The sequence below is a fragment of the Dasypus novemcinctus genome, chromosome 3 (assembly GCF_030445035.2).
Source record: "Dasypus novemcinctus isolate mDasNov1 chromosome 3, mDasNov1.1.hap2, whole genome shotgun sequence".
Taxonomy (NCBI): domain Eukaryota; kingdom Metazoa; phylum Chordata; class Mammalia; order Cingulata; family Dasypodidae; genus Dasypus; species Dasypus novemcinctus.
This window is the reverse complement of record NC_080675.1, coordinates 75,139,283-75,427,640: the sequence shown is the minus strand read 5'-3', so window position 1 is coordinate 75,427,640 and position 288,358 is coordinate 75,139,283. Positions and strand designations below refer to the sequence as shown.

General features: G+C 37.8%; 2 protein-coding genes and 1 non-coding gene across 6 annotated transcripts; 1 reads left to right on the top strand and 2 right to left on the bottom strand.

The window, feature by feature from the left end:
* Nucleotides 1-17,000: 17,000 nt before the first annotated feature.
* On the bottom strand, nt 17,001-17,107 carry LOC111763066 (U6 spliceosomal RNA). Its single transcript, XR_002796021.1, has one exon. It is a non-coding gene; the product is annotated as a U6 spliceosomal RNA (small nuclear RNA).
* A 48,435-nt stretch (nt 17,108-65,542) lies between these two features.
* Nucleotides 65,543-203,514, top strand: MIA2 (MIA SH3 domain ER export factor 2). 4 transcript variants are annotated; one of them, XM_058293528.2, is made up of 30 exons: nt 65,544-65,758; nt 67,800-67,933; nt 69,965-70,051; nt 72,610-73,861; nt 103,032-103,232; nt 103,336-103,436; nt 134,123-134,254; nt 139,189-139,210; nt 139,689-139,777; nt 144,529-144,600; nt 146,474-146,500; nt 147,078-147,188; nt 147,809-147,880; nt 149,016-149,120; nt 155,233-155,355; nt 158,100-158,220; nt 159,861-159,907; nt 160,648-160,738; nt 162,078-162,216; nt 164,975-165,076; nt 168,952-169,012; nt 169,580-169,615; nt 172,298-172,365; nt 173,590-173,672; nt 175,234-175,362; nt 179,650-179,802; nt 196,908-197,030; nt 200,879-200,937; nt 201,596-201,830; nt 202,915-203,514. In XM_058293528.2, exons 1-30 carry the CDS (start codon nt 65,644-65,646, stop codon nt 203,079-203,081), a joined length of 4,257 nt encoding a protein of 1,418 aa, XP_058149511.1. In that variant the 5' UTR covers nt 65,544-65,643; the 3' UTR covers nt 203,082-203,514. The 4 variants fall into 4 exon arrangements, with proteins under 4 accessions (XP_058149513.1, XP_058149511.1, XP_058149514.1 ...); XM_058293530.2 differs by lacking the exon at nt 175,234-175,362 and having other exon boundaries at nt 65,543-65,758; XM_058293529.2 differs by lacking the exon at nt 146,474-146,500 and having other exon boundaries at nt 65,545-65,758.
* A 17,521-nt stretch (nt 203,515-221,035) lies between these two features.
* Nucleotides 221,036-258,532, bottom strand: FBXO33 (F-box protein 33). Its single transcript, XM_058293527.2, is given in 5 exon segments — nt 221,036-222,435; nt 223,860-224,545; nt 225,044-225,154; nt 257,889-258,352; nt 258,355-258,532. Coding segments are annotated over 5 exon segments (1,641 nt in total). The 5' UTR covers nt 258,463-258,532; the 3' UTR covers nt 221,036-222,163.
* Nucleotides 258,533-288,358: the final 29,826 nt, after the last annotated feature.

Here is a 288,358-nt window from a genome sequence, read left to right as displayed (position 1 = left end):
GCTGGTTTAAGTCTCTCCTGGGGCTAAATTCTGTCGACTCAGCTGCTCTGCTGTCCCGTGTGTTTACTTCCCTGGGCTCCAGCTCAAAAACTCCAAACTCCCTTTTCTGCAGTGCATTTTCTGTATGAGCCCCCACCCAGCAAGGGGTCAGGGACTAAACATCATACTGGTGTGGCCCAATCAAAGCCGTAATCATAATTTAATCATGCTCAGATGAACAGACCAGTTTACAACATAATCCAATATCTGTTTTTGGAATTCTTAAACAATGTCAGACTGCTTCAGGTGCTAAAGATAGAATTAACCATTGTTATTAAGCAACACAGGTCATTGGTGACCTTTATTTTTTAAAGATTTATTTCTCTCCCCTTCCCTCCCCCCCCTCAGTTGTCTGTTCTCTGTGTCCATTTGCTACATGTTCTTTGTCCACTTCTGTTGCCAGCAGAATGGGAATCTGTTTCTTTTTGTTATGTCATCTTACTGTGTCAGCTCTCCGTGTGTGCGGCGCCATTCCTGGGCAGGCTGAACTTTGTTTCGCACTGGGCGGCTCTCCTTACAGGGCACACTCCTTGTGCATGGGGCTCCCCTACGCGGGGGACAGCCCCGCGTGGCACGGCACTCCTTGTGCACATCAGCACTTAGCGTGGGCCAGCTCCACACAGGTCAAGGATGCCTGGGTTTTGAACCGCAGACCTCCCATGTGGTAGACAGATGCCCTATCCATTGGGCCAAGTCTGCTTTCCATGGTGACCTTTATTTTTTTTAAAGATTTATTTATTTATTTCTCTCCCCTTCTGCCCCCACCCCGGTTGTCTGTTCTCTGTGTCTGTTTGCTGTGTCTTCTTTGTCCGCTTCTGTTGTTGTCAGCGGCACGGGAATCTGTGTTTCTTTTTGTTGTGTCATCTTGGGTCAGCTCTCCATGTGTGTGGCACCATTCCTGGGCAGGCTGCACTTTCTTTCGCGCTGGGCGGCTCTCCTTACGGGGCACACTTTTTGTGCGTGGGGCTCCCCTACACAGGGGACACCCCTGTGTGGCACGGCACTCCTTGCACGCATCAGCACTGTGCATGGGCCAGCTCCACATGGGTCAAGGAGCCTGGGGCTTGAACCGCAGACCTCTGATGTGGTAGACAGACACCCCAACCACCGGGCCAAGTCCGCTGCCTCCATGGTGACCTTTAAAAGAGCAAATTCAGGGAGGTGATGGGGGCAAGACCCAATAGGAGTTCAAAAGGAGGAGAAGTAACTGAAGCTGACTACACAGTGCTTTGTAGCATGTTGACTAATTCCAAATATTAAAAGAGAATAGAGGTGTCACTTTCAATTATGGATAATTTGGACCAACGCTCCACTGAGAACAACTAGAAAAGTTAGACAATGTATTGGGAGGAAAAAACCTGAAGGTTTCAGAAAGAATTGCAGGAAAAAGATTTGAGAAAAGAGGAAATACAAAGAGGTGAGTCTGACATTTTAGTCTGTTTTCCTCTTACAGCCTGTTATGGAAAAGGTTGTCCAGGAGCTGGAAACTGAAGGCTTCTTTGTACATAATCAAGGGACCAGGCAGACAAAAATTGGAGTTGAGCGTTTTCCGAGAGGGAAACCTTATAACTGCCTCCCTCCTCAGGCCACTACACTGTAGGAATAAGGGTGAACCAGAAACAGACGGATCATCAAAGGGACTGAACCCTAATTAGATTATTGTGATGTGTGATTGGTAGTGCTTCTGGCCTAACTGCCTGTCCAAGGGCAAAGTTGAATACTCCCAGGAAGATGACATGACCCCTAGTCTCAGATTATCTCTATAATACTTCATATCCTATCTCAAACACAATCAAGAATCCAAAGAAGTAAGGCACATGATTAAAGAACTAAAAGAGAATGGAAAACTTTAAAAGACCACATGGAAATTCTAGAACTAAAAAACACTACATTTGAAACGAATTCAATAGCTAAATATAAAAATAGATCAGAGCAAGTCAAAGAGTAATGGCGGAGGATTTTCCACAACTAAAAAAAAAACTTAGAAAGCCTACAGCCTTTAACCTCAAGGAGGGTAAATATAATAAAACCACACTTGAGCACATCCTTGTAAAACTTAAAAACCAAATACAAATTCTAAACATAGGGAGATTTTCTAGTAACCTTTTTAAAACTGATTTCTAGCTTAAGTTCACTATGGTCAAAGAAAATATTTCAGATTTGTTGAAGGTTGCTATTAGGCTCTGTATATGACTAAGTTTGGTAACTATTCCTTGTGCCCTTGAAAAATAATATAGCTTCTATAGCCATTCTATGCAGTTTAGTTTGTCAATTAGGTCCATTTTATTGTTCAAATCTTTTATATCCTTATTAATTCCTTGCTTTATTAATTACCAGGAGAAATGTGTTAAAATATCCCACTATAGTTGTAAACTTTTCTTTTTTCCTTTCAATTTTTATCTCTAAGAATGCTTTTGTCTTCTTAGCCTGATATTAGTACGGATATAGCAGCTTTCCTTGTGATAGTGCTGGCATAATTTATATTCTCCTAACCTTTTCAACTTTCTGTAATTCTTGTGTTAAAGAGGTATTTTATAAGCAAGGTATTAGTTTTAAACCAATATGGAAGCCTTTGTCTTTTTTTTATTTGAGTAGTCTGCTTAAGTTCAATTTAATTATTGACATATTTATTATGTTTAAATCTCTCATTTTACCAAATGCCTTCTATTTTTCCTGCCTATTCTACGTTCCTTTTTCTTTGTTTTCTTGCCTTGTTATCCCCCTTTATTTTATTTTTTTTCTTTTCTGAATTCATTGCCTTCAAATAACCACAAAGACCACATTGCTTCCTAGAGAATAGAGTCAAGAATCAAATGTCTAGAATGCATTGTGGTTTTAGCTGCTACAGATTTTCACAATTTACCTGTTATAAGAATACTTATAAAATTAAAATTTTAATGGTTGCATCATGGAATCTGTTTCCTATAACAGTGAATAAATATTTTTAAGTACTTACAGTTAGAATTATTCTATGCTGGGAATTTTTGAAAAAGAATCCTTCCTTTTGGAAGAAGTAAATTGAGGAGATAGAAATTTCTAGTAAATATAGATGTATGTGTCTTCAGAATGTGACAAAACTTACAAAAACAAGCCTAGAAGAGTGAGCCTTTTCTAAGTTTCCAATAAAGGTACCCAATGTCAAATAACTACTAATTGATAGAGCAAAGACTAAAGCAATTTTCTGTTCTTAAGCCAATTCTGCTGTCATAATACTGAAGCTTTATAATAAGTTGTATGTGTGTGTGTGTGTGGTACTGGGGCTGGAGATTAAACCTGGGAACCTTGTAAATGGGAAGCCAGTGCTCAACCATTGAGCCATTACTGCTACCCTAAGTTGGTTGTTTATTGTTTGTTTGTTTCATTTGTTTGCTTGTTTTGTTTCTTAAAGATTATTTATATCTCTCCCCACCCCTGCCCCGGTTGTCTGTTCTCTGTGTCTATTTGCTGCATCTTCTCCTTTGTCCGCTTCTGTTGTTGTCAGCGGCACAGGAATCTGTGTTCCTTTTTTGTTGTTGTGTTATCTTGCTGTGTCAGTTCTCCGTGTGGGTGGTGCCATTCTTAGGCAGGCTGTACTTTCTTTCATGCTGGGTGGCTCTCACAAGGTGCACTCCTTGCGCATGGGGCTCCCCTACACTGGGGACACCCCTGCGTGGCAGGGCACTCCTTGCACCCATCAGCACTGCGCATGGGCCAGTTGCACACGGGTCAAGGAGGCCCTGGGTTTGAACTGCGAACCTCCCACGTGGTAGACGGACGCCCTAACCACTGGGCCAAGTCTGCTTCCCTGTTTCTTTGTTTTCAAGAGGCACCAGGAATCAAACCCGGGACCTCCCATGTGGGAAGCAGGCACTCAACCACTTGAGCCACATCTGCTTCCAAGTCTTTTTTTAATAATTTGAAAAGGGTGTTTATATGAAACTATATTATTCTGTTAACTGTTCTGTTACATATGTGCTATTATTTACTCAAAATGGCAATAAAAATAGACAGTATTAGTAGTGAGACCAATTAAACAAATTGTATGTGTGAAAGATATAACAATTTTTGTAGTATTTCTTTCTGCCCTCTAATGCAGAAACTTTAAACTCTTTATTGGATATTTAAATTTTGTGGACTATGTTGTTGGGTATCTTTTAAAGCAGTTTTATGGAGCTATATTCACATATCATACAATCTATCCAAAGTATACAATATATGGCTTTTAGTATAATCACAAAGTTGTGCATTCATCACCCCAAAAATTTTTAGAACAATTTCATTACCCCAAAAAGAAAAAACTCCACACCCCTTAGCAGCACCTCTCAATCCTTCTGTCTTTCCCTCACCCTATATAACCACTAATCTCGTTCCATCTTTATAAATTGATTTATATTTACATTTTATATAAATGGAATCATACAATATGTTGTACTTTGTGTCTGGTTTCTTTCACTTAGCATAATTGGGTTTTTTTTTTGTTTTTTTGTTTTTGCCTGATATTAACATAACATTAACATATATAATATTTGTTCAGTTTCAAAGAAAAACAGACTTACATGTGCAATATTACCCATACTCATATTTCACATGAGGTTTTACTATGCTATACAGTCCCATGTTAAATTTTTTGGCTTTCCTTTTATTAATTTACATTACCATAGACTTTCTCTTTAAACGACTTTCATACCCATATAATAGCAATGCTGATTGCAGACATTTAAGTTATGCTTTCATCTTTTCTATTCATTTCCAAAGACTAACACATGACCTTTTTATCAGTTCTTCACAAGTTAACCCTGAGCTTTCCATTCTCAAATCTCATTCCAATATTCTGGTGACCCATATTCTAGTTTTTAATTCCATGAATTTACACAGTATATTTCAAAGTGCATTCATACACTATTTGTCCTTTTGTGCCTGGCTTGCTTACCTCAACATAATGTCCTTCACATTCATCCATGTTGTCACATACTTCACGACTTCGTTTCTTTTTACAGCTGCATAGAATGTCAACATGTGTATACACCACTCGTTGTTTATACATTCATCGATTGATGGACACCTGGGTTTTGCATCTTTTGGCAATCGTGTATAACACCACTATGAGCATTAGTGTTCAGATGTTTGTGTTAGTGCTCTTAGTTCTGGGTGTATACTGAGTAGTGGTGTTGCCAGGTCACGTGACAAATCTATATTCATCTTCTTTAGGAACTGCCAAACAGTCCTCCACAGTGGCTAGACCATTCTGCATGCCCACCCACAGTGAATAAGTGCTTCTGTCTCTCCACACCTACTCCAACACTTGCAGTTTTCTGTCTTTTTAATAGTGGCCATTCTCATAGGTATGAAGTGAAATCTCATTGTAGCTTTGATTTGCATTTCCCTAATTGCTTGCTTTTCACGCTTTTAACAAAGTCCTTTGAAGTATAAAAGTTTAATTTTGAGGAAAACCCATTCATCTATTTTTTCTTTTGTTGCTTGTGCTATAGGTGTAAGATCCAAGAGACCATGTACCACCACATCTTGAAGATGTTTACCTACATTTTCTTCTAGTAGTTTTATGATACTGGCTTTTATATTTAGGTCTTTGATCCATAATGAGTTTGATCCTTGTATAGGGAATGAGACAGGGGTCCTCCTTCATTTTTTCGGTTGTGGATATCCAATTCTTTGAGCACCTTTTGTTGAAGAGACCTGTTTTTGTTTTGTTTTGTTTTGTTTGTTTTTTTAGGTACTGAGGCTGTGGACTGAACCCTGTGGGAAGCAGGCACTCAACCACTCAGCCACATCGGCTCCCCTGAATTGGTTTTTTTCATTTCTTTCCTTGTTTTTGTCTTTAGGAGATATGGGGAACCAAACCTGGGACCTCCTATGTGGGAAGCAGGCTCTCAACTGCTTGAGCCATATCTGCTCCCTGAAGAGACTGTTTTGTCCTGTTAACTGGACTTGGTAGGTTTGTCAAAAACCAGTTGGCCATAGAGGTGAGGGTTTATTTCTGGACTTGCAGTTCTATTCCACTGATCAATGTGTCTATCTTTATGCCAATACCATGCTATTTCGACCACTGTAGCTTTGTATGTTTCAAGGTTAGGCAGTGAAAGCCCTCCCACACTGCTCTTCTTTTTAAGAATGCTTTTGGCTCTTTGGGTGTATATTCCCTTCCAAATAAATTTGGTAACTACTTTTCTATTTCTGTTAAAGTAGGCTGTTGGAATTTTGATTGGTATTGCATTGAATAAATAAATCATTTTGGGTAGGATTGACTCTTCAAACTATTTAGTCTTCCAATCAATGAACATGGATGGATTCCATTTCTTTAAGTGGTCTTTGATTTCTTTTAGCAATGTTTTGGAGTACTCTGATATAGACTATCTACTTCTTTGCTTAAATTGATTCCTAGGTGTTTGAGTCTTTTTATTTCTATTGTAAATGAATTTTTCCCCTCTGATTTCCCCTTCAGATTGTTAAATAATAGCATATAGAGGAATTACTGATTTTTGTATATTGATATATATTGCTGAACTCATTTATTAGCTCAAATAGCTTTGTCGTAGACATTTCAGAATTTTCTAAAAATGGAATCATGTTATTAGTGAATAGTGAGAGTTTTATTTCCTCTTTTCCTGTTTGGATATCTTTTTTCTTGTCTTGTCTAATTGCTCTAGCTAGAACTTGTAGTACAATATTGAATAACACAGGTGACAGTGGGCATCCTTGTCTTGTTCCTGATCTTAGAGGGAGAGCTTTCCACATTTCCTCATGAGTATGATGTTGACTGTGGGTTTTTTCATATATGCCATTTATCATCTTGAGGAATTTTCCTTCTATTCCTATCTTTTGAAGTGTTTTTATCAAGAAAGGGTGCTGGATTTTGTCGAATGCTGTTACTGCATGGATCAAGATGATCATGTTGTTTTTTTTTTTCCTTCCATTTGGTAATGTGTATTACTTTAATTGATTTTCTTATGTGGAACTACCCTTGCATACCAGAAATAAATCCCACTAGTTTCACTTCCAATTTCTTCTTTGACCCTCTGATTGTTTAGGAGTCTGTTGCTTAGCCTCCACACATTTATGAATTTTCCCTTTCTCATCTATTGTTGATTTTCAGTTTCATTCCTTTATGATCTAAGAAGGTGCTTTGTTTAATTTTAGTCTTTTTATATTTATTGAGACCTGCGTCATGACCTAACATGTGGTCTATCTTGGAAAATGATCCTTGAGCAGTTGAGAAGAATGTATGACATGCTTATTTGGGATGCAGTGTGTTCTTCTAATGCTGAGAGTGGTATATTCAAGTCTCTAGCTATTATTGTAGAGATGTCTAGTTCTCCATTCAGTTTTGCCAAAGTTTGTCTCATCTATTTTGGGACACTAGGTTAATGCATAGACATTTATGACTATTATTTCTTCCTAGTGGATTCTCCCTTTTATTAATATATAGTGGCTTTCTTTATCTCATAACTTTTTTGCATTTAAAGTCTGTTTTGTTTTGTCTGACAGTAGTATAGCTACCTCTGTTCTTTTTTAGTTACTGTTTGTGTAGAGTGCCTTTTTCCAATCTTTCACTTTCAGCTGGTTTGTATCCCTGAGTCTAAGGTGAGTTGCTTATAGGCAAGAGAATAAATGGCTCATGTTTTTTTATCCATTCTGTCAGCCTGAATCCTTTGAGGAGTTTAATCCCTTCCCTTTCAACCATATTACTTAAATGCATTATTTACTTCCACTATTTTATTTTTCTGTTTTCAGATGTCGTATCTTATTTCCATCCATGTTTTACTCTTTTGGTTATTATCCTTTCTGCTATTGCCTTCTTTACTCTCCTCCAAGACTCTCTCTCCTGTCTTTTCCTTCAAGCTGTAAGGCTTCCTTTATTTTTTTTTAAATTTTTATTTTTTATTTTTCCAAATTCTACTCAATTTATTCATTTTTTTAAAAGATATTACATTAAAAAAATATGAGGTCCCCATTCGCCCCCACCGCCCCCACCCCTCCACTCCCCCCACAACAACACTCTCCCCCATCATCATGTCACATCCATTCCGTCTGGTGAGTACATCTCCGGGCATCGCTGCACCCCATGTCCCGCGTTCCACACCATAGCCCACACTTGCCCACATTCCATCCAGTGGGCCATGGGAGGACATACAACATCCTGCAATTGTCCCTGGGGCACCACGCAGGACAACTCCAAGTCCCGAAAAAGCCTCCACATCTCTTCTCTTCCTCCCCTTCCCCACACCCAGCAGCCACCATGGCCACTTTTTCCACATCATTGCCACATTTTCTCGATTATTAACCACAATAGTCCATGAATAGAATATCATTAAGTCCACTCTGATCCTTACTGTATTCCTCCTTCCTGTGGACCTTGGCTTGGTTGTGTCCATTCCACATCTATGGGGTTTAGATTCCACATGGATATTGGATGCAATCCTCCTGCTTTCAGTTGTAGGCACTCTAGGCTCCATGGTGTTGTGACTGACATTCTTCAACTCCATGTTAGCTGAGTGGAGTAAGTCCAATAAATCAGAGTGTAGGAGCTGAAGTCTGTTGAGGTCAGTGCCTGGCTATCATATTGTCAGTCCAGAGATTCAAATCCCCTAGATATATCTTAAGCCCCAGCACCAACTACAATTCCAGTAAAGTAGCAGGAAAGGCTTATGAAAAGAGATCCCATCTGAGTCCAGCTCCATCACGCAGAAACACCAGCTCCAAAGAAGGGCCAACTGACATGGCAGTGAACCCCATCTGCCATGACCATAGAACCTGTGGGTCTCTTTAGCCCTCAAAAGGACCAATACCTGGTGTTGTATCTACTTTATCTGTCTCTGAGACTCTGCTCAGTGCATAAGGGCAATCCTTCTGACAACCTCCAGACTCTTTTTTAGAGACTCATAGCCATATAAACTCATTTGTCCTTTCCATTTCCCCCTTAATTTAGGTCAAACAGCATTTTTAACTCCTGTTATTATTTGTAGACAGGGATATTCTGCTGGTCCGCGTTGAACCTTTAATTCAAGGTCATTTTCTAGTTGCATCATAAGCTGGTACTTGGTAATGATCCCTCGGTGCCAGGGAGGCTCATCCCCAGGTGTCATGTCCCATGGTGGGGGGAGGCATTGCATTTACATGCTGAGTTTAGCTTCGAGACTGGCCACATTTGAGTAACACAGAGGCTGTCAGGAGGGAACTCCTAGGCACAGTGCTGCTCTAGGCCTTGTTCTTATTTCAGGCGTATAGGCTCACAAGCATAGTCATTAGTATAGGGGCTCACTGTTGGACCCTCATTCCTTCCTGGTCCTTACCGTTGCACCTGGGGGACTGCTACTGCTCGCCTAGGGACCACGACAGTGCCCCCCTCCCCCCCTGGCCAGTAACCCAGTACCCCCCCAGCTGTTGTTTTTAATTGTTTCCACTATGGGTATATCCAAACATTTCCATGCACCCTGGACATATGCCCTGTATAACTCCCTGTCAACCATATATCGCCTGTCAATAACATCCCATACCAGTATTCCTCCGCTGCCATTGTTGAACCACTCTGTGACCCAAAACTTCCTGAAAAGTGAAGCCCAATATAATGTCAGGTTCCATTACTAGTAAAATGGAATATAGCAATGAGTTTAAAGGTTAGATATGGAATACATATTGATTTGGAAAAATTCTACATCCTATCTTTTTCTTTTCTTTTTTCCTAATTATTGAGCTTCTCTTCACAAGAGCCCTAGATCACAATATACAGTACTCCCACACATCCACCATAAAACCTTTTCCCTTCCACAGCTATAATCTTTTAACTTATTCATATCATATTTACTGAAACTGATGTACAGACTCCAAGGCTCCCTTTAATACTCCTGCAAAGGTGGATTCTTTTTTATGAACTGTTAATTTCTGTTTGTTTGTGAATATTTTAAACTCACCTTCCTATTTGAAGGACAGTTTGCCAGATAAAGAATTCTTAGCTGGCAATTTTCCTCTTTTAGTATCCTAATTATATATACCATTGTCTTCTTACCTGCATGATTTCTGATGAGAAATCCATACTAAATCTTACTGGGCATCCCTTGTATGTGATGGTTTGCTTTTCCCTTGCTCCTCTCAGACTTTTCTCTTTATCTTTGACCTTTGGCACTCTGAGTATATGTGTCTTGGAGTTGCCCTATTTGGGTTTATTCTGATTGGGATACACTGCACACTTTGGACATGTAATCTCATTTCTTTCATGAGAGTTGGGAAAATTTTAAGCCATTATTTCCTCAAATACTCTTTCTGCCCCTTTTCCCTTCTTTTCTCCTTCTGGAACTCCAGTGATGCATATATTGTTGTGTTTCATGTTATCTTTCAACTACCTGGACCTTGTTCAATTTTTTCCATTCCTTTCTCTCTCCCTTTTCACTCTCTTCAATTTTGTCTGTTCTATCTTCTGTATCATTATTCTTTCTTCTGTCAACTTCGAGTCTGTTGTATGCCTCTAATGTGTTTTTGCTCTCACCTATTGTGTCTTTCATTCCAATGAGCTTTGTTACTTTTCTATTCATGTTTTCAAATTCTTTGTGCTTACTCAATATCTTCTTGATGTTCCTTATTGCTTTAGCCATTTTGTCTTTTTTTGTGTTTATATTTTAACTTTATTTTGTACACTTGATAATTGAAAATATAAACAATAATTTAAAAAGAAAATACAGTTCAATAAAAAATACATTTTCAATTAAATGTACTGGATACATATAAAAATTTTTTAAATCATAAAATATGTTACACAATATATTGGTTCATAATAACATAATCATACAGTAAGCCATATTGTCTTTAAACTCATTAATTTCCTTTTGGAAATTTGTATGAATCTTGTGATTAGTTGTCTCAAATCCTGTGTCTCATCTGGGGCTTTGATATATTCCTTTGCTTGGGCCATTTCTTTCATTTTCTTAGTATGGCTTGTAATTTTTCACTCATGTCTAGACATCTGATTGTGATGGTGAGTTTACGCTGATGCTCAATTTCTCTTTTATAGGGATTTAGTGATAGGAATCTGTATTACTAACATTCTTTGATTCTTGGTTCAGCTTGTTCTAGGTCTTTAGGATTGTCCTTGTTAGTTGCTTAAATCTGGGCCCTGGACCTAGTTTTGAGTTGTTGACCTGCTTCCAAGGGCTTTGGGGTAGAGGTTGAAAGGCCAGAAAAAGTCTCTCTTATTTCCTTGGTCTGCCAGTAGATGGCACTCTTCAGCAGACCTCTCAGTTCAAAGTCTGAAAGGAGTGTGCTCACTGAACATCACTGGATCTTTTTTTTTTTTTAAAGATATTATTTATTTATTTCTCTCCCCTTCCCCCCCACCCCCCACCCTGGTTGTCTGTTCTCTGTGTCTATTTGCTGCATCTTCTTCTTTGTCAGCTTCTGTTGTCAGTGGCACGGGAATCTGTGTTTCTTTTTGTTGCGTCATCTTGTTGTGTCAGCTCTCCGTGTGTGCGGCACCATTCCTGGGCAGGCTGCACTTTCTTTCATGCTGGGCGGCTCTCCTTACGGGGCACACTCCTTGCACGTGGGGCTCCCCTATGCAGGGGACACCCCTGCGTGACAGGGCACTCCTTGTGTGCATCAGCACTCCGCATGGGCCAGCTTCACACGGGTCAAGGAGGCCGGGTGTTTGAACCGCAGACCTCCCATACCACTGGATCATTGTGGCAGCATATCCTGCCTGGAGGTTAAGAACTTCTCAGTTAAAATCTCTCAAAGGCTGTTCTCTACCTTTGTGGCAGTGCCCTCACCTTTCCCAAGTAGGAAATAATTCCTCTCTGTGTTCTCAACAACCACTTCTGATCAGTAGGGAGGGAGATTGAGAGGGTCGGATCTCTTTAGTCCCATGCTGGCTTCCAGGGCATTCAATGGCATGGCCCATCCTGGCCTGGAAGGGCTCATGGGACACAGCAGACCTAATTTGTGGTCCAAAAGCTGAATTAGCCTTAGACTGCATCCTCTCTACCCTTTCTTGGGGAGATGGTACAGATCCCTGTGGTCCCTTCGTCTGTAGCAGCCAGGCTGAGGCCCGAGAATTCAAAATTATCTGCTTTATTTTTTTTAATTTTTAATTTTAAAGATTTATTTATTTTATTTTATTTCTCCCCCCCCCCCACCCAGTTGTCTGTTCTCTGTGTCTATTTGCTACATGTTCTTCTTTGTCTGCTTCTGTTGCTGTCAGCGGTATGGGAATCTGTGTTTCTTTTTGTTGTGTCATCTTGCTGCGTCAGCTCGCCATGTGTGTGGCGCCATTCTTGGGCAGGCTGAACTTTCTCTCGCGCTGGGCAGCTCTCCTTACGGGGCGCACTCCTTGCGCGTGGAGCTCCCCTAGGCAGGGGACACCCCTGTGTGGCACAGCACTCCTTGTGTGCATCAGCACTACACATGGGCCATCTCTACACGGGTCAAGGAGGCCCGGGGTTTGAACTGGGGACCTCCCATGTGGTAGACGGACACCCTAACCACTGGGCCAAGTCCGCTTCCCTAAAATTATCTACTTTGGGGGGGGTAAGGACCTGGGCACTGCAGTTGCCACTTTCACTTAGTTTATCCATTGAGATTCTTTACCCATGCCCCTCTCTCTTCTGGGCACTGTCCACCTTTCTTCTGTTGTCCTAAACCCTAGAACTTTTTCTTTTTTTTTTTGAGGTACTAGGTCTGGGGATTGAACCTAGGACCTTGTACATGGGAAGCCAGCCCTCAGCCACTCAGCTGCACTGGCTCCCTAGTGTTGTTTTTTTCATTTGTTCCTTATTATTTGTTTTTCATTATTTTTTTAGGAGGCTCTGGGAACCGAACTGGGTGCTCCTTTGTAGGAAGCAGGTGCTCAACCATTTGAGCCACATCTGCACCCTAGAACTTTTTTTTCCAGGCCATATCTGCCTGTCCTGTTGCTCTTTTTCAGGGAGAGGAGAGAGTCCCATGTCTTTCTAATTCACCATCTTCCCAGAAGTCTATATTAACTCTTAATATCAGGAATAGCAAATTTTCCCACCTTATTTTTCTTGACTCTCATGGCTATGCTTAACCATCTGCATTTTAAAAGTTTTAAAAATTTATCTGTCATTTATTTAGTTATATATAAAAAAGAGATAGGAAATCAACTTCATTTGTTTCTTCAAGTTGCTATTAGTTGTCTGAACAATTTATTGAATAACTTTTCTCTTCTTACCTGAATTGAAATGCAACTACCTAGTAAATTACCATATGTCCTTTGGGTCTATTTTTGGGCTCTAGTCTATGCAATTGAGTGATACAAAGTATTAATTAAAGTTACCTTATAGTATTTTTTTTAAGATTTATTTATTTATTCCCCGCCCCTTATTTTGCACTCACTGTCTGTTCTCTGTGTCCATTCACTGTGTGTTCTTCTGTGTCTGCTTGTCTTCTCTTTATTTTTTTTTTTTTGTTTGTACTGTATTCCTTCTTTTTTTTTTTTTAATTTTTTTATTTTTTATTGACTTTGTAATAATATTACATTAAGAATATATATGTGAGGTCCCATTCAACCCCACCCCCCCACCCCCCCTCTCCCCCCCCCCAACAACACTCGTTCCCATCATCATGACACATCCATTGGATTTGGTAAGTACATCTTTGGGCACCTCTGCACCTCATATACATTGGTTCACATCATGGCCCATACTCTCCTCTATTCCATCAAGTGGGCCCTGTGAGGATTTACAATGTCCGGTGATTACCTCTGAAGCACCATCCAGGGCAGTTCCATGTCCCGAAGACGCCTCCACCTCTCATCTCTTCCTGCCTTTCCCCATACCCTTTGTCCATTATGTCCACTTTTCCCAATCCAATGCCACCTCTTCTATGTGGACATTGGATTGGTTGTGTCCATTGCACCTCTATGTCAAGAGGAGGCTCAGATTCCACCTGGATGCTGGATGCAATCCTCCCATTTTCAGTTGTAATCACTCTAGGCTCCATGGTGTGGTGGTTGTCCTTCTTCAACTCCATCTTAGCTGAGTGTGGTAAGTCCAATAAATCAGATTGTAGGTGCTGGAGTCTGTTGAGGCTCAGGATCCGGCTATCACATTGTCAGTCCAGAGATTCAAATCCCCTAAATATATCTTAAACCCCAACATTAACTGCACCTCCAGCACATTAGCATGAAAGTCTTATGAAGGGAGATCCCATCTGAGTCCAGATTCATCACACATAAACACCATTTCCAAAGAGGGGCCATCTGCCCTGGTAGTTAACCCCATCGGCCATGACCATAACTCCCATGGGTCTCTTTAGCCCATGGAGCTATTATCTGGGGACCATTATCTGGGGGTTGTATCTGCTTTATCTGTCTCTCTGACTCTGCTCAGTTGTGCATGAGGGCAAACCTTCTGCCAGCCTCCAGACTCTTTTTTAGAAACTCGTAGCCATATAAACTCATTTCTCCTTTCCATTTCCCCCTTACTTTAGGTCAAACAGCATTTTAAAGTCATGGTATTTTATGTAGACATGGATATTCTGCTGATCCGCATTGAACCTTCCGTATAAGGTCATTTTCCAGTTGCATCATCAGTTGGTAGTTGATAGTGGTCCCTCGTTGCCAGGGAGGCTCATCCCCGGGTGTCATGTCCCGCGCTGGGGGGAAGGCATTGCATTTACATGCTGAGTTTGGCTTCGATTGTCTTCTCTTTAGGCAGCACCAGGAACTGATCCTGGGATTGGGAAAGAGTCACTCAGTCTCTTGTGCCACCTCAGCAACCTGGTCTTCTGTGTCTCTTATTGTCTTTCCTTTGTGTCTCTTTTTGTTCTGTCATCTTGCTGCACCAGCTCTTCATGTAGGCCAGCAGGCAGCGCGGATCAGCTCACTTCATGGGCCAGCCTACCTTCACCAGGAGGCCCCGGAAATTGACCCCGGACCTCCCATATGGTAGATGGGAGCCCAATTGATTGAGCCACATCTGCTTCCCTATAGTATGTTTTAATGTCTAAAATGCTAAGTGCTCCTCCAATTATATTTTTTCCCAAATTTTCCAAAATATGTGTTTATTTTTACATAAAACATTAGAATCATTTTGTCAGATTCCCCAGAAGAGCTATAATTTTAATTGGATTTACACTGACTCCATAGATTAATTTAGAAATAATCAACATCTTTAGAATATTGAGTCTTTTATTTTTTTAAAATATGTTTTATTTTTTATTTTTTTTAGATTTTATTTTTATTTATTTAATTCCCCTCCCCTCCCCCGGTTGTCTGTTTTCTGTGTCTTTTTGCTGCGTCTTGTTTCTTTGTCCGCCTCTGTTGTCGTCAGTGGCACAGGAAGTGTGGGCTGCGCCATTCCTCAGCAGGCTGCTCCCTCCTTCGCGCTGGGCGGCTCTCCTTAAGGGTGCACTCCTTGCGAGTGGGGCTCCCCTACGCGGGGGACACCCCTGCGTGGCAGGGCACTCCTTGCGCGCATCAGCACTGCGCATGGGCCAGCTCCACACGGGTCAAGGAGGCCCCGGGCTTGAACCGCGGACCTCCCATGTGGTAGACGGACGCCCTAACCACTGGGCCAAAGTCCGTTTCCCAGAATATTGAGTCTTTTAAAATTTGAAACAAGGGTGTCTCTTCACTTACTCTACTCATCTATATTCCTTGGTCAAGTTTTATAGTTTTTTTCATTCAGATCCTGCATAGTTTAAGTTTAGATATAGGGTTTGAGGGTGTATTTTATTTACTGTTGTGAAAATAATTCTTTCCCACTTCATTTTATTTCCACTTAATGTTGTTTGTATATAAGAAAGCTGTTTATCTTACTATTATTGTTGTTGTTTTAGTACACACCTTTTGGGATATTTTTCCAGTTTGCAAGAAATTCCTTTGCTTCCTTCTTTCTTACAGTGGAGACTTCCTAAACTTCCCCTCTCCTGCAACACCCATTATGAATAATGTGGCTCTGTTTTACCAGGCATGGTTGATTAGACCATAGTTAATGAGTCCAAGTGAGACACTTGAACAGGAAAACAGAAAAATTTCCTTTGTGGCTAGACCTATAACATGTTTAACTGATTTGAATAATAAGTCTTAATTCATAAGTATGTTTTTTCCCCTTTAACTGTTACCACCAATGCGTTGTTGAATCTATATCTGGTATTTTTCTCTCTTAATAAGTCAGTCCAATTCTAAACCTTAAGGAAAAACCTTATTGTGGAAAGTTTTAAGCATACAAAATTAGGAAGAATGTTACAATGAACCTCCATTATACCCATCACTCAGTTTCAACAATGATCAATTCAAGGGCATTCTTGTTTCACCCATACCCCACATATTCATCATCAAACACATTCTCAGTCCCTACCACTTGAGTCATTTTCAAAGCCTTTTGATTCCTGGGTTTCTTGCCCCAGTGAGATAGCATGACCCTTTTCACAGTGCACATTTGGTCAGGAGGAAACACGCATCCTTACTATGCCATGTAGTGGAAATATGGACTGATCTGGTTCCCCATCCCCAAACTTTCTCTTTATTTTTCTAGTAACTGCAACAAGCATGAGGCATTAGGCATTCTGCTGTCTCTCTTTTTTAAAAAGATTTATTTATTTTATTTCACCCCCCAAACCCATGGTTCTCTCATCTATCTGCTCATCTTTTCCAGAAGGCACTGGGAACTGAAACCAGGAGCTCCCAAATGGGAATACATTCACATGGCAGAATGAAATATAGCTTTGAAAAGACCAAAGATTGCTTTATAATGCTATGGAGTGATCTCCAGGGGATATTAAATGAAAAAAATAAAGGGCAGAAAAGGTGTAGAGTATATGGCTATGTTGTTTAGAGAATGGGGAGCTTTGGTGGGGTGAAATAAGTAGATATAAATAAATAAATACATATATACATTTGTTTATATTTTCAGAAAGAAAGATTAATGAATAAACCAAAAATTAACAAAATGGTTGCCTATGAGAGGAGAGACAAAGCAGAGTAAGACTTGTCTGCATGCACCTTGTTTAATAGTTGACATTGGAACCGTGTAAATGTTTTGCATGCTGTCCTTGCGCAGGGGCTGTGCTAATCTTTTCTGTATTATTCCAATTTTAGTTTTGTATAATTAAAATGCTTAAATCAAAAAGAAAAAAAATTCCTAAAAATCTGAAACAAATGAATCTCCAAGTACATCAAATTGATAGCAAATTCATGGCACAGAAAAGAATTATTTCAAATGATTCTAAGATGTAGCCATTTAATGTACCTCCCCAGTGGAATATATCCTAAGGAGGAAGAAAGAACCACACTGAAATCTTCAATTGGAATTGGTAGTTCCATTGTTAAAAGTAATAGTCAGTAGTAATATTGGCTTTGCAAGTATTTTACATACAGTATTTGTATTATATATATATTATAAATAACTTCATAAGCACATAAATAATTATGCTGATGTTATTAGAACCAGTATAAAAGAAAAGCATCCAAATATAAAAATCAAAGGATTTAAGGAAAGAAGATATTTCACTAGAATTGGAAAAGCAATATGAATTCATGATGTATTCTCTTTCTAAAATTCACATTTCCTAGCTTTATCTACTGAAAAGGTAGAAGCAATGACAGTCTAGTAGTGATGAATACCACATTACCAATTTAGTCTCTAAATGCTTTTTTCCAATTAAAAAAAAAAACAGGGATTCTTGAAGGAATGGCTGATTCCAGGTCTAAGGCAAAAAATGAATAAGATGAGCCTGGGACATCTTTACCTGACAGAAAACAGGGATCAGATAATTACTCCTGGGATTGTGTGGACACAGGGGCCAACTTTAAGGAGTTCACCCTTGCCAAATTTGGGACAATTTGGGTCTCAAAAGAATAATAACTGTGATATTTTAAAACATGAAATATATAAAAAATCCATGTGTTCTAAAAAAAAGAGATGCACCTTTAGAGGTTGCTAAAATACTAACTCATACTGAAAATTTATGAAAAAAGGGAAAGAATTGTTTACCTTGCCAGTGTCAGCCATGTAGTAAACAAAATATGTAGTGCTGCATGATCATTGTTGGTAGTTTATGAGGTTTGCAGAGAAGAATAGTTTCTCTTGTTATCAAAAGTAAAGAAATTGGTTCATAAGGTGGCAAACTTCTTTTGCAGAAATCTTACTGTTGGACAATTGTAGAGTCTTCCAGCTCATCTACTCCAAGAGTCCAGCATTAGCAATGTGTCATTAAGCATAATCTGTGTCTTCCACTTCCTTGTACTCTTCACACATTTATGTGAAGGAAGTAATAACACCCTGAGTTCCCTGATAACACAAAAGCTTCAAATTTTCCAGGCATCACTACAGATAAAATTTTTCTGCTCTTTGAGATGTTAAGATTATTCAACCTGTGATATTCAAATTATGCTAATTTTGCATACGGATAGTGTGATTTTAAAAAGATCTCCAGATCATTGTTAAACTAACAGTCCAGGAAAAGACTAACATTTGGTCACTCTTACTGTCTCCTTTATGTCAGAGTATTACACTTTATTTTTATTTTTAAAATTTTTATTTATTTATTTCCCCTCCTTGTTGTTTATGCTCCCTGTCTTCTCTTTAGGAGGCACTGGGAACCGAACCTGGAACCTCCTGTATAGGAGAGAGGTACTCAATTGCTTGAGGCACTTCAGCTCCCTGGTTTGTTGTGTCTCTCATTGTCTTTCCTCTTTGTGTCTCTTTGTTGCATCATCTTGTTGGGTCAGCTCACTGAGCCTGCCCGTTGCACCAGCTTACCTTCTCCAGGAGGCCCTGGGACCTCTCATGTGGTAGGCAGGAGCTTAATTGCTTGAGCCACATCCACTTCCCAGAGTACTCTACTTTAAAAGCACTGTTTAAATTATAGAAGAGGCCCTGGCATTTTGAAATATGAAGAAATTTTACCCTTGCCTGTCCTTTTCTGAGTGGAGCAACCCAGCATGGATAGGCACCTAGAAAGTGGCCCAAATAAATCTGTGCTTGTATCAATTTGCATCTCTTCTTACTGTTGCCTATCTGTCGTCCTCTTTGAAGAAAATGAGGCAATTGATCAGACTTTTATATTTAATATATATGAAATATTTTGTGAACTACAAAGCCTGTTGTAAAAACTTTGAATGGATTTAAGTTAAATCTACATAAAAAGTCAATTTATTCATTTACTTAGTTGTACATTTCGTAGCCAGCTTATCCTAAAGGGTTTACCAGGAAGTTCTATTGCTCAAGTTAGATGCTCTGTGGGTACTGCAATCTTTGTATGAAAAAAAAAATTTAATTACTGATATGAACATTTGGTTAAATGTTTTGTAGACTTGAAGTATTGCTGCCGTGTTCTATATGCTCTATACCTGTGCTGTCCAGTGTGGTAGGCACTGGCCAGATGTGGCTATTGAGCTTTTGAGTTGTGGTCAGTTTCAGGAACTGAATTTTTAATTTTCCTTTAATTTAAGTAATCTAAATAACCACGTGTAGCTAGTAGCTAGTGGCTACTGGATTGGATAGCACAAATATAGAGCATTTCCCTATTATAAAAATTTCTATTGGACAGCACTCTTCTACACTAAGTGCTTATAAATATTAGTTAGATTATTATCAAAACTGCACTGTCCAATATGAAAGCCACTAGCCAAATGTGGCCACTGAATACTTGAAATGTGGCTAGTCCAAATTGAGGTGTGCTATAAGTGTAAAATACACATTAAATTTCCATGACTTGGGAAGCAGATGTGGCTCAAGTGACTGAGTGCCTACCTACCACATAGGAGGTTCATGGTTCAGTTCCTGGTGCCTCCTAAAGAAGACAACAAGCTGGCATGATGTGGCAGTCAGGGCAAGCTAACACAAGATGATGCAACAAGAGACACAGGAAAGAAAACACAATGAGAGACACAGCAAAGCAGGGAGCAGAGGTTCCTGGTGCCTGCTAAAGAAAAAAAAAGAGCAAGACAGCAAGCTGACCTGACAGGCAGGTGCAGCAAGCTGACATAACAAGATAATGCAACAAGAGACAAAAGAAGTAAAAACCCAAAGAAAGACTCAACAAATCGGGGAATGGAGGTAGCTTAAGTGATTAAGCACCCCCCCACACATCAGGTGTCCCAGATTCAGTTCCCAGTGCCTCCAAAGAAACAGGGAAGACAAAAGACAACAGCAAGTGCAAAACAATGAGGGGGTAGGGAAAAATTAAAAAAAAAAATTTAATTCCAAGACTTAGTACAAAGAAAAGAAAGAAAAAAGCACAATAACTTTTTATATTGATTATTGTGATATGAAGAATAATGGCCCACTATAGATGTCCATGTTCTAATTCCAGTTCTAAGGCCCACTAACGTATGTTACAGAAGTTATGTTAACTGGCAAAGGGGAAATAAGGTTGCAGTGGAATTCAAGTTACTAATCAGCTGAATTAGAGATGGAAAGATTATCTTGGACTGTCCACATGGGCCCAGTATAATCAGAAGTGTTCTTATAAATTGAAGAGGGAGACAGAAGAGAGAGAAACAGAGATGATAATATGAGAATGATTTGCCTGACTATTACTAGCTTGAAGAGATGAAAGAGGGTCACAAGCTAAGGAATGCGGGCAGCCTCTAAAAGATGGAAAAGACAAGGATGTGGATTCTCCCCTAGTGTCCAGAGTAGAATGCAATCCTGCTAACACCTTGATTTTAGCCCAGTAAGACCAATGTAAGACTTTAATATATATAACATATATTTTTAAATATTTATTTTATTTCTCCCCTCCCTTCATTGTGTGCTCATCTTTTTAGGAAGACTGGGAATCAACCAGGACCTCCCATGTGGGAGGGAGGCACCTAATCACTTGAGCCACCCCTGCCCCCTATTTGTGGTGTCTCTCATTGTGTTTCCTTGGTGTATCTCTTTATTGCATCATCTTCTTGTGTCAGCTCACTGCGCCAGCCCATCACATCATCTCGCTGTCTTGCTTGTCTTCTTTAGGAAGCACAAGAACTGCTTGAGTCACATCTTTTTCCCTGAAAAATATTTTTATTAGAGAAGTTGTACGCATACAAAACAATCATTCATAGTGTATAGAATTCCCATAACATCACCTTTCCACCAATACCTTGCGTTGTTATGGAACATTTGTTACAGATTATGAAAGAACATCATATACACCTATTTGGTATATCTTTTTCCATATACCTCCCTATTACTAATACCATGTGTTAATTACTAATACCATGTGTTAATATTACACATTTGTTAGACTTCATGAGAGAATACTCTCATATTTGTACTGTTAACCACAGCCCATCATCCATCACATGGTCACTGTGTTACACAGTCCCATGCCTTATTCAGTCTATCCAAAGTGTACACTCAGTGCCTCTCACTTTGTTCATAGAGTTGTTCAGTCAACACCTCAGTCAACTTCTGAATGTTTTTCTTAGTCCAAAAGAAAAAAATCCCGTACCCTCTATTATTAATTAACATTGATGCAGGAATATTACACTATTGCTGTTAACTATAGTCCATAAGTTTTATTAATTGTGTTTTTCCTATGCATCACCATTTCCTTACTACATTATAATAGTGATGTACATTTGTTCTAGTTCATAGAACATTCATGTATTTGTACTATTAACCACAATCCTCATCTACCACTGGGTCTAGTATGTTACACAGTCCCTAGATTATTCTCTATTTTCTTTCAAATGACACTTACATCCCTAAACTATCCCTTACAGCCACAATCCTATTTATAAACCAGCCATGTTAGTTATACTTACTATAATGTATTACCATCAACTCTATCCATTACCACAATTTTACAGTCAAGCTAATTAAAAATTTTCATATATTAAGTATCAGTGCCCCTTCTCAGCCCTCATACTATTTCCTAGTAACCTATAGTCTAGGTTTTAACTCCATACGTTTATTCTTATATTTAGTTCATATTAATAAGAAAATATAATATTTTTCTTTTGTGTTTGACTTATTTCACTCAACATAATGTCCTCAAGATTAATCCATGTTTTCACATGTCCCAATTTCATTTCTTCTTATAGCAGTATAGTATTCCATTGTATGTATTTACCACATTTTATTGGAAAATGTGGAAACCTCATGGGTAAGTTTTTTTTTCCATTCATCAGTTGATGGACACTTGGGTTGTTTCCATTTTCTGGCAATTGAGAATAATGCCACTATGAACATTAGTGTGTAAATGTCTGTTCGTGTCACAGTTTTCAGTTCTTCTGGATATATTCCTAGTAGGGGGATTGCTGGATCATATGGCAGTTCTATATTTAGCTTCCTGAGGAACTGCCAAAATGTCTTACACAGAGGCTGCACCATTCTACATTCCACCAACAGTAAAAGAATGTTCCTAATTCTCCACATTCTTTCCAGCACTTGTAGTTTTCAGTTTTTGTTTTTTTAAAAAATAATGGCATTCTATGAGGTGTGAGTTTATATCTCCTTGCAGTTTTGATTTGCCTATGTAAGACTTTTGATCTACAGATAAATTAAGCCACTGTATTTGTGGTAACTTGTTACAGCAGAAAATAGGAAATAAATACAATTGTATAATTAAATAATGATCTTTTTCATATATGGGCTTAAGTAATATGTAATGTTGAAATCAATTCTACCTGTTTATTTTATCTTTTTAAAATTTGACTACTAGAAAATTACATAGTTACCTCACTACCAGTTTCTATTGGACAATGCTAATTTGTAACTTAATGGCTTGATCAAATATTCTCTGTGTTAGAGCAAACGAAAAATTACTTTTTGAGAAAACTCTTAATCTGTCCTTAGTCCTCCTTTGACTTATTTTTAAGTGGGACTGGTGGATGAATTTCAATTTATTCATTTGATCTCTTGAACTCCTTTAGCCTTCAGTCTCACCTCTGCTCTGATGAGAGTTAAAGCATATGATTCAGCAAATACATATATTTAATAGGCAATATAGAACAGTTGCAATCTACATATTGTTAGGGAACGTGATCTGAGACTCACAATTGTTCATTACTTACCAATTTGAACAAAATCATTGCTTAATGCTCATTAAAGAACATATAATTACTGGTGATATTACAAAGGCAAAAATAAGCATTACATGTTTTTTTGTAGACCTAGTTAAAATTAACAATAAATATTTGCATAAAACCATATTCTACTCTAGAGGTTTTTGTGGTAGAAACTAACTAAATTAATACCAATGACTTCTTCTTCCTGGGCACACATTTCCTAGCTTTCCTTGCAGTTAGGTTGTAGCCATGTGATCAGGTTTTATTCCTAGTAGGATGTGGGCAGAGGTGGTGTACTTTCAGGCCTGACTATAATAATCCATGTGTAACTGTCCACACCCCTCTTTCCCTTATTTAAGATGGAAGGGAGTCACCTTTCTATCCTGAGTCACCATGTGGAGGAAAGTTACAAAGGACAGTCTCATGACCAACTTTGTGAGTGAAAAATAAACCACTGTTGTTTTAAGTCATAGGTATTTTGTGGTTGTTACCAGAGCATAACATAGCTTGCCCTAAGTAGTACAGTTCTATTTAATAATGACTTTTTTAGGATTTTTAAAAAATTCTGGAAACCTCATGGGTAAGTTTTTTCCCCCAAATACACACAATTGTTATAATTTGTAACATATATATATATGTATGTCTGTCTTCCAGAAGATAAAAAAGTTCTTGAAATATATCTAATACCAAATTGTGAAAATGGTCCATATGTTTTTAGGGACTGATGCAATGATTCATAAATTCATAGCAGTATGGTATGATCAATTTTTTTATAGCCATGTGCAGTTGTAGTTTAGTGATCTACCAGAAGCAGAATACTTAAGAATTTCTAAGCAAACAGAAATAGGACGGATGGCAGAGGAGGGGTAAGATGGCAGCAGAGTAGGGAGCTCCAAGAGTCAGCTAGTCTTACAGTGCACTTAGTAATCAGCCAGAGCTACCTTGGGGGACTCAGGAGACCAGAAGAGCATTCTGCGACATCCTTGGAAGAACTGAAGGTGGAGACTGCCATCTGCAGTGACGATTCATGCCCATCCCCCATTGGTGGGGCAAGATGCCTTGGGAGCTATCCCCTGGCTGGAGTTGGAAGCTCCATTTCCAAAAAAACAGGGGAGGAAGAGACAGACACAGACTTCAACTGCTGATTAATAAATTTGGCTAAAGTCCAATGCTAAGTAAAGCTAAAGTTTGAACCAGTCCAAGTCGGAAAGAGCCTGGTAGCCTCCATTTTAACTCCATCCTTAGGATGAGGGTAAGCAGGGCTTGGTGAAAATCACAGTGACAGTAAGAACCAGCTTTTTTCCATCCAGGTCAGATTGCTGCCCTAACCTGGGCTTCAAACCTTGCCTCCAGTGGGGAGGAAGCTGGAGAACCTGAACCAGCCTCTCCAGGCAACTGTAGTTGCCTTTAGCTTGCAAGGACTAGATTGCTGGACACATCTGTAGGTGGCTACATCCCTGACCTCATTAGGACAGGATGGGAGTGGTGCTTCCTCTGCCTCTCCAGTCAATTCCAAGTGCTTTTGTCTTGCAGAGAATAGATTGCTGGGCACACCTGTGGTTCCATCCCTGCCCCCAGTATGTCAAGAGGGAAGGTAGAGTTTCCTCAGCCCCTTCTGGCCAACTTCAGTCACGTTTGGTCTGCACGAACTAAATCGTGCATACCTATCTATGGCTCCATTCCCGACCCTGACAGGGCAGGAGGAGAGTGCTTCCTCAGCCTCCACAAGGCAACTGTTGTCACTTTCAGCCTTCACAGACTGGATGTTGGGCACATCTGTGGCTCCATCTTGGCCCCTGGCAAGGAGAAGAAGGTCCAATGCTTCATCAGTCTATCTGGGTAACTGCAGTCAGTTTTGGGCCACAAGACTTAGTTTACTGTCCATACCTGTGACTCTATCCCCATCTCAGGCAGGGAAGGAAGGTGGATGGAGCTTTATCTGTCTCTCTGGACAACAAGAGACAGTATTTGCCTGCATGGCTTGGATTACTGAACATGACTGTGGCTCTGTCCCCACCCCTGGCAGGGGAGAAAGGTGAGAGGAACTTTACTGGTTCCTGGAACAACACAGGCAGCTTCAGCCTCTGTGGATGACTTTATCAACCACACCCTTGGGTCCTACTGTGCCCCCAGCAGGGGAGAAAGAGCACGAAACAGAAGAAAAATAGCCAAAAAAAAAAAAAAAATTCAGATTGGCTAAACATGAGCTATTATAAAGTTCCAAAATTAGTTGAACAGTGTAACAGTTTGATATAGTTATGAATTCCAAAAATAGATATTGGATTATGTTTGTAAACTGGTCTGTACTTGAACATGATTAAATTATGATTAGGACTTTGGGCCACATCAGTAGGGTGTACACAGATAAAAGGCATTGCAAAGGATAGAGTTGGAGGGATTTTGATGTTGGGGTTCTGATTTGGAGTTTGATGGAGTCTTGAGCTGGAGTCCCAGGAAGAAAGCACGCAGAGGAAAGAGAAGCTAGCCCCAGGAAGAGAGGACCTGAGCCAGGAGAAGAATACAGAAGAATAGAAATGGCTCCTTAGGCATGGCAGAAACCCCGGGGAGAGAGACAGAGCTTTTCACCCGATAGTCTACAGCTGATCTTGTGGAGAGAGGCAAATCCTAGAGAGCCTCATAGTCTTCAGCTGACCCTGTGGAGAAAACAGAAGACCTGAGTCTGGAGAGAAGAAAGAGAGGAACTGAGGAAGCCTGAACCCTGGCAGACATTGGCAGCCATCTTTCTCCAACACATGGAAATAGAGTTTGGTAAGGGAAGTAACTTATGCTTTATGGCCTACTATCTGTAAATTCCTACCCCAAATAAATACCCTTCACAAAAACCAGCAGGCTTCTGGCATTTTGCCTCAATACCTCTTTGACTGACTACAACAGAGTATCAAAGAGGGGCTGTAGCACAAAGTCAATCAAATATTAATGGAAAGCCCTAGACTAAAGGGAGAAACTAAGACCCAAATAAATATATCAAGAAAACAGATGCTAAGATGGCAACAAAAAATTACAAGCCATACCAAAAAATAGGAAGATATGGCCCAGTCAAAGGAACAAACTAAACCTCCAGATGACATAAAGGAGTTGAGATGACTAATCACAGATCTTCAAAAAAATCTTAATAAATTTAATGAGATAGCTAAAGAGGTTAAAGATATTAAGAAGAACACTGGGTGAGCAAAAAGAATTTGAAAGCATATATAGAAAAATGGCAGATTCCATGGGAATGGAAGGCACAATAAATGAAATTAAAGATATCCTGGATGTATATAACAGCAGACTTGAAGAGCAGAAAAAGGATCAGTGAGATTGAAGACAGGACCTCTGAGAGCAAACGCACAAAAGAACAAATAAAGAAAAGAATGGAAAAAAGTTGAACAGGGTCTCAGAACTAAATGATGTCAAGTGATGTGCAAATATGCATGTCATGGGTGTCTCAGAAGGAGAAGTGAAGGAAAAAGGGGCAGAAGAAATATGTGAGGAAATAATGGTAGAAAATTTCCCAACCCTATTGAAGGACATAGATAACCATGTCCAAGAAGCACAATGTACTTCCATCCAAATAAATCCAAATACACCTATTCTGAGACACATACTAATCAGAATGTCAAATACCAAGGATAAAGAAAGAAATCTTAAAGCAGCAAGAGAAAAGCAATTCATCACATACAAAGAATACCCAATAAGATTAAATGCTGGGAAGCAGATTTGGCCCAACGGATAGGGCGTCTGCCTACCACATGGGAGGTCCACGGTTCAAACCCAGGGCCTCCCGACCCATGTGATGAGCTGGCCCATGCGCAGTGCTGATGTGCACAAGGAGTGCCGTGGCATGCAGGGGCGTCCCCTGCATAGGGGAGTCCCATGCCCAGGGAGTGTGCCCCATAAGGAGAGCCACTCAGCATGAAAAAAATGCAGCCTGCCCAGGAATGGCACCACACACATGGAGAACTGATGCAGCAAGATGACACAACAAAACGAGACACAGATTCTGGGTACCACCGACAAGAATACAAGCAGACACAGAAGAACACACAGTGAGTGGATACAGAGAACAGACAACTGGGGGGGGGGGGACAGGGAAGGAGAGAGAAATAAATAATAAAATTAAAAAAAAAAGATTAATTGCCATTTTCTCATTAGAAACCATGGAGGCAAGAAGGCAGTGGTATGATATATTTAAGATACTGAAAGATGGGAAGAGGACTTGGCCCAGTGGTTAGGGCGTCCATCTACCACATGGGAGGTCCATGGTTCAAACCCTGGGCCTCCTTGACCCATGTGGAGCTGGCCCATGTGCAGTGCTGATGTGCACAAAGGAGTGCCATGCCACACAGGGGTGTCCCCCGCATAGGGGAGGCCCATGTGCGAAGAGTGCACCCCATAAGGAGAGCCACCCAACGTGAAAGAAAGTGTAGCCTACCCAGGAATGGCACCACACACATGGAGAGCTGACACAACAAGAAGATGCAACAAAAAGAAACACAGATTCCTGTGCTGCTGACAACAACAGAAGTGGACAAAGAAGATGCAGCAAAGACACAGAGAACAGACAACTGGGGGGAGGAGGGGAGGGAGGAGAAATAAATAAATAAATAAATCTTTAAAAAATAAAAGATACTGAAAGAGAAAAACTGCCAGCCAAGAATCTTTTAGCAAATCAATTTTATTGATTACATGTTAATAAAGCATACAATTCATCCAAACTGTACAATCACTGGTTTTGGTGTAATCACATAATTGTGCACTCATCACTTCAGTCATTATTAGAGTATTTTCATTATTTCCATAATAACAATAATAATAAACTAAAATCAGACAAGTAAACAAGAAAATTCATCTTTCAATCTCTGTTTCCTTTGCTGTACATAGCTCCTATTCAGCCAATAATCTTATATGGCAAGATTGTCTTTCAAAAATGAGGACAAGTTTAGCATATTCACAGATAAACAGAAATTGAGGGAGTTTATAACAAGAGATCAGCCTTACAGGAAACACTAATGGATGTGCTACAGTCTGAAAAGACAGGAGAAAGAGGCTTGTCGAAGAGTCCTGAAATGAAGATTATGTCAGTAGAAGTTACTAAAAGTCTCAAAAGAGTGGTGAAAATAAAATACGGCAGATAAAACCCAATGTCAAAGTATGCGACCTGAGAACTGCCTTTATAGTGATAATATTAAATGATAATGAATTAAACTCCCTAGTGAAAAGATGTGGACTGGCAGAATGGATAAGAAAATATGAGCCATCTATAAGCTGTCTATAAGAGACTCACCTTAGACCCAAGGATACAAAAAGATTGAAAGTGAAAGGCTGAAAAAAGATATTCCATGCATGCAGTAGCCAAAAAAAAAAGTAGTTTGAGTAGCTATACTGTATACTTTCTTGATAAAAACATTCCAAAAGATAGAAATTGAAGGACACTTTCTCAAGATGATAAAAGACATATATGACAGGGAAGCAGATATGGCTCAACTGATAGAGCATCTACCTACCATATGGGAGGCCCAGGGTTCAAACCCAGGGCCTCCTGACTCATGTGGTGAGCTGGCCCATGTGCAGTGCTGATGCGTGCAAGGAGTGCTTGCCATGCAGGGGTGTCCCCCTGTGTAGGGGAACCCCATGTGCAAGGAATGCACCCTGCAAGGAGAGTTGACCCGCATGAAAAAAAAAAGCGCAGCCTGCCCAGGAGTGGCACTGCACACATGGAGAGTTGATGTAGCAAGATGACACAACAGAAAGAAACACAGATTCCTGGTGCCACTAATAAGAATGCAAGAGGACACAGAAGAACAAACAGTGAACAGACACAGAGAGCAGACAAATGGGGAGGGGGGTGAAGGGGAGAGAAATAAATAAAAAATAAATCTTTAAAAAAAATGTATTTATGGGAAAAAAAAGAGGCATATATGACAAACTCTCAGCTAACACTGTACCCAATTGTTAAAATGAAAGCTTCCCTGTTGAGATTGAGAAAAAGACCTGTATGCCCACTGTCACCACTGTTGTTCAATATAGTACTAGAGGTTCTAGCTAGAGCAATCAGATAAGAAAAAGAAATAAAAGGCATCCAAATTAGAAAGGAAGAAGTACTACTCTCAGTATTCAGAGAAAGTATAATCCTAAGTTGAGAAAGTCAGGAAAAATGCACACCAAAGCTACTGGAGCCAATAAATGAATTCAGCAGAGTGGCAGGATACAAGATAAATACCAAAAAAAAAAAAAAATCAGCATATTTCTATACACTAGTAAGGTGCAATCTGAGAAGGAAATCAGGAAAAAAATTCCACTTACCATAACCACCAAAAGATTAAAAAATTTAGGAATTACTTAACCAAGGATGTAAAGGACCTGTATTCAAGAAACTACAATGTATTGCTAAGAGAAATCAAAGATGACCTACATAAATGGAAGGACATTCTGTGTTCATGGACTGGAAGACTAAATATAGTTAAGATGTCAGTGCTACCAAAATTGACTTAGATTCAATGCAATCCTTATAAAAACCTCAACAGCCCCCTTCCTTTTTTTTAAGAAATGGAAAAACCAATTATTAAAATTATTTGGAAGTGTAAGGGACCCCAAATAGCCAGAAACATCTTTAAAAGGAAGGAAGAAGTTGGAGGACTCTCACTTGAAAACTTTAAATCATATCACCTAGTTACAGTAGTAAAAAGAGCATAGTATTGGCATAAAGATAGACATATAGACCAATGGAACCAAACTGATGGTTCAGAAACAGACCCTCACACGTTCAAGCGATTTTTGATAAGGCTCTCAAACCCACCCAGCTGGGACAGAACAGTCTGTTCAACAAATGATGCTGGAAGATATGGATATCCATATCCAAAAGAAAGAAAGAAAATGTTTGGAACCCACATATTCAATAAGGGCTTGATTGCCGTTCTATATAAAGACATCATGCAACTCAATGATAAAAGGGCAAGCAATCCAATTTAAAAATGGAAAAAAGACTTAAGTAGACATTTTTCCAAAGAGGAAATACAAATGGTGATAAATAAAAAATGTTCAATATCACTAGCTCTTAAAGAAGTGCAAATCAAAACTACATTGATATTATCTTATGCTTCATAGAATGGTCATTTTATAAAACAGAAAACTACAAGTGCTGGAGAGAATATGGAAAATCAAGAACACTCCTTCACTGTTGGTGGAATGTAGCATAGTGCAGCCTTGGTGGAAGACATTTTGGTGCTTCCTCAGGAAGCTAAATATAGAACTGTCATACCATCCAGCAGTCCCTCAACTAGGAATATATCCATAAGAACCAAAAACAAGGACATGAACAGATATTTGCACACTGATGTTCACAGTGGCATTATTCACATTTGCCAAAAGGTGGAAACAACCCAAGTGTCCATCAACTGAAGAATGGATAGACAAAATGTGGTATATACATACAATGGACTGCAATGCTGCTGTAAGAAGAAATGAAATTGGGACACATATGACAACATGGGTGAACCTTGAGGACATTATGTTGAATGAAATATGGTAGACATAAAAGGACAAATATTGTATTTTCTCATCAATATGAACTAAATATGAAGAATAAACACATGGGGTTAAAACCTAGACTGTGGGTTACTAGGAGACAGGATGAGGGCTGAGAAGGGGTACTGATGCTTAATATATCTAAAATTTTTAATTAACTTGACTGTAAAAGCAGAGAAATTGATATAGTCAATGGTAACACATTATTGTAACTGAAAGGGGCAGTTTAGGGATATAAATGTCAATTGAAAGAAAGCTAGAGAATAATCTTGGGACAGTAATATAGTAAACCCAGTGTTGGATGAGGATTGTAGCTAATACAAGAATGTTCTATGAACTATAATAGCTGGAAAATGTGTTCTTTAAAATTTCTCCACTTAAGTACCTCTGAAAATTCTAAACTAATTGAGCTGCTTTTCTATTAATCTAATTTTAGGGAAGCAGACTTGGCCCAGTGTTAGGGCGTCCGTCTACCACATGGGAGGTCTGCAGTTCAAACCTCGGTCATCCTTGACCCGTGTGTAGCTGGCCCATGAGCAGTGCTGATGTGTGCAAGGAGTGCCGTGCCACGCAGGGGTGTCCCCCGTGTAGGGGAGCCCCATGCGCAAGGAGTGCGCCCCATAAGGAGAGCCGCCCAGTGCAAAAGAAAGTGCAGCCTGCCCAGGAATGGCGCCACACACACAGAGAGCTGACACAACAAGAAGACACAACAAAAAGAAACACAGATTCCACCAAGGGGTGGGGACTCAATGCCCTAATCATAACTCAATCATGCCCAGGTACAGATCAGATTACAAGCATAATCCAATATTTCTTTTTGGAATTCATCAATTATATCAAACTGCTACAAGTAGCCTGGATTCAGTTGTTAAACTTTTCCCTTGACTTTACTCACAGGGCATGATATTACTAAGAGACACCCAAAGGGATCTCTTTTGTTCCAGGCAAACTCTTATTTACCTACATTGGATATTTGCAGTCCTATTTCCCCTTGATAATCAGGATTAATCATTTCAGCTAGTGTAGTAATTCCCTTTTTTGCCCATTGATTCAGAGGCATGAGGAGCCCAAAGTAGCCAGGTGGCATTCTTAACCTCCAGTTCAATGGAATCATGTTTTCTGGTGGAAGCACTCCACCTTTTAGAACTAATACCTATAGAGCAGTAAAGCTTAAAGGTTGCTAACACAGGAAACAAAATTTTTTCTAGTTGATTACTAGGAATAATAGTGAATGCTTCCATCCCCATTTCTACCCCTTGATTCCTGGACCTGGAATCCTGGCTGTGGGAGAAACTGTACTATAGATTGGACACTGATTTAGAGTATACATAGCCTCCTGGAGAACATTTCCCCGGCTCTGCAAGGTATTTCCAACTAATTTGCACTGTATTTAAGTCTTCAAAAGGCCATTCCACCATTTTATCAATCCAATTGCTTCAGGATGATGGGAACATAGCAAGACCAGAGAATTACTTAAGCATGTGCCCCTTCCTACACTTCATTTGCAGTGAATTGACTCCTTGATCAGAAGGAATGCTGTATTGAATACCATGATGGTGGATAACACGTTCTGTCAGTCCATGGATGGCAGTTTTGGAAGAAGCATTATGTTGAGGAAAGGCAAACCCTTATCTAGAGTATGTGTCTATTCCTGTTAAAACAAAACACTGCCCCTTCCACAGTGGAAGAAATCCAATCTAATTAACCTGCCACCAGATAGCAGGACAATCACCTTGAGGAATGGTGCCATATTGGGGGCTGAATGTAGGTCTCTGCTGTTGGCAGATTGGGCATTCAGCAATTGCTGTAGCCAGATTGGATTTAGTAAGTGGAAGTCCATGTTGTGGAGCCCATGTATAACCTCCATCCCTACTGCCATGGCCACTTTGTTCATGAACCCATCAGGCAATGACAGGAGGGTGGGAAAGATGTCGACGGTATCCACAGAACAGGTCATCTTATCTACTTGATTATTACAGTCTTCCTCCCCAATGTCACCCTCTGGTAAGTGCTTTGTGGGTACCAAATAACCTTCATGTTTTTTGTCTACTTATCAAAATTTACCCACATAACTCTTCCCCAGACTTCTTTGTCACCAATTTTCCAACCATGAAAGTCCCTGGTCATCCAGCTAAACCATCGGTGACAGCCTATGAATCAGCATACAAAAACACCTCCTACCAGATCTCCTTCTAAGCAAAATGAACATCCAGGTGCAATGTTGGAATGTCTGCCCACTGGGAGGATTTTCCTTCACCACTGTCCTTCAGGGATGTTCTAGAAAGAGGCTGTTGTGCTACAGCTGTCTGCTTTTGGGTGGTACCTGTGTATTGTGTAGAACCATCTGTAAACCAGGTCCAAGTTTTCTTTTCCTAAGTCAAATGATTATAAGGAATTCCCCAAGATGCCAAAGCTGTGGACTGGAAGAGAGAAGGCAATGCAGCAGAAGTGGGAGCCATGGACATTTGGGCCACTTCCTCACATAACTTACTTGTACCTTCAAGACCCACTCAAGCCATATCCCATAAATACCACTTTCATTTATGATGGAGTACTACTGTACATGTCCAAAATTATGACATGGTGAGTCAGACAATACCCATTTCAATATAGATAACTCAGGTCTCATGGTAACTTGGTGACCTGTGGTTAAGCATTCAGTATGTATTAAGGCCCAGTAGCTGGTCAAAAGCTGTTTCTCAAAAGGAGAGTAGTTATCTGCAGAGAATGGCAGGGCATTGCAACAAAATCCTAAGGGTCTTCCCTGTGACTCTCTGAGACAGTTTGGCATTGTTTATGAATTCCAAAATTAGATATTGGATTGTTTTTGTAAACTGGTCTGTTCCGCTGGGCATTTCCCCTTTTGATTGTATTAAGTTCAGAGATTTCATTTTTACTGGATTAAATTAAAATTAGGGCTTTGATTCAGCTATGTCAGTAGGGCATTGACTTGGTGGGCAGGGACTCACAGAGAAAACAACATGGCAGAGGAGAGAGTTTGAGTTTTGATGTTGGAGGCCTGGGAAATAAATACATAGAGAAGCAGATATGTGGGGAAAGGGAGCAGGCTCCACTAGACACAGCAGAGGCCCCACAAAGAGAGATGAGCCATTTGCCTGATAGCTTGCAGCTGCAGAGACCAGAACCCTGAGCAGCTGAGGCCAGAGAGAAAGAGCCCTGGGGAGAGAGATGAGCCCCAGCCTACAGCTGAGATAGGAAGAAGCTGGGACTACAGAGCCTTAGGAGGGAGAGGAAGGCTGAAGACTCTCAGAGACCAGGAGCCATCTTGCTCCAACATGTGGTAACAGACTTTAGTGAGGGAAGTCAGTTACTTTTTTATGACCTTGTGACTGTAAGCCTCTACCCAAATAAATGCCCTTCATAAAAGCCAACAGATTTCTGGTACTTTGAATCAGCACCCCCTTGGCTGACAAATACACTCTCCTAGAGAGTCCTGCCAAAGGCTCCAAATAGCATCACTATTTGTCACTGACAATTCCAGTACCACTGGATTTGCTGGATCATATGGCCAAGTGGCAGAGCAGCTTGCTCAGCAGCCTGGATCTGTCACAGAGCCTCATCTTGTTCTGGCCCCCACTCAAAACTAGCAACTTTTCAGTTCACTAGGTAAATTGGTTGTAGTAGCACACCCAAATGAGGAATATGTTATCTCCAAAATCCAAAGGGGCAAAGTAGGCATTGTGCCTCTTTTTTTTTTATTGTAGGAGGGACCAGATGTAACAGTTTATCCTTCAGCTTATGAAGGATATCTTAACATGGCCCACACCACTGGATTCATAAAAATCTCACTGAGGTGGAAGGACCCTGAATTTTTGTTGTATTTATTGCCAACCCTCTGACATGCAAATGCCTTACCAATAAGTCTAAAGTAGTTGCTACTTCCTGTTCACTAGGTCCAATCAACATGATACCAGCAAAATAATGGACCAGTGTGATGTCTTGTGGGAGTGAGAGTGTTTTATTTTGCCAGAGGCTGCCAATGCAAAATACCAGAAATGGGTTGGCTTTTATAATGGTAATTTATTAGGGTAAAATCTTACCATTCATTCTGAGGCTATAAAAATATCCAAATCAAGGTATCATTAGAGATGTTATCTCATCAAAAGTCCACAGCTAGCAATCCTGACTCCAGTGGCAAAGCAAAATGGCATCTGGTCTCTGCCTTCTCCTCCAGGATAATTTCCTCCCTGAGCTTAGCTATAGGTGATCAGGCATATGGTCCTTTTCTCCACAGGCCTTGTCTCTTCAACTTCAGGCTGCTCCCCTGATTCCAGCCTCCAGCCTCTCTCTCAGCCTCTTAGATTTCTCTGTTCTGTGAATGTAGTCCTCTCTCACATGGCAGGGTAAAAATGGCAGTTCTCTTTCTCTGTCCTTCATTTATGTAAGACTCCAGTAAAGGATTAAGACCTTCCCAAAGTTCCTTAATCTAATGAAAGGTCTTTAACTGAAGTGACCTAATCAAAAGTGATCTAATCAAAATTTCCCTTAACTGAACCTAACCAAAAGGTCCCATGTAAATAGGTTTATATACACAGGAATGGCTTAGCTTAAGAACATAATTTTCTGGGGTCCACAAAAGACTCAAACCAAAACAAAGAAATAATCAAGTTCCCTGAGGATAGATTATGACATAAGACTTGAGAGTTGATTTACCCTTAAAGTAGGCCAGTGAAGGCATATTGCTAGTCTTGGCAGCTGAAAACTGTTTCTGGTGGTTTTTACTAACTGCATTTGAGAAAAAAACATTTGCCTTATCAATAGCTGCATACCAGGTACCAAGGGATATGTTGATTTTCTCAAGCAATGTTATCACATTGCAGTTGGAGTCACCACCTTGTTAAGTTTATAATAATTGTAAGTCATCCTCCCAGGTATTTCTGTTTTCTGCATAGAGCAAACAGGAGAGTTAAATGGGGATGTGGTGGGAATCACTACCTCTGCATCCTTCAAGTTTTTGATGAAGGCACTAATCTCTGCAATCCCTCCAGGAATCCAGCATTGCTTTTGATTTACTATTTTGCTAGGTAGAGGCAGTCTGGTGGCTTCCACTTGGCCTTTTCTACCGTAATAACCCTCACTCCACAAGTGAGGGAACCAGTGTGGGAATTCTGCCAGTTGTTGAGTGTATCTATTGTAATTATGCATTCTGGAACTGAGGAAATAACCACAGAATGGATATGTGATCCACTGGAAACACTGTGAGACAGAGATGAGCTAAAATTCTGTTGATCATTGTAGCAGTTTGATATAGTTATGAATTTCAAAAATAGATGTTGGATTATGTTTGTAAACTGGTCTGTACCTGGGCATGATTAAGTTATGATTAGGGCTTTATTGTGCCACATAAATATGGCATTGATAAATATGGCACAGATAAAAGGCTGGCAAAGGACAGAGTTGGAGCTTTTGATGTTGAAGTTTTTGCTGTTGTTGTTTTGATGCTGGAGACCCTGGAAGTAAGCACACAGAGGAGCTTGGTTGTAAGGGAAGAGAAGCAAGCCCTAGGAAGAGAGAAACCCTGAGTTCAGAGAGAGGCAAAGCCTGGGAAGAGAGAAACCCTGGAAGCTCAAACCCTGGCAGACATCAGCAGCCATCTTGCCCCAACGTGTGGCTAAAGACTTTGGTGAGGGAAGTAACTTATGCTTTATGGCCTGGCGACTGTAAACTCCTACCCCAAATAAATACCCTCTATAAAAGCAAACAGATTTCTGGTATTCTGCATCAGCACCCCTTTGGCTGACTAAGACAATCATCTAACCTCTATAAGCCCCTACTCTGACTGGTGGACTACAGTGATGATTTGGGTCTCCTGGAATTAATGTCACTTCTGAGCCAATGTCACATAATCCCCAAAATGTCTGATCATTTCCTTTTCTCCAGTGCACAGTAACACTGGTAAAGGCTTACTTCCCTTTGGGGAGGCTGGGAGGAAGATTAACAGTATAAAGTTTTGGGAGTGTGGCAGGTCCTTCTCCAAGGGGATCAGTGTTCCCATCATTCAGGGGGCTCTGGGTCTGTAAACTGTCTTAAATCTGGGAATTGAGTAAGGAGCTGTGGCTCCGTTTTTCAATTCAAGTTAGACTTTTGTTCACTTGGCCTAGAACCTTTTAGTTTATACAGATCAAGTAAGAATTTAGTTGACTTCCCATCTATTTGATTTCTAGGTCCCCGTGATCTACTAGCCAATGCCATAGGTCTATGTGAGTCAGACTATTTTGATGGTGGCTTTGGGTCTGCTGTTCATTGTGGTAGCCATGCCCACCATGTCTGGTGATTAAGTGCTACCCCTTGGCTTCTGCCAGCCTGGAATCTGGTCAGCCCCATTGTGTTTAAGGATCCAAGTTCAGTGACAGCAGTTCCCACTGCTGTAGGTAATATCTGATCTACAAAAAGAGCAACCACAAAGTACTTCAGGGATGATGGAGTTAGTCTCACAAATGTATTCCTCACAGTCCTGGTGACAGGTGTGTCTCCTGACCATTCCTGTGATGGGGGCAGTTCTACATGATAAATCCACTCTAACATTCCAGTTTCTCTAAGCCTTTGGTTCCCCTCTTCTGCGTTACATGGGAGACATCCTGGCATTTCAACCTCAGGCAGTGTAGGCCACCTTTTGGTCCACACTTCAGCCAACCACCCAAATAAACAATTAGAGACCTTTTTAACCCCTAAAGCTATAATACTGAATCCAGAATCTTTGCTTAGTGGTTCCATATCAATACATTCAGCTGGATCCAACTTAATGTTCCTTCCACCATTATTCCACACCTTTAATATCTATTTTCACATGTATTTCCCTGATTTCTTTCTGTATAAATTGGAAAAATCTTGCAGTTCTTTTAAAGTGTAATGCACCACCTAATGGGTCACACTTGTACCTCACCTTCTGGGACCTGTTGGTACTTCAGTCTACTTGTCTGGAAGAAAAGAGGGATAGTGGGGTTGGGTCATGAGAAGAATTAGAAGTGTCTTACAAGTGAACTACCTGATGGCATTCCATTGAAGTTTCATCTGGTGAAATAGGATTAATCTATTCCGACAGTGGAGTGAGGCTGTTTCCTCAGGGGAGATAGATACAGGTTTATCAGGTACTGAAGAGCTAATTTCTTCAGGTGGAGCTTGTGTGGCAGATTCCTCAGAGAAGACCATTACAGGTTTATCAGGCAAAGACTCAGCAGAATCTAGGGTTTCAATCTCCCTGCTACCATTATTATCAACCAATATGTCTCCATTCCAATTTTCAGGATTCCATACCTTTCCAAGCAATGCCTTCACTTTGAAATCAGACACCCTGCAAGGTTGGGAATTTTATGTACATTTTGATCAGCTATTTGCACAATAAGACTTTGGGTCTGGTTTTCAGAAATCTCAAAGCTGTGGCTATAGAAAATAAGATTTTTCTCTCAGGGCACATATTAAGTTGAAAATTTAAAGCCTTGAGCTCATTTCTTTCTTTTACAGATGTATCCAATATATTTAGAAACAACTATCCAACATAATTATACCTTTTAAATGCCACAAATCTTTGTTAAGGTGTCAAAAACACTGTCACCTTGAGATTTGCCTCTTACAAACACTTGAGTAGGCATATTAAAGGGTGATATTTTGCATATGTGCTTTGCTAACTCTCACCATGGACTATCAGTGCCATCTTGATTGTTAGAAATAAAGTCACTAGTGTCTTTGAATATAATCAGATAAGAGATCCAATTCCAAAATCTCCAGAACCAATTCAGAAATCCTATCCTTAAAATTCTGTTTCTCAAGAAACATTTCTGGTACCAAAATTGTATTAGGGTCCTCTTAGGAAATAGAACTAACAGGAGAATAGTATTAGATTTTAAAAAAAGATTTATTTATTTATTTATTTCTCTCCCCTTCCCCCAACCCCCCCAGTTGTCTGCTCTCTGTGTCTATTGCTTTGTTCTTCTGTGACCACTTCTATCCTTATCAGAGGAATCTGTGGTTCTTTTTGTTGCATCATCTTGTTGTATCAGCTCTCCGTGTGTGTGGCACCATTCTTGGGCAGGCTGCACTTTCTTTCACGCTGGGCGGCTCTCCTTATGGGGTGCACACCTTGCGTGTGGGGCTCCCCTACATGGAGGACACCCTTATGTGGCAGGGCACTCCTTTTGTGCATCAGCACTGTGCAGCTCCACACGGGTCAAGGATGCCTGAGGTTTGAACCGCAGACCTCCCATGTGGTAGGCGGATGCCCTATCCATTGGGCCAAGTCCACTTCCCAGTATTAGATTTTTATAAGAATTGCCTCATGCAACTGTGGGGATGGGTAAGTCCAAATTCTGTAGCACAGGCTGAAAGCTGGGAACTCTGATGAAGTTTTTTGATGAATTCCCTAGAAGCTGGCTGGTTGAAGTAGAGATGGAAATTTTCTTTTCTGACTGCTGAAATCACTTCCCCTTTTAAGGCCTTAACTGATTGTATGAGACTTCCCTCCTTGAAGGCAATCTCCTCAGTTGATTGTAGATGTAAATAGCCATAGATGCATTCAACTTACTGATGATTTAAGTCCATGAAATTTCCTTGCAGTTACAATCAGACCAGTGCTTGCTTAACCAAACAACTGGCCCCCATAACCTGGCCAAGGTGACAAATGAACTTAACCATCACAATACTTCTAACAATTTAATGAGGTTCTTGAAACAATACTTTATACATGAATAAAACACTTTCCAATATTTTTATCAGCCAACTATAGTGAGAAATAATTTTCAGTCCATGTATTAGTCAGCCATAGGGGTGCTGATGCAATGTACCAGAAATCTGTTCGATTTTATAAAAGGAATTTATTTGTGGTAAAAGCTTACAGTCACAAGGTCCCAAATAGTCCAACTCCAACTACCACAAGAGGTACTTTCTCACTCAAAGTTATTGACCACCTGTTGGAGAAAGATGACTGCTGACATCAGCAAGGGTTCAGCCTCCCTCTTCCTCTTAAGGCTCTGTGGTCCCAGCTTCTTCCACTATTAGCTGTAGGCTGGAATAATTTTTGTCTCTCTCCTGGAGCTTGTTTCTCTCCTGGCTCAGGTGATCTGCTCTCTCCACAAGACCAGCTATAAACTATGAGGTAAATGGCTCATCTCTCTTCTGGGGTCCTCTGCTATGTCTAATGGAGCCTCCTCTCCTTCCTCACATATCTACTTTTATGTGTGTTTACTTTACATGGCTTCAGCATCACAATATTCCAATTAACTCCTCTGCTGTGTAGTTTTGAGTCTCTGCCCACCATGGGGGCAGGACTCCATATCCTACTGATGTGGTTCAATCAAAGCCTTAATCATAATTTAATCAAGTAAAGGTGAAACCTTTGAAGTTAATACAGTCTAATGCACCCAGAGGAACAGATCAGTTTACACACATAATCCAATATCTATTTTTGGAATTCATAAATAATACCAAATTGCTATAGTGCAGAATTCTGGATTCATTTCAAGACTACTACAAACTTTCACAAAGCCAAAGTTTGGGGAGGGGAGAAATGGGTGGAGAAATAAAGTTTGTAAAGAATGATAATCAAACAGAAAACATCTGTAGAGTAATACATTTGCTCCTTAGACTTCAGAAGGATGTCTCTGTATTTACTAATCACAAGGGCTTTTAAAGCTTAAAAGTGTAACTTTTATGTACTGAGGCCCTTAGGAATGAAAGGTTTAAGATGACACAGGTATGAGATTTTGAAAAAATATTAAAAGTTGTAATGGAGTCAAGTTTAGGCATAGTTCCTGCAAGGTACCTTGCAGCTGTCTAATATTACATTACAACTTTACTTGAGAACTTTTCCTGCCATATACCATTATTTATTAATGGTTCTGTCAATGTTGCCCTTTGTGGTGATTTGCAGTAGAGGAAACATACCTAAAAAGATTCTGTGAAATCTTGTCATAATGGAAAATGTAGACTCACACATGTTATAAATGATAGTGTTTGAAAATATTATGGGTCTTAAGGAAGTATAAAATAAACTCCAAAGGTGATAGTAATAAAGAAGGCCATGTTTAGCTCAAGTAACGTTTGCCCCTGGGCCTAAAAAGATGGGTGTATTTAGTAGTATAATTCTAGTGGATTAAGTCTGTTGGTGGAAAAAGCCTTAGAAAGCACCCTCCAAATGATTTATTTTATTTATTTTATTTAAGAAACTTAGATTATAAAAATGTCACATGAAAAATATATGGGATTTCCATATGCTCTGCTCCCCACACCTCCCACATTTTCCAACTTTAAGAACATCCTTCAATAGTAAGTTACATTCATTGCAATTGATGAACACATTTTGGAACATTGCCACTAATTGTGGATTAAAGTCTATATTGTAGTTTACACTTTCTCTCACAATTCTGTAGATTATGTATCTGTCTTTGTAATGCCATTCAGGATAATTCCCAAGTCCTAAAAATGCCCTTGTATTACTCCTGTTTTCCCTCTCCCTGCCCTCAGAATCTCCAGTGGATCCCTGTCTCTACATCAATGATATGATTTCTTCCATTGCTAGAATCACAATAAGTCTATAGTAGAATACCACTAAGTTTACTTTAGTCCATAATTCATGCCCCAATCATGAGGATTCTGGGATGGTAATGTCCACTCTACCACTAATTGAAAGGGGACTGTGATCCCATAAGGCCAATGGATGGGACTCTCTTGCTTGCAGTTGTATTCTCTCTTGTTTCCTTGGTATTGTGTTCTCCATCTTCACCTCCATGTTAGTTGTCCTGGGTGAGACCAATGAACTGAGACCATGACTCTCAGGTACAAGCCTCCCTGGCACTGAGGGATTAGTATTAAGCACCAACTAGCAATGGAACTGTAAAAAGACCTTAACCAAAAGAGAGAAAAGGTAAAGACAAATGAGTTTATATGGCTAAGAGACTTCAAAGTGAATCAGGAGGTCATTCTAGAGGTTACACTTATGCATATCTCAGCAGGATCTCATTGACTGCCAAAGTAGATACTACCCCCAAATAGCAGGGCTCCTGAGGGCTCTGGAGACACCCAGACAATATAGTCAAGGAAGATAGCTCAGGAGTGGGCTGTACTTTGGGATTTATGCTCCCCAGATTGACAGAGTTGGACTCAGTTGTGATTTCCCTACACATGGCTCTTCTGTCCTTCTATTTGAACCTATAATTAGTACTAATGTTGGTAGATGTACATCCAAGAGACTTAAATCTTTGGGCTGTCCATGTGCCAGCTGGGCCCTGAATCTCATTGGAGTTCCAAGTGATTTCTTATTGTCTTCACCAGCAACAGTACATTGTTAATAAGATTTTGATTAATTAAAATGGTATCATAGGAAGTGGATGTGACTAAGCAATTAGGCTATCAGGGTTTGATTCCCAGGGCCTCTTGGAGAAGGCAAGCTGGCCCATGAGGAGAGCTGGCATATCAAGATGATGCAACAAAAAGAGACACAAAGGAGAGACAATACGAGATGCAGCAGACCAAGATGCTGAGGTGGCACAAGACATTGAGCACCTCTCTCCCACTACAGAAGGTCCCAGGATAGGTTCCGGTGCCACCTAAAGAGAAGACAAGCAGAAAACAAACAGACACACAATACATAGCAAATGGATACAGAAAGCAGACAATGGGAGGTGGGGGGGGGAGGAGAAATAAATAAAATTTTAAATAAAAAAGAAAAGAAAGCTTCTGGAAGCTATGGGATCATTTTAAAAAATAATAAAATAAAATGGTATCATATGTTTATTCTTAAGGTTAATCAGAGTGTACACGATAGCTTTTTAACTAAATGGAAGGTTTATGTGTGGAAGGTCATTGAATGTTATACTACAGATATAAGTTAACAAGAAAAATAAATAAGTGTGTTGTTAAAGGGTACCACCTGCCATTTCCACCCCACTCCAATCTCTCTGCTTCCTGAGGCTGCTGGGGACTCAGGCTTCTGCTATTCTTCCTTCCTAATCAACCCACACTATCTATAGTTCCCAACCTTCCTGCTGTTAGTTTTTCTCTTCCCTCCCCACTGCCACCTCCTGCCACCACCTCACTAGTTGCTGAGCCTAGTTGGAGGATAGTTATGCAAAAGCAGAGGAAGTTGCCTGGCAGTTTACTGGGACTGGAATGTTTCCAAATATATTTTAATGAAATTTAATGAGTCTAATAATTGATTATTTTGCATTTTTTGTATATTCCTTGTCACAGTTGTCTGATTGACCTGATCCCTAACTAATGAAAAAAAAATCACTAAAGCTGTGTCTATTCGTTTAAGCATTCTCAACTTTGAACTGTTACAACAGCTCAAAGGTAACCTTTATCGGAGGTTTATCTTATAAAGAGTAAAGGAGACAAAGATGTATTTATTTTGCTTTCAATTATCTTATATGTTAAGTATCTTTCTATTCGGCTAAAGGATTAATAAGTCTCAGGAAGAGAATCAGCTAAGTAAATTACCTACATAATTCAGGCAAAAGAAGTTTTCTGCCTTTTCTATTGACTCCAAACTGGGCATGGTATAGTGGTAGTAGAAATATAACTATGCATTTGTCAAAATCCATAGACCTCTACACAATAAATAGTTAATTTTACTGTATATAAAATTTTAAGGATAGAATAACCAGAAACAGCAGCTATGTCAGTGGGGAAAGCATAGAGAGATTGAGAGATGAGGATTTTCATGTTTGTTTCTTTGTTTTTTGTTTACTATTATTAATATTGAAATAATGAAAATACTCTACTAATGATTGAAGTGATGAGAGCACAACTGTGTGGTTATAGCAAATTCCATTGATTGTATATCTTGGAGGAATTGTTCTTTATTAATATGCAAACCCAAGATGGAGTGTAGATAGTGACAAATAAATGTATGACATAACCACACTGAAGGGAGTGGGGAGAAAGGAACTGACCTAAGTAACTTTGTAAAAAAGTGTTTTTGATTAGATGCTGTAAGGTTAAAAACAAAAAGAATTGTACACAAACATCTTACTCCACAGGGTATAAGTTTACCTTTCACAGGGTATAGTTTACCAATTTTGAAACTACTTGATCTGTGTAGTAAGGCTGAACAAATAAGTAAATACATTGTAGACAATGAGCTAGGTTTATTTCTTTTTGTTAGAGAAATTGTGGGTTTGCCAAACAATCATGCATAAAATACAGGATTTATATACACCTATTATTAATTCCTTGCATTGGTCTGGTGTTTGTAACAATTGATGAAAGCACATTTTTATAATTGTACTATTAAATACAGTCTATGGTTTAACTTAGATTTCACTGTTTGTGTACTGCAGTGCCATGGATTTTAAAAAAAATCTTTATTCTATTATCTTATATACAACCTAGCATTTTCTCTTCTGACCATATTCATATATATTGTATATTTCAGTGCTGTTAATGATGTTCACAATTCTGTACCATCACCATCATCATCATCCATTACCAAAACATTTCCATCATTCCAAATAGGAATTCTGTACATTTTAAGCCTTAACTCCCTATTTCCTGGCTCCACCTCATCCCCTACTTTCTGACTCTATGAGTTTGCTTATTCTAATTATTTCCTATCAGTGAGATCACACAATATTTGTCCTTTTGTGTCTGGCTTATTTCACTCAATGTGATGTCTTCAAGGTTTATCCATATTGTCACTTGTATTAGAACTTCATTCCTTTTTATGGCTGAGTAATATTCCATTGTATGTATATACCACATTTTGTTTATCCATTCATTGGTTGATGGAAACTAGGTTGCTTTTATTTTTTGGAAATTGTGAATAGTGCTGCTATGTACATTGGTGTGCAAATATCTATTCAAGTCCCCGCTTTCAATATTTTTTGGTATATATCTATTAGTGGAGTTACTGGGTCATATGGTAGCTCTATACTTAACTGCCCGAACCTGCGGGGGTGGATTCAAGGGACCTGTGGGAAGAAGTGAGGGCAGGGGTACGAGAAGAATGGAGGCAAGACAGGATTCTGATCAAGCCTCTTTTATTGGGGGTAGAACATGGGAATTTATACTGAGGGAAGGGAACATGTCCACAGGTGATAGGCTGGTCTCGGGGGTGGCAGAAGTCCAAGGAGGGGATTGGCTGAAAGTTCGTGCCGAGTCTGCAGAGTTTTGCGCCTTGCACATGCGTGCTGCTGTGGTTACCAGAGTTGTGGCAGGAAGGGGATAACAAAGAAACAAGGAAGAAGAAGGAGGAGGAAGTGGCGGGGCAGGGCTGTAGTAGTTATGAGATCCGCCATGTTGTTGGAGGCTGTAAACAGACCTCACAGCGGGTGGCTCCCCACACTTAACTTTTGGAGAAACTGCAAAACTGTCTTCCACAGCTAATTAGCAAAGAAGTAATACTTAGAATGAACACTGTGGTGCTGTATTAGAATCACAGATATCAGTATTAACTCATGTATTTTAATATATAGTTGATTCTCTTATTCGAAGTAGTTATGTTCTATAAAGATGCCACAAATACTGAATTAGTGAATAAATGGACCCAGAGAAATACAGGGTTAGGTGCCTGCAAATCTCTGGTCACAACATTTTGTCAATTAATCAATAAATAACCTTGTTCTATGTATGTATCTGTTTAAAGATACCTTATTTAATACATATTGTTGATCTATTAGCATTGAATTCAGTCAGCAGTACCAATACTCATGTCTGAATGATGCTTATCTAACTTGTATTTCCTCTGTAAGGTACATCACAGTTTTCCTGTACTTAGGAACAATAGACAGTACTTTAACACTATGTTTGGGGGCTATTTTAAACAGCAAAATTACCAAGAAACAAAAGGAAAAAAGTTGCGCTAAAGGATACTTGTTTATAGTATGAGAGCTAAAACTAGGAGGCAGAGTGTCAGGACTTCAACTGGGAATGTGCATATGGGGCAACTGAAAAATTTCACTCCTATATTCATGTCTGCAAATAACAGGAAAAATGTTACAAATAAATTTTAGCAAGTGGGCAAATTCACAAATATGGATTTGTGAAAAATAAGGATTGACTATATGTGCAGATAGACTCAGAAATAAATATACTTTTATGTGTATGTAAATATAGTTCACTATACATACATACATTTTGTAGCTTTGTCTAGGAGTGGGGCTAGAAGCAGTGACATCCTATAGCAATGAGCAACCTAGAACCCAGATTTTGGTTTCTAAATATCATTCTCTAATAAAAAGAACCAGGGTTCTTAGAGAAACAGTTAATTCTAGGGTTGGAGCAAGGAGAATACAAGATGCATCTGTAGCTTCTTATGTCAGAAAATAAGGAAATGCTCAAAACAAGTGTACAAAATGGTGGTGATAAGGAAGTCTTTATTTTGTTGTTGTTACCTAATGCATGGAACATCTTTTTCCAGTCTTTCACTTTCAATCTATTTGTATCCTTGGGTCTAAGGTGAGTCTCTTTTAGACAGCATATAGATGGCTCATATTTTCTTATCCATTCCACCAGTCTGTGTCTTTTGATTGGGGAATTTAATCCATTAACATTCAATGTTAGTACTATAAAGGCAATTCTCACTTCACTCACTTAGACTTTAGTTTTTATCTGTCATATCTTATTTTCAACACTCTTTTTACACTTTTAGTTACTTTTAATGATATAATCTTCATTCCTAGATGCTTTTCCAAGGCTTTCTCTCCTGTCTTTTCCTTTCAGACTGTATACTTCCTTTAGTATTCCCTGAAAAGCCAGTCTCTTGGTTATAAACTCTCTTAGTTTCTATTTATCTGTAAATATTCTAAACTCACCCTCATTTTTGAAAGGCAATTTGCCAATTATAAGATTCTTGGCTTCTAGATTTTCTCTTTCAGTATCTTAAATATATCATACCTGCCTTCTTGCCTCCATGATTTCTGATGAGAAATCAGCACTTTACCATATTGGGCATCCCTTGTATATGATGCAATGCTTTTCTCTTGATGCTCTCAGAAATCTCTCTTGGTCTTTGACATTTGACATTCTGATTAGTATGTGTCTCAAAGTAGGTTTATTTGGATTTATTTGGATAAGGATATGTTGAGCTTCTTGGACATGGATATCTACACCTGTGCTGGGAAATTTTCTACCATTTATTTCTTCAAGTATTCCTTCTGCTCCTTTTCCCTTCTTTTCTCCTTCTGGGATAACCATGACACTTATGTTTGCATATTGCATATTTCTTGCCATCATTTAATTCCCTGAGAACCTATTTAAGTTTTTCAATTCTTTATTTATCTGGTCTTTTTTTTTGCATATTTTCTTTCAAAGGCCATATCTTCAACTCACTAATCCTTTTTTCTGCTTCCCCAAATCTGCTGTTATATGACTCCAGTGTATTTTTTTAAAGGAAGTACTCAGGACTGAACACCTGATCTAGTACATGGGAAACAGGAGCTCAACCACTGAGCTACACCAGCTCTCCTCCACTGTATGTTTTTTAAACATTTATTTATTATTTTTTTCTTCCCCTACCTTTGCAACCCCCCTCCCCTGCCCTGCTATTTTTGCTGTCTGTGTCCATTTGCTCTGTGATATTCTATATTATCTCTCTTTTTTGCCTCCTCTTCTCATCTTTCTCCTCTAGGATTCACTGGGATTTGATTCTGGGGACCTCTGATGTGGAGAGAGGTTCCCTGTCAATTGCACCACCTCAGTTCCTGGTCTCTGCTGTGCTTCACCTTGACTTTACCCTTGTCTCTCTATTGTTGCACCATCATTTTGTTGCATGACTCACTTGCACAGGCAGTGGCTCAACATGTGGGCACTCAGCTTTGTTGTGTGGGCCCTCGGCTTGTCGCATGGGCACTGGTTCACCATGTAGGCACTTGGCTCACTGCGTGGGCACTTGGCTCAATGTGTGGGCACTCAGCTCATCATGCAGGCAATTGGCTCACCATTTGGGCACTTTGTTCACCACACGGGCACTCAATGCACCACGTGGGCACTGACTCACTGAATAGGTATGCTTTCTCTTCTTCTTTTTCACCAGGAGGCCCCAGGAATCGAACCCAGGTCCACCCATATGGTAGGCAGAGGCCTTATCACTTGAGCCACTTCCACTTCCCATCCACTGTATTTTTTATTTCATTTAGTGTGCCTTCCATTCCCAAAAGATTTGCTATTTTTCTATGTATGTTTTCAATTTGTTCTTTGTGCACACAGTGTCTTCTTAATATCCTTAGTCTCTTTAGCCATTGTGGCAGCTTGATATTGTTTAGAATTCCAAAAATAAACATTGGATTATATTTGTAAACTGGTCTGTTCCTCTGGGTGTATTAGATTGTACTAAATTCAGAAGTTTCGCTTTTACTTCATGAAATAATGGCTAAGGCTTTGCCTGGCCACATCAGGAGGACAACTCCAAGGCAGAGGAGTTAGTCAGAGTTTTGTTTTTGTTTTTGTTTTTGATGCTGGAACCCCAGGAAGAAAATACACAAGAGAAGAACACAGAGGAATAGAGACAGCTCCATGGCAGAAGAGAGTCAAGTCTTACCACGGCCTGCAGTTGATATTGGAAGTAGCTGGGACCATGGAGCCTTAAGAGGAAGAGGAAGGCTAAACATAGACAGCCATCTTGCTCAAACATGTGGCAACAGACTTTGGTTAGGGAAGTAACTTACACTTTATGGCCTGGTAACTGTAAACTTCTACCCCAAATAAATACTCTTTATTAATTTTTTTTTAAGATTTATTTTTTATTTCTTTTTCTCCCCTTCCCTGCCCCTCCCTGTCCTTCCCCACCCAGTTGTCTGCTCTCTGTGTCCATTAGCTGTGTGTTCTTCTATATCCACTTGTATTCTTGTCAGCAGCACCCAGAATCTGTGTCTAGTTTTGTTGAATCATCTTGCTGCATCAGCTCTTCATGTGTGTGGTGCCATTCCTGGGCAGGCTGCACTTTTTTCATGCTGGGTGGCTCTTCTAATGGGGTGCACTCCTTGCACAGGGTGCTCCCCTATGTGGGGGACACCACTGCATGGCATGGTACTCCTTGCGTGCATCAGCACTGCATGTGGGCCAGCTCATCACACAGGTCAGGAGGCCCTGGGTTTGAACCTTGGACCCCTTATGTCATAGGTGGATGCCCTATCTGCTGGGCCAAATCTGCTTCCCTAAATACCCTTTACAAATGCCAACAGATTTCTGGTATTTTGCATCAGCACCCCTTTCACTGACTAATACATCCATCTCATTGAATTTATTAAGGAGATTTGTTTAAACATCTCTGTTTAGTTTGCTCAACTCATTTATGTCATCTGGAGGCCTATCTTATTTATTTAACTGGGCCATATATTCCTGTTTCTTGGTATGGATTGTAATTTTTGTTGGTATCTTGGCATCTGGTTTACTAGATGAATTTATTTTGGTTGTGGTGTTTTCTTTAGTTTAGGATTTTCTTGTCCTTTTTCCTTGCTGATTGTGTGGTAGAAGCCAAGGATGTAGTTGGTACTGTAAACTATGCAGGATGAAGCTATCCACATTACCCTATGAACTGATGATGTTTCTCTCACCCTTCTCCCCTGCCAGGGTTAGGGACAGAGTGTATTACTCAGCCAAAGGGAGGCTGATGCAAAATATCAGAAAACTATTGGATTTTATAAAGGGTATTTATTTTGGGTAGGAGTTTACAGTTACCAGGCCATGAAGTATAAGTTACTTCCCTCACCAATATCTTTTGCCATGTGTTGGAGCAAGACGGCTGCCAACATCTGCCAGGGTTCAGGCTTCCTGGGTTCTGCTCTTCCAAGGACTTATTTATCTCTGGGCTCAGGATTCTTCTCTTCTCAGGGCTTGCTTCTTTTTATTCATAGCCAAGCTCCTCTGTGTGCTTACTTCCCAGAGCTCTAGCTCAAGACTCCAGCATTGAAACTTCAACAGCAAAACTCCAACTCTGTCCTTTACCATGCCTTTTATCTGTGAGTCCTCACCCACCAAGGGGAAAGGACCCAACACCCCACTGTCATGACCCAATCAAAGCCCTAATCATAATTTAATCACACCCAGGTACAGACCAGTTTACAAACATAATCCAATATCTATTTTTGGGATTCATGAACCATATCATACTGCTACATTCTCCTCTGGATTCCAAAAAGACATTACAATATTTTTTAAAAAAACTTAAATCATTAGCAATGCTAAGTATAGAATCTCATTGAAATCAGTTTAAAGAAATACAGTTTGTCTTGGGGCAAAGTTCCATCTGCTATAGGCCTCTGAAATTTACAAAACAATTTTTCTGCTCCCAATACCCAAATGGACAGACAAAGTTTAAACATTTTCATTACAATAAGGAGAAATTGGAAGGAAAGCATGAATTATGGATCCAGAACAGTTCAATAAACCTGCAGGACATCCTCCATTTGATTTCAAAGTCTGAAAGGCATTCTTAAGATGATGGATTCTTCTCCTTGGGGAACACATAGGGATCCACACTTTCCACAGGTTTGCCCAATGGCAATTTTCTTGGTTCTACCCTCATCAAGCATCTGGGTTTTGACTAACTCCAGCCAGCACCCTCCAGGAGCATTGGGGTGATTGCCACACTTTACCAAACTTTGGGTTAGAATCTTAGACCCCCTGGTACAATGAAGTGAAGACAACATCTTCCCTAAACTTCCTCTCAACCTATGGGTTGCTGACCTTAACTGCTCTAATCCTTGAGGAATGTGCTCCACTCTCTCTGTATCCTGGGGTGGCAAAACTCTCCCTGAACATCAGTGGGAATATCCACCCTCTTCAAATGCTGGGGAAAACTCACCTTCTCTGTAAACATGGGTGGAGTTCCTTTCTTGGCCCAAGGAGATGCCTTAATTCCAGATCTCAGCTTCCATGGTTTTCCTCTTTAGTCATTTCCCCTTCCATTTCTCCTTTCCAGGTCCCTTTTATTCCAGGCTGACAGTGATTTTGTCATACAGCTCTATCAACAGTTTATTGGTTTAGCATGAAGGAAGCAGGGGTACAACCTATCAGGTAGTAATACTTCCACAAATCTTTCCTAGATAACTGCATCTTCAATCATAATTTACAGGTTCCACATTTAGTTAAGTCCTCAAATGGGGCACTATCATCTGGGGACTTGATTTCCAGAGACTTGGAATTTCCAGAATCAGTTTCTAGTTTTGTTGTACCCAATAATTCAGTCCTCAAATTATCTCACTCATCTAGCATTTTGCTATAAACTTCAAAGAGAAGTCAAATCACATTCTCTGAGTTTACTTTGGAAAGTTCTTCAGCTTAATGCTCAGGTTCACCATTTTAAAATTCTGTCTTCCATAAAATTTCAGGAGTAGTCTTGCTAAGTAGTACTCTGCATCTTTAAAACACAGATCACCTGGGAGTGAGGAAAGAGAGAAGGCCCTGGGAAGAGAAACAAGCCATTTGTCTAATAGTCTGCAGCTGACTTTGTGGAGAAACTGGAGATGCTGAGCCCAGAGAGAAATGAACCCCAGGAAGCTTGAACCCTGGCAGACATCAGCAGCCATTGTGCTCCAACAAATGGCAAAAGACTTTGATGAGGGAAGAAACTTACGCTTTATGGCCTGTTGATTGTAAGCTTCTACCCCAAATAAATACCCTTTATGAAAACCAACCAATTTCTGATATTTTGCATTAGTACCCCTTTGCCTGACTAATATTCTCTGTGTCAGTCAAGGTCCAAGTAGCATTTTTTCTATGTCCTAGGGAAATCTGGAAGAAGGGGAGAAAGAGAAAGAGGAAAAAAATGAAAATAATGGTATAAGATACAGAGATATTTTGTTTTATACATATTTGAAAGAAATTGATAAAATAATAATCATATAGACCTTATCTGTTCACTTCCATTGGAAATTTTATACAATAAATTCTTTTTCAAATTTAATTATTTTTGTATGGCATAAAGATTCAGTTACAGACTCCTTTGTGAATATTTTATTTTCTTAAAGAAGCTTTGTGGCACAGGGTACCTAGGAACATAGACACTAAAAGAGGGGAGAATGAAAGGGTGCAAAAGTAGTTGAGGTGGGGCATGGCAACAAGAAGTGAAGGAGAACAATTTTAAGGAATGGTATCATTTTTAGAGTATATTAAATTAGCCCATATGGGTTCTTAATAGACATTCAGGCTACTAATAACTGGAAATAAAAAGTACTAAATATTTCCAGATTGTTATTGCTCACCAACTTATTGTATGTAGCAGCTTGTCAAGCGTGTCTGAAGTATTTGGCAATCCAAAGGTTTTTCATATATTTGCTTGCTGGATATTTAGATTTTTACTTCTTTTCATGAATATCAACCCAACAACAACAAAGAGAAATGCAGGAAAGCTGGATCCAATTCTTTCTGTCAGATTTTTTACATAACAGAATATTATTCAAAAGGCTTACATGAATTTATTTTTGAGATGAAAGAGAGAGCAATTATGAGCTAAAGATAGAAACACAACTAAGGAAAGAATTTTATTTAGTCATGAAGATGAAAAGTCTTGCTCTTGAGAAGAAGTCAGTTCATCTACTCATTCACACATTTTCATTCCTTCAATAAAAAGATATTGAGCAATTATTTATTAATTTAACCTAAGAGACCTGAAAGATAAGTAGGAATTAGCAAAGCAAAAAAGTGAACTTATAGTATAAAAACACAAATCAAATCCTGTCACTCCCTTCCTTAAAATACCCTGTGGCTTCCATTTGCACTTAAAACAAAAATCTCACACTTGAACCAGCAAGATGGTGGCAGAGTAAGGAGCTCCTAGAGGCAGCTCGTGCTACAGGGTAGTTAGGAACCACCAAGAGCTATGTAAAGCACTTGTTTGGGCATGCCAGGAGACCAGAAGAGCATACTGAAACATCCTTGAAAGAAGGGAAAGAAGGGAATCTTTTCTGCAGAGAAGATTCATAAGTAAAGAACTCCATGCTGTGTAAACCAGGGTACATCCTCCCCGGGCAGCACAAGCCACCTCAGTACCTAATTTGTGGCTGGAATTGGAAGCTCCATTTCCAAAAATGGCGGGTGGAGGATGCGGGGGGGGGGGGGGGGGGGGGGAGGAGAGAAAGTAGGTCACCGACTTGAGCTACTGATTAGTAAATTCAGCTGGCTAAAGTATAACCCTAAGAACAGCTAAAGTTTGAACCTGTCCACATTGGAAAGAGGCCAGTAGCTGTCATCTTGACTCCACCCCTGACATTAGGGGAATATGGGCTGGTTAAAAATTACAGTGATGGTAGGGACCAGCTTCTTTTTCCCCCTATTGGACTACAGCCCCAGCCTAGGCTTCAGCCCCACTTCTGTCAGGGAGGAGGCTGGTGGGACCTGCACCAACCTCTCCAAGGCAAGTGTAGGTATATTTGACTAGTACAGAGCAAATAGTTGGAAGTCTACTTGGGCAAATGTGGTCATTTTGGACCCATGGCATAGATGCTGCCCACACCTGCAGCTCCATCCCTGTGCCAGGCAGAAGAGGAAGGGCATGGCTTCATCAGTCTCTCTGGGCAACTACAGTCTATGCCTGCATGATTTGGATTATTACACATGACTGTGACTCTGTCCCTACCCCTGCCAAAGTAGAAAGATGGGAGAAGTTTCATCAGTCTCTGGGGCAATGGGGGCTGCTTGAAGTCTCCATAGCTTACAGCAACAACTACATCCTCAGCTCCTAGTACACAACTAGCAAGAGAGAAATGTCAAGAAACCCCTAAACTAGAGAGAGAAATTTCCCCCAGAATTAATACATCTAGTAAGCCAGATACCAAGACAACAACCGAAACTACAATCCATACCAAGAAACAAGAAGATATGGCTCAATTAAAAGAACAAGATAAGCCTCCAGAAGACATAAAAGGATTGATACAACTAATCATAGATGTTCAAACAAATCTCTTAAATATGAGAGCATTTATATATGAATTACAATAAATGTGCAATACCAATATATGGTATTAATAATAGGGTGGTTTATGGGGAAAATACACCTAACAACAGCTATAAACTATAGTTAGTAGTAATATTCATATGTTCTTTTATCAATTATAACAAATGTTCCAGAGAAATATAGGTGGTGGGGTGGTGTTTGGGAATCTGTATATTATACATGATTGTTTTGTAAACTCACAACTTCTTTAATAAAAAAGGATGTGGATTGAAAAAAAAAGACATTGGAGGGAAGTGGCTGTGGTTTAACTAATGGAGCTTCTGCCTACTATATGGAAGGACCTGGGTTCAATCCCTGGGGCCTCCTGGTGAAAAAGAAGAAGAAAAAGTGTGCCTGCATGGCAAACCAGTGCCCACACAAGTGCCTGTGTGGTGAGCCAATGCCTGCATGTAGTGTCCGCGCAAATCCCTACATGGTGAGCCAGTGCCCCATGCAAGCAAGTCAAGCAGCAAGATAATGACACATCAAAAGAGAGATAAGGAGAGAGTCAATGTGAAGTGCTGCAGAAACCAGGAACTGAGGTGGCGCAATTGACAGGGAACCTCTCTCCCAATCAGAGGTCTCCAGGATTGAATCCTGGTGAATCCTAGAGGAGAGAAAATGAGAAGAGAAGACAACACAGACAGCAAAAATGGCAGGGTGGGAGGAGGAGAAGGGGGGAAAATAAATAAAACAAATCTTAAAAAAAAAAAAGAAGACATTGGATGAGCACAAAGAAGAATTTGAAAGCATACATAGAAAAACAGCAGATCTTATGGGAATGAAAGGCACAATATTTGAAATTACAAATACACTGGAGGCATATAACAGTCAATTTGAGGAGGCAGAAGAAAGGATTGGTGAACTTGAGGACATGGCTTCTAAAAATGAATGTACAAAAGAACAGATGAAGAAAAGAATGGAAAAAATTGAACAAGGTCTCAGGGAACTAAACAACAGTAAGAGAGAACAAACGTATGTGTCAATGGTGCCCCAGAAGGAGAAAAGAAGGGCAAAGAAGCAGAAGGAATATTTGAAGAAATAAGATAGAAAATTTCCCAAGCCTATTGAAGGACATAGATATCCATGTCCAAGAAGCACAACATATGCCCATCTGAATAAATCCAAATAAACCAACTCCAAGACACATACTAATCAGAATGTCAAATGCCAAAAACAAAGAGAATTCTGAGAGCAGCAAGAGAAAAACAGTGCATAACATATAAGGGATACCCAATAAGATTAAATGCTGGGGAAGCAGATGTGGCTCAAGTGATAAAGTTTCCACCTACCATATGGGAGGACCTGGGTTCGATTTCTGGGGCCTCCTGGTAAAAAAAGAAAAAGAGAAAGTGTACCTGTATGGTGAGCCAATGCCTGTGTGGCAAGCGGAGTGCTCATGCAGTGAGCCAAGTTCCCATGTGGTGAACCAAGTGCCTGCATGTTGAGCTGAATGCATGTGTGAGTGCCTGTGTGGTGAGTCAAGTGCCCACGTGGCGAGCTGAGTGCCCATGTGGTGAACCAAGTGCCTGCGTGGCAAGCCAAGTGCTTGAGTGGTGAACCAGTGCCTGTGCAAGTGAGTCATGCAGCAAGATGATGATGAAACAAAAGATGAAGGGGAGAGTAAAGGTGAAGCACAGCAGAACCCAGAACTGAGGTGGTGCAGGTGACAGAGGTCCCAGGATTGAATCCCAGTGAATCCCAGAGGAGAAAAAACAAGAAGAAAAGACAAAAAAGAAATAGAGGGAAGCGAATTTGGCTCAATGGATAGAGCATCTGCATACCACATGGGAGGTCTGGGGTTCAAACCCAGGATCTCCTGACCCATGTGATGAGCTGGTCCACGGACAGTGCTGATGCACCCCAGAAGTGCTGTGCCATGCAGGTGTGTCCCCCGTGTAGGGAGCCCTACGTGCAAGGTGTGTGCCCCATAAGGAGAGCTGCCCAGCACAAAAAAAGTGCAGCTTGCCCTGGAGTGGTGCTACACACACAGAGAGCAGACACAGCAAGATGATGCAACAAAAAGAGACACAGATTCCCAGTGCCACTGACAAGAATACAAGTGGACACAGAAGAACACACAATGAATGGAAATAGAGAGCAGACAACTCGGGGGGGGGGGGGGCAGGGTGGGGTAGGGAATGGGAGAGAAATAAATAAAAAATAAATCTTTAAAAAAAAAAGAGAGAAATAGATACAGAAGATCACAGAGCAAATGGACCCAGGCAGCAAAAACAGCAGGGTGGAGGGAAGGGGAGGGAGAAAAAGATTAAATATTGATCTGTCATCAGAAACCATGGAGGCAAGGAGACAGTGGTATGGTATATTTAAGATACTTCAAGAGAAAAACTTCCAGCCAAGAATCTTATATCCAGCAAGATTGTCTTTCAAAAATGAAGGCAAGTTTAGAACACTCACAGATAAACAGAAAATGAGAGAGTTTATAACAAAGAGACCAGCCTTGCAGGAAATACTAAAGGATGTGCTACAATCTGAAAAGAAAAACAGCAGAGAGAGGCCTGTAAAAGTGTCTAGAAATGAAGATTATGTCAGTAGAAGTAAATAAACTCTCAAAAGAGTGGTAAAAATACAATAGGACCTATAAAACCCAAAAAGTCAAATGGGTTATATAAGAACTGCCTTTAAAGTAATAACATTGAATGTTAATGGATTAAATTCCCCAATCAAAAGACATAGACTGGGGAATGTATAAGAAAATATGGGCCATCTATATGCTGCCTCCAAAGACTCACCTTAGACCTAAGGATACCAATAGATTGAAAGTGAAAGGCCGTAAAAAGATATTCCATGCATGCAGTAACAAAATTAGTTTTTAAAAATTATTAATTTTTTTAAAAATTATTTTTTTAAAATACATTTTTTAAAAAGCCAGAGTAGCTATACTTAGATGGAATAGACTTTAAAAGACACTAGTAATGTGCAGTCTGAGGAGGAAGTCAGGGGGAAAATTCCTTTTATTATAGTGACTAAAAGAATCAAATACTTAGGAATAAACTTAACCAAGGATATAAAACACTTGTATTCAGAAAACTACAATGCATTGTTAAAAGAAATTAAAAAGGACTTAAAAAATTGGAAGAACATTCTATGTTCATGATTGGAAGACTAAATACCATTAAAATGTCAATTCTGCCCAAAGTGATTTACAGATTCAATGCAATCCCACTAAAAATTCCACCAGCATTTTTCAAACAAACAGAAAACACAATTATCAAATTTATTTGGAAGGATAAGGGGTCTTGAATAGCCAGAAAAATCTTAAAAAGGAAAATCAAAGTTGGGGGACTCTCACTTCCAGACTTTAAATCATATTACCTAGCTACAGAGCTAAAAACAACATGGTACTGGCAGAAAGACAGACATTTAGACCAATGGGACTGAACTGATGGTTCAGAAACAGACTTTCACATCTATGGTCAAGTGATATTTGATAAGCCTGTCACATTCACCCAGCTCAGACAGAACAGTCCATTCAGCAAAGGGTGCTGGGAGAACTGGATATCCATAGCCAAAAGAAAGAGGATCCCCTTCTCACACCTTATACAAAAATTAACTCAAAATGGATCAAAGACTGAAGTATAAAAGCAAGAACCATAAAGTTTCTTGAAGAAAATGTAGGAAAACATCTTCAAGACCTGCTGGTAGGTGGTGGATTCTTAAAGGAGATAAGAGGAGGGCTAAGATGGACAATGGATGCTTAATGTATGTAGAAATTTTAATTAACTTTACTGTAAAAGTGTGGAAATGTATAGAGTTAATAGTAACACATTTTAATGAGTAAGGGTTGATAAATGGGAAAGTGGCTAGAATGGGTTATCTAGGTATGTAAATGTCAACTGAAAGAGAGCTAGAGAATAATCTAGGTACTGAATAGCACAGTAAACGCAGAGGTGGATGAGAACTGTGGTTGATGGTACAGATGCAAGAGCGTCTTTTGTGAAGTAGAGCAGATGTACATCACTATTGCAGGGTGATGGGAATGTGCAGAAGCACTGGAGTGACCTATGGACTGTGGTTAACAGCAAGACTGTAATATTCATGCATCTATGCCAAAGATGTCCTGTGTTGTTAATGGGAGAATATAGAAAAAGTGTGTCAAATATATGCTGTGGATCATGGATAGTGGTAATAGTCTGATGATCTTATCTCACAATCTGTAACAAGTGTTCCACCACGCAGTGTGGTGTGTTGATGGAGGTGTGTCGTATGGGAATTCTGCACATGTGCATGATTGTTTTCTAAGTTCATGATTTCTGTAATAAAAATGTATTTTAAAAAATAATAATAGCATGGGTTGGGGGAAAATACACCAAATTTAAGATATGAACTATAGTTAGTAGTAAGATTTTGACAATATTCTTTCAAAATTTGTAAAATGTCTCACAACAATGCAAGGTGGTGCTGGTGGGTTGATGTATGGGACCCCTGTATGATGTTATGAATATTTGCTTTGTAAGTTCACAACTTTAATATACACTTATTGTTTATGTCTTTTCATGTATGAATAAAAATAATAATAATAGGGTGGGTTGGGGGGAAAATACACCAAATGTAAGATACTTTGGTTAGTAGTAGTATATATTTTTAAAATTTTTAGCCCCCACACCGCCCCCCCCCCCGAGATGTTGCCCTCACCTTTCTGCTTGTCTGCCCATCTTCTTTAGGAGGCACTGGAAACCAACCCCGGACCTCCCATGTGGGAGGCGGGTGCCCAATTGCTTGAGCTACATCCACTCTTCTGGTTAGTAGTAATGTTTTGAGGATGATTTTTCATCATTTGCTAAAAATGTTTCACAAAAATGCAAGGTATTGGTGGTAGGGTGAGGTATGAGAGCCCTGTATGTTGTCATGCATGTTTGATTTGTAAGTCAACAATTTTTATTATACACTTATTGTTTATGTCTGTTTATATATGAGTGATATACTTAAATAAATTTTTTAATGAAAAAAATAAAAAACCCACACTTATTTCCACAGCCAAAAGTTCCTGCATGATTGGACCCCACCCTATGTCTCCATTTCCTCTCCTACCACTCTCTACCTGAATCACTGGCTGCCTTTACATTCCTTAAATACACCAAGCTAGTTCCCATCTCAGAGCCTTATTTCTGACATGCTCGAATGCACCCATGTTTCTCCTTCATCTCTTTTTGATCTATGATAATCAAGCTTCAGATAATGAAGTGTGACCTCATTAATTCTTCTCTTTGCACAGAATCTTCTGCCTGCTCTCTCCCATCTTAAGTCAAGTGTTACTCTCCAGAGATGCTTTCCTTGACGACTTTATCTAAGCAGACATGATTTCTTAATAATAACTTATCACTACCCAAAGTTATCTTGCTCATTTGTTTGTTTGTTCTTATCTGTCTCCCTTCCCTAGATGCAAGGTCCATGAGAGCAAGGACTTCGTCCTGTTCACTCTGTATCTTGACTTCAAGAAGAGTGCATGGAACATCATGGACAATCGATAAATAATACATAACCTGGAAAGCGAGATTTTTATGCAAAATATTAAACCCATTGGTACAAAGTTGGTACTCAAAAACAAATGACTCTAATCCAGTTCCCTAATCAGCAAATATACATATATTATCTTGGATATAGAGGATGTTGCATACTATTATTTTAAAACATATAGTAAAGGAATAATGGCAATGTGTAGGGTATTCTCCTTTTATTCCTCCCAATCCACTCTACTCTTAGCCACCCTGCTCTATGTCCTCAGAAGGTGACCTTTATGACTGCTTCAAAGTTTCCCTTATTCTCTGGTGTCCATTTGGATTTGCTTTGTGGGAGGTACCATCAGATCAGAAGGTGGGAGAAGTTTGAGGTTCTCTTGTTTGAATTCCTTTACTAAAGTCTTCTGGAAGCTCTGTCCTATAGTTCTCGATCTCTGTCTCTTTTATAAGAGAAGTTGCGGATTTACAGAAAAACTGTGCATAAAATACAGTATTCCCATGTCCCATCCAATTACTAACACCTTGCATTAGCATGATATATTTGTTACAATTGATTAAAGAACATTTTAATAATTGTACTTTTTAAAAAAGATTTTATTTATTTCTCTCACCTTCCCACCATTGTCTGCTCTTTGTGCCCATTTGCTGTGTGTTCTTCTGTGTCTGCTTGCGTTCTTGTCATGACGGACCGGGAAACTGTCACTTTTCTGTTGTGTTTCTTGCTGCATCAGCTCTCCATGTCTGTGGTGCCACTCCTGGGCAGGCTGTGCTTTTTTCATGCAGGGAGTCTTTCCTTGCAGGATGCACTACTTGCACATGGGGCTTCCCTACATTGGGTCTCCCCTGTGTGGCATGGCACTCCTTGCACGCGGCAGCACTGCGTGTGGGCCAGCTCACCACATGGGTCAGGAGACCCTGGGTATCGAACCCTAGACCTTCCACATGGTAAAGGAATGCTCTATCAGTTGAGCCACAACCGCTTCACTCTAATTGTACTATTAACTATAGGCCATGGTTTACATTAGGGTTCACTGTGTTGTAGAGTTCTATGTTTTGCTTTTAAATTTTTTTATTCTAGCGACATAGATATATAACCTAAAATTTCCCCTTTTAACAATATTCAAATATATAATTCAGTGCTATCACTTTCACAGTATTGTGCTACCATCATTACCATCCATTATCAAACTTTTCCATTGCCCCAAATAGAAAATCTGTACAATTTAAGCATTAACTCCCCATTCTCTACCCCCACCCCAATCTATATTCTCTGATTCTATGAATTTGCATATTCTAATAATTTCCTATCAGTGAGATCATACAATGTTTGTCTTTTTATGTCTGGCTTATTTCACTCAACATGATGTTTTCAAGGTACATCATGTTGTTGCCTATATCAGAACTTAATTCCTTTTTATAGCTGGATACTATTCCATTGTGTGTATCATCTTTTGTTTACCCATCCGTCAGTTGATGAACACTCGGGTTGCTTCTATCTTTTGGAAATTGTGGATAGTGCTACTGTGAATGTTGATGTGCAAATATCTGAGTCCCTGAATTTAATTCTTTGGGTATATATCTAGCAAGTGTCTGAGTCCCTGCTTTTAATTCTTTTGGGTAGATACCTAGCTGTGGGATCTGGGTTATATGGTAGTTCTGTACTTAACTTTCTAAGGAATTGCTAAACTGTCTTCCATAGCAACTGCACCATTTTAGATTGCCACCAGCAATGAATGAGTGTTCCCATTTCTCCACATCCTCTTTCAACACTTGTAATTTTCTATTCTTTTAATAGTAGCCATCTAGTGGATGTGAAGTAATATCTTGTTTTGATTTGCATTTCTCTAATGGCTAATGATGTTGAACATCTTTTCTTGTGCTTTTTGGTCATTTGAATATCTTTTTTTTTTTTTAAAGATTTATTTTATTTATTTCTCTCCCCTTCACCCCCGCCCCAGTTGTCTATTCTCTGTGTCCATTTGCTGCGGGTTCTTCTTTTTGTCCACTTCTGTTGTAGTCAGTGGCACGGGAATCTGTGTTTCTTTTTGTTGCACCATCTTGTTGTGTCACCTCTCCGTGTGTGCGGCACCATTCCTGAGCAGGCTGCACTTTCTTTCGCGCTGGGCAGCTCTCCTTACGGGCGCATTCCTTGAGTGTGGGGCTCCCCTATGCAGGGGGTACCCCTGCATGGCAGGGCACTCCTTGTACCATCAGCACTGTGCGTGGGCCAGCCCCACATGGGTCAAGGATGCCCGGGGTTTGAACTGCGGACCTCCCATGTGGTAGGCAGATGCCCTGTCCACTGGGCCAAGTTCGCTTCCCTATCTATCTTTTTTGAAGAAATATCTATTCAAGACTTTTGCTTATTTTTAAATTGGGTTGTTTCTCTTTTTATTGTTGAATTGTAGGATTTCTTTATGTATTCTGCATATAAAACCCTTATCAGATATGAGATTTCCAAATATTTTCTTTTACTGTATAGGTTGTCTTTTAACTTTCATGACAGATTTCTTTGATACTCAAAAGTTTTAAATTTTGATCAAGTCCCATTTATCTTTTTTTTTTGTTGTTGTTGTTACTTGTGCTTTGGGTGTAAAGTCTAAGAAACCATTGCCTAACACAGGATCCTGAAGATGCTTCCCCAGATTTTCTTTAATGAGTTTTATAGTTCTGGTTCTTATATTTAAGTCTTTAATATGTTTTGAGTTGATTTTTGTGTATGGTGTCAGGTAGGGGTCCACATTCATTCTTTTGCATATAGATGTCCAGTTTCTCCATCCTATGGCCACTTTAGGCCATGGTCACTGTTCCTTCATGCTCAGAGATGGTACATTCTTGTTGGCTTCTCTTAAACCTGCCCATACCATTGTAAATAGGTTAAATAGATTAAAATCTCCTCAGTCTTTGAGGAGACCATTCTCTCAAAACTGAATGACCTTCTGTTTTCTTGTGGGACTCTGAATGATACAGACAGAGTGATAGAGTTGCCTTCAGCAACAAAAAAACAAATTTGAGAAGAACTTGGAGTGACTAGCACAGATAATTGACCAAAATGTGCATGTGCTGTTATCCCTTCCTTTTGTATCTATGGATCACCAGCTTCTGAGGTTGGGCACTCTAGGCAGACACTGAGATAGAGTTTAGGGTTCAAGATATTTATTAGAGATCAGCACCAATGAAAGGAAGGGGAGAAAGCAGGATTGGGCAGAAGGAGAAGTTGAACTGCAATGCAGAGGCCAACCCAGCAGGGAGTTCTGGAGAGAAATGCTCATCAGAGTGTCCACATTAGGCTGAAATGGGCCTGTCTTTGTACACCCTCCTTGCTTAGCCACTAGATGTGGGCTGTCCCAGGAAGGTTATCTCAGGTAAGGTGACCCCCTGAAGCTGACGCAGACCCTGAAGAAGCTGCCGGCTGGAGGCTATCTGCACTCCCTACAGCTGGGCAGAAACTCCTACCTTAAAGAAAGCATGTGGGAGGTCATCTCCATGTCTTCCACACCAGTTTGAATCTCAGTCTTTCCTGGGCCTCTTTTCTTGCCTGGTACCTGTCTACCATAGAAGCTATTTTCAAAGGCTCTGTTTTGGGCTCCCATTCCTAGTAAACATGCCCAGTTTAATGAGGTTTTTAAAAAATGATTTCTTATTTAAAACAACCCCACCCCCACCCCCACTGTCTGTACTCACTGTCTGCTCTCTATGTCCATTCTCTGTGTGCTTTCTGTATCTGTTTGGCTTCTCCCAAGGGGGCACCAGAAACCGAACCCAGGACCTCCCATGTAATAGGCGGGAGCCCAATCACTTGAGTCACATCTGCTTCCCAATGAGCTCTTATCATAAGTACCCACTAATTAAATTTCTTTATCCTAAAAATTGCCAGAGCACTAGGCAGCTGGTTGAAGGAAATATGTTCCCACTTTAGGAAATCTGATGCCCTAAGGGAAAGATAGTGCTATTTATAGTGTCTGAAACATCACAACGAGTAGAAGTGCAACATTCATGGTTATGTCTTTATATTCTCATGGAAAGATTTGCTCTGTGATTTTACCTCTAAGATACTGACAACTCATTCTTTAGGTTTATGCAATAGGTAATTTTACCTCCTGTATGGTTTGTAAAGATTGAGAAAGTCCTTCCAAGCCAGTAACCTGACTGAATTGTTACCATTATGCTTTCCTCAGCAGCAGCATTATATATGAATAGTGATATAACACTTAAATCTGCAAAATGCACCATAAATTAGATAATATCTCTATAAGTTAATGCCATTGTTTTCATAGTGAAAATTGATACTTTGGTTTCTTTAAACGATCTTGCCAAGTTCATCTCTCATTTCTTCACCTGGGTCTATTAGAAACAGTTTATCAACATTGTGCTACTGCATATTCAGATAGCTTGTTAAATTATATTTAAATAATGTTATGAACAAAAAATGACAACACCTGAATGCATTAAGTAACAAGAAAGTAGGAGCATTTTTAGTAGGAGTAAATCTGTCCAGGCTGCTACGTTAGCAATAATTTTTCTCTTATTTTTTCGTAGCTCAAATCTCTTTCAGGCCAATCATTATACATATTTAAATTGTCTCTCGTAATTTAGAACATGATTAAATTAATTAGTTTAGGATTTAGCAGAAATGTTCTAATATTGAATTCAAAATAAGGATAAACTACATTAATTACTAAATACTCTTGATTTGATATTAGATTTGATAATGCAAATTATGCAAATAATCCTATGCCTCATTTTAAAACTGACTAGCTGGTCCTTCTTTAAATGTCTCTGATGGGAGCCCCAGAGACCTCCAAACAAAAGGCCTCCTTATTGGTCCCTTGAGAACTAACAGGTGGGGTTGTAAGGCAGCCAATCAGACAGCAAACAGCCGTGGGGCCCCTCCTCAGCATTAGGAAAGGGGATGAGGAAACGTCTTAAAGAAGCCTAACCCGCCTGCTCATGTCTCATCCTGTAGGACACCCACACCCGAGTTTCCTGTCTCAGGTTGTGTACTTTTTTTCTTTTCTTGTTTATTAATAAACTCTTTACTGCCTTGCCTACCCCTCCCAAAAAATGGCTCTGATAACTTATCCTACAAATTTGCAAAGGTATTCAAGAAACTAACCTACACTTTTTTTGTGTGGGGATATATGTACAACTATGCGGTACTCTGATTACAAGACGAACGACGCAGACCCAGACCCTCATCTACATGCCCTATCAGATTTTTTCTAAGGATGCAAAACTTTTAGACCTGAGAGATCAGGCTTCCTCTTGATTATTGTTTTTTGTTTTAGAAAAAAGAAGAAACAAAACCAGAAAATAGATTTCATTATGTAGGGGCGCGAAAACAAAAGTCCTTCCTATAGCTTGCCCACGTCCTGGGTATTTTCTTTTGCTGTGTCAGACACTAGAGGGAGTGTGGTCTCACGCAGGAGCTAGGTTCTGACTTGAGGCTGACAGTCTGCAAATAGATTTTGTTCACATCGGCAGGCCCAAGTACAGTGTAAACATACAGCAAAGAAGGCGCTTTTTCCTCAAGATTGAAGAAGGGCAATCATGGCTTCCATTCATTTACTGGAATCTTGTGTTTTACACAGAAATTTCTAATATAGGGCTTTGATTCTCATTAAGTGACTAACATTTCAAATGATTTGATTTGAATAACTTTATTGCTATTTTAAAATGATATATGCTCACTGATGGTAAAAAATGAGAGTCAAGCAATAAATAGAATAAAGTGAATACCACCTGAAATCACACTACACATTCCCACCCTATCAGGTAGAATTATTTCATACACCTCTCTTGCTCTCATTTTCTATATACTTACAGAAATATGTGTACAATTTTAAATACATGGAATCATACTGTACTGCTGTTCTGGAGTAGTATCATTGCAGACAGAGCAGACCTTTTTCTATGGCAGATGATTTGATTCTTGGTAGTAATGCACAGTGGCTGAAAGTATGGGAAGTAATTGTGCCTAGGTTTAAAATTTTTCTCCACCATGCAGTATGTAACCCTGGGCAAGTGATTTCACCTATCTCTATGTTCCTCAGTTTCCTCATATGCAAAAATGGGGATGATAACAGTACCTACCTCAGAGAGCTGGTGTTAGGGTTAAATGTGATCAGACGTGTAAGTCTAAAACCACACCTGGAACATAGTAAGTACTTAATACATTTTAACTATTATAATTAATTAAACATGGCAGTGTTCAACTTCATAGTAACACTGGAGGGTTTTTAATATGAAAATGGGCTATTTTTGTCAAATCAATTTTGTCATGACATTTCAACACTTATGCTTTTAACATAAATTATTACCATTTCTATATTTAACTATATACTTTTCTGACTGTGGTAAGTACTTGTTGATTCTTCCACCTGAAACCTTTAATAGGAAGATACTGAATACTTTTTTTGGAGGCCTGTTTAAGGCTTATTGAACACAGATGACTTTAAGTGACACAGTGTCACAGAGGCCACCTTTATAAAGACTCTAGTCCAACTCAAAAAAAAAAATCCCTGTTAATTATTAATCAATTATGTGTTATCTGGATGCCTGACACTGCAGATTGCAAACAGAGTGTCCCTCAAGTTAAGCCTAAAGACTGATAGAAAAATGTAGTTATCAAGGGAATTTTAAAAACTCGAACCTTTTTCTCTTATATTTAGTGAAGACAATAGGGTATCTTCTGTGTTGACTGGCATATCTACAACCTATACAAGAGGTTTAAACCTCGTTTGGAATTCCTGGTTGCTTGTTTCAGCATGGCGGAGTTCGGAGTTCACAGAATCCTTCTTTTGGTCATTGCTCTGACAAGGAGTCTGGAGAGTACAAAACTGCTGGCAGGATTTAAAAAATGTGGCGACTTAGAATGTGAAAGTAAGTTTGTCTTTTTTTTTCCTTTTCTACTTTGGTTGATTGAGGCTCTGAAATGACATAAAATGGCATTGTGGATGGGCATTGTAAAAATAAACTTTAATATCATTGAGAAATATTTGAAATTAAGAGTATAGCTTGCTATAAAAAAAGAAGTGCTAGAAGCAAGGTATTTTATGATAGTATTAATGTAAATATATAAAACGGCAAAGATCAGCCTGATATATAAATATATGAGAAATTATAATTTTAATTCATACCTCAAAACAAATTAATCAATCTTTGCTTTTTTTAAGATAAATATAATTGATTGGTATAAAAATAGATCATTTGATTTGTACTTTTTATTTATGAAGTGCATATATTTTTACTTTTTCACAATCAGAATTTTCCTATTCTCATAAGTTTTCTAAAAATGTTTTTTTTCAGTCTATCATGATTTATTCTGTCTAAACCTTATCAAAACTATTAATTTCTGCATTAATTTATGATACAAAAATACTGAAATTAATGCTAGGAATATATAATTTTATCTATATTCTTGTGTATTAGACTTCCTCGCTATACTACAAAGAGAAATATTCATTTTATTGTTACTCTTCTTAAGAAGTTCATTTATTTTGTTATTAGCATTATGGTGTAAAATAAGTTGCATTCCAATATATTACAGTTGCTTTGAATAAATTCTATTTCTCTAATATGAGAATTACATCTAATTTGCAACAAGCAAGATAAAAATGCAAAATATTGTTCATATAATCATCAATAATTTATAAGTAAAACTTTGATGTGTAAACATTTTCCTTAACACTTTGGTCTGTGATTTCATGTAGAGAGAAGGTTTACTAGACAATGTTTTATAATAATAACCTTTTTCCCTTCTTTATATTATAACCCCATTTTATTATCCTTAGGGCCAGACACAACACAGAAACGTTCTTGTTTATAATAATTCATAATGTTATTGTAACTTTAACTGCATGACAATCAAATATGTTTTACACAAAGTTGTATAATTATCAAAGTTAATATGGCTTGTATATTGCTTTGTGCATTTAAGGGCTAAATCCAGCATATTTGATTATGATTAAATCATAGCTACTGAAGGTTTGCTATATGCTGGTCTCGGGGGCAGGTAATATGCATATAAGAGAAATCAAATGAAATGTAAGATAAGGTTCAGGAATTTTCATTCTAGTGAATGGTGACAATACAAGTCAATATGAAACAATGACATAATATAGTAAAGATAATTAATAGGATAATACTGAAGTTCAGAGACATGGCAGTCAGAATGGGCTGAAGTTAGTAAGAATGCCTTAAACAGAGGAAGTAGGATGTGAGTTGAATATGAAGAGAGAAGGAGAAAGGAAGCTCCAGAATAAGGAAGGTGAATGTGGTAGTGGAAAGAACCTCAGTGCAAATAAACTCTATGATCAATTCTCTGAGCCTTAAAGACTCATTTGTTACACCGAGATGAGATTATTCACCCTACAGATCTGTGTTGTTTTTGTTTATTCTTGTTTATGAGGTACTGGGATAGGGGATTGTACCAGAGACCTTATATGTGAGAAGCCAGCACTCAAACACTTGAGCTACATCTGCTCCCTCTACAGATCTGTTTTTTGGATTTAATAAAATAACAAATATGAAACTGCTTATCAGACTGCTTGGAATACAGTAGGTGCCAGTAAGCAAACCAATTATCTTTTCCTTCCCTTCATGCTGGAGAATGATAATGACATATTTCAGGGACAAGAGATAGACAAGTTTGGCTGTAACCCTGAGTTTGTATAAAGGAGTAGGAGGAGGTGCTTTCAGATAGGGAAAGTGGAACGGGATGATGGGCAACCTTGGATGTCAAGCCATAGAGCTTGAACTTTATTCTATGTGCAGTCTATGCAGGTTTCTGAGACCATAAATTATATATAAGGAAATTAGTGTTTGGTACTTTCCATAGGATGGATTGAAGGAGGGCAAAACAGAAGGGGGAGAAATGACGTTTTAATTTAATATGTGTGTTTTTCTCTACATGTTTACATAGCTTTAATAAGCAGAGTTTTAGCGGTGAGAGATTACCAAGGACCTGACTGCCGATACCTGAACTTCACTAAGGGAGAAGAGATATCTGTTTATGTTAAACTTGCAGGAGAAAGGGAAGATTTGTGGGCAGGAAGTGTAAGTATCTAGTCTTAAAAACTTAATGCAGAATATTACCAGTCTTGTACAAGGATGCCTGCTTTACATCTCTAGAGGAACTCTAAGAATTTCAAAGCACTGTATAAAATGACCATGTTTGGCAGTGGCTCCAGAATTTCTATAAAAGAAGCTTTTAGGGAGGCAATCTGGTTGGAATGAAGGACTAAGAGAATGCCTTGAATATTATTTTGACATAGCATGCACACTTTTAAACTTAGGTTTTATATTTATTTGGAGTGACTTGAGGGGTGCTGATGAAGATTATGGAATGTTTAGGCACCCTCAACCACCCCTTAGTGTTGTCAATGGGCAAGTGTAAGAGAGACTGGGAAATTTAAATCAAATTAAAAGAAATGTCTTTCTGAGCAAATAAAGGACTGACTTGTTACCAGAAGATGTTCAGAAAGGTTAGTAGCTTAGGGAAGCTAGGTATATGAATTTTTCATAGAAAAAACAGCAACTGAGAAAGATTTTCATGTAGCCCAGTGTCCTAGTATGTTGAAATTCCTAACAGACTGAATCATCTCTCTGATTATATAACATAGGAAAATTAATGATTTATGTTTTCAGCTATAATTAGGTTTGTGTCTTTGTATCATTATATGCCTTATAATAAAAAGATGCTGTGGTAAGTGATTTTACTCCCCAGCTGATAAAGCATGACCAACCTGATACAAACATTTCTATATTGAATATTCATGCAACATGCTGCTGTGATCACTGTTTGAAAACAGCAGATTCTATTTGAAACCCTGCTTTTCTCCATCAGGGCTGAGTGACTGAACCACCGATTACCACTGACCATAACTGTTTGCCTGGCTCTGCAAGATTTCCTACTACTCAGAAATGCCTTAAATATACCAGTCTGTGTCTTGAATGCCTGGAGATGTCCAATACAGCTATAAGAAAAATGACACAGTTAGTGTCATACGAGGCAAAGAAAGCATTCTTCCTAGTTTACTAAATATGAATGTAATAGTTTCACACAAAAGCAATGTTTAATGCATGGAGCTAGGGTGAAGTTGCAGGCACTCTTGGTTTTATAGATTAGATGTTTAGTCCATACAGACAGCTGTGTTAGGAACATATAGCTGCGGCAACTGGAGAGGGCAAGATTCACAATTAAGGTGTAATGATGCAGGATCAGAGGACTAAAAGGAATATGTTCTTTAAATGTGGAGAGTGCAAGGGAATGGACTGAGAGTTTATGTGAAACTTTCACTTTTGAGGGACATTCTGCACATACTTAAACTGGATTAGGAGGATCTCTGTTATTAAGTTAGTTGCTGAAAAGTCGAACGGAGTCAAATCCTCCCTGGAGGACTTGTGGACATTTACCATCCTGATGAATCCATCTGTGGCCCTTTCAGTGTTTGAATTCTCAAAACGCCAAATATGCCATAGCTCCATCTAGCTTGGCTACTGCCATCATTGCCCACCTTTTGATATCTGAGATCTACCAGTGCATATCTGTGGTCCACCTGGTTAAAGAAGGTCATTAAGGAATAGAAGGAAGAAAATGAGTATGTGGGATGCTTTTCATTTTGATGTTAGTAAAAGTGGCATTTTACAACTTGATTCTTTGTTTTCTTAATTAATGCTGTCCTTTTGAAAAATAAAAGGAATGTGATTTCACTCACTTCCTTTTAGAGTCAATTGAAAGCTAGTTAATGTTTGTAAATTTTTTAAAAACTTTTTTAGGTACTGGGGGCTGGGGCTTGAACCGGGACCTTGTATGTGGGAAGTCTGCACTCAACCACTGAGCCACATCAGCTTCCCTGAATTGGTTTTAGTGTTTCTACTTGTAGTTTTTGTTTTTTCAGGAGGCACTGGGAACCAAACCTGGGGCCTCCATGTGGGAGGCAGGGACTCAACCATCTGAGCCCATCTGCTCCCAATGTTTGTGATTTGAAGTAGATATAAGCCAAGGACATGGGGCAAAATTAAGCTCAAGAGTCATTATTGCTTTGATCATTCTTCCTTTATAATCTCTGTTCTTCATTTTGATAGAAAGGAAAGGACTTTGGATATTTTCCCAAAGATGCAGTCCAGATGGAAGAGGTGTTCATATCTGAGGAAGTTCAAGTGTCAACTAAAGTAAGTAAACATTTTCTCAGTTATTAATGGAGTTTAAAATTTCTTGGAAAAGATGGTTTTCTATAGTATAAGTGCCCACTGGTTTTGTACCTTGTGTATCAAAACATAAAATACGTACTTGAGAACTTACTCTAGGAATAGCTTGAGGATGTGAATAAAATTGAGTAAGACAGGCAAAGATTTTGCTGAAAACAGGCAAATATTTTGCTTTCTGAAAAATTGACAGATAGTAGAGAATAATCATTAAGTGCATGGATTCTGGAGGTGGACTGTCTGAGTTCAAAGCTTGACTCAGTCACTCACAAACTGTCTGGCCACATGTGCCTCAGTTTCCTCATCTGTAAAATGGGGGTGATGATTAGAATAGTACCTTATGAATTTACTGTGGAGTAAATGACTAAATATAATATATGTAAAATACATTGAACAACACTTAAGTGCTCTATATTACTAATAATTACTAATTATTGTCCTACTGGGACTAAATTTAATTTCCCTCCACACTCCCTTGGTCTCATATCTGTACAAACTCATTTGCTGTTGGAAGTTTTAATGAGCTTAGTAATGCTGGGTGTGATAGTGAGAAAGGGAATCAGAGGGGAGACTTATCAATATGTTAACTTGATTAACCCATTTAATTTAGATTCCAGGTTAAGCCAATTTACCTTAAGTGAAGTCAGTGTGAAGTGAATTAAGCACATTCTATTATCTGGCTCTTTCCAACACAAACTTTGGGATTAACTCTCCATTCACTGTATAGTAATTGGCCCTGTCAGCTATACATCCAAATTTTATCTAGGATATATTACCATCTCTCCATTTTCACTCTCACCAGAACCCTCATCCAAGGTACCATCATCTCTTAATTAGAATGCTACAGTAGCCTTCTAATTTATCTCCTTACTGCTACATTTGCCCTTTTCCAATCCATTTTCCAAACAGCAACAGATCTTGCACAAAGAAAAACAGAAAGTGAGATCATGTCATTCCCTCGGTTAAAGCCTTTTAATGGATTTTCACTGAGCCTGGAGTAAAATGCGGACTCCTTATCCTAGTCTCGCGGGTCCTACGTAATCTGTTTCTGCCCCCTTGTTGGCCTCATCTTATGCCAACACTCCCAGTCACATTGGCCATTTGACTATTCTTAGGACATGCCAAGCTCTTCCCAGCCCAGAGATTGTTCCCTCTGGTTGGAATGCTTTCTGTAAGCTCTTCTTTTGGCTACTTTCTCCTTATCCATTAGGTCACATTAAACATCACTACCTTAGAGAGCACAGGTCCCTCTTTGATTCCTCCATAACACTTACACAATTTATAATTTCTTGTTTCCATTGTCTTCCATTTTCTATTGTTTACCTAGCACAGTGCCAAGTACATAGTAAACATCAGAAGCCCCAGATTCTTAGGTGAGAGTCCAGGGAAACAGACTTCAAAACAGATCTTTGAATCTATAAGGTTTACTGGGGAATTCTCTTAAGAATACTATCTCTGAGGGGAAAAAAAAGTAGGGATGGGCAGGCAGAGAAGATGAACTTTGATGCAGTTGCAACAGAGGTCTCTGTTGATTCCACAAGTGTCCCTGAAGGTAGCATAGTCTTTCAGAGTTTTCCTGAATTAAAACAAGGAGATTGGGCCTTTGTACCTCTGCAGAATACTTTGTACTATTCTAAGCACTTGACTTATTCAGTCCTCACAATAGCGCTATGAGGAAGATACTGTCATTATCCAAATTTTACAGATGAGGAAACTGAGGCATAGAGAGGTCACATAACTCATCCAATGCCACAGAGCTAGTAGATGGCAGGGTCTGATTTGAACCCATAGAGTGTAGCTCCAGAGTCTGTTCTTAATCATCTACTCTGTTGGAATGCCAAAAATAGGTTGTAAAATTGCAATTCTGAAACTAATTAAAAAATAATGGAAATCTCACTTCATAATGGTGGTATCCAAAGAGCAGCACACTTCATGGTTTCTAACTTTCAGATTTTAAAAAATGGCTTCATAATTTTTCCTCCTGATGATTTAGTTGTTCTGTGAGATGAGCAAATTTGTCTCCACCTTCACTGGCTATATGCAAGACTTCAATAAGAGTAGTTTAAATGTTTTGGTGTAACTTCTAACCAGACCTTCATACTGCAAGCATCTTTGGTCTGTTTGAGCTGTAAAGACATTTTTATATGTGACCATAAACACTGAAAATCCCCTTTTTCAAATCTTCAAATGAATGCATGTGTCTACTCAGTACTCTTGGGAGGTACATTATTTTGTGGACATTTTTGACTTTTAGTCAGAGTTTATTTGTAGAAAAATACTCAAAACATTGGTTGTCTCTATCTCAAAATCTTCAAGTATTTGATAACAAGCCATAATATAAAAGGATTTCCCTTTAGATTTATTTCATTAAGACTTAGAAGTCAATTATGATAGAAGCATTTGAGAATGGAAGACCTGCTGATCTTGCTCTGTTGTTGGGAAAATCACAGTCATAAGTTTAAAATGATTTAGAGAGAAACAAGAAGCTTTAGTTTATATATACAATTAAAATTTTTTTCTTTTAGGAATCCGACTTTCTTTGTCTTCTTGGAGTTAGCTTCACATTTGAAAGTGAAGATAGTGAGTTAAACATTGATAGTGGTGAAAAAAAAAATCCTTATGAAGAAGATAAAGACAAAAAATATAATGTCTATGAAAATGATTTGCAAATAGGATCTGAATTTTATTCCACTTTTGAAGGCATTTTGTCAGAAGACCAATTTCCAGCATCAGAGGCTCCAGAAGATATCAGAAGTGAATCAAATAGCTGGGAAGAAGAAAAAACTGCAAGTGTGGAACAGAATATAGCCAAAGAAGAAACCCAAAATCATATTCCAGAAGTGGGTCATATCTTACCATCCTCAACTGTGTCTGAAATGAAAGGGTGGATTGGATTGGAAAAGGAACAAGCTGAAGGGAAAACTTTTGAATCTGTTACTGAACCTCTACAAGAAAATTCATTTCAAAGTAGAAAAATAACAGTGGAAGATGAGGATGACCTAGAGGAATTAAATAATGGTAACCCTCAAACAGAACATAAGCAAGAACCTGAATTAGAATTTGACTCAGTGTCAAAAAAACAGTCTGAACTAGAATCTGAATCAGAGCAACCTCTCAAATTTCAATCTACTGGTTGGTTTGGTGGTGGATTTACAAGTTATTTAGGCTTTGAAGATGAGGACACAGAACTTGAATTATTGTCCAAAGAAACAAATCCACCACCACAAGATGTTCCCAATTCAATATCATCTGATGAGGAATCTATAGTTCCATGTACAGAAAGGATAATGAAAAAAGAAGACCTAATCACTAATGATAGTTCAATTCCCAAGACAAGTTGGTTTGATTTTGGTTTTGGTATGCTAGGTTTTGCATATGCTAGTGAGGATAACATTATATTGCCTGATGGGAAAAATGAAGAAGGAAGTGGGGTAGAAAAAGATGAATATCCTCTAACAGGAGAATTTGACCCTAATAAGGAACAAGAAATTGAAATGATAAAAATTATGGAAAATGAAGGTGAAATAGACAAGAAAAGCATATTAAAGAAAACAGAAGATTCTGATACCTTACCGTATTTGAAAATGCTCTTGTATAATTTTGAAAACCCTTGGAAATCCCAGAATATTCCAAAGGAAACAGAATTGCCAATTCCTGAACAGATACTGGATCAAGATAATGTTATTGGAAATGATGAAAGAGAAGAAATTTCAGTTGAAAATGATCCCACAGATAATATAAAAGTTATGATGTTAGAAAGCAGATATAGCAAACCAGGTTAGTATGAAAATATTCCTAATATAATTATTTTATTTTTAAGTGTAACTTATTTATTTTTAACATTTTTATGGTGGTAAATAACACAAAACTATTTTTAAAAATACAATTTAGTAATATTAGACATTGTCAGTATTGTGTAACTTTCACCACTATTTCCAGAACATTTTCATCATCCCAAACTGAAATCTGTACCCATTAAGCAATATCTCCCCATACCCCTGCTTACCAGCCAATGACATCCACTGTTCTGCTTTCTGTCTCTGAATTTGCCTGTTCTGAATACCTCAAACAAGTGGAATCATACCACATTTCTCCTTTAGTGCCTGGCTTATTTTATTTAGTATGTTTTCAAGATTCATCCATGATGTAGCATGTGTCAGAAGTTTATTCCTTTTAGTGGCTGAATAGTATTCCATTAATGTGTATTCCACGTTTTATTTACCCATTCATCTGTTGATGGGCATGTGGGTTACTTCTACCTTTTGGCTATTATGAATAATGCTGCTATGAATATTGCTCTACAAGTATCTGGCTGAATTCTTGCTTTCAATTCTTTTGATATATATCTAGGAGTGGAACTGCTGTGGCATGTGGTAATTCTATGTATAACTCCTTGAGGAATCACCAAACTATTTTGCACAGCAGGTGTACCATTTTACATTCCCATCAGCAATGAATGAGGGTTCAAATTTCTTCCCTTCCTCACCAACAGTCATTTCCCCAATTAAAAAAATTTTTTAATGATAGCTATCCTAGTGGGTGTGAAATGGTAATTCATTGTGGTTTTGATTTGCATTTCCCTAATGATTAATTTATTCCCTACATATTCTTTTAGGAGCTTTATAGTCCTGTTTCTTTTTTTTTCTGTTTCTTATATTTGGGCCTTTGATCCAAAAAAATTTTTAAGAATACTTAGATTACATAAATATTGCATAAAAAATGTAGAGGATTCCCATATGCCCCATTTCCTACCCCTCCCACCCTTTTTCACATGAACAACATCCTTCATTAGTGTTGTACATTTGTTACAGTTGATGAACACATTTTGGAGCATTGCCACTAAGTGTGGATTATAGTTTATATTATAGTTCAAACTCTCTCCTGCACAATTTTGTAAGTTATGACAAGATATATAATGGCCTGTATCTATCATTGCAATGTCATTCAAAACAATTCCAATGTCCCAAAAATGCCCTCATATTACACTTATTTTTTCCCTCTCCCTCCCCTTAGAATCTCTGGTGGCCACTGCTTCCATATCAATGATAGAAGTTCTTCTATTACTAGAATAACAATAAACCCATAGTAAAATAACAGTAAGTCTAATTTAGTCCATTATTCATTCCCCAGTCCTGAGGATTCTGGGATGGTGATGCCCTTTCTGCCTCCAATTGAGAGGGGGCTCAGATCCCATGGGGCAGACAGATGGGGTTATCTTGCTTGCAGTTGCAAACTCTCTCTGTTCCTCAGAATAGTTGTTGTCCATCATTATCTCCTTATTAGATGTCCTGGGTGAGTCCAGTGAACTGGAGAGTAGATGTTGCAACTCCAATGAGATTCAGGGCCCAGCTGACACATGGGAGGCCCAAAGATTTAAGTCTCTTGGATGTAACCTATCAACTTCTAGTACTACCTATAGCTTCAAACAGAAGGGGCAGAAGAGCCATGTGTAGGGAAACCACAACTGAATCCAATTCTGTCACACTGTGGGGCATAAATTCCAAAGTAAGGCCCCCTTGCAGGGCACCAAACTCCCGAGCTGCCAGCCCTGCCTGTTGTGTCTGGGTGTCTTCAGAGCCCTCAGGAGCCCCACTATTTGAGGCAATATTTACTGTGGCAGTCAATGAGACCCTGCTGAGATGTGCAAAAGCATAACCTCTGGAATGACCTCCCAACTCACTTTGAAGTATCTTAGCCATATAAACTCATTTGTCTTTACCCTTTCCCACTTTTGGTCAAGGTCTTTTTCCACTTGCATTGCTAGTTGGTACTTGTTAATAATCCCTTGGTGTCAGGGAGGCTCATCCCCGGGAGTCATGTCTCACGCTGGGGACTGGGAGGTATATGCTAAGTTTGGCTTAGAGAGAGGCCACATTTAAGCAACAAGGCAGGTCTCAGGAGGTAACTCCTGAGATATATAATACATAATACTAGACTGAGTTTCAATTTCATACTCTTTGACTATGGATATCCAATTTTCCAAGCACCATTTTTTTTGAAAAAACTTTTCTTTCCATATTGAGTGGACTTGGCAGCCTTGTTTCAAAAATCAGTTGGCCATGGATATGTGTCTATTTCTGAACTCCTTATTTGATTCCATTAGTCTACATATCTATCCTTGTGCCAGTACTATGATGCTTTGACCACTGTAGCTTTGTAATTAGTTTATTTATTCATTTATTTATTCCCACCCCTTCATTCAACGGACTTGCCATGTCTGCTCATCTTCCTTGTTTCTTTAGGAGGCTCTGGGAACTGAACCTGGGGCCTCTGATATGAGAGGGAGGTGCCTAATCACTTGAGCCACCTCTTTTCCCTGCTTTGTTGTGTTTTTCTTCCTGTGTATCTTGTTGTGTCATCTTGTTGCTTCAGCTTACCATGCATGCCTGTCATACCAGCTCACTGTCTTGCTTATCCTCTTTAGGAGGCACTGGGAACCTCTACTCCCTGCTTTGTTGTTTCTCCTATTACGTTTTTCTTCCTGTGTCTCTTTTGCATCAGTTTGCTTTGCCTGCCCATTGTGCCAGCTTGCTGTCTTCTTTAAGAGGCACTGGGAAACGAACCAGGGGCCGCCCACTTGATAGTTGGGAGCCCAATGACTTAAGCCACATCTGCTTTCCTCTAATAAGTTTGAAAGTCAGAAAGTATTATCCTATAACTTTGTTTTTCTTTTTCACTATGTTTTTGGCTATTTGGGACCCCATACCTTTCCAAATAAATTTGATAATTGACTTTTCCATTTCTGCAAAGAAAGTTGTTGGAATTTTAATTGGAATTACATTGAATCTATAAATTGATTTGGGTAGAACTGACAACAGTAATTAATTTTCCAAATCATTATTTAGGTCTGTATCCTTCCATTTATTTAGTTCTTCTTTGATTTCTTTTAGCAAAGTTTTGTCATAAGCCATATATATGTCCTTTACATCTTTAAACTTATTCCTAGATATTTGATTCTTTTAGTTACTATTATAAATGGATATTTCTTTGATTTCCTCCTCAGATTGCTCATTACTAGTGTACAGAAACACCATTTATTGTTGTGTGTAGACCTTGTGTGTAACAGGCTACTTTGCTGAATTTATTAGCTCTAGTATCTTTGTCATAGATTTTTCAGGACTTTCAATATATAGGATCATGCTGTATACAAATAGTGAAAGTTATACTTCTTCCTTTCCAATTTGGATGACTTTTATTTCTTTTTCTTGTCTAAATGCTCTGGCTAAACTTTCAGTACATTGTTGAATAACAGAGGGCATTACATTTTTCTAGATCTTAGAGGGAACACTTCCAATTTTATATCATTAAGTGGGTTTTTAAAAAATAAAATTTATTGAAGTTTATTATTCACACATGAACATATACAAATAAGTGTATAGTAAAAGTAGCAAATTTACAAAACAAACATGCACATCATCATACAGGGCTCCCATACATCACCCCACCACCAACACCTTGCCTTGTTGTAAAACATTTTTTACAAACTATGAAAGAACATTGTCAAAATATTACTACTAACAATAGCTCATATTTTACATTTGGTGTTTTTCCACCCAACCCACCTGTTTTAGTTTGCCAAAGGAGTGCTGATGCAAAGTACCAGAAATCTGTTGGCTTTTATAAAGGGTATTTATTTGGGGTAAAAGTCTATAGTCCCAAGGCTGTGGAAAGTCCAACTTAGCACGGCCTAAGAAGTGCTTTCTCACCAAAATCAGCTATTGTTGATCCTGGCATGTTGCCACGTGGTGAAGCAAGATGGCTGCCAATCTCTGCCCAGGTTTCTCCTTCCCCTCGAAGCACACCCTTTCCTCTTCAGCTCTGTGGGCCCAGGCACTTAAGGCTTTGTGCTTAAGTGATCCTGTAGTCCTCTTTCTCCTGGCATAGGGCTTTTCTTCTTCTGGGTCTTCTATATCAGTCTTGGCTGTTCTTTCTTTCAGATTTCAACTGTAAGCTATCAGGCAAATGGCTTATCTCTCCCCAGGGTCTCAGCTGTTTGAGGCTTTTCCTTTCTGCCACATGGCAGGATCTAAAATGACAGAGCACTCTCTTCCTGTGTCTACCTGAGTGAGTGCACATTTATGTAAGACCCAGCAAGGGGGTGGGTCATGCCCACTGACAGAGTGAAATAAAAAACCCAAAGCACAAAAACAAAAACAAAAAAAGATAAAAAACAAAAACAAAATTTAAAAAAGCCTGAAGCAATCTTATGAAATAATCTAATCAAAGGCCCACCAACTGAATTTAATGCACACAAAGGATATCATACCCAGAGGAATAAATTAGTTTGCAACATAATCTTTCTCTTTTTGAGATTCATAAAATAATCTCAAATTGCCTCACCACCCAATTATTAATACCCTGCATTAGTGTTATATATTTGTTATAGTTCAGGAGAGAACATTCTCATATTTGTTCTGTTAACTATAGCCCATCTTCCACCACTGGATTCCCTGTATATAGTCTCATGTTTTGTAGAATCCATTCAAAGTGTACACTCAGTTGTTCCCATTTTCATCACAGATTTGTGTGTCATTATCTTAGTCAATTTTAGAATGTTTCCATTACTCCAAAAGGAAAAATCCCAAAATCTCTTATACCTCCCTATAATTCTCTTAAAATGATATATCTTCTTTGCCACTGCCACAAAAATATTACATTATTACTGTTAACTATTGTCCATAAATTACATTAATTATAATTTTCTTATGTATCACCATCCCTAGATTATTCTCTAGTTTACTGTCAATTAACAATTATGTCCACAGACTACCCCTTTCAGCCACAATCTCATTTATAAATCAGCAGTGCTATACTCATTATAATGTGTTACCATCAACTCTATTTAGTTCCACAGTTTTAAAGTAAGCCTTATTTAAATTCTACATACATTACGCCTGAGCTCCCATTCTTAACCCATATTCTATTTCCTAGTAACCTCTACTACTTGAGTTTACTCATCATATGTTGTTCACATTAGTGAGACCATACAATATTTGTCCTTTTGTGTCTGGCTCATTTCTTTTTTTAAAAAAAGATTTTTTATTTCTCTCCCCTTCCCTGCCCCCCCCAACCAGGTGTCTGCTCTCTGTGTCTATTTGCTGTGTGTCTGTGTCTGCTTGTACTCTTGTCAGCGGCACTTGGAATCTGTGTCTCTTTTTGTTACATCATCTTGCTGCGTGTGTGTGGTGCCATTCCTGGGCAGGCTGCACTTTTTTCACACTGGGCAGCTCTCCTTATGGGGCACACTGCTAACATGTGGGGCTCCCCTACATAGGGGACACCCCTGCATGGCACGGCATTCCTTGCGCACATCAGCACTGCATGTGGGCCAGCTCATTACATGGGTCAGGAGGCCCTGGGTTTGAACCTTGGACCTCCCATATGGTAGGTGGATGCCCTATCCATTGGGCCAAATCGCTTCCCCTGGCTCATTTCACTCAACATATTATTCTCAAGTTTCATCCATGTTGTCCTATGCATCCCAATTTCATTTCTTCTTACAACTGAGTAATATTCCCTTGTATGTATATACCACATTTTGTTTATCCATTCATTGGTTGATGGATACATGGGCTTGTTCCATATTTTAGGAATTGTGCATAATGCTTCTATGAACATCATTGTGCAAATGTCAGTTCCTGTCCTTACTTTCAGTTTTTTAAAAATATATTCCTAGTAATGGGATTGCTGGAATATGGCAGTTCTATATTTAGCTTCTTGAGGACTGCCAATCTGTCTTCAGCAGAAACAGTACTGTTCTACATTCTCACCAACAATGAAGGAGTGTTCCTATTTCTCCACATCCTGTCTAGTTCTTGTAGTTTTCTGTTTTTTAACAATGGCAGTTCTGTAAAGTGTGAAGTGATATCTCATTGGTTTTTTGATATTCATTTGCCTAATAATTTTTAAAATATATTTTAATATATTTTTAATAATTTTTAATTTTTTTTTTGCCAATTGTATTTTCTCTTTGGAGAAATGACTATTTAAGTCTTTTGCCCACATTTTAATTGGTTTTCTAGTCTTTTTATTGTTGAGTTGTATGATCTCTTTATATAACACGAGTACCAAACCGTTGTTAGATATGTGGTTTCCAAATATTGTCTTCCATTGAGTAGGCTGACTTTTTACTTTCTTGACAAAGTCTTTTGATGAACAGAAGTGTTTAATTTTGAGCATGTTCCACTTATCTATTTTTTCTTACATTGCTCATTTTTCAGATGTGAAGTTTAGGAAACCACTGCCTACCATACAATCTTGAAGTGTTTTTCTATATTTTCTTCTAGAAGTTTTAAGGTTGTAATTTATATATCTAGATACTTTTTTTAAAAAAAAGATTTATTTATTTCTCTCCCCTTCCCCCCCCACCCGAGTTGTCTGTTCTCTCTGTCTGTTTGCTGCGTTGTCTTCTTTGTCCTCTTCTGTTGTTGTCAGCAGCACGGGAATCTGTGTTTCTTTTTGTTGCATCATCTTGTTGTGTCAGTTCTCTGTGTGGGTGGCACCATTCTTAGGCAGGCTGCACTTTCTTTCACACTGGGCGACTCTCCTTACGGGGTGCACTCCTTGTGTGTGAGGCTCCCCTATGTGGGGGCCACCCCTGTGTGGCAGGGCACTCCTTGCGCGCATCAGCACTGTGCATGGGCCAGTTCCACACGGGTCAAGGAGGCCCGGGGTTTGAACCGCATACCTCCCATGTGGTAGATGGATGCCCTAACCACTGGGCCAAGTCCACTTCCCTATATCTAGATCCTTGATCCATTTTGAGTTGACTTTTTTTTGATGATTGAAAGGCTACTTTATTAATTAATTCAATAAATATTTTACAGTGCATTCTTTTTTTGTTTGTTGGTTTATTAAGTGTTTTAGTGAAGTAACCCATGGAAATGGTTTCATTAGGTGCCTAGAACATAGACTGAATGTCTAGAACATAGACTGGCTCCTATTGTTAAAATCTGTTCGAATGATAGCACATTTTTGTGTAATTGTACCATTTTGAATTAATTTGTATGAGGTGTGAGATAGCAGTCCTCTCTTTCTTTTGGATATGGCTGTCCAGTTCTCCCAGTACCATTTTTTGAGTAGACTGTTCTGGCCCATCTTTGACAGCCTTGACAAAAATCAGCTGACCATAGATAGGAGGTTCTATTTCTGAGTATTTGATTTGGTTCCATTGGTCAATACGTCTTTATGCCAGTACCATGCTGCTTTTACCACTGTAGCTAAGTAATATGGTTTAGAGTCAGGAAATGAGAGTTCTCCATCTTTATTCTTTTTAAAATACAATTGGCTATTTGGGGCCTCTTGCCCTTCCAAATAAATTTGATAATTGGCTTTTCCATTTCTGCAAATTTTTATTGGGATTGCATTGAATCTGTAAATCTGTTTGGGTAGAATTGTCATCTTAACTACACCTTAACTGTTTTCCAATCCATGAACATGGAATGTCCTTCCATTTATTTAGGTCTCCTTTGACTTCTTTTAACAATGTACTGTTGTTTTCTGAATATAGGTCCTTTATGTCCTTGGTTAAGTTTATTCCTAAATATCTAATTAATTCTTTTAATCACTATTATATATTAACTTTTTCTGACTTCCTCCTCAGATTGTTTATCAGTATTGCATAGAAACACTTTCGATTTTTGCATATTAATCTTTTATCCTGCCACTTTGCTGAACTTGTCTATTAGTTCTAGTGGCTTTGTTATGAATTTTTTGAGATTTTCTAAATATAACATTTTATCATCAGCAAATAGTGACAGTTTTACTTTTTCCTTTTCTATTTGGGTGCCTTTTATTTCTTTATCTTGCCTAATTGCTCTAGCTAGAACTTATATCACCACTGAGTACAATGATAACTGTAGGTTTTTCATATACGCACTTTTCCATATTAAGAAAGCTTTCTTCTATTCCTATGTTCCTGTGTTTATCAAGAAAGGATACTATGTTTTATCAAATGTCTTTCTGCATCAATTGAGAGGATCCTGTGATTTTTCTTCTTTACTTTATTAATGTAGTTTATTACACTCATTGATTTTCTTGTGTTGAACCACCCTTGCATAACTGGGATAAAACCCATTTGATTGTGGTGTATAATTCTTCTAATGTGCTTTTGGTTTTAGTTTGCAAGTATTTTGTTGAGGATATTTGCATCTATATTTATTAGAGAAATTGGTCTGTAATTTTCTTTTTTCATAGTATTTTTTTATCTGGTTTTGGTAATAGGGTGATGTTGACTTTATAGAATAAGTTTGGTAGTGTCCCTTCCTGTTCATTTTTCTGGAAGAGCTTGAGCAAGATTGGTATTAGATCATCTTTGAATGATTGGAAAAATTCACCTGTGAAACCATCTGGTCCTGGGCTTTTCATCTTTGGTAGGTATTTGATAGCTAGTTTAATCTCTTTACTTGTTATTGGTTTGGTGAGGTCTATTTCTTCTAGGGTCAGTGTAGGTTTTTCATGTGATTCTGTGAATATATCCATTTTGTCTACATTGTCTAGATTGTTGGCATATAGTTGTTTATGGTATCCTCTTATGATCTTATTTTTGGGGAGTCATTGGTAATGTCCCTTTCTCATTTCTGATTTTATTATTTGCATCTTTTCTCTTTTTCCTTATTCAGTCTAGGTAAGCATTTGTCAATTTTGTCGATCTTCTTAATGAACCATTGTATTAGTCAGACAAAAGGGGTGCTGATGCAAAGTATCAGGACTCTGTTGACTTTTATAAAGGGTATTTATTTGGAGTAGAAGCTTATAGTCACAAGACCCAACTCAAGGTAACATAAGAGGTACTTTCTTACCGAAAGTCATTGGTCACCTGTTGAAGAAAGATGGCAGTTAATATCTGTGAGGGTTCAGTTTTCCTTCTTCCTCTTAAGGTTCCATGGTCCCAGCTTCTTCCAATCTAGACTGGAATAACACTCATCTCTCTCCCCAGGGCTCATTTCTTTCCAGGTTCAGCTGCACCGGTTGCTTCATAAGGTCAGATGTAGACTGTCAGGGTCATCTTTCTTCCCAGGGCATCTGCCAGGTCTAATGAGCTGTCTCTCTTCCTCTGTGTTTTTCTTCTCTGTGAGTCTCCTTCCATGTGAGAGTCTGTTTTATCTGTCCACCAAGGGGGCTGGAACACAATGCTGAGTAGCACTCTGATTATGTGGTTGAATCAAAACCCTAATTATAACATAATTTAATCAGACAGCTTACCTGAATCTAATACAATCGAAGGGTTATCACACCCAGAGGAACAGACCAGTTTACAAACATAATCTCTCTTTTTGGGATTCATAAATAATCTCAAACTGCCACAACCATATTTTGGTTTTATTGATTTTTCTCTATTTGTTTTTTTCTCGGTTTCATTTATTTCTGCTCTGTTCTTTATTATTTCTTTATTTTGGCTTGATTTGGGATTTGTTTGCTGTCCTTTTTCTAATTTATCCAGGTGTGCATTTAAGTCTTTAATTTTGGCTCTTTTCTTCTTTTTTTAATGTAGAACATGAGGGCTATTAATTTCCCTCTCAGCACTGCCCTTGCCTTATCCATAGGTTTTGATGTTTTGTACTCATTTTCATTCATTTCAAGATATTTACTTATTTCCCTTGCAATTTCTTTTTTGACCCACTGATTATTTAAGTCTGTTGTTTACTCTATATATATTGGTGAATTTTCCCTTTTTCTATGTTATTGATTTACAGCTTAATTCCACTATGATCAGAGAAAGTGTTTTGTATAATTTCAATCTTTTTACATTTATTGAGACCTGTCTTGTGACCCAACATATGGTCTATCCTGGAGAAGGATCCATGAGCACTTGAAAAGAATCTATATCCTGCTCCTTTGGGGTATAAGGTTCTATAAATGTCTGTTAGGCCTTGTACATTTATCATATTATTCAAACTCTGTTTCCTTTCTTATCTTCTGTCCATATAATCTCTCCAGTGCTGAGAATGGTGCATTTAAGTCTCCAACTATTATTAGATATTACTTTTTTTTTAGGAGGTACCAAGAATTGAACCTGGGACTTCATACCTGCAAAGCACGTGCTCAACCACTCAGTGGCACTCAGTGGTGCCTGTGTGTGCCTCATATATCTTGTGACACCCCTGTTAGGTACATAAATATTGATTATAGCTATTTCTTCATGGTGAATTGCTCCTTTTATTAATTTTAATGACCTTCTATCTCTATTATGACAGTTTTGCATTTAAAGTCTGTTTTGTCCAATATTAGTATGGCTACTCCAGATTTTAAAAACTACAGTTTGCATGGGATATCTTTTTTCCAACTTTTCACTTTCAACCTGGTTGTGTTCTTATGTTTGAGGTGAGTCTCTTGTAGACAGCATATAGATGGCTCATTTTTAAAATTTATTCTGTCAGTCTATGTCTTTTGACTGGGAAATCCAATCCATTAACATACTGTAAAGAAATTACTTATTTTATCCATTTTATCTGTTGGCTCTCTGTTGTCATATCCAACTCTTGTCTGTCTTTTTACCCTTTAAGTTACCCTTCCTAATACTCTTCATTTCTACACTCTTCTTCAAGTTTCTCCCCCTTGTTTTTTCCTTTCAGTCTATAGCACTCCCTGTAGTGTCTCTTGTAAATCTGTTTTTTGGAGCAGGATTGATATTAATTCTTCTTGGTATTTTTGGAAGCATTCACCTGTGCAGCCATATGGTCCTGGGCTTTTCTTTGTTGCAAGGTTTTTTGTTTTTGGGTTTTTTTTTTAAAGATTTATTTTTATTTCTCTCCCCTTCCCCCCTGTTGTTTGCTCTCTGTGTCCATTCGCTGTGTGTTCTTCTGTGTCCACTTGTATTATCAGGTGGCACTGGGAAACTGCGTCTCTTTTTTGTTGTATCATCTTGCTGTGTCACCTCTCCGTGTGTGTGGCACCACTCCTGGGTGGGCTGTGATTTTTTTGTGCAGGGTGTCTCTCCTTGCGGGGCGCATTCCTTGCATATGGGGCTCTCCTATGTGGGGGTGCCCCTGCATGGCATGGCATTCCTTGTGCACGGCAGCACTGCACATGGGCCAGCTCACCACACAGGTCAAGAGCCCTGGGAATAGAGCCTTGGACCCTCCATATAGTAGGGGGATGCTCTATCAGTTGAGCTATGTCTGCTTCCCTGTTGCAAAGTTTTTGGTGACTGATTCAATCTCTTTACTTGTGATTGGCCTGTTCAGATCTTTTATTTCTTCTTGAATCATTGTAGGTTGTTTCTGTATTCTAGGAACTTCTCCATTTCATTTAGGTTGTATTTGTTGGCATATAGTTGTTCATAGTATCCTCTTATGGTTCTTTTTTTCAATCTCTGTGGGGTCAGTAGTAATGTTCCCCCTTTCATTTTATTTTCATCTTCTCTCTTTTTTTCTTTGTCACTCTAGCAAAAAGTTTGTCTATTTTACTGATCTTTTCAAAGAACCAAATTTTGGTTTCATTAATGCTCTCTATTGTTTTTTTATCCTCTATTTCATTTATTTGTGCTCTAACCTTTATTATTTCTTTCCTTCTGCTTCCTTTGGGTTTAGTTGGTTGGGTTTTTTTTTTTTTTTTATTCTAGTGGTTCCAGTTGTGTCAGTTAGGCTTTGATTTTAGATCTTTCTTTTTTCTTTTTCTTTTTTACAGGAGATACCAGGGATTAATCCAGGACCTCATACATGGGTAGCAGGTGCTCATCCACTCAGCTACAACTGCTCCCCAATGAGAGTTGGTTTTTTCATTTGTTTATTTGTTTGTTTTATTATTTTGTTTTTAGGAGGTACTGGAGATTGAACCTGGGACCTTGTACATGGGAAGCAAGTGCTCAACCACTTGAGCTACATCTACTTCCCTCTTATTTTTTAAAAAAGATTTACTTTATTTACATATTATCCCCCCCCCCCCATTTATGTTCACTGTCTGCTCTCTATGTCCATTTGTTGTATGCTCTATGTGTCTGCTAGTCTTCTTTTTAGGAGGCACTGGGAACTAAACCTGGGACTTCCCATGTGGGAGAGAGGCACTCAATCATATGAGTCACTTCAGCTCCTGGCTTGTTGCTTCTCTCATTGTTTTTCCTCTTTGTGTTTCTTTCTTGCATCATCCTGTTGTGTCAGCTTACCATGCCTCCCTGTCATACCAACTTGCTCATGCTTGTCTTCTCCAGGAGACACTAGAAACCAAACTGGAACCTCCCATGTGGTAGGTGGGAGCTCAATTGCTTGAGCCACATCTGCTTTCCCTTTCTTATTTTTTATTGTAAGAATTTAGGGTTACAAATTTTCCTCTGAGCCCTGCTTTTACTGCATTCCCCACCCCTCCCTTTTTAAAGATTTATTTATTTCTCCTCCCCACTCCATTGTCTGCTCTCTGTGTCCATTCACTGTGTGTTCTTCTGTGTCTGCTTGTATTCTCATTAGGCAACTCTGGGAACTGATCCTGTGACCTTCCAGAGAGGGAGAGAGGTGATCATTCTCTTGCACCACCTCAGCTCCCTGTTCCGCTATATCTCCCCACTTGCCACCACCCATCCCTATCATTTTTTTAATTGTCTTTTTTTTTGAAGATATATAGATCACAAAAAAATGTTACATTAAAAAATATAAGAGGTTCCCACATGCCCTCACCCCCCACCACTCCTCCCACATCCACAACCTCTTTCATCCTTGTGGCACATTCATTGCATTTGGTGAATACAGTTTGGAGCACTGCTGCACCACATGGATAATAGTTTACATTGTAGTTTATACTCTCCCCCTGTGCATTCAATGGGTTATGGCAGGCATCTGTCCCTGCAGTATCATTTAGGACAACTCCAAGTCCCAAAAATGCCCCCACATCACATTTCTTCTTCCCTCAACCTGCCCTCAGCAACTACTATGGCCACTTTCTCCACATCAATGCTACAATTTCTTCTATTATTAGTCACAATAGTTCTATAGTAGAATATCAGTAAGTCCACTCTAATCCATATTTTATTCCTCCATCCTGTGGACACTGGGATGGTGATGTCCATTCGACCTCTATTTTGAGAGGGGGCTTAGATTCCATATGGATGATGGATGGAATTCTACTGCTTGCAGTTGTAGTCACTCTTGCCTCACTGTTGTGGTGGTTGACCATCTTCACCTCCCTGTTAGCTTACCTGGGTAAGTCCAATGAACCAGAGAGTAGGAGTTGCAACTCTGCTGAGGCTCAAGGACCAGCTGGCACATGGACAGTTCAGAGATTCAAGTCCCCTGAGTATACACCAACCCTAGTGCCAAACACAGGTTCAGTAAAAGTGACAGAAGAGGCATGTGTAGAAAGGTCACATCTGAGTCCAACTCCATCACAACTCAGGAGCACAAATTCCAAAGTAGGGCCCACTGACAAGGCACTGAACTCCAGAGCCATGTGCCATGACCATAGAACCTGTGGGTCTCCATAACCCTCAGGAGAACCAGTACCTGGGGTTGTACTTACTTTGGCTGTTTCTGGGGTCCTGCTGAGGTATGTGTAAGTGGGACCCTTCTGATGACCTCCCAACTCTTTTTTGAAGACTCTTAGCCACATAAACTCATTTATCTTTGCCATTTCCCCCTTTCATTCAAGGTCAAAAAGCAGTTTTTAACACATGATCCTACATGTAGGCTGAGATATTCTGCTGGTCTGAGTTGTCCTTTTTATTCAAGGTCTCTTTCTAGTTGTATCACCAGTTAGTGATTGGTAGTACTTCCTTGGTGCCAGGGAGGCTCATCCCCAGGAGTCATGTCCCATGCTGGGGGGAAGGTAATGTATTTACATGCTGAGTTTGGCTTAGAGAGTGGCCACATTTGAGCAACATGGAGGCTCTCAGGAGGTAACTCTTGGGCACCCTTCAGCTCTAGGTCTAGTTCATATTTCAGGCACCCAGGCTCATAAGCATAGTCATCAGTGTCAAGAGCTCATCATTGGACCATTCTTCATTATTGGTCTTTGCTGTTGCACTTGGGGGATTGTTGCTGTTCCATTGAGGAATGTGACAGAGCTCCCCTGGGTAGGAACTCAGCACTTCCTCAGTTGTTGTTTGTAACTGTAAATACTATGAAAATACCCAACATATATCTGAACATTTTTATGTACCCTATATACATGCCCTGGAGAACTCCCTCCCAACCATGTGCCCCCCTTGAATAACACCCCACACCAGTGTTCCTCCCCTGCCATAATTGAACCTCTCTGTGGTCCAAAATTGCTTCAAAAATGAAGCCTAATGTATTGCCAAATTCAATTAATAGGAAAATGAAATATATTGATGGGTTTAAAGATTAGAAATAGAATACATACTAATTTAAAAAAACTAAAATAGAGTAAAAATAAATTGGGATATTAAAAATGAAAAATATTATAAAGCTTTTTTTTTGTTGTTTTGCTTTTCATCACTGTAATAGGTGTTGCCCTGTATGCACAGTGGCAAGGCAATTTCTTTCATTTCTTCCTCAGTGTCTATATCCTTTCCTTTTTTTTTCTCTAATTTTTAATTTTGTTTCCAAAAAAGTTTTTGATCACAGTAATTCACCTATACAATATAGGGGACTCCCATATATTCAACATCAAACCTTTTCCCCCTTCCCCAGCAATGATCTCTTTATATGTTCATGTTATATTTGCTGTAGCTGATGTACAGATATTGAAACACAGCTATCAAACATGGTTCTGTTTTGGTTTACATTATGGTTTTTATTTTAGATTGTACAATTTTCTAAATTTTTAGTTACCTAAAATGTAACTAACCTTAAGTAATGTATAATGTAACCTTAAGTTTTACATTATGGTTTACATTTTAGCCTATGGACTTTTATACATTTTTGGTGTAATTTAACATGTCCTACATCCATCATTGCATGATCTTGTGGAACACCTCCATTGCCCCCCAGTTACCCTGCTTTCATCTATTCTATTCTTCTCTCCTCCTCCCCTCAGGGCCCACAGTGACAATCATTCTTTACTACCTGAAGGACCAGATTCAGAGATACTTGCAACAATGTTGAGAGCCTGACATACTAGACTGCCCTAACCCACTGGGAGCTACCAATTCTCTTGATAGATACAATTCCCTCTGTTCGAGAACATCAGGCCTCCCCAGGATGTGGGTGCATCTTCACACTCATTGTATGAGTTTCTACCCAATGATATAACACACTATGACAAAATGAGCACTCATACACTCCATAGAAGCCTGCCCCTGTGCCAGATGCCCCCCCCCTTAATGACCTTAAACAGGTAATCCTTCCTTATTATTTTCTAAAGAGTTTTCTCAACATTATAGTTTCAAACACATACCTGACAATCTCCCATGTTCAACTGTTCACCCCAGCCCTCCTCCCAATTCCTTGGGCCATCTGACCCATCCTCCCAACCCTAACCCCCTGCAAGCCCATAAAGCCCCACCCATCTTATCCCTTCCCTGTACAAATACTTATTTCCAGCTTATCATAAATTTCATCCATGCAGGCATCAGCTCACAACTTCCTCTCCTCCCAACTTCCTTTAAGCCTATCATGCAGTCTCTAGCTCTCTGAGACAGCTAGATTTGTTTATTTCATATCAGAAAGGTCATGTAGTATTTGCCCTTCAATGCCTGGCTTGCTTCACTCAACATAAGGCCCTCAGGGTTCATCCATGTTATCCCATGTGTTTGTACTGTATTCCTTCTTCTAGCTGAGCAGTATTCCATTGAATGTATATACCATATTTTATTTATCCATTCATCTTTTGATGGGTATTTGGGTTGATTCCAACTTTTGGCAGTAGTGAATAATGCTGCTATGAGCATTGGTGTGCATATATCCCTGTATGTCCTTGTTTTCAGATCTTCTGGGTATATACCCAGCATTGTAATTGCTGGGTCCTATGGCAAAACTATAGCTAGTTTTTTGAGAAACTGCCAAACTGTCCTCCAGAATGGCTGGATCCTTCTGCATTCCCACCAGTAGTGGACAAGTATTCCCATTTCTCCACATCCTCTCCAACACTTGTAGTCTTCTGTTTTTTTGATAGCCGCCAGTCTTATGGAAGTAAGATGGTATCTCACTGTAGTTTTGATTTGCATTTCCCTAATAGCTAGTGATTTTGAGCATCTTTCATGTGCTTTTTAGCCATTTGTATTTCTTCTTTGAAGAAGCATCTGTTCAAATCTCTTGCCCATTTTTTAAATGGGTTGTTCGTCTTTTTATTTTTGAGATATAGGAGTTCTTTATATATGCAGGATATTAGTCTCCTTTCAGATATATGGTTACCAAATATTTTCTCCCATTGGGTAGACTCTCTTTTCACTTTCTTGACAGACTCCTTTGAGTTGCAAAAGGCTTTAATTTTGAGGAGGTCCCATTTATGTATTTGATCTTTTGCTGCTCATGCTTTGGGTGTGAAGTTCATGAAGCCTTTCCTATTATAAGGTCCTGTAGATTTTTCCCTACATTATTTTCCAGGGCCTTTATGGTCTTGGTTCTTATATTTAGGTCTTTAATCCATCTTGACTTGATTTTTGTATAAGGTGTGAGATGTTAAACCTCTTTCATTCTTTTGCATATGGATATCCAGTTTTCCAGGCACCATTTGCTGAAGAGGCCATTCTCCCAGTTGAGTGGGCTTGGTGGCCTTGTTGAATATCATATGACTGTTTATAGGAGGATTTATGTCAGAACTCTCAATTTGGTTCAATTGGTCAGTGTGTCTGTCCTTGTGCCTATACCATGCTGTTTTCACTACTATAGCTTTGTAGTATGTTTTGAAGTCAGGTAGTGTGATTCCTCCAATATGTCTTTGGCTATTCAGGGCCTCTTTCCTTTCCAAATAAATTTCATAGTTAGTTTTTCTAGTTCATTAAAAATGCTGTGTTGATTTTTATTGGGATTGCATTGAATCTCTAGATCAGTTTTGGTAGGATAGACATCTTAATAATGTTTAGTCTTCCTATCCATGAACAGGGAATATTCTTCCATTTATTTAGGTCTTCTTTGATTTCCTTGAACAGTGTTGTGTAGTTTTCTGTGTATAAGTCTCTTCTTCTCTAGTTTAATTTATTCCTAGGTGTTTTATTTTTTAATTTACTATTGTAAATGGTACCTTCCATGGTTTCTGATGAGAAATTGGCACTTATTCCTACTGAGGATTCCTTGTTTGTGACAAATCACTCTTTTTCCTTGCTGCTTTCAGAATTCTCTCTTTATCTTCGGCATTTGATATTCTGATAAGTATGTGTCTCATGGTATGTCTATTAGGGTTTATTCTGTTTGGAGTACATTGCACTTCTTGGATACGTATATTAATGTCTTTTATAAGAGTTGGTAAAATTTTTTTTTAGCCATTATTTCCTCAAATATTCTTTCTGCCCCCTTTCCCTTCTCTACTTTTGGGATTCCTATCATGCATATGTTGCTATGTTTCAAGTTGTGTCTCAAGTCCCTCAGACACTGCTCTGTTTTTCTCATCTTTTCTCCAGAGTGAATGACTTTGATTGTGCTGTCTTTGAGTTCATTGAATCTTTCTTCTGCCTGTTCAATTCATTATTGTATGCCTCTAGTAGAATTTTAATCTCATCATTGTGACCTTCATGCCCACAATTTCTCTCATATTTATTTTTAAACTTTTGCATTCTTTCTTACATTTACATATTGTCTTCTTAATATTGTTTAACTTTATATTCACAATTAATTCATTTATACCCATTTTTTCCTTCATGTCCTTCAATTTATTTAGATTTTCTTGAACTTCTTTGATTACTTGTTCCAAATTCTTTGTCTCCTCCAAAGTTGTAATTTGTTACCTTGATTGAACAATATCTTCCTTTTTCTTAGTGTGACTTGTAATTTTTTGCTGATGTATAGGCGTCTGATTATTTTGATGTGGTAACTCTGAAGGTCAGTTTCTCTGTCTTGCCTAGAGTTTTATTGTAGATTGGCTATGTGCTCAGGCTCTTCTTTTATGCTTGGTCCAACATACACTTGACCTTTATAGTAACCCATATTTAACTGTTCAGATTTTCGCATATCTTCTGCACCTGATTCTTCCCCTCAATATGTGGTACAATCTTTAAGATTGCCCTTTTATGTGTAATTGTTTCACCTCCAAGAGAAAGCTTCCTTTTCTCTGTTCCTTGTCCTGGAATCATGATCTGTTCTGTTTATTTTTGTGCAGAATTTTCTCCCTAGTTCCTATAATTTGTTTAACTTGTCTCACTCTCTCAGTACCCCCTCCCTCCCCTTTTTAAATTATACTTCCCGTTCTGGGACCCATCCCACCTTACAGGAGTCCTATCCTTTTTTTCCCTATTAGGCTTTTCTGCCTCAGGTTACTTCCCCATTAGAATTTCCCACTTTGGGGAGCCTGATTTTGTCAATCCAAAAAGATCTGTTTTTTCATTTAGGACATCCGTCAATTAGAGGTTGGGCTAAATGTTTGTGCCCCTCTTGCCAGCAGTTCTGCTACAGTCTCTCTTATTTCCTGAGGGCCATTTTAATGCATGTGCTAATCAGCCACATATGTTCCATCCTGGATTTCTGTGGACAGGGGTACCTGTACCTGGATATTCATGTGATCCTCACTCTTTGATGTGAGGAGCTTTATGATATAAATCCATGGCAGTAGGTTGCAGGCTATGCTTCCTCTGTGTGACTCTTAAGCTGTGTGGGAACAAGTGAGGGGAAGGGATCCAGCTGGCAGGTTTGGTTATGGATTTCCTACCATTCTTGGTTTTCTTTTTTCTTTTTTTTCAATTCAGTATTTGTTGAGTTCTTCTCTAATCTCTGTTGTCCTCCAGAGTTCCAAGCAATGGAATTTGCCCCTTTATTAGCTGTTCCTGAGGGGAGATTTTTCCAGGGGATGTTTTATGTCACTATGATGATCCACTATTCACTTTTAGTTGGTGTTCTAGAGTCCAGCACCAGGTTAAAAGCTTTCAGTCTTTCACCATTGAGTATGATGATAGCAGTAGGTTTTGTTGTTGTTGTGTTTTAAATAAAATGCCCTTTATCATATTTTGAAAGTTCTCTTGTGTTCCTAGTTTATTAAGTGTTTTTATCACGAAGGGATGTTGGATTTTGTCAAATGCCTTTTCATCATGAATTAAGTTAATTGTGTTTTTCTCCATTCTGTTAATGGGATGCATAACACTGATTGATTTTCATATTTTGAATCACCCTTGCATTACTAGAATAAATCCCACTTGGTCATGGTGTATAATCCTTTCAATATACTGTTGGATTCAGTTAGCCATTATTTTGTTGAGGATTTTTGCATCTTTATTCATAAAACCAATTCGTCTGTAATTTTCTTTTTTTTTTATTCTGTCTTTATCTGGCTTTGCTATCAGAGTAATAATATTGGCCTCATAGAATGAGTTAAAAGTGTTCCCTCCTTTTTTTTTTGTGGAAGAGTTTGAGAAAGTTTGGTGTTAATGCTTCTTTAAATGTTGAGTGGAATTCACAGTGAAGCCATTTGTGCCTGGATTTTTCTTGTTGGGAAACTTTTCATTACTGATCCAATATTTTTACTTGTTATAGATTTTCTACTTCTTTCTGAGCCAGTTTTTGGTGATTTATATGTTTCAAGGAATTTTTTCCATTTCATCTAAGTTATCTAATCTGTTGGTGTACAGTTGTTCATACTATTCTCTTATAACCCATTTAATTTCTGTAGTCTTGTACACTTGTCCCCACTTTCACTTCTTTTTTTTCCTTCATTTTTAAAAAATGCTACATTAAAAAAATATGAGGTCCCCATCCCACTCTCCTCACCCCACTCCTCTCACCTTAACAACCTCTTTCTTTTTTATGTCTTTATTTATTTTTTTAATGTTACATTAAAAAAATATGAGGTTCCCATATACCCCCCACCCCCTCACCCCACTCCTCCCATACCATCAATCATGGGACATTCATTGCATTTGGTGAATACATTTTTGAGCACTGTTGCACTACATTGGATAATGGTTTACATTATAGTTTACACTTCCCCCCAGTCCACCCACTGGGCCATGGCAGGACATACAGTGTCCAGCAACTGTCTCTGCAGTACCACCCAGGACAACTCCAAGTCCTGAAAATGTTCCCATATCATATTTCTTCTTCCATCTCCCTACCCTCAGCAGCTACTGTGGCCACTTTCTCTACATCAGTGCTACATTTTCTTTCAATTACTAATTACAATAGTTCCAGAATAGAATATCAGGAAGTCCATTCTAATCCATAATCTATTTCTCTATCCTGTGGACCCTGGAATGGTTATGTCCACTACATCTCTATATTGAGAGGGTGCTTAGATTCCACATGGATGATGGATGCAATTCTCCTGCCTGCAGTTTTAGGCACTCTTGGCTCCCTGGTGTGGTGGATGATTTTTTAAAGATTTATTTCTCTCCTCTTCCCCCCATTTCCGCTTTCTGTGTCCATTCACTGTGTGTTCTTCTGTGTCCGCTTGCATTCTTGTCAGGTGGCACCAGGAAACTGTGTCGCTCTTTTGGTTGCGTCATCTTGCTGTGTCAACTTTCCGTGTATGTGGCACCACTCCTGGGTGGACTGCACTTCTTTCGTGCAGGGCAGCTCTCCTTACGGGGCACAATCCTTGAGGGTGGGGCTCCCCTACACGGGAGACACCCCTGTGTGGCATGGCACTCCTTTTGTGTGGCAGCACTGCACACGGACCAGTTCACCACACGGGGCAGGAGGCACTGCGTATCAAACCCTGGGCCTTCCATATGGTAGGCAGATGCTCTATCAGTTGAGCCACAACCACTTCCCTCTGATGTTAATTATTTGTGCCTTCTCTGTCTTTTTCTTTGCCAGTCTAGCTAAAAGTTTGTCAGTTTTGTTGATCTTTTCAAAGAATCAGCTTTTTGTTTCATTGATATTTTCTATTGTTTTTCTACCCTATTGCATTTATCACCACTCCAATCTTTTTTATGTCTTTCATGTTTATTACTTTGTATTTAGTTTGATCTTTTCCTAGTCCTTCAGGTACGAAATAAGGTTAGCTTATTGTTTTGTGATCTCTCTTCTTTTTTAATGAAGGCATTTACAACTCTAAGCTTCCCTTTGAGCACTGCTTTCACTGCATCCCGTGTGATTTGGTATGTTGTGCTTGCATTTTCGTTCATTTGTAAAGTATTTTATAGCTTCTTTTAGACTTATTGTCCCATTAGATTGCTTAGAGTATGTTTTTAAAATTTCCACATATTTCTAAATTTCTAATATTCTTTCTATTAATGATTTCTAGTTTCACTACATTTTCATCAGAGATGATATTTTATATGATTTGAATATTTTAAAATTTATTAAGAATTAATTTGTGGTCTAACATATAGTCTATCCTGGAGAATATTCCATAGGCACTTGAGAAGAAGGTGTATACTGATGATGTTAGGTGGAGTGTTCTATATATTTCTGATAAGTCTATTTGGTTTATACTGCTGTATAAGTTCTCTATTTCCTTAATGATCTTCTCACTAGATGCTTTATTCATTACTGAAAGTGCTGTAATGAAGGCTCCAACTACTATTGAATTGTCTATTTCTCTTCTCATTTCTGTCAATTTTTGCTTCATATAGTTTGGGTCCCTGTTGTTTGGTGTGTATAAGTTTATAATTGTTATATCTTCTTGCTAGAAATAATATTTTATCAATACCTTATATCCTTCTTTGTGTCTTCTAACTTTTATGACTTAAAGTCTAAGCAATTTTTTCTTCTCTCTTGTAGCAGTTTGATATTGTTATGAATTCCAAAAATAGATATTGGATTATGTTTGTAATCTGATCTGTACCTGGGAGTGATTAAGTTATGATTGGGGCTTTGATTGGGCCACGTCATTGGGTCATTTGAGTCCCCTTGGTGGGTGGGAACTCACAGATAAAAGGCATGGCAAAGGACAGAGTTGAGGGTTTCTGATGTTGGAGTTTTGATGTTGGTATTTGATGCTGATGCCTTAAACTGGAGCCCCAGGAAGTCAGCATGCAGAGGAAAGAGAAGTAAGCCCCAGAAAGAGAGAACCTGAGCCAGGAGAAGAACACAGAGGAATACAGATGGCTCCTTAGACATTGCAGAAACCCCAGGGAGAGAGACAGAGCCATTCACCTGGTGGTCTAAAGCTAACCTTGTGGGGAAAGTGGAGAGGCTGAGCCCAGAGGAACCCAGGAAGCCTGAACCCTCACAGACATTGGTAGCCATCTTGCTCCAACACATGAAAATGGACTTTGGTGAGGGAAGTAACTTATGTTTTATGGCCTGGTATCTGTAAGCTCCTACCCCAAATAAATACCCTTTATAAAAACCAACCAATTTCTGGTATTTTGCATCAGCACCACTTTGGCTGACTAATACATCTCTCCATGTCTATTCCCACCTCTTTCCAAGAGATAATAATTTCCTTTAAAAAAAACAATTTATTAGTATTTATCTCTACTTTTCTAAATAAAATCACTATACTGTTGTGCTTTGATTCACCTATTTTAAACAGTGTCTATTGATTTCCTATTCTGGTGGGTTAAGATTTTTATTCATTTACAGTCATATTTTATCTTCTTTACGTATTCCCAATATAGCTATTATTGAATGACTCTCTTAGAAACCTAAGCTATGGGAAACGGACTTGGCCCAGTGGTTAGGGCATCCGTCTACCACATGGGAGGTCCGCGGTTCAAACCCCGGGCCTCCTTGACCCATGTGGAGCTGGCCCATGCGCAGTGCTGATGCGCGCAAGGAGTGCCCTGCCACGCAGGGGTGTCCCTCGCATAGGGGTGTCCCCCGCGTAGGGGAGCCACACACACAAGGATTGCGCCCGTAAGGAGAGCCGCCCAGCACGAAAGAAAGTGCAACCCGCCCAGGAATGGCGCCGCCCACACTTCCTGTGCCGCTGACGACAACAGAAGCGGACAAAGAAACAAGACGCAGCAAATAGACACAGAGAACAGACAACCGGGGGAGGGGGGGAATTAAATAAATAAATAAATCTTAAAAAAAAAAAAAAAGAAACCTAAGCTATGTTGATCTTCTGTCTATTAATAGTTGTACTGGGAAACGGACTTTGGCCCAGTGGTTAGGGCGTCCGTCTACCATATGGGAGGTCCGCGGTTCAAACCCCGGGCCTCCTTGACCCGTGTGGAGCTGGCCATACGTGGTGCTGATGCGCGCAAGGAGTGCCGCACCACGCAGGGGTGTCCCCCGCGTGGGGGAGCCCCACGCGCAAGGAGTGCACCCATAAGGAGAGCCGCCCAGCGTGAAAAGAAAGTGCAGCCTGCCCAGGAATGGCGCCGCCCACACTTCCCGTGCCACTGACGACAACAGAAGCGGACAAAGAAACAAGACGCAGCAAATAGACACCAAGAACAGACAACCAGGGGAGGGGGGGAAATTAAATAAATAAATCTTTGAAAAAAAAAAATAGTTGTACTATCTAATGATGTGACAGGTGTGTTGAAATCTCCAACTATTATTTTAGAGATGTCTATTTATTCATTCAGTTTTGCCAGAGTTTGCCTTATGTGTTTTGGGGCACCTTGCTGAGGTGCATCAGTATTACAACTGTTCTTTCTTCCTGGTGGATTTTCCCTTTTATTATTATATAATGGCCTTCTGCATCTCTTAATTTTTATTGCATTTAAAGACTGTTTTGTCCAATATTAGTTTAGCTATCCCTGCTTTTTTTGCATGGAGAATCTCTTCCCAGCCTTTCATTTTTAGCTGGTTTGTATCCCTGGGTCTAAGGTGAGTCTCTTTAAGACAGCCTATGGATGGCTCACATTTTTTGTTTTTATCCATTCTCTCAGCCTATATCTTTTGATTGGGGAGCTTAATCCTTTCAACTTTAATGATATTACTGTAAATGCATTATTTGCTTCCACCATTTTAATCTTTGGATTTCATATGTCATGGCTTACTTTCATCTGTCTTTTTACTCATTTAGTTATCCTTTCTGTTCTTGCCTTCTACAGTCTCCTCCAAATCCTTCTCTTCTGTCATTTTCTTTCAGGCTATAAGGCTCACTTTAATAATTCTTGCAAAAGTGGATTTTTAAAAATGAACTCTTTAGTTTCTATTCATTTGTGAATATTTTAAACTTGCCTTCATATTCGAAGGTCAATTTGCCAGATAAAGAATTCTTGGCTGGCAATTTTTCTGTTTCATTATCCTTATAATATCATACCACTGTCTTCTCGCCTCCATATTTTCAGATGAGAAATATGCACTAAGCCTTACTGGGTGTCCTCTGTGTGATGGTTTTCTTCTCCTTTGCTGATCTCAGAATTTTCTCTTTATCTTTGATGTTTGTCATTCTGAATAGTATGTGTCTTAGAGTAAGTGTATTCAGATTTATTCGGATTGGAGTATGTTGCACTTCTTGGACATGTAAATTTTTCCCTTTCATGGGAGTTGGGACAATTTTAGCCATTATTTCCTCAAATACTCTTTCTGCCCCTTTTCCCTTCTCTTTTCCTTCTGGAACTCCCAAGACTCAAATGTTTTTTTAGCTTCAGGTTATCATTCAACTCCCTGAGGCCCTGCTTAAATTTTCCATTCTTTCCTCTCTCTGTTCTCTATCTTCAATTTCAGCTGTTTTGTTTTCTTTACCACTTATTCTTTTTTTAAAAAGATTTATTTATTTCTCTCCCCCCCCATCCATTGTTGTCTGCTTTCTGTATGTTTGCTGTGTGTTATTCTGTTTCTGCTTGTCTTCTCTTTAGGTGGCACAGGGAACCTATCCTGGTACCTTCTGGAGTGGGAGAGAGGTGCTCAATCTCTTGTGCCACCTCAGCTCCTTGGTCTGCTGCATCTCTTATTGTCTCTTTTCTTTGTCTCTTTTTGTTTTGTCATCTTGCTGCACCAGCTCTCTGCTTGGGCCAGCTTGCCACATGGTCCAGCACTCCTGTGCAGGTCAGCAGTCTGCATGGGTCAGTTCTCCACTCGGGCCAGCTTTTTGTGCAGGGTAGCTTGCCTTTACCAGGGGGCCCTGGGAATTGAACCCTGGATCTCCCATATGGTAGATGGGAGCCCAATTGCTTGAGCCACATCCACTTTCTTCTAATGTGTTTTTTATCTCACCTATCATGTCTTTCATTCCCATGAGCTGGTTACTTTTCTATTTAGGTTTTCAACTTCTTTTTTTATGTTCACTCAGTGTATCTTTTATTATTATTATTATTATTATTATTATTATTATTAATTTTCTTTTTTCAGAAATCTTTTCAGTATCTTGATGTCCTTTATCTCTTTAGCTATACTGTCTTTCAACTTATTCATTGGATTTTGGAAATTTGTATGAATCTCATTGATTAGTTGCCTCAACTGCTGTGTCTCATCTTGGACTTTGATATATTCCTTTGCTTGGGCCATTTCTTCCATTTTCTTAGTAATTTTTTTTGAATTACTTGTAATTTTTTGCTGCTGTCTAGGCATCTGACTATGATGGTACATTTACTCTGATGCTCAATTTCTCTTTTTCTTTTAAGAATTTAATGGCAGAAGGCTGTGTTACTGCTGTTCTTTGATTCTTGGGTCAACCTGTACTGGGTCTTTTGGATTGTTACTGTTAGTTGTTGAATTCTAAGCCCTGGACCCAGTAACTGGTTACAGACCCACTTCCAAGGGACCTGAGGAGTGTATTAGTCAGCCAAAGAGGTACTGATGCAAAGTATGAGAAATCTGTTGGCTTTTTTATAAAGAGTGTTTATTTGATGTAAAAACTTATAGTTACAAGTCCCTAAAGAGTCCAACTGAAAGCTACTTTCTCACCCAAGTCAGCTGTCATGTGTTGAAGCAAGATTGTGGGCAATCTCTGTCTGGTCTTTCCTTCCTTCTTCTTTTTAAGGCTCCATGGGCCCAGCTTCTTCTGATCTCAGCTGTAGGCTGGTATAGGGTTCTTTCTTTCTAGGCCTTATCAGTTGCCCAGTTGCTCTGTTCCATTCAGCTGCAAACTATCAGGTGAATGGCTCATCTCTCCCTGGGCTTAAGCTGTTGGAGCCTTCTCCTTTCTGTCATATGGCATGACCGAAATGACCAAGTTCTCTCCTCTTCCTGTGGGTCATCTTGAGTGAGTGTTCATTTATATTAGCCCACCAAGGGGGCAGGGACTCAACCCTGACTCATGCCCTACTGATGTGGTTGAATCAAAGCCCTAATCTTTTTTTTTTTTTTTTTCCACTTTTATTTATTTATTTTTTTAATTTTTTTATTTTTTATTGAATTTGTAATAATATTACATTAAAAATATATATGTGAGGTCCCATTCAACCCCACCCCCCCACCCCCCCTCTCCCCCCCCCCCCAACAACACTCGTTCCCATCATCATGACACATCCATTGGATTTGGTAAGTACATTTTGGGCACCTCTGCACCTCATATACATTGGTTCACATCATGGCCCATACTCTCCTCTATTCCATCAAGTGGTCAAAGCCCTAATCTTAACAGGTAATTTACTCAAGACATGTCAGCTGAATCAAATACAATAAAAGGGGATCGTACTCAGATGAACAGATCAATTTACAAACAAAATCTTTCTTTTTGGGGATTCATAAATAATTTCAAACTGCCATAGGGAGGGAGCCTGTAAAGGCTGGAAAAAGCCTCTCTGATTTATCTACTGTCAATTTCCTCACATGCACTTCCTCAGTCCCCCTTAAATGGCATTCTTTGGCAGCTCTCTCAGTTCAAAGTTGGAGTGTGGTCATTGTAATACTGACTGTAACAATGTGACAGAGTATCCTGCACGGAGGCTATTCAGAGCCTCTCAATTTAAACCTTCTCAGAGACTGTTCTCCAACCTTTGCTGGCAGCCCCTTTTCCTTTTCCTGGGTAGGGAATAAGTCCACTCCCCTGTGCGTTTTCAACGACCAGCCTGGGTCAGTTGAGAGGGAGATGAAGAGGGTCAGAGCTCTTTAGTTCTGTGCCAGCTCCCAGGGCAAACAATGGCACAGCCCCCCACAACCTGGAAGGGATAGTGGGACACAGCAGATCAATTTTTTTTGGCCAAGAGCTGAATTAACCTTAGGCTGTATTCCTCTCTACCCTGTTTCCAAGGCAGGTGGATTCCTGTAGTCCCTCTGTCTGTAGCTGATGGCCTGAGGCTAGAGAATTCAATATTGTCTGCTTATAGGGTGGAGAAGGACACTGGCACTGTAGCTGCAGCTTCCTCTCATGGTCTTTCCATTGAGATTTTTTTCCTGTGCCCCTTTCTTCTGGTTAGTTTCTGTCCTTCCCCTAGTGTTCTAAACCCTCAAACCTTTTTTTTCCCAGGCCATTTCTGCTTGGCCTCTAGCAATTTTTTTTGGGAGAGAAGAGGGTACCATGTTTTCTAATCTGCCATCTTCCTCAGCGTCAAATAGTTTCTGTAGTAGAAGGCAGTTCTTACACCTTTAGAGCAACTCTATTAAAAGTTTTAGTAAAAATCGTTTTTCTATTTAATACTGCATCATAACATATATATGTTATGATTTGGTGGAATAGATATTAGAATTTGGAAATCAATTGTTAAAAGTTCTGGTATTACCTTTCTTTGTGCAATTTGTTCTGTTTATTAAATAGAATTAACTGTCAGTACCAAGTAGGGTGTAGCTTCTAAGGAATTTTCACTATTTTTACTTTCTTTCTGGTTCTCTTATGATAAAGTAACAAAAATCCATCTCATCAATTTTCTTAAAAGGTGGGGGGTCCTTTTTTTTTTATAAGACATTCAGATATTACATCCTCTTGGATAATAAAAAGTACGGGGATCTAATTATTGTCTTATTCTTAGTCATAAGTTTATATGATACAAAAGACTAGCTATTGACAGTTACGTTCATTTTGCTTTTTAAAAAATAGTTTTTTAGGACAAAAAGGCAATGTAGAGAATAGAAAGGTATACAGTTTTGTAATCTTTCCTTGCCCAAGTAATAAGGGAAAAGTTTTGTGGTGGGCTGAATGATGTCCCCTACTAAAGATGTCCATGTCCTAATTCCCTGTTTCAGTTTCCATGGCTACTCAAGCAAATCCCATGCAAAGGGTTAGCTTAAACAATAGGAATGTATTAACTCTCAATTTTGAGGCTAGGAAAAATTCCAAATCAAGGTGTTATCAAGGCAATGCTTTCTTTTCAAAGACTGGAATTCCGGGGCTGGCTGCTGGTGATCCTTGGTGTTGGGCTTCTCTTTCACATGGCAAGGCACATGACAGGTTTTCCTGGTCTCTCTCATCTCTTCCAGTTCTGTTGTTGTTCAGTTTCTTGTTTCCATCGCTTTCTCTCTACCTGTATGGATTTCTTTCTGTTTATAAAGGACTCCATTAGTAGGATTAAGACCCATCCTGATTGAGGTGGGTCACAACTTAACTGAAGTAACCTTATCAAAAAGTCCTACTTACAGTATGTTCACACCCACAGGAATATATTAAGTTTAAGAAAATGATTTTTTTCTGGGGTACACAGCTCCAATACACCATACCTGCAAATATGTTACTTTGTACATGGCAAAAAGGACTTTGAAAATGTGATTAACGGTCTTGAGATGAGGAGATTATCTTGCTAAACCCAATATAATCACAAGCTTCCTTAAAGGAGGAAGGAAGGATATCAGAGAAAGAGAGAGAGATAGGAAGCTGCTGTGCTTCTGGCTTTGAAGATGAAAGATGGGGCCATGAACAAAGAATGCAGATGACCTCTAGAAGGAAGAAAAAGCAATTAAATGGACTCTTCCCTAGATCCTCCAGAGGGATCATGGCACTATCAACCCCTTAATTTAGTACTTCTGACCTCCAGAAATGAAAGAGAATAAATTTATATTGTTTAAGTCACCAGGTTATAATTTTTTTTACACCAGCAATAGGAACCTAATACAAGCTACAATTTATGTTATAGTGAGTTCCTTGAATGAAATATCACAATGATGACAGAGGTTCAGAGAATGTCATGCCTGGGAAACAAAAGGGAAAGCTACAACAAAGCAAGTTTTAAAAATTATTTATCTTTATTTAATTTCAGATATGCTTTCTAAAATAGATTTATCTATGCAAATCCCTGAAGTACATTTTGAACCCTTATCTTCTAAAAATAATGATGAAAAATCAAAAACATCACTAGAAACTGAAGGGCCTATTCAAGAAGAAATCTACAGATCTGTGGAAAATACCCTATTAAATAGTCAGATGTTTTCAAATGATTATGCTTTGTCTCCTCAAAAAGGTAAGAGGTTATTCATTCCCTAATAGGGAAATTGAGAAAAAAATTAGATATAAAAGTTACATAATATTAAATGTTTATATGTTTTTATTTATAAATCCAACAGAAGATGCTTCTGAGTTTCAGATCCTGAAATATTTACTTCAAATTGATGTTTATTATTTCATGAGCTCTGCATTTTCAACAATTGTAATTCTGATAGAAAGGGTAAGTTGGCCTTTTAAATCTTTTGAAATTAACATAAACCATTTTACTAAATATAGGAGAAGCTGCAAATTATGTTTGAGTGAATCCTCTGTATATGAACCTTACCTAATGTTTTTCTTTCCATGAATAGTTTGTTGTATGATTATTGTTAATGATTTTTAAAAATCCTTCCTTAAGCTTTGTTGAGCTGAGCATTGTTTTCTTTCTTTTTTGCAAAATAGGGTAAACTATACTAAATAAGTTAACTATAAAATAATATGAACTAAAAATGAATTCTAACTAAATTATTAGTATCTAAATGACAGTTATGACAAAATGCTATAAGGTGAAATTCTAACAAAAGCAAATCATACCTCAGAATTTAACCAAGCTGTTACTAAGATCCCAACTTATGTCCACTTTTTCAATTATTATAAACCCTATTAGTAAAATATATAATGCAAAAGAACCTAACTGTCGTACTTTTCATATGGAAGGCACTTTACAAATATTATCTCCTTTTCTCCTCTATTGTTACCATATAAATAATTGAGGAAGCACTTTTACCTTCTCATTTAAATTTTAAAAAATCTTGTTGTAATAATACATGTACAACTTGAAATTTCCCTTTATATCTACTTTGAAGTGTCCCATTCATTGGTATTAATTACATTTACAATATTGGGCTACTATCACAAACATCCATTATCCAAGCTTTTTGGTCAACTCAAACAGAAACTTAGCATCCATTAAGCAATTATCCTCCCTTCCCCTTATGCTCCAGCCCCTGGTAACTTGTAATCTACTGTCTCTATGAAATTGTTTATTATAGGTATTTAAATACCTATACATACAATATGGGAACATACAATCCTTGCCTCTTTTTTGTTTGTCTGGGTTATTTCACTCAGTATAATGTTTTCCAGGTCCCGTTATCTGTTGATGGATGCTTGGGTTGCTATCATCTTTTGGTTATTGTAAATAAATTGTGCTATGAACATTAGTGTACAAAAGTCTGCTTGAATCTCTGCTTTCATTTCTTTTGGGGAGATACCAAGCAATGGGATTGTTGGGTCATATGGTAATTCTATGTTCAACTTTCTGAGGAACTATCAAACTGATATCAACAGTAGCTGTACAGTTTTACTTACAATTTCACCAACAATGGATAAGGGTTCCAGTTTCTCTGCTTTCTTGCTAGCGCATGTTATTTTCCTTTTTTTTTTCTTTCATAAAGCCATCCTAGTGAGTGTGAGACATGGTATTTCATTGTAAATTTGATTTGCATTTCTCTGATAACCAATGATGTAGAATATCTTTTCATGTGCTTATGGGATATTTGTATATCATCTTTGGAGAAGTGTCTTTACAAGTCCTTTAACTGTTTTTAAATTGAGTTGTCTTTTTGTTGTTGAGTTGTAGTTCTTGATATATTCTCGATATTAAACCCTTCAGATATATAGTGTTTTAGTTTGCAAAAGGCTGCCTAGGCAATATATCAGATATGGGTTGACTTTTACAAAGGGGATTTATTAGGTTGCAAGTTTACAGTTCTGAGGCTGTGAAAGTGTCCACATCAATGCATCATCAGGCAATGCCTTCTCCCCAAAGACTGGCACATGGTGGTGTCTCCCTTCTCCCCCACCCCCGCCTTGTTGTTTCAACCTCTGGCTTCCTCTTTCCTGGTTTTCAGTGATTTTAGGTTTTTGCTTTTGTGGAGTTCTCTCTGCTCCTGTGGCTTTTCTCTCTGTCCCTGTGGCCTCCTTTTTCTGTATATTCATCCCATTTATAAAGGACTCAGGTAAGAGGATTAAGACCCTAGCCTATGCCTTACTGAAGTAACCTAATCAAATGGCCCGTTACTGAAGTAATGTCCAACCTACAATAAATTCACACCCTCAGGAATGCATTAATTTAAGAATATAATTTTCTGGAATCCACAAAAGATTCAAACTACCACATTACACCTGCTGGACCCCCAAAATACATGTTCTTTCCATATGCAAAATACATTCAATCCATTACAATATTTCAAAAACCTTAAATTATTTCAATAACCGTTTTAAGTATAAAGTCTCATCATATAGGCTGTCTGTCTTGGGGAAAAATTCCCCTTAGGCTGTGGGCCTGTGAAACTTAGAAAACAAGTTATCTGCTTCCAGTATACAAAGGAGGGGCTGTTGTAGAATAAACATTCCCACTGCCATAGGGAGAATTTGGAAGGAAACAGGGGACATGGGTCCCAAACAGTTCTGAAAATCTGCACAGCATACTCCAATAGATTTCAAATTCTTATAGTCATCTACAGAATCATGGTTTCTTCTTCTTGGGGCTTGATAAAGCAGCAGCCCCACCCTTTCAAAGGGTTTGCCCAATTGTCCTGCCTTCCCCACACACTGGGGTGAGGGCTCCATCATCAAGCATTGGAGTGATGGCCATGCACTCTTCTCCACTCTCATTAAGCATCCAGTGGCAGCTAAACTCTAAGCCTCGCCCTCTGGTAACACTAGGTGATAGACTCTTCCCAATCTTGAAAGTATAGACTCAAGCCCCTTAGAAGAGTAGGTTGGTGGCAAAACTCTCCTCAGTTCCCAGGGAATGAGTTCTGTCCACCCTTTCTGAAGCCTGCGGTGGCAGCACTCTTCAAGAGCTGGGGCATACTCACCCTTTCCGCATGCATGGATGGGTCCTCTCTCTGCCAAAAAAATATGTGTTCAGTCCATATGTCAGCTTCCATGGTTCTGCCTTTGAAGTCATTTTTCCTTCAATTTCTCACTTTTCTATCCTTTTTAGTACAGGCTGTTCTGTTCATATAGATCTTGCAAAATTCTTGTTGGTTTTGCATGAAGTACACAGGGATCCCAACCATAAGACAGCAGGACTTTCCACACATCCTTCCTGGATAATGGCATTTCCAATCCTGATTTTCACTGAAATGGTGGGCTAGTTCCATGTTCAGTTAAGAAAAATGAATTCACTAAATCCCCTCTTGATGTAGATGGGGACTGGACATAGCCATCCCAGGTCCACAAGATGGAGGAATAGAGTATGGATTAGAGTGGACTTACTGGTGTTCTGCTGGGGAACTATTGTGATTAGTAAGGGAAGAAATTGTAGCAGTGATATGGAGAGGGTGGCCACGGTGGCTGCTGATGGTCGGGAGAGGGAAGAAGAGATATGGTGTGGGGGCATTTTCAGGATTTGGAGTTGTCCTAGGTGGTGCTACAGGGATGGATGCTGGATGTGTGTCCTGTCATGACTCACTGGGTGGAATGGGGGAGAGTCTGGACTACAATGTGGTCCACTGTCCATGTGGGGCAGCAGTGCTCCAGAATGTATTCTCCAGGTGTAGTGGATGTGCTGCAATGATGGAAGAGGTTGTTGATATGGCAGGGGTGGGATGGGTGGGGTGGGGGGTATATGGGGACCTCATATTTTTTAAATGTAATATTTAAAAGGAAATAAGAAGAAAAAAAAGAAAAATGGATTCATTTAAGAACATAGTTTTCTGGAGTTCACAGAAGATTCAAACTATCACAGTTAGCAGGTATTTTCTCCCATTCTGTAGGTTGGGAATAGGTTGCCTTTTTACTTTCTTCATAGTATTCTTTAATGTACAAAAATTTCTAATTTAATGAAGTCCATTTTGTCTATTTTTTAATTGCTTATGTTTTTGTGTGTCATATCTAAGAAATCATAGCAAATTCAAAGTTATGAAAGTTTCTCCCTCTGTTTTCTTGTAAGAATTTTATGGTTTTAGCTCTTATGTTTAGGTCCTTGATCGATTTAGAGTCAATTTTCCATATGGTATAAGGTATGGGTTCAACTTTATTCTTTTCATGTGCATATCCAGTTTCACCAGCACCATGATTGAAGAGACTATTCTTTCCCCAATTAATGTACTTGGCAAGTTTGTTGAAAATCAGTTGGCTGGAGATGGGAAGATTTATTCCTGAACTCTCAATTCTATTCCATTGTTCTATATGTCTAGCCCTATGCTGGTACCACACTGCTTTGATTACTATGGATTTGTAGTAAGTTTTGAAATCAGGAAGTGTAAGACCTCTAATTTTGTTTTCTTTTTCAGTATTGATTTGACTGTCTGGGTCTCCCTGAAATTCCCTATGAATCTGAGAATTGGCTTTTCCAATTCTGAAAAAAAGGTTGTGGGATTTTCATAAAAATTGCATTGAATCTGTAGATTGCTTTAGATAGTATTGGTATCTTAATAATATTATGTTATCCTATCCATGAACACGGTTTTGCCATTTAGTTAGGTCTTCTTTCTTTCAGTAGTGATATTTAGTTTTCAGTGCACAAGCCCTTCTCAGGCATTGATGGTATTGTGGATGGCTTTTTTTTTTTTATTTCCATTTTGGATTGTTCTTTGCTTGTATATGGAAACAAAACAGATTTTGTATGCTAATCTATAGCCTGCAACTTTGCTGAATTCATTTATTCATTCTGGTAGCTTTCTTATGGATTCTTAGAATTTTTCTATATAAAGCCTCATGTTGTCTGTGAATAGAGACAGTATGACTTTTTCTATGGAGTTTGGATGCATTTTACTTCCTTTTCTTGCCTAATAGCTCTGCCTAGAACTTGCAGTACAATGTTTAATAGCAGTAGTGAAAGAGGGCATCTTTGTCTTGTTTCTGACTTCCCATTTAAATTTTAAGATGAAATCGAACAGTGGTTCCCTTCAAGGAGTTCACTTGAGTTGGAGGAAAAAGATAAGAAAAGCAATAATTATAACACAGGACTATAATAGCCACAGGGTGCTACTGATATACAGGAGGAACTGCCTAGTGGACTGATTGAAAGTAGTTGGTAGACAGGGTAGGGAGGAGGAGCCTGGGAAAAGTGTCCTAGAGGAAAGAATACTTAAGCTGATTTTGAAGGAAAAATAGGAGTTAGCCAGACAAAGAAAGAAATTTAGGTTGAGAAAACAGAAGTGGAGGAGAAGATGGTAATTTTGGAGAACTATAAACAATGTTCACTCTAACTGAACATAGGGCGAGGTTGAAGATGTAAAAAGGGATCAATTCAGGAATAACTTTGCATATTATGGCAGGGAGTTGAATTCTATTCTGCAGATAATGGTGAAGTACTTAAGAATTTTAAGAGGGGAATAAAATGAAAAAGTTTCCTTTATAAATTCTACCTGATAACATTGTCCAAAAAAGACTGTAGCAAAGACAAGTGGCAGGGAGCCCAGTCAAGCACCTATTGTTTCATGGATGAAATAAATGGTGAGGGTCTAAATCAGGGTTTACAAACTCAAATGAAATGAGTGAAGCACAGGGAAAGGTGAGAACTACAGGTAACCAAAGAATATGCCTTGTCTTAAGGAGTTAGCTACTATTTATCTATAGCCTTATTTTGCCAGATCTTCTGATTTCTCAGATGCTCATGAAATCTGGATTTTTGTGTAAAACTCACACAATAAATTTTTTCAATAATAAAATGTTTCTTCCTTTTAAAAAAAATTTAGTAAAGTATATCATTCATACATGAACATACATAAACAATAAATGTATACTAAAAGTTGTGAACTTACAAAGCAAATATGCATATCATATTATTACAGGGCTCCCTTACATCACCCTACCACCAACACCTTGTATTGTTATGAAACATTTGTTACAAACTCTGAAAGCACATGATAAAAATATTACTACTCACTTCCAGGAAGATGGAGTAGAAAGACATAGGACTCTCTTCTATCCCAGTTAAATAGCTAGAGGAGAGGCAGAAACAGCTGGAAAAAAATCCTCTATGGTTCAGTACACCAGAGGAAGGCTGGACACCACCCAGAGGAGACAGGGACAAAGGAAAGAAATTATAATGGCAAAACAGTGAGTTAAAAGTCACAGCTACAAATGCTGCATCCTCCCTGACCCTCTAGAGACTCTTGAATTCTTAGGCCTTGGGGCTGATGGCTACTGACAAAGGAGGCCCGAGGGATCCACCTCCCCAGGAAAGGAACATAGCTTAAGGCTGACAAATTTTTGACCCATAAATCTGGTCTGCTGTGTCCAATCAGCCCTCTCTGACTAGGTGGGGATGTACCATAGTTTGCGACTCTCACCAGGCATTGATCTGAGAGACTGCCAAAGAGTGCTATCTGCTGGCAGACCAAGGAAGTACATGTGAGGAAATTAAAAATAAGTGGGAAGTGGATATAGCTCAAGTGGTTGAGCACCTGCTTCCCATGTAAGAGGTCCAAGGTTCAAACTCCAGTACCTCCTGAAAAAATAAACAAACAAATGAAAGAAACCAACTCTTATTGGGGAATGAATTTAGGTCAGTGGTTGAGCACACGCTTCCCATGTACAAGATCCTGGGTTCAATCCTACTACCTCCTAAAAACACACACATGCGCACATACATTAGATGCATATAACAGCAGACTTGAAATGATAGGAGAAAAAATATATGATATAGAAGACAGAATAGCTGAAATTGAACAGAGAAGAAACAAAGAAGGAAAAGAATGGGAAAAATTGAGTTGGGACTCAGAGAGTTGAATAACAGGAAACACAATAACATATATATTATGGGAGTTCCAGAAGAAAAGAAGGGAAAACAGGGAGAAAGAGTATTTGAGGAAATGGTGTCTGAAAATTTCCCAACTCTCAAGAAAGAAATTAACTTACATGTCCAAGAAGTGCAGCGCACCCAAATCAGAATAAATGCAAATAGACCCACTCCAAGACATATACAACTCAGAATGTCTAATGTCAAAGATAAAGAGAAAATTTTGAGAGCAGTAAGGGAGAAGCAAGCTATCATGTACAAGGGATGTCCAGTAAAACTTAGTGCAGATTTCTGATCAGAAACCATGGATATGAGAAGACAGTGTATGATACAATTAGGATACTGAAAGATAAAAACTGCCAGCTGAGAATTTGTTATCTGGCAAAACTGTCCTTCAAATATGAAGGTGAGTTTAAAGTATTCACACACAAACAGAAATTAAGAGAGGTCATAAAAAAGAATCCACCTTTGCAGGACATAGTAAAGGAAGCCTTACAGACTAAAGAAAAAGAAAGGAGAGAGAGACTTGGAGGATAGTATAGAAGAAAGAATTTCAGAAAGGATAACCAAAAGAGTAAAAAGACAGACAAAAATATGATATGACATATGAAAACCAAAGAATAAAACAGAGGAAGCAAATAAAGCACTTACAGTAATATCAGTGAATATGAATGGATTAAACTCCCCAATCAAATGATACAGGATGACAGAATGAATAAAAGAACCATGAGCCATCCATAGGCTATATACAGGAAACTCACCTTAGACCAAAGCATACAAACTAGCTGAAAGTGAAAGGTTGGGAAAAGATACTGCACACAAATAGTAACAAAAAAAAGAGCAGGGGCAGTTATACTAATATCTGACAAAACAGACTTTAAATGCAAAAAAGTTATAAGAGATGTAGATGGCAATTTTATATTAATAAAAGAGACAATCCACAAGGAAGAAAGAACAGTCAGAAGGAACTATGCACCTAACCAGGGTGCCCCAAAATACATAAGGCAAACTCTTGCAAAACTGAAGGAAGTAATAGGCATTTTTACAATAATAGTTGGAGATTTCAACACACCATTCACATCATTAGCTAGAACGACTAGATAAAAGATCAACAATTAGACAGAAAACCTGAACAATATGATAAATGAGTTAGAACTAAAGATATATACAGAGCATTGCACTGAAACTCAGTTATAATTGTTATATAATTCTTTATGTAAGAATATAAGAATATAATAATATAAGAATATAAGAATATATATAAAAATTCTTATATAATTATAAGAATTACATAAGGTTATATAATTCTTCTCAAGTTCCCATGGATTTTTCTCTAGGATAGACCACATGTTAGGCCACAATACCGGTATCAATAAATATAAAAAGATGGAAATTATACAAAGCACTTTCTCAGATCATAATGAATTAAAACTGGAAATCAATAATAGCAAAGTGGTAAATTCACAAATGTACGGAGGCTGAAAAACACACTCCTATATACTCAGTGGATCAAAGAAGAAATTGCAAGTGAAATCAAGTAAATATATTGAGACAAATGAAAACGAGAACACAACTTATCAAAACTTATATGATACAGTGAAAGCAGTGCTGAGAGGGAAATTTATATCCCTAAACACTTATATTTAGAAAGAAGAAAGATCTAAAATCAAAGACTAACTGAACAACTGAAAAAACTAGAAAAAGAGCAGCAAACCATTCCCAAAGTGAGCAGAAGAAATGAAATAACAGAGATTAGAGCAGAAACAAATGAAATTGAAAACAAAACAATAGAGAAAATCAACAGAACCAAAAGCTGGTTCTTTGAGAAGATCAATAAAATTGACAAACCATAGCTAGTCTAAGAAGGAAAAAAGAGAGAAAATACAAATAAATAAAATCAGAAATGAAAGGGATGAAATTATGACTGACTCCACAGAAATAAAAAGAATCATAGGAGGATATGAGAAACTGTATGCCAATAAACCAGACAATCTAGATTTAATGGACAAATTCCTAGAAATGCACAAACATCCTATACTGACTATACAAGAAATATGAGAACTTAACAAACCAATCACATTTAAAGGGATTGAATCAGTCATCAAAAATCTCCCAACAAAGAAAAGTCCAGGACCAAATGGCTTCACAGGTGAATTCTACCAAACATTTTGAGAAGAATTAACACCAATCCTGTTTAAACTCTTCCAAAAAATTGAAGAAGAGGGAAAATTACCTAACACATTTTATGAAGTCAACATCACCCTAATACCAAAGTCAGATAAAGATACTATATGAAAAGAAAATTACAGATCCATCTCTCTAATGAACATAGATTTAAAAATTCTTAGCAAAATACTTGCAAATATCATCCACCGTAATATTAAAAGGCTTATACATCACAACCAAGTGGGATTTATTACTGATATACAAGGCTGGTTCAACATAAGAAAATTAATCAATGTAATACACCATATTAACAAATTGAAGGAAAAAAACACATGATCATCTTAGTCGATGGAGAAAAAGGCATTAGAAAAAATCCAGCATCCTTTCTTGATAAAAAAACTATGGAAGATAGGAATAGAGGAAAATATGTATATGGGTAAAATTGCATACATGACCATTTTTCTTTGAAGTTGAACTAATGTACATTGGTACTACAAGATGTTAATATCAGACCAAAAAAAAACCTATGCTACATTAAAGAAATCAGATGGCAAGTACTACATATTGTATGATTCCATTTATATAAAATATAACTATTAATCAATTTACGAAGATAAAATTAGATTAGTGGTTATGTAGACTGTGGTAGGACTGCTAAGGGGTGTGGAGTTTTTCTTTTTGGAGTAATGGAATTGTTCCACAATTTTTTGTGGTGATGAATGCACAACATTTTGAATATACTAAAAGCCATTGATTGTACTCTTTGGATAGATTGTATGGTATGTGGATATATCTCAATGAAACTGCTTAATAAATAAATAAATATGAAAAAATAGCCAGAAATAGCAGCTATGCATAGCAGGGAAAGCATAGAGAGATTGAGAGGTGAAGAATTTTCTTGTTTTTTTTTTTCTGTTTATTATTATTATTATTGAAATAATAAAAATGCTCTAATAATTATTGACATGATTAAAGTACAAGTATGTCTTTATACTAAATATCATTGATTGTACACTTTGGATAAATTATATGGTTTATTAATACTTATCAGTAAATTTGATTTGTTTTAAAAATATTACTAGTAACTATATAGCCCATATCTTTCATTGGTGTGTTTTCTCCCCAACCCACCCCATTTTTTACCAACCTGTATTTGTATCATATATTTGTCATAGTTCATGAGAAAATTGTTCTCATGTTTGTTCTGTTAACCACAGTCCATCTTCCACCATTGGATTCCTTGTGTTATACAGTCCCATGCTTTATGAAAACCACTGAAAGTGTACACTCAGTGGCTCTCATTTTCATCACAGAGTTGTGCTGTCATCACTTCAGTCAATTTTAGCACGTTTTCATTATTCCAAAAGGAAAAATCCCAAACTCCAATACACCCCCCGTTGTTGTCTCTTAGAATTAATGTCTTCCTTGCCATTGCTGCAAAATATTACACTATTACTGTTAACTACTGTCCATAAGTTACATTAATTGTAGTTTTCCTGTGTATCACCATATTCTTAACACTTTGTATAAGAACATTCTTACACTTATACTCTTAACCATAACCTTCATCCACCACCCAAATCGTTATGTTATACATTCCCTAGATTACTCCCTAGCTTCCTTTCAATTGACATTAGGGACACAGACTACCCTTTTCAGCCACAATCACATTTATAATCAGTGTTAGATATACTTACTATATAATATGTTACCATCAACTCTATTCATTTCCACACTTTTACAATAAATCTTATTAAAAATTCTGTATACATTAAACATCAGCTCCCATTCTCAACCCACTCTCTATCTCCTTGATTGTACTCATCGTATTTAGTTCATATTTATGAGACCATATAATATTTGTCCTTTTGTGTCTGGCTTATTTCATTCAACATATTATCCTCAAGTTTCATCCATGTTGTCATATGGATTCTGATTTCATTTCTTCTTACAGCTGAATAATATTGCATTGTTTGTATATACCATATTTTGTTTATCCATTCATCAGTTAATGGACACTTGGGCTAGTTCCATATTTTAGCAATTGTGAATAATGCTTCTATGAATATTAGTGTTCAAATGTCAGTTCTTGTCCTTGATTTCACTTCTCCTGAATATATTCCTAGTAACAGGATTGCTAGGTCATATGGCAGTTCTGTGTTCAGCTTCTTGAGTACGGCCGAATTCTTCCACAGAGGCTGTACCATTTCTACATTCCACCAGCAGTGAAGGAGTTTCCTATTTCTCCACATCCTTTCCAGCATATGAAGTTTTCTGATGTTTTAATAATAGGCATTCTATAAGGTGTGAAATGGTATCTCATTTTAGTTTTGATCTGCATTACCCTAATAGCTAGTGATGTTGAACATTTTTTCATGTACTTTGGCCATTTGTATTTCCTGTTTGGAAAAATGCTTATTTAAGTCTTTTTCCCATTTTTTTTTGTTTTTATTTTTTTAATTTTTAAATTAAAAAAATTATTTATTGTGCCCACTTTTTAATTGGGTTGCTTGTCTTTTTTTTTTTTTTTTTTTTGAGCTACTGGAACTGGGTATTGAACATGGGACCTTGTGTGTGAGAAGCTGGCATTCAACCACTGAGCCACATCAGTTCCCTTGAGTTGGTTCTTTCATTTGTTTGCTTGTTGTTTGTTTTTGTTTCTCTCTAGGAGGCACTGGAAACTGAACCCAGGACTTTCCACGTGGGAGGCAGTCACTCAACTGCTTGAGCCACATCTGTTCCCCTGCTTGTCTTTTAATTGTTGAGTTGTATGATCTGTTCATAAAACATGGATATCAAACTCTTACTGAATATGTGGTTTCCAAATAGAAAACTCTGTTTTTAAAATTTTTGCCTTACTCAATTCATTAGCTTTTCTTTTTTTTTAATTTTTAAAGAAGTTTTATATTACTTAAATATTACATCTACAATATAGGGAATTCCCATAAACCCCACCCCTCCCTCTCCTAATGCTGGTAAATATTTAGATTGAAAAAAATATCATGGGTAAGTGGATGTGGCTCAAGTGATTGCACTCCCGCTTACTACATGAGAGACCCTGGGTTGGGTTCCCGGTGCCTCCTGGATAAGATGAGCAAGACAGTGAGCTGGCATGATGGGCATGTGTGGCAAGCTAACGCAACAAGATGATGCAACAAGGAGACAGAAAGAGGAAAGACAATGAAAGATACAACAAAGCAGGGGGCTGAGGTGGCTCAAGTGACTGCAGGCCTCTCTCCCAGGTGGGAGGTCCCCAGTGTCTCCTAAAGAGAAGATGAGCAGGCACAGAGAATACACACCAAATGGACAGAGAATAGAAGTAAGTGCAAAACAATGAGGGGGTGGAATAAATAAATAAAATAAATCTTAAAAAAAGAAATCCATATAGGCCAGTCAAAACAATATGTGGATTGGATTTAGCCCATTATCCACATTTAAAAATCTTTGTCCTAATGATACATGATGATACTTTTTGAGATGATTGGAAAGACAAATTGGAGAGATCTTTTACAGATAGAATTAATTGGACTTAATGATTGATTGACTGTAGTAGGAAGAGGGAAAATTAATAACCAGGTTTCCAGTTAGGGTGAACAGGTAGATGGTGATGCCACTGACTGTGATGAATCTTTGCGAAGGATAAGCTTAATGATAGCCATTGTTTGCTTTCTGAGGCCTCCTTCTCACTTTCTTTTTTAGGCCCCAAAGACTTGGCATTATGTGGTAAATAAGGCCAGAGAAATGATTATAGTATATAAATTGTTTTTAAAGATGCTGAATAAAACCTTTAGACAGAAATCTACAGCAGCACAGGAAAAAAGAAAAACCAATACTAATGTGATTATAAAAATAGTAATAATATAATTTTCAACTTCCATGAATTAATTCTCCTTATTAGAATGTTCTGCTTATATATGTGCCATCTATAATCCCCTTCCCCCAGAAATTATAACAGATAAGTTATGAAACTGAAAAAGTAATAGGTTAATCAATGCAGATACTTGGTTCTATATGAAGTATTTATTTAATAAAGTTTATACTTGGTATACTTACTTTTGTGCAATCATAAATGTAGTTAAATACATTTTACTTGAACCATTTTAGCTGACATTTTTTAGATATGAAAATACTGAATTTAAATTTATGGTCATTAATTAATTTATTACCTTAGAAAGGCATATCCTCTGGGACTGTCTCAGTTTTCAAACTCTAATATCAGGAGCTGAGACTAGATCACAAGCTATTGGTCAAAACTGGCTTGTGTATTGTTTAAAAAATTGTGAATCAGTTGTCAACATTTAAAAGGTGAGTTTATATAAAAATCTATTTCTAGGCTCTCTTGAAAAGTAGAAGACTGCAGTATATAGTCTCCCATTCTCATTTGGCAACAAGAAGTCTAAACTGACTGACATACACTCTTCAATTTCTTATATTCATTTGAACTATCTGGACTCTATAGAGCTTTAAGTTTATAATCCTTGGATTAATTATTCTGAAGAGGTCCTGCCAGATATAGAATACTAAAATCTACGTCAATATATTAAGCACCCATAAAATAGTTTTGAATAGCTGCAATTAATGGAAAATTTGAGCAATCTTCCTGTTAAATTTAGGTAAAAGATTTCCTTTTTCCTCTTGCCTAAATTTACAGGTAATTGTTTTAATTTGCTGAGAACTTTAGTTAGATTTTATACAGAACATACTTTTGTTGTATTGTTCAAATAATAGGAATTAACATTTTTTATCTATATTATTTTATAATTGAGGAGGCTGTTTGAGTTCTAACTTTTATAGTCTTTTTTTTAAGAGTTATTTTTTATTTATTTCTCTCTCCTTCACCTCCACCCCCCACTTGTCTGCTCTCTCTGTCCATTTGCTGTGTGTTCTTCTGTGTGCACTTGTATTCTTGTCAGGGGCACTGGGAATCTGTGTCTCTTTTTGTTGTGTCATCTTGCTGTGTCAGCTCTAGGTATGTGCAATGCCACTTCTGGGCAGACTGCACTTTTATTGCATGGGGCGGCTCTCCTTACGGGGTGCACTTCTTGCACATGGGGCTCCCCTATGCAGGGGATACCCCTGCGTGGCACAGCACTCCTTGCCCGCATCAGCACTGTGCATGGGCCCGCTCCACATGGGTCAGGAGGCCCTGGGTTTGAACCCTGGACCTCCCATGTGGTAGGTGGATGCTCTATCAGTTGAGCCAAATCCGCTTTCCTACATTCTTAACTAGAATGCTTGATTTATATGTGGAATAATGGAAATTACCAGCTCTTGTTCAACTGGTAGCTCCTGATTCCAAATGTTCTGAGAACAACTCTTACATCACCAGTACAGAGAATAAACTGTGGCTCAGCAATTTTGTTTGATTTTCTCCCAAAGCACTAGATCTTATAGCTTGTAACATTGCCTGTTTAATTAAATGGGAATAACTAGTACTTATAGCTTTGCGAAAGGGCCCTTCATAAGGGCAGTCAGTTCCTAGGCTGTGGATAAAGTTTACTGATCAGCGTATTCCCTGTGTTCTTGGATGATTTCTGTAGCTGACAAACTCTAAAAATATTTTTCTCCCTTTTCTTTAAAGGAGGTTCTATATAACAGGGTAAAACTCCATGTCTACTTATGGACAATAATCTTTGAATATATTTTACAAGGTAAAAATTATGTATTCTGATTGAAATGAATGTTTCTCACAGACACATAAGTAGACACATATATTAATACACTACAGAATAAAATGTTTTGTTTTCATTAAGTATCAAATTCATGATTATTATTTCCCAGTATAGATTTTAAGAGGATGGCAATATACATAATATTTAGGAAAACATAATATATTTAAAAGTAGTGATGTCCATGAAATTGGATTTTAGGTTGGTAGTCACAACTCCACCTGGAGCACCCCTTTACCACACAAGTGTCAAAACAGGATCAGTCAGTATGGAAACAGAAGAGTAAAGGACATATTAGTACCTGGAATCTTTCTCAGGGATAAGAGGTGCTTAGGAGACTTTTTATTTACATGTTAGGATAGTTTAACATGAACTTTGTAAAAAATGGAATTGAAAGATCTAGAGGAAGAGGTAAGTTTCTATATGACTATTAAGTGTACAAAAAAGAAATTAGGTTTTGAATCTGGTACTGAGTTTAAGCTTTACTGCACTTTTGCTATGGGAGAAGCTTCTAGATTTTTTCTTTTGGATTTCATTTCTTCTTTTGTCCTCAATCTATGTTTATAATATTTTTATGGTAATTACTGAAAAATTGGAAAGGGGCACCGATTGCCTTAGGGAGGGCCAAGGGATTTTTAAAAATGTTTTAGGTTATAAATGAACAAGTCTTAAAAGCTGGAAATGATTCTGGAGTTCCCTGAAAACGTTCAGACTCACAGAGGAATTTTTGTAGAATGAATATATTCACATTGTTCTAAAATTCTTTGAAGTTCTAAACATAAAATTTTGGTTATGGTTTTGTCTTGACTTTAGTAAGTTATGCATTGAAATTTAATTTCAGTACCCACTGTCTAACACCTGCTAATGTTGTGTAATACCTTAAAAATGCAGAATTATTAAGCAATTACTGCCACTCTCTGATACTGGCAGTTCCTCAAACTCCTTACGCTGATGTGGCAAACCAAGAGATAGCAGTTGGAGCTCCAAAAAGTAGGCCGCATTTTCATCTTGATAGTCGCTTGTGAACTTGGTCCTTTTATGTGTTCTTTATTCGCACGAGTTTTGTTGCTATTAATACAAGAGCTTCCATTAGGGAAAGATCCTAAGGTTTTAAGATTTTGTTTTCTTTTTAGTTCTCTTGGGTGATTTGCTTATGAAGAAGTATCTGCTTTTCTTGAGATGCTTCCCTGAGGACTAGGTTTTGAGGGCAGAATTTGGTAAGAATGATTTTGTCGGCAAGGAAGACTTAGAAGAGAGGGGTTACTCTAAACATCTCCGTAAGCTAAGAACCTCTCCCGCGCAAATCCAGGCCGGTACTTTATTACAGACCTAAAAACAGAATACTAAATTTTTCAGTGGGCAAGTTGCTTCTTTTAGCTCCCCTTCTCCATGAATAACAGCGTACTCTTTGCCAAGGTCCAAACGGGCCTGAAAAGCATTAGGTAACTAGGAAATTATAATAAGATTTTAAACACAGTTCTGCCTGGCGCGTGCCCAGGTGACTCCGGTAAAAGTCGGTAAACCCCTGGAACCGAACTCGGTTAGGCAGCCGAGACCCGATCGATGTTTTCTTGCGTGGGAGAGGTTAAACTGTCCAGACCACAGTTGACCTGTGACGCCTTCCTGTCCAAAGTGTTAAGTCCGGACAGGCTGGCAGGACACACCGGTGCGGATCCGCCGGCCATTACCTGACAGGATCTATGAAGGCGGCTGCCTGCTGCCCTGGGCCAGCGGGGGCCTCCGGGGTACGACACCGACAGGGCTCCCCGCGGGGCTGCAGATGGCAGGATCTAGAGGGTTGCGAGAGGAAAGCGCTGGGGGTTGAGATTCGCCAGGCCCTGGGCAGAGGGGGTGCAACGCTGTTCCAACCTACCGAGGTGTGCCAAGGGGCCGCCGGGTAAAGCCTTGCCGCGGTCAGCCGAGCCGGGGGCTCCTATTCCATAGCCCTTTTTCGGGACTGGCCTACACCACAGAGCAGAGCCAGAGCCAGAGCCAGAGCCAGAGCCAGAGGCTGAATCTTACTTTCTGAGCCACAATCCCCTCGACCTTGAAAAGACGGGTGGCTTCGCCAGGTATAGAGCCGGTCCCTTTAAGAGCGAACGCCCGGGACACGTCTACTAACCGTGCGCGAAGGAGGAGGGGAAGTTTACTGTGACTAGCGCTTCCCCGCCTCCACGCGGCGGCTGGGCCGAAACCAAGCCCGGGGTGGGGGTGGTGTGCGGCGCGGAGAGGGAGCGTCGCAGGCTCGGCACGATGGGTTCGGATCTATGGAGTCTCAGGACGTAAAGTGTAACGTGGGGGCCGAGTCTCCCGAATTGGCAGGGTGGGTACGCGAGGTATGTCAGCGCCCTTCTCCCTGCCCCACTCCCCCAGCCGGCTCTACAGTGGTCTGCTCCGTCGCCGGGTGCGGGTTCGGGTTCCGGACTGAACGCTCTGTGTTCTTCTTCATTTGTTGTGGCCCGGCCTGGCCGTGGCTGCGGCGGCGACAGCCGAGGCAGCCTTGGCACCATGGAGGGGCCCAGGGCAGCCCCTCAGCCGTACTTGGGGCTAGTCCTGGAGAAGCTGCGCAGGGTGAGGCTGGGTGCGATCAGGGTTAAGTGGCCCCTGGGTCGCGAGAGCCACCGGGAGGAGGAAACAGCAGCCTCTGACTTTGGGGTCTTAAAGAAACTGGTGGGAGGTTCAGAGGTCATTCACCTGCCGCCGGGCTCCGGCCTGTGTGCGAGGCAGTAGCCAGGCTCGTAGGGTGCTTGGGCGGTGTTTCGTGTGGTGGAAAGGGAGCTGGAGATCAGGGTTTGGGAAAGTAGAGCGTAAGTGGCTTTGCAAAGGTGTGTTAAATGTTTCTTGATTCCTAAAATGAATCAGTCTTCACGTCATGTTGTTTATTTTGAATGTGGGTCGTCGTCCCCCCCCCCCCCCCCCCCACGTGGTTCCCCTGACTGTGAGAAACTTGACCGATCCTCTGAAATGAATTCCTTTCAGTGATGAAACTTCACATTGCCTTGAAAGGACACCTAAGTTTGGGCGGGGAGTTGGGCTTCTAATTCTGAATTTCAGTCTTTTGAGATGCATTCCATCGGTGGCGTCTCGTTAATGTCAAATTTGGAGATTCCTCAAGTTCAGTATATGATCAATTTCAAATAATGTTCTCCCTGTTTATAGGTGTTTTCTTGACATTTTTGGAGGTATTTATGTCTTAATGTTTTTAAAAAGTTTGCATTAAAATTTTTAAAAATTCATTTAAACCACGAAGGAGTTATAATTAGGTTTCTTGTTATGTGAATAAAAATGTACTGTTACCATGCTATTTATCATCCGTTTATGTATTCATTCAACTCTGGTGTGTCGAGTGCTCATATATAATCTCTGTGGAGATTCTAAATGAAATAGTTTTGGCCACTAGCATCATTCAGTGTCAGGGAGAGGAGACGAGAAATTAGCACAAAGTAGAAAGTGATGAAGTGTTTACTGAAGCATAGACACCAAGGCTAAAGAAAATCAAGGGTCTGAGAGATTAGATTTTCTTGAGTAATTAGGGGGAGCTTTCCAGGCTAAGGGAATAGCCTAAACAAAGTAGGTATGAAATAGCATTTGTACAGGGGAGTTCAAGCTGTATTACTGTACTGTAAAGTGGGCTAGGGATGGTGGGCAAGGATACTTTCTGGCGATATAAGTAGGTTCTAAGCGCTATAGGTGCTGGAGAACCATTGAAGGATTTTCAGTAGTTAAACTTTTGGTTTAGATAGATCTTTCTGATAGTAGCATGGAGGTTAGATTTAAGGGGAGGAAAACTAGAAACAGGACTTAAGGGAGAGATGACAGAGAAATCATAGGGACAAAGAAGAGGGTACTGAACAGGGAAATATTTAGAATAAGAGTTAAAATAGAGTTAAAGTGGCTCAAGCGATTAGGCACCTCCCTCCCACAGGGGAGGTGCTGTGTTCAGTTCCCCCTGCCTCCTAAAGACACAGCACACAGCAAAGTACAAACAGTGAGGGGGTGGGGAGAAATAAATACAATAAATCTTATAAAGGAAAAAAAAAAGTTAAAGTGGATAGTTACTTCATAATTCATTGGATATGATGGGTGAGAGACTGATACTCAGGTTTCTGGCTATGACAATTTGGTCATTAACTGAGATTATTTTACAGCAAGAGAAGTGTATTGTGGGGTTGAAATATGAGATTTCAGTTTTCACATACTGTGTATGTCCCTTTTTAATCTCAAATCAACAATAACCTAAACCCCATTTTTCCAAGCCTTAATGGTAAGAAACATGGAGGGGACAGCCAGATTTTGCAGCATTTTCTCTAGTCCTGTGGATATCTTCTTGAAGATTTTTTGCTACATGCTGTTACCCTTACCACTCTGGCCTGGGAACTAGGATAGCATAATACTGCACTGCTTTTTAAAAACATTTTTTAATATAAAAAATTTAATTATTTAAAAGGTTTTAAATTTAATTTTATTTTTATTGACATATAATTTACTTAACATAAAATTCACCCTTATAAAATATCTGTGTACTAGGGGTTCCTTGGTTTGTCTGTCTGCCTCCCTTCTCATGGTGAAGTTCTCTCCATTCTGTCTTCTGTGACTTCTGGGTTCTCTTTATAAGGCTTTCAGTAATATAGATTAAGAGCCACTCTAATTCACTTGGCCACACCTTAATTAAAAAATAATATCTTCAAAGGCTCTATTTACAAAATATTCATAATAACAGGGATGTGTATTAAGTTTAAGAACATTTGTTTGTTAGTGTACAAATCCAGCCTATCACAGGGTCCATTTCATTGGTTTTTAGTATATTAGCTGTGTTGTGTAGCTATTACCCCTATCTAATTCCAGAACATTTACATCACTCCAAAAAGAAGCCCCATACCTATCAGTCTCAACTCTTATCTCACCATCACTTTATAGTCCTGAATCTACTTTCTATGTATGAATTTGCCTATTACGGACATTTCCTAGAAATGGAATCATATAAATATATAGTTCTTGTAACTCATTTTTTTCACATAACAATGTTTTCAAGGTTCATCTGTGTTGTAGTTTGTAAAAGTACTTCATTCCTTTTTATGACTGAATAATTTTCTGTTGTATAGGTATTCCACACTTTGTTTATCCATTCATCAATTGATGTACATTTGGGCTCTTTCCATTTTGATGCTGTTATCAATAATACAGTTATGGACATTTGTGTACAAGTTGTACAGATTTTTGTGTGAAAATATGTTTTTGTTTCTCTTAGGTATATATCTCATTGCTTAGTCATATTTGCCATCTGTTTAGCTTTTTTGAGAAGTTTTCACAAAGGCTGTACGATTTTATATCCTCACTAGCAATGTAGGAAGGTTCAAATATTCTACATCCTCTCAATACTTATATATATATTTATTTTATTTTATTTTTTAAATTTATTGAAATATATAACCCATACATAAACAATAAATGTATAATAGTTGTGAACTTACAAAACAAACATATATAACATCAAACAAACATATATAACATCTCCCCCTACCACCAATAACTTGCATTGTTTTTAAATCTTTTTAACTAATGATTAAAGAGCACTGTCAAAATATTAATACTAAACAAAGTATTTTCCCCAATCAATCCGATTATTATCTTTATATCATCTATATATGAACATACATAAACAATTAAGTGTATAGTAAAAGTTGTGAACTTACAAAACAAACATGCATAAACATCATACAGGGGTCACATACATCAATCCTCCACCGACACCTTGCATTGTCATGAGACGTTTGCTACAAACTATGAAAGAACACTGTCAAATCATACTACTAATCATAGTTCTTATCTTACCTTTGGTGTGTTTTTCCCCCAACCCACCCTATTATTATTTTTTAAATATATTTTTTTATGACAGAAGTTGTAAACTTATAAAACAATCATGCACATGTGCAGAATTCCCAAACAACACCCCTCCATCAGCACACCACAATGTGGTGTGTCATTTGCTACAGATAAAATAATATCATCTGATTATTACCATGTCTATGGTGTGCGTTTGGCTCACATTTTCCATACTGCCTCAGTATCAACACAGTACATCTTTCGCATAGATGCAAGATTATTATATTATTATTACTAACCACAGTCCATAGGTCACTCCAGCTGTTATTTTTCCCATGTTTCTCCACATTCCCTGCAGTAGTGATATACATTTGTTCTAGCTAACAAAGGATGCTTTTGCATCTATATCATCAACCACAATTCTCACCCACCTCTTGGTTTACTGTGCTATTCAGTTCCTAGATTATTCCCAAGCATTCTGTTAATTGGCATTTACATAACTAGACTACCATTTTGTCACATACCATTTATAAACTAGCTGTTACTCACTGTGTGTTACCATCCACTCTATACATTTCCACAATTTTACAGTAAAGCTAATTAAAATTTCTACATACATTAAACATCAGTAGTCCACTCAGTCCTTCTTTTATCTCCTTTAAGAATCCACCACCCACCACCAGGTCTTGAAGATATTTTCCAATAATTTCTTCTAGAAGTTTTATGGTTCTTGCTTTTATTTTTATTTTTTTGATCCATTTTGAGTTAATTTTTAGAAAAGGTGTGAGATCGGGGTCCTCTTTCCTTCTTTTAGCTATGGATGTCCAGTTCTTTCAGCACCATTTGTTGAATGGATTGGATTCTGCCCAAGCTGTGTGAATTTGACAGGCTAGTAAAAACTCACTTGACCACACCTGTGAGGGTCTGTTTCTGAACCATAGATTTGGTTCCATTGGTCTATTGTGTCTGTCTTTAGGCCAGTACCATGTTGTTTTACCACTATAGGTAGGTATTATGATTTAAAATCTGGAGATGAGGGTTCACTTTTCCTTTTTATGATGCTTCTGGCTATTCAGGACGCCCTACCCTTCAAAATAAACTTAATGATCGTGTTTTCAATTTTTTCTTTAATGCTGGTGGAATTTTTATCGGGATTGCATTAAATCTGTATATAATTTGAGTAGAATTGACATCTTAATGATATTTAGTCCTCCAATCCATGAGCATGGAATGTTCTCCCAGTTATTTAGTGTTTTTAAAAATTTGTTTTAACATTGAGTTGCAGTTTTCTGAATACAAGTGCTTTATATCATTGGTTAAGTTTATTCCTGACTATTTGAGTTTTATTTCTCATATTTTATTTTCACCACTCTTTTGAAACTTTTAGTTACTTTTGTTGATATAATCTTCATTTCTAGACTCTCTTCCAGGCCTCTCTCTCCTGTCTTTTCTTTTTAAGCTCTAGAACACCCTTTAGTATTTCCTGAAATTCTGGTTTCTTGCTTAGAAATTCTCTCAGTTTCTGTTTATCTGTGAATATTCTAACCTCGCCCTCATTTTTGAAAGACAATCTTGCTGGATATAAGATTCTTGGCTTGAAGTTTTTCTCTTGTAGTATCCTAAATATATCAGATCATTGTCTTCTTGCTTCCATGGTTTCTGGTGAGAAATCACCACTTAATCTTATTGGATATCCCTTATATGTTATGCATTGCTTTTCTTTTATTGCTCTCAGAATTCTCTCTTTGTCTTTGGCCTTGGACATTCTGAAGAGTATGTGTCTTGGATTTTTTCGGATGGGAGTACATTGTGTTTCTTGGACAGGTATATCTATGTCCTTCAATAGGGTTGGGAAATTTTCTACCATTATTTCTTCAAATATTCCTTCTGCCCCTTTTCCCTTCTCTTCTCCTTCTGGGACACCCATGACACGTACATTTGCACATCTTTTGCTGTCATTTAGTTCCCTGAGGACCTTGTTCAATTTTTTCCTTTCTTTTCTTCATCTGTTCTTTTGTATGTTCACTTTTGGAGGCCATTTCTTCAAATTCACCAGTCCTTTCTTCTGCCTCTTTAAATCTGCTATTATATGATTTCAATGTTTTAAAATTTCATTGATTGCACTTTCATTCCCATAAGATCTGCTCTTTTTTTAAGTATGCTTTCAAATTCTTCTCTGTGCTCATCCAATGTCTTCTTAGTACCCTTAATCTCTTTAGTCATCTCATTGAATTTATTAAGGAGATTTGTTTGAATATCTATAATTAGTTGTCTTGACTCCTTTATGTCATCTGGAGTCTTCTCTTGTTCCTTTAACTGGGCCATAGCTTCCTGTTTCTTGGTGTGGATTGTAATTTTTTGTTGATGTCTTGGCATCTGGCTTACTAGAGTATTTTTTTGGGTGCAGTTTTTCTCTTTAGTTAAGGCTTCCTGTCGTTTCTCACTTACTGGTTATGCAGTAGGAGCCAAGCATGTAGTTGATGCTGTAGGCTGTGGAGGCTCAAGCTGCCCTCACTGCACCAGGGACCAGTGAAGCTTCTTCCAACTTTCTCCTTTGCCAGGAGTAGGGATAGAGTCTTAGTCATGTGGAATAATCCAAGTCGTGCAGGCCTAGACTGCAGTTGCTCAGAGAGACTGATGAAGCTTCACGCCCCTTTCTCCCCTGCTGCAGGTGTGGGCAGCAATCTGTGCACACTGGGTCCAAGATGACTGCAGTTGCCCTGGTAGACTTCTGATTTTCAGTCTGTGCCAGCAAAGTTACCTGCAGTTACCTGTATAGGCTGGTGCTGGGCTCCTCAGCCTCCTACCCACCAGAGGTGGGGCTGAAGCCTAGGTGGGCTGCAGGCTGATCTGGGTGAAAGAAACAGGTTCCTGCCCACACTGAGAGTTTCAGTCAACCCGGCTTTCCCTCAGGCTGGGGGCGGAGTCAGAATGGTGGCTACTAGCCTCTTTCTGACTTGGGCGGGTTCTCACAGCAGCTGTTCCCAGGGTTATCTCTTAGCTAGCCAAGTCTCCCAATCAGTAGCTGAAATCGGCAGCCAACTGTCTCCTCCTTTCCTGTTTCTGGGAAATGAAGCTTCCAATTCCTGTCACAGAATAGCTCCTGGGGCGGCTTGTGCCACCAGAGTAGGACAGTCACCAGCCTCCTTGGCCAGTAATTTCCCGGAGAGGCTGGCGCAGGTCCCTGCAGCTTCCTCCCTGCTGGAGGTGGCACTGGGGCCCATGCTAGACCTGCAATATGATCTGGGTGGGAAGAAGCCCGTACCCATCAGCACTGGGATTTTCAGTCTGCCCTGCTTCCCCTCATGCCAGGCATGGAGTTAAGATGGTAACTCCCTGCCTCCTTCTGAGTTGGACAGGCTCAAACCTTAGCAGTTCTCAGGATCATACAGTAGCCCACTGAATTTCCTCATCGTAGCTGAAATTGGTGCCCAACTGTCTCTTCCTCCCCTGTTTTGGGGAAGTGGAGCTTTCAATTCCAGCCATGGAACAGCTCCCGAGGTGGCTTGTGCCTCCAGTGGAGGATGGTTTCCTATTCACTCCCCTTATTAGGCACAGCTGAGGCTAGAGAGGTCCAGAGTGCAGGCCACAGCTGAGTAATTAGCTCCCACATTTGGCAGTTAAAAGGTGAGCCTGTCCTGGCCTACGCCTGCTGCTTCTTCATCTTGGCGCAGTGGTCTCGATTTTTGAAAACAGCAAAGGCTGTTTCTAAAAGGGAGTTAATGGAAGTTTGCAGGCCCAGGGAAAGTTTCTGCAACTTTCTATGAATATCTGAGGCAGACTGGCTGGATTTCTAGCAATTTCCCTGAGCTTATAACTGACTGGTTTGGTAGTGCATTTCCTTATCTCTTTAAGGAGACATGAACACATAGTCTGGCTCTCACATTTGTGTCTTCTCTTTCTCTCTTACACAGATTTGACTGGAATTTAGGGTCCCATACAGAGGTCACTCTGAGCCATACTGTGGCTGTGTGGTATGGCAAGAAAAGATTAGTTTCTTCCTTTTCACACCATCAGTCCCAAGTCCTAAGAAAACACCCCAATAGAAGTCCCAATTCCTGAGAAGCTGTCATTATTCTAAGGAGAAATGGAAAAAAAAGTCTGTCAGCTGATCTAGTGTCCCAGATCCCAACTTGGCTGAACTTTTGCTTCCCAAATCAAAGTGCCCCAGCTGCTTAAGTCTTGGGGCATGTTTGGAGTTGCTTCTCTGATTCCTGGCATCCAGAAATTGCAGAGACCACATGTCTGGTATCCCCAGGACAAACTAGGTCTTGGGAGATGTCTGGACCTGGTTTCTGGTCCAAAGCTACCAAACTGCATGATTCTGTCTAGAAAAGGCTGAAGCCTTTCTTTTGACCTACTATTGCAGAGGTCTTAGAAAGGCTGGCGTGAGACAGACCACTGCCAGGGACCAAGTTAGCAGTTAAACAGGACATTAAGAGGCACATTAAAAAGCCAAAGGCTGATTGTTCTGTGGCTTACAGGCAAGAAGCCACAGGGGCCCTGGAGATAATCGGTTAAGAGTAACTTCTGGGCCTCCAGGGGGCTGAGTAAGAAACAAACCTTTGAGCACAGCCCAGGGTGAGAGTCTCGCAGGGACCTCAGTAATAAAACCAAAGAGGGCATTGACAGGCTTTCATTAAAAACTCACCAGTCTTCAGGAGGGCTCAGGGAGCATTTCTTGCCTCCTTATCTCCCGGCTTGCTCACCAGATATGTTGACGGAAGGTTTTGGGTTCTGGGCTTCTAGGTTCTTGGCTTATGTTGCGTAAAAGAATTTAAGGACACACCATAGTTTACGCAAGGGTGTAAAGAGTTCATTAAGAAACAAGAAAAGAGTATACAGTCCTAGACATGGACTGTGGGTATACTGCATGGTGAATTTTGTGTGTAGAGACCTGGGTTAGGCCTTTTGAGACTTTTACTTCCCCCTCTTCATAATGTTGGGGAGGGGCCCCAGCTGTTTGCTATTCTGATTGGTCGCCTTATGATCCCCTCCTGATAGCTCTCAGGGATCTAATGAGGAGGCCCTTTTGGGGTTATCTGGGACTTTTGCTTGACCCGTAAAGAGTATGGCATCTTGTGGCCACGGTCTCGTGGGATCTTTCCAGCAGCCTTTTCCTCAGGAGGTTTCCAGGCAGGGTCTCACAGCCATGTGGTCTGCCTTCCATGTTGTCTGCTGGACCAGTCACCCTCTCTTTCACTATACTAACCTGCCTCACTCAGTCCCCACCCACTGCTGTCAACATCACAATTTACATCTTTGTATTTGTATATGTGTGCCCATCAACAGAAATTTGCAATGATTAATTTATGCAGTTATCATTTAAGTTACAAACAAAATATACATTCATAACTCTGCTGTGCTTTTGTTGAGTACATTAGCCCAGACCAGAATGTAATTTCTCTCATAATTCCTCAAGGCAGTTGAAGCAAGACTGGGATATTTTAAGTAAAACTTTACTAAATGTTTATGATAATAAAAGAGAGGAAACCACAGAAAATAATATATGGACAATTTGGCCTACATAATATACCTTGCTCTCTAGGGTCCTAACCCTGTCCATTTCTAGCACCTGACTTATTTTTGTGTTCTGGGCACCATTTTAGCACTTTTAGTACTTTTCACAGAGTCTGAGTCCTAAGATAGGATGACCAAGGTAGTAATAGGGATTTCTCCCAGCTTTAGATAAAACTGATTCCCTAATAGAGGATTCCTTTCAAAGGATTCTGGATGACTGACCTTGGGAATTGCCACCCCCCAACACCCCATTAAGGGATATCATAACCACTTGCAAGATGTTTCCTCATTTCAGTGTAACACAAACTATAGCAGATGATTCTTTTGTACAAGGGCCCTTCCAGGACATTCAAGTAGATTTGTATAATAAACAGAGACTTTAAAATTCATCGTTCGAGTTGCAGATTTGTGAGCTACCTCTATAGTAATAATTGAAACCATGAAAATGGATGAGATTATATAAGGATAATATGCAAAAAAAATAGTGCCTAGAATATAATTTGTCAGTAATATGGAATTAGTGGATGGATGGATGACTGAATGAATATTAGCAGCTCCTCGTGAGGCAATTATTTATTTTGCAGATCCTATTTGACTTTGTTCAGGCTAATTTCTAACTCTGTCTTAACTCTTTTTAGACCAGTTGAATCTAAAGCTCTTCTAATCCTCTTTCAGAGGGAGATTTCTTTTCTTTCTTTTAATGGTCACAAGTTTCTATTATATTTATGTAAAATAAAAAAGCCCCAAGAAAATTAAGAGGCATATTTAAAAACTTGCAAATAATGAATGAATCAGTCTTTTTTAAAACTCTTTGATAGTTTTCAATTAATTACATGGAAAAAAAAATCTCAATTTTTTTTTAGCAAGACTCATATGTAAAGAGGAAATTTATTTTTAAGCTTTATATCCTGCAAATAAATGGAACTTCATTGAGTCTTACATTATAATCAAGAATTTTCACAATCTGCATGTTAACATTCTATTTTGTTGTCTTTGTTAAGATATATCATGTTTTTTTGAGGTTAGATGATAAAACCATTTTATTTTAGCCTTACTATATTTTTTCAACTTGATTGTTTCTTTTAAGATACGTGGTTTGAATCTCCTTTTGTGCTCATGTTTTCGGTATGTAATAGTTTTTAAGTTTTCTGTGATTAGTCACTACCATATTTTATGGAGAATTATCCATCATTTATAAAATTTAGGAGCAATTTATCAGGTCATGTGCAATTCTATATTGCATTACAACTATTGGTGTTTGATAAATTTGGTTATATCTTCTACACTCTAGTGAGATAGGGTGCTATGTTACATTTTTAAAAAGTTTAATTATACTTTTCTGTGTATGAACTCAATGGAATACTTTCCTTTATTAGAGGGTTGTGGCTTTATGGAACAGTCATACATAAAATACAGAATTTCCACGTACCATCCTATTAATACTTGGCCTTGGTGTGGAATACTACAATGGATGATAGCACATTTTTTATAAGTATTTTATTAATTATGGTCCATGGTTTACCATATGGCTCACTGTGTAGTAAAGTTCTGTGGTTTTAAAAAAGTTTTCAGTCTGTTACCTTATATACAATCTAACATGTCCCCCTTTAAGCTTGTTCACATGTATATTTCACTGCTCTTAATCACATTCATGGTGTTATTCTTCCATCACTATCATCAATTACCAAAAACATTTCCATCATTTCAAATAGAACTCTGTACATTTTAAACGTTAATTTTTCACTCCCTATGCCAGTTGCCTGGTAATTAACACTCTTGATTCTGACTCTATGCGTGTGGTTATTCTAATTGTTTCAAAATGTGAGATAATATTTCTCCTTTTGTGTCTGACTTATTTCAGTGAACATTACTTTTTAAAAATAATATACTTTTTAATAAAAAAAAAAGATACTTAGAATATATAAATGTGACTTTAAAAATATGGGGAATTCCCATATGCCCCGATATCTACCCCTGACACATTTTCCCATGTTTACAAAGTCCTTCATAGTGTGGTGTATTTGTTAAAATTGATGAACACATTTTGGAGCATTGCCACTAAGCATGGATTATAATTTACATTGTAGTTTATACACTCTCATGCACAATTTTGTCAGTTATGAGAAGATATATAATGGCCTGTATCTGTCATTGCAATGTCATTCAGGACAATTCCCAAGTCCCGAAAAAGCCCCTGTATTACATCTATTTTTTCCTTTCCCTCCCTCTGAATCTCCAGTGGCCACTGTCTCCACATCAATGATAACAGTTCTTCCATTACTGGAATCAGAATAAATCTGTAGTAGAATAACAGTAAGTCTACTATAGTCCATCATTCATTCCCCAATCCTGAGGATTCTGGGATGGTGATGCCTACTCTGCCTCTAATTGAGAGGGGCCTTAGATCCCATGGGGCAGATGGATGGGGCTTTCTTGCTTGCAGTTGCAGACTCTTTCTCTTCCTTGGGATGGTCATTGTCCATCATCATCTCTGTTAGTTGTCCTGGGTGAGTCCAATGAACTGGAGAGTAGGTGTTGCAATGCTATTGACATCCAGGGCCCGAATGGCACAAGGAAAGCCCAAAGATTTAAATCTCTTGGACATAAAACTTAGTCTAGTACTTACTATAGGTTCAAATAGAAGGGGCAGAAGAGCTATGTGTGTGGAAACCACAACTGAGTCCAACTTTGTCACACTGGAAAGCATAAATTCCAAAGTAGGGCAGGGTAGTATATTTAGTATATCTAATATCACTTAGTATATTATATTTAATGTACTAAACATCTGTGAATATACCACCCAACCTATAATTCTGAGCAGTCTGTCCTGCCTATAGTGTCTGGGTGTCTCTAGAGCCCTCAGGAGCCCTGCTATTTGAGGCAGTATTTACTTCGGCAATCAATGAGATCCTGCTGAGAGGTGCATAAGTGTAACCTCTGGAATGACCTTCCCACGCACTTTGAAGTCTTTTAGCCATATAAATTTATTTGTCTTTATCCTTTCCCCCTTTTGGTCAAGGTCTTTTTCCAGTTGCACTATGTTACATTTAGAATTTAATGATGAAAAATATCTCCATGAAAAAGCCTGAATAATTAGAGTGTAGAACAGTAGGATTGAGATGAAGCCTAGAGATGCACATTCTTTGCTATTTCTTATTCTATCAGATCCAACCAGATTAAGTCTTTAGTCTAGAATTTATCATCTAGAAGAGCTGATGAAATGCAGTAGAATCTAAGAAATATTATATTAGAGGTAACTTACAATTTTGATCTGAGAGATGGTTTTGGAACTGTCCCATAAAGTGTTGTTGTGTTGTAAAAATCATATTGATTTTTAGATTTTTGAGATTGTATGTGTTTTATGTTTTGAATAAGTTGATTGAAAGTAAGATGCTTGGAGGATATGTAAGTTGTGAAGAAAACTTATTTCTCTCTAGTATCTTATATTGTATGGCAACTCCTTTTCCCAAAGGCAAAAATAAATAATTTTTATGATTGATTTACTGTAGTGATTTTACATTTCAATGAAGTGGTAACTGGATCATGTAAGGAGAGGCAGAAGCAGAGGTCAGAGAAAGGAATATTTTTTAAGAGATATAATCAGGTTGATTTGATACAGGTTAATGAGATATAGATAGCAACTTTTTTTTTTTTTTAAGATTTATTTATTTATTTATTTAATTCCCCTCCCCTCCCCCGGTTGTCTGTTTTCTGTGTCTTTTTGCTGCGTCTTGTTTCTTTGTCCGCTTCTGTTGTCGTCAGTGGCACGGGAAGTGTGGGCGGCGCCATTCCTGGGCAGGCTGCACTTTCTGTCGCGCTGGGCGGCTCTCCTTTAGAGGTGCACTCCTTGTGCGTGGGGCTCCCCTACGCGGGGGACACCCCTGCGTGGCAGGGCACTCCTTGCGCGCATCAGCACTGCGCATGGGCCAGCTCCACACGGGTCAAGGAGGCCTGGGGTTTGAACCGCGGACCTCCCATGTGGTAGACGGACGCCCTAACCACTGGGCCAAAGTCCGTTTCCCTAGATAGCAACTTAAAGTACATGTATAGATCAGTGCTATCAAAGTTTTGGTCTGTAGAATATCCATTAAAAGGTGTTTTTCTAGGCAAAAAGGGCCTAAAAAGGGAAGATTTGCTGTAGAGGTTTTTGATTGAACCCTGGGAAGAATCAAACCTGATCAAACTTTAGCTTGTTCTTAAAAGGGTATTTTTCTTTCTTTTTTTCCTCTGCCTTCCTTCTTTCTATGTGAATAAATAATTATCTGGAGCCTAGTATCAAAGAACAGAATAACCGCATTGGATAAACATGAGTAATGACTGAGAAAGGTGAAGTACAAAAGAAATTATAAAAACATTAAGCTGAGGATGTCCTAGGTAAGAGTAAGTAATGTGGAAAGACCATGCTTATAGGAAGGACTATGGTCTCTGCAGGAGGAATAATAGAAATAGTTAACTCCCCCCCCCCCCTTTTTTTTTAGTGTCTGCCCTGTGTGTTCAAATAACATTCCCATTTGTAAATAAGGGAGCTAGAGGTAAGGTACAGGAATTTAAATTCCAAACCAGAGCTCTGTTCATTGGTTTTCAAACTTTTTTTCCCCCAAAGCTGCAGAAACTTTTTTTTCCATTTAGGGAAATCTTATATGGAACCCCTCACTTTGCAGATAAAACCTAAACTGGTTGAAATCAGGGTAAGAGGATCTGAATCTCAGGTGGCTCAATATTTTCTTTTGCCTCTTTTCCCCCTGTTATCTCCTGAAGCTCTCTAGCACCTCTTTAGAATACTGCTGTCTTTCATCACTTGGTGATAGTTGAAAGTTGCCAGAAAAATATACTCAGATACCTTCTGTTTGGTGGTGATCTGGCAGCCCATTTCATTAAAAGGACGTTAATAGAGTTGATCACATAAACCTGTGCTATGTTTGTAATCAACACTTTTTTTTTTTTTTTCAAAAGCACATTTTTAAGGACTCAATTGTCTTTGTCTTAAAGGTTGTGGCAGTGTTGCCTGAAGATATGAGACCAAGTCCTAGTCCATATGGTTTTCCACAGGAATTGGTGATATGTACAGTTATTGTTGGATTTTTTGCTCTTTTCTTGTTTTTGTGGAGAAGTTTTAGATCGGTAAGTAATCAATGCTGCATTAAAAGAATGTTCATTCTAAGTTTTCTGCTCTAACAAGTAATATGGAGAAAATATTTTTTATTTTAAGTAAACAAATTAGTTATGTGGGTTACTCATGTAAATGCATGACTACTAGAAACTGAGTATAGATTCAAAAGAATTTATTTAATTGTAAAAATTGTACAGAATTTCTTTGTACAAATGTTCTAATCCAATACTAAACTGAAAGTCTTTCTTCCTTCCTCCCTCCTTTCCTTCTTTCCTTCCCTCCCTCCTTCCTTCCTTTCTTCCTTCCTTTTTATTTATTGCTGTGTTTAATACACTAAACATCTGTGAATTTATCACCCAACCTATAATCTAAAACACTGACTGTTACTTAGATTTAGGTGGTTTTCTTATCTCCCTATTTTAGAGGTAACCACTATTTTGGATCCTGTGTCAACTATTCCTTTGCCTTTTTAATTTTTAAACTTTTTTGTCATATTTACATTATTCCTCAAAGTCTGGTGTACAGTTTTAGTTGTTTCCAATTTTATTAAAAGGTTATCATGCCATATGCCATGTTTTTTTTTTTGTTGTTGTTAAAGATTTATTTATTTCTCCCTCCCCCTGCTCCCCTGTTGTCTGCTCTCTGTGTCCATTCACTGTGTTCTTCTGTGTCTGCTTGTATTCTCATTAGGCGGCTATGGGAACTGATCCTGGGACTTTCTGGAGTGAGAAAGAAGTGATTACTCTCTTGTGCCACCTCATCTCCCTGTTCTGCTATGTCATCTTATTTTCTCTCCTCTGTGCCTCTTGTTGCGTCATCTTGCTGTGCCAGCTCTCCATGTCGGCTGGCACTCCTGTGTGGGGCAGCTTTCCTGTGTGGGGTGGTATTCCCACGCAAGGCGGCACTCCTTTGTGAGACCACATTCCCGCATGGGCCGGCACGCCACGTGGGCCAGCTTGCCACAAGGGCCAGCTTGTCCTCACCAGGAGGCCCTGGGCATTGAACCCTGGACCTCCTATATGGTAGACGGGAGCCCATTTGGTTGTGCCACATCTGTTTCTTCCATATACCATCTTTTAGAACTTTATTCCATACTATATTGCTAAGATTTATCTGTATTTTTAGATGAGGCTGCAATTTTTTACTTTATTGTAGAATATTGCATTGTTAGAATTTTCTACAATTTATCCATTTTATGAACTTGGGCATTTGGATTGTTTCCAGGTTTTTTCTTATACAAACAGTGCTGCTGTATACATTTTTGTATGTTTCTCTTGTATATTTGTGGAAGTCTGTTTTGGAAATATACCTGCATGTAAAATTACTGGTTTGTAGGGTATGTGGTGGTTCTTTTTTAAAAGGTAATGCTAAATTCTTTTTCAAAATGCCTATACCAATTTACACTTCCACCAGCAATGTGTAACAAATCCTGGAGATCCATCTGATCTATATATTCTCCATCACTTGTTATTATTGAAATTCTGATGTTTGTCATTTGAATGGATATAAAATGGTATTTTACCATGGTCTTGATTTAAATTCCTACTTCACTAATGAGATTGAGAATCTCTTAATAAATGAGAATCTCTTAATAAACTTCATCTGTATTTTTTATTCTCTTAAATCTCTCTTTCTCAATTTTGTCCATTTTCCTTTTGTACAGTTTGATGTTTTCTTATTTGTAGGAGTTCTTTATGTGTTCTTCATGCTGTTGACTTGTTGCTTATGTGTATTGTGAATATCCCACTTGGAAATATCTTTTCATTTCCTTTGGGGTGTTTTCTGATGAACAGAAATTCTTAATTTGAAGTTTTGTTTTTTAACACTGCAGTACTTAATCCATCTGGAGTTAGTTTTTTGTTTGGTATAAGGTAGAGATCTGCTGTAATTTTTCTCAAAGGAATAGCCTTTCTTTTCCAGTTACATTTATTGAGTAATCCCTCTTTTCCCCATATGATCTACCATGCCAAATTAGATTTCCATATACAGATGGATCTTTTCTGCCCTCTTTATTCTTATCCATTGGAAGCAGATACATGTATAATATTTTATCTCCATCCATTAGGTCAGTCTTGCTGATTGAATAATTGTGTTCAAGTTTAATATATTCTTTTAATTTTTTGTTTCCTTGATCTATCAAGAATGAAGAAAAGTGGACTGAATTCCATTTGTGATGTTGGACTTACCAATTTCCTCTTGTTCTGTTAATTCTTGCTTTTTATTTTTGATGATATTTGTTAAGCTCATATATGTTTAGAATTGCTATATATCTTCATAGTGAATTGAACCTTTTATTACCATCTCATGACCCTCTCTAATGCTAATATGCTTCTGTCTTAAGGTGTTTTTTTATCTGATGTTAATATAGCTATATTCTTCCTTTTGGGTTATATTTGATACGTCTTTTTCCATCTTCATGCTTTCTACCTTTCCACAGTGTATCTTTTATGAATTTTTTTTTCTTCTAATCTGACAATCAGTTTTTGCAATATTGAGTTTAGTCTATCTACATATATTGTGATTATTGATGTATTTGGACTATTTTCTTACAGCTAGTTTATTTATTCTACTTTCTGTATGGTTCTTTTAAATTCTTTTTAAATGGATGAGTAAATCTCTCTGCGAAGAAGACAAGAACCTTATAGCACACTCTCAAATCCTAGTCTCTCTTTTCACTTTCTAACCCCCATCATCTAGAATTATAGTTCTGGAGTATTGAAGATATATGTCACTTTTTCTTTTCTTTCCTCTTAATTTTCTCCCCTGCTCCTCCCTCACCCTTCAAGACAACAACAAATAATACCAAGATATTTGATCACCCTTAAATGACATATCTCTTGCAGGATCTCCTGGATTTAATTTTCATAGTATGGGTCTTTGTGTGGCAGACCTTTGAGGCTTTACTTTGAAAGCTTGAGGATATTTGAATTAAATACTCACACTGGAATGGTAATTTGTCTGGCTATAAGCATTCTAGGTACAAAGTTCTATCCTTTTGATAATTTTAAAACATTTCCCCCTTGTTTTTTTGCATCTAATTAATTATTGAAAAGTCTACTTTCAATATGATTCTTATTTATTTATAAAAGCTTCTCTGTGAGAGCTTTTAGAATATTTATTTGTTTATTTCAGGTACCAGGGCCAGGGATTGAACCCTGGACCTTGTACGTGGGAAACCGGCACTCAACCACTGAGCCACATAGGCTCCCTAGAGTCTTTTTATTTTTATTTATTCCCTGCTCCCCCTCGTTGTCTGTTCTCCATGTCCATTTGCTGTGTATTCTTCTGTGTCTGCATGTCTTCTCTTTAGGTGGCACTGGGAAGTGATCCTGAGACCTTCTGGAGTGGGAGAGAGGTGCTCAGTCTCTTGTGCCACCTCAGCTTCCTGGTCTCCTGTATCTCTTATTGTCTCTACCTTGTGTCTCTTTTTGTTGTGTCATCTTCTGGTATCAGCTCTCCACTCAGGCCAGCTTGCCGTTGAGGCAAGCACTCCTGTGCAGGCTAGCACTGTGCTCTGGCCAGCTCGCCTTCATCAGGATGCCCCGGGAATCAAACCCTGGGTCTCCCATATGGTAGAAGGGAGCCCAGTCACTTGAGCCAAATCTGATTCCCCTGAGAATCTTTTAATATGAAATTTTTATTTCTATGTAATGTCTCTAAGTATGATTTTTTCCCTTTCTCCTTTGGATTTCTCTGGAATCTTTTAATATAACTTTCATCCTTTTTTTTTTTTTCAATTCTGGGAAGTTTCTTCTCCATTTACATTTTTTTTTTTTCTTTTTCTGGGACTACTGTTTTGCAGATGTTGGCCCTTCTACTTCTTTTTTTTTTTTAAGATTTATTTTTTATTTATTTCTCTCCCATTCCCTGCCCCCTGCCCTGTTGTCCGCTTTCTGTGTCCATTCGCTGTGTGTTCTTCTGTGCCCATTTGTATTCTTGTCAGCAGCACCTGGAATCTGTGTCTTGTTTTGTTGCGTCATCTTGCTGTGTCAGCTCTCTGTGTGTGCAGTGCCATTCCTGGGCAGACCACTTTTTTTGTGCTGGGAGCTCTCCTTATGGGAGCGTACTCCTTGCGCGTGGGGCTCCCCTATGTGGGGGACACCCCTGAGTGGTAGGGCACTCCTTGCGTGCATCAGCACTGCGCATGGGCCAGCTCATCACACGGGTCAGGAGGCTCTGGGCTTGAACCTTGGACCTCCCATGTGGTAGGTGGATGCCCTATCCGTTGGGCCAAATCCGTTTCCCCCTTCTACCTCTGACCTCCATATCTCTTAACTTTTATTTTTCAATTTCTGTTAAGTTTTCCTGTTACCATTTTAAGAGAGTTTCTCAATCTGATGTTTTAATTCTTCATCTAATCTGTACTATTAAGCCTTGTCTTTTAAATTTTTTCCTTTTTAATTTTATCTCTATATATTTTCTGTAGGTGATTTAAGTTCCCATTCGCCTTACCTACTTAATATTTGCTTATGTTTATATTACCTCAGTCCTAAGACTGATCTCCTTATTAATGGATTTTTTTTTTCTTAATTATTTGAGACCGAGAGGGAGGTTAAAAAGAAAAGGATTTAGTTTCTTTATAGTCAGTATCAATGGCCTTATGATAACATCTCTCAAACAGTGTTACTTTGGATATTAAGGGAAATATTAATAATGACTTCCAGAAATTGTTTAGGATCCTATATGTTGGGGTAACAATGGGTTAAAGGAAATTAATCAGGTATCTTTTCAGCAGATTTATTTGAGAGCCTTAAATATGCTAATGTACCATTTGAATCTTCAATTGGGAGGCTTTAATATGTAGCATTTTTCTCATTGGAATTAGAACACTTTCAACTCACTTATGATAAAAAACATATTTTTCAGTTGGTAGTAGAAAGTAAATAAATTGGATTTGCTTTAACGTATATTATTTTAATGTGATTTTTGTTAAAATTTGTTCCAGGTTAGAAGCCGGATTTATGTGGGTAAGCTCTTTTTACTCTTTTATTTTTTATTTTTTTTTAAAGATTTATTTATTTATTTAATTCCCCGCCCCGGTTGTCTATTCTCTGTGTCTATTTGATGTGTCTTGTTTCTTTGTCCACTTCTGTTGTCGTCAGCGGCACGGGAAGTGTGGGCCGCACCATTCCTGGGTAGGCTGCACTTTCTTTCGCGCTGGGCAGCTCTCCTTACGGGGCGCACTCCTTGCGCGTGGGGCTCCCCTACGCGGGGGACACCCCGCGTGGCACGGCACTCCTTGCGCACATCAGTACTGTTCATGGGCCAGCTCCACACGGGTCAAGGAGGCCTGGGGTTTGAACCGTGGACCTCCCATGTGGTAGACGGACGCCCTAACCACTGGGCCAAGTCCGTTTCCCTCTTTTTACTCTTTTAGACCTCATCATTGTTTATAATTTTAAAACTTAAAATAATTAACACATGATAATATTGACTTTTTTTTAGGAAGGGAGAAAAAGCTTGCTGTAAAACTTGCTTCACTAATTGAAGAAAAATGTAAACTACTTGAAAAATTTAGCCTTGTTCAAAAAGAGGTAAGGCATTTTTGAAAAATAACATGGAAAAATATTCAGGTTAGAGTAAGGATTTTATACTTCTCAATGTGGATACTACTCAATGTTGATACTTTTAAATATAAATTTAAGATTATCAGTGCTTTGCAGATTATAAGAACTCATTTGCTCCCTACCTTTGACACTTAATATTACCAGTCTTATTAATTTTAACTTTTGTGGTAGGTACATAGTAGTTTCTTCTTGTGGTTTCAATTTGCATTTCCTTGACTAGTGTGCTTAAGCCCCTTTTCATATATTTATTGACCATTTGGATATCCTTTTTCTGAAGTTGCCTGTTTACATTTTTTCCCACGTTTCACATTTTTTAAGGTATGTTTATCTGTTTTGATATCTAGTGTTCCCTCCCCCCCCAATATTTTGAATATGGATCCCCTGTTGGATACAGGTATCACAAATATATTCTTTCACTCTGACCTTTTTACTTCGAATGGTGTCTTTTAGTAAGCAGAAATTCTTGATTTTGACATTGTCCTATTAATCTTTTCTTTATGATGAATGCTTTTATTTACTGCTTAAAGTTTTACCTAGCCAATGATTTAAAGATGTCCGTCTGTGTTATCTTTTATAAACAGTTTACAGACAGATTTGGTGTGTAATCCATCTGAAATTGAAGGTGTTACGGTATAATTTCGGGTTCAAGATTCAGTTTTTTTCATGTATATCCATTTAACTAGTGCCATTTATTGAAAAGACCATCTTTTCTTCATTGAACTACAGTGTCATCTTTTTCATAAATGAAATGACAAAATATGCGAGTCTGTTTCTGGACTATCTTTTTTTCTTTTAAAAAATTCTTGCTCCAGTAACATGGTTTTTCATTTACTGCAGTTTTGTAACAAATCTTGATGTCTGAGAATGTAAACGTTCAGCATTGTACTTCTTCGCCTTTCCATATAAATTTAAAATCAGTTAATCAGCTTACACACACACTCTGCTAACACACACACACACACACACACACACGGACTGTTAGGATTTGATTGGGATTGCATTGAAATATAGAGTAATTTGGAGAGAATTGACATTTTTACAATATCTAGTTCCTATCCATGAACTGTGATATACCCTCCTACTTAATGTCTTTTTAAAATCCACTAATGTTTTGTACTTTTTCATGTTGAGATCTTATACATCTTTTCTTAGATTTAATCCTAGGTATCTATGGTTTCTTAAATTATTATAAATAGCATCTCTCTCTCTCTCTTTTAATAGCTTTACTGAAATAAAAGTCTTCTAGTATGTCTTCTGGTCTGTGAACATTGGATGTCTTTCCATTTATTTTGGTCTTCTTTAATTTCTTTCAGTGGTTATAGTTTGAAGAGTGTAAAGTTTGCATGATTTTTGCTAAATTTATAGGTAAATGTATTTTGTTTTTTATAATTATTTTTGATGCTATGGCATCATATGGAATGTTTTTTAAATTTCACTTTTGTTTTTAAATTAATTCTCTTGTCCTTTCTAAACATTTATGGCATCTTTACTGAGGTCAACCTTTTTTTGCAACTGATATTTGAAGTTTGTCCTTCTCTCTCTTTTTATATATTGATCAGCCTTGATCAGTTTTTTGGTATTTTCAAAGAACATTTTGACTGAGTTGATTCTTTTTATATTATTTGATTTTTATATCATTTGATTTATATTATTTGATTTCTTTACTTTCTCTATTTTTTCTTTCTCTCACATTTCTTTGTCTCATTTGCTCCTCTTTTTCTCATCTCTTGGATGAATACTTTAATTAGTGAGTTTTTTAGCCTTTCATAATTTCTACATTAAAGCTAAATTTTTCTCTTAAGTGGGACTTTCATTGCATCTCAGCAGTTTTGATATGTCACATTTTCCTGATCATTCAGTTTAAAATATTTTATAATTTTTATTGTGACATCTTTTCAAACCATTTTTCTTTTGGAAGGGTGTTTGTTAATTTCCAAACTTTGGGGGATTTCCCAGTAATTTCTTGTTACTGATTTCTAGTTTAATTATACTAGAATTAAACATTTTAATGCATAGAAAACATTTAGGAAATGTTTTGTATGCATTTAAAATAATGTAATTCTGAAGCTGTGATGCAGAATATATATATACACATACAAACACATATGTATACAAGCATATAAACACATGCGGTGTAAATATATACATATTATTATCCTCTACTGATACTATGCTATTTACTCATTTATTGATATATAAGTATAAATATTGGACTCTGTTTTTTAAATTCATATTGTCTGTTGGTTCTAGAGAGAAGTGCATTAAGATTTCCTACTATGTCGTGGACTTGTTTTGCTTTTTAAATTTTTTTCTCAGTTTTATGTATATTGAGGCCATGCTATTATTAGGTACATACAGATTTAGAATTTTTCTATCTTCCTATTATGTTGATCATTGTTTTCATTATGAAATGACCATCTTTATCTCTAGTAATTCTTTTAAACTTGGTCACATGTTAATATAACTACTCAATCTTTCATTTGATAAGTATTTGCATGGTAAAGGTTTTCCCATCATTTTACTTTCAACCTTTTTGTATACTAATATTTTAAGTTATTTCGCTTGGAAACAACATATAGTTGAGATTTGCTTCTTCATTTAGTCTAAAAAAATTGTAGACTAGTTCACTTCCATTTGATGTCATTAATTTGAGGGTTTATTATCATCTTGTCATAGACAGCTAGGCTAGGGGCATTAGAAATCTTAGATTACCTTATCCAGTCATTGATTGAGATGGTTGTAGATTGGACCCCAGTTCCAAGGATTAGTCTGATTCTGATTAGATGTTCTCAAAATGTAACCAGTTGGATCTGTTTCAGTTTCCTATTGGCTCTGTAATAAATTACCACACATTTATGGGTTTAAACAATACATTTTTATTGTCTTACTGTTTTGGAGTTCAGAATTCTAAAATTAGTCTTTTGGAGCTAAAGCTAAAGTGTCAGCAGGACTGTTTCCTTATAGAGACTCCCATGTGAGGCTCTGTCCCTTACCTCTTCCAGCTTCTAGAGGTTGCCAATCTATCTTGGCTCATAACTGCATCACTTCAGTCTCTGCTTCTGTTTTCTTTTCACCTCTCCTGACTTTGGTCTTCCTGCCTGACTTGTATAAGGACGCTTGTTATTACATTGAGCACACCTGGGTAATCCAGTTTACTCTCCCCATCTCAAGAGCCTTAACGTAATCACATCTGCAAATTCCAGAGATTAGAACATATACATCTTTGGGGGTCATTATTCAGCTTACCACAGGGTCCCATCCTAAAGCCTAGGTGACATGGATCATTGTACATGGCAGGTCCTTACTCCAGTTTTTGTGTTCTCAGTTCCTAAGTGTCCCAAAAGCTCTCGTTAGCTTCTTAGCCTATCAGCCTTCACTTTCAGGCAGGAAAATCCGATGCTGGATTTTTTTTTTTTTCTGGGAATTTCTTCTCCCACAAATTCTTACTATCTTGATAGGTGTCTGAGGCCTTCAGATCCTTATTTTTGTTTTTTTGGTACTTGGTCTAGCATTTCAAAAATTCTTGGTCTTAGGAGGAGGGTTGATTCAAAATAATCTTGTCTTAGTCTGAAATTATTGATGAATTCCAAAAAGAAATATTGGATTATATTTGTAAACTGGTTTTTTCCTCTGGGTATATTAGATCATATTGGATTCATAGGTTTACTTGATTAAGTAATTATGTATTATGTAAACCTCTTGTGCCAGTAGGGCATTGAGTCCCCACCCTTTGGTAGGTGGGGACTCACAGATAAAAGGCATGGCAAAGGACAGAGTTAGGGGCTTTTAATGTTGAAGGTCTGATGTTGGAGTTTGATGCTGAAGCTGGAGCCCCAGGTAAAGAGGCAAAGCCTAGAGAGCCTCACAGGCTACAGCTGACCTTGTGGAGGAAAGAGGCGCTGAGCCCAGTGGAACCCAGGAAGCCTGAGCCCTCACAGACGTCGGCAGCCATCTTGCTCTAACACGTGGAAATAGACTTTGGTGTGGGAAGTAACCTATGCTTTATGGCCTGGTATCTGTAAGCTCCTACCCCAAATAAATACCCTTTATAAAAACCAAAAAAAAAAAAATAATAATAATCTTGTCTTAAATTTAATCTTTTTTTTTGAAGCATTGAAGAAAGTGTATTTTACTCAATTGTATACAATTATATTTTTCATTGCCCTTATTTTACATTTGTTGATGGTTGTAATCTTTTTCTTTGAAGAGTTTATATTTCCTACATTCTTTATTTGTTGTATAATTCGAATTACTATTCAAAAATTGTGACTGCCGGTTACTATCAATTTCTCTTTAATGCATAGGCTTAAAGAAGAGGTTTACTTAAACTTATACAAATATAAGTATACTCATTGAGGAAACCTTTGGATAATCTTTAATACAACCCTGCCATTGGAATTTTTACCCCCTTTTTGAAAAGCTAAGAAGACTGAGTTACAGTTCTTATATTTTCTGAGAGGCAGACTTTGGGCAACTTTCTTACTCTTAAGGGAGTTCTGCCATTTGTTGTCTGAGCTTATGGGTTGTGATACGTTAACTGCCCTGGCTTTGTTTTTTTGTGGTTAGATTTGAAGAACTCAGGATATGCCTTAGAGTTGAGTAAATCTGAGTAAATTTAACATATGTGGAAGTCGATTCTCTCTGCTTCTTAGGCACCTATCCAGATAAAATTTGGGATAAAAGTTGTAGAGTTTTTACCCAGTGTTGCTTTGTTTCAGTACGAAGGCTTAGAATCATCTTTAAAGAATGCCAGCTTTGAGAAGGAGTCAACAGAAGCACAAAGTTTGGAGGTAAAAACAATAATATAACTTAAAAAACTGGGGAAAAGATTCTTACTAAATAGTAAACTTTAAAAATAATGTATATAACTTCTCAGAACTACATATTTCAAAGTAAATGTCAAAGAGCATCTCTGGATGTTAGGATTAAAAAAAAAACAATATGAGAACTAGAATATTAGTAGGTAGCAGAAAATATTTTAAAATATTGGGCTTTTATTGCTAACCTGTTTGAATGAGGCATATTGAGTTCACTGGAATCTATAATTATGTACAAACTCTTCATTTTTCATTCCTGAGAAAGGCATTAAGATTACCATTCTTTTTTTTTTTTTTTTGACTCAGTTTTATTCAAAAAGGAGAAACAGGATTCATTTTCATTTCCACAAATTTAGGAATAGTTGACTACAATAAGTTATATAAATTTTGGAGGTATTTGCCATTATCTCATTCCCAGAATATTAGGAGTAGACTGGTTTAGAGCAAACGATTTGTGATATAAGCAGTGGTATGCTGGTAAATGTTTAACAACCGGCTCTCTGAAAAACAAAAGCCTTTATTTATAGCATTTACTGAGTTCAATGTTGTAAAGACTCCCACTATGGCCAGTTTTCAAGCTACCAACATAATGTCACTGAATGTGGAGTTGGAAGAGATGGCATAGTTGGCTTTTCTGAGCCAGGTATAATTTAGCTCCAGCGTACCAGTAATTACAGGGAAATAAAATATGGTAGTTTTTGGTTTAGCCAAGTCAAGATGTAATAGGATAAGCAATGGGAATACCTTCCTACTGTTTTAGGGGGAAGTTTTATAAAAGGCATAGTCGTGACAAAGGACAGGAGAAGAAGCCTGCTTCTGCTAATATTAAAGTAGAAAACAGTAGACCTTTTAACTTTGGTTACAAATTAGCCCAGGCTGGCAGTGCTTATCACTGATTTCTGAGTCATCAGAAAGTCTGTGTATGATGATTCAGAATTTTCTAGTAGAGTCTAAATAAAGTTATAAATTGCATTCCAAATAAAATTAATTTCTCTTTCTTTCTCTCTTTCTTTCTCTCTCTCTTTCTCTCTTTCTTTCTCTTTCTCTCTCTTTCTTTCTTTTCCTATTACTATCCTCAAGAAGTTGTTGAAATTGTTATATTTTATTGATTGACCCTTTGTTTTAATTATTATTCTAGCAGTAATTTACTACTGTTTGATAAATAAGATTTTTAGGAGGCATTTGGCATGTTAACAGAGAGGTAGAAACTGGATAATGAAGACATTTACTCAAGCTTGGTGGCATTGTGCATCAAATAAACCACACCAATTTATTCTTAAGGCATTGAATTTATACTAGCTGACTTTTTATTTTAAACATTTTGAATTTTCTTCTAATTTTAGTGCTTTTTTTTATGTATAGTGTTTCTTTTCATGACTAGTAATTGTGATTGAATACAAACTAGTGTAATGCAAGTTTTCAAAATTTGATGATTGACTCTATAGATAAAATTACTATCTCAATATCAATAGAGTAATTTTGATTCAAGTTAGAGAATTTGTACATTGAAATAGTCAAATTTGGGAAAGTGTACATAAACTGATTTTATTATTTTTTTCTTTATTGAAAAAGCTGTGAGTTATGGAACCATCCTGCATAAAATACAGGATCATTAACATCCTATTATTAAAAGCTTGCATTTATTTTTAAATTTTATTCTGTTACCAAATATTTAGTCTAGCATTGTGAATGTAATTAAGAGTACAAATATATATCTGGATGTGATTAAAAGGGAAAATGTTTGTATAAACAGTTTTTTAAACCACTATAAGGGAGTATGTATTTATTCTGCTCTTATTTTGGCCTACATTAAATTCTTTGCATCTTTTGGTTTTTTTTAAATAAGTTTGTTGAAGAATCATTGATATCAGAGGTATGTTTATTACAGTATTAAAATCCAATTGGAAGAATCCAATAAGTAATCATTTTAAATTAAAAAATCAAAGATGTTTTTTAATTCAGTGTGGAATTTTAACTTTGAAGCAATCTTGACTGGATTTTGGGTTTTTTATTTAATTATGTATTTATCTTAAATTATACATATTTCTTATTTTTTCCCTTATAATGCTGTGGAGTAGAGGTTGGCAAACTACATTCAGCAGCCTCCCCACCATTTTTGTAAATAAAATTTTATTGGAACACAGCTATACTCATTCATTTACATATTGTGTATTTGCTTTCTCACTCCAGGGCATAATTGAGTAGTTGCTTCAGAGATTGCATGGCCCACAAGCCCAAAATGTTTACTCTCTGGGTTTTTATGAAAAAAGTTTGCTGACCCCTGCTAAAATTGTTATTTCAATATATTGTAAAATGATCAAATATATAAATATATATACAAATATATAAATTAAACTTATGTAATGGTATATATATTTGATTGTACTCCTCTGATTTACCCTAACCCAAAATTCCCATATCTATCTTATAAAGTTGCCTTCCTCTTTTAGGGAACCTCTGAAAAGCTGAACAGGTCCAATTCTGAACTTGAGGAAGAAATACTCTTTCTTGAAGAAGAGTTAAAAGAAGAGAAATCTAAACATTGCAAACAAGATGAATTGGTAAGACGTTTGTATTTGAGGAGAATGTAAGAAAAGGAAAGTAATTGAGTTTTTAAAAGTTAATATAATACAGGTGAAAGTATTACATATGTCGTAAAGAAAAAAAAAATTAAAAGGATATGGAAAACTGTAAATTAGAAAGCAAAATTTTCCAGATCCACTAGCCCTTGCTTGCTAGAGGTTATCATGTTAAATTTCTTGTATGTTCGTACATAAATTTTCTATATGCACTGTGGAAATAGCTCACATAAATAATTTGTTGAAAATAATCACATACATTTTGGCTATATTTCAGTGCTTAAAAACTATGTTAAGAACATTCATTCATCTATTTTAAAATGAGGTGTAAGGAATATCTTGATGTGTGCGAGACTAGGCAGATGGTGATATTGGTGAATTTATCTTAAGTCCATATAGCTTAAATTTTATGAAATATTAAAGGTGGTATAATAGAGATATCTAACTCATATAAAATTCCTTTTAGAAGACGGCTAAATAAGCTAACAGAGTTTCTTATTCTGAGTGCTTACTTATGGAACAAAACTATTAGGTTAACAATATATCTTGGAAACTGAAGAAATTTAATAAATACCTGTTTGTGATTGATGCTGTCTTTCCAGATGGTGGATATTTCAAAAAAGATACAGTCCCTAGAAGATGAATCAAAATCCCTAAAATCACAAGTAGCTGAAGTAAGTTGAAATAGTCTAATAGGTCTGTTGGTTTTTTCTTTTTTTAAATTTTTCTTTTTTTTTTGGAGGTTTATAGGAAATTCATGCAGAAAGCTTCTTCCACATATCTTCCCTCTGTGTCTGTTGCTTTTGAAAATCATTTTAATTTTACTGTTATTTTTATTATTTGAGAATAAATATATATTATAATTTGAGATATGAGATCTTAGGTATGTATTTTTGTATACAAGGTATCCCAGAGAAATTCATTTGTTCACTTGTTAAGAATTTATTGAGCTATTCCTATATTTAGGAATATATACTCAATATGCTGTTAAAGGTGCTTGGCACTTAACATTTGTAGACAGAAGAGGCAAATATGCTCTTCATGGAGCTTAGATTTTAGTAGCGAGGCATAATAATAGTTAATATAATTTGCTATGTAGTACATTACAGGGTTATAAGAGGTTAAGCCATTTGTTCGATTTCACATGGCAAGTTAGTGGTAGAACTTGATCAGGACAAGAATCAGGACTAAAACATGACTTTAGGGAAGTGGATTTGGCTCAACTGATAGAGCATCTGCCTACCACATGAGAGGTCCAGGATTCAAACCCCAGGCCTCCTCACCTGTGTGGTGAGCTGGCCCATGCGCAGTGCTGATGCACGCAAGGAGTGCCCTGCCACGCAGGGGTGTCCCCTATGTAGGGGAGTCCCACATGCAAGGAATGCACCCCATAAAGAGAGCTGCCCCGCATGAAAAAAAGCACAGCCTGCCCAGGAGTGTCACCGCACACATGGAGCACTGATGCAGCAAGATGATGCAACAAAAAAGAGACACAGATTCCCAGTGCCGCTGACAAGAATGCAAGCAGAAACAGAAGAACACACAGTGAATGGACACAGAGAGCAGACAATGGGGGGGAGGGGGGAAAGGGGAGAGTAATAAACAAAAAATAAATCTTTAAAAAACAAGAACAACAACAAAAACCTGACTCTAGGTTAACCTTTCTCCTGCTGCATCGTGCTGACTCTGCTATTAACAATGGCATGTTTTTTACTTTGTTTAATTCCATGTTCTAGGCAGTATGTATAAAAATGAACTATGGTATTTAATTAAATTGTTATAAACTCTAAATTTTTTTGTTTTATTTAGGCCAAAACAACCTTGAAAATATTTCAAATGAGTGAAGAACGACTTAAGATAGCAATTAAAGATGCTTTGGATGAAAATTCCCAACTTCAGCAAAGCCAGGAACAGGTATTATGTACTGTTTAGTTACTCTTTAGTTTGTGAACATATAATCATACATATTCCAGGCATACATACTCTTTACTCATTACAGACCCATGCTAGGCCTCTCCTCTTACCTGAATAGGCTTTTCAAGGAGAGCAGGAGAACAGGAATCTCCCATATATCTTTTGGTGCCGTTTTTGTAGAGGATACAAAAGTATCTTACAACCCTCTTCCCCCATGAATAAAAGTAAGCCAGGATAGGTAATTTGAGCATTTTGGTAATGATGGCGAATATTACTTAGCATCAACTCCTCAAAGCCGGATGGCAGGGAGCTAGAATAACCGCATCAGTCTTGCAGAAATTATAGGTCTGGGGGCTAAAGGATAGAAGCAGTTCTGTTGGTAGATCAGATGAGGATATAATTTTTACTTTCCTTGTTCCCACATATATAGACACTTCTACACATCCATTTAAATTTCCTCTACCTTTGTTCTCCAAATATAATTAAAATTTTAAAGTGTGAAATTTTTCAGTGAATATTATGATTATCTAAGTATTACAGGTGAGCCACATGGTGTGCTGATTACATATTCTGTCTTATCCAACATTATTAGTAATTAGCCTGTTTTCTATGTACCTATCTCTAATTTATTGTAACTTTCTACCAGAGTTGTAAATACCTTCTTCATGCATTCAAATGCTTTGGTGGCTCTATTTATTTCATTTTGTCTTTTGAAGCAGTCCTTCCTGGGGCCTTCCATCCTTCTGGCCAAATAAGAACTTGTTCATCAGTTCTTTAGGTACTTCTGTTGTCCTAAGATTTCACTTTATCCCCATCCTGAGGATTCCTTCTTTCTCCTATGTCGTATCTTCCATTTCCTGTATCTAAGACTTGCTCTTTTGTGGTTAATTCTTTTGATGAACTTCCTGAGAAATAGGTATGGGAGGTACATTTTTTAAAACTTGCATGCCTGAAAATATCTTGTTCACTTCTTTCATATTTATTGGACATCTTCTGGGTTGAAATTTTTCCTCAGAATTTTTTTTCTTTTTTTTTTTAATGTACTGAGGCCTGGGGATAGAACCCAGGATCTCACATGTGGGGCAGCAGTGCTCAGTCACTGAGCCACATAGGCTTCCCTGAATTGGTTCTTCTGTTTGTTTTGCTTGTTGTTTGTTTTTGTTTTTTTTCAGGAGGCACCAGGAACCAAACCCTGGACCTCCCATGTGGGAGGTGGGAGCTTAAATGTTGAGCCATATCTGCTCTCCTTCCTCAGAATTTTGAAAGTATTGTTCCTTTTGTTCACTGTCTAATATTGTTTTTTTTTTTTTTAATTTACTTTATTTGTCTTTATTTATCCCCCCCTTTTCCTAGATGGTTCTCTCATCTCTCTGCTCATTGTTTGCTTGCCTTCTCCAGGAGAGATCCGGAACCAAACCCGGGATCTCCCACGTAAGAGGCGAGTGCCCAGTGTACCAAGCCACATCCACTCCCCATGGGCTATGACGTCTGCTGGCTTGTGGCCTCTGCTTGTGGCGAGGGTGGAGCCTAGCTCTTTTGCAGTGGGGGCAGAGTCTAGCTCTGTTGCGGCAGAAGGCAGTGTTTAGCTTGTCTTCTTTTAGGAGGCATCAGAACCAAACCTGGGACTTCCCATGTGGTTGGTGGGCACCCAAGTGGTTGAGCCACATCTGCTTCCCCAATATATTTTTTTCTTCCCCTCCTCTGCCCTGCTTGTTTTTGCAGTCTGTGTCCATTCGCTGTGTGATCTTCTCTATCTATATCTCTTTTTGCCTTCTCTTCTCGTCTTTCTCCTCTAGGAGTCACTGGGATTTGATCCTGGGGACCTCTGATGTAGAGAGAGGTTCCCTGTCAATTGCGCCACCTCAGTTCCTGGTCTCTGCTATGCTTCACCTTGACTGTCCCGTTTGTCTCTCTATTGTTGCGTCATCGGCTTGCTGCGTAACTCACTTGCGCGGGCACTGGCTCACTACACGGAGCACTCGGCTTGCTGCATGGTCACTTGGCTCTCCATGCAGGCACATGCTCACCATGCGGGCACTGGCTTACCATGCAGGCATCACGTGGGCACTAGGCTTGCCACCTGGGCACTTGTATGGGTGTTCGGCTCACTGTGTGGGCACTTGGCTCACTGCGCAGATGCTCAGCTCACCACATGGGCATGCTTTCTCCTCTTCTTTTTCACCAGGAAGCCCCAGGGATTGAACAGGTTCCTCGCATATGGTAGGCAGAGGCCTTATCACTTGAGCCACATCTGTTTCCCCCAATATTGTTTTTGAGAAGCCAAATGCTATTCAGATTTCCGAACCTTTTTGTGATCTGCTCTTTTCCTCCCTGGAAGCTTTTAAAATCTTTTATTTGTTTTCATTTCTCAGAAATTTCATGATGATGTGTCTTAGCATGTGTCTTGTTTTCATTCATTATGTTGGTTATGCTCAGTTTGGAAGCTCTTGCTCTTGATTCATTGTCTGGGAAATCTACTTGAATTATTTCATACTTTTTCTTGATAATTCATATGATATGTTTTTATTATTTGAAGATGTCTTTTCCTTTGTTTCTATGGAATATTCTTTTTCCTCTGATATTTTTAATTTCTAGTTCTTTTTTGTTTTGATTATGCCTTGCCTTATCTATTGCCTTTTTCTTGTTTAATTGGATATAGTATCTTAGTTTGCTGATGTTATTAATGACATTTATTTTAGTGTGTGAAGGTTTTTTCAGTTCCCCGAATTGTCTTGTTTCCTTTGAGTTCTATTATTTCTGTTTGTTTTGGCACATAGAAGAGGCTCTTTTTTCAGATGTTTGGTGACACATGTCTGTCTGCTCATTTAGTAGTGAAGCTTTACAAGTTTAGTTGGAAGCACTGTGCATTACTGATGGTCTCTACTGTGGGTATTCTGGCTAGGGGGTTTCTTTGTAGAATCTCCTGTTGTATCTGTAGATCACTTTCCAGAGGGATGAGTCATCCACAATTTCCATTGAGAGGTGTAAGCCTGTTAGCTAATATTCTTGGAGCTGAGTGAGGTAGGGTTGTTGTTATCTCACTGTTTATTAAGGCAGTTTTCATTTAATACTTTCATATTTTCAGTGTGTTTCTTTTACCTTCCCCTGGGCCAGGTGTCCCAGAGTCTCTCCGGTTCCACTCTCTAGAGTAGGCTTTTGTCAGTGTGTGTGTGTGACAGAGAGAGAAAGACAAAGAGGGAGAGGGAGAGAGGGAAAGAGAGAAGAAATAGAGAATCAGAATGAGATTGAGTGTATATGTGTGTGTTGAGAGAACATAGGGGCTTTCTAGTTGCTTTTTTTTCCTTTTAATGAGATTTGCTAGGGAACAGCCTTGCCTCATTTTTTTTTTTTTGAGTTTTTTCCCTTTATTATTTTTAAAAAATGTTACATTAAAAAAAATATGAGGTCCCCATATACCCCTCACCCCTCCTCACCCCACTCCTCCCACATCAACAACCTCTTTCATTATTGTGGCACATTCATTGCATTTGGTGAATACAGTTTGGAGCACTGCTGTACTATGGTTTACATTGTAGTTTACACTCTCGCTCAGTGTACCCAGTGGGCCATGGCAGCACATACAATGTCTAGCATCTGTTTTTATACATACTTTTGTCCACTTCTCCTTTTTCCAGTCCAACATATATCCTTAATACTTGTGCCTCCAAATCATGAGCTTTTCTGGGTTGTATAAAATCACCTTGGTTTGGCTCACATTTAATGTCTTTGATCTGCTGAGTCTTTACCTTTCTTCCGTCTATCACTTTCCACTTGAATTTTTCTTTTGCCTCATCACTTGTTCTCTTTTTTCCTTGTGGGTTTGCATCTTCTCCCCTTTATTAAAATCTCTTTACTATCATTTTAGTACATTTCAGGAGAAAGTGGTAGTAAATGTGTTTTAAGTTTGCCATGTTATAATCAAAAGGGGTCCTTCCTACCTTGGAAAAAAATTCTTCCAGATTCTTTTACTCTCTATAGCTACTTTCATCTATTTCTTTTCAGTCAGTAAAGGTCTTAAAATGGATTATTCTATATTCACTGATCCCATGATCTAATGCACTTCTCTTCTGACCTTTAAAGACTGCCTGTTGTGTATGAGATCCCCAGAGATGTAATCACCAAATCCAATTTTTTCCTTCAGATCTCATTTGTTTTTACCTATCAGTATCATCTGATTCTGTTACACATTTATTGTAAAGGATTAGTGTTATTTGTGGTAGGAAATGTGCTAATGAAACCTTAGTTTTCTGGAGAAATCCAGTGATTACTGTGTGATTGAAAAAAGTTTTGAAGATTTTTAAAAATTTCTGCTTATAAAGGAGGTATTCTGGATGTTTTAGTTTTTTTCTTTTTGCTTGACCCTACATACTATTTTGTAATATGCTTTTAAATATAAAAACTATTTTATGGATATATTGTGACTATACGTGTAGTAAATAAACTTCTTTAATGGTTTTAATAGCTTTATAGTATTCAGATGCCTAAATATACTATGGTTCTGCTAATATCCTATTATTTGACATTTAGATTGTTTTTAAGGTTTTTGCTAATATAAAACATTTCTGTGATTATCTTGTAGTAGTTAAGTCTCTGTTTATATCCTTGATTACTTCTTCAGGTTAATTACCTGGAGTAGACTTTCAGAGTCCAAAGGCATTTTTGTTTTTAAAGCTTTTAAAACTTTGTATATACTGGCAAAATGATCACTAGGAAAACTGTATCAGTTTTCATTCCCATCAAAGGACTTATTTACCTATTCTTTTTTTTTTTTTTAAGATTTATTTTATTTATTTCCCCCTCCACCTGTTCCCCCTGTTGCCTGCTCTCTGTGTCCATTTGCTGTGTGTTCTTCTGTGTCTGCTTGTATTCTCATTAGGTGGCTCCGGGAACCGATCTTGGGATCTTCCAGAGTGGGAGAGAGGTGATTATTCTCTTGCACCACCTCAGCTCCCTGTTCTGCTCTGTCTTCTTATTTTCTCTCTTCTGTGTTTCTTGTTGCGTCATCTTGCTGTGCCAGTTCTCTGTGTTGACTGGCACTCCTGTGCGGGGCAACTTTCCTGCACTGGGTGGCATTCCCACGCAGGGCAGCACTCCTGCATGGGGTGACATTCCCATGCGGGCCAGCACTTCTGGGTCAGCTCGCCACATGGGCCCGCTTGCCCTCACCAGGACGCCCTGGGCATTGAACTCTGGACCTCCTGTATGGTAGATGGGAGCCCGTTTGGTTGAGCCACATCTGTTTCCCTACCTGTATTCTTGCCAGGACGAACTATTATCCTTTTTCAGGGGGGTTGGAGAGGGGAGAAGAACCTGGAACCTTGTACATGAGAAGCAGGCTCTCAACCACTGAGCTTTACCCACTCCCTATCTTTTTCGTCTTTGCTATTTTGTTAGAGAAAATAGAATATTGTTTGGATTTGCATGCTTTAAATTTAAATAAAGTTGGCTTTTTTGTTCATATATTTATGGGCCATTTCTTTGGTGAATTACCTGCTCAATCATGTTTTTTGCCTATTTTAAAATTTCTAATAGCTTCTTGCATATTAAGGTGATCAACCCTTTGCTACATGTGTTAAAAGAATTCCTTTCAAGTTATTTGGTTTTTAAAATTTTTTGATTTGTGAAGTTTTTAAGTTTTATGTAGTTAAATCTGTCTTTTAAAATGATTTTTATCTCTTGTATCATGTACAGAAAGTCCTCTCCTGCATAAGTTTGTACTGTAGAAGATTATTTAGGCTGAGTCTTTTCTGTTCTAGAGTATTGGTATTTTGGAAAGTTGATCATTTTAACTATAGAATAACACAATGATTAAATGTATTTTAATACAAGTAAGGTATGCTCTATAATATGGGATATAAGAAATGGTAAGAAATGACCAAATTTAACAGATATGTCTTGGAAAATTTCTTATTTAACATAAATTTTTTATATAAATCAGTTGAAGAATAGCTCTGTTGTTTTACATTACCCCTGTTTTGCAAGTTCTTTGAAATTGGTACCATCATTAAAAAAAATCAACACTGTGTTATATAATATCTCTTAATGATATATCTAAACATATAAATAAGTTCATCTATACTTAACTATGATTTGCTTATTTTTAAAATTTTAGCTTTTGCAAGAAGCTGAAGAATGGAAAGAACAAATAAGTGAACTTAATAAACAGAAAGCAACATTTGAAGACTCCAGAGTACATGTGGAACAAGTTCTGAATGAAAAAGAAAATCAGATCAAGGTAAATGACTCTGGTTTTAGTGGCTGATTTGACCAAAATTTTATACTAATTTTGTAATTTGAAAATTTTTGTTTTTTGAGGATTTCATTTTCATAATTTATTTGGCCAAATTTGAGAATGTACTGTTTTTGGCATACATTCACATTTACTAGTAAAGTGTTGTCATCCTTGCTGCCAAATGCACCCTAAAGACTTTTACATCAGCATTCTGTGTGTACCTATTTTCCTCTAGGTATTTAAGAAAGAAAGAATTGATTTTACCTGTTCTCTTAGGTCTGTTTCTTTTGGTATGAAGAGGTTGGATAGAATTTGAGAAATTGGACAGATAGTTTATATGTATTGACTAAATATCTTTAATACCTAGGTTAGCTGGTGTATGTACTCTTCTCAGAGATGAATACTTTTTTTTTTTTAAGATATACTTATTTTATTTATTTCTTCCCACTCCCTCATTGTTTTACTCTTACTCTCTGTTCGTTGTGTGCTCATCTTCCTTTTAGGAGGCACCAGAAACTGAACTCAGGCCTCCTATGTTGGAGGGGGGCACCTAATCACTTGAGCTACCTCCACTCCCTGCTTTGTTGTGTCTAATTATGTTTTCCTCTTGTGTCTCTTGTTGTATCATCTTGTGGCTACAGCTTGCCATACTAGCCCACCATGTCAGCCCACTGTGTCAGCTTGCTATCTTGCTCCTCTTCTTTAGGGGGCACTGGGAACTGAACCAGGACCTCCCATGTGGTAGGTGGGAGCTCAGTTGCTTGAGTCAAATCAATTTCCTGAGAGGAATACTTTTGAAAAATAAATTTAATTAAAATTTGACTCTAATTCATAGAAATAAAATAACTGATATTACTCTTAAGACTTTTTTTTTTTAAAGATTTATTCATTTATTTCTCTCCCCTTCCCCCCCACCCTGGTTGTCTGTTCTCTGTGTCTATTTGCTGCGTCTTCTTTGTCTGCTTCTGTTGTTGTCAGCGGCATGGGAATCTGTGTTTCTTTTTGTTGCGTCATCTCTCTGTGCGTATGGCACCATTCCTGGGCAGGCTGCACTTTCTTTCGCGCTGGGCAACTCTCCTTATGGGGCACATTCCTTGCACATGGGGCTCCCCTACACAGGGACACCCCTGTGTGGTAAGGCACTCCTTGTGTGCATCAGCACTGCTCATGGGCCAGCTCCACACGGGTCAAGGAAGCCCGGGGTTTGAACCGCGGAACTCCCATGTGGTAGATGGACGCCTTAACCACTGGGCCAAGTCTGCCGCCTACACTTAAAACTTAATGTTTTCCTACTTCGAGTTATACACCCACCCCACCACCTCATCCCCCTTTCCTGCCTATTCTTCTAAATGTTATGCTTTCAGCTGCAAACAGATACTCAGGTGTGAGAGTATCAAGTAATAAGACATAAAATTAACATTCTATAATCTACACAGTCAAGTGGATATTGTCATCTTGAAGGCTATATATTTATGCTAATTATATTGCTACTACTCAGAATGTTTTCAAAATTCCTGTTTTAGGAATTTTGTTTAGAATTTGGGGTATTGTTTTTTCCCCCTAAATTTACTCTTCTAGAAGGGTTCTCTTATAAGGAATAAGAGTGAGATGCTAACTTGAAGTTTTGTTCAAATTTTTTGTTTGTGCCTGGAAGCCTCAAAAAGAAGGAGATGGAAGAGTATAAATTATAGAGCAGGGTGAATTATTAGTTGGGTCTTTCCACAGAAATATATGGCATAGTCATTTGAATATTTGTAGTTTTAGAAAATCTTCCTTTTTTCGAGAAAATTCTAAAAGCACTGTTGGAGGGAAGTGGACTTGGCCCAGTGGTTAGGGCGTCCGTCTACCACATGGGAGGTCCGTGGTTCAAACCCCGGGCCTCCTTGATCTGTGTGGAGTTCGCCCATGCACAGTGCTGATGCGTGCAAGGAGTGCCCTGCCACGCAGGGGTGTCCCCCGTGTAGGGGAGTCCCACGCGCAAGGAGTGCGCCCCATAAGGAGAGCCGCCCAGTGCGAAAGAAAGTGCAGCCTGCCTAGGAATGGTGCCGCCCACTCGGAGAGCTGACACAACAAGATGTCGGAGAGCTGACATAACAAGATGATGCAACAAAAAAAACCACAGATTCCCATGCCACTGACAACAACAGAAGCAGACAAAGAAAAATAGACACAGCAGCAAATAGACACAGAGAACAGACAACTGGGGGGGAGGGCAGAGAAATAAAATAAATAAATAAATCTTTTAAAAAAAAAAAAGCACTGTTGGAAACTCTAATGTTCAGATTCACATTGACATTATAAAATGCTTTTTAAGTTGAACTCCTCAGCTAATTAGTTAGTTGAATAAATCAAATATGAAATCTGATCTTTTCATGTATTTTATCACTTGTAAAAGGTTTGACAACACAAAATCGACTTTTATGGTAATGGCCACTCTTATTCGTGGCATATGCAAAAATGTCACATTAGAAAATGTTACTTTATAGTCATGTGATATATATATATATAAAAAACATGAATAGGCAATTATCAGGTATTATTTTTGATTTAGGAATAACTAGTTTTGGTTTTTAAATAGCAGAGTTATAATAATGTTAAAGTTTTTAAGGGTTTTAAGTGGCAAATTAGAGCTCAGGTACCATCACTCTGTGGATTGATTTTTAAACTATAACTATACATTCTGAAGTTGTAGAGTGATTAATATGACTTATCCTTTCTCTTTTTTTTCCCCTTTGCTAAATGTCAAGTCTCTGACTGAAAACTTGCTAAAGATGAAAGATTGGGCTGCTGTACTTGGAGAAGACATGACAGATGATGATAACTTGGAATTAGAAATGAAGAGTGAATCAGAAAATGGTGCCCACTTAGGTATTAAGTCATGATTCCTCCTCCTTTGCTAAAAATTGTCACGAGCTCTTTCATTTCTTTTTAGTTCCCCAAATGCTCCATGTTGTTTAAACACTTGTGCTTTGGCACATCCTGTCTTTCTGTAATACTCTGCTTCCCTTTTACTGCCCTTTATAGTGTAGCTTCAGCAGGAAAGCTGCCTTTTTTGTAAATCTTTCTCTAATTCCTAATACATATGTGCAGCCTCCTTCCCCTCTGTTCTCTTTATATGCCTATATGTCTTCATTACAGTAATTTCACGTTGCCTCATAATCATTTCAATGCCTGTTTTTCTCAGTACCATAAGCAAATTAAATATGTGGACGAGTAGTTTGAAAAATGAGTGCTATATAAGCGAATACCTCAGAATACCTTTTTTGCTTTAGTCAGATGGTTCAGATGGTTACAATACTTTAATCTTGGCCATCCCAAATTGTTATTGCCATTCCTGGTTGCAGTCTGGAGTTGTCAAAACTTAATTTCACTATAGCCACTCATTATGATCTCAAACCAATTCCTTGACTTATTTATATAAAAAAATTGAAGATTCACAGAAAGTTGACAAAGAAGTACAGAGAGTTCCAATATACTTCTCACCAGACTTTCCCTATGGTAGTTTCTTTCACTTTTGTCCTTTCTCTTTTCTCTCTTCCTACCCCTTGCATAATTAACAGATTTATTAAGGGGCAGATGGTATGATTTAAAAAAAAATTTTCCCTTATGGTATATAACATAAATATACCGGAAGAAATTTACAATCTCAAATGCATGTAGTTCTATCTGTACTTTTACTTTTTTTAAAAAAAGATTTATTTATTTATTTCTCCTCCCTCCCCCTGCCCCAGTTGTCTGTTCTCTGTGTCTGTTTGTTGCGTGTTCTTCTTTGTCCGCTTCTGTTGTCAGCGGCACAGGAATCTGTGTTTCTTTTTGTTGCATCATCTTGTTATGTCAGCTCTCTGTGTGTGTGGCGCTATTCTTGGGCAGGCTGCACTTTCTTTCACACTGGGTGGCTCTTATGGGGCGCACTCCTTGCACGTGGGGTTCCTCTATGCAGGGTCACCCCTGCATGGCATGGCACTCTTTGTGCTCATTAGCACTGCGCGTGGGCCAGCTCCACACGGGTCAAGGAGGCCCGGGGTTTGAAACCAGAACTCCCATGTGGTAGACGAACGCCCTAACCACTGGGCCAAGTCTGCTTCCCTATCTGAACTTTTTCATATCTGCTTTTTCTTGTAAGAAATAATTCTTTTTTCTAGTAGAGGAAATGTTTGTCTAACATTACCTTAAAGTAGGGTTTATACCACTCCTATTTCAGATGCTGTAGGGAATCCAAGAATAGTAAAAACTGGATCATGTTTAGATGAATACCAAATCCTTGTTAGAAATTCTTTCTTGGAGTTGGTTCCGAAGAACCTTGTTAAATGATATTGTGGTACTTACTGATGCTTTTATTGTTTAGCTACTTATAAATTGGCCCTAGGCCATTCTGTCTTATATTAAGTTTTTCATTGTATCAAGAAGAGTGATTGTAAGATTCTAGTTTAGGGAACTAATAAAATCATTTGAATGACTGTTATTGCATTATACTGTTTTTACTGTTAAATTTTTGTTTCTCACTATAGATAATCAGCCAAGAGGAGCTTTGAAGAAACTGATTCATGCTGCTAAGGTTTGCGTTATTGCATAGATATAAAGTATATGAAGGAAAAATAAAACATGGATTAAAGCCATGTGTCCTCAGTAACTATTTGACAAGTCCATTTTAGTTTCCATGTATTTATATAAAAAGTGATCAGAATTTTCTTCAATTACTATTTGCTTTTTTATATTAACTTTAGAAATTCTTTTTAATTTTTAAAATTTATCATAAAATTTTCCATTTCTGCATTCATTTCTTTAAATAGGGAATTAATAATGTTTGCTCTATTTTCTCTTACACTTTTCTCTTTGTGTATTCTTTCTGTTTGTTCCTATTGCAATTGCCCCATATCCTTTTTTGAGAAGTAAATACTAGGTTCATTTTCTTCTGGTTCATTCCTTCTTCCTTCCATCCTAGTAATGGGATCCCAATCTTTGCTGATCTCTGTGAAGTGTGGGTAAATGGTATTTAAGAGCTGCTTTAATGGAAATTTGTTCATTGAAAGTAAATAGAATGAAAAGAACTACTCTTTAAGCATCCTTCACTGCTTTTTTTCTATCTTTGTTTTGAGGGTTACAACTATTGATGAATTGATGACTTTCATAGGTTTTTAGGATGGAAGTTGCCTTGTTGGTTTCTAGGCTAGGCGATAATTTCATCAAAGTGATAAATTAGCCTCAAAGGGTTGGGAGTGCTCCATATTGAAGTTTGTTTCTTTGTTTTTTGATAACTGATTAATGTGTCTTTTTTCCTTCTCCTATCTTTTAAAGCTAAATGCTTCTTTAAAAACCCTAGAAGGAGAAAGAAAACAAATTTACACTCAATTAGCTGAAGTAGATAAAACAAAGGAAGAGCTTATAGGTAAGTAATCTACACATTTAAACCTTTTCTAAAAAGATACATCTTGTAGAGAATGGTACCATTAATTGAATTAATTTTGGAAAGGTCCAATTTCATTGTGGTTTTTTACTTTTACTTTGGTTGGCAATATGTGAAAAATTCATTTTGATTTTGTTGCTAATGCATTAGTTTCCTTAATATTTGTATGAAACTAAAATATTGAAATTATTTAAAAAATCATGTAAAACCATACTTACCTCTGACTTGACAGTGTTGTGTATTCGGTGTGGCTTTAGATGTTAAAGGTACTACTTTGAAACTAATTTTTTAGAACAGTTTTTTGTTTCAGTATTTTCTTACTTCTGGGTTTCTTAAAACATTTATTTTGCCAAGGTTTTAAAATTAATCTTTGTTAATTGCAAAAGTGATCTTCAGTAGTGGTATTGCTATAGTTTATAGATCTTCATGCAATATTGTTATCATTTGCTTGCTTAAATGTACACATACAGTGTACTAACAAATGCAGGAGTGACGTTAGACCTGTAGTGCTGTAGGTCTGTACTCTTCTACCAAATCTAACTTTCTTTTTTAATGAATAAAGGAAGATAAATTTCTATAATTTATCTTTTATTCATAATTTAAAAATTTTCTTCTGAATTCTTTCCCCTCTGCCCCCTACCATTTTTGGTAATCATTTACATTTACAGTGCTTCTTTAAGATACAGAAGATGTGAAACAGAATAGTTAGAGTAAAAGTACAAAAATGTAATGGAGATTTAGATGTTTGTAGGTTTTTACTTTCTTTTCAGTAGGGATGATCCAATTTTATCAGAGAAAATACCCAGCATTAACTTTTAGTTAAGTGACTGTTTTTAGAAATGGTTTTAGAGCCTAGTCAACGTTTTTTTTTCCCTCATATATTTGAAAGTTTCTGTGGAAAGACAGATAAGCACAGGTTTTTGTACATTTAATTGTTTTATAGTAGCACATTTACTTAAAATGCCTTCTGGTGTGTACTTGTAATTAATAACGATTTTAAATGACTTGTTTCATGTTTTGATTTGTGATGGCATGGTACATCATGTTTTGGGAAATGGTGCATAAAAAATAGATGCAAGAACTAGAATATTGAAGGTTTTGAGAAACTTAATAATTCTAAAAATCTAAAACAATTTATATAGTACTTTAATTAAAGTAAAAAACAGAGGAACAAACATGCCTTAAAGATTTTTTTGTTGTTGGAAAGAAGAATGTGCATGCTTTAATTTATTAATTGCTTTTCATAATTTTTCTCTTTTCGAAATGTTAATATATAACTCAAAATATTTACTCCTTTGTGATTTAAAAAATTTTTCTGTAGACCATATAAAAAATCTCCAGACTGAGCAAGTGTCTTTGCAGTCAGAAAATACACAATTTGAAACTGAGAATCAGAAGCTTCACCAGAAACTTAATGTAATGACTGAACTGTATCAAGAAAATGAAATGAAACTGCACAGGTAATAAAAATTATGTTGATAACTCTGCTGAATGATGAGTAAAATAGCTTAAACTGTTGTATTTGGCTTATATGATTATTGGAAGTTCTCAATTTATGATTGGGTTGTATTTCATTAATTAATTGTTAAGAAAGTTTTTGATCTTGAAACCTTTTCTCCATGGAAGAAAATCTTGGTAAATGATGGTGGAATTCCCAGGCTAATTTACGAAAGTCTTTAACTTTTAATGAGTAACTTAGCAAATTATTGCCTTAATTTCCTAATAATCAGGGAGTCTGGGTGGACATGTAGTGATTGCACTGCCCATTAATTCCATTTCTTATATATCTAAAACTGATCTCTAACCCACTGTGTGTAACTTGCTCCTACCCCACTGTGTCTTCCCAGTAAATGGCAAAGTCTTTTGCCTAGTTGCCTAGGGCAGCTGCTCAAAGCCATTCTTGACTTCTTTCTTTCTCTTATATCCCATATTCATTCTACCATCAAATCCTGTCAACTTTATTATATCTTGAATCTGTTTACTTTTCACCCCTTCTGTGTTAATACTCTGGGCCAAGTAACCTGATTTATACCTGGTTTATAGCAGTAGCTTCATGAGTTGTCTCCCTCCCTCCTCTCTTTACCTCTTACATGGTGTTTCCCATGCAGTGCAGAGAATGATTCTTCTAAAACATAAATTCTTCTTGTTGCTCTCTTGTTCAGAGTCTTCAAGGCTCCTCTAATCATACTCAATTAAATTAAAAGCTTTTTTATTATGGCCTACAGGGTCCTACAGAATCTGACCCCTGGCTTTCTCTTTAATCTTAGCTTATTCATTTTCTTTTCCCCTCACTACCTTTGAGCTGCACTGCCTTTCTTGATGATCTTTAGCATGTCAAGCACACCTGTACCTCAGGACCTTTGCACTTTGCTACTTCTTCCTAGAGTGATGTTCCTCTATGTATTTCCATGGTTTAATCACTCATTTCATTTTGATCTCTAGGTTCAGATCCACAGAGAATTATTCCCTTACGACCCTAACTGAAATAATACCTGCCATTCTCTATTCCTTTAACTTGCTTTGTTTTTCTTCATAGTTCTTATCATCCTTTGGCATTTTATTAATTGATTAATTCTTTTTCTTTTCTCTATTTCTCACATTAAATGTACATTCCAAGAATTACTTTGTTTTCTTCTCTTCTTTATCCCCAGTGCCTATAACTATGTCTGGCTCATAGTAGCTGTTCATTAAATATTTGTTTCAGATCATTGATATTTTTTGTTGTTGTTCTTGAGGTACCCGGGCCAGGGATTAAACCTGAGACCTCATATATGGGAAGCCAGCACTCAACCACTGAGCCAAACCCACTGAGTTGGGTTTTTTCATTTGTTTGCTTGTCGTTGTTGTTTTTAGGAGGCACTGGGAACTGAACCTGGTATCTTCCATGTGGAAAGCAGGTGCTCAATTGCTTGAGCCACATCCACTCTCACCATTGATTTCCTTTTATAGTGTCATTTCCATCATTACTCAGCCCACCCACATTAAAGAGAAGGGGATATAGACCTCATCTCCCAATGGAAGGGTTGTCAAAGAATTTCTGACCCTTTTTAATCTATCTGCTCTGTAAAATAAACCTCCCTTCCCAAGTTCATCATATTTTCATACTTTTCCTGAAAAGGTCATGTTTATTTTCTTGTAACCCCTATGAAATTATTGACCTAGGGAGTGTGAGTACTTTCTAAACAATGGGTTATGTAGTATATATATAGAATATAAAACGTTTACTGATGGCCTAGTTTGTCATCATCCTCTCCCAATTTCATGAGGGACCACATACATCCATAATTAGGACTTTAAATGTATTTTCCTCTGATGTTTGATAAATATTTCTTGAGTGATCAATGTTTTTAACAATGCCTATGTGAAACAATATAGGAAAAATAGTATAGTAAAGTCACTACTTGCTGGCTCTGTGCCTTGGTCCAGTTAGTCTGTCTGTATTTCATTTATGTTTTTATAAAGTGAGAATAATAGTAGTGCCCTTCTTATAGAGCTGTCGTGATAATTAAAAAGATAATCCACATAAAGTTCTAAGAATTTCTGGTATATACTAAGGGCTCAATAAGTTAGCTATTACTATATATAGAATAGGTAAATAGAACTACTTTGACTGCTTTTATTTACTTTGTGTTCATTATAAGTTATTCTTTGTGAACTGTCATAGATACCTAATCACTATTTTTAACAACCAATTAAAAAATTAAAAGAGCACAGTTCACTAGTTGGTAGCTTCTTATCTAATAAATGTAATTCTTTATACAAGAGATAACTAATAATTGTAATTGTTTTTATTAGTATTTACTTTTGGTAATCTTATTTTCTTAAATTTTTGTCAGAACACTAGAGATAATATACAGTCTGCTTTATAATTTGAATTTATAAGTCTTTAATGCCACATAAGGTAATAAATGGTGGCGATGTTGACACAACATTGTGAAGGTAATTAACACTTCTCAATTGTATACTTTAAAGTGGCTAAAGTGGGAAATTTTATGTTGTGTATATGTTACCAGAATAAAAATAATAAAGAATATAATCACGAAAGGTAAAAAAAATTCCATATGAATATTTGCACAGGTACTTTGATTTTTCTTGCATGTGATGTTTCTAGTGGTGCTATGCAAATTGCTTTATGGGACACACCAGTTGTGATATAATTAAATAGATATAATTGATTATTTTATGGCATATATTTTAAAAAATACCTTTTGTTTCAAGGAAATTAACTGTAGAGGAAAACTGCCGATTAGAGAAAGAGGAGAAACTTTCCAAAGCAGATGAAAAGATCAGCCATGCAGCTGAAGAGCTGGAGACCTACAGGTATTAAATACATTTTACCCCTTTCTTTTTTGAATGGGCAATTTATCCAAAAATTTAATACTAGAAAAAAATTATAAACCAAAAATAAGTAAAACAACTTAATTTTCATTGCTTTTTATTACAGATGTCTTACTCTTATGCAATTATACAGAAAGTATAAACAAGAAACAATATTTTTCTTTCAATTTGTGGATTTTAAGTTTCGCATTAGTTAGGTTTTGAATACAGATAATCCTATTTTATGTAATATCAAGAAAAGAGAATAGCCATTCATTTCAAGGGAAATTTTTTTTTTGGGAAAAAAAGCATACAATATCACTGAATTAAAAAACTCTGCACCAAAAAGAAGAGTAAACCAAAATTAATTACCTGGTGAAGTATTTATAAACCTATATGTCAAATTTCTACCTTGGGTTAATCCTCATTGGATCCATGGAAATAATGGAAAATTTAGAGATAAAAGGGGGATGATTCAGCAGTATCTGGAATAATTGCGACACTCCATTTCGCCATAGGAAAAGGAAGCTTGGGTTTTATCCAAAGGAAGGAATTATTTGTTAGTTTTATAAAAGTAGTAACATTTTACTTACTAAAGGTATTTAATTTCCTAGAATTTTATTAAGATTACAGACATTGGAATAAATCACCCAATATCATACTTCTTAAAATAAAAAATAAACCAACATACCACATAAATCTTTGCAGTAACCTTTAGATTATGTAAACCTTTGTTGCACTCTTAATGCTTAATTAATCTTAAACATATAGTAGGAGGCAACTCACCCTCTAGTAGGCCTCGCAGTCCATGCCTCGGACCATGTACTTTTCTCATTTTCTTGTTTCCTTTTTTTTTTTTAAGATTTATTTATTTATTTAATCCTGCCCTCCACCCACCCCCCCCCGGTTGTCTGTTCTCTGTGTCTATTTGCTGCCTCTTGTTTCTTTGTCCGCTTCTGTTGTCGTCAGCGGCATCGAAGTGTGGGCGGCGCCATTCCTGGGCAGGCTGCACCTTCCTTCACGCTGGGCAGCTCTCCTTACGGGGCGCACTCCTTGCGGGGTATACCCCTGCGTGGCACGGCACTCCTTCGCGCATCAGCACTGTGCATGGGCCAGCTGCACACGGGTCAGGGAGCCCGGGGTTTGAACCGCGGACCTCCCATGTGGTAGACGGACGCCCTAACCACTGGGCCAAGTCCGTTTCCCTTCTTGTTTCTTAATAAACACTTTACCCCCTTGCCCACCCTATGGTGTGCCTTAAATTCTTTTATGCAACTTAGAAGCCCAGGATCCAGAACCATCTGTTAACATTAACATTATTTGATGAGCCATGTCAAGAGAGGCAAGCGGTGCTCCCTGACCTCCGTGATACCTGGCAAAGACTGAATCAGTGCCTTCTTAGTCATGTGGGGATTTCATCCAGCTCCAGCCAGGGTCCTGCATCCGTCTTCCCTCAACTGCAACAGAATAGCTAGAGGGTTTTACATCTTGTCAGGGTAGGGCCTTATATTAGTCAGCCAAAGGGGTGCTGATGCAAAATATCAGAAGTCAGTTGGTTTTTATAAAGGGTATTTATTTGGGGTAGAAGCTTGCAGTTAACAGGCCATAAAGTGTAAGTTACTTCACTCACCAAAGTCTTTTACCATGTGTTGGAGCAAGATGGCTGCTGATGTCTGTCAGTTCAGGCTTCCTTAGGTTCCTTCCTTCCTGGGGCTTACTTCTTTCCAGGCTCAGGGTTCCTCTCTTCCTGGCGCCTGCTTTTCTTTCCTCTCAACCAAGTTCCTCTGTGTGCTTACTTCCTTGGCTTCAGCTCAAGACTCCAACCTTCCTTCTCTGTGGTACAGTTTCTCTGACATGGCCCAATCAAAGCCTTAATCATTATTTAATCAAGTAAAAGTAAAACCCCTGAATCCATTATGCTCTAATATGCCCAGAGGTAAAGACCAGTTTACAAACATAATCCAATATTTCTTTTTGGATTCATCAATAAGATCAAACTGCTATAGGCCACTCCCCTAACCAGCAAGAAGTAGCTACAGAAGAAGAATGACCATTGCCCTTCAGTGCCCCTTTAAGAATAAGGGTATAAACCCTCTGAGGGGGGAGTTGAGGCAGGTTAGAATAGTGAAAGGGGGAAGGCAGCTGGCCCAGCCCATAACATGTCCTATGGACAACATGGCCAACAGACCACATGGCTGTGAGACCCTCTCGGAAACCTGAGAAGAAGGCTACTGGAAAGACACTGAGATGCTGGCCATGAGCTTCTCATTTGGAACAAAAGGGAAAGCCCCTTATGTCCTAAAAAGAACTTCACTATTGGCCTCCTGAGAAATGACAGGTGGGGCAACCAATCAGAACAGCAAACAGATTTTTAAAAGCCCTGACTTGGGGGTGCCACCTGCATAACTCACCCTGAAGTAGACCCATGGTCCATACCTCCGACTGTATACTTTTCTCATTTTCTTGTTTCTTAATAAACTCTTTACTCCTTTGCCTATCCTAAATATATATATATACCATGAAAAAATATACTTTAGAAATTTCTCTTTTTTTAAATTAGATAAGTTTGAATTTATAGAACAATCATACATAAAATACATGTTTCCCATTAACACTCTTTTATTAACACTTTGCATCAGTGTGTATATTTGTTACAATTGGTGGAAGCACATTTTTATAATTATACTATTATCTGTAGTCCATGGTTTAAGGTTCACTGTTAGAATCTCTTAAAGGTAATTATTTCTTAACATTTGGAATTCTGAAGTTACTTTTCACATGAAATAGCATTCTGGGTGTTTTAATTAATATTTTTAGTAGGTACAGTGTGTTTGAACATTTCTTAGCTGCGGTCACCCCTCGGGCTGAAGTGTGGTTTGCTGGCCTGGCAGGGGAGCGGCCGCGGTAGGCCTAATTCCGCTGCCCCCATAATAGGGTGGCTGGTCGGACTCACCGCCACCCCTGAAGGAAGCTCGGCATGGGCGCAGAGTGCCCTCGGGTCTCCCCTTCTCGGCAGCCATGCTTCCGCGGCCGCCCCTCCTCCCGGATGGCGCCACAGGATGCCTATGGGGCGGCACCCTTCTTCTTCTTTCTCCCTGCGCAGGCACAGGGTGGAAAATTCCAGTCTGCCCTTTTCCCCTCCCCCGACAGCAGCAACAGCCAGGCGTGGGCGGAAAAATCCAGTCTGCCCTTTTCCCTCCCCCCGACAGCAGCAACAGCCAGGCGTGGGTGGGAAACTCAAGTCTGCCCTCCACCCTAGCAACAGCAGCCACCAATCCCTAAACCCTGCCCCTTCCCCCAGCAACAGCGACAGCCAATCCCTAACCACCACCCCTCCCCCGTCCAGTACCACCCACTGACCTTTCGCCGGCAACCAATCAGAACAGGGCGTGGCTTCGACCAATCAGCCTTACCCAGCCCCTATAAAACTGTTGCCTCTCCCTCAGTAAAGTGGACTTGCCTGTTTACCTTGTGTCCGCGATAGTTCTTCTGCCATGCGCCCTCCAGTCCTGAGAGCCCCCGACAAGGGCCTGGCCTCCCTTGTCCCCAGTTCGTCGCCTGCTTCTCCGGGCGACCCCTTCGTCGCCTGCTTCTCCAGGCGACCCCTTCGTCGCCCGCTTCTCCGGGCGACCCCTACATCGCCGGCTTCGCCGGGCGACCCCGTCAGCCAAACCGCGCAACCCCTTGTGAGACTGATCCCTCGTCTGCTGCCGGACCGACCCCTCGTCCCAAGTGGGACTGACCCCTCGTCCCAAGCGGGACCAACCCCTCGTCCAGAGCTGGACCGACCCCTCGTCCGCAGCCAGACCCCACCTCTACCGACCGAGCAAGCCGCCGCACTTAGCATATATTAATAGTAGAATAATTATTCTTTATAGAAAACGAGCCAAAGATCTTGAAGAAGAATTGGAAAGAACCATTCATTCTTATCAAGGGCAGGTATATATATATGTGTGTGTGTATTTGTGAGTTTGTGTGTAATTTAAAATTATGATTTGTTTGGATTGGTATCTTTATTTGGATGCAGCAGTAAGTGTACTTGACTAATTTTATACTTTCCCGTGGTGTTTGCGTGTAGCTGTAGAGTATTTCCAGGGAAATAAAGATTCTAGGGTAGGAAACCTTGTTGAAAGTTGCCATATCTCCTGCTGCTTTGGGAACATGAACTGCATCATATAAATAAACATATATTAAAGTTGGGGTCTCATATTCAGTCAGACTGAACTAATTACTTCTTAATTGGCAACTCCTATTGTAGTTGATTATTGTATACAGTAGAAACTTTCTAGACAAAATTTTAGTTGTCTTTACATTCAGTTTTTTAAAATATTTTAAAAATATTTTTAAAAACACATGAGAATTAAAATGTTGCTTACTGAACTTTTTAGAGCTGCTTGGGGTTTTTTAAGTTCATGAGTTATGTACTAAATCGTAGTGGTAGATGTGAATATTTTTTAACTTAAGAAAATTATTTTTCATTAGTATTTTAATCACTTTCTTTTTCAGATTATTTCCCATGAGAAAAAAGCACATGATAATTGGGTAAGTTTTACATTCTCTAAGGCTTTTCTTTCAAATTTTGCTTATTTCAGAAAATGAACTGCTCATTTAAAGTAGGTGGAATTAAAAGTAGTAGTTTAAAAAATCAGTTTCTTTTAAGTTTGCCTGTAGTGAAAATATGTTCTTATTGAACTAAATAGTTTACTACAACACAATCATTCACAAAATCTGGTTTTTCCTTCTCTACTTTCAGCATATTGCTTCTTTGCAGGGAACTTATACATTCTCTGGGGTGGGGATGGGGTAATGTGATGTTCTTGGATTCATTATTTTAGGGCATTAGATTACCACTAATTAGTTGTGACAACTACTTAAAACTCTCTGGGCCTGCTTATTCATTTGTAAAACAGTAGGATTGAATTTAGTGACATTTGAACTCCCTTATAGTTCTAAAGTCATTTTATCTGATTCTAAGTGTTGTTTTACTTGGTATAAATTAAGAAAAGGCCATCCTGAGAAATAGCATGTCAGTGCTCCAGAGGAACTGTATGAAGTGGTAAGGAGGCAGATTTTGAGTAATTTTAAGATAGGCCTTTCTATTGTAAAGACCTGTTGTATTTTAATAGGTCCTTTGGAGAACCTAACTAGTGTTCAAGGGGAGGCAACTTGCCCAGTGGTTGGAGAGGGTCTGAAGTCAGCCTGTCTTGGTATCCTGGCTCCATTACCTACCACCAGTTTCCTACCTATACGATAGAGATATCAATAGTTTCTATTTCATAGGGTTATTGTGATGATTAAATAAGATAATCAAGTTAAGCTGATTAAAAACTTTTAGTTTCCGCGTTTTTAATGTTATAAACTCTTTACTCTCTGTTCAGCATTTCTTTGTTCCATCCTGTTAGACTTAATATTTTCTTTTGAGTACTTTGTTTTTTTGTGTTCTATGGCAAGTATCTTTTTTTTTTACTGAGGTCATTTATATTTGTCCTTACCACAAGATTTAAGCCTCATAAGATAAGATATGTAACTTTTTCCTTAATACTAGTGCCTATTGGAATGTTTTGCATATTGTAAGATACAATATTTGAATTCAGTGTTTCAGAATACAATGTAGTCACTCACTGAAATAAAAGTTTTACCTAACTTTTGAATATGTTTTCAAAAGTCTGTAATCATTTATTATGTTTGTTGATATAGGTATATTTTATTGATATAGGTATCTCTTTAAGATTGATAGCACTATAATTATAGTAGAATTTACTTATGACTTATTAAGAGGGCATTTTGTCTAGTATTTAAGAATAAATGCTATACTGTGCCGTGTAAAAACATTTAGAAGTAATTTTGGTTCTGTATGGTTCAAACTTAGTATTTTATTATCTAAAATTGTTATTGGTATAGTATTTTCTCTTTAATTAGTACAAAATTGATTATATGATTGTATGTTGGAAAAATTTTTATAAATGGAATCTTCTTGATAGGGAGTGCTAAATATGATTAAGTTGTGTTTTCCGTAAATATTTTTATAATTCTTTGGCCAGTTGATGTCAATTCTTATGTTTAGTTCACAATTTTCACTGAATGCAAATTTGATAGTGTATATTTTTTCTTGTTAAAAGTTATGGTTATGCCTTAACTTCCCATTGAGAAACAGAAGCTTTTGATTTTGATGAGATCCCATTTACCTATTTTTTTTCTTTGTTGCTTATGCTTTGGGTATGAAGTCTAAGAAACCAATGCCTAACTTAAGGCACTGAAGATACTTCCCTACATTTTCTTCTAGGAGTTTGATAGTTCTAGCTCTTATATGTAGGTCTTTGATCCTATTCTGTAAACCCACAACTTCTCTAATAAAGGGAAAATATTTTTAAAAAGTTATGGCTATGGTTCTTTTAACTACCTTCATATGGTAAGTATATTTGCCCTAATGGATTGCATTAGTTTGGAGGCCTGATATTCCATACACTGCTGCTTTTAATCTGGAGAGACACAGTGATGGGAAATATGCAGTATTTCTTACAAGTTTAACCTTTGCTGATAAGTTTAAATTTTGATTTCTAAAGCAAATATACTCTTATTTTCTAACTTATTTTATTAAAAGCTTTGTTTTCTACAGTGTATATGCTCTCATTTTCTAACTTTTTATTTTATTGTTACTAAATAAATGTGAAATATTTTAGGAATATGATCTGTACAGTGTCATGTACATAACATGCTTTGATTTTATTCAGCCATTTAAATAGCCTGTACTGACATGCCATGAAAGTAGTTTAGACCATTAATGGTTTCACAGAATTATAGTGATTTCTTTTGAGAGATAGTTACCTTGTTCCATAGCCTTTACTACCATGCATAAACATTTTGAGTCTTCATTTGCATTGCCCTAAGCCTGACTCCAATTACAGTGCTCTTGTCATGTTATTTGAATATTTACGGTAACTAATTATAATTCCTGATTTCACGTCTAGATAATAGGATTCATTGGCAAGTACATGATTAAGCTCACTCGACAAGGTTTTTAGGGTCATGTCTTCTGGTTACATGAAATTCATTCCCTTTTAAAATAATGCCTTAAATTAAAAATTTAAAAAAATTTTACATTGATTTACTGAAATGGATACTTAAAATTGACTGATATTTGTTATGCTATCAGTGTGATGTTTATGTACGTCTAGCTTATTTAAGTTTGTATAAATGTATTTGTTAAACTTTTTTTTTTTTAAGTTGGCAGCTCGGACTGCTGAAAGAAATCTCAGTGATTTAAGGAAAGAAAATGCTCACAGTAGACAAAAGTAAGTATCTTAGTGGGAATACTTTAAAAAACTTTAGATTAGGTTTTACTTTTATTCTTAATGGTTATTTAACTACTTTGTTAATTAGCAAATGCTTTTATAAGGATAAACAACAAAACTTGCAGTGATCCAGCATATCTAGTTGTGAAATAGCTACTAGACTTATATTAGGAGTGGCTAGGCTTAAAATACTTGCCTTAGGGAGCACACTAAAATGCACTGAAATGCCACTTAATGGAAACTGTTCATAATAACTTAAAATTTTTTTTAAAGTTGGTTAAGATGAAGGGAGATTAAGAGAGTTGGACAGAATGGATGAATGTCTCTGATATGATAATTCTCAAAGTATCAACGTTTCTTAGTGGATAAATGGAAAGAATAAATTATTATTAGTGCTCTTATCCCGTGGTTCGATTGTACTGGATGGCATTGTTTTACAGTCAGAAAATGAAAGCGAGAGTAAAAGTTTGCAATGCACAATAGAATGGAAGAGTGAATGTTTCTTTTAAGAAGATGGTAATAGTCTTCCCAGAGTGTTATTTCTTGGCAGAATGTACTAACATTATCCAATATTAGTTTTAGTCTACTTGCTCACCTTTTCTACTGTCACAAATTAAAACCAAATGATTAAATGCTATATCTTAGATCTGATGTTCACGAGTTAGGAATAAGGTATTATTAAAATGTCATATTTTTAAGATAAAAAGCTAGGATAAAATAGGTGGATGTTTTAAGTGGTTTTCCAATTTTATGTTATGATAGGAATCATGTGGATCACATTGCAATAGAAAGAATACATGACTCAACCAGAACCCTGGGTTTTAATACTGGGGCTTTCATTTTGAATAACGCATTTATACTCCGAACTTCATTTTCCTTAGTTGTAAAATAAGAGACTTGAATTGATTGACCTTGGAAATCCCTTCCATTTCTAAAATTTGGATTCTATTATATAGTATTTATTGCAGTCTAATTTTGAAGAAGAAACAAAACAATTCCAAATGTCAGCAAAACATTATGATCACTAGGTTAAAAAAAACAACAACTTGTTACTCCAAAATAAGTAGTGGGAGGTAAAGGAAGGTGTTTTGGTCAAAATAATGTTAGAGGAACAATTTCTTCTGTGCACATATTAAGATAGTGGTTTGTACTTGGTAGTGGCATTTTTCTTGAAATGTTGGTGCCTTTTGTTTGATCAGTAACAGCAATGTTCTTTATTTGCAGATTAACTGAAACAGAGATTAAATTTGAACTTTTAGAAAAAGATCCTTATTCACTTGATGTTCCAAGTACAGCATTTGGCAGAGGTAGTCTTATATTTTTTAATGCCTACTTAAAAATACATATATAACTATATATTGTACATGTTGTTTATTTTAGTGTAAATTAATGCTGTTATTTATAAATACGTTATATTTTGGAGACAGGATTCTAATCTTAGCTCTCCCACAAACTCCAAGTCCTTGTGTTTTGTTTCTTGGCAATAATGGGAATTACTTCTGTCTGTTTTTGTCAGTGGGATTTTGTAAGATATTTATTTTTTACTACCTTGAGCTCCTGAAAAATGCCTGGCTCTTAGTAGGTACTCAGTAGCTATTTGTTAGAAGAACGAATGAATAAGAGAATATGAAATAGCATTATGACTCTTATTATAATTATAATGATAAAATGAGAATTCAAGAGTCTGCTTTTAATTATTTAAAGGTATTATTTTAAAAAAGTGGGAAAACCTTAATAACCTGAGTTTTGATTGCTTTAATTTTACCTGTGAGGACCATTTCTGTGAAAGATGTATTTAATATTTCTGTTTATGCTTCATTGAGTTAGCATTTTAAATGATCTCTTAATATTCCCAATATTTTAGATTTTCAAAATAATTTTGGTTGAATTGGAATTAAGCTGCTGACACAGTGAAAAGAAACTAATCTTTTACATAGGTAGAATCACATTTTAATAATTTTGAAAAGTGATAAAAATCACTTTGTAATAATCAAATATCAGATCATCATGAATTTCAAATAGTAACAAAGCTTGGGGTAGGAGGAATTATATAGAAGGGAATTTTGTCTGAACCCAATGCAAAATTCTCAGAGAGTAAAAAATGTTTTGATCTTTTGTTAAAATTGCATTTGAATATTATATGAGTTGCACAATGAAATTTAGCAGATTTTATAAATGTTTATTTTGGTGGTATTTTAAGTTTGTTTTTGTTCTTTTTTCATCTTTAGAAGCAAACCATTATTTGGGAATGGTGAAGTTTTAAAATGATAGGGCTCTTCTAGGTTATCTGAATTAGAGATACAGTGATTTATTCCATGACTTAGTATATGTAAACTGACTTTTCCTTGATAATCAAAAATGAGTTCTGATGCTTCTAAGTATTTTGTGCATTTTTCTGCTTTTCAGAATGTGAACTTTACTCAAACAATTTATGACCCAAATCAGCCCATCTGGCACTGATTAAGCTGAGCCCTTCCATGTTATAACCTTTGAAGTATTTGGAAGTATTCTGCCATTAAAAACCAAACCAAACTAACCTTACCCATCCTCACCAACCATTTTATAACTCTAAAATATCATCAATATCCTATTATTTAATATTGTAATGATTTAAATGTATTAATTACTAAGAGGATAAGGTTTTTATTGACTAAAGTGTCCATTTGGTAGATAAATTTAAAAACAAAGGGTTCTATATTTGTTTAATATTGGCAAAACGCTAGACATAGTTAATACTCAGGACAATATTCAGGATATTGCCAAATGGGCAATAGGGTTACCTGATGGTATTTGTTGAAATGGGATTCTAACTCTACAGTGTAGTTGAATGAAACTATGAATTTAAATATGTTGTTTTAATTATTCCAGAACATTCCCCATATGGTCCCTCACCATTGGGTCGGCCTTCATCTGAAACGAGAGCTTTTCTCTCCCCTCCAACTTTGTTGGAGGGTCCACTCAGATTCTCACCTTTGCTTCCAGGGGGAGGAGGAAGAGGTATATTGTTTAAACATCTTTATTACTCTAGATTTCTTCCTTCCTTTATATTTTCATCTTAACTTATCTTTAAAATGAACTGTAAAATAAACTTTGAAAAATACAGGCATTCCTTGCACTTATTGTCTGTTACATTTTTGGTAAAGAAGCTCTACGATACATAATTATAATATGTTTTTCACTGATGATCAGTGTTATAATAGATTACATCCTTATTTATTTATTTTAAAGAAACTTTGGATTATATAAATATTACATTAAAAAATATAGGGAACTCCCATATGCCACCTCCCCCACACACACAACACTCCCACATCAACACAATTCTTGATCAATGTGGTATACCTGCCACCACCGATGAGCATGCATTGAAGCACTGCTCCCAACCGTGGATTATAGTCTATATTATGGTATGGTCCCATGCAATTTTGTAAGTTATGACAAAATGTATAGTGGCCTGTATCCTTCACTGCAACGCCATGCAGGACGATTCCAGTGTCCTGAAAATGCCTCCATACTACACGCTCTCCTTCCTTTCCCTCCCCCTAGAACCCTGGCGGGTACTGCCTCCACACCAGTGAACACTGATGTAAAAGCAGTGGCCACCAGAGACTCCAAGGGGAGGGAGAGGGAAGAACAGGTACAACACAGGGCATCCCCAGGACACTGGAACTGCCCCAGATGACATCGTAATGACGAGCATAGGCCACCATATGTCAAGGACTTGATACGTATCTTTTTAAACCATATTTTTGGCAAATTAATATTATACAATATATTATAGAAAACTTCATAAAGAATACATAAAAAAGAGTATAACCTAGCATAAAACTATATTTTCGTGAAACAATTATAGTATAGAATGTTTTATCTTTTTAAAATTCATTATCATGAGAATCAGAAAGTGGAAAGAACCATTCTTTTTTGAGTTAAGGAATTCAGAAAGGCTTTTTTTATGGGCAGAGTTTTAATAGGCATCTTTTGGGGAACTATTCATTTGTTAATATTTTGAGAAATCAACCCAAGGTTGACTATTCCTTGATAATCAAAAATGATTTCTAATGTTTTTGAGAATGTCCCTAAAAGCATTAGTGCTTCTTTTTTCTGCATTTGTACTTTTGAAAATGCCTTATGTGCCTGGACTTTCATTCTTTTGATTTCTCACTATACTTTGTCACTTTGTCATGTTGTTTTAATGTTTTTTCTGGAATTGTTACAAAATCTAAAAGTATAGAGCCCTATTTATTCCAAACTCATCAAAATCAAAAGTCTTAGTTTTTTAGCTCCAGCACTGTTTTATAGAAGCTGATAGCATTCTTTGCTAGTGAAGTGTTCCTAGCCCCCTTTTTAACAGTAATTTTAACAGATTGAATCTGAGGTAGGAACATAAAATAAGGAAGGAGACTAAATAAAAACACCAAACTAAACCCAGCATATCAAAGCTCATATGTTCAAATGGATATTACTCATTAAAATACACTTTCAGGGAGTCTGTGTATATTTCTGTGGAAGCTGCCGTTATTTAAAATTCTTTTCAACAGATCGATTTTATTGGTACATATTAGTAAAGCATACAATTCATCCAAAGTGTACTATCAATGGTATTGAATGTAATCACATAGTTATGCATTCATCACTTTAATCATTATTAGAGCATTTTTATTTCAATAATGATAATAAAAAGCAGACAAGTAAATAAGAAAATTCTTTACCTCTCAATCTCTCTTAAATATTTTAAAAATTCTTTCTTGGGAATTGTCTTCAAAGAATATGGAAAAATTCCTTTGCCCATTTCTTGTTCATATTCTCTTTTCCCATCTTCAATTTGCTCCATTTAGAACTATTACTTCCCAGTTCACTGTTCCCCTGCACATTGGGCCCATAGCCTGAGGACACCTCAGAGGGTAGCTTTGCTTTTATTACCTTTGTACTGAGAAAAGGACTAACTTGTAGGCTGATACTTGGAGCTCACAGGGAGCCTTGTATTGAGAACTCCAGGAAGCTGACTAATTTTGAAATTCACTTGTTTGTTGTAATTGCCTTAAGTTCATCGCCCTCCCCCTCCAGTTTTTTATCTTGACCTTTAGAAACAAATAGGTTTTATATTGTGTCATATTATATACCAACACAAATATAATTTCAATTAGGTTACATGAAATAGTACTTACCCTTACTATTTTTGATGCTTTCTGATATTTTCTATTCAGTTCTATTCCATTTCATTAAAAAAATAATGCTGATTGAAACTAAGTTAATTTTGTGCATGACAAATATCTCACAGCTAATAGTCTGAAAAACAGTGCCACCCTTAGAAATAAGGGTGTAATTGGCTAAAACCCAAATGTTAATCATTGGAAATTGAATTATATAAGTCAAGGATTGCTTGTTGTCAACTGAGTATTTGGAATAAGAGTAAAAATCACCTTTGATTTCTCCTCTCCTGTTTAAATTACTTTCTTCTCCTATATAGTTACTTTAAAGATAACATATTTAGATTATTTGCAAGGTTATTTTACTCTTTGTTAGAAAAGCCACAGAAGTTCTAGGTAAGCTATCAGCATGTTTTGAAAGAGTTGCTTTGAATTGAAAGTTTAGGACCCACCAAAGGAGGATGAAGATTGCCTTTCCTTTTTCTTCCTTTTATTATCTTTTAAAAATTTGGATGAGATATATGCTGGCATGTGTTGTGTATAAGGAAAATAATTTCTTTTTAAAATAAATTGTATGTAACTTAATCTGAATGAACTACTGACCTTTAGTGTTTTCAGGTTTGTCATTTTTACCTAGCAGTCAGTCTGCTGTAGTTTTTATCCTCTGGAGATAAGCAATCAGAAGAAAGACTTTGAATATCTCCTTTGGAGCCCTGTGCTTCACTCCAGATGAAGTCAGCCCTATTGAGTCTTTTTTCAACAATTTAATTTTCTTCTTTCCCGGACTAAGACTGGTTGTAAGCCACAATGTAGAAGGAAAAATTGGGGTAATTTAATAGAGTGTAGTCATAGAATGTAGTAAAAGTGGTAGTTGACATCCTGACATAAAAGGAGTAGTTGGAAATTTTAAAAAAGATTACTATATATTAAAAATTGAATGTTTATACTAATCTGCATAAATTTAAAAGATCAAAGTAATTTTGGGCTCCTCTCTTAGAGGAGGTACTGAAATGTGGGGAGCATTTTAGAAAGGCTTCTTTTGAAAATGAATTATTTTCATTTTCAAAATGAAATTGAGTTGTTCCTTGAAAGGAATAAGCGTTTGTTTTCTGAAAAATATAATTTTGAGAAGCTCTCAGTCCCCTCAATAACAGGTAAATAAGTTATTACTATATTTTGTTATCTAATGTTTTAAATATTTTTCTGTATTTATCTTTTCCATTTTTATTGACTTTAGGTTTTAAATCAAGGAACTATTCTTTCTGTGATAAGAAGGGAAATTTAAAAATGATTTCCCTCTTTATAATGTAAGCATGCCAGATTTTTGTAACTAAATGAATATTATCTTGTTCAAACTATTTATTCCAATGATGCTATTACTGTTTTTGAAACCCTTCTTTTAGAGTTGCATTTGGAGCTTGAGAGCTCGTTTTTGAGGGTGAATTTAATATTTAGAAACTGCTAAAAGCCATCTAGAGCCAAATTTATCTGGTGGGTGTTAAGTTTGCCTTTAGGCTGGTTAAAATCATTTTTGGGCAGAAGAAGAGTATCATGTTACAGTGTTGAGACTCTGTTTTTTGTGTGGATTTTATGCTAATTTGAGGACATTTCCAAAAGAATTGTTCCAAAAATAATTTGAGTAGTAGCACTATTATTGAAATAGGTATATAGCCTCTAAGATAACTGTTTTAAATAAATCACACACTTTTTGATATACACTATTAGTATATTCATTTAGGCAATTATAAACTTCATTTTATAATTATCTTGTTAGACCTGGTTTAGAAATCTTTACTTTGCAATTTACTTCTTCCCTGATTTTTAAGACTTTCTACTTATAATTTAATCACTGTTTTTTGTGTAAATTTAGTTTTTTTGAACAAGTAACAGATGGTAGTGATAACATTTAAAATTTTATAGGCAAGTGTTTGCTTATTCACTTGCCAAAATTTTTTTCCTTCATTGTCCTAGAAATGGCTTTGGAAGGATAGAGGTGAAATACAATATATTTTAGGGAAGCTTTGTCAGAATTTGATTAAGTTTTCACTTTTTAAATTGTGCCTAGATTTTATTTGATGACTGGTTTTATAATAATTTTTAGAAATAAATAGAATTGTATTTTTTTTTCTTTAATTAGGCTCAAGAGGACCAGAGAACCCTCTGGACCATCAGATTACCAATGAAAGAGGAGAATCAAGTTCTGATAGGTTACCTGATCCTCATAGAGCACCTTCTGATACGGGATCCCTGTCACCTCCATGGGATCGTAGGATGATGATCCCTCCATTAGGTATGTAAAGAGTATTTATAGTTGAAAGACAGCCAGTATATGGAATATATAGGAATAGAAGAAAAGAGGGGTATAGGTGTGCTCTATCATAATAAAAAAACATGATACTTACTAGAAAACAACAAATACAAATTTCCAAACAGAATCATTAGGAGTAATTGTTTTCATTACAGAAAGATGTTTTTCCCCTAAAATGGAATGTCTTGTTTTGTTGCTTATAGAAATAATACATGATTATTTTAGAAAATCCAAACAGTGCCGAATTGTATAATTAGGAAAGTGAAAAATCCCCCTTGTGATTTTAGCCTGTCTGCCCCAGAATTTGGTTGTGTATCTTTCAGGGGTTTTTTTGTGTGGCATTCATAAACTTATAGGTATACAAATTCTTTTACCACTCCCATGCAATTATTCCATTCATCCTTCTTTGTAGTTATCATGTTTTAATGAATGATATATCTTAGATATCCTGCAAATATATATATATATTTATTTTTTTACCAAGAGAGTCATTGCAGAATTTCTTGAAATAAAGCAATAACTATTACTCTCCTAACACCCCTCAACACCTCGAGGAATTTATTTATTTGGTTTGCTGAACTTTAAGCACAATGTTTCAGGGACAACGTTATATGAAGTGAATGGCACTTGCTTTGCATAAATTAGTTATGTTATTGAAAATATACTACTGTATATCTCTTCTTGAGCAATTGAAGTGTGAAAAATACTGTGGTAAAAAAACTTGTTAAGTCCAAGAATTGTTTTTTGCTGGGGTGGTGTGTGTATGTCTATGAAGCGATGATCCCTTATAGTCTGGTTTCCTTTGCTTTTTAATTTTTTTTAATAATAATAATAAACTTCGTTTTTAGAGAAGTTTTAGATTTAGAAAAATTCCACTGAAAGTGTAAGGAATCCCCATATAAATTCCCCCTCCCTCTCCACACCCACACACAGTTTCACTTATTATTAACATCTTACATTTAAAATTAGTGTGGTACATTTGTTACACTTGATGCACCAATATTGAAGTATTGCTACTGACCAAAGTCTATAGTTTACATTATGGTTTATAGTTTGTGCTGTACAGTTTTACAGACTGACAAATGTATAATGTCATGTATCTTTCATTGCAGTATCATGCAGAACAGTTTCACTGCCCTAAAAATGCCTTATGTCCCAACTATTCATACCCCCCCCCTATATAAACCTATGGCAATCACTGTCTTTATGACAATATTAAAGTTCTTCTGTTTATATAAGATAATAACTGCAATAACAATAAATCTACTTTGGTCCATTGTTACACTTACCACTTATGTTTGTTCCTTCCTTATTCTTGGGGGGTTTGGGATGCTGTCTGCTCTGACTGCTTCAGGTTGAGAAGGGGACTTACAGGGTAGGTGGCAGGAATTGTTTTGCTATAGTTGTAGATACTCCCTATTTTTTGGGAAGGGACTTGTCTAAATCATTGGTTTATTTGTTGTCCAGGACAAACTGAAAGAATTGGAGAGGAAGAGTTGGCTGCAACTCTGCTAGGTTTCAGGGCTCAACCTACATATGAACAATCTAAAGATTTAAGTCTCTGAGAGATATATTTAATGAAATATTGAAAACTATTGGTTAAAATAAAAGGAATAGAAGAATTATGATTAAGGAAATTATAAATGAGTATAACTATGTTGTATATGGGAAATAGATTATCTTTTATTCCCCAATATGTCCCACCTAGGGATGGTTTTTTTTTTAAGCTTTATTATGTACATATAATAATTGAAAATATAAACAATTAAAAACTAAAAAGAAAACACAGTTGAATAAAAACATACATTTCTCAACTAAATGTACTGGATACCTATAAATTTTTTTAAATTCATACAGTATGTTACATAATATATTTGGTTCATAGTAATGCAGTCGTAGAGTATTTGTCCTTTTTGTCTGGCTGGCTTCACTCAACATAATGTCCTCCAGGTTCATCCTTGTTGTCATATGCTTTATGACTTCATTGATTTTAGAAGGCTGTGTCTTGTGTTTGGTGTCTGGACATCACTGGAGCCCTCAGGACCACTTTTTTGTCACTTTGTTTACTGTGGTAGTTTGTGAAATCTGCTTGGTACCTGCGTAAGTGTAAACCTCACAACTCACTTTGAAATCTCTTAGCTATAAAAACTTCTTTATTTAGTGATTCCCTCTTTTGGTCCAGGTCTTTTTCCAAATACATTGCTCATTAGTGCTTGATAATAATCCTGCAGTGCCAGGGAGGCTCATTCCTGGGAGTCATGTCTGACTTTGGGTATACGGTGGTGAGCTTATTTGCTGAATTTGGCTTAGAGAGAGGCCACATTTGAGCAACAAGGAGGTTTGCGGGAAGTAACTCCAAGAGATTTTTGCCATTTCATTTGAGAAATGAAATGCAAGACTTCCCCAGGATGGAAGTTTATTATTCTGTTCGCTACTGTATGGACCTCCATCTATGGAGAAAACATACTTATGACAACATGAATACATTCATATTCTATATAAATATGCTTTAGGTGCATTTACCTCCATATATCACCTCACTATCAACACCCTATACTAGTGACGTACCTTTGTTATTGATAATGAAAGAGCATTCTATATTTGTAATTTTAAAAAATAGATGTATGCTTAACCACAATCCTCTGCCACTCCAGAGGTCACTGAATTAGACAGTCACCTGTTTTATCCTCTAGCTTTCCCCTAACATCATGCATGGCCCCAATCTTCCCCTTTCAGCCATGTTCACTCTCACAACTACAGCACTGTAAGTTACACTCATATTGTTGCTTCAATATCACCTCCATCCATTTCCAAACCATTTCAGTCAACCTAATTATAAATTCTGCACAGTTTAGCCAATCTCTACTCCCCTTCTATATCCTGATAACCTCTCTTAGAGACTATCGCCATGAGACTTCTCATTATCCTTAGTTCATATCAGTGAGATCATGCAATTTGTCCTTTTGTGTCTGGCTTATTTTACTCAATATAAAGTTCTCGAAGTTCATCCATGTTGCTGCATGTGTCAGTATTTCATTCCTTCTTAGAACTGAATAATAATCCATTGTATGTATATACCACATTTTTTTATCCATTCATCTGTTGATGGATGTTTTATTTTGCCAGAGGGCTTCTAATGCAAAGTGACAGAAATGTATTGATTTTTATAAAGGAGATTTATTTGGAGTAAAAAGAATTACTGTTCCAAGGCCATGAAAAGTCCAACTCAGGGCATCGTAAGAAGTGCTTTCTCATCAAAGTCAGCTGCCACGTGGGGAAGATGATCTCTGCCAATGTATCTGCCTTTCTGTAGCTGTAGACAAATCTGGCATAGGGCTTGTCTCTTACTGTGCCTCCTCTCTGTCCTGGCTGCTCTGCTTTCTTACTGAGTCAGCTGTTAAGCTGTCAGGTATATGACTCATTTCTCCCTGGGGTCTCAGCTCTTTGAGTCTCTTGGGGGCTTCTCTCCTTGCAGCTCAGCTATGGGCAAAACCTTTCTCTCACATGGTAGGTTCAATATGGTGGCTTCTTTTTCCTGTGTCTTTGTCTCTCTATTGAGACTCAAGCTGGCTTGTGCCTCACTGACATAGTCCAATCAAAAGCCCTAAAGTGATGTTACCAAGTAATCTAATAAAAGCACCCTCACCTGAATGATATGCAGTCAACGGGTATCATACCCATAGGAATTGATTAGTTTAAAAATATACTCTCTCTTTTTGGGATTCATAAAATATTCTTAAACTGCTGCAACCTGGGTTACTTCCATCTTTTGACAACTGTGAATAATAATGCTGTGAGCATTGGTGAGCATATATCTATTTGAGTTCCAGCTTTTAATTCTTCTGGGTATATACCTAGTAGTGAGATTGCCGGATCATATGGCAATTGTATACCTGTCTTCCTGAGGAACTGCCAGACTGTCCACCACAGTGGTCGCACCATTCTTCATCCCCATCAGCAGTGAGTATGTGTTCCTTTTTCTCCACATTCTCTCCAACATTTGTAGTTTTTAAAATAGCAGCCAGTCTGGTAGGTGTGAAATGATATCTCATTGTAGTTTTGATTTGCATCTCTTTAAGTGATGTAAGTGATGTTGAAATGTTGAACATCTTTTTTTAATAATTTTTAACAAATCTTTCTTTCTTTCTTTCCCCTCCCCCCACCCCAGTTGTCTCTTCTCTGTGTCTATTTTCTGCATGTTCTTATTTGTCCTCTTCTGTTGTTGTCAGTGGCATGGGAATCTCTGTTTCTTTTTGTTGCATCATCTCGTTGTGTCAGCTCTTTGTGTGTTGCGGCACCATTCCTGGGCAGGCTGCATTTTCTTTCGTGCTGGGCGGCTCTTCTTACGGGGCGCACTCCTTGTGCATGGGGCTCCCTTATGTGGGGGACACCCCTGTGTGGCAGGGCACTCTTGGCGTGCATCAGCACTGCACATGGGCCAGCTCCACATGGGTCAAGGAGGCCTGGGGTTTGAACCGCGGACCTCCCATGTGGTAAACAGATGCCCTAACCACTGGGCCAAGTCCGCTTCCCAATGTTGGGCATCTTTTCATGTCTTTTTAGCTGTTTTTATTTCCTTTTTGGGAAAGTGTTCAAATCTCTTGTCCATTTTTAAAATGGGTTATTCTCTTTTTTATTATTGAATTGTAGGATTTCTTTATAAATACTGGATAATAGTCCTTTATTAGATATGTGATTTCTAAGTATTTTCTCCCATTAAATAGGCTGCCTTTTCACTTTCTTGACAAACTCTTTTGAAGCACAAAATATTTTAATTTTGAGGAGGCCCCATTTATTTTTTTCTTTTGTTGCTTTTGCTATGGGTGTAATATTTATGAAACCATTGCCTAACCACAAGATCTTGTAGATGCTTCCCTACATTGTCTCACAGGAGCTTTGTCGTTCTGACTCTTATAATTAGGTCTTTGATCCATTTTGAGTTAATTTTTGTATACAGTGTGAAATAGGGATTTTCTTTTCTTCTTTTGGATAAGGATATCCAGTTTTGTGAGCATCATTTTTTGAAGAGACTATTTGGTACCAGTTGAGTGGGCTTAGCAGCCTTGTTGAATATCATTTGGCAGTAGATGTGTAGGTCTGTTGCTGAACTTGATTCCCTTGGTTACTATGTCTGTCCTTGTGCCTATACCATGCAGTTTTGACCATTGTGGTTTTGGAGTATGTTTTAAAGTCAGGTAGTGTGAGTCCTCCCACTTTGTTTCTCTTCTTCAAGATGTTTTTGGCTATTCAGGGTCCCTTACCCTTACAAATAAATTTGATAATTGGCTTTTCCAATTTTGTAAAAAATGCTATTGGAATTTTTATTGGGATTGCAGAGAATCTCTAAATCAATTTATGTACAATTGACATCTTAATATTTAGTCTTCTAATCTATGAACATGAAATATCCTTCCATTTATTAGGTCTTCTTTGATTTCCTTTAGCAGTATTAATATGTTTTCTGCATATAAGTCCTTCACATCTTTAGTTGTTTATTCCCAGATATTTGATTCTTTTAGTTGTTATTGTAAATGGAGCTTTTTCTTGATTTCCTTCTCAGATTGCTCATTATTAGTGTACAGAAATACTGCTGATTTTTACATGTTGATTTTATATCCCGCCACTTTACTGAACTTGTTCATCAGCTCTAGAAATATATGATTCATGCATGAACATACATAAACAATAAGTGTATAGTAAAAGTAAATTTAGAAAACAAACACGCATATCATTATACCAGGCTCCCATTTATCACCCTACCACCAACACCTTGCTGTGAAATATTTGTTACAAACTATGAAAGAGCATTACCAAAGATCTTACCTATAGCCAATATCTTAAATTTGGTGTATTTTACCTCCACTCAAACAATTATTAAACCCCGTATTAGTATTATGTATTTGTTATAGTTCATAAGAGAACACTGTCATATTTGTTCTGTTAACCACAAGTCCATCTTCCACCACTGGATTCCCTGTGTTATACAGTCCCATGCTTTGGAAGATCCACCTGTATACTCAGTGGCTTTCATTTTCATCACAGAGTTGTGTGTCAGTTTTAGAACATTTTCATTATTCCAAAAGGAAAAAAATCTCCTATCCCCTTGTTCTCCCCTATTGTTGTCCCTTAGAATTACTATAATGTTTTTTCCATTGTATATTGTATAAGCTACTTTTTGATTACTGTTTGTATGGTACATCTTTTTTTATCTTTTCAACCATTTATATCCTTATGTTATATTTCTTATAAGCATCATATTATGCTTTATTTCTTATAAGTATCATATACTTCATGTGTTTAAAATACATTTAATATAATTTCTGAAATGAGTTTAAACTTGCTATTTTACTGTTTGCTATCTATTTATTAATATTTCATGTTCTGTGTTCCCTTTTCTTGCTTTCCTTTTATTAGTCATCTGCCCTGTCCCCATTAGCTTGGTCCTTAATCATTATTTTTATTACAGATCACAATGGGAGATGTAGAGATAAATCATCATAGGACTTCCAGATAAGATTTTAGTTTGCTTTAGCCTTAGGAAGCTCGGGGAACTAGCATTTTGGGATCACAGAATTTACACTGATCCCAGTGATTTACAATTACAATTAAAATTACAACGATTCAGTGTCGAGAGGGATGATCTCTATTTCCTTCTAAAACCTAACACTTTGGGGCCCAAATCTAAAGCCTGGTAGGTTTACCAGCATCTGCCCACCCCCACCTCCCATAATCCATGAACTCCAGTGTTTGTCCCTGTAGCCCTGTGCTTTTTTTCTTTTTTTCAACCTCTCAGCAGCTTCTTTTGGAATTGGCTGATGTCACATTGAAAAATCACTTCAAATGCGGGGCAATCTCTCTGGGTTTCCTTATTTTCTTAGATCTTAACTGTTTTGCTAGGCCTTGATATTTTGAGAAGATTTTAGAAAAATATCTTGTCCAGTATATCTGGTTCTCAGAAGGAGGGTTAGTCTGAATTAGAGGTCTGTAAATATGAGAAATTGAAATCATCCTATTTTCTTAATCACACAAAACAAAATACAGAAAGCAAAAAGAACATTAAAAAGCACTTGCAATCCTATTTTCCAGGATATAAGCATATATCTTTTCAGATTTTTTTCTCTGTGTTCAATTATACATCCATATACACATCCATCCATACATACATACATACATACTTTTCACTTTTAAACATCAAAAATGGGATTGTTTCAGATATTGCCACAATAATGCTGCATAACAAACTACCCTAAAATGCAGTGGCTTAAAATAATAACTATGTATTTAGGTCTGCACTCTGTGAATTGGTGATTTAGGCTGGGTTCAGCTGGGTACTTCTTCTGGGTCTTCTGGTTTTAGTTAGTGCACATCTTGGGGTATTGTCTGGCTCTTGGTTACAGTCATTCATCTCTTCTCTGCGAATCTCTCATTCTAGGCTGAGGTATGGCTGGGGATATATGCAAATGCTTTTTTTTTAATAAAGATTTATTTTTTATTTATTTCCCTCCCCTTCCCCGATCTGCCCCCCCCCCCCCAGTTGTTTGCTCTCTGTGTCCATTCGCTGTATGTTCTTCTGTGTCCGCTTGTGTCAGTGGCACCCGAAATCTGTGTCTCATTTTGTTGCATCATCTTGCTGTGTCAATTCTCCGTGTGTGTGGCGCCACTCCTGGGCAGGCTGCACTTTTTTCATGCTGGGCGGCTCTCCTTATGGGGTGCACTCCTTGTGTGTGGGGCTCCCCTATGCGGGGGATACGCCTGCATGGCAGGGCACTGCTTGCACGCGTAAGTGCTGCGCATGGGCCAGCTCATCACACAGGTCAGGAGGCCTTGGATTTGAACCTTGGACCTCTCATGTGGTAGGCGGATGCTCTATCCATTGGGCCAAATCCGCTTCCCTGCAAATGCTTTTTAAAGTTTCTTTTTGTGAAACAACAGCTAGCATTCAGTTGACCAAAAGCAAGTGACATAACAATTTTGAATCAGTGGACAGGAAATTTACCTCTTGAAGACAGATACAGGGAGGGGTAAAGAATCGAAGTCACCAATGCAATAAGTCTACTACAGAGATTATACTTCTCTAATCTATTTTCCTTATTATATCACTACATTTAAAAAATGAATATGTATCATAGATTCAGAAAATATATTACAGGTTTCCAGGGGCTGGGAGTAGGGGGCTAGGGGATAGAGAGCTATTGCTAATGGGTACAGAGTTTGTTTGGAGTGATGTGAAGTTTTGGTAATAGATGTTGATGATGGTAGTACAATATATATATATTTCTTAAATATTTATTTTATTTATTTCTCTCCCCTTCCCCCCCCCAGTTGTCTGTTCTCTGTGTCCATTTGCTGCATGTTCTTGTTTTTGTCTGCTTCTGTTGTTGTCAGTGGCACAGGAATCTGTTTCTTTTTGTTGTGTCATCTTGCTGCGTCAACTGTGTGTGCGGTGCCATTCCTGGGCAGGCTGAGCTTTCTTTCGCTCTGGGTGGCTCTCCTTACGGGGCGCACTCCTTGTGCATGGGGCTTCCCTACGCGGGGGGCACGCCTGCGTGGCACGACACTCCTTGCGTGCATCAGCACTGAGCGTGGGCCGCTCCACACGGGTCAAGGAGGGTTTGAACCGCGGACCTCCCATGTGGTAGACGGACGCCCTATCCACTGGGCCAAGTCCGCTTCCCAGCAGTACAATATTTTGAATGTAATTAATACCACTGAATTGTATATATAAAAGTGGTTGAAATGGGAGTTTTGTATTGTATGTATGTTATACAATAAAATTTTAAAAATATATTTGCATACTATAATTTTTTAGATTTCAGAATTACTCTTTGGTAGAAAGAAATATGTAATTTTTTGGGTTTAACTTTTAAAATATATGGCTCCTGAGTAATTGCCTTGCTTTCTTTTCATTTACTCTTTTTTTCTACTGAAAAGTGATAATTTAAAGAAAATTTTTAGAAAAATCTTTAAAAATGATCTCTTAGCTTCCGTATTTAATAATAAATTTAAAAGTTCCTAATAAATTTGAGACATAGATATTGAAAGATTCTTATGCCTTATATAAACTATAATTAGGAGTACATCTCAACAATATTAGCAAATAATTTAAATAAGAAAAGGATGGCAGAATTTTTTATAATTTTTGACTATGAGGGAATGAATCTCCTGACTTCTTTTCAGTCTTTTAACTGAAAAGTTAGTCTTTTAACTGATCCTTGAGAATTATACCTGTAAAGCACTTATAGATACTTTATAGGGCAGGTATTAATCAGCCTTGATTCATTGTAACTAAATGACCCTATTTATTCATGAATTTGACAAGAAAGATACTGTAATTGTATGTAAAGTCATGTAAATATTTTATTTTGGTAGTGTTTTAACTTTTAAAAAAGTAAGAAAACTACACATAATTTAATAAAAAAATAGTTCATTGTTTTTATCATTTGGTGTTTAGTGTTCTTGATTTTTCAGTACTCCTCTTGATCTTTTGATGTTCCAGTGTCCATATCCTTCTATTCTTATATCTAGCCTTGTAGACTTTTTCCAAAAGGGAGATGTAATACAGAGAATAAATAATCTTAATCCCTATGCTACCTAGAGAAGAAAGAGATGAATTAAAGGAAATTATGTCACTTCTGCATTTCATACTTCGATATTCTTAGTTTATAATTGTTTAAAAGAAAATAGGGATTATGTGTGTGGCTTCTTCCTTTATTTTTACACTGTTTATCTTTTATTGACTTGCATAATGTGTTTTATGTAGAGGTTAGCAAAGAGATTTCCCTACGCGGGGATGCCCCTGCGTGGCGTGGCATTCCTCGCGCGCCGCAGCACTGTGCATGGGCCAGCTTACCACATGGGTCAGGAAGCCCTGGGGATCAAACCCTGGGCTCTCCATATGGTAGACAGATGCTCTATCAGTTGAGCCATGTCCACTTCCCAGTACCATTTGTTGAATGGACTGTTCTGTCTGAGATGTGTGGGTTTGACAGGCTAGTCAAAAATCACTTGACCATCAGTTTCATTCCATTGGTCTATGTATATGTCTTTAGGCCAGTACCATGCTGGTTTGCCTACTATGACTAGATGTCATTATTTAAAGTCTGGAGATGAGGGTTTGCTTTTCCTTTTTTAAATTTTTCTGGCTATTCAGGACCCCTTACCCTTCCAAATAAATTTGATAATTGTGTTTTCAATTTTTTTTTTTTTAATGCTGGTGAAATTTTTATTGGGATTGCATTGCATCTGTATATCAATTTGAGTAGAATTGACATCTTAATGATATTTAGTCTTCCAATCCATGAGCATGGAATGTTCTTCCAATTACTTAGACCTTTTTTGATTTCTTTTAATACTGAGTTACAGTTTTCTGAATACAAGTGCTCTACATCATTGGTTAAGTTTATTCTTGATTATTTGAGTTTTAGCTGTCATTTTATTGTCACCACTCTTTTGACACTTTTAGTTATTTTTATTGATATAATCTTCATTTCTAGACTCTCTTCCAGGCTTCTCTCTCCTGTCTTGTCTTTTCAGGCTCTAACACACCCTTTAGTATCCTGAAAATCTGGTCTCTTGCTTAGAAATTCTCTCGGTTTCTGTTTATCTGTGAATATTCTAATCTCGCCCTCATTTTTGAATGTCAGTCTTTTTTTTTTTTTAAGATTTATTTATTTATTTTATTTCTCTTCCCTTCCCCCCCACCCCGGTTGTCTGTTCTCTGTGTCTAGTTGCTGCGTCGTCGTCTTTGTCTGCTTCTGTTTTTGTCAGCGGCACAGGAATCTGTGTTTCTTTTTTTGTTGCATCATCTAGTTGTATCAGCTCTCCGTTTGTGCAGCACCATTCCTGGCAGGCTGCATTTTCTTTCGCGCTGGCGGCTCTCCTTACGGGGTGCACTCTTTGTGTGGGGCTCCCCTACACGGGGGACACCCCTGCTTTGCAGGGCACTCCTTGCACACATCAGCACTGTGCATGGGCCAGCTCCACACGAGTCAGGGAGGCCCGGGGTTTGAACCACGGACCTCCTATGTGGTAGACGGACGCCCTAACCACTGGGCCAAGTCTGCCGCCTGAATGTCAGTCTTGTTGGATATAAAATTCTTGGCTGGAAGTTTTTCTCTTGTCATATCTGAAATATATCATACCACTGTCTTCTTACCTTTATGGTTTCTGGTGAGAAATCACCACTTAATCTTATTGGATATCCTTTATATGTTATGCATTGCTTTTCTCTTGCTGTTCTCAGAATTCTCTCTTTGTCTTTGACATTTGGCATTCTGATTAGTATGTGTCTCAGACTTGGTCTATTTGGATTTTTTTGGTTGGGAGTATGTTGTGGTTCTTGGACATGGATATCTATGTCCTTCAATAAGGTTGGGAAACTTTCTACCATTATCTCTTCAAATATTCTTCCTACACCTTTTTCATTCTCTTCTCCTTCTGGGACACCCATGACACATATGTTTGCACATGGTTTACTGTCATTTAATTCCCTGAGATAAGACCTTGTTCAATTTTTTCCATTCTTCATCTGTTCTTTTGTATGTTCAATTTCAGAGGTCATTTCTTCAAGCTCACTGATTTTTTTTTCTGCCTCCTCAAATCTGCTATTATATGATTCCAATGTTTTTTAAATTTCATTTATTGCATCTTTCATTCCCATAACATCTGCTGTTTTTCTATGTATGTTTTCAAATTCTTTGTGCTCATCCAGTGTCATCTTAATATCCTTAATCTCTTTAGCCATCTCATTGAATTTATTAAGGAGATTTATTTGAACATCTATAATTAGTTGTCTCACCTCCTTTATGTCATCTGGAGGCTTCTCTTGTTCCTTTAACTGGGCCATATCTTCCTTTTTCTTGATGTGGATTGTAATTTTTTGTTGGTGTCTTGGCATCTGGTTTACTAGAGTATTCATTCTGGGTGCAGTTTTTCTCTTTAGTGTAGGATTTCCTCCCCTTTCTCCCTTGCTGGTTGTGCAGTAGGAGCCAAGGATGTAATTGGTGCTATAAGCTGTGGAGGCTCAAGCTGCCCTCATTGCCTCAGGGACTGATGAAGCTTCTCCCAACTCTCTCCTTTGCCAGGGGTAGGGACAGAGTCACCACTGTGTGGAATAATCCAAGTCATACAGGCCTAGACTGTAGTTGCCCAGAGAGACTGGTGAAGCTTCACGCCTCTTTCTCCCTTGCCTGGGGCATGGATGGAGCTGCAGGTGTGGGCAGCAATCTATGCAGTATTGTTCCGAAGTGACTGCAGTTACCGGTAGACTTTCGATTATTCAGTCTGTGCTAGCCAAAGGGAACTGCAGTTACCTGGATAGACTGGTGCAGGGCCTGCCAGCCTCCTCCCTGCTGGAGGCGGGGCTGAAGCCTAGGCTGAGTGAAAGAAACCAGTTTCTACCATCACTGTGATTTTCAGTCAGCCTGGCTTCCCCTCAGGCTGGGGGTGGAGTCAAAATGGCATCCACCGGCCTCTTTCCAAATTGGACAGATTCATACCCCAGCTGTTCCTAGGGTTATATCTTATGCCAGCCAAGTCTACCAATCAGTAGCTGAAACTGGCAGCCAAACATCTCCTCCTCCCCTGTATTTGGGAAGTGGAGCTTCCAATTCTAGCCACAGAATAGCTCCTGGGCAGCTTGTGCCACCAGAGTAGGATAATCACTGGCCTCCATGGCTTGGCAGGTAATTTCCCAGAGAGGGTGGTGCTGGTTGCCCCAGTGGCCTCCCTGCCAGAGGTGGGGCTAGGGCCTAAGCTAGAGCTGCAATCTTATCTGGATGGAAGGAAACCGGTTCCTTCTAGCACTGTGAGTTTCAGTCTGTCCCGCTTCCCCTTGTGCCAAGTGCAGAATTAAGATGGCGCCTCTGGCCTCTTTCTGACTTGGACAGGCTCAAGCTTTAGCTGTTCTTAGGATTATATTTTAGCCCACTGAATTTAGTTTTCAGTTAAGTTGGTGCCCAACCATCTCTTCCTCCCCCTTTTTTGGGAAGTGGGGCTTTCAATTCCAGCTGCAGAACAGCTCCTGAGGCTGCTTGTGCCTCCAGTGGAGGATGGGCACCAGCCTCTGTGGGTTGGGGCACTCTACTTACAAGTCTTCTCTGCAGATGGGCAGTCTCCTCCTTCCATTCCTTTAAGTATGTTGTAGGATGCTCTTCTGGTCTCCTGGAACCCCCAAACAGGTGCTTCAGCTAGCTCCAGAGAACTCTGGGTGTTTACTAACTGCCCTGTAGCAGGAGCTGACTCTACGAGCTTCTTACTACTACACTGTCTTGCTGGTTGTCCTATTAGCTACATTTTGATCTCCTTGATGAGATTTTGGGAGTCTCAATAAGGTATCCTAAAAGTCCTCAGGATGCTTTTATCCTCTCAGGATGATACTTACTTTAAAGTTTTTCCCAAGTTTTGGGGCTACCACTTATTTGGGAGCTTGTATCAATCATATCCTCTATATTATCTTGTATAACAATCTAATATAAATATTAATGATTAGTATTTTGGTTGATAAGTTGCTCTATATATGTTTACATATCCTTAGAAAAATCTGTGTTTAATTTGTCAGTCTTCCTGAAGAGAGTGGGATGAGGAGAAATTATGATGTACAGCTTAACAAAAAAAGTTCCTGTGAATGGAAGAGAGAAATGCAGCAGTTGCTGGAGGAAGAGATGTTTTTGTTTTTTAAAGTTGGAAAATATTATATGTTTATTTGCTCAGGGGAATAATCCAGGATAGAAGAAATTGATGATGTATGAGTGAGGGAGGATACCATTATAAAAGTGAAACCTTTGGATAGGAAGCAAAAAATATGGGATCCAGAATTGAAGAAATGAGGTAGGGACAGGATCACTTTCTCCATTGGAAAAAGAGGGAAGGCAGAGCAAGTTTGTACAAATGTGAAGATTGGGTGAGGATGATTGCATACATCCGAATGCTTCGGTTTTCTTAATGAGGCAAGACCATCAGCTGATGGTGAGGGAGTGGAGGGAATTGATGAAGGTTTGGAGAGAACGAATACAATAGCCATTTAGGAAGTGAAGGAACTTAAACATCAGTGAAGTGTATTATGAATAAATGGCAATATTGAATCCTAATTTGAAATTTATGGTCTTGAATTTGAATGAGACCAATCACCATTGTATTTTTAAATAAAGTTTATAACCTTAAAAACAAAGTCAGTTTATTATTATAGCTACTTTGGAGTGCCTACCTTCTGTCAGATTCAAAAGCACAGAGAGGCTGGGTAACTTGCCGAAGGTCACAAAACTGGACAAGGCAGCAAAATCCTGTATTGTACCTCCCAGAATTTACATATTAATATTTGCCTCTGATAATATGTGTGTATGTATGTGTGGGTGCATGTGTATGTATTTATTTAAAACCCATACCCCTTAGTCACATTATATATGCTCTATTAACTGTACTCATTTTCCATTTGAGGGTTTCTATGCTCTACACTTGCCTGTTTTATTTTTTAGCTTTCCTTCTAGTGATATATATGACCTTAGACTTTCCCTTTCAACTACTATCATAGCTGTATACTGTTTACAAACACTACAATGTGCTTTTGACATTTCTATCCATTTCTAAGCATCCTTTTTACCAATTCTGCATAGATTAAGCCTCAGCTTTCTCTTCTCTATCTTCATTCTATCTTTTGGTGACCTGTATTCTAGCTATTAGTATTAGCTCCATGAGTTTGCGCTTTAGAAATTTTGCTTTCTTAAATCCAATATCCATGTCTGTAGGTCCGTTTCCAGAATTCTCTCTATGCCATTGAGCTCTTTATTCCAGAGTAATAACCTATTCATATCCATACTTTAATCAACTACTTTCTGGAAATTTTCCTTTCTATTCCATTTAAACTGTTTAACCATAGATTAAACTATTTCTTCTTGCTCTGTTTTAAGTCAAGATGTCTATTTTACCTTACTAGTAATCATTATTGAACCTAAAGAATATTATAATCCTTATTCATCTTTATAATTCTCTTTTCAATCCTGTTGAAGTTCCTGTAATGTATGTTATAGGTCCCAGATTATTAAACAGGTACACAGGAAAACATTGCAGCTGATTTGTTAAGGAATGAAAAGAGATGGAACAGTATTTTAAATTCTAATTCTTACTTTGTGAAACTGTTTCAGAATGCCCTAAACATTTATTTACATCCTTTTTATTTTCTTCCCCCTCTGATACTTTTCCTTTTTCCCATTCTTTTCTTTTTAATCATCTTTTCTCTTATGAGGATGATGGAAAACAAAAGTAAGGAAGCAAAAAAGAAGGGAATCATTTCATTCCCCTCTTTTCTATATTTCATATGCCTTCCATAATAGCTTTATCTTATTACATTTAAGTATTTATATTTAACATTGACTGGATACCCTTCTTTACTTGGTAAACTCCTGTTCATCCTTCCTTTTCAAAACTCCAGGGCAAGTTTTCATACCTCCGTGATTCTTCCAATCAGAATCAGACATGATACCTCTCATATTATTTGTATGCCCTTTTTTTAAGGCAGTGGTCACATTTTAGTTTCTTGTTTCTGTCACCATTAGATTATAAGGACATGGAATGTATTGAAACCAATACTGTATCACTAGTGCCTGGCACATACTATACCTTAATTAGATTTACGGAATGGTTTATTTTTTCCAGTGAGGGTAACAAAGGCCTACAACTTATAAAATAGTAAACTTATAATAAATTTTTGTATTTCAGGGGTTGCTGATGTGGGGATGTATTTTAAAAGTAAAAATAACAATACAGTCAGTATCTTTGAGACCTGATTAAGAGTTGGGGAAAGTTTTCAAGTTTCCCCAATTTTATCCCTTTATCCAATCCTGCCATTTAATTAATCCTGTGTTTAAAGTAGAAAGGGATAACTCAGTTTAGATTATAGTGGTTAGTATTGACTTTGTTTTTCCCCACTGGGCTACCTCAGACCTGTTGAGCTAACTCTTAGCTAAGCTTCTGAAAAAGGGAGGAAATGAACCTTCAAGACAATCCAGATCTTTCTGTCTTCAGTCACATCCTCCAGCCCTTGGGAGCTCATTAAATACAATTCACTCCATTGACTCTAGTTGATGCTAGGTGGTTTCCTTGACTTTGTCTGGGAGAAATGTGTCAATAAGGTCCCGTGTGGCTTAGTCAGATGAGAAGTAAAATATCTATACATTGCATGGAGTTCACATTATGAACCATTGGCTAGGACACTTATAGATGGCAGTTTGTTTATCCCTATCTATAAAAGGATTGGAGAGAGTCAATAACTCTCTTTCTTTGATTTTTCTCAAACTTCTAGAACTAGACATATGCACACCTAATCTAGCAAAGTCTGCTATCACTTCTCAAGGATGAAGTAGATTACCTATATATTTTCAAGAATTGTAAGTACTACAGGGTCCCAGAAATTACCATTTTGTCATCATAAATGACTTCTGGGGAAAAAGGGGTATTGCAATAGAACCAGCTGAGTCAGAGTATTGTCCAAATTCATTCAACCCAGATGACTTTAATCTGAGCAGTGTGAACATACTATTTACCTGCTGAGTAAGAGGTCTTTCCCTTGATTGTTGGATGGATGCTAAATATAAAAAATGTGGAAGTTACTGAAAATTTGATCACTGATGACTTCGAATGATACCCTTCCTACTTTGGCAGCAGCTTCTTTTATCATCCCTGTTCTGCTTAAAATCTTACTATGCTTGCATCATTTTGTTTTTTTCTTTTTTCTTTATACCTCTTTCTCCAGAGCCTTTTTAAATAAGTTGATGTATCCACTTCCATCTACTTTTAAGAAAATTGAGTTAAATGAACTTATGTAGTGATATACATATGTATGACTAAATTCTGTTCACATATCCTAATTTATACATAGTAATTGAAATGTTCAAAACCCAAATTGTCATACTTAGTTTCACTACAAAAGCAAATGAAATAATTACATTTAATAAAAAATAGTTTTACTAAAATTGTTTACTGTTGTCTACCAAGAATATGGAAGCAAGAGAAATGTATCAGTTCAATATATTAAACTTAAGTAAACCTGATGTTTTTTAATACCAATGAAGATATTTTAAAAACTTATTTTCTAGGCCAATTGTATCCTGATCCAGCTCTTCTTCCACAAAGGCAAGACAGATTTTATTCTAATTCTGATAGATTATCTGGACCCGCAGAATTCAGAAGTTTTAATATGCCTTCTTTAGATAAAACAGGTAAGGAATGTAGATATTTTATAAAGATGGTATATTAAAGAACTGGAAGCTGAAAAAAGAACTATATAGCTCTTAAGGCCAAAATCTGCTTCTTAAAAACTTTCTGGTTTATGTTTTTAGTTACATTGTACACAGACATGCATCTGAATATATGTTGGTGGTTGGTTTGAAGCATCATGGTAATGGGTTTACTGTATGAACATATTATGGCAAACTTAACTCTCATGGCTAATTTTCTAACTTTTACAGTCCATTTATATATATCCTTTTTAATAATTGGAATAATTAGTCAATCAAGTATGAAAGGATACATGAAAATTCACCAGAAAAATAATTGGGGTACATGCTCTGTTGATGGTAAAATAATTACTTTGCTTAAAAATTGCATACTTAGAAGGATTTACCTAACATTTACTGAGCACTTACTATTTAAAAAAAAATTGATTTATATTTATATTTTATATAAATGGAATCATACACAATATATTTAGTTCATAGTGATGTGATCATACAGTATTTGTCCTTTTGTGTCTGGCTTGCTTCACTCAACATAATGTCTTCCAGGTTCATCCATGTTTTCATATGCTTTAAGACTTCATTCTTATACCTGCATAATATTCTATCATGTGAATACACCACAATTTGTTTATCCCGTCATCGGTTGATGGACACCTGGGTTGTTTCCAGCTTTTGGCAGTTGTGAATGAAACTGCTTTTAACATCAGAGTACAGATGTCTGTTCATGTCACTGCTCTCAGTTTTGACAAAGCCCTGTGAGGTGCAAAAGTGTTTGAAGTTTAGGAGGTTCCATTTATCTATTTAGTCTTTTGTTACGAGTGCTTTGGTTGTAAGGTCCAAGAAACCACCACCTACCATAAGGTCTTTAAGATGTTTCCCTGCATTTTCTTCTAGTACTTTTATGGTCCTGGCTTTTATATTTAGGTCTGTGATTGATTTTGAGCTGATTGTTGTATAGGGAATGAAACAGGGGTTCTCTTTCATTCTTTTGGTTATAGATATCCATTTCTTCCAACACCATTGGTTGAAGAGATTGTTTTGACCCATTAACATGGACTTGGTAGGTTTGTCAAAAACCATTTAACCTTAGAGGCAGGGGTTTATTTCTGGACACTCAATTCTCTTTCACTGATTGATGTGTCTGTCTTTATGCCAGTACCATGCTGTTTTGATCTCTGATGCTTTGTAATAGGTATCAGGGTCAGGCAGTGAAATTCTTCCCCCTTTGCTCTTCATTTTTATAATGCTTTTGGCTATTCGTGTACATTTTCCCTTCCAAATAATGTTTTTTTGCCTTTTCTAATTCTGTAAAGTAGGCTCTTGGAATTTTGATTGGTATTGCATTGAATCTATAAACCAGTTTGGGTAGGATTGACATCTTCATGTTATTTATTCTTCCAATCCATGAACACAAAATGTTTTTCCATTTGTTTAGGCCTTCATTGATTTTTTTTAGCATTATTTTGTAGTTTTCTGCATATAGGTTCTGTACTTCTTTGGTTAAATTGATTCATAAGTATTTGAGACTTTTTGTTTGTATTATAAATTGAATTTTTCCCCCTGATTTCCTTCTCAGATTACTCAATACTAGTGTACAAAAACATTATTGGTTTTTGTATGTTGATGTTGTACCCTGCCACATTGCTGGACTCATTTATTAACTCAAGTCATTTTGTTGTAGACATTTCAGAATTTTCTAAATATAGGATCATGTCATACACAAATAGTGAGAGTTTTACTTCCTCTTTTCCTATTTGTTGGATGCCTTTAATTTTTTTTCTTGTCTAATTGCTCTAGCTAGAACTTCTGGTACAATGTTGAATAACAGTGATCCTTGTCTTGTTTCTGATTGTGGAGGGAAAGTGCTCAGCCTTTCCCCATTGAGTATATAATTTCAGAGCCATGGTCTTGATCCTTGTGCTTTATTTAAATGAGAGGGTAGTGGACTCAGTCATTGATGTACTAAATATCTTTTTTTTTTTTTTTTTTTGAGATCATACTTTATTTGTCCTTTTGTGTCTGGTTTATGTCACGCAATGTGATGTTTTCAAGATTAATCCATGTCATAGCATGTACCAGAACTTCATTCCTTTTTCCAGTTGTAGAATAGTCAATTGTATGGTTTTTTTTTATGTGTCCTTTTTTCTAAATATCTATTAAATTTTTACTTATGCCAGACATTGTGGTAGTTGCTGTATTTCAGTAGTGAACAGGAGCTCACTATTCCATTCCTAATACCTTGAGGCTTATGGGAATGACTGACAAATAGTGACAGTAGTAATCAGTACAAGACATTGGGGAGAAAGATGAATATATATATATATTGGAAATACTGTATATAATTTCCAATTTCATGGAAACTGAAGGAAACTGAAATTTTGGAAGGGGGGAGTAGTCAGAAGTGATGGGAAGAAAAGTAAAATAAGGACTAAAAGTATCTATTTTGATTTAGCAAAAAAGTCATTGTGGTCTTAGAGAAAATAATTTCAGTGTTGCAGTAGATGTTGAAAGTAGATTGCAGTAAATTGAAGACTAAATGGGAGGAATCCTGAACAATGTATATTGAATAATTCTTGATTGTGAGAGAGAGGTAGCTGGAGGGGAATTCTCTTATTCTCTCTCCTTATAAAAATGTAGTCAGGAGAAACGTGCTAATAGGATAGATCTAGCAGAAAGGAGAGGGAACCAACAGACAGGAGCTCCTTGAAGAGGCTGTAGGAGGGGGATTCTGTGTATAGGATCAGGGTCATGGGTTGCCTAGAAAGATCTTTTCCCACGATAATAGGAGGATAGATCAGAAAGAGATGGTTGCAGGTACTTAAGTCTGGCTAAACTAAGTTAAGGGATTTTCTCAGTGACTCCTGTAGTAGGTTTGAAGAGAATGGAGGTTTGAAAATTTCTGAGGAGAAAGCTGGCTAGGGAGACACAGAAAAAAGCCCAGGAGTGTGCAGCTGGATGTGTGGCTGGAGAGTTGTCAGCCTGTGGTACCAGTTTACATGGCTCTGAGTTTTTTTATTTTATTTTATTTTTTTACCCCCAGCAGTGCTTAGTGACTCAGGTGTAGGCAGAGTGGAAGTGGATTGATCTAGGGTTGGGATGTGGTCTAGCACATGGGAAAACTGCCAGTAGGGCAAGGAGATTGATGACTGACTGAAGTGACAGACTTTGAAATCCAGTTACTTAGGAAAATAAGTGAAGAAAGGAGGAAACTGAGAAGCGAGAGGACTGGAGGCCTTAGTGAGATTCAAGGACAGGTATAGTGGGAGTAACTAAATGAGAAAGCTAGGAGAGAATAGGAAGTTGTGGTCTGAGAGAGGTGTGTTTGAATTTTATGTTCTTAGAGACTGATAAGTTCTTGATAACAAAATCCAGGAACATTTATTTAAAAACAGCAGCTAAATCCAAATTGATAGTCTTTGTTACGTGATGGAGGAATAAGGAAACAAGCAAAGAAGGAAGAAAGGAATGAAGGAGGGAAGGAGGGAGTGAAGAAAGGAGGAAGGCAGGGAAGTAGTGAAGGAAGGAAGGAGAAAGAGGGATGTTACCTCCTAGTCATGGATGTCTCCTTATGATGCTATTGTAGCAAGATTGCCTAGCTAGGAACTAGCTGCGGAAGTCACTGCCACATATCTTTGCAGAATTCTGAGTGCCAGAATTTCCAGGGACCTTCAGCTGTTCCTTCTTGAGGTCTTAATACAGGATGCTGGTGTCAAGATGGTTTATGTGTAGACAAGGGGAGTGGGAAAATATCAATGCCTTTTGTGACCTGGGTATATTATAGGCATGCAGTGATAAATCATATTTTTCATAGTTAAACTTTTGTGTCTTAGATGGGCCAGTATCTTCAGAAGTGGAATCCAGTAGGAATGATATCAAAGATGATCTTGGTGTAAGTATTCAAAGTAGAATTCTATCCAAGTATTGACTTTAATTTCTTGGTTTACTAGAATAGAAATTTAAACAACAATCTAGTTTTTGATATAAAAAGCTGCTTCTCTCGTTTTGACAAACATACTTCCTACTTAGTTTTAAAGCTTTTTCTTTCCGGATTGTAATCTGTGGTAATAAAGTGCAACTTGCAGGCTAATGGTCTGGGTTAATTACTTAAGAATTTAGATTTTCCCCATGGGTTTTTATTTGAATGTTTTGAAGTATTTTTGTTTTCTATGTTTGCAAACTTAGTTTTGATCCCCTTTGAAAATACAAATACAAATGTGAACATCTTACTTTTTCTTTTTTTCAGTATATATTTGATAAAAGAATGTGTATTTGGTATTTTTGCACTATACTTGTGTTTTAGCTTTACCCAGGATATTACTTTATTGCGTCAAGTTGTTTTCTATTGAGTTAGTAAAATATCTGTGAACGCTAAAAACCACCTAACATGTTAATGTAGAAAAACTGTTTGAATCTTTCTCTGAAGCTTTTTAAGACTGCCATAGACTGCTTTCTCCTTAGGTGCTGAGATTTCTTCTAAGCTTAAGATTTTTAGGTAAACTTGCAGATTTTGCTGTTGTTTTAGTGACTGCCATGTCAATTTGTTACAGAATTTAAATGTGCGTGATTCATCTCTCCCTGCTGAAAATGAAGCATCTGGCCCAGGCTTTGTTCCTCCACATTTTCCTCCAGCCAGAGGTCCACTGTATCCAGTGGACCCAAGAGGACCATTCATGAGAAGAGGGCCTCCTTTTCCTCCACCTCCTCCAGGAAGCATGTATGGAGCTTCCCGAGATTATTTTCCACCGAGGGACTTCACTGGCCCACAACATCCTCCATTAGCAAGTATGTTGTTTGTTTGTTTGTTTTTAAGCATATGTGTTTTATAGAGTAAGTTAGGGATATTAATTTTACTATATTCACATAGTAATACTGTAGAAGAAAAACTTTTCTCAAGTTCTGTGAGCGTACCATTACTTTTCCAAATTGAGCCAATAGCCAGCTTGTCAGTAGACTGTAATGAGGCTTCAACCTAATTCATTTTAATAATATGGAATTATTTGTGTATTCTAGTAGTTAAGAAAATTACTGGCTTTTTATAGCATTTTATGTTAAAGACTAAAATTATTATTTTATTATTTTTTCTGATAGAAACTGGTTACTATGGCAAATGCTAAAAATAATTACAATTTATATTTTAGCATTAAAGATTTCTAGCTGAAGTATTTTAAAAATATTTCCATATGTTCCCTACTTACTTCAAATGAAAATGCATATATCATGTTTGGCCTAATTGCTTGTTGAATTTGTTGAAATTCATTCAGAACCAAACACAAGAAAAAAGGAATAATTTATGATTATTCCTTACCATATATTGCCATTTAGAACTGTAGGTTTCTGCAAAATACATTGTTACCAAGTACTCAGTAAAAGCCTTTTATTTGCTTGATGTAGTCATTCCTTCCCTCATTCCTCCTCTATTTTTAAAATTTAAAGTGAATTAAAAAGAATTTTGTTTGAAAAATTTCAGGATAGTCTTTGATATAACTGGAAATGTTTTAGAATAATATAAAATCAGAATTGGAGATCACTGGTCTGAATTTTAAATATGGAAATTACATTACATGAAAAGTTTTATAAAGTATAATGGATATATTTTGAAATAGTTCCCCTCCTTTTAAAGAGGTATTAAAATATTAGAATTCCACAGAAATTGTGTCTAAAATTAATGATGTTGCTTTTAAGCATCTATAGTTGGAGAGGGTATGTTTTCTCAATGTGAAAATTAATTTGTTAGATCAAATAATTATTCTGTTGTCAGTTTTTGAATATACAGATAGGTATTGAAAGTTATAAGCTAATGATTTATTAGGGCTGCTATACAGTTTTTTGAACTTAAAAAATATCTTTTACCAATCTCTTTGAACAGTGAGAAATATCTATTCGTCGAGGGGTTTTCCTTTTTATCTTCCTCCAAGAGCTGGATTTTTCCCCCCACCCCCAAATCCTGAAAGTCAAAGTGAGTTCCCTTCAGGGTTAATTCCATCTTCAAATGAGCCTACTACTGAAAATCCAGAACCACAAAAAGAAACTTGATATTTTTGGTGTCTCTTCAAAAGTAATTTTTACTTATCTCTCTTTCAGTTTAAGTAACTGCTGTTACTTAAGTGATTATACTTTTGCTCAAATTGAAGCTTAATGAAATTATAATTCTCAGGATAGTATTTTGTAAATAAAGATGATTTAAATATGAATCTTATGAGTAAATTATTTCCGTTTTATTCTAGATAGTGTTGTTATTTTAATTTGATTAAACTACCATGCCACATAGATGTTAATGGGAATTTTTTATATATAATCTTGCAGTCGGGGATGTTTTAAGCTCAAAATGCTGTCTCTAGCCAAGAATTGTATTTACATTAGTTGTAGACAAATGTGAAAGTAATTTTATGCTTAATTAAATACATTTTAATTGATTTAAAGATTTGTTTTACTTTGATAAAAATAATAAAATCAGCTAGTTTTTCCATATGTGGCTCCATTCATTAGTCTTTTATCCTCTACCAATAGCTTTGAGGCTTAAAACTAATGCTTTCTGATTCCATTATGGATGACCCACAGCAACAAATGAATATGCTTTTAAAAATAGAAATTGATTGTGTTTTAAAGAAAAACAGGATATTTGTCTAATGGTGAATATCAGAATTTGGATCTTCTTAATTCAGTAACTAGTTTTTTCTATAGTTTTGTTTCTTTATTTGTAAAATAATGACTGTTTTCTGTGGGGAATGTTGAGATTTATTACAGGATAAATATTGAGACAATGTGTCATCATTTTGAGTTTTAGACTAAATATCTTTAGAATAACTTCCCTAATAGGTCTCTTCTATTATTAATCTTCTTGTACATTGCATTAATTTCCTAGTGCTGCGATAAAAAATTAACACAACTGTGGTGGCTTAAACAACTGAAATTTATTCTCTTACACTTTTGGAGGCTAGATATATGAAATCAGGTGTTGACAAGGTCATGGTCTCTCTGATGGCTCTAGGGAAGTATCCTTCCTTGCCTCTTCCTAGCTTCTGGTGGTGGCAAATAATCTTTGGTGTTCCATGGCCTGTAGCTGCTTAATTCTAGTCTCTGTCTTCATCCTCACATGGACTTCTCTTTTGTGTCTCTTCTCCTTTCTTATAAGGGTACTTGTCAGATTGAATTAAGGCCCCACCCTATTATAGTATTACCTCATTTTACTAATTACATCTGCAATGATCCTATTTCCAAATAAGGTAATATTCTCAGTTACAGGGGTTAGGACCTTAACATATCTTTTCAGAGGACACAATTCAACCCTTAACACACATTAATATGATTATGGAAGGAAAATACAATTAAGTTTAGCTATTAAAATCAATACTTACATTGACAAAGTTGGTTATTTTAGTTGTTACTTGGACTTTTTCATCAGTGCCAAAAGGGAGAAGATGAAATATTCTTGAACAGAAGCAGTGATGCATTTATAAGTAGAACAATTCATTCCAGCATTTTCCCAGATGTTCCTTGGAACACTGATCTTGTGCGATATTTCTGCCCCCTTCCCATTCTCACTCCACTTCAGAAATGGAGCTAAAAAAGAAGAGCTCCTTGGGAAATGCTTGGTGAGATATAAAGTAGAATGACTGTAAAGCCATCATTATATTTGGTATTTAAAAGCCAGATTTCAGGGGAAATAAAGACTACTTCTTTACAATTGGAAATTGAAAAGAAGAAAAAAAGGACAGGAGTTATGCAGAGCATTCCGATGAAGTGAAAGTTTTTGTTTGCTTTAGTTTGCTTTATATTTGGGCCAATTATACCATACCCCCTCCCACTTTTCTAATTTGCTTTCTTTTTCTTCTTGTATTATTTGCCTTTATCATATCCTGGTTTTTCAAAAATTCTCTTTCATTTCTTTCATTTGGGTTTATTTGTTTATTAGAGACCTTTCTCCTGGAGGCCTTTGTCCTTTTGCAGCAGACCAGACTCTAGACCTGAGAATAAAGCTTGTATTTTTACTGATATTATATGATGACTCCACTGAATCTTCTGTCTTGCTCTATTTTGATTTAAAGTCCCTTGTTTTGCTGGAGATCACTCTCACATAATTTCCTAAGTAAGGATATGTGGAATATAAAATTTGTTAATTTGTGCATGTCTAAAAATCTCAATTCCCCTGCCCCAAACCCCCTTTGAAAAAAATTTTTTAATTCTAGTAACAACATATATACAGCCTAATGTTTTCCTTTTTAACCACATTCACGTATGTAATTAATTCCTGTTAATTACAATGTTGTGCTACTACCATTAACACCATCTATTACCAAAATAGAAACTGTACAATTTAAGTCTAATTCCTCTTCTCTACTCCCACCCCAGCCCCTGGTAACCTATATTCTAGTTTCTGACTTTCTAAGAATTAGCTTTTTTAAATTATTTTATATCAGTGAGACCATACAAGGACATATTTGTCATTTTGTGTCTGGCTTATTTCACTGGATGGTACATCTTCAGGGTTCATCCATGTTGTCAATGCTGTCAGACCCTCATTCCTTTTCATGGCTGAATAACATTCTACTGAGAGTATGTACTACATTTTTATTCATTCATTTGTTGCTGGACACTTGGGTTGCTTCTGTATTTAGGCAATTGAGAATAATGCTACTATGAATATACGTGTGCAAATATCTGAGTCCTGGTCTTCAATTTTCTTTTTGTATATACCTACATGAAAATTCTATACTTTCTGAGGAGCTGCCACCTGTCTTCCACAGTGGTGTCACCATTTTACATTTCTACCAACAGTGAATAAGTTTTTCTCCAACATTTATTTTCCCTTTCTTAATAGTAACCATTCTGGTGGTTGAAATAGTATCTTGTGTTTTTGACTTATCTTTTCATGTGCTTTCTGTCCATTTGTACATCTTCTCTGGAAAAATGTAAATTGAAGTCTTTTGCCCATTTTTGATTGCGTTGTTTGTCTTTTTGTGGAGTTGTCGGGCTTCCCTGTATTTTCTGGATGTTAAACCCTTATCAGGGAAACAGACTTGGCCCAGTGGTTAGGGCGTCCGTCTACCACATGGGAGGTCCGCAGTTCAAACCCCGGGCCTCCTTGACTCGTGTGGGCCTGGCCCATGCGCAGTGCTGATGCGCGCAAGGAGTGCCGACCCACGCAGTGCGAAAGAAAATGCAGCCTGTCCAGGAATGGCGCCGCCCACACTTCCCGTGCTGCTGACAACAGAAGCGGACAAAGAAACAAGACGCAGCAAATAGACACAGAGAACAGACAACCGGGGGGGGGGGGGGGGGGGGGGATTAAATAAATAAATAAATCTTTAAAAAAACAAAAACTCTTATCAGATAAGTGGCTTCCAAGTATTTTCTTCCATTCTGTAGCTTGTCTTACTTTCATGATGAAGTCTTTTGATGCATACAAAAATTTTAATGTTGATGAAGTCCCATTTATCTATTTTTCTTTGGTTGTTCGTGACTTTTGTGTAACATCAAAGAAAGCATTACCTAACACAAGGTCCTGAAGATGATTCTCTATGTTTTCTTTCAGGAGTTTTATAATTCTGGTTATTATATTTAGGTCTTTGATCCATTTTGAGTGGATTTTTGTATATGGTATGAGTTAGGGGTCCACTGCATTCTTTTGCATATGAACATCCATTTTTCCCAGCACCATTTGTTGAAGAAAGTATTCTTTTGCAATTGATTTGACTTGGCACCCTTGTCAAAAATCGGTTGGCCATAGATGTGAGGGTTTACTTCTGAACTCAAATCTATTCCATTGGTCTGTATGCCTGTTCTATCTTGATTCCTTTTAGCAATGTTTTGTACTTCTCTATGTATAAGTCCTTTATATCCTTGGTCAGATTTATTGCTAGATATTTTTTTTTTAGTTGCTATTAGAAATGGAATTTTTTTCTTGATTTTTCTCTTCAGATTGTTCATTACTAGTGTATGAAAACATTACTGATTTGATTTTTTTTTCATTTTATGAGGCAAGTATAATCGTGGTTTTTTTGTACTGTATACATATAAAATTTTTTTGAATCATATATTTTACACAGTATATTTGGTTCATTGTAACATAATTATACAGTATTTGTCCTTTTGTGTCTGACTTGCTTTGCTCAACATAATGCCCTCCATTTTCATCCATGTTGTCATATGTTTCATGAGTTCATTTCTTCTTACAGCTACACCATATTCCATTGTGTGAATATACTATAGTTTGTTTATCCATTCATCAGTTAATGGATACGTGGGTTGTTTCCAACTTTTAGCAATTGTGAATAATGGCACTATGAACATCAGTGTGCAGATGTCTGTTCATGTCACTGCTCTCAGTTCTTGTGGGTATATATGGCAAGTCTATATTAAGCTTCTTTAGGAACTGCTGAACAGTCCTCCACAGTGGCTGTACCATTCTGCATTCCCACCAGCAGTGAATAAGTGTTCCTATCTCTCCACATCGTCTCCAACACTTGTAGTTCTGTCTTTAATAGTGGCCATTCTGATAGGTGGGAAGTATTTAATTGTAGTTTTGATTTGCATTTCCCTAATCATTAGTGATGTTGAGCATTTTTTCATGTTTTTTTTTTTTTTTTTTGCCATTTGTATTTCTTCTTTGGACAAATGTCTATTCAGGTCTTTTGCCCATTTTTTAAATTGGATCATTTGTCCTTTTATTGTTGAGTTGTAACATCTCTATATATCCTAGATATTAAACCCTTATCTGACATGTGATTTCCAAATATTTTCTCCCATTGAGTTGGCTGCCTTCTCACCCTTTTGAGAAACTCCTGGGAGGTGCAAAAGTATTTAATTCTGAGAAGGTCCCATTTATCTGTTTGTCTTTTTTTGCACGTGCTTTGGGTGTAAGGCCCAAGAAACCACTGCCTACCACAAGGGCTTGAAAATGTTTCCCTACATTTTCTTCTGGCAGTTTTATGGTCCTGGCTTTTATATTTAGGTCTTTGATCCATTTTCAATTGATTCTTGTATAGGGAGTGAAATAGGGGTCCTCTTTTCATTCTTTTGATTATAGAATCTAGCTCTCCCAGCACCATTTTTTGAAGAGACTGTTCTTTCCCGTTAACATGGAGTTCATAGTTTTGTCAAAAACTAAGTGACTGTATAGGTGAGGGTTTATTTCTGAATTCTTAATTCCATTTCAGTGACTGATGTGTCTGTCTTTTTGCCAATAGCATGCTGTTTTGACCACTGTAGCTTTGTAGTATGTTTCAAGGTCAGGCAATGAAATTCCTCGCAGGCCACACTTCTTTCTTTAGAATGCTTTTGGCTATTCGAGTGCACTTTCCCTGCCAAATAATTTGGTAATTTTCTTTTCTAATTCTGTAAAGTAAGCTCTTGGAATTTTGATTGATATTGCACTGAATCTATAAATCGGTTTGGGTAAGATTGACATCTTCATGATACTCTTCCAATCCATGAACACAGTATATCTTTCCATTTTTTAGGTCTTAAAATTTCTTTTAGAATTGTTTTGTAGTTTTCTGCATATAGACCCTTTACTTCTTTGGTTAAATTAATAGTTAGGTATTTGAGTCTTTTTGTTGCTATTGTAAATGGAATTTCCCCCCTGATTTCCTCCTTTTTTCTTTTTTTTTAAAGATTTATTTTATTTATTTCTTCCCTCCACCCCAGTTGTCTGTTCTCTGTGTCTATTTGTTCTCTGTGTCCTCTTTGTCCGCTTCTGTTGTTGTCAGTGGCACAGGAATCTGTGTTTCTTTTTGTTGCATCATCTTGTTGTGTCACCTCTCCGTGTGGGCGGTGCCATTCTTAGGCAGGCTGTACTTTCTTTCGTGCTGGGTGGCTCTCCTTATGGGGCGCACTCCTTGCGCATGGGGGTCCCCTACGCGGGGGACACCCCTGCGTGGCAGGGCACTCCTTGCGTGCATCAGCACTGCACATGGGCCAGCTCCACATGGGTCAAGGAGGCCTAGGGTTTGAACCATGGACCTCTCAGGTGGTAGACGGATGCCCTAACCACTGGGCCAAGTCCACTTCTCTGATTTCCTCCTTAGATTGTTCAGTACTAGTGTACGAAAAACATTACTGATTTTTGCATGTTGATCTTGTATCCTGCCACTTTGCTGAACTCTTAATATCTCAAGTAGCTTTGTCGTGAATACCTCAGAATTTTCTAAATACAGGATCGTGTCATCAGCAGTGTTTTGCTTCCTCTTTTCCTCTTTGGATGCCTTTAATTTTTTTTTTTTCTTGTCTCATTGCCCTATCTAGAACTTCTAGTACAATTTTGATTAACAGTGGCAACAGTGGGCATCCTTGTCTTGTTCTGGATCTTAGAGATAAAGCTTGCAACCTTTCCCCTTTGAGTGCAGTGTTGGTTGTGGGTTTTTCATACATCTTTTACCAGATTGAGGAATTTTCCTTCTATTCCTATCTTTTGAAGTGTTTTTATCAAAAAAGGATGCTGGATTTTGTTGACTGCCTTTTGTGCATCAATTGAGCGAGTTGAACATGTGGTTTCCCCCTTCAATTTGTTAATGTGGTGTATTAGGTTCTTTGATTTTCTTTTATTAAACCAGCCTTGCATACCAGGAATGAATCCCACTTGGTCATGATGAATAAGCCTTTTGATATTATGTTGGATTCTGTTTGCAAGTATTTTGTTGAGAATTTTTGCATCTTTGTTCATTAGAGAGATTGGTCTATCATTTTTTTCTTGTAGTATCTTTTTTTATTATTATCTTGGCTTTAAAAAATTTTTTTTAATTGTAATTTTTTGAAGATGCATAGATCACAAAAAATGTTACATTAAAAAATAAAGGGGAAGTGGACTTGGCCCAGTGGTCAGGGCATCCGTCTACCACGGTTCAAACCCTGGGCCTCCTTGACCCGTGTGGAGCTGGCCCATGCACAGTGCTGATGCCTGCAAGGTTGCCATGCCACGCAGAGGTGTCCCTAGGGGAGCCCCATGCATAAGGAGTGCGCCCCATAAGGAGAGCCACCCAGCACGAAAGAAAGTACAGCCTGCCTAAGAATGGCACCGCCCACACGGAGAGGTGACACAACAAGATGACGCAACAAAAAGAAACACAGATTGCTGTGCCGCTGACAACAACAGAAGCGGACAAAGAAGATGCAGCAAATAGACACAGAGAACAGACAACCGGAGCAGGGGGAAGGGGAGAGAAATAAATAAATCTTAAAAAAATAAAATAAAGAAGTTCCCATATACCCCACACCCTACCCCCCACTCTTCCCACATCAACAACCTCTTTCATCATTGTGGCACATTCATTGCATTTGTTGAATACATTTTGGAGCACTGCTGCACTGTGTGGATCATAGTTTGCATTGTAGTTTACACTTTCCTCCAGTACTTTCAGTGGGTAATGGCAGGATATATAATGTCCAGCATTTGTCCCTGCAATATCATTTAAGACAACTCCAAGTCCCAAAAATGCCCCCACATCACATCTCTTCTTCCCTCTCCCTGCCCTCAGCAACTCCCTTGGCACTTTCTCCACATCAATGCTACAATTTCTTCCATTACTAGTCACAGTAGTTCTATAGTAGAATATCAGTAAGTCCACTCTAATCCATATTTTATTCCTCTATCTTGTGGACCATGGGATAGTGATGTCCACTCCACTTCTATTTTGAGAGGGGGCTTAGATCCCACATGGGTGATGGATGCAATTCTCTTGCTTGCAGTTGTAGATACTGTCAGTTTCCTGGTTTGGTATTTGACCATCTTCACCTCCTTGGTGGCTTACCTGGGTAAGTCCAACAAACCAGAAAGTAGGAGTTGCAACTCTGCTGAGGCTCAGGGCCCAGCCTGAGTGTGATGGAATTGGACTCAGACGTGACCTTTCTACACATGCCTTTTTTGTCACTTTTCATGAATCTGTGGTTGCCTCTGAGGTTGATGTATATTCAGGAGACTTGAATCTCTGGACTGGTCTTGTAGTATCTTCATCAGGCTTTGGTATTAGGGTAATGTTGGCTTCATAAAATGTGTTGGGTAATTTTCCCTCCTTTTTAATTTTTTGGAAGTGCTTTCTTTCACTGAAAGACCATGTGTATATACGAGACTGAACTACCACACGGCCAAGTACGAATTTACCTTACTTTTTAAATGTATGCAAGATACAAGGCCAATCTACTGCAATGGTATTTCTCTTAAAAGCAGTGAGACCACCAAGCTTTCAACTGGTGTACATACAAATGTGCTAATTCTTTTAAAAATGCTTGGTAGAATTCACCTGCAAAACCATCTGGTCCTGGACTTTTCTTTGCGGGGAGATAATTTTGATGACAGAGTCAATCTCTTTAAATGTGATTGGTTTTTTAAGTTCTTGTATTTCTTGTAGTGTGAGTGTAGGTTGTGTATTTCTAGGAATTTGTCCATTTCATTTAGGTTGTCTAGTTTATTGGCATACAGTTTCTCAAAATATCCTCTTTTGATCCTTTTTATTTCTCTGGGGTCAATCGTAACTTCCTTACATTTCTGATCTTGCTAATTCTCTCCAATCCTGTGTCTCTTCTGGGGCTTTGATATATTCCTTTTCTTGAGCCATGTGTTCCATTTTCTTAGTATGACTTGTAATTTTTTGCTGATGTCTAGGCATCTGATTGTAATGTTGAGTTTACTCTGATGCTCAGTTCTTATAAACAGCAAGTAGTTGGGTCATGCTTTTTTATCTATTCTGCCAATTTCTGCCATTTAACTGGAGAGTTTAATTTATTTATCTTTAAAGTTACTACTGATAATGCTGGACCTTCTGCCATTTTGCTATTGGATTTTTGTAAATCTTAATAAACTTCTTACCCTCAAGTCTTCTGTTAATGCCTACTTTTATCTTTAATTGATTTTTTTGTATTATACCATTTTTATTTCCTTCTTTTTTCCATACGTATTTTTCATGTATTTTCTTTGTGGTTACTGTGGGGCTGAAATTTAAAATCCTGAATATATATTAATAACAATCATAGTTTATTTGATAACCAACTTGACTTCAATAGCACACATGTACACCATTCCTGTGCCCCTCTGTCCCCCCACTTTTTTGTCATACTTGAAACAAAATGTATCTGTGTATATTACATGCCCAAAACTATAGATTTATCATTACTTTTTATGCATTTACATTTAGAACCTTTAAGAAGTAAAATGTGGCGTTACATACCAAAAAATACAATATGATCATACTGGCATTTATAATTGCCCATATGGTTACCGTTACCAGAGGCTTTTACATCTTTGTGCTGCTTTGATCTACTGTCTAGTATCCTTTCGTTCAGTATGAAGAACTCCCTTATTATTCTTGTTGGGCAGGTCTAGTGGTAACCAACAAGCATTTGTTTAATCCGGGAATGACTTACTCTTTCTCTCATTTTTGCTCGACCATCATTTCTTGTTTCTTTATATGGCAGTTTATTTTATTTTTTAAAAATTTTTTAAATTGATTTTGTAAAAATATTACATTACAAAAAAATATATGAGGACCCCTTCAACCCCACCACCCCAACCCCACCACTCCCCCCCCAGCAACACTCATTCCCATCATCATGACACATCCATTGCATTTGGTAAGTACGTCTCTGGGCACCTCTGCACCTCATGGTCAATGGTCCACATCATGGCCAATACTCTCCCCCATTCCATCAGGTGGGCCCTGTGAGGATTTATAATGTCTGGTGATTGCCCCTGAAGTACCATCCAGGGCAGCTCCAAGTCCCTAGGACACCTCCACATATCGTCTCTTCCTGCCATTCCCCATACCCATTAGCCACCATGTCCACTTTTCCCACTCCAATGCCACCTTTTCTCTGTGGACATTGGTTTGGTTGTGTCCATTGCACCTCTATGTCAAGAGGAGGCTCAGATTCCTCATGGATACTGGATGCGATCCTCTCGCTTTCAGTTGTAGGCACTCTAGGCTCCGTGGTGTGGTGGTTGTCCTTCTTCAACTCCATCTTAGCTGAGTGAGGTGAGTCCAATAAATCAGATTGTAGGTGCTGGAGTCTGTTGAGGCTCAGGGCCTGGCTACTATATGACAGTTTAAAGCTTTTATGAATCCCAGAAAAGATCATGTTCTTGGAGCTAATCCATTCATGTGGGTGTGGGATCCTTTGATTGGATTGAATTCATTTGGGGGCATTTGATTGGAGTACTTCAGTGAGGCGTGATCCAGAATGGGTCTTGCCCTTTTTGCTGGAGTTTTTTTTTTTTTTTTTTAATGCACTGGGGGCCAGGGATTGAACCTGGGGCCTTGTATGTGTGAAGCCGGTACTCAACCACTAAGCCACATCAGCTTCCCTGAGCTGGCTCCCTCATTTGTTTAGCTTGCTGTTTTGTTTTGTTTTGGTTTCAGGAGGCACTGGGAACAGAACCTGGGACCTCCTGTGTGGGAGGTGGGTGCTCAACTGCTTGAGCCACATCCATTTCCTGGAGTCTTTTTCAAATGGGAGAAACATGCAGAGACAGAGAAAGAGAGCTGCCATTTTACCCTCCTGTGTGAGAGAGGACTCCAAGATTGCCTTCAGCCACAGAAAGACAGAAAACCCAGGAGGCTGAGAAAGAGGTCAGAGGCAGGAATCAGCAGAGCAGTTCAAAGCTGAGAGAGATAGCTCTGAAGGAGAAGGAAGAGACAAGCAGCCCATCATTATGCCCTGCCGTGTGCCTGATTGCCCATAGCTGAGGTCAAAAGAAAGCATCTTTAGATGATGCTCTCATGTGTCTGATTTCCCTCAGCTGCAATTTTTTGAGAAAGCATCTCTGATGATGCCTTAATTTGGACATTTTCAGTCTGAGAACTGTAAACTTTCACCCTAATAAATTCCTATTGTAAAAGCAAGCCCATTTCTAGAAGAGCGCATTGGCAGCCTTTAGCAAACTAAAATACTTTGTCTTGTAATCTTTTGCTACACATTGTATATTTTAATATTTTAAAGTGTTAACACTAGGATTTTATCCTTGGGCTGTCTCTTCCTTATGTTTATATCCAGCTAGTGATATGATAGAGATTTTCTTGATACTCCTTGTAGCAGGCTCCCTCTTGACAGAAGGTATGATTGGCCTGCTCCTCTGGCTGTCACATTGTTAAGACTCATCTCCTGAAACTCTGGAAATTCTTCGATAACTTCCTTTTCTGCTTTTTTATATTTTTCATCTCATTTTCTTTTGTTCCAGAAAATTCATTCCAGTCTTTCTCTTGAAAACTTTATTTCCAGCAGTCATATGTTCAATTCTTAAGAGCATTTATTATTATACTTTGTTCCTTTTTCATATTTCCTGTCCTTTTGTAAGGATCTGGTATCTTCTAGGATTTCTCTTTATTAAGTGAGAGGTTTTTAAAAGTCCTCTTCTGAATTATGTTTCTTCTGGGGTCAATAATTTTGTTTGCGCTTTCTTTCTTCACATGTCCTAGAAGTCTTAAGTTGTCCATACTTAAGAAAGATGAGCTGGCCAGCTAGTGCCAGTTGCTACCTCTTTTATGTAAGAATGATTGTTTTCCTGTCGTGCTTCTTGAGTGAGAATTCAGACGTTATGATCTTTATGTGTATGTGTCCATGTTGGAGGTGCTGGTATCTGTATCTGACAGGCTTTGCCTTAAGGAGTTTTGGACAGTTCTGGAGCTGGCTGAGCGCTGTCAGTGTATAGGCTCTCCAGCTGCCAGAATGAGAATGCCTTTATTTGGGGCACCACCATCCACACTAGAAGCTTTTCCTTTCTCTAAATAATTTAATTCCTTTTGGGAAGATCTATCTAGTGTTTTAGCTGGCGACAAATCATGGCTCATTGCTTTCTGCTTGGGATGGTGGGAGGGGAATGTGATAACCAACTGTTAGTTACTTAGATAGATCTTCAACTAATCTCCCTAATTTCACACTCATCTCTCAGTTCTGTCAATAGCGTATCAGCTATCTCTGAGCCCAGCTTCAGGTTCTATTGGGCAAATGGACTCCAGGTCCCTTGTAACAGAATGCAGGCTCTGTCTTTCATACATCCTTTAACCTATTGCCATCTGCTCATTCTGATCTCCAGGAAATTTTGAAACCTCTTATTTGTTGATGATCTCCTTCATTTTCCTCACTGCTATGGAGTTTATTTCCTTTGGTTCTTCTGTATTTATTTTAGTGGGCTCAGGAAGCACGTGTGGTAAATGCAAGTGCCTAGCCTATCATCCTATAGCTTATGTTTTCTATTACTACCATCTGAAGTGGTATGGTAGATAATGGGATAGGTCAGGATAATAAGTGAATATTATTTTGGACTGATACACAATAGGTTTGGACATTTCAAGAAAGAATACTTTGGGTTCTGATTGGTTAGCTTTTCTCACTCACTTGGTCTTAAATTTTTTAAAGTAGAAAAGTAACCCATTAAAATTTAGAAAACAGTCAAAATTAGTAGAAGAAAAAAAAATGGAAAAATTATCCAGGTTTACCATCAAAAAAACCACAAAAGCACGTTTGTCTTTTTCTTCTTTTTCCTTCAAGCCTTTTTAAAATTCATAGATGAGATTGTCTTTTGTGTAGTTATAATTATGTATGTATATAATTTTGTGCTTTTCTTAATCTTCTGACATAGTTATGTAGTTTTTGTAAACTTTATTTTTTAAATTATTTTTTCTTAATTTTTAAAGAAGCTTTAGATTACATAACTGTTACATCCAAAATATAGAGGATTTCCATACACCCACATTTTCCTTCATTAACATCTTTCATTGGTATGGTGCATTTGTTACAATTTTTTTTTTAGATTTATTTATTTTTATTTTTCTCCCCTTCCCCCCCCCAGTTGTCTGTTCTCTGTGTCCATTTGCTGTGTGCTCTTTTTTTGTCCACTTGTGTTGTTGTCAGTGGCATGGGAATCTGTGTCTCTTTTTTAGTTGCTTCATCTTGCTGCGTCGGTTCTCTGTGTGTGGGGCCATTCCTGAGCAGGGTGCACGTTCTTTCGTGCTGGGCGGCTCTCCTTACGGGGTGCACTCCTTGCGCGTGGGGCTCCCCTACGCGGGGGACACCCCTGCGTGGCACGGCACTCCTTGCGCGCATCAGCACTGCACATGGGCCAGCTCCACATGGGTCAAGGAGGCCCGGGGTTTGAACCGCAGACCTCCCATGTGGTAGATGGACGCCCTAACCACTGGGCCAAGTCCGCTTCCCTGTAATTTCAAACTGTATAGTTTAAGCCTGCTTTCCCATCTCCTTGCGCATACTCTTAAGTCCAAATTCCAAGTCCTTACCTAATTTTCCTCTTTAAGGATGTTTTACAGATGTCGTGATAGCAGTGCTAAACCAAGTGAAATGTATCTTTCATTCAACAAAATATTGTCTACCATGAGCTAGGTTTTAAGTGCACAGGAGACAACAAGGGAGACAGGTCTGCTCCATGTAGCATAAATTCAGGTAATAGTGGTGGGTAGACAGTATAACAAAGAAATGTAAAAAAAGGCAATTGAAGATCGTGAACTCTGAAGAAAATTAAAAACAGGTTATAGTGTTCAAGGAAAGCTGTTTTAAGGAAGTGAATTTTAAATACGTCTTAGATTTGTATACATGTTTTTACTGTAGAAAATACACAGATCGTCAATGAAAGGCATCCTAACAAACAAAAGTGTAAAATGCTGTGAGATAATTGGAAAGGATAAATGTGGCAGCCTGGGTCGAATCAGGAAATAGAAACTGCACATGTTTAAAGCAGAAATTCAATATAAAGGATTATTAGCTATGATGAAAATTATGTAAGATGTAGGGAAATTATATGGTTCCATAAGGTGTACCCAAGGACGAACAGATTTGGAAGAGGCTCAGATCTCTTCGCAGAATATGTGGTTTAGCGTGCCGTAGAGCGGGAGCTGGTTGGAGTTGCTAGGCAACAGGCGCCCTCTGAGCGCAGGCGCGGGGAGTAGGCGGTGCGCGGGGAGTAGGCGGTCCGCGTGCAACCTGCGGAGGTCGGGGGGCGCGCCTGCCGCGCTGAGGCAGGAAGCGGGAGCCGCAGCTTGGTTTGACTCTCCTGGCCACCTGCGCTGTGCTGGCTTGCCATCGGAGAGCACGGCCGCGCGGGGCCCTGCTTTCGCTGACCGGAAAGTTGCTAAAAATTATCGTCAGGCCGAGGCTGCAAAGCCGCGAAGTGCCCTTGTCTGGGTCCCTGTCAGGGACAGGCTTCACCGGATGTCTGCACACTCACACTGCTTACCTGGCCTGCTCCGGAAGCTCCAGGAGAGCCTCTTAAGCCTGCAAAGTCTTCCTATCGCCCTTCCGGAGAAAGCTTAACACCGTGCTCACTTTGAAAGGAGCAATACGTAAGGAATTCCATTGCTAGTCTCAGAGCATATATTGAAGAGCATTCAGAGCTGAGGCAATAAATTGATAACTGACAAGTTTTGAGTTTAAGGAGGAAAAGGAACGATATAAAATTCAAGTGTATTAGAGCTTATTGCATTTTTAATAGATGATAGGAGGTATCAAATTACTAGGACATTGAGATTCTATTATATACATTTAAGATTAATTTTTAACAGTGCATTTTAAACTGTCAATATTTATATCCATTAATACTGACACATTTTAGATGGTACAATTAAAATGTGCAAAGAGGTACATAGGTTTTTTTTTTTTAAAGATTTATTTCTTTAATCCCCCCCCTCCCCCCCGTCTGTTCTTCTGTTCTCTGTGTCTATTTGCTGCGTCTTGTTTCTTTGTCCGCTTCTGTTGTCGTCAGCGGCTCGGGAAGTGTGTGTGGCACCATTCCTGGGCAGGCTGCACTTTCTTTCGCACTGGGGGCTCTCCTTATAGGGCGCACTCCGTGGGGCTCCCCTACGTGGGGGACACCCCTGCGTGGCAGGGAACTCCTTGCGCGCATCAGCACTGCGCATGGGCCAGCTCCACACGGGTCAAGGAGGCCCCGGGTTTGAACCATGGACCTCCCATGTGGTAGATGGACGCCCTAACTACTGGGCCAAGTCCGTTTCCCGGTACATAAGTTTTTAAAATCCTTTTAGGAGTTGTGAGAAAGTTTGAAGACATGGTACTAGGTAATCTCCCTAGAAGGGAAACTGTTGGGTCATAGGGCAATCGGCAACTTCAGCTTTATAAAATATTGCACATTTTCTCTCTAAAGTTGGATACGCCAATTTTAAGACCCAGATGTTTTCCCCCTTCCTTGCCTACACGCGGTATTTTTTGCCCTTATCTGTTTAATATTTCTAAAATCTTTCAGAAAGAAAAGATCAAGGTTTCTGAAATTTTATTCACACCTTCCATTTCCTTTACACACCCAGCAACACAAACTAGTAAATGTACCAGAAATTGATGCTCCTCAGGGCCACATAATGAGCATGGAGTAGCAGAGGCTGGTTGCCTTGTTATGCATGCACTCTCTTCTTGGAGAGCAGGAGAGCAGAGCTGGATCTGACATTTTGCCCAGGGTAGAGAGCAAAAGTAGACACTCACAAGGAGGGTCTATGAAGCTGTGGAAGTATGTTACAGGTGTCCAAAGAACAGATAGGAAACCCCAAGTGTGAAGCCCTAGGTGTAGCTGGTTGGGTGTGCTGGGGTTTGGGAAGCTGAGGTTGGGGAGGTCTCCCTGCAGGTGTAACTCTAAACTGCAGCCTCTAATTGTCTGCTTTTGTTTATATCAGATACTTTTCCTATTGGTGGCTGATGTGCCATCACTGGTGCCTAAGCTAGCAGCACAGTGACTGTATGAAATAACTACAAATTCAAGGAGCTTCGTTATTTTGAAATACTTGAAAAAATTACTTGAATTTGAAATTAACTTACATTATAAGATATCCAATATTATACTTACCAAAGAATAGGAAGAGCAATTGGATTTCCTAAATATAATTGCAGCAGCATAAATTGTTGTTAAAAAAGGCTTAAAAAGTATCCACCTATTTGTGGAGTGTTTCTTGGGTGGCAATATTAAAAGTCTGAAGAGGTAATAAATTAAAACATTTATTTGAAAACATTAATTTTATTTGAAAGTTCTATACAAATTCCATATTTATTTCCTCAAATCCTCTGTATTTTTTCCCACCAATTATATAATTTAAAAATGTAATTTTTTTTTTTGCTGCAATTCCCTCTACTTTATACCAGTATGCTGTACAGTATTTTGTGTGTGTGCCAGAATATGGAAAAGGTTGGGAAGCACTGATATAGACAGGGTGGGTGTTATTCACATCTGATTGTATGTTATCCTATTAGTACCATTTGATGTTACTGGCTTCATAAAGATGCAGTCTGGTTCGCATAATAAACCCCAAGCAAGTCTTTTCTTTTGTGTTCAACCATAGTAACAACCAAAGTCACACCATCCTTCCCAAGCCCCGTATCACCAACCTCCCAACTTCTCTACTCCCATAGTGGTGGTGGAAATGGGAAATCACAGACATGTAAATTTCACAGTTTACTAAGCTATGTTTTGAAAATATTTTACTCCATACATTTGTTCAAAGATGATCTTGTATGTCCATGAGGTGTTAGATTAACAAGTTGAAAATTACAATGAAGAATCAGAGTTTTAGATAACCCAGCCCAATCCTTTATTTCACAGATTAAGACAATGAAGCTCAAGGAGATTAAGTTTATGCTCAAGTAGTATTAGAGCCAGAGTTTAGACTAGAAGCCAGATATTGAGCCTCCTAGTCTAGTGTGTTACTGTATCAACTTTCACTAGCATGTAATCCATGTATATGAATAGATACCTTTGTCATAAACTTTGGGTACTAATTTGGTATTTTAATTACATAATTAAACATTCTGACTCATTCAAACGAGTTATATGTGTCCTGGAAATAAGGAAGTAGTAGGTATAGTGACAATTCCTTGTGAACACCAGAATATTCCAAGAAGAGGCCAGTGTCTGTAATGATTAAGAAAGAAAAGATGGCACCAGGAAAAGAAGTCATTTTCTTTCCCATAAACAAGAACTCTTTGTCTCTACAACCAAGAATGAAGATTACAATGCTTAAAGCAATGATCTATTTAATACTGGCATATCTGAAGTATTTTTGTATCCAGTGTAGGGATTTTAAAAAGTAAGTTCCTGTAGTCTATAAATTGATTTTTACCATATTAGTAATGCATTCTAAGTGCATAATACACTAGTATTTTGTGTTAACTGGTCTAGTAGTTGCCTTTAACCTTGTATTTTGCCAAAGCTGAGTTTAGAAAAAAAATGAGAACTCTCAAAACTATTCAGCCTAAGACTTTATGATATAGTCCCAAACTTCAGCTTTGCTGCACTAGAATACAATAAGAGCTAACATGCTTATACACAAAATAAGGACTGTTGCAGTTTATTGCACACTAAAAGTTTTCATGCTTCTTATACAATAAAATATATTACAATAATTACTTTTTAATGCTTTATTCATTGATTAAAAGAATATACATTTAACATAAACCATACAACATCAGTCATCAGGTCAAACATTCAGCTGGTTTCCTTACAGTTTCTGTCAGGAGTTATTTTATCTGATCACATTTATAAGATAAAATCTCACCACATCTGGCATTTACACACACTGTGCCAGTGGATTCACACTACTGATGTACATATAAAATCCGCATGGTATGTGCTCACTGGAGACAAAACAGTGCACACCTGTCAAAAGGTCATTTTAATATAAGATGGTAAAACCATTTGTAAAACACATATAAACTTTTTCCATAAATAGAATCATATCTGGACATCTGTTGCATAAATTGTGTTTCCAAAGCTTACAATAGAGCAGCCAGGTCTCAGCACTGCTGGGCACCCACGTTGGCTACTAACTTTATTATTGCAGACTGTCCTTTAACATTAAATGCACAACATTCGTACCACTTAAAACTGGGGTCAGGTGGAAGTCTCACAGAGACCACGTCTGTACCGCGGTTGCCCTGAAACAGTTAAATCGGCTTTTAAAGCCGCTCAGATATAACAAGGTTTTAAAACATACTTCATGGAATGTTCTTCATGTATCATAGCAGCTCATACCTGTGATAGAACAAGCTTTCAGTTTTTCCTTTCTTTCCTTTTACATTCACTATTCACAGTGAAACAGGTGCATGTTTTTTTTTTCTTTTTTTTTTCTTTTGTTTTTTCAGAGTTCTGAGGTTGCTGACTGAGCCACAGCACAGCTGTGTACCACAGGTCGAAATTCGACCTTAAATATTACAATCTAGCAGTATCTGGCTGGCCAGAATGGGCCGGCCCCTGCCAGCATGTGGGCACTTCTTCATTTAAGTCTATTCTTTGGCAGCTGACACGCGCGCTGACAGAGAAAAACCCAGTGACTTGTTGCTAGGGATTTCACGACTAATGTTCACTTGAAAGCATGTGTGTTTACAACTTTGTGTTATGATTTTCTTTTTGGAGGTTTTACCCTGGAATGCGGTTTCTTTCTTCCTCCACTATTTGAAATCTGGTCTAAAAAGCTAACTTGAATGTGTAATGTAACTGATGAATAAAATTAAGTCAGAAACAGTTAAAAAAAAATCCAGTAATTTGAGTTTTCATGTTTATGTAAATGTATGTTTAAAAAAGCATTAAGGAATGTTTTCTAACCTTGTAGTACACAAAATTCAGAATGGTAACTGGTGATATCAACTACTGTATATGTAATGAAAGCTAAAATCTTGGCTTTTCTGTTAAAGATAACTCATTTGTGATCAAATTATCCCCCCTTCTTCCATTTCAAACCAAAATTAATGAAATGCTGTCAGAATGCACGAATGCAATGTACTGCATGCAAATCTACCAGGCTATGGATATATATCTATATATGTATAAAAATAATTTGGCTCCTGAGCTCTGAACTCTGATATACAAATATTAAAAACATCAAAAAGGCAGAGTAACTCAGTGAAAAACAAAGTTAGCCTGCAACCTCAGACAACTTTCAGTTTATCTCCCTAAGGTCTGGTAACAAGTCCATTAACCGTGAAAGCCCTATACATTGTCACTTTGAACTTCTAAACCAATACCCGACTACGTTCTTTGATCAAGAAGTAGAATATATATATAATTCTATAAAGCTAATACTGATTAAACACAGCACAAAGGGATTAATTCACACTACTGAAAAAAACCATAATAGGATCCTACTTGCATATGTAACCACAGAAATTGTACATTTAAAAAGAAGCTAAATGCCTTCACTGAAGCTTTGCATCTCTCTGTAAAAATGACGATTTGGTTCAGTGAAGACACTGAGTGATTCGATGTCCAGGACAGCATGCCAAGGTTGACCCAGGGCCAGGGATACCTGCTCAATAAGGTTGTGCACTGGATCCACATCCTGGTCGGCCAGTTCACCTTGGTCAAAATCAATGCTTTCTTCAGTGACTTCAAGCACTTTTAGATCAGAGCCACGAAGACGAGCAATGGCAATAAGGTTGTGTGCCCACACTGTGTAACCTTAAAAGCAAGCAAAAGACAATCACAATAATTTCCTTGCATTTTACTCTGAATCTTGGGTAAATTAGTTTTATTTTCCTCATTCACTGATTCCTGAGGCACTTCAAATTTGTATCTCCTTTACTCTTTTAATCCTTTTTCCTTAAAAATATATTGAAATTGTAAAAGGAAGCATGATTATTTATCCCAGGGGAAAAAAAAAAGGCTAGAGATTTGATCTGTCTCCAAGAATACCACCAGGGCTGCTGAAATGATAGATGCTATAATCTTATTCTGTTATCACTGCATTCAAGTAGAGGACATTTAAAGAATAATTTTATAACTTTGAGTAGTGACATATCATAGGGAATACACTTTATCTTCATATATATGTATCCATTAACAATACATAGTAAACTGCTATTTTCCAAATGTAAAAAATCATTTCCTCTGATGCTTCACAGCCCAAAGTTAAAAAGTAATATTTTAAACTTTAAAGACAAATTGTTAAGTAAACTGTCAGTAGTATATATGTGAAGTATAAAAACAGTCATGGTAATAATATGTACCAGCAGAATAATGGTACCTCTGGTAAAAAATGGAGGGGAGAGAATGAGGGAGGGACATAAGCAACATCTAACCTTTTATTTCTTAAAAGGACAAAAAAACTTCACAAAGAATTGCTTAAAATAACTTTTAAATAACCTGACACTTCTTTTTTTCTGTACAAAATTTCCATTTTCTTACCACTTGGAATACGGACCTATTATTTGCTACCATCTCTAATGAATGGACAAATTATAAAGTAAAACTTGGAAAACAAGATACATGCAAGGGCAGGCTACAAAAATAATGAAACAGGACTAATAAAGAGATTACAACATACATACTTTATATTTTGTATCTTGTAATTGTCTTATAACTACCAGAAAAGCAAGTAAAATGCTCTCTAATATGTCAGGGTAGCAACTCTCTCTCAAAGGCCCCAGTAAGACAAAAATAAGTATAGGCAATGGAACCATCATTTAAAAAAAATGCATACAAATTAATCCTTTGATACCTAAAATCTAGAAAATAAGGCAGTGAACATGAAAGGAATTATACATTCAATTCCTTCTGTGCTATGATTTTAAGGGGTCTTTTGATTAAAGGGAATATATATATTGCAAGTAGACATGTTTGTTCTTAGCTAAATTAATTTCAAATACAGTTTTTGTGAAATACCACCAGTCTTGTGGTAGAAGAAAAACAGTAAAAGGGAAGCTGGAACAGTGATTGTTCCACTTGTTAGTGATATATTTTATAAATGTTAAAAAGGATAAGAATCTGCATATCATCTTGTTAAAAGATTTCTCGACACTGTAGAGGTCAATGTTATCTTTTACTGGCATAAGATGTTTTACGGTTAATATAGTATCAAATTATAGTGGGCAAAAATCACCTACCATGAATTGCAAGAAGAGAGAGCTTTGTGCATCTCCATGCTAATAAAACCAATGGATCTTCGTTTCGGTTGTCACTAAGATCTGGAAAACCAGACGTGTCAATCACATCATTCATTAATATAAAATGACTTAGAAACTTATCATACTGCCTGGATATGAGATCAACAATAGCTCCTGAAACACAAGTTATGTAGCTATCAAAATGAATCCTCTCTAGTGGTATACTGGGTTTCAGAATCTTTAACATATCTTCACTCTTGATATCAAAAGCCATTATATAGACCCTAAGGTTGGTGCTCTTTCGTGACAGGGCTTTCCAATGCTCATCATTCGGCATGTTGTCCAGAGACTTGTGCATCACAGAAACATTATGGACCAGGAAAGAAAGTCGCTGCAAAGGCACATGGTTGCTATCAGTTAAGACTCTTGCCATCTCCGCTGTAAAGTCACAGAAATCCAGGGCAAGTGAGTGTAGGTGCACAAATCGTTCCAGTTCAACTGCAGTGATAAGAGTGCTGTTACCAGGAATATTGTTGTCCAGTAAACTCAGGTGCTCCATGGTGTTGGCAACAGAATTTGAGAGAGATGACAGTGATGTTGGGGTTACTATTTCCAGCATAAACCCACAGGACAGCCATTTCAGTTGCCTACTATTACTCAGTATTTCTTCAAACAGCTGCTGAATTCTGTAAGAATATATCACAGTGATTCCATTAAATTTAATTCCCAATAGGTGATGAATGGCATGTCAAGTTGAGACCCATTTTCTCTCAATGTCTATTCGACCCAAAAGTAATAATATCATAAATAGTTAATATCCACATGTAATTTAATAAAGAAAATATATTAAACATATAGAAATATGTTCCTTATCCAAGGAAAAGTAGCATTTTATTTACATCTGTGTGGTAGATGAGAGTGATGACATGCACTTTATGACATAGCAAAGGCAAAAAGAAATAATTTTAAATAGCATTAATTATTCAGCAAGTTCTTTGTTTTGTCTCAAAGATTTATGACATGGAATGGCATTTGCTAATTATTGTATTTCATAGTTCTTTCTAAGATATTCTTTTTAGGAAAAAAAATAAACCATTACCGTACTGTCTTACAGTTTCTTGGACAGGATTTGGAAAAAAACAAAATTTACTATAAGCCCCATTTCATGAACTATATTAACTTACTGTTTGATTTTTTTGCCATCAGGGTCCACCTTGCTGAGGTATGTATTTGACAAACTTCCTTGCTGTTGTAGAATGCTTATGTCTCCAAAAAGACTAAACTTCTGGAGGTTCCTACAAGAAAAAATTTAAAACTTTTCTAAATAAATGATATATCAAAATATCATAGCAGAAGAGATATGCCAGAAAAACTTCTACTTTATAACTCATTTGGAATCCAATTAAGTACTTTCAGATTGCTTTATATATACAATGAAGAGCAACATGGAAAGGGGAAACAGTATAATAAGCTTTAAAGAATAAAGATTGGGAATGAAGATTGGTTCAGGAACTCAATATTTTAATGATCACAGAAAAGTCTCTTAATGTCCCTGAGACTCATTTTCTTCATTATAATAGTACCTACCTTATAGAGTTTAGGGATGACATATTTTAAATAAGAAAATGACATATTTTAAAAGTACTATAAAACCTCTAATTTTTATAGGGATGTTAATTATATAACAATTTCTGAAACCAGTTAATTTAGTCATCTTGGTAAATCCTGAAGGGTAGGGCATTGCCTTAATGGTAGCTTCTCAGTAAGGAATATTCTTTGACTAAAATCCAAAGAGAACCTCCCTCAGGTTTTTTTTTTTTTTTAATTTCTCTCCCCTTTTCCCCCCACCCCCAGTTGTCTGCTCTCTGTGTCCATTCGCTGTGTGTTCTTCTGTGACCGCTTCTATCCTTATCAGCAGCACTAGGAATCTATGTTTCTTTTTGTTGCGTCATCTTCTTGTGTCAGTTCTCCCTGTGTGCGGTGCCATTCTTGGACAGGCTGCACTTTCTTTCACGCTGGGCGGCTCTCCTTATGGGGCGCACTCCTTGAGCATGGGGCCCCCCTATGCGGGGGACACCCCTGCATGGCAGGGAACACCCCTGCGTGGCAGGGCACTCCTTGTGCGCATCAGCACTACACATGGGCCAGCTCCACATGGGTCAAGGAGACCCGGGGTTTGAGCTGCAGACCTCCCATGTGGTAGGCAGATACCCTAACCACTGGGCCAAGTCCGCTTCCTGTCCCTCAGTTTTTACGGTCAAACATAAAGCTTATTATCAAAGGAGGTTGAAAACTATGTAAAAATCTTTCAGTTTTAGATAATTTTGGCTATACTCACTCATATACTTTTCTAAAAAAAGTAGGAGAAAACAACAACCACAACAAAAAACTGGCTAAAGGTAAAAACACAGAAATTAACAAAGCTTCTAAATGCCAAAAATAACCAATAAGAGATTCCATTTATAACACAAAAACTTAGGGAAAACTTTCAGTAAGAGACATATAATCTTTAAGAATGATAAAATAAGATTAAAATAAGTGGAAAATAATATTTATTGATAATGTCACATTTTCCCAAATTAATCTTATTTTCACTGAAAAGCACGATGATTAAAAAATTTGGCTAAAAGAATAATCATTAATTTCTTTATTCATTCAACCAAATATTCACTGAAGACATACAAAGTGCCAGGCACTGTGCTATATACTGGAGACACAATATTATCAAGTGTTGAGAAGGACAGGTAGTACATGATGCTACATATCATGGGGGATAATTTGGCAGTTTCCGTAAATCAGAGAAGACTTCCCTGATTGAAATGGGATCATAAGAATGGTGAGTGTTAATGAGGAGAAGGCAGAAAAGGGGCAAAGAATATCACAGAGAAAAGGAAAAGCATAGGCAAAGCTCCTGAAGTTAAAGGCACTAAAGTAAGCTTGAGACACAGAAAGGAATCCAGCATGACTGGAGTCCAGAAGTGAGTCTGTGGAGGTACATACGGTCTTAGGTTGAATACAAAAGTTTCGTTTATTCCTTTAAAGCAGAGATACCCATAAATGGTTTCAAGCAGGGAATAACATGATTATATTTGTGTTTGGAAAACATTACTCTAGCATCAGAACAACCTGGAAAGAAGAGCGTCAAGACTAGTCAAGAGGGTATTTTAGTAATAGAGGTGAGAGATAATGGTAACTTGAACTGGACTTCTGGTTATGGAGAGAATGGACATTCTCAAGAGATACTGAGGAGGTAAAATGGACAGAAATAGGTGCTACATTATCATGAGGGTAAGGGACAGTAAGAAGTAAAAAATAACTCCTAAGGAGAGCAGATGTGGCTCAAGAAATTGACCTCCCACTTCTCACACAGGAGGTCCTGGATTTGGTTCCTGAAACTGCAATTTATGATTTCATTTTTAATAATCACTCTCCCATTGAAAAGTTCTACCATTCATGTAGTTCCATAACAAGAAAATTTAGTAGTTTTTGGTTTTTTTTTGCTTGGTTATTTTATTTGTTTATTTTTTATTGTTGTTTGAGGTACTGGGGGCCAGGGATTGAACCCAAGACCTCATATGTGGGAAGCTGGTGCTCAACCACTGAGCCACATTGGCTTCCCGAGTTGGTCCCTTCATCTGTTTTGCTTGTCTATTTTTGTGTTTTTTTCCTCTCCTTTCTAATTTATTCTGTTACTTCTGAGCTTAGAAAGTCTTTTCCCTCAGAAATTAGATGAAATTCATTTCACTTTCATACCAGTTTTACCTTAATTTGACTTTTTGTGTGTGTAATAGTATCTCTGCAGCTTACTTTGATCTCCTGAATCAGGACTGGCTCTAATTTTTCTCTAAAACTGCTAATCATTTGTCCTAACTCCATTCATTAAATGTTTCCCCCTTCTTTACTGTTTTATAATACCTTCTTTATCACATAACAATGTCCATTTCTGGCTCTCTGTTCTATTCTTTTGACTTCACTTCCTGTTTTTCTATCAGTATCATTACTGATTTAGATACTGTGGCTGCAGAGAAGGAGAGAGATCAATTCTGAATATACATAAAATGAAAAACAATATTCAACAGCACACCTTATTAAAAAGGGCAAACCAACAAAGTGAGAAAAATGTGAAATAAATGCTAGTCATTTAAAAAATACATATTTTTATTAGAGAAGTTGTGAGCTTATAAATCAATCATACATACTGTGCAGAATTCCCATACATCACCCCTTCACCAACACCTTGCACTGCTGTGGAATTTGTTACAGATGATGAAAGAACATCTTTAGCCTCTGATCACTAACTATTGTCCATAGCTTATATCTGGTATATTTTTTCAATACATCCCCTATTTCATATATTTGCATCTCTTTTTTTTTTCTTTATCAGTCTAGCTAAGGGTTTATCAATTCTGTTGATCTCAAAGAAGCAACTTTTGGTTTTGTTGATTCTACTGTTTTTGATTAATTTACTTCTGCTCTGATCTTTGTTATTTTGTTCCTTCTGCTTGCTTTGGCAATAGTTTATTGTTCTTTTTCTAGTTTCTCCAGCTATGTACTTAGGTCATTGATTTTAGCTCTTCTTCTTTTCTAATGTAAGCACTGAGGGCTATAAATTTCCCTCTCAGCACTGCCTTTGCTGCATCCTATAAATTCTGATACATTATGTTCTTGTTTTCATTTGTCCTGAGATATTTACTGATTTCCTCTGCAATTTCTTCTTTGACCCACCGATTATTAAGAGTGTTTTGTTTCATCTCCATACATTTGTGAATTTCCCTTTTCTGCCTGTTGCTGACTTCCAGGTTTATTCATTATGATAAGAGAAAGTGCTTTGTATAATTTTGATCTTTTTAAATTTATTGAGAACTGTTTTTTGATATAACATATGGTCTATCCTGGACAAAGATCCATGAACACTTGAAAAGAATGTGTATCCTGCTGTTTTGGGTTGCAATGTACTATATATGTCTATTAGGTTTAAGTTTGTTTATCGTATTATTCAAGCTCTCTGTTTCTTCATTGATTCTCTGGCCCAGATGTTCTATCCAATGATGAGAGTGGTGTACTGAAGTCTCCAAATATTATTGTAGAGACATTAGTTTCTCCTGTCAGTTTTGCCAGTATTTGCCTGATGTAATTTGGGGCATCCTGGTTAGGTGTATATATTATACCTTTCTGATTGTTATTTCTTCCTGGTGAACTGCCCCTTTTATTAATGTATATGTCTTTCCTTGTCTCTAATAGCTTTGCTTCTAAAGTCTATCTCATCTAATATAAGCATAGCTTCTCCAACCTTTTTTTTGGTTACTAAATACATGGAATATCTTTTTCCATCCTTTCACCTTCAATCTATTTGGATCCTTGGATCTAAGGTGAGTCTCTTGTAGATAGCATACAGATGGTTTATATTTTCTTATCCATTCTGCCAGACTATATCTTTTGATTGGGGTGTTTAATCCACTAACATTCAATGTTATTCTTCACCCATTTTGGCCTTTGGGTTTTATAAGTCATATCCTATTTTCACCACACTTTTTACATTTTTAGTTACTTTACTGATATAATCTTCATTTCTAGACTCTCTTCCAAGTCTCTCTCTCTGGTCTTTTCTTTTCAGACTGCAGTACTCCCTTTACTATTTCCTGCAAAGCTGTTCTCTTTGCTAAAAACTCTCCCTATTTATCTGTGAATATTCTAAACTTGTCCTCATTTTCAAAGACAATCTTGCCAGACATAAGATTCTTGGCTGCAGTTTTTCTCTTTCAGTATCTTAAATATATCATACCACTGGCTTCTTGCTTCCACTGTTTCTGATAAAAAATTAGCACTTAACTTAGTGGGCATCCCTTGTATATGCTTTTCTCTTGCTTCTCTCAAGAATCTCTATCTTTGGCACTTGAGATTTTGATATGTATGTGTCTCTGAGTAAGTCTATTTGGATTTATTCAGATGGGAGTATGTTGTACTTCTTGGACATGAATATATTATGTCCTTGGCTTGGGATATCTTCTACCATTATTTTCTCAAATAGTCCCTCTGCCCCTTTTCCCTTCTCTTCCTGGGACACCCATGACCGTGTATTTTTGCATCACTTGCTGTCATTTAGTTCCCAGTTCAATTTTTTCCATTCTATTCCATTCTTTTGTGTGTTTCCTTTCAGAGGCCCTATCTTCAAGCTCACTGATCTTTTCTTCTGTTCTGCCTCTTCAAAATCTGCTGTTATATACCTCCAGTGTAATTTTAATTTCACTTATTGTGCCTTTCATTCCTATAAGATATGTTATTTTTCTAGGTATGCTTTTAAATTCTTTCTTGTGTTCACCTAGTGTCTTCTTAATATCCGTCATATCTTTAGCCTGTTCACTGAATTTATTAAGGATATTTGTTTGGACATCTGTGACTAATTGTCTCAATTCCTTTATGTCATCTGGAGGGTAGGTTTGTTCCTTTGAGAGGGCCATGTCTTCCTATTTCTTGGTATGGCTTGTGATTTTTTTTTTCTTGGTGTCTCAGCATCTGATTTACTTGATATATTTATTCTGGGCTCAGTTTCTCCCTTTAATTTAGGGCTTTCTATTTGATTGGCTTTGTGCTACAGCCCCTCTTTGATACTAGGTTCAACTTAATTTGGAACTTTATAGTGTCTTGGGTTTAGCCAATCTGAATATTTTCAGCTCTTTTTAAAAATCTGTTTCCTGCTTTCTCCCTTGCTGGGTACAGGGTGGAACTGGGTGGAATGAAGTAGGTCCCTACTGTCACTGTGACTTTCAATTATGCTGGGGGTGGAGTTAAAATGGAGGTTAATGGGCTCCTTCCAATTTGGACAGGTTCAATCTTCAGCTATTCTTGGGACTGCACTTTAGGCAGCCTAATTTACTAATCAGCAGATGAAGTTGGTGCTCGATTGTCTCTTCCTCCCATTTTAGGGAAATGGAGCTTCCCACTCCAGCCAGTGAATAGCTCCTGAGGCGTTGTGCACCTCTAGTGGAGGGTGCCCCTGGCCTTTGTGGTGCGAAGGGCACACACAAATCTTCACTGCAGATGGGCATTCTCCTCCTCCAGTTCTTCCAAAGACGATGATCTTCTGGTCTCCTGGGTCCCCCAAACAGGTGATTTAGATAGCTCTGGCTAATTACTAACTGCACTGTAGGATGATCTGACTCTTGGGAGTGTCCTACTCTGCTGCCATCTTGTCCTTTCTGGTGCTAGTAATCTTTTATAGATAAAAGAACCCTATAAAAATCAAGAAGAAAAACAGCAAAAATCCAACTGGCAAATAGGAAAAGGCTATAAAACAGCCAATGTAGAACATGTCAAGGAAAACAGAAGAATATCCAATGAAATAATCTAATTTTTCTCGTCCTTTAAAAAAATTTAAGCAAAGCTGTATTCTTAAAAATATTTCGAAGACATCAAAGTTTTGATTTTTAAAAAGACACTTTTACTTTTCCCCCTTAATAAAACAACAACAACAACTCCTCTAGAAAGTAAAAATTGAAAAATTTAAAGATCTAAAAGAATGAATACTGTCTTTTGGAGAATATGAATTCTCATATAAAGTAGAAAAAAAGATATCACAATCCATTTCTAATAAATGATGGGGACTTCCCATACAAGTCATACAAACTCAGTATTTTTCTCCCTTCAATCCAATTTCCATTAATTACTATTGTATATACATAATACTGTTAATGTGGTGTTAAAACACGTAAATAAAATACTTTTACTTCTTCCATGAAGGATTAAACAGCTATGAGATCTGCTCTCCCACTGTAAGCAATGAGAAACCTGGAAAAAACTGTTTTCTGATAAAAAAGTAGACAGATTGTGGTCCTTGAAGATGAAAGAGAATGAAGTGATTACTATGATTGTCCTGTATTATGGCCTAGAGAGTTTACAGTTTACAACGCAGGCTGGGGGAACCCACAGAGAGCCCAGCTTCTTCCATTAGTTGAGGAGACACAGAGTTTGAGGAGTTAAAAGTGGCTAGAATTTGCTGGGCAGAGACAAGGGAGCTCCACAGAGAGAGTTACAGACTTGCAGAGGAGTTCCCTTAAATCTAGCTGATGAATGATCTGCATGTGTATGGGGTAAAACTCTACAAGGTGGAAAAAGTACCACTGGAAAGTAGAACACAGACAGCAATGAGAAGAGTTTATGCCCCCCACAAGCCAGAGTTAAGAGATCTCAAAATATAGGGACACTGAACTGAGTCCTCAGAAAGGTCATGCCTTAGCAGTGGGATAATGTAGCCTTAGAGAAAAGCTGCTCTAGTACTGCCTTAACAAAGTTTAAAAAAGCAAGGTTCAAAAGGATCAAACTGCTTTTATATAAATTAACCATGTGCCAGAACAAAGTCTAATAAGACTATAAAGGAATACAGCAAAATATAACACTTGACAATGTAAAGTGAACATTATTTGTCATCTAATAAAAAATGAACAGACATGCAAAGAGAAAAATAACCCATTAAGTAGGAGAAAAATGAATAGCAACACCAAAAATGACAAAGATAATGGCATTAGCAGACAAGGAACTTAAACCAGTTATAAACAATATACCAATAAATATAAACAATATTCACCAATAAAAAGGCAGATGGATTTTAAAATAAGTGAAATTATCTAATTGTCTTTATTAGCCAAAATCAGGATCATTTACATAAAAAATTCTAAGGAATTTAGAATAAGGTACCAGAACTAATACATGAGATTAGTAAGGTCATCAAATACAAGATCAGTATGTAAATAATCAGTTGTATTTCTACACATTAGCACTGAATATGGAAATTGAAATTCAAAAACCATCATTTAAAATAGCATAAAATATGAAACAGGGATAAATTTAACAAAAAACAAGACCTATATATTGAAAACTACGAAACATTCTTGAGAGAAAGATCTTAATAAATGGAGAAATATACCATGTTTATTGATGAGAAGACTCAATTTTGTTAACATGTCAATTCTCCTCAAATTGATCCAATAGATTCAACACAATCCCACCAAAATTCCAGCAGTCTCTTTCTAAAATTTATAAGACAAAGCAAATTAAATAGAATGAGAAAGAAATTTGGATCAGTCAGTCCTTAGAAGCTGGAAGTCAGAAAAAGAGGGGTTTCTATCCAACAAGAGGAGACCAAGGAGACAGACTGTCATGTGTCAGAGGCAGAGTTGAAAGGCACTTAATGCCACAAATTACGGCAAGCCAGCACCAGAATGCTACAGACTCCAGGAGAAATCATGGGCTACCAAGACTTTAATTTAGGACTTATAGCTTCTCTAACCAGAAAACAATCAATTCCTGTTCTTTAAGCCAACCCATTGTCTGTTATTTGTCTTAGAAGCCCTGACAAATTAAGACAATACACAAGGCTGAAAGACTGAAAGCTTTCTTCCTAAGATTAAGAACAAGATATGGACATCTGCTTTTACCAATGCTATTTAACACTGTACTGGAACTTCTAGCCAGAACAATTAGACAAAAAAAAAGAGAAATAAAAAGCATCTACTTTGGAAAGTGAAAATTAAAATTATCTTCATTTCCAGATGACATAATCTTATATATAGAAAATCTCAAAGAATCCACAAGAAAAGTCTTACAGCTAAAAACTGAATTCAGCAAAGTGGCAGATACAAGCTTGTAACGGTTTCCTATAGTTATGAATTCCAAAACTAGATATTGGATTATGTTTGTAAACTGGTCTATTATTGGGCATGATTGAGTTATGATTAGGGTGTTAAGACCCCACCCTTGGTGGGTGGGGACTCACAGATAAAAGGCATGGCAAAGGACAGAATTGGAGCTTTAGATGCGAGGGTTCTTAATGTTGGAGTTTTGATGTTGGAGTTTGATGCTCACGTCTTAAGCTGGCACCCTGGGAAGTAAGCATACAAAGGAAAGAGAAGCAAGCCCCAGGAAGAAAGGAACCTTGAACCCAGAGAGAAGCAAGACCCTGGAAGGGAGGAAACCAAGAAGCCTGAACCCTCGCAGACATCAGCAGACATCTTGCTTCACCATATGAATAGACTTTGGTGAGGGAAGTAATTTATACTTTATGGCCTGCTATCTGTAACCTCCTACTCCAAATAAATACCCTTTATAAAAACCAACCAATTTCTGGTATTTTGCATCAGTACCCCTTTGGCTGATTAATACACATGCTGAACAACAACAACAAAAAAGTCAGTTGTTTCAATACATTAGCAATGAGCAATGCAAACAGGAGATTAAGGAAGAATAATTCCATTTACAATAGCATACAAAAGAATATAATACCTAGAAATAAGTTTATGTGAGAATATGAATGATGTGCACACTAAAAACTATAAAACCCTGTTGAAATTAAAGAAGACCCAAATAAATGGAAAGATATCCTGTGTTCATGGATTGGAAGACTTAATATTGTTAGGATGTCAGTACTCCTAAGGGATCTACAGAGGCCATGCAATCCGTTTGGAACTGCAAGGGGGTCCCAAATAGCCAAAACAATTTACAAAAACATCAAAGATGGATGACTCACACACTCCAATTTCAAAATGTACCATAAAGCTAAGTAATCAAACAGTATAATAATGGCATTAGTATGGGCAAACTGACCAAAGGCATAGAACTGAAAGTCCAGAAACAAACTGATAAATTTATGGCCAACTGATTTTTGACAAGGGTGCAAGTATATGCAATGGGGAAAGAACAATCTCTTCAACAAATGGTCTTGAGAAAACTGGATATTCACAGCCAAAAAAATGATGTTTGACTGCTAACTCATACCATATACAAAAATTAACTCAAAATGGATCAAGTACCTAAATATATGAGCTAAAACCATAAAACTCTTAGAAACTTTACATCAAAAAGACAAGCAACAAAAGAAAAAATAAATTGCACTTCAAAATTAAAAATCTTTGTATATTAAGTCATTATCAAGAAAGTGAAAAGACAACCTAGAGAGTGGGAGAAAATAATTGCTAGCTCTATATCTGACAAAGGTTTAATATCCGGAATATATAAAGAAATCCTATAGCTCAGGAACAAAAAGACAACATCCCAATTTAAAAATGGGCAAAAAACTTCTATAGACATTTCTGCAAAGAAGTTATACAAATGGCCAATAAGTACATGAAAAGATTCTAAGTATCATTAGCCATTACGGAAACACAAATCAAAAACATATGAGGTACCAAAGATTGTATGCTATTTAAAAAAACTGAAATTAAAAAGTGTTGATGAGGATGCCAAAAAATAGGAATGCTCTTTTACTGGTAGGAATGCAAAATGACATAGCTATTGTAGAAAACAGATTGGTGGTTATAAAGAGAATTAACCAATGACCCAGCAATCCCACTGCTAGTTATATACCTAAAAGAATTGAAAGCAGGGACTCAAATATATTTTTATGCCAATGTTCACTGCAGCATTATTCACAATAGCCAAATGGCAGAAACAACCCAAGTGTCCATTAACAGATAACTGATTTTAAAAATGGCCTATATTCACACAATGGATTATTTGCAATAAAAAGGAATGAAGTGCTGACGATATGCTATAACATGGCTGAACCTTGAAAACATTATACTTAAGTCACAAAATCACAAATACCTTAGGATTCCACTCTCATGAAATACCTAGAATATGGAAATTCAGAGACAGAAAGTAGATTATAGGTCCCTAGGGCCCAAGGATCACAGGGGGTATGGGGAGTTATTGTTTCATGGGTATGGGGTTTCTGTTTTGGATGCTGAAAAATTTTGGTAATAGATGGTGGTGATGGCAGCACAACACTATGAGTGTAATTAATACCAATATTGTATATTTGAATGTGGTTACAATGGGAAACTTTATGTTACTTGGGACCTCATATGTGTGAAGCCAGCATTCAACCACTGAGCCAAATTGCCTCCCCTGGAATTGGTTTTATAGTTTATTTGCTTGTTGTTTGTTTTTTTGTTTTTTAGGAGGCACCGGAAACTGAACCTGGGACTTCCCATGTGGGAAGGAGGTGCTCTACTGCTTGAGCCACATCCGCTCCCCAAATCTTTCATTTTTAAAAGAGCAGTTTAAGGAGTTTTCACAAATAAATTCAGTTGTATATAACCACCACCACAATTGAGATATAGAACATTTTTCATCACCCCCAAAAATTCATTCCCCTTTCACATCTGTTCTTGGAGAACCAATAATCTGCATTCTATCACTACAGTTTGTTTTTACAGAATTTCACATAAATGGAATCATACGTAAAATGCCATCACAATAACATGTTGTTAACTTGACCAAACAACTGGATACCATCACCTCACCAAGTTGACACATGAACCTAACCATCAGTCTATATCCCTTGTCAACTTGGCAGTCATACAAGTCTCCTTAAACCCCACTTTACCTCTAAATTAAAACAATGACAGCCATATTTTCATCAAACAACACTCAACTGTCCTGCATGCAACTGGGAAAGCACTAACTCTCCCCAGAAAAGGGTACAAGTCTTTACTCTTATTGATATCCTATAACTCAAATACTATGGCATGAAGCTAATACAACTTATGTCATGTGATAAGGGGATACGATAGGGAAGAAACAAAAAATATTTGCTTTATATACATATTCAAACCTACTAATAAAACAAGAAAATATTCATAGGTATTACAGTCTTTGTTTTTGTAACTGGTCACGTGATCATAGCTTTCATTTATAACTACTTCCTTCAACTTTCTTACTTTCTTCAACTACCCATTCCATATTCCCTTTATCTTCAGCAAGCATTTCAGCTGGCCTTGGTTGCCTGGTAGGGTGACGCAAACATTCATTCCTGATGTTTGTGGGTCACTGGTAGTGTAACAAATGGCGTTAATAAACCTGCATTCTTTCACAACCGTCTCAGCATGGACTTCAATTTATCTGCTTCAGGCAAGGACCCAGAGGGTCCTGCAGGGTCTTTCTTCAATGTAGCACCCCATGTGGGACCCCTATAACCTCTGAGGAGATCGCTGCCCAGTGGACTTGTTGGCCCTTGGGGTTGGAGGTCTGCTCTTCCAGTCCAGTGGCCACAGGAGTCCTGCTATCTCTGAAGATTGAGGAAGGGGAATCCTCTGCACTTAGCAGTGACCACCTGAAAGGAGCCAGTCATGAGAGAAACTGGGTTTCCCTGAGACTTCAGAGACCTAGGTGAATATAAAATTATCTTGGTTTTGAGCTGATGGCTTAAATCTCCTGCCAAAGCTGTAAGTGGTGAGCGTGCGAGTGGTTTCTAGGTTTTTGGTTTCTGAGACTGAACAGGGATAAGGACTAGACTCTTGCCTGGAGACCCCTTCTGTCTAATGGGAGCAGCCCTGGGGTATAGGAGACATCACGATGGGCCTGGACCTAAAATATATATATATATATAAATGGGTTTTACTCATCCCAGGTCTGAGAGTCAAAATGGGAAATAAGTAGAACTTTGAAGTAAAGGAAAGTGTTGGCCTCTAGATTGTATTTAAGCATTGAGAACAATTTGGTTATAAGACAATGAATTTTTGTATAAAACTGCACAGCCAGAGTGCGTATTATAGAATGATTAGGAATAGCTTTCAAAGAGATCTCTTGAATATAATGTTATTTTATAGTTAAACTAATTATGTAAAAGAACAAGAAAATGAAATCACATCTTTTATGTCTTTGTATGAGAATAAGAATTTGCAAAAGAGGGTACCAAATTATGGTTCAAACTAGGACGTTTTATATTTCTGTTTCTGTTTTTGTGTCTAATTTTCTATTTGTGTTTGCCTGTTTATTCAATGTATATTTTCATATCTCCAGATGGTAATATCAAATTAACAAATGAAAATTCTTTTTTTTTTTTTAAAGATTTATTTTTATTTATTTAATTCTCCTCCCCTCCCCTGGTTGTCTGTTTTCTGTGTCTTTTTGCTGCGTCTTGTTTCTTTATCCGCTTCTGTTGTCATCAGCGGCACGGGAAGTGTGGACGGCGCCATTCCTTGGCAGGCTGCTCCCTCCTTCGCCCTGGGCGGCTCTCCTTATGGGTGCACTCCTTGCGCGTGGGGCTCCCCTACGCGGGGGACACCCCTGTGTAGCAGGGCACTCCTTGCGCGCATCAGCACTGCGCATGGGCCAGCTCCACACGGGTCAAGGAGGCCCGGGGCTTGAACCGCGGACCTCCCATGTGGTAGACGGACGCCCTAACCACTGGGCCAAAGTCCGTTTCCTGAAAATTCTTAAGATAGTTCTATTCAAATTGCTAAAAAATAAGTGCATACACACAATCTATCGCCTATACTTCCATGGTCTTCACCAAAACCTCAACTGAATTGCTGCTAAGACCAAAACAGTCAAGTAAACTGGCTGAGGAAACTATGGGGGAAGGGCTGAGTAGAGAAAGAATGGGAAGATATGAGTTTAGCTTAGAATTCTTTCAACTAGGTGAATGATAGGGACTGGGAAACGGATGTGGTTCTACCAATTGGGCTCCTGTCTACCATATGGGAGGTCCAGGGTTCGATGCCCAGGGCCTCCTGGTGAGGGCAAGCTGGCCCACGTGGAGTGACGGTCCATGCAGGAATGTGGCCCAGCACAGGAGAGCTGCCCTGCGTGGGAATGCCGCCTCACATGGGGTGCTGGCCGATGTGGAGAGCTGGCACAGCAAGATGACGCAACAAGAGACACAGAGGACAGAAAATAAGAGGACGTAGCAGAAAAGGGGAGCTGAGTGGCACAGGAGAGTAATTGCCTCTTTCCCACTCCGGAAGGTCCCAGGATTGGTTCCTGGAGCTGCCCAATGAGAATACAAGCAGATACAGAAGAACAGAAAGGGAGTGGACACAGAGAGATGACAACAGGGGAATGTGGGGGAGGAGAAGTAAATTAAAAAAGAATGATAGGGACAGAGGGAATGTTACAGAAAAATCCTTGTTTTGTAGTTTGTCCTGTAAGTCCCCAATTTAACAAAAATTAACAGTTTTGGGATGAGAGTAATTAATAACTCAATTACCAAATTTCAATAAGTAAAGCAAAGGGAAAGGATTTTTCTAGATTATGCTTGAAAGAAATTAGATAACTATAGTATATTCTTCAAGCCTGATAATCAGTATGATTTTGAGGTTATTTATAATTTTAAGATATTATGAAAGCAAAGAGGTTTTAACCTCCTATGGGGAGAAGGAAAAAACATTTATGCAAACTATCATTTTAATTTTATTCTACTTGGGTGTAATCTTCCCAGGTCTATACACTTACTAATAAAATAAGTTAGCATTAATTCTGTTAACTCTTTAAAATGATAAAAATTGTAAGTTTTTAATGAATAAAATGAAGTTATTATTTTTAAAAACTAATGAAATTATTTTTACAAACTTTTTTGGAAAATAATTGTTCTGTAGGATATATGAAAGCAGTTCAAGATATTTTTAGTAACTTAAAATATGAAGTATGCAGGTATGTAAAATGTGTACAAAATGCTTTGCGGAAGAAGGGGTTGTAGTTGTCCTAACGTGAAATGGCTAGTTTATCACAACAGAGGAGACAGAAACACATAATGTGAGACCTGAGTAAATAGTGAAAATTGTGGAAGGCTTGTGGAAGTGAATTGTGCTTTGGTCAGTACTGACTACAAGACCTGAATGAATATGGAAGGTTGTTTAGGGTTTGTGGAAGTAAACTTTGTTGTAATCAATACTGACTATAATTCATTAAGCGTACTTAAAGTCCTAATTTTGTCTTAAGGTGAAATAGCTGGTTTTCACAGGATGTAAAGCGGAAACGTGAGAAACAAAATCTAAATGATTATGAGGGCCATAGAAAGTTTGCTGAAACAAATTTTATCTGTTGTGACCAATAACAAAGCTTAAAGTTAGATAAATTTATTTGTCAAATGTACATTGAGACAAATTAAAATTAAATTTTCTCTCTGTTAAATTAACACTGTTTTGGGGAGTGGATGTGGCTCAAGCAATTGGGCACCTGTCTCACATACGGGTGGTCCCAGGTTTGGTTCCCAGTGCCTCCTAAAGAAGACAAGCAGATGCTGCAACTGCCACAACTAGCAACTGCACAATCGGGAACCGCTGCAACTGGGGCAACCAGCAGAAGCCGTAACTGCTGCAACAAGCAGATGCCGCTACCAGCAGATGAACCATCCAGCAGGGAGTGGAAGTGGTTCAAGCGGTTGAGCACTTACCTCCCACAGGGGGAGTCCTGGGTTTGGTTCCCAATGCTTTCTAAAGAAGATGAGCAGACAACAAGCAGACAGAGAAGGGTGCCATCTGGGAGGGGGGGAAGGCAGTTTTTAAAAAAGCACTGTTTTCTTAAGTTATTAGTCTATTCTGTGTACATGGATATAAAAGGGTTTTGTTTTTTTAAATAATTATAAAGACAAAGAGTTTATTCCATTTCAAAACAACTGCTCCTACTTCATGTTGACCTTATTGGATCCTTAATGGTTTAAGAAAAAAACAAAGCCTTTACTATTTTTAAAAATTCTTTTATTTGCCATTTGGTTAAACACACCAGTTTAAACATAATGTTCAAACCTGACAACTTTTAATATTTTAAATCAAACCCTTAAGGATTTGTATTTTAGTTCACAATGGAAGAATATATTCCCAAACTGGAAATTCATAGTACTTGTGTAAACTGGGAAATTTTAAATGTGATGTTATTTTGACAATGTTTTATATTTTAGTCATATTTTATTGTAATTAGAATTTTTTATCAAGGTGTTAAACTTGTTTATCTTTTTTAACTAGTTTGTCATAAAATGCTGTATATAATCACAGTATTTCCTAGGATTATTGTGAATGTGTAGATTTATGTTTACTACTAAGGGAACAACTGTTTATAAAATCATATTAATCCAGTATTAACTGCCTATTTCACAAACTTAATACTTGCAGAAGTCCATGTTGCACTTACCACGCTGAAGTCTTTTTAATTTTTTAAATTTTTTAAAGAATCCTCATCGTTGAAAGTAAATGTACTCTTAGGGTGGGAATATTAGTATTTCAATAAGCATGTAGTTAAATTAAGGTGGTGGTAATGGAAAGATAATCTTGATTCCATTGGGAATCTTAGGTTTTTGTAAATTTAATAGGAAAACAGTTTTGCCTATAATACTGAAGTTTCTTTTTGGTAGACAGTATCTTTCTAAAGGAGAAATCTTGAAGGAGAAATAAAAATGTATACATTTCCTCAAATGACCAGCATATTATTCATGTTTTTTGCCCATTCAGAAAGTACTATCCACATATGTCTTCCCAGACCTTTTTGTCACCAATTTTCCAACCATGTTACTTCCAACTACCTGACATCCAGCCAAACCACTGGAGATAGCTCATAAATCAGTATATAAACACACCTATAGCCATTTCTCTTCCCAAGCAAAATGAACAACCAGGTGCAATGCTTGAAATTTTGCCTACTGGGAAAATTTCCTTCATGACATCCTAGAAAGGGCCTGTAGTGCTGCAGCTGGCTACCTTTGGGTGGCACCTGTATATCATAGAAAACCATCTGTAAATCATGCCCAAGTTTACAATTCCTCAACTAATTGTAAGGAACTCCCTAAGAGGCCACAGCTGTGGGCTGGTAAAGAGAAGGTAATGTAGCAGGAGAAGGGGCCATGGGCATTTGGGCCACTTCCTCATTTAACTTACTTATGCCTTAAGGACCTGCTCATGGCCTATCTTATATATACCACTTCCATTTTTTAAAAAGATTTATTTTATGTATTTATTTATCCCCCTTGTTGTTTGTGCTCGTTGCCTGCTCTGTGTCTGTTCAGTGCATGCTCTCTGTGTCTGCTTTTTTTTTTTCAGATGGCAGCAGGAACCAAACGTGGGACTTCCCATGTTAGAAGGAGGCACCCAATTGTTAGAGCCACATCCACCCCCTGCTTTTTGTGTCTCTTGCTGTGTTTCCTCGCTTTATCTCCTTGTTGCATCATCTTGTGTCATCTTGTTGCATCAGCTTTTTGCATCTGCTTGCTGTGCTAGTCTGTCGTGTCAGCTCACTGTCTTGCTCATCTTCTTTTGGAGGCACCAGGAACTGAACCCACCTCCCATGTGGTAGGTGGGTGCCCAACTGCTTGAGCCACATCTGCTTCCCACCACTTCCATTTCATAATGGAGTGCTGTTGTGTGCACACACCTTCATGGCTTTGCAGGTCAGACAAAACCCAGTTCATGACAGGCAACTCAGGTCTCTTGGTAACTTGATGGCCCATGGGTAAGTGTTCAGTCTCTACTAATGCCCAGTAGCAGTCATAAAGCTGTTTCTCAAGAGGAGCATAGTTATCTGCAGAGGATGGCAGGGTTTTGCTGCAAAACCCTAAGGGTCTGCATTATGATTCTCTTTTAGGTGCCTGCTAGTGGCTCCAGATGGCATCTCTAAATGCCACTGACTTTCAGCACATTGGATCTGATGGATCATATGGCCCAAGTGGCAAAGTAGCTTTCCCAGCAGCCTGGACCTGTCGCACAGCCTCCTCTTGTTCTGGTCCCCACTCAAAACTAGCAGCTTTTCTGGTCACCCAGTAGATGGGTCAGAGCAGCACACACAAATGAGGAATATGATTTCTCCAAAATCCAAGGCAAACTAGGTGTTGTACTTCGTTTTTGGTGTAGGAGGGGTCAGATGCAACCAACAGCTTATCCTTCACCTTAGAAGGAATATCTTGACATGCCTCATAACACTGGACACTTGAGAACATTTGCTGATTTGAAAGGCCCTTGTATTTTTTTCCCCCACAAAAGTATAGTTTAATACAGGAGCACAACTATTTGTGTAACTTAAAATAAATTATAAACCAGAGAGTTCAAGTGCAGAAAAGGAAGAAACTCAAAAGTTTTTATCGCCTATATAACAAGATTCATATACACGGAAAAAGACTGGAGTACAAACTGAGTATGTAAATAAATTTTCTAACTTATTAAAATACTTGAGAATAAAAATATGTTTGTTTTTTTTAATTATGAAAGGATCATTTCTGAATTAACAACAACAACAACAAAAAAAACCCAGGGAGAATTAGAGTTAAGTAGAAAAAGAACCTAGTTCAGTGGCTGTGAAACCTGGATGTACATCAGAATCAGGTGGAAAGCCTGAAAAAATATAGATACTTAGGAGGCCCCTGTTATTTTTTGTTGGATTTATCTCCCACTCTCTGACATGCAAATGCCTTACTAATAAGTCTAAGTAGTTGCTACTCCTTGCTCCCAAGGTCCAATCAACAAGATAGTATCAATACAATGGACCAGTGTGATGTCTTGTGTGAGGGAGGGATGATCGAAGTCCCAGTGGACTAGATTACAACACAGGGCTGGTGAGCTGATACACCAGAAATAGGATAGTGAGGGTGTATTGCTGGCCTTGCCAGCTGAAAGCATAATGTTTCTGGTGATCTTTACTAACAGCAAATGAGAAAAAAGCATTTGCCAGATTAATAGCTGCATACCAGGCATGTGGGAATATATTTACTTGTTCAAGCAATGATACTGTATCTGGAACAGCACCTGCAATCTGAGTCACCACCTGGTTAAGTTTATGATAATCCACTGTCATCCTCCAAGAACCATCTGTTTTCTGCCAGTATTTTGTTAAGGAATTGTGTATCTATATTCATGAGGGAACCTGGTGTGTAGTTTCTTTTCTTGTGGTTTCTATTTCTGACTTTGATAGCAGTGTAATACTGGTCTCTTAAATAGAGTTGAAAATGTTCTCTCAAATTCTTTATAAGAGTTTGAGAAGGATTCTTTTTGAAATGTTTGGTAGAATTCACCATTCATCTGGTCCTGGACAGTTCATTTTTGGAGGTTTTTGATTTCTAATTCAATCTCTGTACTTGTTAGGGTTCTACTGAGATTTTCCATTTCTTCTTGATTCAGTTTAGGTAATTTGTATGTTTACAGGAACTTTTGCATTTCATCTACGTTATCAATTTGTTGGCATACAATTGTTCACAGTTTTCCCTTATAATACTTATTATTTCACTGACTGAATGTTGTTAAACACCAAGTATAATAGGTTAGTTTTTCTCACTTACTCTCTAGTCAGTAATGATGTTGAAAAAATATATTTGCTTTGTATAAATCATTTAAGTGTTTATAAATTTTCTCATTTTCATACTGACCACATTGGCCTGAATGTAGTAGTCATCATTGTTTCTTACAGAGACAAGCAACATAAGCCACATTATAATCAGTAAAGATAATATTATTCACACTTCTAGGAGAAATTAAAGGTAATGCTGAAAGAGTAGTAAGTGAGAAATCAGGCTCCTACCACAAAATCAGTTGTTTAAAACACAAAAATTTTCTGAATTGCAGTTTTCTTATTTGTAAAGTAAATGGTTTCTAAGTTATCTAGAAAGAAAAAATATTACCACATTATTAACAACATTTACTTTCTTCTTCTAAATGTCATGATACTTAGTCATTGTTGTGGCTTGGAGCTATGTACCCCAGAAAAACATGCTGTTAAATTTAATCCACTCCGGTGTGTGTGATTTTATTGTAAATAGGACCTTTTGATGAGGTTACTTCAGTTAAGGTGTGCCCAAAGGAATCAGGAGTCTTTTCTAAGCAGAATGAAATTTAGACACACAGAGAGAAAGTCGAAGGGGGAGTAGCTAGAAGCTGGAAGTCAAGGTTACCTGGAAGAAAAGCCAGGAAAACACTCCCATGTGACACCAGCATCAGCCCTAGAATGCCACAGTGTTCTGGGAGAAGGAATCACTTTAATGCTGCCTTCATTTTGGACATCTAGCCTAAAAACCATGAGCCAATAAATAGTGGTTGTTTGAAGTAAAACAGTCATATTATTTGAAATCTTGCTCTAAGTAAGGGGCTCCTAACAAGGGGTCCATGAGCTTGAATTGAAATTAAAAAAAAATTCTTGTGGGGACATGTTGGTGTGGGTGTAATGTATTTATTAAATAATACACATTATAGTGGTTTTCACCAGACTGGCAAAGGGGTCCGTGGAACAAAAAAGGTTAAGAACTCCTGTTTTAAGTTAATGTGGTCATGTCACTAAGCCTTTGGCTTATGCCATCTTCAACTTTAAATTTTTCTGATTATATAAACTCATGGTTGTTGAACTTTAAGAGTACTGGGACAGTGTTCATTAGTTTGAAATTAAAAAGAGAGAAAGTAATTTAAAAAGCCATGATTTCACAGTACTGAGTACTATAGCTTTCATTAGCTCTTCAAAGATTAACCAAAAAGATTAAGAACTATTGACCTAGGCCTAGAATCCTGTAGCAATATTAAATAACATAACTAGCAATAAAACAAAAGAATAACCAAAAGAACTCTAGACCTACATATTAATACATGACCAGTCCACATTTAAAATTTAATATTTACCATATATAGCAATGTGTATAATCCTCCTCACAACTCCTAAATTCTAACAACTCCTTCCCTCCATGTTTAAGTTAAGAAAGTGCATGTAGCTAGCAGTCAATGACAGGGACTACTATTAGAGACTAACTCAAAGTAAGTAAAAGGAAAAGCAAAATTAAGTATATTTATGTTAGATCCAGTATCTATTTTGTTTTAGGCCTGAAGCCACGAGCAAGTGCAAATTTTGCTGGCAAGCCTTCAAATTTGAGGAAAGAATTTTCCTATCAAAATCGCCCCATTTAAATTAAAAAAAAAACAAAAAACAAAAAGTGAAATTTATCTGGAGTTTCCCAGTCTCCGGAGAAAATAAAAAGGCTTTACTCTGAAAATGTTTAAAAAACTTTGATTATGCCCCCAAATTCTAGCTCAACTTTTTTCTACCAAAATATGCTGGATTGTCTACTTTTCAGTTAATACCTCAAAGAAAATAGGCATCTTAAATTTTGGCACTTTAAGGATTTTTTGTTTTTGTTTTGTTTTATATTATATGTTCTCAGGCTGATTTCAATTTAGGATTTTTAAGGAAATTTTATCTTTCTATTTTTAGGCTGTATTTCTCCCTAAAATCGACATCAATATTCAGTAAAACGTTAAGCAAATGTGCAAATACATAAATAAATCTAATTTAATAATGGAAGTTTTAAGTATTTTCTATTTACTCTTTTTTTTTTTTAAGATAGGACATTAAAATTTTACTCTGAAATAATTTCTGGCCACAAGAAAATTTAACAAATATTCACTAAACAGTTTCTCTTACTCCTGCCATCAGCTGTACAATACATACAGTATCATGGCCACTAGGATTAAAATCCACTAGTACATATTTAAGGATAAGTGCCTATTTATTTATTTTTCTTCCCCTCCCCCCCTTCCCCAGCCCTGTAGTTAGTTAGTTAGTTTGTTTTTACGATCTCTGTCCACTAGATGTGTGATCTTCTGTATCTATTTCTCTTTCTGTCTTCTTTCTCCTCTGGAATTCATCGGGATTCGATCCTGGGGACCTCTTATGTGGAGAGAGAGTCCCTGTCAATTGTGCCATCTCAGTTCCTGGTCTCTGCTGCACTTCACCTTGACTCTCCCCTTCGGCTTGCTTTTGTTGCCTCATCATCTTGCTGCATGACTCATTTATGTAGGCACTGGCTCACTGCATGTGGACTCGGCTCACCATGCAGGCACTGGCTCACCATGCGGCCAGACACACAGGCACTCGGCTCACTGCATAGGCACTTGTGCGGGCACTCTGCTCACCACGAGGGCACTGGTTCACCATGTGGGCACACGCATGGGCACTCAGCTCACCATTTGGGCACCTGGCTCGCCATGTTGGCACTCAGCTTGCCGTGTGGGCACCCCCACATAGGTACTTGACTCACTGTGCAGGCACTTGGCTCACTGTGCAGACACTTGGTTCGCCACGTGGGCACTGGCTCGCTGTGCAGGCATGCCTTTCTCCTCTTCTTTTCCACAGGAGGCCCCAGGGATTGAATCTGGGTCCCACTATATGGTAGGCAGAGGGCTTGTCACTTGAGCCACATCTGCTTCCCCTTATTTGTTTACTTTTTAATAAATTATCTTCTTGGCTTCTGGGCATAGAACAGCCCTTTGCATATGAAAATATTTCTTTGTAAATGCAAAGAAACACAGTTGGATTTGAAGGTTATATGTTTCAGATTTAAACTGGGAATTATTTGGAAAGCCCATGGAATTTATAAAATTTGTCTGTTAAGAATGTGACTTAATTAAATCCTGGCTATTAAAAATCTGATTATTTCTTTGAGTAAGACCAAGGTAACTAATTCTTATATCATGGACTAATAAAATTGACTGCAATATAAACAATTTTGGGGCTAATCTTTCTTTTAGTTATATAGTTTATATCTCTGAAAACTAATGGTCAGAAAATGTTTTATCGATTTAATCATCCCTTAGAGCACATTTTAACATATATATACATACATCTCTTGAAAAACTTTCCTCCACAGTATTTACATGCATAAGTCATTCCTATGAATAATATTTCTTTTTGCCAATGATTTCCAGCAGAGGTGGGGTAGGTACCTACCAAATAAGATTTTACTGCCTTATAGGGACAATTGATATGAAACACTAAATGCACTATTTTTAAGATGGAGAAAGGGTTGATTTTAATGTAAATTCTATGTTTAGTTACCCTTGAGGACAAGGATATTTCCAAAAGATTAGTAAAATATGCATAATTTGATTAGGTTTGTAGGGGGCTTAAAAATGCACAATATAACTGAACGTACAATAAAAGAGTATAAAAAATCAACATTTACTTTATTGTACAGTCAATATACATTACTTTCATAGGATTTTTGATGATATGTAAAATGCACATGCTATTATATTAACGGTTAAAGGTACAAAACTACATAAGAATTAAATTAGAAGCAGGATGCATTAAATTTTATCAGCTATCATCTCTTGAGTGGAGAATTTTTTTTTTCTGTACTTTTCAACTGTTCTGTTACTACAAACATATTAATTGGAAATTCAAGAAAAAATAAATAAATTAGCCTTACTTAGCTTTCACCTTTACAAGAACTTAATTCACTTTGAAGTCATTTAGGGAAGTAGATGTGACTCAAGTGAATGGGCTCCTGTATGCATATGGGAGGCCATGGGTTCGATTCTCGGAGTCTTCTGGCGAAGGCAAGCCGGCCTACACTGCAGAGAGTTGGCGCAGCAAGATGATTCAACAAAGGAAGACACAGAGGAGAGACAGTGAGAAATGCAGCAGACCAGGGAGCTCAGGTTGCTTAAGTGACTGAGATGGAGGTCCCAGGATCAGTTCCCATGTTGGAGGTCCCAGGATTGGTTCCTAGTGCCTCCTAAAGAGAAGACGAGAAGAGAAGACAAGCAGACACAGAAGAACGCACAGCAAACGGACTCAGCAGACAGCGAGCACAGGTGGTGGGGGTAGGGAAGTGGGGGAGGAAATAAATAAAATAAAAATAAATCTTTAAAAAAATAAAGTCTTTGAAAAAAATTAACAGCTTGCATCACAGTAAAATTTAACTGAGGTGAATACAAGTAGAGTCTGGAAGATTTCTAATTTTAGGTCCAGTTATACAATATTTTAAAATGTTCTAGCAATGTTACAAACATGCCACACAGGGCAATTTAGCAAAAATTCTATTTGCAGCAATGAAATGGAAATAATCTTGTTAGAGCAGAACCAATAATACGTGTAAACTTTACTTATGGATGTAATTATAAAACTTACTTTTGAAGCTGGAAAGATTCACAGGATCATCCAATTCAATCTCCTTTTTCTATAGATGAGGAAATTGAGACTTGTCAAATAATGCAAAGCTAATTAGGGCAGAGACAGAAAGAGAAACAGGTTTCTGACTCATGCTGTTTCTCATAACTAAAATGTATCTTTAGATACAATGGTCTTGTGGAAAGTGACAGAAAAAACTGATACTTTAGAGCAGTATATATGAACACTTGAGGGAAACCGTTTTTAGGTACTTACTTTTCCATTCAAAATGAAAATTTACTTATTAAATGACATGAAAAACAATACACTTTATAAGAGAAAAAAAAGGGCAGCTTCCAAATATATCATGCTGAAATTAGATTATAAACCATATGGAAAAGACAAGGAAAACTGTACACAGCCTCCAGGTGGCTCATTATTATATCTGATGGTAAAAGGGGGTCTGAAAAGAACATCTAGGCAACAGAGTTAAAAAATACTGAACCATGGGAATAAACAGATTTCTCATTTTGAGGCCAGCTGACCACACCAGAAATAAAGGAATTGTGCCACATAATCCTTTTAATTAAAGGTGAATTCTGTCACCTGAGTGTTATTTATTTATTTTATTCATTCATTTAATTATTATTGAATCAGCAAGGGCCTGAAGAAGCAAACAGGATTCTTTCCTGCAGATATCTACAACATGCGCTTACTCAAAAGGCATGTAACAAAAGCATATAGAGAAAACATTACAATTGGTCAGAAAGTTTTTCTTTTATCTTAATTCTTCAAATTAATTTAGTTCAGTTCCTGTGGTAACAGTAACAGCATACAACCTACCTACTAGTTGCTTGCAAATCCTAAAATGTGTTGTGAAATAGCACAAAATCATAAGCAGTGTCTGATAATCAATCTTTCTAGACCATGCAAAAGGCATGTTGACAAGAGACTGAATTTCTTCAATTTAATTGTGTTCTTCTTTATCTCTATTTTAAAAAGTTATCAGTTCCAGATTCAGAGCACAATCAGATAATTAAGCACCTACAACTTAGAAACTCAGCCAACAGACAGTTCTCCTAGTCTTTTGCTCATTTAATGATGACGTTAAAGTTATGAGGGTTAAATTCCAAGTGTCCAAGATCTTAGATTCTTGGAGCAGAAATAATGATTTTAAAAGACTTTTCTTTCTTCTCTTTTATCAGATGATACTTTGTTAAGAGCTACATACTGAATTTTGTATATAGGGTAAAAGTTCATTAATATCTAGGGTTTGGTTTAAAATATTTTAGCAAAGAAAAAATAAAGCAAAAATCTATAAATCAATGAATATGGATGATGCGTATATATGAGGGTTCACTGTGTCTAGTTTTTAGGTATGTTCAAAAATTTCATAAGGAAAATTAGCAAACAAGGCAGTCATTTCTCTAATTGTACAACCCTGGCAAGTTCATTTACCTACTCTGTGCCTCATTTCAACTCTCTCATAGGGTTGTTGAATACCATTGTTTCTCTGGGAAAAACTAGCTTTGGATTTTAAGGGATGTCAGGAACACATTTACTCAGCTTTCTGCAGCACTGGCAATATGAATGGTTCAAATACAGCCTGGTGACCCTGGTAGTAACTCTTGTGCAGAGGCGCTTGGACTTTACACGACATGAAAAAGGGGGTTTAAGCTATAGAGGATCAAAGTCTCTTGCCTCAGGTGACTACCTTTCTTCTTTTCCTTGAATCAAAATAGTCCTTCCGTGGTTTCTAAGAGTAGGATTCTTTTTTTGAAGTTACTAGCAACATCAAATAACAAACCAAGTTAAAACACAGGCCAACTCTGGCCCCCATCTTCTCCCTTTTCCTTGTCCCCTTACAAAATAGAATATAAAAAGAGCACAGGGAAGTGGATGTGGCTTGGGTGATTGGGCTCCTGCCTACCACATGGGAGGTTCCCGGTTCAGTTCCTGGTACCTCCTGGAGAAGACAAGCAGGATGGCGAGTTGGTGTGTTGGGTGGGTACGGTGAGCTGATACAACAAGCTGACACAACAAGTAGACACGGAGAGGACAGACAATGAGAGACAGAACAAGGCAGGGAGCTGAGGTGGCTCTGGTGATTGGGTGCCTCTCTCCTACATCGGAGGTCCTGGGTTTAGTTCCCGGTGCCTCCTAGAGAGAGGATGAGGAGAGAGAGAGCACGCAGAGACAGAGAGAATGCAGATAGTAAGCACAAACAAGTGGGGGGAAGGGGATAAATAAATAAAATAAATCTTAAAAAAAAAAAAAGAGAGCCCATGATGGGTGGCTTGGTAGAAAAACAGACTTACTTGGACCTAGTATTTTGGGTGCTGAGACCAGTAATATGTGGGTAAGGAAAGGGAAGAATCCTTGTGTAGAATACCACTCCCTTCTTCCTTTCCATTTAGTCCTACCATCTTGAACCCATAGCTCCTAAGAGGGATAGACCTAGGCAAGTTCCAAGGGGTAATGAGTCTACATCAAGCAGAAAAGTGAGGGAGGAGAAAAGAGGGAAAGGAAAATTCCAAGGGTCTGCAGTAAGGAAGACCAAGACGTTTCTGGGGCAAGTCAATAAACTGACCCAAATTTATGTAAGATCTAAATGGATAGAGCACTGCTTGTACATGTACTTGGTAGTAACAGGGCTAAACACCAAAGATACAAAAGTTTTCAGAAAATAAATTGTGTCCAAACTCTAAGCACTTTAAAAATATATATATAGTACAAATAATTTACACAAAAGGAAAACAAACAAGAAAAGCCAAAAAGGAAAAATATTTTCAGATATATTTAGGAAAATGGTAATGTAATATAAGTAGAACAACTATATCTAATATTTTTATACTCATACATCACTTTTAGAAGGCCTCCAGACAAAAATAAATACAGAACTTGACCATTCATTACTCCTGCTGCTCCCACCCTGGTCCAAGCCATCATTATCTTTTTGACTGGATTACAACATCCTCCTGTCAAAGTCCTTACAAAAGCCTAATACTGGTTTTGACATCACCTTTCTGTCAAAACTCTTCTGTATCTCATTGATTCGCATGTAATTTCTTGAACATGCCAGCCATATTCTCAATGCAGAGCCACTCCACTTATTTCTACTTTGGTCTGGAATCATTTTACCCAGAGAGATACATGATTTGCTCCCTCACTTCCTTCAAATACCATTTCAACAGTTAAGACCTTCCTTAACTGCCCTATTTTAAATGGCTACACTTCTTCCCATTTCCAGCATTCCCTAACTCTCTTCACTGCTTTATTTTTCTTCACAGCATTTATTATCAATTGAGATACAAATATATTCTATGTATTTGTTTCTGTCTTCTTTTCCCACTAGAATAAACTTTATGAGGGCAGGGCTTTTGTCTGCTTTGATTACTGCTGTATTACACGTCTCTTGAACAGAGCCCAGGCATTAAATAAACTTTTTTGAAAAATATACTTACCTAAGTTCGTGACAAAAACTACAGTCTATTCAGCTACACATCACACCTCACAAATCTAGGCAGCAGACCAGTTTTCAGTTACATTATGTATTAGGATTCCATCTAAAATAACTATTTGCCCAGAAAACTGAAAATTCTTTTTTCAAAACTTGTGATTTATATTTATCTTTTCAGTTATGGTTGCTGAAAAAATACACAACTCAAATACGTATATTAAAATTCCACTGAAAAGAAATACATTATTTTCTTTCTGTATTCAAATTTATTCATGAATATTGAATAACTATCATGATTTTTGAAAAAAACTTATATAGATTGAGTGAGCTAGTTTGGACAATTCTCTGAAAGCAATATTAACCACTTAGCCCAACACATATTCCATAAAGTCCAACTCCAGAGGGCTGAAAACCTTTTATTTGGAATTCTTGTTAGGCTGTTCACCACAACTGAGATTTAAAATGCTTCTGAGATTGGGCATGATAATCTTGTTCTCTCTTCCATAGTTTGGAATTAGGGTACTTCATCTTTGGCATTACTGTGGTAGGTCTCTTTTCATTCAAAGGATAGAAAATTATTTCTTTAAGGTAATAAGTACTATCAATAGAAAAATACCAAACTCAGTCACCCTAGAGTTAATACAGCTAACTCCAATTAGCTGTGGCAAAAACATACAAAAGAGTCTGATATTTTAGATGCTCTTAAAAACGTTAAAACCTTTCAGAATACTGTATAGGACCTCATAAAAGACAAATTTTTCCTTTTCTAAACTGATAAAAGCTAAAGTAACCCACATCAAAACATGAAATTCTTTCACTCCAATTCTATTCTTCTTAGTCCATGTTCAATATCAAGTGTATTTCTATCTATATAACACCCTTTTGTAACCCGGGGTTAAAAACTAACAAATGATTATGATATAGATACTTTTTTCTTCCTAGTATATTGTAGAATAGCCAAAAGTACCTGAAATTACTGAAACTTGATGAACTAGAATCCAGATGCCTTGACCTCCAATAATGATTATAAAACCATATAACCTTTATCTTCTGACTGGCCCCCATTTGTACCATCCACCCCCATCCTGTTTTACAATTTTGAAGTCTTATGATCACTAGACAGACCCCTAATGTTTATTAATGAAGGAACAAACCCTTATCAGTCTAGAACTAACCCACCCCAATTACTCATTAGCATAAACCTTTCTGTCCTTGGATACACTAAAACTATCAGAATTACTGCAATGTGGGGAAACAGATTTTAGGCCAACAGGCCCTCTGATCTCCTTACTATGTGCTTAGCAATAAACTCTTTCTCTCTTTGAAACCCTGGTGTCTCAGGAATTGGTGACTTGGAATGCATTGGTAAGAAAAGAACCTGGCTTTTGCTTGGTAACATTTTGATAACATTATTTCCCCTTCTTGCAGATGTTAATTGTCTTAGTTTGCCAGGACTGCTGTAACTAGTTAACTAAATAACAGGACTTTATTGTCTGTTGGCTTTGGAGGCAAGAAGTCCAAAATCAAAGTGTCGGCAGAGCCATGCTTTCCCTTAAGTCTATACCATTCTGGTGTCACATAGCAGGTTCTCAGTATTTGGAGGAAAAAAAGCACCAGATTTTCTGTAACTATCATTTTAGGTCCTATATAAATTAGTCACGCTGGGTGAACTCTTCCAGGGTTGTCTCAGAACTGAAACATTAAGATAGAAATAATTTAATCACTTCAGTCAAAAGCTGCTCAATAGCTTCATTTAAAATTATTTTGTTTTCAATTTTTTTTTTAGTTTTACCTCCTATCCTCCACCTATCAGTTGTGAATCATTTTAAGAATACACCTATGCATTCTATGGAGAGACACAATCCCTCTCACAGCAGCCTTTCCAGGAGGTTGGTTTCTTAGGAGGTTAAGAGTTCCCTCCCTTCTCAACTGACTTGAGACTGTCCCTATGGACTCACTTTAATTTCTCAGTTTTAAGCTAAGGAGTCTGTTGGGAATGCATAGCCTCACTTCTCTTTATAGACAACCATCTTCTTGGGCAGTGTAGGCTGGTCAGAGTACCAATATATTTTAAGTTATTCTGTAAATGGGCTTCCTTAAAGTTAATAATAATAACAACAATAATAAAGAAGCTCTCAAAAGTAGAGTGCTGCTACACATATTTGTTATACTATACTGGAGAAATATTTCAAGAAAAATAAGGCAGAGAGTTGGTGGGGTTCATACCTTCACCAAGGCATTTCACTGAAGACAGATAAAATCTGAAATGTCCAAAGAATGTAATCTATTTTAAGATGTATTTTTTTTTTAAGATTTATTTTTATTTCTACCCCCCCCCCCCCAGTTGTCTGCTCTCTGTGTCCACTTGCTGTGTGTTCTTCTGTGACCACTTCTATCCTTATCAGCAGCACTGGGAATCTGTGTTTCTTTTTGTTGCATCATCTTGTTGTGTCAGCTCTCCGTGTGTGCGGTGCCATTCCTGGGCAGGCTGCACTTTCTTTCGCGCTGGGCGGATCTCCTTACAGGGCGCACTCCTTGCACATGTGTGTGGCTCCCCCATGCGGGAGACACCCCTGCGTGGCACAGCACTCCTTGCGCGCATCAGCACTGCTCATGGGCCAGCTCCACATGGGTCAAGGAGGCCCAGGGTTTGAACCACGGACCTCCCATGTGGTAGGCGGACGCCCTATCCATTGGGCCAAGTTGGCTTCCCAAGATGTATTTTTAAAAGGTCTTATCAGTTATTGGATCTTGGTAGACTGAACTGAGAAAACAATACAAAGGTAAGACTCTCCTTCATTATGTATGCCACATCACCAATACCAACTCTAAGAACGGTTAGACTCTCTACCCCTAGGAGGGTATATAAGCAGAGGCAGTCATGAAATGGACAGTCCATGGAATTAGAGCCTTTAAGCATGAATTTTAACAAGGAAATTAACCTCATATACCATCTCTCTGGCCTGCTGCAATGTCCATGCTTTTCAGAAAGTACTGCTCAAAATACAGTAATCCATCCAAAAAAAGCTTATGTGAAATATTTATATATTCCAGAAAAGCATAAGCCAGATGATGATAATGCAAATATGGCTACTGAGAATAATTTAATGACTGGGTCTATTATGTGCTATCATAAACCTTACTGACCATGAACTTTCGTTTTTCCTAACGAGTCTGAAGTATTCAATTTGACAACCAGATTAAATCCTAAAAATGCATTTCTAAATTTGTTGTTTTGAACTTTTAAGTACAATTTCTTATAGAATGATCACTTATTTAACCTATAACACGGCTGAATGAGCATTTACTGTATTTCTGTGATCTTCTTTATCATTGTTTCTAACACCCAAGGTATCAGTAAGGCAGCTAATAATACTCTAAAAGTACATGTGCATATGAAACCCACTAATTAGGTAAAACAAAAGCTAATTATCCTCTCAGAAGAAGAGTACCCACAATTCAAGGTTATGATTCTAGTCCGTTTCTTGTGCAATATGAAAATAACTGATACACAACAAAATAACCGTGTGAATTGTATAAAGGAATTTAAGCACAAAGGCTAGAAGCAGAAACTTTGTAATCTGCTATGTTTCATACTCCCTTTTTTATTTATAGAGCGGCAGAGATCATAAAACAAAATCAATATAAATGTCTTGGAAACATAAAGAAAAATGTAACCAGTCCATTCTCCTTGCTAATTACTAAACTGTATGGTTTTAAAAAGGCCATAATTATACTAAAAGAAGTTGTTACACCCTGTTTTGGGCCTTCATTGAACCCGAAGTCTGAAGTTTAAGTGGTGACAGAAGGAAATAAAGATAGGCTTTACTAGTGTTACTAAATAAACAACTTGGTTTAAAACAGTTTCAAACTTGTTAAAACTTAAGGGAAATATATTTTTAACATTCATATTAATATTTTCAATATTTCCCAGAAATATCTCAAGACATTAAAAAAATAAAGGTATGATTAATTTATTTCCCTACATGTAAAGATAACATTTAAAAATATCCTTTGATATATCATAATACAAATGATACATACAACTACACTACACTTTTAATTTCAGACCTACACAGTGAATATGACACCAAACCAGCACAACACAAAGCAGCTCTGTAATACATGACAAGAAAACTTAAAATTAGGCATGAGTGCCTGCTGTATTTGTATAGAAGTGATAGCTGACCCAGAAGGACAGGTAGATTAGGATGCTAATAAAAGTAGAAGGAAGGGAGAGGAGAATTAAACAAAACAACAACAATGTTAGATGAAATAACACCATGATTTTGCCTGTAAAACATCATCCATCCATCCAATCTGCTATTAAAGCACTTGAACTAGGCACTGCACAAGGCTTGTTCTTACTTGGAACCAAAGGCACACATTTTTTTTCAGATGCTTGCACAGAACTATCATCTGATTTCAGAACAGAAAATTCTAATGAGTACTCACTGAATTAACCCTCAATCTCAGTCTTATTAGTAGTGAGCACTCACTGCCTGATTCTTTCCACCTTCTATGGTCAGTTGGTTATCAAGCTACACATTCAACCCTGGGAAAGAATCTTCAATCTTTAGTAAAGACTGACAGCCTCAACAGCTTCTCTTGCCAAATAAAAGTGAGAAATGGAAAGTGCTTGCTAAGTGAAGACCAGAGAGAATATACAAGGCCACTATAGCAATGCCGCCATGTTTCATATACAATTTGGAGCTATAATCTCTTCATCTGTGTCTTTAGAGGCAGAATTAAGGATACAAACACATGCACGCACACTGGCATTAAACCAGAGCCTGCCATTGACTCAATATAATGCTGGTAGCGTATTTTCTCTAAAAGGAAGGACACTGATTTGGGGAAGAATGATGTGATATGGCAATGTGAACATCACTTGACCCTGTTAAGTATCAGTTTCATTTCTACAAAATAGAAGTGTCATTGGAAGGATCAAGTGAGACAGTGAATGTGAAAGTACTTATGAACTTCTAAATTATTACTACATAAGTTACGCCTGTGATTTATTGTGCCACTCCATTTTTGAACTTTCTTCTAACTTATACTTTAATATTAAGGTTAGAATATCCAGATACAGAAAATCTAAATTAATAGGGTTTTGGAAAGCAGGATGGGCAAATAAAGGAAAGTGCTGATTAGGATACTGGATTAGTAAAAAAATTACTAAATACCAAAATTACAGTGAATACTTAATGCAAAACAAGGACAGAGGGTAAAACAAGCTTACCCTCTGCAGACACTGACCATCCCTCCCAAGCTGCACTGTACTATTTCTAGGGAATCACGCGGGACAACCTGAGTTCAGAGGAGCATCGGAGGGAATTCCAACCTTGATCATCAACCTTTTTCCCAATCCCTTGAAAACTCTGGGGCTGGCCCGGTTAATGAAAACTGTTTTCAGTAAGAAAACGGCTGTCAGAGGTTCTTTTAGGGCCAGTTTTGTTACTATGAGACACCAGAAGCACACCTACTCTCAACCTCCTCCCGGAATTACCTATTTCTAATGATCAGATCCAGAGTAAAAAATAAAGACAAAAACAAAAAACAAATAAAACACACCCGGGTTATGTTTTGATTCCCGAAGATTCACTTATAGGCCTTACAGTCCAAATCTCAGCTCTCCTATCTGCGAAAGGAAGAATGACGTCGCCTGTCAGGACCATCCCATGGCTACCGAGAGGATGACCGAGATGGTGCCTAGATGGCACCAGGGCTGGAAAACACCTTGTCCCATAGCTGTTTATAAAAAATATTATGGTGGGTCCCGTTATACCCTTCCACCTCAAGGAAATCGTCTTGTCAGAAACGACACCCCCAATCACCGAAGGGGGCGGACGCATCGGCACAGAATCTAGGAGTGGGAAGGAGGAAAAGGAGGTGACCCCGAGTCCCAGGGGCGGGGGAGAGAAGGGAGGAAGGGCCCAGGACCAGCGTACCTGTTGTTCCGAATGCTGACCAGCACGCACAGCACCAGCTCCAAGTAGATGCGCAGTACTTCCAGCCAACGGGTTGAGAGCTGCAGGGGTTCCACTTCTTCTCCCACAGCCCCAGTGCCCGGGCCGCCGCCGCCGCCGGGCCCGCCGGCGCTCAGGTAATTCTCGGCGGCAAACTCAACGCGCAGTTCTCGCACGAACCAGCCGCACTTGCGCATGAGGAATTCGAGCCGGGGTTGTTCCGCGGAAGAGACGCGGAGACTGATGCGGAGTTGCGGCCAGAGCGCCGGATAGAAGAGGCACTCGCGCCAATGCGAGCAAGAAGCTGAGGCCCGCAGCCGGTCGGAAGCGGGCAGAAAGGAGAAGATGTGCACGATCAGCTCGCTGGGCAGCGACGCGGCGCCCGCCGCCTGCCCGCACAGAGCCATCCGGCTCTGCTGCCGGTCGCCGGCTCCCGGCCGCCCCCCCCCAGCCCCCGGAGCAGCCCCCGCAGCCGCCGCCGCGCTACTCGGGCGGCCTCGGCTCGGGTTCGAGCTCCCGGTGGTCGGGGTTGCGGCACTGACAAGAACAACAACATCAATGACAAGGAAGAAGGGGGCGGAACCGTCGTAGGTCTTGGCGGAACCAAGTGGAACACGAGGAGCGGAGAGGGGGAAAGTCCTCTGCAAAGGTGGTCTCTAAATAGCCATCCTCTGACCTTTCAAGATCTACTCATGTGTATCCTAGGCCTACATGTACTATAGCTTCAAAATCCTTCTCCGTACAGTGTAGAGTGACGGAAGCGACAGGGCTTACTGTAAGGAAACGGCAGCCCTCCCCGCGCTTGGAGGCGGAAGCAGCGCAGTGGTAGGACCTGAGTTTGACGTTGCTGGCGTGGGAGGAGCCCGGCGAGGACGGTCGCGACTTCCGGAAAAGGGGAGCTGCTGGTAGGGAGGGGAGATGCGGCACGTGACCTATGACGCACTATATCCGTCCCTTTGGTGCCGCTGGGGCCGTTCCCGCGCTAGGCGCTTCTTCCGGTTTTCCAGCTGCCTGTGCGTTTTGTTGGCTTCTTGAGTAGGTTAACTTGTGTCCTCAGGCGATGGAAGTGATGGAACTCGGGCCACTGTGAGGGGCTAAGACACATCTCTTTCAGTGTTCTCAGTTGCTGGGCTGAGATCTCTGAGCCAAGTGCTATCATGCAGGGTGTTTTCTCACCTTTCCCATCCGTCCGGAGTATTGTTAAGAATTTTTGTGACTGAGTGAGCTGCTGAGGAGGCGAGAGCCAGGCTAACGGGGTCAGGGTTTGTGGGGACTCGAGAAACGCTGGGTCCGGGCGGCGAAGAGGCTTGTCAGACAAGTGACAAGTGGATCTTTCTTTTCCCGGTCAGTCTGCAGATAGATCCCCAAGCACAACCGTGTGTGTGTGGGTGGGGTGGGGGGAGGAAGGAGTAAGGACAGCGCCACTCTGGATTTGGAGAGAAGGGGGGAAAGGCCAACGACTCCTAGAGCTGCTGCTTGATAATTGTCTCGCCAAAGCTTGTGGGAGAGTCCCAGTAGTACTGAGATTTGAAGGCCCTCGTTGAAAAGAGCCTGTGGTGATAGGAGTAAAGGTAGCTTGGTGCCCTTAACTTGAGATAGAGATTTTTTGAAAATGTACCTTAACTTCATCACACCCTGCGTAGTTCTCTGGTCTTAAGGGATGGTGAAGTCAGAAAGGATTAAGTGATTTTGTAATAATTGAGGTGTGCTTTAACGAGGCTACCCCTGTGATCTCGCGGGAGTCTTGTTTTCTTGTGGTAACACCAAGCAGCTGTTTACTTGATGTTTTTAGCCCTTTGAGAGGAAAGCTCTCCGTTCATGCTTCTTCCATGTCTTGCATGTGATAGTTTGCTAATAACGTCGTGTTATTACCTCAGAGTTCCTTTCAACTCAGTATCTGTAAAAAACCAAAAACTATCGTATTCATGGTAGGTCACCTCTCTGAACCCCGACTGCAAGGGTTCTGTTTATGTTTGTGTAACTATTGTAATTTATTAATATTTTAAATATTTGAACAGCAGTGGATTAGGAAGCTGGGATCTGGATTTTTTTCTTTTTTATATTCATTGAAATAGTTTGAACTGAACTAGAGACATTAAGATCTTCCACTTCTAAATACATCAGTACTCTATAAAAACATTCCCCCATGTCAAAAATGACTATAACATCGAACAAATAATCTTATATTATCTAATATTCCATTTTTAGATTTATCCAGTTATCCCCAGATTGCCCTTTACAGCTGCTTTGTCCAAATCAGAATCCAAGGATCTCACTTGATTTGGTTATGTATCTCAAGTCTCTTTAAATCTGGAATAATCCCCCACTTTTTTTTTTAAACTCTGATTTGCCTAAGATTCAGGCTAATTGTCCTGTAGAATAACTCACTCTCTGTATTTAACTGCTTCCTGTTAGTGTTATGCGTATTCTAGTCCTGTTTTAAAATAAACTTGGACATTAATGCTCTGGGCTTGATTAGGTCAAAGTTTTGGGTTTTAAACACGATTTTATCATAGGTGATGGTTTTATATTGAATCACATCAGGAGTTGCACATGATCTGCTTTAACCACTGTCAGTGGTTTTCTAAAAAAGTGACTTTTGGATTAGCTTGCTGACTGCTGGATCCCTGACCATGTAAAGATTTTATTTTATTTTTTCCCCTAAAAGTAATCTGTGAGACATTTCCCACATATTAACCATTCACATAATGGCTTTATCAACTGAACTGATAATTCTTGCCTGAATCATAATTTTATTGGGTGTTGCAAAATAATTTTCTAATATTTTCATTCCATCCACATTTATTAGTTGGCATTTTTCTGTAGTGAAGAAGCTTGCTTTTATAAATTGGGGACATTTACTTACCCCAAAATACAGCTTCTATTTGAAAGGCAGAAAAAAGGTGTAATTCTTTTTCTTTTATTGCCAATTTTGAAAGTAAATTATATTGCCTCAGAGGGTAACAAATGCTTTTACTTTTTTGTGAATCATATGCTAATGGATTATTTGTTTCAGTCATTCTTTTTGATACTCAAATTTTGATACTTCTAAAACACCTCTTAAAGACTTCTTTATATGTAATTATAGTCTTAAAATTCATTGAGCATTTTTTTTTCAGTAGAAATAACTTTGGACTAGATGGGGGGTGATGAGGCTGGATTTTTTTTTTTTTAGGAAGTACTGAAGTACTGGGGATTGAACCCAGGACCTTGTACATGTGAAGCAGGTGCTCAACCACTGAGCTATACCTGCTCCACCTGAGACTGGATTTTGATCTTTTTATCTCTTGTCATGCTGTAGCTGGTTGACCTTTGAACAAGTTGCTTAACCTCTTTGGACCTCAAAGCCTTCATCTATGTAAGTAAAGAGTTTTTGCAAAGATCCCTGCAGCTCTGATGTTACCTGAATTTTTAAAAACTATTGTTTTGCGATCTCTTACATATCCTAAAATTCAGCCATTTCAAGTGTTCAATGATTTTTTTGTATCTGTACCAAAATGGTGTGACTATCGCCATAGATCAGTTTTGGAATACTTTCATCCCTCCCTCAGATAAAATTCCTCATGCCCATTTATAGTTTCCCCCAGGAAACTATTAATGAACTTTTTGCCTCTATAAGTTTGCATTACTTGGACATTTCATATATATGGAATCATATAGTATATTATCTCCTGTGTCTGGCTGTTTTCACTTAGCGTAAGGTTTTTGAGGTTCATCCACGATGCATCATGTGTCAGTAATCCATTCCTTTATATTGCTGAATACTATTCCATCATATCACTATTCTATGTCTTGCCTTTCCTGTCACCTGTCAATGGGCATTTAGGTTGTTTCCTATTTTGGCTATTGTGGATAATGCTATTATGAACATTAACATGCAAGTCTTTGTGTGGATGTGTTTTCATTTCTCTTGGGTTGGATTGATATGTCATGTGGTAGTTCTACATTTAACTTTTTGAGAAACTATTGAACTGTTCTCCAAAGTGGCTGTGCCATTTTCCATCCCTCCCAGCAATGTATGAGTGTTCTGTGTTCTCTGACTTTTTAATAAACTGAAAAATTCTCTGACTGCTTTGAAGTTGTTATTTTGTCTTTTTACCATTTTACTGGCAACAAGCTACCTTCTTGGATACCACTGATTAGTTTTAAATTATTAGAAATAGTTCTTAAAGAAAATAAAAGTATATCAATCTGCCATAAAATAAATTTCTACTTCTTATTGTTATTTTTGAATTTACCTTTTTTTTATTAAATAAGGGATGATAAGAATACTCATTATTACAGTGAGCTAAGAAATGAACAAATAAGATATGGTCTTATATCTTAAGTATAATAATAAAATAGTAAATTATGTGATGATACAAAATTTGACTGTCTTACTGTTTTAGTTTGTTAAGGACTGGCTTTTATAATGGAAATTTGTTAGGGTAAAATCTTATAGTTCCAAGGTTGTGAAAATGTCTAAATCAAGGCATCATAAAGTGATGCTGTCTCACCAAAATTGCAGCTGAGGGCAATTGGGCTCATGGTGGAGTTGTCTAAAGATGCTTTCTCTTCGAGCTTGGCTGTGGGTAATCAAGCACATGGTAAGGCAAAATAGTACCTACTTATCATTTCCCTCTCCTTGTTGCTTCAGCTGCTTCACTAATTCCAGTCTGTGACCTCAATCTTAGCCTCTTGGGGTTTCTCTGTCTTTCTGTGGCTGTCAGTGATCCTGGAGTCTTCTGTCACATGGTAGGGTTCAGTTCTCTTTTTCTGTGTCTCCCTGCATGTTTCTCCTGTTATATAAGACCTAGCAAGAGGGCCAAAACCTATCCTGGGTCACACCTCACTGAAGAACTCCAATTAAAGCCCCCAACTTAATTCAATCCAACCAAAGTTCCCACAATCTAATAAAAGACACTTAACTGAAGTGATCTAATCAAAGTTCCCTTAACTAAATTGAACCAAAATGTCCCACCATATAGAATAGTCTTATTGGCACAGGAATGGGTTTGCTTTAAGAACAGGATTTTCTGGGATCCATAGAAAGCTCAAGCCAGGACACTTACCAAACCAATATCTTTAATAAATAAATATTAATGAGATTTTATATTTTTGACATGTTGGATGAGTTAGATTATTACTCTTGACATTTATGTATACTACACTGCTAAAGGAACAAAATTTACTTCTAAAGGACAGAATGAAATCATTTTGTGAAATTATAAAGTCTAATATTCAGAGTGTGGGAGGAAGTACTGATGTTAGGATGCTTATAAGTACCCAGTAGTACTAAACCCCAGGTTCCAAAACTGACATATTGTCACTATAGTAATCACCCATGCTTATTTGGGTTTGAAAGGCTAGGTGATGAATGGGTGGATATGTGTTGTAGGGTTAAATGTATGCCTGTTTATAGCCAAGAGTTTGTTCTGTTTTTCTTGTTAGGTTTATTATAAGTTATTCATTTATAGAGCTATTTTTTTAATTAAAAAAATGTTTTAGAGAAGGTACTGGGGATTGAATTGGCAGCCTCATACATGGGAGGCAGGCACTCAACCACTGAGCAATACCCTCTACTGATAGAACAATCTTAATTCTTGTTGGTGTGTTTTTCTGGGAGAGGATTTAAATTTTCTTATATTCCTTCTTTAAAGCTAAGTTTAGTGCTTGATTTTTCCATTTAGGTAATTAAGATATTAAATATATCTTTACTGTAACTTTCAATTATTGCTTAAGTTTTACTACTTGTTTTGGGTTAAATATAATTTTTATTAAGCTGAATCACTTGTAATTTTATAACAAAAATAACCACAATACAGATTTTGTTTTAGCTATATCATGAAAAGATGTTCAATTCCTCATTTCATCTATACACGTAGAGAATTTCGGCAAAGACCCCTGCAGTTCTGATGTTCTTGTTCTTTAAACTGTTTTTTTTGAAATCTATTTTACATACATAAAATTCATTCATTTCAAGCATACAGTTCAAAGATTTGTATTAACTTTACTGAATGGTGCAACCATCACCATAAATCAGTTTTAGAATATTTTTGTCACTCTAAAAACCTTAAAACTTAGGGCATTTACCCAATTTCAAACATTTATTGAAAAATTTTAATTTTTCTGAGCAAGGTCTGGGTTTCAGACACTCTTCGTAGGTAATGATGACATAACTCCCAATTATCTACTAGCATGTATTCATAAATTTAGCTAGGGGCACAGGTGTTCATGGGAGAAAAACTGGGAACCTGATTCCCTTCTCCCCATCTTTGAAAGGATGGAGTAGTATCCAGTGTGGTCAGTTTGCAGGAAAAAGGGAATGAGGGCTTGAAAGGAATTTGTCCTTATGCAAGATGTTTGTACTGTTGAGGTGGATACAGGACAAAGGACCAGATCATTGGTTTTGGGTTTGAGGTGTAGCATGTTGTTGATATCAGAACTGATCCTTACCAAGCCACTCACAAATTGGTTGTGCAACTTTGTGAATTGTTAAGAGCTATACAAATAAAGCAGGAGTTGATAAACTTAATCCCTATAGGAATGAGACAGGAGGAATGAGGGAAGAATTGGATCCTGTGCAATATGATGGGGAGTAGGGAGGATTGTGGCTTCCTAGAAATTATTTCTCCCAAATGGAAAGTGGGCTCTGTGTTTCCATATGTCCTAGTCGTTCAAGAAAAGCTAAAAATCCTCATTTTTAAAAAGATGAACTCTCCTGATTGTCAACTCATTCACATTAAAAGAAATTCTGTGGACTAAACGAAACTAGATTTAGCCTGGAGGCCATCAGGTTATAACTGCCTTATCAAAGAGCTGTCATATTTATGGGTCTGGGCCACTTTGTGTTCCTGTGATCCCTGTGTTTTACGTCTACTTTGAAAGCTATTTTTTAGTTTAATCCATTCCTTTCAGAGTTTAAAAAAGAAAAAAAAAAGGGGTTGCTAGCCAGAAAAATGTGATTATTAACAAAAAATTTCCCCACCTCAGCACCTATGAATACCCTTTTCCAGAACTAGCTGAGTTGGCTGTCTATTAATCAGATCTCAGTAATTTGTTTGCTCCTTGTCCTTAAGATACTAACCGGACCCTTTCATATTCTTCTTAGAAATAAGATAACATCCCATTTCAAGATCAGACCAAATGGTATTGGGGAAACCAAGAGGCTCAGTAAATCAGTGATTCCCCCCCTCAAAAACCAAAAGCTGGACATCCCCAAGTTGTCAGCAGAGAAGGGAATCATGGAGCTAACTCTGAGCTGATATTAGCCACTGAAACCAGGATAGCAAGAATAAGCGCTTGAGGAAAAACAGAATTAAGGAGTGTATCCTGTTCCTCATTACAAGACCCTTGAAGAAATCTTGTGTCTTTAGTGACTTGGCTAAACTGTGTCATGTAGCCTTCACTCCTTTGTGTTTTTTTTTCTTTCTCTCTTCTTTCCCTGCATATAAAAACCCCAATTTATCCTCACAGGGAACTGGTTTTAGGTAGATTCCCCCAGTTCCTTGCTTGTGCACTCACCATAAATCATCTTACTGAGAGATGTATTTTTCCTTTGTAGCGCCAGATTAGGCAGGACTTTCTATTGGAAATAGCCGTGCTTATGGTAACAGTTTCATTTTTTAGCTTACTGATTTCTTACCTTTTATTTAATGGGATGGATATTTTTAGAAATACCCTTGTTGGTAAATATTTTAAAAACTATTGGTATCTTCAGTGCAGTTGATTTAACCAATGGGTCTGCTTGTCTTGTAGTTAAAATCAGTAATTGAGTGATTTTAATTATCTTGGTTGGAGTTGTACAGTTCACATCAGGCAGTATTCTTTAGTGGGCCTCGAAGAGGACTGTTACTCAAGGGACATGGTTTCCAAGTAATTGTTTTAGTTGGGTTCTTTTGGTTGCTTAAACTAAAGCAATGAGGGATTTTTTTGAAAGAACAGATACTGTAGGAAGCTTTAAGGACGTCCACACACATGCATCAAAGCATACCTGAGCCTCAGAGGAACTAAAAGAAGAAACTAAAAACATAACTAAGATTACTCTCTTCATCTCTCAGAGTACCAGAGTCTCTCTTTACTCTCTCTTAACAGGCTTCCTTTGCTTATTCATTTTGCATATGGCCCCAAACCACCTGCCCTGATAACTAATCTGCCTGATCTAGCTGCAGTATCCACTTTCAGCTGCATGTGTTTTCTCTCTCTCCAGTTCAAATTCCTGAGAGAATTGGACTGAGTTATTTTTGGAAGGTAGGCCATAAATGTTATAAGTTTATGACATTGCTATTGATTGACTTCTTTAAGTCCAAGTGTTCCTGTAATCTTCTAATTAGCTGAATTCAGTGGGATGGGACAATGTGCTGAATGCTAGGACAGATGGATGTAGGGATTAGTGTAGAGAAAGGGAAGAACTTTCTCCAGAACATGGCATGGGCTAGCAACCACTCGGAAATCTATCTAGAACGATAGATACCATAGTTCATGACTTTTTATCCAGAAATGCCTAGAAAATGGCCTCGACTGACAACTCATCTTTTTAGTTTTTGAATGGTCTTCAGAGAGGCTCTTCGGCTTCCCTTACTCCTGGAATATTCCTCAAACTTTTCAAGGTCATACTGGCTGAATAACAATAAGACTTTTTCATGAAAAGATACATCCTTTGTGATCAATTATTACAATATTCTTTTTGCAGAATTTAATATTTAGTCCTTTGGAATAATCTCTTTATTTCATTAGGTGCCGAGAAGGAGAAATTGACTATTTTCATAAGCATTGGTTAGAATAGTCTTTGCTCTAGGACAAAGGGGTTTTGCTTGCTATGCCAATTCTAATCAGTTTTGAAGGCTGAGGTGTACTGTGTTGAGAAGGATTTTGAGGCTTCCCCTTGTTCAGCTGGAAAGAGTATCATGCTTGATTTGTGCTTTCAGGAGTGGTCAGAGGAATTGAAGAACTGAGTCATCTGTATTCTCCATCTGTAGTGTGGTTAACTAATGTCTAGATGATACACTATTAGCCTTTGCTTTCTATTTTCCTTTTGTTGTACCTGTACACTCTTTAGCATACTGTAGTCATAGCACTTCCTGGTGTTTTGAGTACAGCACACCACTTAAATGTTCAATTTTATAAATAAGGTCTTCAAAATTATGAATTTCTATAAGCCATAATGATATTAAGTAAATTTCTAAATTTAGAAATGTATCAGCTCTTAACTGAAATTTCTAGGAATGTAAACCACTTCTTCATTTATACTGAATATTAAGGGGGACTTATACTTTCATACCACAAGGAAAATATAATGAATTTTCTTTTGACTTAAAGGTTACAGAGTTTATCCCATAGTCTCCTGTTGTATACAGGAAGATTTCCATATCTTTAAAATGAAACTGAGGCAAGAAGTCTCCAGTAGCATTTCAAAACTTTTTTTTTTTAATCAGACTAGTACATGAATGTGGTAGCAAAAATGAAGTTCAAAAGTGTTTTTGAGGGAAGCGGATTTGGCCCAATGGATAGGGCGTCTGCCTACCACATGGGAGGTCCAAGGTTCAAACCCAGGGCCTCCTGACCCGTGTGATGAGCTGGCCCACGCGCAGTGCTGATGTGCACAAGGAGTGCTGTGCCAAGGAGGGCTGTCCCCTGCGTAGGGGAACCCCATGGGCAAGGACAGTACCCTGTAAGGAGAGCTGCCCAGTGGGAAAAAAGTGCAGCCTGCCCAGGAATGGTGCCACACACACAGATTGCTGATGCAGCAAGATGACATGACAAAAAGAGACACAGAGTCTGGGTGCTGCTGACAAGAATACAAGCAGACACAGAAGAACACATGGTGAATGGACCCAGCAGACAACTGGGGGTGGGGGACAGGGGAAGGGTAGAGAAATAAAAAAGAAATCTTAAAAAAAGTGTTTTGATGAAATGCAACACTTTCTTATCCCTTTTCTTCCATTGCCAGCCCTACCCCTGGGGGCTGGGGGTGACATTTTGAACTGTTTTGGTTTTTGGATCTATAGGTAACTTTAAATTATATGCTTATATCTGTACTTTTTAAGTGATTTACTTTAGGCATTGTTTACTTTCATAAAAGATGAAGATTTAATTCAATTATAGTATTCCCCTTACACTTCCCCGTCTTCCTGCCAACATTTCATAGTTAATTATAATTTTTAGTTTTTCTCTTGGTTCCTAGATTAATCAGCATTTTCTGTGTAGCAGTCACAATTCTGTGTCCCAGTGGGTGGATTATGGTAGATTAGATTACTGTTCAGCAACTATTCACTTCATTCCCTACCTACCTCTAATGGAAGAGTATACTTCCCCCATTGATCACTGATATTGGGCTTGTTCATGTGACGTGGGCAGAAGTGACAATGTGCCAGTTTTGAGCCTTGGCCTTAAGAGATACCAAATGTTTCTGCTTGCCTCTCTGGGAGCTTCCAAACTTATCCATAAGTAAACGTGTCCCATGTATCTGCTGCCCTCTGTGCTGATACCCAAAAAGAAGAACATGGAGCAGAACTCAACTTGACCTAATGCAGAGTGATGCAGAACTTACCCCATTTTCCCTAAAGAATTTATTTCTAGTTAAGAAATATATGTCTATTTTTTGGTATGCTACTGAAATTTCGTGGTTGGTTGTTAGGCAGAAAAAGTTGGCTAATATAAAAATGGGTACCTAGAAGTGGAGTGCTGGTAACAAAAACCTAAAGTACAGGGCATTAGCTTTTGGACTGAGTGGTGGATGACAAGAAAACCATTATAGTCGACTGGACAAAATGGTGAACAAAGCATTTGATAAATTTTTTTTTTTTAAAGATTTATTTATTTATTTCTCTCCCCTCCCTCCCCCCATTGTCTGTTCTCTGTGTCTATTTGCTGCGTCTTCTTTGTCCGCCTCTGTTGTTGTCAGTGTCAGTTCTCCCTGTGTGTGTGGCACCATTCCTGAGCAGGCTGCACTTTCTTTCGCACTGGGCGGCTCTCCTTACGGGGTGCACTCCTTGCAGGTGGGGCTCCCCTACACGGGGGACACCCCTGAGTGGCAGGGCACTCCTTGCGGGCATCAGCACCGCGCATGGGCCAGCTCCACACGGGTCAAGGAGGCCTGGGGTTTGAACTGCGGACCTCCCATGTGGTAGACGGGCGCCCTAACCACTGGGCCAAGTCCGCCGCCTTGATAAAATTTTTGCCTGTGGTAACGTGGAAGACAAAGTAACTAATGAAACTATGGTGTTAGGCAAATAAATTTAAAGATGGAATGTTGAAAGCATGAGCTGATTGCTGCTAGAGGCAATTGATAAGATACTACAAGAATAATTCAATCTACCATATTCAACCTCTTAGCTATAATTATTTGTGTCCCTCCCATATGTAAACCTCTCAGCCAGACTTCATACTTAGGGAAGAGGCTTGTCAGACCCAGACACAACAGCAGTGGAATCCATTCCAACTGCCTAGTTCTTCATCTTAATATGCGTGTGATAGAGCATGCCAGCTGGCAGGCTTTCCTTTAGTGTGGGTGGACAGGAAGCTATCAGGCTGCTCCTCCTCCAAATGCCACGAAGAGTAAGGCTTGCCTGTACGACATTGAGATCATACAGTATGAAGTTTATTTTTCAGTTGATGTTTTTTTTCCCTCCATGCTTCCTTTCCTTTATTTCAAGAGCAGGCTCTAATTTGTAAAGACACAAATAAACTTGGCAATTCAGTGGCTTAACAAAATAGAAGTTTATTTTTTTCACTTGTTTACCAATCCAGTGAGGGTGTTCTTGTCAGCAGGCAACTTTGACTTGTGGAGATTTCCTTCTGTCTTATGATTCTGCCATTTTAAAAATACTTTCTGATTTTCTCTCTCTGTAATGAAAGGGGAAGGGGAAGAGAGTAGAGGAGGCATTTCTTAATTGCCTTGCACAGAAATGACACATTATTTCTACCTACTTTCCATTGGCTAAAATTGGTTACATGGTCCTGTCTAGATGCATGAGGGTCGGGGAAGTAAAGTATTTATGTAAGCAGTTATTTCTTAATGAGAACTCTATACCATGAAAGGAGGTACATGAGCTTTAGTCAGCAGTTGGCCATCTTTGCCTGGGGATAAATACTATGCTACTTATGTGCTTTGTGGACTGAGGAGGGAGAGAAAGTTAAAGTATCTAATTGATGAAGTTGTTCTATATTCAGATCTGTAGTTAATTTCCGTTCTTGGCCAACTTTTTCACTACATCTCTAGTGTCCCTTAAGGACAGTTCCTCTGCTGTCTCTGAACCTAGAATCTCCCTGGGTTCCAGTGGGAAGGTCAGCTTCTATCTCCAACACAGTTCCCTCCTAGTGCGTTATATTCTATTTAAAATGGTTGAGGCACTCTTGTGTACTTTTGGTTGAGGCACTCTTGGGTACTTTTTTGTCTTTCAGAAATTTGTTGAAATCTCTCTTTTTTTTTTTTAAGATTTATTTATTTTATTTAATTCCCCGCCCCCCGGATTGTCTGTTCTCTGTGTCTATTTGCTGCGTCTTATTTCTTTTGTCCACTTCTGTTGTCGTCAGCGGCATGGGAAGTGTGGGTGGCGCCATTCCTGGGCAGGCTGCACTTTCTTTCGTGCTGGGCAGCTCTCCTTACTGGGCGCACTCCTTGAGTGTGGGGCTCCCCTACGTGGGGGACACCCCTGCGTGGCAGGGAACTCCTTGCGCGCATCAGCACTGCACATGGGCCAGCTCCACACGGATCAAGGAGGCCCGGGGTTTGAACCGCGGACCTCCCATGTGGTAGACGGACGCCCTAACCACTGGGCCAAGTCCGTTTCCCTGTTGAAATCTCTTGATAATTGATGACCAACCCTTTTCTAGTTGAGTTCTCTTTACTATTATATGGGATCTAAGTGTCTGTATGTGTGTGTGTATTAAAGTTCCAGGAATCAGGAGAGATGAATATAGATTATCTTCAATTATATCCTTTGTGATCAATTCTGTATATCTAGCAGAATTCTAATTTCTTTTTTAAAAAATTTTGCTGCTTGTGCAAGATACATTTATTGTTCACCATGGACCTAGCACTTTTCTAGGTTTTCAAGGCTATGTATATAGGTTTAATATATAATCTCTACAACCGAAGAATCCCTGTTTACTCCATTTTTGATACTATTAATGGCTTACCTTTCTAAAATACTCATTCTATCATAGCATCGGAAATTTTCATTGACTTTTTTTTCTTTGCTCATCTTTCTCTTTGTAAATCTGGCTGGCTATTATTACCTCACATATATTTACCTCTCTGGTGAGAGTTACTCATTCATTATGTCATCAATAGGCAAGTTCATTCTCACCTCTGTATTTTTGTACATGTAATCTCTAACTTTCAGAGTTACCATCTCAGTCATGTTTTTCCTCCTTAAATATAAAGGTTGAATTCAAATTCTACCTTTTTTTCCCAATTGGCCTGTACTGACTACTTCAGACTTTAGTGATCTTTTTCCTCTGATCAACCACAAAACTTACTTGTCCATATTATTTACTGATGTTTCACATTTATTACTGTTCCCCCCCCCCATAATATAAGTAATTCTTTAATGGAAAAGCCTTCGTCATATACTTCTTTGATTACCCTACTGTCTATGGCATAGTGAAGAGTTCATGCTAAATACAAAATAAATATTTATTGACTAAAGCCCTGAGTTGTTTAGACCAGTGCTACTCAAAGTGTGGTGTGAAAACTGTTGGTAGACCATAAACTGTTACTAGTCTGTTGGAAGAAAAGGACAGAAATTTAAGAATAAGCTTTTAGAAACTTTTATGGCAATTTGACAGAGTAACTTTATGTCTGTTAAATTTATTACAAAAATTGGAGCTTCTATTTTGCATGTTTAAAATTTTTTTCTGGTAACGTATTTTAATTTTGTTTTATGATAATATCAGTTAAAAATGGATGGTATCAGTTAAAATTAGAAATTTTAAAAAATTTAAAAATGTTATTTCACTGTAGACAGTTCAAGAAGAACTAGTTTAGATTATAAAGGATATGAGAATTTAAGAATGAAGGTAGTATATTTGGACTAGTAAAAGATTTCATGAAAGAGATAAGAACTCTTCTTGAAGGTTGAATAGGATTTGGATTATTATAAAGCACTGCGTTGTTTGTAGCAGGGACAACAAGGTGGAGGACTACAAATGGAGGAGAAGAGTGCTAATATGTTCTGTGGTGACCAGGGAGAATAGGGTCCTGACAGAGTTAATTAAAATTAATAGCATGAGCGTTTTCAATTTATTCCAGATAAGAGATCATTTTCTATTTATTCATTTAGTTCTTGAGCTGTGGCATGATGAAGCCTTTCTTTCCCCATATGTCTGTTGTTGATTTTTCATGAAATTAGTATTAATAGTAATGAGTTTTATTTTTTTGTTGGAAGCATTTCTTTTTAATTTAACCTATAAAAAATTGGATTGTTGGCTTATTGATATGTTGTTGCTACATTTATTCTGGCTTTAATATGAAAATAAGTACAATATAATTAACGAAGAATAATTGTTAAAATTATTTTAAATGAAAAGATCCTCTTCTCATCTTGTTCTTTATTTTCCTTTGTAAATTTCATCTTGGATCAATGCTTTCCATTCTCATTACTTAATAACAGTAATATGAGTTTAGAGACCTGAGGTTAAAAAGACTATTGAAATAACCATTTCTCCTGGAGAATGAATATTTGAACATTTTATCTTATAGCAGAAAGTGAAAGTTATTTTATTTTTTAAAAAGATTTATTTATTTTCTCACCCCGGCCCCCCACCCCATTGTCTGCTCTCTGTGTCCATTCTCTTTGTGTTCTTCTTTGTCCATTTTGGATTCTTGTCAGTGACACCCGGAATCTGTGTCTCGTTTTGTTGCATCATCTTGCTGTGTCAGCTTTCCATGTGTGTGGCGCCATTCCTGGGCAGGCTGCACTTTTTTCGCGCTGGGCTGCTCTGCTTACAGGGCACACTTCTTGTGCGTGGGGCTCCCCTATGCGGGGGACACCTCTGCGTGACACAGCACTCCCTTGCGTGCATCAGCACTGCATGTAGGCCAGCCCATCACATGGGTCAGGAGGCCCTGGGTTTGAACCTTGCACCTTCCAATGTGGTAGGTGGATGCCCTATCTGTTGGGCTGAATCCGCTTCCCGAGAGTTATTTTAAATGTACCTATTGTCTTGTTTGCTAGCGTTATAAATGAATATATATCTCATTATAGATATGAAACTGGGCCAGATGCTGAGCAGGGTTGAATTACATGGCTAAGGAATTTGTTATATGATATTGGGTGGTTTTCCTGGGGTATAGTCTTGTTGCATCATATTCTTTATCTTACATTCATTCAACCAACAATCCATTAAATGTACAAAAGTCCAGAGCTTACAAGAAAAATACCTAATTATGCCAGAGTTTGACAATTCTAAGTCAATAATAAACTGAAATATTGCTTTGATGTCCTCCAAGATTTTGAGTTTCTAAATCAGGGGTTCTTAACCCTTTTTGTACCACGGTCCTCTTTGTGAGTCAGGTAAATCCATGGACCCCTTTTCAGAATGTAGTGGCAGATAGTTTTATGACACTTAACTAGCTTCAGGTCTAACAGCTGCCATAATTTCGAATATGGATGAATGTAAGTGATTTTTCGAGATATGCAGCAACTGTAATGTGACATGAAATGTATACTACTGTAATTTATTGCATACATTCATAAGTGAAGGAAATGCTAGATTTCAGCTAGAGGTCAGAGAAAATAAAGATAAGTTAATTTATTTTTAATTCAAGTGCACGGACCCCTTGAAATCTGGGCCCATGGACCCCTGGTTAAGGATCCCTCATCTAAATAAACATATTAAAAACATATTAAATATAAAAGTGAAATGGTAGCTTGATTATTTTTATAACCTGGATACATTTTTTATAGCTTTCTATATATTTTGAGGTGTCCTGGTTTTATTCCTTCCTTTTTAACTTCCTTTTCTCTCATGTTCACTTGTCCTTTTCAGTTCCCTGACCTATAAGTATATTTATTTCGCATGGCTTTCTCCTTTAAAGTCTTTTGCTCAGAAACATCACTTTCTTTTTTGGTTTCAATATCGCTCTGTGGGAAAGTAACTCCTATGTTTCTTGACCTCGAGTCACAATTCTGAATCTAGATTTGTTTCTTCAAAACTTTCTCTTATTTGGTCTGCTATTACCTCAAACAAAACATGTTTCATGCTGTACTCCTCATCTTTCAATTCACTTTCATTCCCTCCCCCCTTTTAAAAATAGTACTACCACTCTTACCATTATCTGTGCTTGACCCTTTATAGTTTCTGTCCCTATTCAAATGGTCACCAAGTCCTACCCATTATTTCTGTCTATTATTATGATCATCACATCTGATGCTTCCTTTCCATTTTCAATGCAGTATGCCCAATATAGGGCTTTGGTACCCAATGCCTAAGTTCTTGCAATAATCCTTACCTGTAGAATTTTCTCATGAGTCCTTATAGTACTTTCTTTGTACTTCTTCACCTGAAAATTGTGAACTTTGATTTTAGATTACAGATAATTGTCCTCTTTCACAATTGTCTTTTCATCTTTGTATCTCCCAGAAGCCTTGCATCGTAGCTGGTACTCAAGTAATTTTCTTTCTCTTTTTAAATGTATTTTGTACAGCATCACCAGAGTCTTCCAGTCATTTAATAAATATTAGTGCTTATATGCCAAAATATCTTTTAGGTTCTAAGGATATGGTAATCAACAAAACAAAAACTTAAAACCTTTTGGGGCTTACATTCTAGTAGAGTAGAGGTATGATAAACAAGTTAAATTAGCAAAATATATAGTGTGTTAGGAGGTGATAGCTGCAAAAGAGAAAAAGGTTAAGGAAGGAGGGATATAGGGAGTATCAGTGTCAAGGGTGAGAGGTTGACATTTGTTGATAGTGTGACTAGGGAAGACCCTTCTGTAAAGATGTCATTTGAGTAAAGACTTGAAGGAAGTGAGTGAGCGAGATAGTGAGTGTCTAGGGGAAGAGGGTTCTAGGCAGAGAGAACAGTAGGTGCAAAGGAGCTCAGGTTTAGGACTGCCTAGTGTGTTTGAATATGGGGAAGGAGCAGACTGAGCTGGGGGCTAAGCAATAGGAAGTGAAAGTTTGTGATGCAGCGAGAAGCAGGGCCTTGTAGGTCACAGTTAGGGGGGTGATTTTTGCTCTGAATGAAATGGCTAGCTTTCGGAGGATTTTGAACATGCAAGTGACATGGTCTGAATTACATGTGGACAGAATCATTCTGGCAGCTATTCTGAGAAGAGACTGAAGACAGTCAGGTAAGGAAATTAGATGAAGAGCTTTGAAGCAAATCTAGGTCAGAGATACTTGTGGCTCAGACCTCAGTGATAGCAGTGTAAGTAGTGAGAAGGAGTCTGGTTTGGGTACAGTCAACAGCATTTTCTGATGGATTGGATGTGAGGTGTGAATGGAAAAGAATGGTAAAGAATAATTAGAAAATTTTTGGCTTGAGCCTCTGGAAGGGTAGAGTTGCCATTAACTGAGATGGAGTGGCTTATTGAGGTATAGGTTTGGCAGAGGTTTTCCAGGAGTTCAGCTTTAGATGTGACAGATTTGCAATATCTGCATGACATCTAACTGGGAGCCAGACTGCCTATGTTTACATGGGTGTACTAGATGGAAATTCAGGAAGGAGTCCGAGAGTCAGCAAGATACAGATATTTGAAACTCTTGAGATTACCTAGAGAATAAACATAGATAGAAAAGAGACAAAAATTTTCTAAATATCTTACCCCATCATATCTCTGCTTAGAACATACTTCCAAAGGCTCCAGATTCTCCATGGCCTTTCATAATGTGGTTTCATATAAATTTCTAACTTCAGTCATGTGGGAATACTCATGTTATATAAGCTGTCCTTTTTGCATTGCTGCTCTCCTATTTTTGTTCATCCTAATCCTTTTACTTAGAATCCTTTCTTACTTGCTTTCTACCCAACTTAAATCCAGTTTTCTCCAAGCAGTTTTATCTTATTACCAAAGTGATCTTTTTCTCTTTTGAATACCACTTGTTCTATTTCATTTTACAAATTCTGCATCTTTATTCCACCCCTTCTAATCTTGTTAGCCTTGTAAAGTTCATAATTTTTTCATATACGTCATATGTTCTGATTTCCTAATGAACTAATGATATCTATGCCAGGGATCATTATAATTTTTTTGTTAAGATTTATTTATTTATTTACCCCTCCCCCCGCCCCCATTGTTTTTGCACTGGTTGCCTGCTCTCTATGTCCTTTCATTGTGTGTGTTTCTTTGTTTGCTTGTCTTCTCTTTAGGTGGCACTGGGAAGAGATCCTGGGACCTTCCAGAATAGGAGAAAGGTGCTCAATCTCTTGTGCCACCTTAGCTCCCTGGTCTGCTGTGTTTCTTGTTGTCTCTCCTTTGTGTTCTTTTTGTTGTGTCCTCTTACTGCACCAGCTCTCCTGTGTGGGCCAGCACTCCTGTGCGGGCTAGCACTCCTGCATGGTCCAGCATTCCTGTGCTGGCCAGCTGTCCACTTGGGCCAGCTTGCTGTGTGGGCCAGCTTGCCTTCACCAGGAAGCCCCGGGAATTGAACCCTGGAGTTCCTTTATGTTAGATGGGAACCCTATCGCTTGAGCCACACCTGCTTCCCATTACTTTTAATATTTTTTTTTCCACAGTGATCATAACCTCAGTTCTATTCCTTAGAGCCAGTCTGTATGGAAGCCGCCTTTCCTAACACTGGGAAGCTGGAGAAAGAGAAGCTTTTCAGGAACAAACATCTGGACACTGACTCTGCTTTCTCCCCATCGATAAATTTGTAGCCTTATTGGCAATAGGTTTGGATCAAGAACCAGCAGAGACCAGATGTTCGTAATATCTTCCTGTTAAAGGACATAGCTTGTGTGTGTTTGTTCTTTTCAAAATGGTAACCTAAGCCCTGAGCGTAAAAGAGAAGTTGCATCATTAATAATTGAGCTTGTTAAATATGACAATACCCTACCTTTCCCTGTCACTGACAGTGCATGACTCTACAGGCCATTGAAAGCTGTACTGAGATATGCTATGTCTGATTCTGCTAAGTTTTTGGATTCTTGGCAAAGTTAGTGAGGAACTAAATGTAACCTTATGTGTGTATGTGAGTGTGTGTGTATTTTCTTCTAATTCATAGCTGATAGCTAACACTTAGGGTTTACTTACTATGTGCCAGTACAATTCTAATATCCTACATGTATGAACTCTTTTAATCCTAATAACATCCATATGAATTAGGCATTATTATTAGGCCCATTTTAAGATAAGAAGATTGAGACAAAGAGAGATTGGGTAACATTCTTTAAGAAAACTATTAACACTATTAAGAAAACTGTTAAGTGGAGGCATGATTTGATTCAGAATTTGTATTTTTAACTGCCATACTGTATTGGTGTATCTGAAATGCTGCAAGCCAATTTTAATTATTTATTTTTGTCATCTGATGGATGCCTCTATAATTTTAAATAATATACCATTATTTCTTTATTCATCAGCATAGGCAATGACAATTAAACTATTAAATATTAAACTAAAAAAGTTGACTATTCATCAACTCAGGTAATTGACCTGCCATTTAGATTAGACTTTAGTTCATTTACACTACTCTTGTGCTCCTTTACCACATCTGCAAATTTTATATAGTTGTATATTATTTCTTCTAGTGATTATCTGTGCCATTCCAATATTCCCAATTCTCTCTGTCTTGTTCCATTTACTTTTACCAGTATCTCTTATTCCTCTTTTTATAATGTGAGGATGTCATCACTCATACTCTTTAGTTTAACTCTTACCTTTCTCCTGCCTTGTAACTTTTATCAAATATTCCTTTAGTTAATATAAAAGGTAATATTACTTATATTCTATTTAAGGAAGGTAATATAACATTGTTGGTAAGAATGACGACATTGGAACTAGGCTGTCTGGGTTCAAATCCAAGCTTTAATACATCCTAGCTGTGTGATCTTGGGCAAGTTATGTTATCTTTCTTATTTTCCTCACTATAAAACAGGGATAATAACTTTACTTTATAAGGTTATTATGAGGATTAAGTCACTTAAAAATCTGAAACATTCAAAACAGTGCCTGTTACATAATAAATATGATATGAATAATTGTTATTAGTATGATCATAATTATTCTGTTTTCATAATTCTGCTATGCTTTCAATTTAGTCTAAAGGTTAAAAGTCAATAAACAGCATTTAATTATTTAATTTATTATGATTATGCAGTGCAGAACCAAGTAGTACTCTGTGATGACATTTCTTTATCTCTGGATCCAAAGTCATGATCCTAATCAGACTATTTCTAGGATCAGTGCCAAATGGGTTATCTTTTTCTCTACTCCATAAATTCCTCAAAATTATATAATATTTGTTTTAAAATTGAACTATGTATTTCTTATTAAGCCCTCCATCCCTGTTAGAGTTTGGAATTACTGATTTTTTTAAGATGCCTTCATCATATTCTAAAAATTACCTGACTTAACTGTCACATTTGGTTACATGAACTCTCTTCTTGGAGACAGTCCTTTCACAGTTTACACAAGAAAAAAATTGGTAAATTGGACTTAATCAAAATAAAAAAAATTGCTCTACAAAAGATACTGTTAAGGGAATGAAAAGACAAATCAAGCTAAGAGATATTTGAAAACTATGTGTCTAATAAAGGATGTATATCCAGAATGTGTAAAGAATTCTTAAAGATCAACAATAAAACAATAAGAAAATGGACAAAAAATCTGACCACCTCAAAGAAGATATGCAGATGGAAAATATCCAATGAATATATTACCAACAGTATTTGTCAATAGGGATTTACAAATTAAAGCAATGAGATGCTATTGCACACCTATTAGAATGACTAAAATACAAAAAAAATCCGAAAATACCAAATGCTGGTGAGGATATGAAACAACAGGAGCCCTGTTACTTGCTGGAGAGGATTCAAAATGTTGCTGCCTCTTTGCAAGCCAGTTTGGCAGTATCTTATAAGGAGGAACATTGACTGCTACCTAACAATTGCACTCCGAGGTATTTACCCACTGTTTGAAAACTTAAAAAACCCTGAATGTACTTTATTTATAATTGTCAAAAACTGGAAATAACCAAGAAGTCCTTTACTCTGGAATGGATGAACAAACTGTGTTATAGTCATACAATGAAATATAATTCACTGATAAGAAGGAATGAGCTATTAATTAAAGCGACAACATGGATGCATATTTAATTTTACTAAGTGAAAGAAGCCAGACCAAAAATCTACTACATACTCTCTGATTCAATCCATATGAAATTGTGGGAAAGAAAAAACTATATAGTTATGGAAAGATCAGTGGTTATCAGGGGTTTGAGGAAGCAGGACTGTTGGCTAGAGGAAGTACCAGGGTTTTTTTTTTTTAGGGTGCTGGGACTAATTTGTATAGTACTGTAGTGGTGGATACTTGACATTTGTCAAAACCAGAAGAATTTTATAGGACCTAGAGTGAAACTTACTGTGTGCCAATTAAAAAACCGCCGAGAAATAATATCAGATATGTGGTGAGCAAGGGTTAGTACATATGCCTATTTTGTGGATTGACTTATACACCCACAAAGACTTGTTCAAGTCTCTCTCTCTTTTTTTTTAAAGATTTATTTATTTCTCTCCCTTTCCCCCATCCCCCCCATCCCAGTTGTATGTTCTGTGTCTATTTCCTGCGTGTTCTTCTTTGTCTGCTTCTGTTGTTGTCAGTGGCACAGGAATCTATGTCTCTTTTTGTTGCGTCATCTTGCTGGATCAACTCTCCCGTGTGTGCAGCGCCATTCTTGGGCAGGCTGAACTTTCTTTAGTGCTGGGCAGCTCTCCTTATGGGGCACATTCCTTACGCGTGGGGCTCCCCTATGTGGGGGACACCCATGCGTGGCAGGGCACTCCTTGCGTGCATCAGCACTGCACATGCGCCAGCTCCACACGGGTCAAGGAGGCCCAGGGTTTGAACTGCAGACCTCCCACGTGGTAGATGGATGCCCTAACCACTGGGCCAAGGCTGCTTCCTTGTTCAAGTCTCAAACCCTGGTCTTTTGGTTGTGAACTCATTTGTTAATAGGATCTTTGAAAATCCTAAGATAAAGCCAAATTGAATTCTATGGTACTAGAAAGTACAATTTGAACAATAAAATACATAAGGCTAGTACTGGATTCTAACCCAAGTATAAAATAAATAGCCATGAATCTGTAATGATATAAATAAATGATTGCATAAAAAAATAATGGAGGAGTAGAAACAAATCTCCCATACAGAAAAACTCCAAATAATTTATATAAAGACTACTTTCAAGGAGGTTGAGCCAGATCTCCTCACCCCTTGAGTGTGGCTTGTGCTTATTTACTTTCAAAGGGTTGGGTATGGAAAGAGGAGAAGTAGTAACTTTATAGTGGAGAAACCTGGCCAGGTGATCCAGGTTAATATCATCAATGATGTCATATTGATAGTATATACCCTTGATATGTTGTAATGAGAATTGTACTTTACCTCTGTGGTCTTTCTTCCAAAAACCTATAACACTAGTCTAACTATGAAAAAAATGTCAAACACAAATTGGGGGATGTATTTTACAAGATACCAGTATTAAAAAATGTCAAGGTTGTCAAAAACAAGGTCTGAGAAACTGTCACAGATCAGAAGAGTGTAAGGAGAAATGATGAGTACTTGTAATGTGGTATACTGGAAAGAATCCTGGAACAGAAAAGGATGTTAGAGGAAAACTAATGATATCCAAATAAAGTGTGTAGTCCAGTTAATAGTAATGACCAGTATACATTCCTTAGTTGTGACAAATACTCTATATAATGTAAGAGGGAAACTGGGTAAGAGGTATATGGGAACTCTCTGTATGATCTTGCAATTTTTTTGTAAATCTAAAACTATTCAAAAGTAAAAATACTGAAATAAAATCAATAAACAATATTGAACTATTTAGCTTTGTATGATTACAGAATAAGAGCTAAGTAGAACACTATGGTAACTTTTATTTGTCTCTAGGTCCGAAGTTATAACTCTAACAGTATTTATAGGATCAAGATCAAATGGATTATATATATATTTTTTATCCCCCCCACCCCCGCTTGTGGCTTGCTTGTTGTCTGCTCTCTGTGTCCATTCACTGTGCGCTCTTCTGTGTTTTTTACTTGTTTCCCTTTTTGTTGCGTCACCTTGCTGAGTTGGCTCTCCATAGTACTTGCGGGCCGTGGGCGTGCAGGTGAGCTTGCCCTCACAAGAAGGCCCCGGGACTCAAACCCAGGGCCTCCCATATGGTAGATGGGAGCCCAACTGATTAAGCCACAGCCGCTTCCCAAAAGGCTTATCTTCTATTCTACCCCATAAATTCCTCAAAATTATAGATGTTTTGATTTGTTTTATAATGGAGTCAAGAATTTCATATATATATACATATATATAAATAATCTCCTCTTCTCCCTCCCCCACCGTCACCCCTGCTTCTAGAGTGTAGAATTACTGTTTTTTCTTCTTATAGAGACAAATAAGATACTTTCATCATGGCTTCTTGATCATCCTGGGTTATAAAAACCCATTTTGTTCTTGAGGAGAGTCTTTTTACAGCCTTTTATCTTTCTTATTCACTTGGGATTTGTTATTCTCTAGGTCTGCTCTACCGTTGTCATTGTGGATCTCCCCTTCATTGAATTCATAGGTCAGATCTTCTATTCCTTAGATCCAATGTTTTCTTTGTTTCTCATCTCATTTTGCTGAAAAATATCCTTAGTGTCTTCATAACTTTTTTTTTAAGATTTATTTTACTTCTCTCCCCTTCTCCCCCATTGTCTGCTCTCTGTGTCCATTTGCTGTGTGTTTTTCTGCATCTGCTTATATTATCCAGCGGTACTGGAAACTGCATCTCTTTTTTGTTGGGTCATCTTGCTGCATCAGCTCTCCATGTGTGTGACGCCATTCCTGGGCAGGCTGTGCTTTTTTTTTCATGCAGGTGGCTCTCCTTGCGGGGCTCACTCCTTGCACATGGGGCACCCCTATGCAGGGGTGCCCCTGCATGGCATGGCACAATGTGCATGGGCCAGGTTAACACACAGGTCAGGAGGCCCTGGGGATCAAACCCTGGACCCTCCATGTGGTAGACAGACGCTCTTATCAGTTGAGTAACATCTGCTTCCCAATGTTATTTTTTTAAACAAATGAATTTTATTAATACATATTAATAAAGCATACCATTCAAAGTGTACAATCAATGATATTTGGTATAATGCATATAGTTGTGCATTCATCACCTCAATCATCATTAGAGCATTTTCATTATTTCAATAATAATAATAAACAAGAAAATTCTTCACCCCTCAATCTCTCTATGCTCCCCCTGCTGTACATAGCTGCTGTTTTTAATTTATTTTAAATTTTTATTTTTACTTTTTAAAGATACTTAGATTACATAAATGTAACAAAAAATGTAGGGGATTCCCATTTGCCCCACTCCCTACCCCTCCCGCATTAACAACATCCTTCATTAGTGTGGTACATTTGTTGCAATTGACAAACACATATTGGAGCATTGCCATTAAGTGTCGATTATAGTTTACATTATAGTTTAAACTTCCACACAATTTTGTAAGAAATGACAAGATATATAATGGTCTGTATCTGTCATTGCAGTGTCATTCAGGACAATTCTAAAAATGCCCCCGTATTACACCTAGTTTTTCCTCTCCCTCCCCTCAGAACCTCTGGTGACCACTGCCTCCACATCAATGGTGAAAGTTCTTCCATTGCTAGAATAACAATAAGTCTACTCTAGTCCATCATTCATTCCCCGATCTTGAGGTTTCTAGGATGGTGATACCCACTCTGCCTCTAATTGAAAGGGAGCTTAGATCCCATGGGGCAGATGGGTGGGACTATCTTGTTTGCAGTTGTAGACTCTTTCTGTTCCTTGGGATGGTCGTTGTCCATCATCAGCTCCTTGTTAGTTGCCTGGGTGAGTCCAATGAACTGGACAGTAGGTGTTGCAAAGCTTTTGAGATTCAGGGCCCAACTGGCACATGGAAGACCCTGAGATTTAAGCTTCTTGGACATAAATGTATCAACTTTAGTACTAACTATAGGTTCTAAGAGAAAGGGCAGAAGAGTCATGTGTAGGGAAACCACAACTGATTCTAACTCTGTCACACTGCGAAGCATAAATTCCAAAGCAGGGCCCTCTGGTGGGGTATCAAACTCTTGAGCTGCCAGCCCTGACTATAGTGACTTAATTTCTCCAGAGCCCTGAGGAGCCCACTATTTAATATTTACTGTGGCAGTCGATGAGATCCTACTGAGACATGCGTAAGCATAACCTCTGGAATGACCTCTGACTCACTTTAAAAAAAATTTTTTTTAAAAATTGAAGTTAATAGATCACAAGGAATGTTACATTAAGAAACATGAAAAAAAAAAAAAAAACAGATTCCCATATAACCCACTCCCCATCCCCACCACATCATTTTTGTAAATTGTATATTTTTGAAGATATATACATCACAAAAAAAAGTTACACTAAAAAATATAAGAGGTTCCTGTATATCCCCCACCCCTCCACCCCCCTCCTCCCACACCAACAACTTCCCTCATCATTGCTGCACACTCATCACACTTGGTGGACACATTTTGGGTTCACTACACTGCACAGATAATAGTTTACCCTGTAGTTCGCACTCTCCCCCAGTACATTCAGTGGGTTATGGCAGGATATATAAAGTCCAGTATCTGACCCTGTGCTATCATTAAGGACAACTCAAAATCCCAAGAATGCCGCAACTTCACATCTCTTCTTCCCTCTTCCTGCGCTCAGCAACTATTGTGGGCACCTTCTCCACCTTGATGCTAAAATTTCTTCTATTACTTGTCACAATAGTTTCATAGTAGAATATCAGTAAGTCCACTCTAGTCCATATTTTATTCCTCCATTCTGTGGACCCTGGGATGGCGATGTCCCCTCCACCTCTAGATGAAGAGGGGGCTTAGATTCCACATGGATGATGGATGCAATTCCTCTGCTTTCAGATGTAGGTGCTCTTGATTCTCTGGTGTGGTGGTAGACCATCTTCACCTTCCTGTTAGCTGACCTGCCATAGTTGAATCTCACTTTAAAGTCTCTTAGCCATATAAACATTTGTTTTTACCCTTTCTCCCTTTTGGTCAAGGTATTTTTCCAGCTGCATTGCTAATTGGTGCTTCCCAGGATGGGAATTCAATATTCTCTCATTATTGTGTGGATCTCCTCCCACTGTGACAATGCTCCATGAACACTTGAACTCATTCATATGCCTTATAGGTATGGCCCAGGTGAACCTCCTCCCATGTATCCTCTATCACTGACACCCAACAGCAGTGATCCTCCCCTGCCACAGTTGTAACCCTTCTGTGATCCAAAACTTCTTCAAAAATGAAGCCAACAAAATAACTGAATAAAATTAATTAAAAATGAAGTAATAATGATAGTTTAAAAAAATAACAAATAAAATACAAAAAATTAAAAATTTTTGAAATAAAAATAAAAAAATAAAAAAATTTGGCATTATATTTTTCATCACTGTAATATCCGTTATCTTGTATGTGCAGTGATATTTTCTCCCATTTATTCCCCCAGGGTCTTATTTTTTCATTTTATCTTCAAAAAGCTTTAGATGACAGAAAAGTCATGTACAGAATACAAGGGATTCCCATATACCCTTTCCCCTTTCTCCTATTAATAATGCTTTACATGTGGATGGTACATTTGTTAAAGTTGATGTACAAATATTGAAGCATTGCTACTAACCATGGTTAATGATTTACATTATGGTTTACATTTTGGACCATACACATAGATTTTGATGAAATTTAGCATGGCCTGTATCCTTCATTGCAAGATCATGTAGAACAATTCCACCACCTCCAAAATACCCCATATTTTATCTATTTTATTCCTCCATCCTCCTCCCCTCAGGGCCCATAGCAACCACCAAGTTTCACTCCTTAAAGAATAAGATTCATAGTTACTTGCAACAACATTAAGGGCTTGACATACTGGCCTGTCCTCCCCTATTAGGCACTGACTATGCTCTCAAGAGACTCCCACCCCTCTACTTGAGAACATAGCAGGACCCCCCAGGATGGGAGTATAACACCTTCCCATTCATTGTGTGGGTCTCCACCTACTGATACAATGCTCTATGACAGGATGAACATTCACATACTCCCTAGAACTCTGCCCCAGGTGTACCCTGTCCCACATGCCTCCCACATCCAACACCCTAAACCAGTAACCCTCCCTTGCTGTATTTGCCAAAGAACGTTGTCATTTCAACCACATAGCTGCAAATCCCGAGAGTTCATCTGCTCCCTGTCATGACCCTCCTCCCAGTTCTATGGTCAGTGCAACCCATTCCCCCCACCCTACCCCCCTCACAGACCAGGACCACCAAACCTAACACCATCACTGCATGACTGTCATGACCATCCATTGCATAACTATACTCTTCCATCTAATCATAGATTTTGCCCATATGGGCTTTTTTTTAATTAAAGATTTTATGTATTTATTTATTTCTCTTCCCTCCCTCTCCCCATCCTGGTTGTCTCTTCTCTGTGTCTATTTGCTGTGTCTTGTTTCTTTGTCCGCTTCTGTTGTTGTCAGCAGCGCGGGAATCTGTGTCTCTTTTTGTTGTGTCGGCTCTCCGTGTGTGTGGCGTCATTCTTAGGCAGGCTGTGCTTTCTTTCGTGCTGTACGCTCTCCTTACGGGGCGCACTCCTCACGCGTGGGGCTCCCCTACGCGGGGGACATCCCTACGTGGCACGGCACTCCTTGCGCGCATCAGCACTGCACGTGGGCCAGCTGCACACGGGCCAAGGAGGCCCCGGGTATGAACTGTGGACCTCCCATGTGGTAGATGGACGCTCTAACAACTGGGCCAAGTCCATTTCCCCCATATGGGCTTTGACTAACAACCCTCTACTCCCTTTCTATCTCCTGTAAACCTATCTTCCTGACTCTAGCTCTGTGAGTCTGCTCAATTTACTTAATTCATATCAGTGAGGTCATGTAATATTTGTCCTTCAGTACCTGGCTTGTTTCACTCAACATAAGGTCTGCAAGGTTCATCCATGTTATCCCATGTGTTAATACTGCATCCCTTCCTATAGTTGAGTAATATTCCATTGTATGTATATCCCATTTCCCTTCTCCCTCTGGAATGCCTATAATGCATATATTTGCATGTTTCATTTTGTAATTCAAATCCCTAAGTCCCTAATGGATTGTTAAATATTTATCTATTTGTTCTACTCTCTGTTTTATTTCAGATGTACTATCTTTGACATCCCTAATTCTTTCCTCTGCCTGTTCAAATATGCTGTTATGTGCTTTGCGTGTATTTTTGATTTCTTGTATTGTACCATTCATCACCATTATTTGTTATCTTTTTATGTATGTTTAAAATTTCTTCAATATGTGTCTTCTTAATACCCTTTATATCTTCCTTAACTTAATACCCAGTGTCTTCTTAATACCCTTTATATCTTCCTTAACTTCATTAAGTTGATTCATGATATTTATTTGGACATCCTGATTTATTGTCCCACATTCTGCATCTCCTCCTGAATTTTTAGTTTGTTTGTTAGACTGGGCCGTGTCTTACTGTTTCTTATTATGGCTTGCAATTTTTTTTGTTTGTGTCTAGGTATCTGTTTATCTTGATGTGCTTATTTGGTTGGTTAGTTTCTCTTTCTACTCTAGGGTTTTATTTTGTTGGGTTTGTGTGTGTGTGCGTAGGGGGGTGGTGGTGGTGAGTTTCCTTTCAGACACTTGGTTCCTCTTGATCTATATCCCTGTAGTTGTCTTTGTTCTTTTGGGGAAAAAAAATTAGGACTAGAGAAAAGAAGGAGATAAGAAAAAAAGAAGGTAGAAGAGGAACCATATAAGGGCTAGGAATCTAAATAAGCAATACAAGTAAAAATATTTTTTAAAAAGTATGAAAGTATAAGAATAAAAAAGGTGGAATAGAAAAAATGAAACAAGAACCAAAATAGAGGGGAAAAAAAAAAAAACCCAGAATGAATTAAAGGGCTGGAATGATTGTTGAGAAGTGAGGAAAAGAAAAATAAAAGATTAAAAAAGGCCAAACAAAGAGAGATAGAATGATAGAAAACAACAGAAAGTTGAAGATAGAAAAAATGAAGGGAAGAAAAGAAATAAAGTAGGTAGAAAAAATAAGTAAAAGAAAAATGTTATATTGAGCAAAGCAAACCAGACACAAAAGGACAAATACTGTATGATTATCTTACTATGAACCAAATATATTGTGTAACATATGATTCAAAAACAAAAAAACAAAACAAAATTTATATATATCCAGTACATTTAATTGAGAAATGTATGTTTTTATTCAACTGTATTTTCATTTTCTTTTTAGCCATTGTTTATTTTTTCAATTAAATGTACAAAATAAAGTTAAAAAATCTAAAAAAAAGGAAGGAAAGAAAGAGAAAGACAACAAATAAGAAACAAAATAACAACAAAATAACAAACAAAAACCACCCAAGAAAAATAGCCTTGCCTCTTAAGCTCCTAAGGAGCTTCTCAGGCTGCTGGTGTTCATCAATCAGTCACCCTTCTGCGTGCCCTCTGCAGGTGATGTACTGGGTTATAGCAAATAAAAGAAAATAATAAAAAAAGAAACCAATAAAAATAAAAATAACAGATCCAAGAAAACCTAAAACAAGAAAAAATTCTTACTCTGATCCATTTTCCCAGAAGTCCTCAAATACTCCTTTTGCCCCTTTTCCATTTTCTTCTGGTTCTAGAACTCCCATGATATGTATGTTATTGTGTTTCATGTTATCCTTCAACTCCCTGGGCCTCTACTCAATATTTTCCATTCTTTTCTCTTTATTCTTCTTTCTGTTCAGTTTCAGCTTTTCTGTCTTCTGTATCTATTCTTCTGTCATTTTGAGCCTGCTGTTATATGCCTCTAATGTGTTTTTTTTAAAGAGTTGTTTATTCTTTTTTTTAAGATTTAAAAAAAAAATCTCTCTCCCCTCTCCCCCCATTGTCTGCTCTCTGTGTCCACTTGCATTCTTGTCAGCAGCACCATGAATCTGTGTTTCTTTTTGTTGCATCATATTGCTGCATCTGCTCTCCATGTGTGTGGCGCCATTCCTGGGCAGGCTGCATTTTTTTCGTGTGGGGTGGCTCTCTTTGAGGGGCGTACTTCTTGCACGTGGGACTCCCCTACGCGGGGGACACCCCTGCACGGCACAGCACTCCTTGCGCGCATCAGCACTGCATGTGGGCCAGCTCACCACACAGGTCAGGAGGCCCTGTGTTTGAACCCTGGACCTCCTATGTGGTAGGCAGACGCTCTATCAGTTGAGCCAAATCTACTTCCCTCTAATGTGTTTTCATCTC

Bases quoted from the DNA above. Each gene is read 5' to 3' on its own strand.
- MIA2 (XM_058293528.2), top strand. From the start codon at position 65,644: ATGGCGGAGTTCGGAGTTCACAGAATCCTTCTTTTGGTCATTGCTCTG. The intron at 67,934-69,964 runs GTAAGTATCTAG...TCATTTTGATAG, and splicing joins AAGATTTGTGGGCAGGAAGT to AAAGGAAAGGACTTTGGATA. The intron at 73,862-103,031 runs GTTAGTATGAAA...ATTTAATTTCAG, and splicing joins AAGCAGATATAGCAAACCAG to ATATGCTTTCTAAAATAGAT.